Source organism: Petromyzon marinus, chromosome 38, assembly GCF_048934315.1.
Source record: "Petromyzon marinus isolate PM22_M1 ecotype Great Lakes invasive population chromosome 38, UKy_Petmar_22M1.pri1.0, whole genome shotgun sequence".
Classification (NCBI taxonomy): Eukaryota; Metazoa; Chordata; class Hyperoartia; order Petromyzontiformes; family Petromyzontidae; genus Petromyzon; species Petromyzon marinus.
This window is the reverse complement of record NC_133704.1, coordinates 6,557,689-6,846,046: the sequence shown is the minus strand read 5'-3', so window position 1 is coordinate 6,846,046 and position 288,358 is coordinate 6,557,689. Positions and strand designations below refer to the sequence as shown.

The 288,358-nt window shown below is 47.6% G+C and overlaps 7 protein-coding genes and 1 long non-coding RNA gene across 42 annotated transcripts in view; 4 read left to right on the top strand and 4 right to left on the bottom strand.

The window, feature by feature from the left end:
- Window positions 1-3,145, top strand: part of ZSWIM7 (zinc finger SWIM-type containing 7) — a 41,114-nt gene extending 37,969 nt beyond the window's left edge. For 18 of the 19 annotated variants that reach the window (XM_032967776.2, XM_076072604.1, XM_032967768.2 and 15 more), the window contains one exon: window positions 800-3,145. In XM_032967776.2, coding sequence (XP_032823667.1) covers window positions 800-907 — 108 coding nt within the window. In that variant the 3' untranslated portion in view covers window positions 908-3,145. The remainder of the gene's footprint in view (window positions 1-799) is intronic. The other variant, XM_032967764.2, reaches the window with a different exon arrangement.
- Window positions 3,146-40,084: 36,939 nt separating this feature from the next.
- On the bottom strand, window positions 40,085-63,853 carry LOC116950317 (adenosine receptor A2b-like). Its single transcript, XM_076072467.1, has 4 exons — window positions 63,108-63,853; window positions 49,178-49,928; window positions 43,931-44,252; window positions 40,085-41,029 (listed from the first exon to the last, which is right to left on the bottom strand). The coding sequence occupies exons 2-4, from the start codon at window positions 49,534-49,536 to the stop codon at window positions 40,085-40,087; spliced, it is 1,626 nt and encodes a 541-aa protein (XP_075928582.1). The 5' UTR covers window positions 49,537-49,928; window positions 63,108-63,853.
- An 8,318-nt stretch (window positions 63,854-72,171) lies between these two features.
- Window positions 72,172-113,368, bottom strand: SPECC1L (sperm antigen with calponin homology and coiled-coil domains 1 like). 12 transcript variants are annotated; one of them, XM_032967777.2, is made up of 18 exons: window positions 113,027-113,368; window positions 107,698-107,914; window positions 105,710-105,839; window positions 100,049-101,205; window positions 99,085-99,468; window positions 98,430-98,753; window positions 97,386-97,581; window positions 96,573-96,646; window positions 95,057-95,280; window positions 93,119-93,306; window positions 91,004-91,104; window positions 87,052-87,145; window positions 86,392-86,466; window positions 84,851-85,022; window positions 84,394-84,502; window positions 82,739-82,855; window positions 76,384-76,443; window positions 72,172-76,146 (listed from the first exon to the last, which is right to left on the bottom strand). In XM_032967777.2, the coding sequence occupies exons 2-18, from the start codon at window positions 107,875-107,877 to the stop codon at window positions 76,057-76,059; spliced, it is 3,675 nt and encodes a 1,224-aa protein (XP_032823668.1). In that variant the 5' UTR covers window positions 107,878-107,914; window positions 113,027-113,368; the 3' UTR covers window positions 72,172-76,056. The 12 variants fall into 12 exon arrangements, with proteins under 12 accessions (XP_032823668.1, XP_032823671.1, XP_032823675.1 ...); XM_032967780.2 differs by having other exon boundaries at window positions 84,851-85,019; XM_032967784.2 differs by having other exon boundaries at window positions 84,851-85,019; window positions 86,434-86,466.
- A 5,756-nt stretch (window positions 113,369-119,124) lies between these two features.
- TIMM22 (translocase of inner mitochondrial membrane 22) lies at window positions 119,125-125,476 on the top strand. The gene is made up of 4 exons (XM_032967792.2): window positions 119,125-119,437; window positions 120,287-120,483; window positions 122,827-122,899; window positions 124,205-125,476. The coding sequence occupies exons 1-4, from the start codon at window positions 119,188-119,190 to the stop codon at window positions 124,279-124,281; spliced, it is 597 nt and encodes a 198-aa protein (XP_032823683.1). The 5' UTR covers window positions 119,125-119,187; the 3' UTR covers window positions 124,282-125,476.
- Window positions 125,477-126,585: 1,109 nt separating this feature from the next.
- On the bottom strand, window positions 126,586-258,210 carry LOC116950195 (breakpoint cluster region protein). 3 transcript variants are annotated; one of them, XM_032967788.2, is made up of 23 exons: window positions 256,474-258,210; window positions 216,260-216,450; window positions 210,130-210,234; window positions 207,698-207,883; window positions 202,658-202,765; window positions 200,929-200,989; window positions 200,378-200,430; window positions 199,178-199,312; window positions 189,065-189,186; window positions 188,336-188,504; window positions 180,930-181,049; window positions 178,270-178,345; window positions 177,958-178,062; window positions 176,198-176,272; window positions 174,193-174,290; window positions 172,701-172,832; window positions 155,625-155,684; window positions 149,273-149,382; window positions 143,756-143,895; window positions 142,968-143,102; window positions 142,347-142,452; window positions 138,985-139,138; window positions 126,586-133,284 (listed from the first exon to the last, which is right to left on the bottom strand). In XM_032967788.2, exons 1-23 carry the CDS (start codon window positions 257,543-257,545, stop codon window positions 133,204-133,206), a joined length of 3,594 nt encoding a protein of 1,197 aa, XP_032823679.2. In that variant the 5' UTR covers window positions 257,546-258,210; the 3' UTR covers window positions 126,586-133,203. The 3 variants fall into 3 exon arrangements, with proteins under 3 accessions (XP_032823679.2, XP_032823681.2, XP_032823682.2); XM_032967790.2 differs by lacking the exon at window positions 256,474-258,210 and adding an exon at window positions 241,223-242,046; XM_032967791.2 differs by lacking the exons at window positions 216,260-216,450; window positions 256,474-258,210 and adding an exon at window positions 213,813-214,392.
- Window positions 258,211-262,502: 4,292 nt separating this feature from the next.
- Window positions 262,503-269,193, bottom strand: SMARCB1 (SWI/SNF related BAF chromatin remodeling complex subunit B1). 4 transcript variants are annotated; one of them, XM_032967793.2, is made up of 9 exons: window positions 269,040-269,193; window positions 268,399-268,576; window positions 267,054-267,183; window positions 266,345-266,482; window positions 265,628-265,755; window positions 264,719-264,885; window positions 263,893-264,107; window positions 263,613-263,744; window positions 262,503-263,101 (listed from the first exon to the last, which is right to left on the bottom strand). In XM_032967793.2, exons 1-9 carry the CDS (start codon window positions 269,121-269,123, stop codon window positions 263,062-263,064), a joined length of 1,212 nt encoding a protein of 403 aa, XP_032823684.1. In that variant the 5' UTR covers window positions 269,124-269,193; the 3' UTR covers window positions 262,503-263,061. The 4 variants fall into 4 exon arrangements, with proteins under 4 accessions (XP_032823684.1, XP_032823685.1, XP_032823686.1 ...); XM_032967794.2 differs by having other exon boundaries at window positions 263,917-264,107; XM_032967795.2 differs by having other exon boundaries at window positions 268,465-268,576.
- On the top strand, window positions 264,883-265,717 carry LOC142930373 (uncharacterized). The gene is made up of 2 exons (XR_012946337.1): window positions 264,883-265,105; window positions 265,261-265,717. It is a non-coding gene; the product is annotated as an uncharacterized LOC142930373 (long non-coding RNA).
- Window positions 269,194-272,232: 3,039 nt separating the features above from the next.
- On the top strand, window positions 272,233-282,173 carry RCC1L (RCC1 like). Its single transcript, XM_076072596.1, has 12 exons — window positions 272,233-272,460; window positions 273,282-273,778; window positions 274,257-274,408; window positions 274,761-274,889; window positions 275,623-275,689; window positions 275,925-275,976; window positions 276,410-276,494; window positions 278,271-278,452; window positions 278,905-278,992; window positions 279,185-279,358; window positions 280,435-280,520; window positions 281,781-282,173. Exons 2-12 carry the CDS (start codon window positions 273,528-273,530, stop codon window positions 281,856-281,858), a joined length of 1,344 nt encoding a protein of 447 aa, XP_075928711.1. The 5' UTR covers window positions 272,233-272,460; window positions 273,282-273,527; the 3' UTR covers window positions 281,859-282,173.
- The last annotated feature ends 6,185 nt before the right edge of the window (window positions 282,174-288,358 follow it).

The following is a 288,358-nucleotide window of genomic DNA, read 5'->3' as shown; positions in this document are numbered from 1 at the left end:
AACCGCTGTGTCAATTTCACGGCATTGGGAAGTCATCGGTGGTCCTCCTATACGAAGACTGGCCCCCACTACAGTAATGTGGAATTTACCAAGGTCGGGACTGTCGACAAGACCAATTACCATTCCGACTAACTTTTTTGTGTTCAGTAATAAATTCTGTGTTCTCCAATGTATTTTCGGGGCCGCACCATGCGTTGTTTGTGCAGGATGTTTGATGTGACACTCACAAGCGCGCAGCACATGGAGCGAAACGTCTGATATTGTGACGAACAGCACTCGCCGCAGCCCCCCAAAAAAACGCATAACGGAGGATAATAGAAGTGAAGAAAATAGCATGGCAGGAGGAGATGGGGGTATTGGCGGATCAGGAATAGATGAACGAGAGGGGATCTAGTCCTCCTGTAGCCACTAGTGATCCCTGCGACAGAGCGCCGAGCGGTTTGGTTTATTTTTTTAATGAGGTGAGAGCTCAAGAGACCAGGATAGTCTCATTTGCAAGAGTGACCTGGGGGTGGGCGCGATAATTGTATAATCAGGTATTGAAGGGTTGGATATTCGTTTACTAATTGATCTGGAGATGAAAACACTTGTAACATTACACTGGTGAAGCTTCTTAGCCAAGGTCCTTTGCGATGGCTTTTCATTCTTTGTGGCTTGTAATCGCAGCAGTGATGATGATGATGATGTATAGAGGAATAGAAACGGTACTCACTGCCGTGGTAATGCCGTGTTTATTTCACCATTGCCGTCTCGTTTCTCCGTGTGGGTTTCCATTGTTGCTTCCCGCTCCTCTTTCCAGTGCAAACACCTGCTCGCCGTGCACCTGAGCCAAGCCATGGGCCTGTGCTCCGACGTCGCCATGTCGGACCAGGAGCTCTCGCGCATGCTGCTCAATGGGCGTGATTAGAAGACGGCCCCAGGTGATCGTCAACATTGACTGTCCAGACGCGCCGCAGCATCTCATTGAGCCACACGCGTTCATTTTGTCCGTACCTCGTGAGCGCACGTATCTTAATTGCAACCATATGGCAGTTCAATTAAATTATGGTGTTATGATGACGTATCTGCCAACTAAAAGAATTACATTTTGTGGCGTGGCATGGTGGTGCGGCGATTAGTGCAATGCACCACCTGGCCCTCATGCCCGACCATGGCTGACATCAGTGGTGAGTGATGTCTGAACCTGTGCTGACCGGTGTAATGAAGTATGGTAAGACAACCTGCACGACTGACACTTCATGGGGTGAGTTGGGGGGGGGGGAGAGCTTTCAACCAGCAATGGGTTGAGAAAGGGCTGTAAATGATTCTAAATTTGACATGCATTGTTGCGTACGTAATGCACGAATATATATAAACTAGTATAGGTACACATTTTGACCTCGGCACATGGATTACATGTGGATAAATGCACGAATGCGCAATGAATGAGATGCCCCGTGGTGTTCGCCTTCTATTGACCTGTTATTTGTGCAGTGGCCACGTCCGTAAATTGCTCCGTCTTCTCTGTTTGATCTCTCGTTAGGGCATTGCTGGTGAATGCTAAGCATCGAGCCACCCCACGTGCTCCGACCTCCCCCCCTCCGCCACCGCCACCACGGCCGTCACGAACACCGGCACAAAAAGGCCACCACCACCACCACCACACAACCCCGTGCGACAAACACCTGACGGCACAGGCGTACCTCGCGGGTCGGAGAGCAGTTGTGTTTACTCTCGTCCTGCGAGATGCCGTCTGCGTTTGTCATCGTTAATTGGCGACCGGTCCCGCATGAAACGGGACAAAGTAGTGGCAGAGGAGGTGAAAGCTGAACCGCAGTGGCCTACCATGAACAACAAAGCACTTGTTTGATTTTTTTTTAAACCTATTTAAAAACCCGATGACGCCACGATGGTATAAACTAAAATATTTTACCGGCAGCGTACCTTGTCAACATTTGCATTATTTTATTCCAGTAATTATGCAATATAACAGCATTATGGAATATTACATTTATACAAAGCTTCCTTGGAATGCGTACACATGCAAAGTCTTAGTTAAGCAGCTTTAGACGAAGAATTCAGCTGCGTCAATGCGTTTGTATTTTATGAAACAATTATATTTTGTCGTCAAACAGTACAACAAATGCAGTGTTCACAGCTGTTGATACATAGCCTACGTGACTGTCTGCACTCAAGACTTTTTGCTCGCTATTAATTAGCGGCCACCCATCCAGTGGGATAGCCGTGATGACAGGGATTACAGCCATCGCCCAGCACTTTCTGAAGCCACATTAATGACTGATGCCTGGTTTAGGACCGTAAATACACAACCTGTTCCCAGGAGGTCCGGCAAAAGGCCTGCTGTCCTCCAAGCGACCGTGAAATCGTAGTTTTGCTTGTTTGTGTAATTGAATGTGTGTATTTTTTGCTTTGTTTTACCGATATCCTACTTTTATGGAAAACTGTAAGATTAGTGTTTCTGGAATTCAGAGTGTAAGAGGAAAAGTGCAGGTCTTTAGATCGTGTGAAAAACAACACAATTTCGCAGTGCTCACACCATAAACGTAAGCTGTACATGGATCAGCTTTTATTCATTAAGCGGCTTAACCAAAACGAGCCATCGACTGGGCATGGTGACAGCTTTTTAAAAACGCAACTATCGGGTCAACGTCATTGATGTGTTTTCCGACGTGTTTACGGGTTGTACCGCGTTTTGTTCGGTATTGTGTCCGATGTTTCCCTGCACGTGCTGACAGCATCTTTCAGAGAGGTGTAGTGTCAAGACCACGAGAGATGGCGACTGCTTAGGGAGGTCTTCATCCAGCGGTGGATAGATAATGGATGATGATGAGCTCAGAAGAGGGGGTCACAACGAAGTAATTCAATTCCTGGAGAAGTTGCCAGCACGTGGAGCGAAACGTCAGTCATCGTGTCAAACAGCATGCAGTACGGCCCCAACGTCGGAGGTCCATAGAGCACAATTGCAGAAACATACGCAGTATCATTTATTTGTTATTGAAATGTGAAACTACATTCAATCTTGGTTATATTTATGGCCGTTTTTTTTTTACTTTGGCCTTGTTCACATGTACATTATCCATGTTTGTGTTGGTTATTTGAATGTTTATGTGCATACTTTTGTAATAAATGTCAAGCTGGTCCAATATCTGTGAGGTCCTCGGTCCATTTGTTGCCTTGTTTTATGTAAAAATATGTTTTGTATGTTGTGCATCAACCAGAGCTTAGGCAATTTCGCCCAGATAGCGGAACGTCCGAGGCGCATTACTCTATCGTCTGATGGCATTTCGCAATCTCAATCATCGAATTTAGCTTCCCTTGCATGTGTTTCATCCTTCGAGTAAATGCAGTTCTGTTCAGTTTTTTTTCTTTGAACCGCACGAGAACACCACAAGGATGCTGCTGACGGCGTTTTGCATGGAGACGCAAGGACACTTAATAGTGCAAGTGTGATAGATATCTAACTTCAAAACTATGGAACATCTGGTCGTGAACACCTATCCACCGGTACTCATTGCCCCGAAACGTCTCTGAAATGAACTCGTGCATAGCTCTTGACTGGTTATCAGAATTTAAAGCCAATCTGTAAAATTTACCTATTCCTCCATGTGACATCATCATCACTGCGACACTGATTATACTTGGCAATCATCGCCAACCCCACCCAAGGTCACTCTTGCAAATGAGACTATCCTGGTCTCTGAGCTCTTACCTCGTTAAACAAAATAAACTAAACCACTTGGGGTTATGTCGCAGGGATCACTCGTGGCTACAGGAGGACTTGATCCCCTCTCGTTGATCTATTCCTAATCTGACAATAGCCCCATCTCTCCCTGCCATGCCCATTTTTTTTACATTTTTCTCCGTGTTTTCATTCTCCCTTTTCCTTTTTTCTCTCCTTTTCCCACTTTATAGATCACAGCTGGGGATCACTACGATTATACGTGCACGTGCCGGTCACTAGCCGGATGTGTACCGACCCCGGAACTATGTCTCTTGTATTTTTGTTGAAAGTTTCAAATATTTCTTTATACTATTTTTTTTTTATTTTACGAGGTAAGGCCCACGGAGGTGTGCAGCTCTTTTTTCAGAAGGGACCCAACCACACGTGATGGCTCAACGAAGTGGGCTCATCATCACGTGGACAATTGTAGCAGCCAAATACTCCAAACGCGTGATGTTGATTCTAAATGTGGAGGGAAAAACCGGAGGACCTGGAGAAAAATCCACGCCACCACGGGGAGAGAGAGACACGCAAACTCCAAATACACAGCAGGCGTCAGGGTCGTGATCGAACACACGACCTCCTGTATACCAGGCGTGGTAATTAACATCTCGCCACTGTTAGACAATTTTAGTGCATTTTCTACTGTTGCGTCGACCTTGTTTGGTCTGGTATATGTTGTGGTTTTATCTTTGTGTAAGGGGGCGCATGTTGGTTAATAGGCGGGGGTTGGTGGATCACACAAATGTGTGAAACTCCCGAACGCGCTGGCTTCCGATGTGACCAGGAGATGGCAGTGCAGTAAGTAATCCTATCTGTGCATAGCTTGGAGCGTTATCCCCTCGTATGTGTATGGGTTTTCTCCAGGTACCCCACTTTCCTCTCCTATTCCAAACAATTACGAGTGTAATTGGCCAAACCGTCCCGATGAGTCTTGGCGCTCACATCGGACATCTGTACAGCACGACCGCGAACAAGCTTCACAATTGTAAAAAGGCACCATTTACTGCGTAGGCGCCATCAGCGATTTGGGTAAAAGGTGATGCTTAATTATTTTGAGTGCCTGGATGAGTGTTCCAATGTGTGAGCGGGTTAATGCCCTCTTGTTTTTTTCCCTGAGCCTCCCGTCATTAGGCGGCGGGCCACGAACTCGGATTAAAAATATCACTGCCGCACAAAAGGGGACCCTTATTTCTGCCCACCCGCTTGATTTCATTTGCGTGCAAAACACCGCTCTGCACCGAGTCCCTCCGGGAACGTCGCATGACAGACACACGGCTCTTTGTTTTTTTTTCGATAAAGTCACGTAGAAATAATACAAAAATAAAATTGTATAATAGCATACGACGTTTCGATTGCAACACAAGCAATCATCATCAGGTCTTGAAGAGCTAATTTTCAGAGAGAGGAAACACATAACCGCAGATATATACAGACCTTAAGTAGAGGGAATTAACACAGACACACCAGGGGACACAGAGAGAGACGGAGCACACCAAATCAAACAGGGTTTAGCAAAATTTGGAAACTATATAAAGCAACACAGACGGTCGGTCAAAACACAATTAACGCATGGTCTGGTAGATTACGCTATTTCAAAGATTGCTAAATTGTAAGTTAAGTGTGAAATTTAAGAGAGTGATGGAACACAGACCGTAAAGAGACATATGGGGAGAGACAGGCGCACAGTGAAGAAGTAAAGCCGCATCTCTGTGACGACGCCTTAAATAGACAGAGACGGTGGGGCTGGGGCTCAGACACACGGCTGTCTCCTCCTACACCGACGGATGCTTGAGGAGAGTCCAAACCACGGACCGTGCTGCAACGCCCAATGACCGCTTCAATCATTCATCGGCAAACGTTCCAGATATTCGTCAGGCTACTCTAGAAGCCCATCCGCTGGCTCACCCAGCGTTTAAGCCTGCGAGTTTCTGTAATTCTTTGGGTCTTCATGCTAATCCCTGGGTGTCAATGTGAAAATAAGGCTACCTGTCTGTGGGTTGCGATGTGAATCTATGGGTGTCTATGTAAGTCTGAATCTCCACTCGAGCCTACGTCTCAAACCATGGATCACATACTGTAGCACACGGCACTGCCCGCTTCACTCATTCGTCGGCAAAGTTTCTGATATTCACCAGGCTACTCCTGGGTTTTCCAACTGCAGACCATGTCCGTTAATCACGGCGCTTTCGCCATAGCCCTTGCGGTGTAAGAATGGCGCGAGGAGCCAAAGGAACCTAATAATATACTCCTGTTGCTGTCCACTTGACCACCCACCAACCTCGACACAAAAAAATGAAACCTTGCCGGTCCACTTACACCACACGGTGAAACAAAAAAAATAACAACTGTTTTAATTTGCTTATGTTGTTCGTGGGTGGATCTGGTGATACGGCGTTGGGCGAGTCCACTGGTTCACGTGTCCAGTGGTGGCATGCAAATGTAATCGGGGTCAAAGGTCAAAGTTTGATTCACTGCTGTTTTCGCAAGAGGGTTTTTGGAGAAGTGAGGCTCGGGCAGGGAACATCGGCAAGCGGCATGGGGAGTCGGTCAGGATTACACGCCGGAATATTCCGCATGCTTGGAGTTCTTTGTGTTTTTTTGTCTTTGTCTCGATCGCTGGCAGGACACGTCGCTAACAAGAGGACGGTGACCCACGGTCGGCGAAGAACGGTGGGAGTGGCCACCCAGGGAGCGGAGCGCTTTCGAGAGGTCAACCATCGCGGAGACGGAGCGATGAAAACCGCTCACGTGCAGGCGCTCGATGGACGATGACCGCGGCGAGGGTTATTAGCAGGCCACGTCGCTGGAGGGGATGACGCACCGATGGTCGAGAATAACGACAGAGGGTGGCAGCTGAGGGAACTCGTCCCCTTGGGAGGTCGACCTCGAAAGAGAAACCATGATGTGTGCAGGAGGTGCTGGGTGGATTGTTATTCTGATCACTATTGTTATTATGATCACTATTATTATAACATCGAGGTGGCGAGATGTTAATTCCCTCGTCTGGTGTGCAGGAGGTCGAGAGTTCGATCCCGACTCTGACGCCTGCTGTATATTTGGAGTTTCGCATGTTCTCTCTGTGGTCGCTTGGATTTTTTTTCGGGTCCTCCGGTTTTTCCCTCCACATTTAGAATTGACACGCGTTTAGAGCGTTTGGCTGCTATACAATTCCACGTGATTAGCCACTTGATTAGCCACGTGATTAGCCACTTTGTTGAGCTATCATTTGTGGCCCAGGTCGCTTCTAAAAAAAGAGCTATACAGCTCAGTGGGCCTTCCCTGGTAAAACAAAAAAATAGTTAAGTTTTTAATTTATTACTGTTATGCTGAAGGGCCCTTTGTTACGGGACCGGTAGAGACGTCAAAAGCTAAAGGTCAAACCATCTGTCGCTGTCCGCGCATCAATTCCGCGGAAGTGTGAAGCCACAGCTACGTGGAATGTTGACGTTCGGTGAAGGCTGCAACGCACGGCAAGAGAGGTGCACAGTCCAGACTCCCAGAGAGGTCAAACGTCCAAGACACGGGTGAACGACGGGCAAAAAAGGCACCGTGAAGGAAAACCAGTGCAGTGATCTCCACTTTGGCCAAATACCTTCCGAACCGAGCTGAGCTTAACATGTTCCAGATGACCTGTCCACCGCGTCCGGTCCACTCGCTTGTAATCATTGGGCAAGGGGTCACCACTGTTACGCAAGTGTATTTGCCGCAGCGGCCGTGTGCTGCTCATAGCAGTTTGGTAGAATTATAATTCCCATCAGAGCCCCGTGGTGCGTAGGGCAGCCTCCAAATTGGTTATTCGTGCAGTATCCCAGTGCTATCTCAATGCTCATTTGAGCAGGAAGGAAATCACTTTGACTTTACAGCTGAAGTCCAATATCAATACCCCCGCCATTCGCCACGAAGTGACGGTGACGTCACCACGGCGCCTGTGCCAGGCCAGGTGCACTTTGAGGCCACGTGACGTGTCGAAGGAGGCCGTGATGGCGTGGAGGAGGCCGCAATGACGGGGAAGAGGCCACGATGGCAGGGAGGAGGCTGTGATGGCGTGGAGGAGGCCACGATGGCGGGGAGGAGGCCGCGATGGCAGGGAGGAGGCTGTGATGGCGTGGAGGAGGCCACGATGGCGTGGAGGATACCGTGATGGTGTGGAGGAGGCCGTGATGGCGTGGAGGAGGCCACGATGGCGGGAAGGAGGCCGTGATGGCGTAGAGGAGGCCGCGATGGCGTGGAGGAGGCCGCGATGGCGTAGAGGAGGCCACGATGGCGGGAAGGAGGCCGCGATGGCGGGGAGGAGGCCGTGATGGCGGGGAGGAGGCCGTGATGGCGGGGAGGAGGCCGCGATGGTGGGGAGGAGGCCACGATGGCGGGGAGGAGGCCGCGATGGCGGGGAGGAGGCCGTGATGGTGGGGAGGAGGCCGTGATGGTGGGGAGGAGGCCGTGATGGTGGGGAGGAGGCTGTGATGGTGGGGAGGAGGCCGTGATGGTGGGGAGGAGGCCGCGATGGCATGGAGGCCGCGATGGCGGGGAGGATGCCGTGATACACTCACTCATCTTACACTGACTCACTCACACATCATACACTGACTCACTCACACATCATACACTCACACAACCACTGACCCATTCACTCATCATACAATGATTCACTCATCATACACTCACTCATAATACGCTAACTTACTCACACATCATACACTCACTCACACTACCACTCACTCACACATCATACACTGACTCACTTATCATACGCTGACTCACACATCATACACTCACTACCATTGACTCACTCACACATCATACACGGGGAGTGTCATGCTGACAGATATGGCTGCAAGTTTGTTCGTACATGTAATGTATATCGTTTATTGTTAAATTTGAATCAAAGTTTCTATGATTACTATTGTGACATTGTATTTTATAGCTTTATTTTGGTGATTTCTTGCGGAAGTGCTGAGTTGGCCTGCTAACTTGAATCTAAATTGTCTTATGGTTGTTATTGTTTGTCTTGCATCACACTGGGATTTTTGCGCACAGCGTTGTAATACGGTGGGTTTTTTTCTGGAAGATTTGCTGGTTTATCCAGGATGTTTCTGTTGCGCGTAGTCGCTTTAAGATGTTCTCTGTTCGTATTTTGTTTGTTGCGGTTACACCCGACTCAAGAGCCGCATGGGTCACAGGGCTATACCTAATAAATGAAAACTTGAAAACTTGAAAGGCTCACTGATAGGCGGTCTCTGGACAGACCCAGCAGGTACCATGGGTTGGCTGATTGTGATGACCGGTAGATGCACTACAGCTGTAACCAGCTCTGCACTCCGTTGTTGATGGAGGGCGACTGCCTCCAACTGCCCGATAGCAGCGGCGTCGTTCACGAGCCTTACACACACACACCCCACTCGTTGAAGACGTCAGTCGGACGGACACCTAAGATGCTGAATATCGACATGCAAAATGTTCACGCGTTGCCTCGCGCATCCTGCCATCCAGCCATGGAGGACGTGGACGCCTCGATGGCAATTCATGAATGTTCAAGTGACAGTGTCGGGGGGCGAGCGTCGGGCGTGGGTGCCGCGGTGCGGGAATAGGAATGGAGAACGGGCGGTTTTGTGTTGAGGTGAAATTTTAAAATAAAGAGTGTACACACACACACAAGAAATGGAGAGCGACTCAGCATCAATTAGTACAATAACAAGCGCGGAAATGATGTAAAATCAGATCGGGGGGGGGAAGGGGTGGTAATTTTGGACCCAGGAACGCAACCCTAGTTTTCCCATGACGTCTATTATTTGTCAAACGCAGTTTTTCCCAACGGGGCATTTTCAAGGAACGTAACCCACGCGTTCGGCGATGTTTGCCTGTACGGTATATATATCACAGTTGCTGAGCACACACCCCGAAAGGCCCATAAAAGCCAAGCGGTCAGCAACAAACAGCACTTTTAAAGTTGTAATAGGTAAGAGTTGCAATAATGAGTTTGTGGAATTTAGCAAATAAGTCAAGCAAGTGCTGTGACGCTCTCTCCAATGCGTTTGTCGGGTCGTTACCGCGTGTTGCTCGGCACGAAGTCCGACGTTTCGCTCCACGTTCCTGAAATACAGCACGAGCGCAGAAACCTACGCATTAGTACATTGCCCTCGAGTGACAGACTGACTCACAGATGAACAAGTGATGTGTCTGATGATGTAGAGCTGTTGGGTTCTTATTACCATGCAGGACCAATTCCGTTTACAAAGCACGGATGCTCTTGGTCTGTTGGTGCTGCCCATGAGGTGATGCTGCGGGGTTGTTGAGTTGGAAGCCAGGGTTTGTTTCCAGCCGGCAGCAGGACATTTCAGGGCAACTTATACACAGCAGAATTTTTTTTGGGTTAGATCACGTAGATATGAATGTGTTGTTAAATCCGCGACCACCGGACACACTTAGTAATTTTCGTCACGTAAACAAAACATGCGAATTAGTTACTTGTACAAGCACGCCGGTGGGTTTGGAGAGTCAACACACAACATTTCCAATTCGATTTTACCGTGACGTTTCGCCAGTCATTACAACCAGCCTCACCAGGCGACAGCGAGGGTTGCGGAGCAATCTCCCTGGTTCGGTCTTAGACGGGAGGCCACTTATCAGCACCTCCCATTAGCACCTGCTGGCTACGCACGATGCGAAAGAAGCCCATCGTACACGAGGGCCCTTCAGGCACCGGGTCAGAGTGCACAGTGGCACTCGGCACTGCGGTCGTCACGAGTGCTGTCACTGGCCTGCCGTCGGCTCACAGGTCATGGCAACTTTTGCCCCGACGGTGCCGTCAGTTTTTACACGCTTTCTTTTAACTCAATCTGTTGTTGTTGTTGTATCCTCAAATCTTGTAACTCAATTTTAACCGACTTCCCAATGTGGTCTCGACTGCAAACTTGTTATATTTATGTCATACTGATGACATTACTATATTCTATCATAAAAATATATTTTTTTAAACATTATTTTTTTATATGTTATGTTTCGGCTTGGGTCTAATTGTCCACGCTCAACTGACGTTGGCTGTAATTGTGCCCACGGTCCCCTTACGTTGTGGAAAGCTTCAGGGCCACTCCCTGGAGTCGTGGAGTTCTGCCATTACTAGTACATTTCATAAAAGCGTGTTTTTAAAAAAAAGTTGTTTTTAATTTTACTTATTTTAGCTGTATTCTGGCTGCTATGAATTTACCAACGATCGCATCCTTGGATAGATGAGATAGATAGATGACCTTCATGACCGACTAAGAGCCCATTGTCCCGTTGGGAGGATGTGCGGCTCGAGCGGTTCATGCACTGTGCTGTTAACCCAACGACCCCGAATTTGATTCTGGTTTAATAAATGACGTTGATGAAGATGATGATGACGACGACGATGACGCATCAATGAATAAACGATGACAACTGCGATGACGTCGACGGTGCATCGACGAATGATGTACGACTACGACGTCAACGGCGTCGACGAACAAACGACGATAACGATGCCGACGACGCACCAATGAATAATTGCATCGCGGAACGGGCGCGGCTACTGGGATTCTGCGGGGAATTCGCAAACACTCCCGCCGCGTTCGCACTAATGGCGCTCTCTCTATCTCTCTCTCTCGCCACTGCCGCCAATAAAAAAAAACCTGAAACCACCGCGAGTTACACTGCTGGGTGCATTTTCACCAGGGTAATTCAATTTCCCGAAAAAGCAAATTACTTTTTTTTATTGCATCGCAGTCCTTTCAGGATCAAGAATGCATATATAAATTATCAGAGCCGTTCTTTACCAATAACTTTGCATTACTGTTATTGTTTTCCCTTAAAGGGAGCAGCAGCAGTAATAATAATACTCTTTGATTACGTTTTAAATGAAATAGATACAACTAATCTTTATATTCCAGCAGAGGTAATCTGTCCCTCACAGCCTACTCTGGGGTGGGGGGGTTGTTCAACTGTGTAACCTGCCAATTCTCAAATGCACTCGTAACCATCGTGCCCGAGAATAACCAGATACTGATGAAGAAATACCGGCATTCGATTACGTCAATTGTCCGAACCTGTGTAATACTTTACGATGAGCACAGAATAGGACTTCACCGGAGGCGATGTCAGGGTTGTAGCCTCGAAAAACACTCATGGGACCCGTTCATTGCAGTGCAGCAGAAGCTTCTGCAAGTCGGCTGGTTCTGTATCGGTAATACACGTGAATCCTAAATAACAATTTATATTTGCCACTAAAGTGGCGATGTTGCCACAGCACCTGTGCCAAGATAGCCCGCACGTGGAGGCCACACGAATCACATTTCTCGCTTGGCAGGGGGTCACATGACATCCCACGTGGCGAAGCTGGAGCAATCTCCCTTTGCTTCTGGAGGCTCCTCTGGGGGGCCCGCGCTATAGACCGGAGAGCACCCCCAACCCAACCCCCCCCCCCCCCCAGTTCGCCGCTGCTGGTGGACGTGAGCGAGCCACGAGGGTGAGCAGCCGACTTTGCCGTTAGCCTTTTCCCCCCACTGGCATTGGCCATGGCACAGTGCTACCGTCTGACAACCACAATTAGGTGGAGGTTGTTTTGCCAGACTGACCAACAGCCAACGTCAAGATGCCCCCCGTTGCAGCCTACGAAGGTTGTTGGTGCAAGGGGCCGCTGTGGGCGCCTATGAAGGCCGGAATGGCGCACGTGGGGAGGCTGTGGGGTGGTCCAGCACTACGACTGGCCGCCTTTGTCTCCCCAAGTACTGCACTCGTGTAGCGCCGAGTCGACCTAGGGGAGGTTGAGGACTTGGAGGCTGGGTTCATAGCGCAACGTCCTTACCACTGCGACACCGCTCCACCATACTACAAAGACCCCCCCCCCCCCCCCCCCTCACGATCAGCACTTGGGGGCGAGTGCTGTTAGCGAGCACCTGTGAAGGGCGGCACGGCACACGAGGGGGTGGGTGGCCAGCACGACACCCGGCCGCCTTTGTCTCCCTCGTGGCGATGTTTACACACCGCACCATACTATGAACACGCACATGCCATCGCAGTATAGTTTCTGTACACAGAGGACACAGCTGGAATTTCCCTTTTAAAATAATTCTCATTCATCATCGCTGAGTCACGTCGCACTCCCACTCCTACTTCCACTCTCTCTTCCTGACCCGTCTATGATCCCTGCCTCACTAGACCGCAGTGACCAGGCATAGTAAAATATAGTCATGGTGAAGTAGAGTCAAAAGACCCAGACAGGTGTGGGGAGGCCCTCATTTTGCAGAAGAGTGCTCAAAAGTGTGCTGCACATGTGCAGTGACATAGCGCTGACAGCAGCTGCAACTGCAGGCGGGCACTTAGCGCACACGGTAGCACATTCGCCGCCTGTTCCAGAAGTTCGCGGCTGGAATCTGGCGGCCGCCCCGGTTATTACCGCGGTGTGCAACAACCACACGCGCCGTCTGCTTCACAGTGGACACGTTAAAGATTCCCTGACGTCGTTCGCAAGAGTAGGCCACTGTGTGCCGGCGTCAGGGTCCAAAAAGTTGCTCAATGACTCAATAATTTTCCCCCTACCTGCAGAATTATAATTTTTATTTAGACTTGAGGAATCCGATGAGCTATGTAGTTCTTTTTCACATATGTTCAGTAGCCTAATAATGTCTCAATGTCACTCTTGCAAATCACACTTTTCCGTTCTCTCGAGTTTTAACCTGCTGAAAGAGAATTAAAGGAGTACCACGGTCAACGACCTCGCCTGGTACACAAAGAGTTCGTTGGTGTTAGCCCAACCCTGACGCCTCCTGCTGTATATTTGGAGTTTGCATTTGTTTTCCTGCCACGTGATGGCTTCGATTTTTCTCCGGTTTTTGTCCTTCCACATTTCTAATCAACGTGCGCTTAGAGTATTTGGCTGCTAGCGCACCCTGAGAACGGTACGGGCGCTTTATTAATTTAAATAAATATTATTATTATTAAACGTTCACACGATAAGCCACTTCGTTGAGCTATCATTTATGGCAAGGTCGCTTCTGTAACGGAGCTATGTAGCTCGGTGGGCCTTACCTGGTACAATGCAACATAGAATAAAAATAGGAGCCCAGTAGTTGTCTTAGCGAACTTAAAAAAACACGCAACTGCCTCGCCTCCCCAAGGCCTCACAAGGTGGCTGGCGATGATGCAGAGTTAACCTCCTACTGTTTCCATTATCTGGCCATGGGCGTTCGCTTCCTGTCGACCTACGCCTCTGTCTGTTGTGTTCTCCTTCACGCTGTCGATCCACCTCCCGTTTACGGGAACACGTCGTTGAGACGGCGCGCTCTCGCCAATTGCGCTTCGCAAACACCGGCAGAATTTGATTCAAAAGCGCCGGACTCTCCTGATGAGACCCGGAACGTCGAAACCGACCCGGGATTGACTTGCTTCAGCGAATGCTGCTGCTTGACGGCATTGGTCTGGAAAGCCAATAGGGCGATTATAAAAAAAAATGTATTCATTTGTATTTGGAGGCACAGGGATTGGGTCTGTTTATAAGTGCTTCACCCCCCCCCCCCCAAAGTGTGGGGCCCGGGTCGGTCGCCCCGATTCGGCCTACCCTAGGGACGGCTCTACTTGCATGGACGACTTAGTTTTCCATTGACAAAGGTGCAGATGTAAAGATGCAGCTCTGCAATTACATGTTGTCACCGCCGCTGGATGGGCCTCCTCGAGATGCCCGCTCGCTCACGCTGGTCAGACGTCCTCAGAGAGGTGTGGGAGTACCCACCACACTTTAACACCAACTCGCTCGGGTGAATCATAATCAGAATATTGATTTATACTGGAGAAATCCGATGAGCTGTAAAGCTCTTTTTCACAGATGTCCAGTCGGGCGGGTCAAAACTTTACAATAACAAGCAATACAAATACACGATAGGAGTGCACAGTATAGGGAAGATAAGAAAATAACTTAATAAACACACAAGTAAAACTAAACTGTTTTTTTATATATATATAAGGGGCCGTCCATAAATGACGTGACGCGATTTTGGACAATTTTTTGCCCCCCCCCCCCCCTTCGTCACACGGCGTCACAAAAAGTTAGACCTCCCCCCTCAAATATGACGTCACAAAGCTCTGCCCCCCCCCCCAAAAAAAAACATGCTTCAAATCGCTTGAAACTATTGTCATTGTAGTGCGTATTTAATGTGGCGCTGCACTCTGATGTTGTTAATTAAGTAGAACGTCATTGGAACCTCCTTTGCCAGTAGCAAAATATGATAATTGTTTTTTTACCCTTTTATCTGGCAACAAAACTGACACCTTTTTTTTACAAGGAGTTATGTTTGCATTGACCAGAATACCTTGCCAGAAGGCAAAGGAGGTTGCAATGGTGTAAATACTTACCCCGAGCTCTCATATTCTGATGGTGCATTGTCTTAGAGTTGTGCGCCTTTTGGCGTCATCTGGTCCAACACCACGTGAGACGAGGCTCTAAGGAAAGCTGTCTCGGGTGCGGACCAATCAATTTTGAGGACAGTGCCAATGCATTATCAGAGTTGTTGTTTTTTGTTTGCATTCCGACCGCAGGTATTGTGGTCAATGTAAACACGACTCCTTGTAAAAAAAAAGTGTCAGTTTTGTTGCCAGATAAAAGGGTAAAAAAAAAACAATTAAGTAGAACGTCATTAGACCTCCTTTGCCAGTACCAACGTCACCTGGGGGGGGGGGGGTGGTCAGACATTTGTGACGATGTGTGACGAGGGGGGGGGGGGGTTGAGAAATGTGACGTCACATAAAAATGCGCAACTTTAAATAAACACGTTCTACTTAATAATAATAGGGTTTATCTCCTTTTTTCTGGCAACAAAACTGAAACCTTTTTACGAGGATTCATATCTGCATTAACCACAATACCTGCAGTCAAAATGCAAACAAAAAAACATACTATGATAATATATGCATTGTACTTGAAACTGATTGGTCCACACCAAGGGACGGCTTTCTTTTGAGCCTCGACCCAATTGCTCAAAAGAAAGCCGTCCCTTGGTATGGACCAATCAGTTCCAAGGACAATGCATATATTATCATAGTATGTTTTTTTGTTTTGCATTTGACTGCAGGTATTGTGGTTAACGCAGACATTAATCCTTGTAAAAAGGTTTCAGTTTTGTTGCCAGAAAAAAGGGGGAAAACCCCTATTATTATTAAGTAGAACGTGTTTATTTAAAGTTGCGCATTTTGATGTGACGTCACATTTCTCAACCCCCCCCCCCCTCGTCACACATCGTCACAGATGTCTGACCCCCCCCAGGTGACGTCATTTATGGACGGCCCTTAATGTAAAGCCCACTGAGCCATTAGCTTCTTCTTTCAGAAGCGACCTGACCACAAATGATAGCTCAACGATGTGGCTTATCACATGGAAATTTATAACAGCCAAATAAACTAATCTAAACGCATGTTGATTCGAACCTAGGGTCTCTGCTAAGCGGTTACCCGGCTCAGGCCTCCTGACCGCAGTGCCAGCCAGCCAACAACCACTACTCCTCCAAAACATCAAATCGGATTCTTCCATGGAATCGCGGGCCACGAATCATGGCAATTCATCAAATCGCTGGTGGGGGCGGGGTGGGGGTGTGGAGTCGGCCGTGCAAACTTAATTTGGCTCGATTTGAAAAAATAAATGTCGCACGAATCGGTGAAAACGTCGCGCTCTAGCGGAGGCGAAATTCCCCACGGGTTGTTGGGGCGACGGGCACACGCCCCAGATATGATGTTAATCTGGGCAGGATCTGTAGCGGCCACGCGGAGGTCACGATGGACGCCGAGTTACGTAAGACTGCTCCCCGATGTCACGTACCGAGGAAGCCGAGAGTGAATTGTGGTAAACATGACGGGGCGCACGTCTCTGCAACGTCGTTCGCCGAACCGCTTGCGCGTTTCCTTTCGCCTGCTGTGGCACGGAATCAAAGTAAATTACACATTCAACGAAATCGTGATCGACCCTCCGATGTGCTTTTCGCGCTGCGAACCACGTAATGCCCGGGGCAAGGGGGTCGTCAACTCAAATAATAAAGAAGTGCCATTCTTTTTCGAATTCCGTCAATTCAACAGCAACAACAACAACAAAAGTCTGTATTTCAAAAGCCGCAAAGGACGCGAACACGAGAGACGGTGGAGCAGTCCTTAAAAGGGCTCGCATGCCACCGTCCCCTGGTTTGGGGCGACGTGTCGCTCCACGTGCTGGGAGCGAAATGTCGCGTGCCAGGAGCGTCTTCAGTTTCTGTAGAAGCTCCTGGCACGCGGAGCGAAACGTCGGACGCCGGCGTGCCGAACAACGCGCAGCAGCGACCCGAAGAGCTGCGTACAGCGCTTCCGCAAATAATCTACGCACGGTAAGTCGGACCAACATTGGTTGGGCTCCAAGCCACACGCATCCATCCCCATGGCGTCCCCACAATCCATCTCACGTCTGCACAGGAACTGATGTCACCGCTCCCGCTCTGCGGTGAAAGGCCTCGGACTGTCACTCGCCTTTATTCTTTCTAATCGTGCATCCTGCTCAAGCCCACGTCGATGTACGTCTCTCAGATCTCAGCTAGGTGATATATACAGTATCGACGCTTTGCATGAGTCAGCCAGTAATAGGGTGAGCGAGTGATGTAAATTCAAATGATATTATGGCAGAGCTGAAATTTGCCACAAATCGTTAAAGTCTGCTATATATTCACGTTAGAAAATAAATCAGAATAAAAATAGGGTTTCCCATTTTTTCTGGCAACAAAACAGGTGTTAAGATGTTAGAACACCAAAATGAAGCATACTCTGATAATATATACATTTTCTTTGAAACTGATTGTTTTAGATTTTTTTTTTAGTTTTATTTTGGATCCTGCATAGAATTGGAGGCAATTTTCTTTTGTTTTGTAAATATTGAAACGTGAACGATTGCAAGTGGACGTTTTAAATCTGGGTGCTGAATCCAACCGAACGCAGCGTACTTTCATCGACACAATTTGCTGGGTACTTTTTTTTTAGCATAGCGTGGTGCTAAAGCTGGCCAAATTTAAAAGCAGGCATTCGCTTGCAAAACAATAACAAGAATAGACATCGGTCAATGTTGTGAATACTATGATTGCACAGGTAGCACATGCCCATATTCAAATGCCGCACGTGGGATGAGGCAGAGAGAGATACGGAAAACGAAAAGAAATGAGCGGCTCAGCCGTTCCCGGGGCTAATAATCCTCTTAACGCTCATGAAAGCCATTTCCAGGAAAGTCCCTCGAAACAAAAATACCCCACTTGCAATGGAAAGTAGCGTTTAAAGATAACGCGCCTCCCATCCACAATGACCCAAATTCCAAACTCGAATATGTACGAGGCCTCCCGCGGGCCCCCGGACAGGTGAACATCTGTGGCCTGATGGGTTATCATCGAAATTGAGATCCACGTTCACCCAGAGTTGGAGAAGTGGAGCACGCGACTCGCTGCTTAGCCTGTTGACATCAACGGGCAGTTGCCTGAGTAAGTGTCCTCGGGCAGAACACGTCGCTCGATGGTGACTCGATGGTCAAGATGATGGAGCGCCATGGTGGCAATTTGCTAACTACCTCGCCTGGTATACAGGAGGCCATGGGTTCGATCCCGACCCGGACCCTGACGCCTATATATTTAAGATAAGCATGTTGTCCCAATGGTCGCGTGGATTTTTCTCCAGGTCCTTCGCTTATGGTATTAGGCTGCTATAAATTCCCACGTGATGATAAGCCACTTCGTTGAGCTATCAATTTCTGGCCAGGTCACTTCTAAAAAAAAAGCTATATAGCTAAGTGGGCCATACCTTGTAAAATAAAATAAAACAGTTTAGTTTAGACTGACTGAAGCTCTTGAATCATGAGTAGTGGCAGCCAAGGGAATTCGTATGAGTGGACATCTACCGAGGAGATGGAGCGATAAAATCGGCTCGTGTGCGGGTCATCGGATCGAGAAGGATGAAAGACAGCTTGGGCAGAACTTCATCCAGCAGTGGATTGATCGTGACTGATGATACTTTTGATGATGATGAAGATGATCATGTTGCGTCTGTGGCTACGAACTCCAAACCCGGGGCCATGTAACAGCTTCGCATTGTCCCAGATATAAACGTGATGGTCGGTTTGATGGGTTTATCCGCAATTCGCCAACTCTCAGACAAAGCAAGAGAATATCTAAGTCACTCCAGTAGTTGCTCTCCGTAGGACGTGTGAACAACAGGCTGTTTATTCTCTCTCTCTCTCTCCCACTTTCCTAGTCCCTTTCCACCTCCGTGTTTTCCCTCTCGTCCACCCCCTCGACATAACGACTCAGACCCACGCTTTGTTTGTTGTTGTTTGTGAATGTTTTCATTGTTGTTTAAAATATTTACAAAGGAGGTGCCCTCCTCCCCCCCCAACCCCCCCCTGGGGTTGGCTCAGACGCCAGAGCGCTTAGCCAGTAGCAGCACCGAGCTCCTGGGTTCAACTCCAGGTCTCAGCCACCCGCCTGTGGTTAATCAGAGTTCTCCCAAGGGTAGTGGAGTTAATGGTTTCGGCCCAGTTGTTAGTGGCTGCAATATAATTACGGTTCTGCGATTCATTCTCCGGGTCCTCCGTTTTTTTTTCCCCCTCTACATTTAGAAACATGCACGGATATTATTGAGATTATTTTGCTGCTACAAACGTCCAAATGATAAGGCTACTTTGTTGAGCTATCATTTGTGGCCAGGTCGCTTCTGAAAAATAAGTTAATACCTCAGTGGGCTTTTCCTGGTAGGATGGAGATGGTTTAGTTTCATTTGCTGTGTTTGGGCGATTTGTTTTTGTACTTTGCAAGACGTAACATTGTTTTCGTTTGTTGCTGTAACATTCTTACCCGCCCCTATTGGACATCTGTGAAAAGAGCTAAATAGCTCATCGGATTCCTCCAGTAGCAATAAATATTCTGAAATACAAGTTCAGAGATGAAATGTCTGTCTGCCACGCGACGAACGGTTGCTCGCCAATGGCAGAGCGGGGTGGTAAAGTGATGCCCCCTACTGTGTGGGCCACATGTCCCTTGAAGCCATCTCCAAGGTAGCTCTGAGCTTCACTCCAACGCTGTCCTCTGGACAGTCCGGTCCCTTCACCTGATGAAGGCCACTTGTGTTGTGGCCGAAAATTCGTGATTTTTGTTATTTTATTTTTACCTACGTGACTTCACCGAATAGAACCAACGACTATGGATCCTTGCAGTCACGAAAGCTTCAAATCTAGAATAGCTCTGAGCTATCCGCTTCCATTGAGCGGTGTCTATTGCCGTGCTCCGTGCGATATCCGAATGGATTTCTTCGTGACCGTGAAACCAACGCCATAGCATAGCAGCACCGCGTGCTTAGGTGGATTACCGGTTATTATGCTGTGGATTGAAACCCACTGCTTAGTTCACCCGTTATTCTGTTCATGAATCCGGAGTGCCGCCCCTCCCCACCCCCTCTGGGCTACTTGGGTCGCTCAACTTCTGCTTTGGTTTGCTCATGACCAGCGCCACGGAAGCTGCAATCGGCACACAGTTGGGGGGCAGGGTGGGGGGGGGGTGCAGACCCCAATGCAACACAGCACCGCAGGTTCTGCGGGGGAAGGTGGTAATGTTTGGGCTCCTGAAATATATCTGCTGGTTCTCTTGTGTCCGGAGGACACACCCAGGGATCGGGGGGATCGGGTTGAGAGGTGGGGGGGAGGTGTTGCGGTTCGCGACTGTTTCAGGCGTGCAGTTCAGTGCGAGTTGTGCGCGAAGTTGGAGCGGTGGTGCAGCGGTTAGAGCACCGAGCGACGAATCCCGTCACACCCTGGGTTTGTTTCCACCCCCCCCCCCCCCCCCCCCCGATGAGCACGGTTGGCTACGTACGAGTTGCGGCGTGCATATATCGGCATTTCCTGCTCACGGCCAACACCACGCTGACGATTATCCGAACCGGTCCTGCGCTTCCCCTAAGTCGACTCAGCCTCAAAAAGTAGTACCTGGTTAGATGTGTGCACGTCGCCACTCGGGAGACAAAGGCGGCTGGGCGCGGTACTGGCCACCCACCCCCTCGTGTGTAATGTTCCGGTCTTCATAGGTGGTGCTACTCGCTAACAGCACTTGCCCCAACAGTCTGTTAAGGCGACACGAGGCGAGGTGGGGGGGGGTATCTCTCTGTGTGTGCAGAGCACAGCTACCACCGAGACAACTGTGACTCATGCCCTCCTCAACTCCTCTCTCTCTCTCTGTTTCTGGCCGCGCGGAACATCGTGGCCCTTTCCTGGCGATGGTCGCCACAATTTCAGTGAGCAAACGTGGCCCCCCCCCCCACCACTCCCCCCCCACCCCCCTCGTGTTTACACAGCGCCCGTGGATCTGCCAGGTCACTGCTGGGTGGCGTTGAGGATTTTCTCTTTCCGCAAGTGGACGAGACACTGGAAATGTTACGCGGATCAGCGGTTCAGAGCCACCTCCCCCGATCTCCTTTCACGACGGCTCCGAACAGATTCTCGAACAATGGAATTACCTTGGCTGGTGGGTGGGTGGATGGGGAAATGTCCTGGTGGTCCGGGAAATTGTGACCGTAGCGGGGGGGGGGGGGGTGGCGGTGTCGGTAGTAGGAGGTGAGGGTGTTATGGGGCCATAGGGAGGAATGAGGAGGAGGTGGTGGTGGCGGCTGTTACTGCTTCTGCTGCCAAGTAGATTTCTTGTTCTTCTTCAAGCCAGCTCTGTGTGTGTGCATTTGAGAAAGAAAACACGTGTTTGACCCCAGGGGCCACAGTCGTAGCTTAACGTCAGTCGGCGAAATGTGTGTGTGTATTTATATTTGTTTTTCCTTTTGCAAACAGATGCTTCCCCTGTTAAGCGAACACTGTGTGTGCAGCGGCATGCACCGGCAATGTTGTTCCCTCTCTCTCTACCGGCTGTGGTGTTGACGGCTTTACTGGGGGCCCGAGGCATACATCGTGTTTAGGGAGGGGGACCTCCAGCCCCACCACCACCACCACCCCCCCCCCCCCCCCCGTCACGACAACCACCGTCAATGTATAAACTCCGAGTGAGACTACAGAATGTACGTACGTACGTACGTTGAACTTCTTTCGCGCCGTACGTAGCCAAACCATGCGAATCGAAGGTGCGGGGGAAGGACAACTTGAACAGAAGAGACGAAGACGAGAGGCGGAGACGTCGTGAGATGAGAGAAATGTCGAAGGGGCACAAGGGGAGAAGATGACGTGCATGGAATGAGGGGAGATGTGGGACAAAGGGCAGAGATGCGCTGAGATGAGAGGAGAGAGTCGCAGACACGTGACGAACGAGGCAGATTCATTCGCTTGCTTACGTTACTTCGATTGTTGCGTTCATCAGGATTTTAATTTAAGCTGCTATATTTGATGCGCCCCTCTTGTACGTGTATGTACGTTGAGCTTCTTTCGCACCGTACGTAGCAAAAACCGTGCTCACCGAAGGTGCGGGGGAAGGACAACGAACTACGGGTATCTTTGCGAGTCCATGGGTCTCTGTGTGAGTTTATGCATGCGTGTATGTTGAACTTCTTTCGCACCGTACGTAGCCAAAACCGTGCTCACCGGAGGTGCGGGGGAAGGACAACGAACTGCCAAATCGCTGCCCGTGGTGCTAACGCTTTTTTAAAAAATCAATAAATAAAAACACCGTTTCGAAAATAAATAACTAAATGCAAACCACCACTTCTTTCAAATGTTTCTTGCCGTTGGTTTTTTTCACACCTGATGATGACCGTTTGTGTTATGGTCGAAACGTCGTGAGCATTTTTATTGTTTTATAAATATTTCATTATTTTATTGTTTCCCTTCAACGTGACTTTACCGAAAGAGCTACGATTATGAATTACTGCAGTCACGAAAGCTTCAAATCAAAAAGGACAATGAACTCAACAACCTTTGGCTTGGTTTTGCTCGCTCCCAATGACCGCCACCGCCTCGCGATGTTCACGCTGCTGAGGCTCTCAAGTCAGAGCCACTCCGGACTCCGACAAAGTCACCGCGTCGCACCGCGTTCCCACCACCAGCGTTGGGAACCAGCCGTCCCACAGTCAGAGTTGGAAATTGCAACGTTCCTATGGCTTCTCGTTTGAGCCGAGTCAACCCCCTCGAACCCGGAGTCGAACTCGCAGGTTTCCGATTGTGAGCCGCACGCTTTACCGCTGATTCATAGGCACCCGGCATAGGGAGTTAACATTGGGTTAACAGGGGGTTTGACAGGGGGTTCACAGGGGGTAACCTACACGCGCTGATTGCCCGGTGGAGGCGGTGGTGCTTGTGTTTGCAGGCCTCCTTGTGCTGCCCTGTTGATTCTCGTGCTTATCGATCGGCTGGCTTGCACTTCCTCTTTGGTAATGGCATTTCTTTTTTTGGGTCATGTATGCGTGTATGTTGAACTTCTTTCGCACCGTACGTAGCCAACCGCGCTAATCGGAGGTGCCGGGTAAAGGACAACAGACTGAAGACAACTAACGCTGTTCTCAAGAAAGGAGTTGTTAATGTTCTCCTGGCTGACAATTTCCTGTTTAATTGTTTCAATCAATTCCATAATCTCATTAACAATTACGTCTCCCCCCCCCCCCCCCCCCACATACGGTGTGCATATATAGAGAGACGTGCACGCCAACACGGCCACTTGCTTACAACACAAGAAGAACACGTGTGTGTGTGTTTGTCCGCGATCCTCCGGGTGGTTCCTATTCACATATCCGCGATGGCCTGGCCGCAGGAAGAAGAAGAATAAGTGCCCTAGCCACTCCCCGCCACCTCTCGCATGTCGAGCGCTGTGTGCGTAGTGGATTGACAGCCCTGTTGTCAATCCACTGCTGGATGGCGATCTCTCAAAACGCCGTGGTGCTTGTCGAGGGTGGTGGTGGTGGTGGTGATTAATCCACCAATAACTCCACCGCTCTGGTCAGTGTGGGTCGGTGACGCGTGGTGCTTAGGGTTATTTTGGGGAGTTTAGAGTTACACACGGTATTAATATTGTCTATACAAAAGACAAAGATCTCCTCCCTCCTCGTATTACCTAGACAGACTATTAAGGCAAGTGCTGTTAGCGAGTAGCGCGTCTGAAAACCGGCACGGCACACGAGGGGGTGGGTGGCCAGCACCACGCCCGGCCGCCTTTGTCTCCCCAGTGACGATGTTTACTACACGCCGCACCAGGTACTCATTTGAGGCTGAGTCGACCTAGGTAAAGGCCCAGGACCGTCTAAGATAATCGTCACTGGTGTTAGTCGTGAGCAGGACTCGAACTCGGGTCGCCTGGGTCGTAGCGCAGCGTGCAAACCACGACATAAATACTCAGTCTCGCATGCACTTATATGATCCTTAACTTTACAAACAGACCCATAGAAATTAAATAAATTGTGATTTAATTTCTTTTATTTTCTACCTCCGTGACTTTACCGAAAGAACCAAAGAGTATGGATCCCTGCAGTCACGAAAACTTCAAATCTAGATTAGACTCATAGATTCACGTATATATATTGACGTACAAACCTGTCGGAACGACAGAGCTTCATTGAAGCGTTCACAATTTACTCGCTTCATTGAAGCTCTGCCGTCCCGACAGGTTTGTTCCTTTCACCTGAAGAAGGCCACTTGTGTTGTGGCCGAAACGTCGTGAGAATTTTATTGTGTTATTTTATTTTATTCTCATTCTACGTGACTTTACCGAAAGAACCAAAGAAGATGAATCCTTGCAGTCACGAAAGCTTTAAATCAAAGCTTAGAAAAGTAGTTTTCAAAATATAACATCAGTGGCGAGTAACCTCTATAAATAGTCCAGGATATCCCCCTCCCCTCCATCACTTCACTTACTCGCACGGAACAGCGTGGTGAAGTATGGTCAAGACTAAAAATAACATAACTTACATTTTTAAAAAAACGGCGACCTTTGCCTTTGTACTCTACTTCTTAGCTGTTTACATCTCGATCCTGTATCCTGTAACAACGGGGCTCAATTTCCGCATGGAATATCTCCCGAGACCCTCCAACTCTCAAGTCCTGGTGGAGTGGGCCTTTTCCGGAGCTAAGCCCCGGACAACTCCGGCTGAAATGAAGCCCCTGTGTGTACTTTCACGTGGGGGGGGGGGGGGGGCGGCGGGGTCATCGCGTTCGAAATTTACTCGCGAAATAATTTGCGGTCACTGGGGTTAAAATTAAAACGATTAGCGGCACGCACAGAGCGGGCGATTCAAGCACAGAACAGACGGACAAACGAGCGGACAGGCTACCCGTATAAGTTACGTGTCGTTTTAATACAAATCGTCAAAACACAAAACGAGCCGTGCGTTCACGCGTCATGAACAACCTCGTTTTTTTAACTCGATTACCGGTCGTGACAACAATACAACATCACTTTTTATCGTTTAAAATTGACCGTAGAGTAGCAACGAAAATAAATGCAACGATTGTGGGCGAGTGAGCCGACTCCCTCTGATTCGCGATCGATGCTGCCGAGACTCAACGGGCCCCTCAAAAGACTTCCACCATCGTCCCACTCGCAGCCGCGAGTTTAGACTGATGATGATGTGCGCGGTTGATAAACCGCGTTGACGAGACGAGTTCGATCCGGCCCGTGCGTCGAGAAGACGTTAATCACTACGAGTCGTGCGTTCATTCATTAATACACCCCGCACGGTATAGCCTGTAACAAGACCGTTGGGAAAGAGTGCTGTTAGCGAGTGCTGTTAGCGAGCACCTATGAAGGCCGGCACGGCACACGAGGAGGTGGGTGTGCCAGCATCACGCCCGGCCGCCTTTGTCTCCACCAGTGGCGATTTTTACACGTCGCACCGGGTACTCATTTGAGGCTGAGTCGACCTAGGGGAGACCCAGGACCGGTTCAGATAATCGTCACTGGGTGTTGGCCGTGAGCGGGAATCGAACTCGGGTCGCCGGGTTCGTAGCACGGCGCGCTAACCGCTACACTACCGCTCCCTACACACAGACACACATACCTGTCAAACCCTTATCAGTGCCCTACCTTATCACAGACCAATTCAAATCTTATCGGTCACCCCGTGCCCCTTATAAATCTCAACGTCCATCCTACAAAGTCCCATCATGAGGCAGAAACACAACCAAAATTAACAACAAAGCAAATGTTGCCCGCATTGAAACGGCTGCACGCCGTATGGACCTGAAAACTCAATTTCCCTGCACAAGAACACGGGGCAAACCGTGTGGGTTTGACGCGGTACGCACACGCCACGTGCATCAACGTCCCGGACCGCTGCGCTACGAATTCGAATCCTGGCAGGGGCCAAACACGAGCGCCGAGCGATATCTGAACCAGCCCTGGCCACTCCCTCCTCCTACTCCTCCTCCTCCTCCCCATTCAGCAGTCTGCATCGACCAGGGTGGTGAAGTATGGTCAGACAATCCCCCCGTGACCGACGACTTGCAGTGGATTGGCAGAATGGCCGCACACGAAATTGTGTGCGTGTTCAATTCATTCTACGGCGGCGTGGATGTACGTATACGTTGAACTTATTTCGCGCCGTACGTAGCCAACCGTGCTAATTGGATGTGGAGTGTGTTGTTAATGCATGCCTCGGTGTGGTATCACGACGTCTGCACGCATGACAATGCAGAACACCAGGTTGCCCGCCAGCACACCGTCGTTTTATTGTGGTTCGCCAGAAAATATAGCCGTAAATGCCTGGTTCTACAGGCCCGAACCAGACTAATGTTCCACATCGCCCCCATAGGCCGAGGGATGAAAATATTAGTTTATTTATTCATTAAACACATGTACATTCTCGAGAAAGAAAAGCCTCCACAACTCGCAGTAGGCTACGTAATTACATTTCGACATCACCAACATCAAGAAAGCATCAATCGGTGGGGTGGAAGGTGGCCATTTGATCGTTTTCCAAGAGTTCAGTGGATTGAGACCCAAACATTCTCAGAGACTCCCCCTCGCAGGTCCCTTTGGCAAACTACAACTACAAACTGCGAGCAAAAGCCAGAGACCAGTGCAATTTCAGGACTGTGTCGTGTAACATGCGCTGCTGCTGTTGTTGTTTGATGTCTACGGGCGAGATAGGTCGCCTCGATCTTGACCCGAAAGTAGCGGAGTGAAATTAGTCCTCGCTCGAGGGCAGTCTGGTGGCACACTAAAACTAAACTATGTTTTATTTGACCCCGGTAAGGCCCACTGAGCTATATATATAGCTCTTTTTCAGAAGCGAATTGGCCACAATTGATAGCTCAGCGAAGTGGCTTATCATTTGGACATTTATAGCAGCCAAATCATCTAAATGCGTGATGTTGATTCTAAATGTAAAGGGGAAAACCGGAAGACCCGGATAAAAATCCACGCGACCACGGGGAGAGAGAAAGAGAGAGACACGCAAACTCCAAATATACAGCAGGCGTTAAGGTCGGGATCGAGCTCGCCTGGTAGATGTTAACTACCAGGCGAGGTAGTTAACATCTCCTAGCCACCGTGGCGCCCCGTGGAGGCATTCGAAGTCGGCAAGGCGGTCGGCGTTAACGATCGAAGGACTGACGGCAAAAAGTGAGCCGAGCGCGCGCCAACGCCAACGTGGTCGTGTTGAGGAGTTGCCGAGGCGTTCCCGTGTGTCCAAGCCGTCCGCTCGACTGGACCGCAAAGCAATTCAACCGGTACCACTTTGCGGGGAAGTCAACAGCGGTTGTCCTCTGGCATGCCGCGACCCCGTCATAGGAATGTGGAATTTCCGCCAATTTACTGTAAACAGGAGATGAGCACCGTCTCAATGCTCGTTTTGACGTCGAAGTCAACAACTCAAAGCGTGGATGCTCCCAGTTGACTGGGCGAGGAGCGATGCTGTGAGAGATGTTTTGGGATGTAGGAAAATTCCAAACCATTGACTATTATCACTGGGTCAGACGAATAGGGTTCCACCTGGGCACAAGTTCAGGCACCATTGCCACCGATCACACATTGCCGTGTTGATAATGTCAATTCGTGTATATACCGATAGTCTTGCTGCACAGTGTACATTAATTTTCGGCATTCCCATGAGGAAAATTGCCTCCCTGCCTGCCTTGATAACTGATTTTACATTACTTACACAAATTATTTGGTGATGCTGCATTGGCCAATAACTTTGTGGCTTCATAAAACATATATATAATCGGTGACGTTAGAAGGACCATTGCCCAAAAACGTCGCTCGGTATATATTATTCATTTTAGGTGCATGGTGCGTTGAGTTATGTTATTCATGTAAGCGCCTGTCTCGTCAAACTACATGAAACTCGATATACTTCGGTAACATTTCGCAGTTGCTTTTTTCTAAACGCCTCCGCGACTTGATATGTTCGGCATAAACCATAACAAAAAAAACATATTACATTTGTAACTTAGCTGGGCCTCCAAGAGAATGTGTTGAAACAAATTGGAAAAGCGATGCCACGAGGTCTGGTGGCAGCTGGCAGCTTTTGGCAACGTCCCGTTTTTTTTGTCAATGCGATGGACCGTTTAAAACGAAAAATAAAAATCGACCAAATTTAATAACGCGGTATAAACCCCGCTTGGCTTCCGACATGTCGGGATCGGGTGCATTGTTGTCATAAAACCCAGTCTCCTGGCGCATAGGCTACAGGACAATTGCATCAAAATCGAAAAACAATCCGCTGAATCCGCCGCGGAGAACATTAATGCAAAGTGTCATCCACATGGATCTCATGAGCAGCGTGAGACCTGCTGATTAACTATCGCTGCTGCTAATGCAGCGTCGAGTTGATTAACCCAGCAACTGTTGAGTTACAGGCCCGGGCGCTGCTTATGAGACCCTGAATGTGGAAATCAGGCCAGAGGTTTCCCGTTTAACGACACCGATGCACCGTGGTTCTCAGCATGAATGTCGCTCGCTTATGTTGCGCTACGTGAGAATGTTTTTTTGCTGTACTAACGCTCAACCTCTCAATGCATTCAAGCACTCGGGAGTTCGATACTTTTTACGCACATCAACGCCGACATCGCTAGCGTCCAACGAACGTCAATGATACAAAAATAAAATACTGCTTTTCATAAATACATTTACATGCGGAAACTCCCGTTGCGTGGCCCTGTGCTGAATACGTTCCTCAGTGCAACGCAATAATAAAAACAACAACAACAACAATAATACCTCTCCGATGTTAATGTCTACATTTCGGCCGCTGCTCGTGATGTGAGTGTGGCGTCTCCCGAGCTGACGGTGAGCGCGGCCGCGCGCGGCGAAAGCTTCGGGAGGATAAATGCTCGACGCGCGGTCCATCCGTAAACTCGGCGCGCACTTGGCCATCTCCACCGCGTGACCCCCGCGATTGTTTGCCGGTCGGTTGTCGTAATTGCTGTTCGACAAGTTGTCCGACGCTTCGCTCCGCCTTGCTGGGGAGCGTCGTCGGGAGGCGGGGGAAAAACCGGAGACGTTCCCGGCGCGCGGGGCAAAACGTCGGCCGTGACCTCCCCAGCGCCGCGATACAACGAAAGATAACGTTGAACACGTCAGCGTTCGAGCGACGCGTGGTTTCGACCGGCGATGTCTGCGGCAGGGAATGCTATTCACAACGGGCTGCCGCCGTCGCAAAGGTATCGTGATGAAGTCAGTGACCGCATTTCATCCACTTGTAGTCCACGTGACTTCAACTAATGCAGCCGTCTCGGCCACCGTGGCGTTTGGGCTTCGTGCGATGTTATCGGGACTGTGAAAGAGAGTGAGTGGTGTTCACAGAAGTGGGAGAAATAATCAAGTGCACCGATATGATTCGGATGTAGGTTATGAAGTGATGTGAGATTGAGGAGGGGGGGGGAGGGATTCTGTAGGGGGTTCTGTCGGGGCGGTGATATGGGGCGTGGTGGGCGGTGGAACAAAGTGGATGAGGTGGGGATGGAGTCTAAGGAGTATTTGCCTGAGTCGTGAGTGCCGTCAATAAGTGCTTCATCTCTACATTTCTCCATCTCATCTATACGTTATACATATATATCGTTTTCTTCTCAATACGTCTCTCTACTGAATAAATATCTTTCCTATATCTACGGTATTTATTTATCACGCGTTTTGTGGCTCATGCCAGGGGGGTATACTGACCCGGGACAGTGAGTATTGTAAAAACAAGTGCCTAAATCTCCACACATATCAACAATTCTCCTATCCGCCACATATCGCACCACTGCATGTCGCTGCCGAATGCATCCGTTTCCGATCCATCTGACCGAATCACACCTCTCGGCGGGCCAAGGGCTCTGCGTGCGTCTTTGGCCAATCGGAAAAAAACCTGAAGAACATCGGGTTTTGGGCAAGGCCCCTGCAGTGTGCGAGTTAATCTAACCGAGCCTGCCACGCGGTGACACAAGGAATGCAAAAAGCTGGCCAATAACTGGCGCCTCTCGTTACAAGTGCATCGTCTCACATCGTGAGAATGGTTGTGCTTCCCCCCTCTCCCCCACTGCTAATGTTTTGCCACTACTACTACTGCGACGACGACGACATGCACGTTTGCCCTCGCTCTATGCGGTGGCAGTAGATGCGTTCTAAAAAAAAATGGCGCGAAGCAAAGCGAAACCGCGCAAAGATACAGCTGCCTGCCGAGGATGTATGTGCTGCGTGCGTGTTGAACTTCTTTCGCACCGTACGTAGCCAGCCGCGCTAATCGGAGGTGCGGGGGGAAGGACAACAAACTAAGCACAAAACGCAGTTCTAAAGAAATGCGTTTTCAATCTAAAATAACTCATTATGTAGCACGTACAGCGATCACACATTTTATATATATACACAAACACACAATCTGATGTCAGTTTTTTTTTACAGAATTGCAGAAGACAGCCTAGACATCGCAGCTACTCGGTTCAGCGTAACGAAACATTTTATTTCAATTCGCAGAGGAATGAAAATTAAGTATTTACTTTAAAACGCCATATGCAAAGAAGGCCATCACGATTGAGTTGGGCTCCCAGTCCATCACCATCGTCAGCTTAGCTCTCCTGTGTTGCATTCTGGTTGTTACCACGTGTTGTTCGGGATTATGTCCGACGTTTCGCCCCACGTTCTGGCAGCCTCTTACAGGAACTGAATCGCAGAGAGCTCCTGTCGTGGCGTCTGACATTTCGCTTCGCGTGCCGAGAGCTTTTCTTCGGCTCGCTGCCCAAAGGAGCGTCCGAGGAAGCACGTGGAGCGAAACGTCGGACATCGTGCCGAACAGGAGGGTAAAGGCACTGTGGGCACTGCGTCTGGCAGCCCACGACAACAACAACAACACCCGCTACGTTAGGCACTTAACGAAGCTCTGTTTCATTAAACCTACCGCTTCGTCGTTCCAATTTGGGGGGGGGGGGGGGCAGCTGTTGGGATGTGATGTCATTGTGCCAGCACAAGGCTCGAGAAGGTAGCGGGCCCTGAGATGGCCGGTGGGTGGTGGGTGGGTGGGTGGTGGGTGGGCGGTGACTCGACGATCAGAGAGACTGCCTTCGAATCGGGTGCTATTAGCCGCCCGTGATTTAAAGCGGGTCCTCGAGCGGAGTGAGACGTTGGTCTCAGCGCGGTCACCGTTAGGGACCCGTTGCAAATTCGGCGCTGTCACTTAAACGACAGCTAAGTTTCAGCCGTGAGAGAGTTCAAACAAAACACATGCACGTGGATGCCATGGGACGAACGGTCCCCATGGCAGCAGCGTGTGGGAAAGTGCGACCTCCAACCGTGGACATGGTACAAAAAAAAACACAAGCCCCTTGAACGATTCAGGATGATTTTCTTGGGTGTAACGTATTTTATCTTGAAAAGTTGGACGCGTGGCTCCACGAGATTTTCACGAGGGATTCTCCGCACTCGTTAACGTAAACTCTGAGGATAACATTGTAATACGTCTGAGGGACAAGGATAAAAAATATAAAGACACCCCTGGTGGCAACTCCAGAAGTCATTAAGAGGCACGTCAAGTCAAGAGCCAGATTAAGGTTATGAGGGGGCCTAAGGCGAATAGAAAGGAAGGGCCTAAGCATGTATTACATATTGGCAAAACAATATGAAGTTATCAAACATTTATTTAGCCATGTTAAATTAACAAATGTATTCGACTCAAGGTAAATTCATCAAACATAAATCACTCACTACACCAATTTCTTCAAACAAACAAAAATTGTTACATTTTGATTTAAAGCTTTCATGACTGCGGGGATTCATATTCTTGGTTCTTTGGGTAAAGTCACCACCACGTAGAAGGGAAACAATAAAATAACACGTTGTTTTATATATATATTTTAAAATTATTTTATTGTTTCCCTTCTACGTGGTGACTTTACCGAAAGAACCAAGAATATAAACAAAACTGTGTTCCTAGATTGAGCCTGTGCCAAAGTCACGAATGCCATCATCGTAATCCCAAGACAAGCCAATTGCAATGGCCGCACTACCGTCGCCCAGCTGTTACTTCGACATGGAACGGAAGGCCCACGGGAAGGGCGACAATATACGACGGCCTAAGGCCTATGGGGTAATCCGGCCCGAGTCATGCCAAGGATGACAAGTGAAGCACGGGAAAGATTTTTTTCCAATCTCGTCCGCGACCAAGTTTATTACTCGCGGTTTTACTGTGTCTCTGAAGACCAAAAAAAAAATGCGTGCATAACATCGTAATATTAACGCCCTTACAACGATTTACGTCTTAAATGTTAGATTGTTTTTTTTCAATGTTGCTTCGGAAATTTGAACAGTCGGTGCAAGCGCACAGGCAGGCCACTTCGTCCTCTTACAAGTAGTCTAAGCAATGCATTTTGGACGCAGCGAGTTGCGAGTTGAAATTTAGCCACACGTGACAGACTATCCAATCACAGACAATCGTAACGAGAGCACGTGACGACAGCAGAGGCGTTGACGTCACAAAGAAACAAATTCCGCACTTGGCCAACGGTCACGCAACTTGTACGAATACAATTATTGTACGAAATTTGATTCCAGTAACCCGAACTAAGTTTATTTTTTTATCATAAAAAATAACCGTGACCACTGCAAAGGAGGTACATTTTATTCATTTTAATGCACCGTCCTGTTCTTCGTGTGTGATTATGTCCTATCCAGCTGCCTATGCCTTTTGATACCACGCACCTTGAAACATTAGCATATCTTCTGTTTGCAAATGACCTCGGCATTTAGAAAAAAAAAGACGTAGGTTATTTTGCAGACAGGGTTGAGTGTCAGCTGTCCCTGCGGGTGCCAGGAAAACTCTCAAACTTGTGCGGTGAAATTTACAGAGGACACAGGGAAGGAGTTTCCAAAACTCCCAGTTCTCGCGATGCACCACGCTCCTCTCTCCGCGTGACACAATTTACCCCGCTTCTCCCCCCCCCCCCCCCCCCCCACATTTAAATACAATTAACTAATTTAACGCTGCTGCACGCGCCCAGTGACTGTTAAACGCGTCCCGCATGACGCGCTGAGCAATTAACGAATGTCTGCGTTCACATAGCCGATTAAAATTAGGATCGAGGTCTCAGTGTGTGTGTGTGTACACGTGGTTCATGTGTGTGTGTGTGTACACGTGGAACACGTGATGCAGACAGCCTCAACTGCTTAGGAAGGCGTTTAACAATCATCGGGCGCGTGCAGCGTGGAACGAGTTCATTTGTATTTGAATGGGAGTGGGGGGGGGTAGTAATTTGGTAAACGCGGAAAAAAGGGAGCGTGGTGGTTGTTGGCAGTGGTCCTTGAGTACTGAGATCCGAGAAACAGGGGGAAACATTCCGGTACAAAGAGCACTTGGCAAGAATAAATTAGTGCGAGGGGGTTCCCTTACACCCCCCCCCCCCCAACCACCAACCCTTCACCTTTACCGAGCTAAGACGCAGCCACTGAAGCTGAACTGACAGCAGGCAAGAGATTGTATACACTACGCTGGAGTTTGTGGGTGCGCGCTAACCACTGTGCGTACGTTTTAAATCAACTCACTCAGACTTTTGCTGGTGTGTGTGTGTTTTACGTGGGGAACGGTCGTGTAGCGGATAGCGAGCTACGCTACGAACCCAGCGACCACAGTCCGATTTCCCGCTCACAGCCAGCACCAGTGGTAATTATCTGAACCAGTCCTGGCCCTCCCCGAGATCGACTCAGCCTCAACTGAGTACCTGGTGTGATGCGTAAACATCGCCACTTGGGAGACAAAGGCGGCCGGGCGTGGTGTTGGCCACCCCACCCCCTCGCAAGCCGTGCCGTCCTTCATAGGTGCTCGCTAACAGCACCTGCCCCCAATTATCTGTTAAGGCTGTAACAGGGGATCTTCGTCTTTGTTCGCTACTGCGCGTGCTTTTTAACGAACTCGCTCATACTTTTGCTGGTGTATCTCTCTTTGTTCATGTTTGTGTACTGAATGGGATTCTGAACCTGTCAAAGGCCTCCTCTAGGTGAGCTCAACCTTAATTGAGTACCGGGTGTAAACATTTAGTGTCGGGCGTGGTGCTGGCCACCCACCTCGTCCTCGTATGCCCAAGTTCTTTGCGAACAGCACTTGCCCCGACAGTCCGTTAAGAGGCTGTATAGGGGAATCTTTGTCTCTGCGTGTCTATCTAAAGTGCTGACCAAAAGCCCTTGCTTCTACAGTCTTTCGTAGTTGCAGTGTGTGTGTGTAGTGTATGTCACGCTTCTGTGGGTCATCTTAAGCGCGATTTCCTCACAACAGCACGTGGCGTTCGTGGCTAAGCACGGCATCTCCATGAAACTAAAACTATTGAAACTAATTATGTTTTTGTATTTTACCAGGTCAGGCCCACTGAGCTATGTAGCTCTTTTCTATCAGCGACCTGGCCACCAATGATAGTTCGACCAAGTGGCTTACCGCCGCGTGGAAGTTTATAGCGGCCAAATGCTCTCAACGCGTGGTGATGTTGATTCTAAATGGGGAGGGGGAAAACCGGAGGACCCGGAGAAAAATCCACGCGACCGCGGGGAGAGAGACACGCAAACCCCAAATATACAGGCGTCAGGGTCGGGAACCACCACAGCCCCCTGTGCACAAGGCGAGGTGGTTGACCGTGACGCCCTTTGCAATGCTAAAGAAAATCACGTTCACGCTGTAAAAAAAAATAATAATTTCAGTTTGTTCAGAAGACACAAGCCTCATGTATGACGCCAAAAATGAAGTCACTACCCTCTTGTCACATCCCACAATGCCTCATTCAGGTACTCATCGCGAGGGTTGCCGTGCCATGCCGACGCTACGATATCTCTCGCGACATTCGATCGACGATAATGGCACCGTCAGTTGTGCAGAATATCGTCATCTCCCGACTCATTTTGTATTGTCTGGAATATTAGATTTCCTGACGAATTCTTTACGAAGCAACACGCTTGTAAAATGTTTTTTTTCGATTATTAGCTTGACGGCATGGCGATTATCAGAAGTCATAATTGTACATTTTCATCGTTTATTTACTTGAAATATCGTGGATGCCACTAACGGCCGATGCGCTTTATAAGCATTACAGGGTGTAACGTTGCAATGACTGTAAACACTTTGCGGCAGAATAACGATGAGTGAACTGCAATTGAAGAACTTACAAATGTCACGCGATCCCTATTTATACTCGAAAAACATAGCAAGCAACGCTCCGTAAAAATCGCAAATAAAATGCGAAATACGGTTACACGGGAAACTGGCTTCGGGATAATCGTCACGTGGCGACAATTCCTATCGTGTCGTGAAAAATTATATCTTGGCAACCAACCCCTACTCACCACCTCGACCGACACACCCAGTCCAGCTGCAGACTGATTCGCAAGTCACTTGGACTGTGGGGAATTTGCTGCCGTGTTTTTTGCCTTCGGTTACCTTACCAACTGTGTAAATACAAAACAAGCATGGGATCGCGCACGAGCATAAACACACAAATACTCGCACGCACACGCGCACGGGTGAAGCTCGTGCAGAGGATACCACACTGCAGTTGTGTCAAGGTCAAGAGGTCACCGTGGCCAAAGCCGTTGATGACGCCACCGCCACCTCACTGCCATCGCTTTCCACCCTCCGCCAGGATCCCGCAGCTGCTGCGCTGTGGACGCGAGGTGACCTCCACGACCTTCAGATGGGTCGAGCCTCCTCGCTCCGTTCTGCTTAGTCCACGTGCCCGGACCCAAAATGTTTCACTTACCGGCACCACCGCAGCTGGCATAACTGCAGTGGTTTCCAATTTTCTTTCGTGGCCACTCACATTGAATTTCGCGATAAACCGTTTGAAACGAGTGGGGTTGTTATCTCGAAATTCACTCGTGCATTTGCCGTGTGCGTTCATCGGTGCGACTAAGGTTGCGTTTCCTTATTAGGTGGTTTCCGGTATCCGCTCTGGCTTGTGGACTACGCCGCTATGAATGCTCCCGTGACCCCCAATTAGACGCGTCTGCCGCGTCGCCGGTAACAGTGACCTCTCTCTTAGCAGAGCGTAGAAGAGAGCGGGCTGTGTGGGGGGGGTGGGGGGGGAGGCATTCCTGTGTGAACCTGAGCGCACACAGCAATCGTGGGGGTGGGAAGAGATCGAATCAATCGCTGTGTCACGTAACTAAGTTGACGTTTTTAACGTCCGCGAGAAGACGAGCGGAATGGTTTGTTCGGTGACGTTCCATTGTCATCAAGGTGCTATGTGGGGCGTACACAAAGAAATAAACAAAAAACAGACGTTCCCTGGCTGTTGGTGTCATGCCCACACTATTACACAAGACACATTTGATATGATTTACATGCAGACAAATACAACTGATTGTTTTCTGTTCACCATGAGTTTTTTTTATAAGTATAAAATGTGTTAAATAAGTTGAACTAAAGTAGTAGTAATAATAAATATGATAAAAATTACAATAAGGTCTAACAAATAGCAATCAAAATAATAATAAGTGTGTGTAACCGGCCATTGGCAAGATACCAGGAAATGTGGAACGTTGGCCCAACGTTCGTCCAATGTTCCAACCAAATTTCCAAAGATGGCCCAACTTCGCGTGTTTAATGGGACGCTGTGGCTTGGCTCCCAACGTGAAATGAGCGTTGAGTACTTTCAAAAGGAGGGGGCCGGGTGGTCGAGCCGTGGCACGTGACGACGGGAGTCCGTGGAGCTGACCAAACCTCGTTGCTCGTTGGCTACCACCTGAGATGACAAACCGTCAGTGGCACCAACTTCTATACATTGACAATAAGGTGCGAATTATGCAACAAACCTCGTGTCTTAACAATATAAATAAGCAACAACAACAAAATACGTCTGCTTCATACGCTGTACCCGTCTCTCCGAGGAAAACAACAACAAATAAACCTCTCCGACACAACCCATCAGCCGCCACGGCCTCCTGTGAGCGCGTGATTTCAGCAGCACTGGCAAGAAAAGGGGCCGTCCATAAATGACGTCACGCGATTTGACCCCCCCCCCTCGTTACACGGCGTCACAAAAAGTCAGACCCCCCCCCTCAGATATGACGTCACAAAGCTCTGCCCCCCCCCCAAAAAATATTAAACATGCTTCAAATCGCTTTAAACTATTGTCATTGTAGTGCGTATTTAATGTGGCGCTGCACTCTGATGTTGTAGTAGAAAACATTTATTAAAACGTCTATTTAATTAAGTAGAACGTGTTGTCGATATTTATTTAAAGTTGCACATTTTGATGTGACGTCACATTTCTCAAACCCACCACCCCCCCCCCCTCGTCACACATCGTCACAAATGTCTGACCCCCCCCCCCCCCAGGTGCGTGACGTCATTTATGGACGGCCCCAAAGTCTGGACCGGTTTCGACAAACGGCGCCTCGTTAGCGGAGTCAGGCTTCCTTGTATCTGATGCTGGCGAAACTGCCGATCGTGGAGGCATGGAGCCCTCTGTGGCACGACACGGGGTCCCAGATTGGACGCAAATTTATACGGCAATACACAACTCGATGTAGTCACAGGCGTCGTTCTTTACTGAGTACATTATCACATAATCCGCTTTTAATTCGCCACGTAGAGGAAACTGGTACGATTGAATATTTGCCATCTTCAGTGGGAACCAATTCTGCTCAGGCCCATGGACTAAGGGAGGGAGGAGGTCTTTTGCGCCCCCCCCCCTCCACCCCCCCAGGAGGTGTGGATGGGGGGACATGGGGGGATGACGGGGGGACGATGCAGGGGGGAATGGGTGACAACGGGGGGACATGGGGGGACAACAGGGAGGACGACAAGGGGATGACGGGGAGACGAAAGGGGGACAATGGGGGGGCACAACAGGGGGCACCGTCAACCATTCCCTTGCACTCCACGCTGCATCGCCACGGTTAAGGCATCGGGTTTGTAACGATTCGCCATGGGGCGCTGCAGCCTGTAAACACAATTTGCGGCGGCGCAAGGCATGACGTGAAGAAGGGGGGAGTTGACGCTTGCATATTTCTCTTTAAAACGATGATCACCGTAAAAAAAAAATATTAAATCAAATCAATCAGGTTCAGTTCTGCGATGCGTTATTTTTTTCCTTTTTTCGGTTTGTACAGCGTGTTTGTTCCGCACGATATTCGGCAACACGCTCCCAGCACATTTAAATCAGGTCCTTGGAGAAGCATCCCAGCGCACGGGGCGAAACGTCGGACTTTCGTGCCGAACAACACGCGGTCCAACCGCGGAAACGCTGTGCAGAAGTGAACAAAACAACAATCGAGGTTTCCTTTGACATGTGGCAATTGCACGCCGATGATTCCGCACAATTCTGTGAGAACGCCTAAAACTAACAGAGCTTAGAGGAGTGCGCTCAATGCGATCACTTTAGGCCCGACGGCACCAGAAGCCCGCTCCCGTGTGGGCATTCCAACATGCGGGTGTGTGACGACATAGATCGCGCGCACGGTGTGAACGAAGGGTCGCTTGACGGGAAGAGATCATTTACGTAGAATCATGCTTCGACATGATTCTACGTAATAAACAAAGTTGAGGCGAGCACGCTTTATACCCTCGGCAGACGATTTGGACAGCCACTGGGGTGAGTCGAGGCGGTTTCAGCTCCCCGTTCGTTTTCAGCGCGGCTCCGGTCGACGGGTGCCAGGCGCAAAAACGCTCGCTCGGAGCGAGCGGGATCTAAAAAATGTAACGGGTAACAAATGATTTAAAGCTTTCGTGACGGCAGGGATTGATATTTTTATTGTTTTATATTTTTTATGATTTTATCGTTTCCCTTCTACGTGACTTTACTGAAAGAACCAAGAATACGGATAACACATGCTTTTGTTTTCTTGCAACGCTGAGCCATCACGCTTTCGAAGGAGGGTCTGGTTTGTGAACGAGATGCGCAGGGGTTTCGTTAGCCCGCTACCGACCAAGTGGGCCACGTGACCCAGGCGAAGTAGCCAACAGCTCGCAAATCGGAAGGTCGCGAGTTCAAATCCCGGGTGGCGGTTGACTCAACCGCTCATCCCCTCTGGGGTGGGTGGGTGGCGGGGTCGGTAAAATGACTACGGCTTTTTTGCGAAAGTCAACGGTGGTTTTCCCGTAAAGTGGCTCGCCATAATAACGTGGAATTTCCCAGCACCGGCTTAGGGATGTAAACGGGAGGTGCGCACCGGCTCAGCGCTCATTCGAGCCGTGGGACCGGGCTATGACTTTGACGGACCGGAACGTGCGGAGCGTTCTTCGACTCGACTTGCACAGTGGTGGAGGGGTGGGGGGAGGGGCCAGGTCTAAGAAAATAAAATCATCAACGCCAAGTTTCCTCCTACAATCGTTAACAAGAATTGTGATTTTCCCCGCCAACCCCCACCAGGAACAAGAGGCTGCTGCGATGCGTTCAAAGGTGGGCATTAGCTTAGAGGGAGAGAACAACGCACGTCCTCTCGTGTATCCCACAAGATGGCAAGTGATCAGCTCTATCTATATATTTAAAAAAAAAAACACCAGTCCCTTAGAGGTCCAAACGTTGACCTCAGGTGTTCTCAAAGCTTTTCAATATCTGAAACTTGCATCGGGAATGCGCCGGGACGTAGAGACCTCCGGTACGAAAACGCATCTCGCGACAAAACGTAATGCCGAGTCCATCGATTTCCGAACACGGGCACACTCATTCCTGCTTCGTGGGTAAGTTCAATAGCCTCTTGGACCTTTGCCAAGGGGGCCTTGGTAATATCGGCCGTGGGGCCGTCTCGGTCGACGACCCGGAAAAACCCACGTCCGCACCCGGCACACCACGCCCGGTAAACCTCTTGACGCGGCTGCGCGCCGGCCGCCTGTCCAAATCTCCCAAGCGACCTGGCGAACGACGTTTTGGTGCGAAAAGTAAGCCCTGGCTTTCTACACCGGGCCTCTCGCAATCAATTTCATCCGTTCCAGATACCAAATCCTCGCTGGTCGTCGCGTGTGCGTGCCGCGCGCGACGGCGGCGATTGCGCGTGCCTGCTCGGGTCACGAGTTGGGCAGCTGGGTGCCGCGCTCCCCTTCCTCCACAAATCCGTTCTGCCGCGGCGTCGCCAAACTCGCCGCCGCCCCGGCGCCGCCCCCCCGGCTCCTTCCGGGCGGGCTCAGCGAGCCGCCGTCCCGCGGGCGTCCCGACACCGTCACCGTGCACGCCTCCTGCTCGTCGCTGCACACGCTGACGACGACGGCGTCGTCGGCGCCATCGGCGACGCCGTCGGCGCCGCCGATGGCGCCGTCGGGCGCCAGCGTCACGGCGGAGGCGGATGCGCGGGCGGCGGGCGTCCCGGCGCCGCCGTTCTTGACGTAGGACGCCGAGCACGACACGACGGACGTGCAGGGGCTCGTGCCGGCGCTGTCGAGCGCGCTGCCCGGCGCCGAGAGGCCGGCGTCGCTCGCCCGGCACGACGCCGCCGACAACGCCGCGGCGCCGTCCACGAGGTCGCCGCGAAGCGCCGTCGCGGCTCCGCGCCCGACGGCGCTCCGTGGCAGGCGGGGATCTCCCCCTCCTCCTCCTCCCCCTCCTCCTCCTCCCCCACCTCCTCCCCCACCTCCTCCTCCGTCGCCGTAATCGCTCCGGTGCGGGCGGCGCCGGGCGCGGCTCCCGCGCCGGCGCCGGCGCCCGCACGGGAGCGCCGGCGGCAGCACCCAGCGCGACAGGATCCGGCGGAAGGTGGCGCGGAACTCGCGCAGGCGGAAGGCGTAGATGACGGGGTTGACGACGGAGTTGCCGTGCGAGAGCAGGATGGCGCCGTACATGGCCCAGGGCGGGCGCACGCAGTCGGGGCAGAAGCGGTGGACGCAGTTGAGGGCGTGCAGCGGCAGCCAGCAGAGCGCGAACATCCCCATGATGAAGGCCAGCGACTTGGCCGCGTGCACCTCGCGCTGCAGGAGGTTGCGCCGGCGGTCGCCGCCGGGGGCCTTGCTGCCGGCCTTCTGCTCAATGCGACAACGGCATAGCGCGTGGCGTCACCCGTCCGCCGGTTGGCCGCGGCGTCGTCGCCGTGGCTGCCGTTGGCGCCAGTGCCGTCGTCGTAATCATCGTCACGGTCAACGGCTCGTGACGCATGTTTTGGGGTCGGGCCACTGTTCCATGACCCCGGCAATAAAACGTTTCGTGTCGCGGGACGCCGCCGCCAACGCCGACCGGCTTCCCCGGGTCGCGACTAATTTTGGAAATAGTTGAGCGAGCGGAAGCGTTAACGACGCTCGCGCGCCGCGCGACCATCGAGTTTGATTGGCTGCGTCGGGTCACGGCCGGTGTTCCCAACGACCATACATGTGGCCGGGTCGTTACGGGGGGTGGTGGGGCCTAACCCATGAGCCAGTTATGAATCACGAGGCATTCACCGGTAATCGGCGTTAATGTTGTTACCGTCATCGTCGTGGTCGTCGCCATTGTCGTCGTCGATCTTTTGCGATCGTTTATCGCCAGTGTTTTCACAATCACCAATATCAATATTGTCATCGTTCACACCATTGGAAACCTCATTTGCCTTTTTACAAAATATGATCATTGTTTTTTTACCCGTTTATCTGGCAACAAAACTGACACCTTTTTTACAAGGAGTCGTGTTTACATTGACCACAATACCTGCGGTCGGAACGCAAGCAAAAAACAACAACTCTGATAATGTACGTGGCACTGTCCTTGAAATTCATTGGTCCACACCCGAGACAGCTTTCTTTAGAGCCTCGTCTCACATGGTGTTGGACCAGAAAACGCCAAAAGGCGCACAACTCAAAGACAATGCACCATCAGAGTATGAGAGCTGGGGTAAGCATTTACACCATCATATTTTGTTACTGGCAAATGAGGTTTCCAATGGTGTAAATGCTTACCCCGAGCTCTCATACTCTGATGGTGCATTGTCTTTGAGTTGTGCGCCTTTTGGCGTCTTCTGGTCCAACACCACCGTGAGACGAGGCTCTAAAGAAAGCTGCCTCGGGTGTGGACCAATCAATTTCAAGGACAGTGCCACATACATTATCAGAGTTGTTTTTTGTTTGCGTTCCGACCGCAGGTATTGTGGTCAATGTAAACATGACTCCTCGTAAAAAAAAAGGTGTCAGTTTTGTTGCCAGATAAAAGGGTAAAAAAAATAATTATCATTATCATCGTTGTCATGATCATCAATAATCATTCCGATCGTACCGCAGGTCACACCGCTTGTCTTTCTGCCGCTTGAACTCGCACTGCTTTTGAGTTTGGAATTCCTGTAGCCCCCCATCGTCTCTTCCCTGGTTCGCAGAACCTTTTTCACTTCAAAGCAATGTATGACAACTCTTTATCCGTTATACCTTCAATAGTGCTGCTTGTTGCTGGCCGCTTGGCGCTTTGGGCCTTCGGCCCTGCGCTCAGCAACCGTGATAAGAAAAAAAATCGCCGTTGTTGTCATCATCATCATCATCATCGATCGTCGTCATCGCCGATAATCGTGTCGTCAACATAAATCGCCTTTCATCTCGTTGTAGTCGACTCATCAGTCATCATCATCAATCGTCGCACTGCCCAAACCACTTGGCGAGTCAGTGTCCATCCTCGTATTTAAATCACATCTGACATGTGTTGCTTTTAAAAAAAAAGACTTTTCCTTAATTTGCTATTTATTCTTGGTTTCTGTCAATTGGTGGCTTTAAAGGCAACTCTCCCCGCATTGTTTATACTTATTGACACCTGCAGCTTCTGGACGTCATCAGATGTTAGGGCGTATAACAGCAGCTGCGGCTGTGCTGGAGTCTCAGATGTCAAAGGGGCCTTACAGGTATTATTGTTATTATTGTTATGGTGATTGATCGTCATCCTAATAATCACATCAATTTCAAGTACCATATCATCATCAAATTCAGCTAATTGTGTCATAAAAATATGTGCGATCGTAATCATGATTGTCATCAAATGTATTCCATTTCCATCACGACATCGTCAACAAATTGTCAACGTTGGCCACCGCCATCATCAAATCGTCAACAACGATGGTCGCAATCTTCCTATTTTCTTTAACGATTGAAATCACTCGTCGTTAACGAGCACGATGATGAAATTAAATAACCGCCATCCCAACATTCTCCATGCTAAACTCCAATCGTCACGAATGATCGCCACTACCGTCGTAGCATTACAGCGAACCACACTGGGTAAATGTGCTGCCCTGCAACTGCTTGCTCATGCCATTGCCGGCGGACGGGTTTCCACTCGAGGGAATTTGGCCTACTCTTCCACACGGGGCCAGACATCTTGGAAGAGGTGAGGGTACCCACACTTTACTCCACCACCCGTAACCAGCCGATCTACTGACCGTGGTGTAACCCATTTTAAACGTAACTCCTGGACATCTGCCAAAAAGAGCTTTATAGCGCATCGGATTCCCAACAGTATAAATAAACATCCTGATTTTGAAACGGACTGAGCGGACAGAGGCATTGGTGGCTGGGGGGAGACTCGTGACACTCTCCCCATACGCCTTTTGGCGTCATCTGGTCCAACACCAGTGGAGACTAGGCTCTAAGAAAAGCCGTCTCGGGTGTGGACCAATCAAATTCAAGGACAGTGCCAATATTATTATCAGAGTTGTCTCTTTTGTTTGCATTTTGACTGCTTGTGTTGTGGTTATTGCAAACATGATGCCTTGAATAAAGGTGTCAGTTTTTTTGTGCCAGTTTAAAGGGTAAAACCTATTGCTATTACTACTCTCCCCATCGGTTTAAACTGCCGCGCCGGGAGATCGAATCTCCGGATCGCGAGTCCCCGTGCGCTGAACCACCAGCGCCGACGCGGCGGTCGATCTCTTCCTTTCTCTGGCATTAAACAAAAAACAAAAAAAGCCCGCGTCTCACCTCGATGAGCTGCAGCTGCGTTCGCGCCACCAGGAAGATGCGCGCGTACACGGCGAGCATCACCAGCAGCGGAACGAGCACGCAGCCGAAAAAGTTGAAGTACACCATGTAGTCGGTGTTCACCACGTTCTCAAACAGGCACTGCACTTGCGTGCCGTTACGGCACTTCGTGGCGTCCGGCGTTCTTCCGTCGCTGCCGCACTCGTGCAGCTCGTCCCAGTTGTTCCAGCCCAGCAGCGGAGTGAGCCCGATGACGAAGGACAGCAGCCAGCACACGGCGATGACGCCGCGCGCTCGCTTGCTTGTCACCAGCGCGTTGTACCTGCGGGCGGCAGGATGCGCGAGGTGACGCGGGCCGTGGACGGGGACGCCCGATTCTGTGAGCGCGTTCGCCCCGATCAGTCAAGTGTCCATATGTGTACGCGCGACATGCGCATGTTCGCAAATCTGACACGTTCACGAATGGTAATGAATTCGTCGTCTCGAGTACCTTCGCTAACTTCGCAGCACGAGATCCGTTAGAGATGTCCCGTCCCCCCAACCCCCCCTGCGTTCAGAGCGTCTTGGGCTTTAGCTTTGTCCAGTCAACTATTTGCGCGCGCAGGTCCAACTGTCGTATTCCGACCCTTTCACAGACTCTAGACACTACTCGGCCTTCTGGGTATTCGTGAACGAGCGTGACACTCCTCGTGGTCAATTATATTTTCAAGAAATAATGCAACACACCATCAAACTTGAACCAAATTTGTCCGAGTCATTTCCTGCTTCCAACAGCGGAGCAATTACAGCTCCGCTCTTGGCAGCCTCCTCCTCGCCCCCCCCCCCTTCCTTGATCCCAGCTTGAGAGTCTCCCAAAGCAGATTTGACGACATCTGCATGCTTTGGCGTCGCAAGAGAGAAGTGTTTTGTGACTAAACACGACGCAGGGTGGCCCTTTTTCATTTTACACAACGGCTCGCCCCGAGCACCCGCCCCCGCCAGCGCACGCGCACACACACACACACGCACATTTCTGGGTGTCGTCAAAGTTACGACGAGATTTTATATATGACAGTAGTTGCAGCAGTAATAATAACGACGTGTCTATCCGGGAAGGCCTGGGATGAGTCTATAATCAAAGCCGGCTCGTAACGAGAGGCCGTGTGAGGCAGAGGCCGACTCTTGAAGAGAGAGAGAGCGGAAACAACCTGAGAGATACTCACCTGCTCACAGATTAGAAACTATAAATTAAACTCCTCTTTATTACTCTTTGGCTCTTTCGGCAAAAGTAACGTAGGTATAAAATAAAATAAATTAAATCACCACGTTTCGGGCGCAACACAAGCGTCCGTCATCAGGTGAGACAACCACAGCAAGAAACAACTGCTGAAGTGGGCAAAAGGGGCTGCTGCAGCTAGAGGCCATCTAGGCAAGATAAGGGGGGGAGAGGAGCCAGGGATTTTTTCCTCTCCGTAATACAGGTTTTTTTTTGGGTTAGATCGGATAAATATAAATGCGTCGTTATGCGATCTAACCAGAAAAAGAACTGTATTATGGATGATAATGGTCGCGAAAGTCTACTACGTGTTCAACTTATTTATATTTGACCAGGTAAGGCACACTGCTGAGGTCTATAGCTCTCTTTCAGAAGCGACCTGGGCCGCAGATGACAGCTCAATGAAAGTGGCGTATAGTGTTGAAATTGAAAGCAGCCAAATTACTCTAAACGCGTGACGTTGATTCTAAATGTGAAGGGGAAAAGCCCAGAGGACCTTGGAGAAAAATCCACGCGACCACCGGGAGAGAGAGACGCAGACTACAAATATATAGCACGGTTGGCTACGTACGGTGCAAAAGAAGTTTAACATACATAGAGGCATCACGGTCGGGATTGAACCCACGACCTCCTATATATCAGGCGAGGTAGTTAACATCTCACCACCGTGGTGCCACCCTGCGCAGAGCGCTAACCACTGCACATAATCTCCACTGCCACACGCAGAGTAGACATCATCAACAGGCGCCACTTGGCTATAAGTGACTGTCACAGCACCACGGTACTTGTGCCAGGCTAGGTGCACTTTGAGGCCGTCAAGTGAAGTGCCATGGGTGGAGATGATTGCATCTCCATTCGATTCGGGGGTCATGAGTCGATTTTTTTGCATAGAAGAGGTGGTCGGGTGGGTCAGAGGTCAGAGTGCTGAGGGCACCGCTGAGATCCTGGGTTCAAATCCAGGTTTCAGCCACTGCCTGTGATTAAAGCGGGTTCTCTCTTGGAGCATGTTGGTGGTCTCAGCCCGGTCGTCGATGACTGCACAAGAAAAAAAAACCCATCACATTGCATTTTGATGTACGCTTAATTGAGCTCAAATGCTCTTGAGAGTTAACAAATATCACTTGGGTGACGTGTGATGAACACTCTTTGCTGCGCGTGAGCAGACTGACGTGAGGACACTTGTTGCGAGCTAGTTTCTACACGATTCTGAACGGGACCTGGATCTAAAGGCAAGAAGACCTAGGCAATTGGAGGATCTGCCCTAACCATTTGGGCCCGTGGACACGGTGAGACGGGGACATGGGGACATGGGGACACGGCGAGACGGGGACAAGGGGACACGTGGAGACAGTGACAGATGGACACGGGGATACATGGACACGGGGACACGGGGGCACGGGGACATGGGGGCACGCAGACACGGGGAGAGGTGGACACGGGCCGCATGTCACGCAGTTCACGTTCCTATTTTCAGCATCGCGTTCCAGATTGTGGTCGCTTTATTTAAATGGGGCTCCGAGTTAAACCGGCTGTTAGCGGTTCCCGCAGAGTGACTTGTGTGCTCAATCGGTCAAGGGCTTTGGCCAATTTATAACTCAGTGTGGCTGGGCGAGCGGGGGGGGGGGGGGGGCGATTGTTTTGTGCACACAGTGGAGGTCGTTGGAGGATTTCGTTGAGGTGTAAACGCAGTCGTGGGAGGAGTGGAGGGGTGGTCATTCGTAACATCGTGAAGCAAGTTACATTCACTCTTTAGGAACAAGTCTTTCAGCATTTTACGCGATTAGCTTTGAAAGAGTTGCCCAAGAGCGTTTTAGTGAAAACACTGTGCCTGCATGTCCCCGCGTGGAGCAAGCTCCGAGATTTTACATTCTTGCTCAAAGGTCTCAAATCGTAGCCTTTTTAATTTGGCCTCTGGAGGTCACCTCCAGAGAGTAAATACAAAGAAAATCTTCTCACACACTGCACACGCCTGATGACCGCTAAACACGTCCCGCGCGACAGAGTGCTGAATCTAATTAATATAGAGACATCTTGTGTTGTGTCCCGTTTCGTTGAACAATTAATACCTGGGTCTCTCCCGTGACCTGCTTCCAGCGAGCCATCGACACTTCGCGCGAGAGCCTCAAAGTGCACCTAGCCTGGCGCAAGCCCCACGGTGACATCACCATCACACAGTGGCCAATGGCGGCCGTTGTTCCATGTCATGTGTATGCGCCACAAAGAAAGCGCTAGCAATTTGAAATCGCGCGATGTGTTTGCATCCGAACTGGCAAGATTGGTAGACACAGGCCGGCTGCAAGCGCCGAGGTTTTTTACGACACCGTGACATCTTTTGTCAGCTCGGCACTCTGACATCACAATGCTTACACCTCTATATAAGGAACGAAACAGTAAGACTTCTCCACAAATCTGGCTGTCGCCTGATGAAGCTGGTTGTAATTACTGGCGAAACGTCGTACTCAGCTTGTAAATCTTGTGGCTTGGCTCTCCAACACACCGGTTAGTGCTGTACTAGTATACTACACTATACACTACACTACTATACACTATACTACACACTACACTACTACACACTACACAATACACTACACTACACACTACACTACACTATACACTAGTGCTGTACTAGCGACGAATTGGCCACGTTCTGTTTACGTGACAACCCTTGCTAGTTGGCTGTGTCGGGTGGTGGCGGGTTTTAACGACACAACATTTATATATTTACGCGATCTAACCCAAAAAAAACCCCTCTATTATAGGCCACAAAGCTTCCTTTTGACAACCTCTCGTGAGGACGCGCGTCGATTTTTTCGTTTCTTTTCGCTGAACGCGTAATTCTTCAACGTCCGTCCCGAAGGAATAGCGCTCGGGCGTATTCCTCGAACTTCAAGCAAACCAAACGAGGCTTCCCGCCCGCGCAATCGGCCGCGCGCCTCATGACGCTGGCCTACCCCTGCTGCCTCTTCGTGCACAGCCAAGGCAAGGTTCGGAGGAGGAGGAGGGGGGGGTGGCGGCGGCGTATGGGGGGAGAGAATCCCATTGATGCCTTCGATCCAATTAGCGGTGCGCCGCAGGTGTCAGCGCGACCTGCGCCGGGAGGGGTCTCGCTTTGAACAACTCACGTTGGGTTTAGGAGCACGTGCATTATCGCACGCTGTGCGCGTGCGTGTGTTCAATTGTGCGCGTGTGTACGAGTGCGTGCGCGTGATCATCTAGTGGGGAGAGCGGTGGCGTAACGGTTATCGCGCTGCGCTACGAACTCGACGGCCCGAGTTCGATACCCGCTCATGGCAAACACCCAGCGACGGTTATCTGAACCGGTGTGGGGCATCCCCGAGCCTCAAATGAGTACCTGGCGCGGTGTGTGAGCATCGCCACCAGGGAGACAAAGGCGGTCGGGCGTGGTGCTGGTCACGCCACCCCATCGTGTAACGTGCCCACCTTCACTAACAGCACAGTCTGCTAAGGCTCTATGGGGGACCTTTGACTTTAGTGATCAACTGCAGTCACGAAAGCTTTAAATCAAAATTCATCTGTAGTGTGTGTTGATCACTGGGGAGACAAAGGCGGCCGAGCGTGATGCTGGCGACCCATCAACCTCGTGTGCCTTGCCGGCCTTCATAGGTGCTCGCTAACAGCACATTCCTAACAGCTTGTTAATGCTGAAGGGGGAATCTTTGTCTTAATGTAGCTGGTGAGGACGCCACGCTACGAACCCGGCCACCCGAGTTCGATACCCGCTCACGGCCAACACCGGAGACCATTATACTAATCCGATTCTGGGCCTCCCCTAGGTCGACTCAGCCTCAAATGGGTACACTTGCGCGGTGCGCAAAAACATCGCCTCCCGTGAGAAGAAAAGTTTGTGGGTGCGTGGTGCCGGCCAGAGTCGCGTGCCTTGCCGGCCTTCATAGGTGCTGGGGGCGGGGCGGGGGGGGTAGAGGGTAGGTAGGGTGGGGGTACGCGAGACGCGAGCGCGTGGGCACACCCACCGCAGCGGCTGGCGGATGGCGATGTAGCGGTCGATGGCGATGGCGAGGAGGCTGAAGATGGAGCTCTGCGTGAGCACGAGGACGAAGCAGGCGAGGAAGAGGCAGCCGTGGAAGTGGCACGCGAAGCCCGCGCTGATGGTGACGGCGAACGGGATGGCGAGCAGCCCTACCGCGATGTCGGCGGCCGCCAGCGACAGCAGGAAATAGTTGGTGGGGTTGCGCAGCGCGCGGTTCAGCCGCACGGCCCAGCACACCAGCACGTTGCCGCCGATGGCGAGCAGAGCCAGCACGAGCTCCAGCGCGATGTACACCACGTGGAACGTCTCGGCCGCCGTCTCGTCGTGGGGCAGCGCAAGCATGCTTGGCGCCCCCCCCCCGCCCCCCCCCACGCCTCCCACCGACCCTCGCTAGCGAGCGCCGATCGTGGCCTCCGCCGCGCCCTCTCCCGCCGCCGTCGTCGTCGCCGACGCCGTCGACGACGGCGACGGGGTCGGCGGCAGCGCCGGGCGCTCGGGTTCCCTGCGGTGGAGGCGGTCGTCCTCGTGGTGGTGGTGGCGGTGGTGGCGGAGGTGGTGGCGGAGGTGGTGGCGCGGGCGCATGCTGTCCGACCCTGCCGCTGGTCCCCCTGTGACCCCGGTGCCCCCGACGAGTTGGGAAGCGAGTGCGTCGTCCGCTCAACCCTCGCCCGGTCGTCGTCGTTCCGGTCGGGATCTCGTGCGCGAGGCCACCGGTCGCTGGCGCAGGTCGGAGCCTGAAAGAGAGGCGCGTGAAAGTCCGGGCGTGTCCGCACGTCGTGAAACCGACGCGATCGGTCCGTTGGGGTCAATCGCTTCCCAACGTCTCGTCGCTCCAGCCGACCGCGTGCCGTAGTGATGAGGACGACGATAATGATTCGAATGCTATCGATTTGTCCCGAGCAAGCCTCGAAGGTCTCGAGCAGCGCGTTTTGTCTTTCTCCTCTACATTGAGAAGGCGTGGCTGCTTCTATCAACGAGTGATTGTGGGCTCCGTGTGCGTGCGGCACGAGAATGCCGGTGGACTTCTCCACCATTTACGCTTCGTTCCTTTCTCTCTCCGATTTTGTCCAGGGTCCGCTCGCTGCCACCGCGATTCGGAATCCGACATCTCGCTACCGCTCAACCCCCCCCCAAGCCACGTCCTCGCGGCGATGCCGAACGTTGGCGCGTGACCGCACTCTGTCCGCTCGCGTTCAACAGTCGCCTAATCAGCGGTCACGTCGGGCAGCATCATGGCCGCTCGGGCCTCCGTGGATGGGCGGCCTCCCTCCGGCCACTGGAACTACTTGAGGACGCGCCGCTCTGCTGCTACTGCCACTCTGTTGCTGCTGCCAATCTGCTGCTGCCACTCTGCTGCCGCTGCCGCTTGCTGCTGTCACTGCTGCTGCTGCCGCTGCCGCTCTGCTGCTGTTGCCACTCTGCTGCTGTTGCCACTCTGCTGCTAGTGCTGCTGCGGGTGTTGGATGGAATGGAGGTGAGGACAATCACATTAAATCGATGAAACATCCCTTTTGTGTTTCCCCCCCCCCCCCATTTTATCCCAGTTATTATCACCATCGTTATTGTCTACAGTCAATCTGCTAACCCTAACCCATTTAAGGCTGAGTCGACCAAGCAGAAATCCAGAACCCAAGTTCGGATATTACTCGCCGCTGACGTTAGTCGTGGCTGGGAATTAAACTTGGGCCAACCACTCCACCACTGCTCTCGCCATTTACGTGTACGTACGTACAGAAGACGCCAAAAGGCATACAGCTCAAAGACAATGCACTATCAAAGTAATGAGGGCTCGGGGCAAGCATCTACATCATGGGACCTCCTTTGCCAGTAGCAGAGTATAAGAATAGGGCTTTTCCCCTTTTTTCTGGCAACAAAACTGAAACCTTTTTACAAGGAATCATGTGTGCATTCACCACAATACTTGTGGTCAAAATGCAAACAAAAAACACACTCTGAGAACTAAAAGCTGTGAAGTCATAATCGATGATTTTCTCACGAACAACTGTTCACCGAGGAGTCATTGCTAAAAGTTATCAGCTCGCGGACCCACGTGGTTCTCGACACGTGACACTTCTCAGCGTTCAACATTTACTCTCGACAAGAAAATAAAGCAATCACACCTTGGGGGGTTAACATTTTGCTGACCGCAACGCACACGTACATTGGCGCATTTCACAATTTCATGTTTTGTATACATGAACACGACACAGTCTGTACACAACATAAAGACAAAGATCCCCCGTATAGCCTGAACAGACTGTTGGGGCAAGTGCTGTTAGCGAGTAGCACCGATGAAGGCCTGCACGGCACACGAGGGGGTGAGTGGCAAGCACCACGCCCGACCGCCTTTGTCTCCCTAGTGGCGATTTTTACACACCACAACAGATACACATTTAAGGTGAGTCGACCTAGCGGAGCCCCAGACTCGTTTCAGATAATCGTCACTGGTGTTGGCCGTTAGCAGCGCACTAACCGCTACACTACCGCCCCCCCACAACACAAACAAACTGCAAGACCGCAATACAAACGCGTGAGTCCACAAGTCTACAGGCCATCATCACGTCTACATCATGCATTGTCACAACCACTGCTGAGCCCCCCCCCCCCCTCACAATTGCGGGTTGTTTGACCATACTTCACCACTGCCGACCAGTGCAGCTCAGTGTAGAATCATGGTCTTGCAAACTTAGATTTCGAGAAAGCTGCCAGAAAGCTGTATTTGTGTCAGCCAACGACAGCTCGCTTTCCGCGCCAACTTGTTTGCATCGCGATGAAACCGCGCCAGTACCTGGCCTCACCGTGGGCAATGCGGAGTTGCGGGATGATGTCCTGTTCAGTCAGTGGTGCTCACGAGATGGGCAGCCGCAATAAATATAGAGGAGCAACTGGGGGCTTAGATGGGCCATGCCTGGCGAGTGGGAGGGTGGCTGTGTGGGTGGGTTTTCTGAGTTTGGGTGGATGGGTGGGTTTCGGTGGACGGGTGTGCGTGAGTTTTGGTGGGTGGGTGTGATTGGTTGGGTGGGTTAGTTTTTTAATGGGTTTGGGAGGGTGAGTTTGAGTGGTTTTTGGGTGGGTGGGTGAATTTTGGTGGGTTTAGGTGGGTTTAGGGGTGGCGTTTTAGATCTTTTCTGCAAATATTCATGATCTTGCCCCCATCCCCACTGTGTAAATAACGGCACGCGATTTCCCCGAATCAACGCCATGGCAATGAAGTTGGAAATACCACGAACAAAAATCAGCCAAACACTGACGATTAATAATAATCATCATCATATGCTCAACTTGCATCGCACACAGTATTCGCTCACTCGGAATTGTCATAAGCTATTATTATTCCTACGCTTGTTTCAGCCAGGAAAGCCTCACCGTGTCTCAAGAGTCCTTTTCAGCAGGAACTTGCCGTATTTTTGTGTAGCAGTGAGGTAGTGGTGATGGGTGCTGTGAATCATCCCAATTGAGTAATTTGCCGGTGTCGTTTTTTTCCAAATTGGCCCATGACGTATATACTTATGCAAGTTGAACTTCTTTCGCACCGTGCGTAGCCAACCGTGCGAATCGGAGGTGCGGGGGAAGGATGAGTAACTAAAAACCAGACACAATGGCCTACTCTTGTGAACGACGTCACGGGATCATTCAAAGTCTACTGTGAAGCACACGGCAACGTAGTATTAAAACTAAAAACTATTTTTTGTATTTCACCAGGTAAGGCCCACCGAGCTATTTAGCTCTTTTTCAAAAGTGATTCTAATTGTGGAGGGGAAAACCGGGGGGACCCGGAGAAAAATCTACGTGACCACGGGGAGAGAGACGCAAACTCCAAATATAGAGCAGACGTCAGGGTCGGGATCGAACCCACGACCACCTGCATACCAGGCGAGGTAGTTGTTGTGGTTAATGCACCCGCGCAGTAATAACCAGGGCGGCCGCTGCAAACGAACCGCATACGTCTGCGGTTTGTGCGAGGGGCCCGCTCAGCATGCACGTTACCCTGCCCGACGAGCAAGACCGCAACCAGTCCCACTCTCGACAACTATCTAACCAACCACTTGGTGGAACACGAGCCAACGAGCGAACCAGGCCACTCGTGTTATAGCCTTCTCAATGACGCTGACTCTATCCCTAATCTCCGTGCCATCCAGCCCCTTGTACTACCCCTGTCTAACCCAGCAGCTAACCAGCCCCTAATACTACCCCTACCTACCTAACCAAGCAGCTAATCAGCCCCTAATAATACCCCTACCTACCTAACCAAGCATCTAACCAGCCCCTAATACAACCCCTACCTACCTAACCAAACAGCTAACCGACCCCTAATACTACCCTTACCTACCTAACCAAACAGCTAACCAGCCCCTAATACTACTCCTACCTACCTAACCAAACAGCTAACCAGCCCCTAAAACTACCCCTACATACCTAACCAAACAGCTAACCAACTCTTAATACTACCCCTACCTACCTAACCAAACAGCTAACCAGCCCCTACTACTACCCTACCTACCTAACCAAACAGCTAACCAGCCCCTAATACAACCCCTACCTACCTAACCAAGCATCTAACCAGCCCCTAATACAACCCCTACCTACCTAACCAAACAGCTAATCAGCCCCTAATAATACCCCTACCTACCTAACCAAACAGCTAACCGGCCCCTAATACTACCCTTACCTACATAACCAAACAGCTAACCAGCCCCTAATACTACTCCTACCTACCTAACCAAACAGCTAACCAGCCCCTAATACTACCCCTACCTACCTAACCAAACAGCTAACCAGCCCCTAATACAACCCCTACCTACCTAACCAAACAGCTAACCAGCCCCTAATACTACCCCTACCTACCTACCTAACCAAACAGCTAACCAGCTCCTAATACTACCCTAACCACCTAACCAAACAGCTAACCAGCCCCTAATACTACCACTACCTACCTAACCAAACAGCTAACCAGCCCCTAATACTACCCCTACCTACCTAACCAAACAGCTAACCAGCCACGAGTACGTATAGCCCCGGCACTGACCCTACTTTACCGGAATCCAAATGCACGTGTTGTTGTTCTATGGTCAGTCGTGTCACGTTCACAGCGGCCCCGCGTTAACCAGCGGCAGATTAGAGTCATACGGGGTACGGGGGGAGTTAAAACAGAAAAATCCACAGGAACATCACACCGCCCGGGGTCGGGGTGCGAACTTAGGCTCCGACAACGGAGAAGGGAAGCAACGCCTTTGCAAGGGAGTGCTGATCATGGAAGGGGGGGGGGGGGGGGGAGGCGGGGGCGAGAGCACCATCGGGGTTGTTCCACATTCCCACGGGAACACCGGGAACACCGTGGGAATGTGGAACAACCACTTATTGATTCAGTGCGGGCAACTGAGAATAGCCGAGCGAGTGAACACTGTTCGCTCGAAATGTGAACTTGGAAGAGAAGAATCTCTGTACCACCCTACCCCTACGTGTCGTCACCATCAAACGCTTCCTCGTGATCGCACTGCACGAGTATCGTAGTAATGCTAACAACAATAACATAAATGATATGTCCAGGAAAATACCAGCGAGTCTCAAGACCCCGTTCCTCGGCAGGGACACGCTGATGTTGGGATGTTTGTCCACATTTACTTTTTTAAGATATTAAAGTCGCTCCACTCGCGAGAAAACAAAGAGTGCCCCCGGAAAATGCCCCCGGAGAATGTCCACCACACTTTACGAGAGAGGACAGCGTCGTTCATTAGACCGCTTACCGCACGGATGGGTTCATGAACCAACTCTCCCCACCATTTCAAATCCTAGCCACCACCTACCGAGCAGTCCAGCGAGGTTTTGAAGTTTCACCACTCTCTGTGTGACCCACCAACACCTGGACCACAAGGCGTGCGCCACGTGCTCTACTGTGAAGCGGAAAGTGATGTTTCGGGCAACGGCCCTCATTCAGAGCCACCCCGCTGTATATCCCACCGTTACAGCTGTAGGCGCAGCCCTGCAATCGTTCACTCACGCCACACTGCTGGTGAAAGAGACACCCCCCCCCCCCCCCCCCCGTAAGAGGCCTACTCTTCCACGCGGGCTAGCTGTCTTGGAAGATGTCGGAGCACCCACACTCGAACGCACCACACGCGAAACTGCCGCTCGACTCACTGCGGTGTGACACACGCACACTGCTGGGTCAGGGGTGGGGCAAAGCTGTGGATCGGGAGCTGCGTGCGGCCCCTTGAAGGACTGTGCTTCGTGACGATATTTATCAAGGACTCGCCACGTCTCGGATTCACCGCGTGCAATGCGGCTCTTGAAATAGAGTATTTGGGGGGGGGGGGGGGAGGGAAACCGGCTCTTTTTGTTATTTTGGTTGCAGATTTCTAACCATGGGAGCCTGGCTTACCATGGAAATACAGTTCACCATGGGAGTCCAGTTTACCATGGGAGTCCAGTTAACCATGGAAATACAGTTCACCATGGGAGTCCAATTTACCATGGAAATCCAGACTTAAAGCTTTCGTGAATGCAGGAATTCATATTCTTTGGGTCTTTCGGTAAAGCCACATAGATAGAAAATAAAAAATAAAAAATATCACGACGTTTCGATCGCAGCAAAAGCAATCGTCATCAGGTGAAAAAATATATATTTTCTATCTACAGTGAAGGAAAAAAGTATTTGATCCCCTGCTGATTTTGTACGTTTGCCCACTGACAAAGACATGATCAGTCTATAATTTTAATGGTAGGTGTATTTGAACAGTGAGAGACAGAATAACAACAAAATCCAGAAAAACGTATGTAATTTTTGTTATAAATTGATTTGCATTTTAATGAGGGAAATAAGTATTTGAACCCCTCTCAATCAGAAAGATTTCTGGCTCCCAGGTGTCTTTTATACAGGTAACGAGCTGAGATTAGGAGCACACTCTTAAAGGGAGTGATCCTAATTTCAGCTTGTTACCTGTATAAAAGACACCTGTCCACAGTAGCAATCAATCAATCAGATTCCAAACTCTCCACCATGGCCAAGACCAAAGAGCTCTCCAAGGATGTCAGGGACAAGATTGTAGACCTACACAAGGCTGGAATGGGCTACAAGACCATTGCCAAGCAGCTTGGTGAGAAGGTGACAACAGTTAGTGCGATTATTCGCAAATGGAAGAAACGCAAAAGAACTGTCAGTCTCCCTCGGCCTGGGGCTCCATGCAAGATCTCACCTCGTGGAGTTGCAATGATCATGAGAACGGTGAGGAATCAGCCCAGAACTACACGGGAGGATCTTGTCAATGATCACAAGGCAGCTGGGACCATAGTCACCAAGAAAACAATTGGAAACACACTACGCCGTGAAGGACTGAAATCTTGCAGCGCCCGCAAGGTCCCCCTACTCAAAAAAGCACATAAACATGCCCGTCTGAAGTTTGCCAATGAACATCTGAATGATTCAGAGGACAACTGGGTGAAAGTGTTGTGGTGTGATGAGACCAAAATGGAGCTTTTTGGCATCAACTCAACTCGCCGTTTTTGGAGGAGGAATGCTGCCTATGACCCCAAGAACACCATCCCCACCGTCAAACATGGAGGTGGAAACATTATGCTTTGGGGGTGTTTTTTCTGCTAAGGGGACAGGACAACTTCACTGCATCAAAGGAACGATGGACGAGGCCATGTACCGTCAAATCTTGGGTGAGAACCTCCTTCCCTCAGCCAGGGCATTGAAAATGGGTCGTGGATGGGTATTCCAGCATGACAATGACCCAAAACACACGGCCAAGGCAACAATGGAGTGGCTCAAGAAGAAGCACTTTAAGGTCCTGGAGTGGCCTAGCCAGTCTCCAGACCTTAATCCCATTGAAAATGTGCATAGAGCTGAAGGTTCGAGTTGCCAAACGTCAGCCTCTAAACCTTAATGACTTGGAGAGGATCTGCAAAGAGGAGTGGGACAAAATCCCTCCTGAGATGTGTGCAAACCTGGTGGCCAACTACAAGAAGCGTCTGACCTCTGTGATTGCCAAAAAGGGTTTTGCCACCAAGTACTAAGTCATGTTTTGCAGAGGGGTCAAATACGTATTTCACTCATTAAAATGCAAATCAATTTATAACATTTTTGACATGCGTTTTTCTGGATTTTGTTGTTGTTATTCTGTCTCTCACTGTTCAAATAAACCTACCATTAAAATTATAGACTGATAATTTCTTTGTCAGTGGGCAAACGTACAAAATTAGCAGGGGATCAAATACTTTTTTTCCCTCACTGTACGTGGCTTTACCGAAAGACCCAAAGAACATGGAAATGCAGTTCACCATGGGAGTCCAATTTACCGTAGGAGTCCTGTTTACCATGGGAGTCCAGTTTACCATCGACAGAGGTTAGAGGTGGTGGGTTTAAGGGCTACTTGATATAGTAAAAGTACCGTCTGCTTCAACTACCGCGCCTCGAGACCGTGACCGCTGTAGCTATTCGCATTGCAAGTCCACCATGCGAACCATTCACACACAGCAGCAGCAGCAGCTTCCCACCACTACCTTCGATTAGCGCGTTTGGCTACGTACGGCGCGAAAGAAGTTCAACGGACAGCACGTACATGTCGTTCGTGTACGGCAGCCGCAGCCAGGACACGTCCATAGATGGGGAGGGGGTGGTGCAAAATGGGCACCCCCCCCCCCCAACGTCTTCAAACTAATCCGGAAATATTATGTTTTGCACGTAGTAAGCTTTCGCGACTAATATCATCCATAAGAGGGTTTGTTTTAGGTTAGATCGCATAAATATATAAATGTGTCGTTAAACCCGCCACCACCCGACACAGCCAACTAGTAAGGGTTGTCACGTAAACAGAACGTGCCAATTCGTCGCCAGTACAGCACACCGGGTGTGTTGGAGAGCCAAGCCACAACATTTACAATCTGAGTACGATGTTTCGCCAGTAATATACAACAAATCTGACTGTCGCCTGATGAAGCTAGTTGTAATAATTACTGGCGAAACGTCGTACTCAGATTGTAAATGTTGTGGCTTGGCTGTCCAACACACCGGTTAGTGCTGTACTAGCGACGAATTGGCCACGTTCTGTTTACGTGACAACCCTTACTAGTTGGCTGTGTCGGGTGGTGGCGGGTTTAACGACATTTATATATTTACGCGATCTAACCCAAAAAAAATCTCTATTATGGATATTACGGAAATATTACATTTGACACCGCGACGTCAAAGCGCGGACCTCCCCCCCCCCAAAGCGCGGGGCTCGGGGCGCTCGCCCTACGTGGGACGGGAGTTCTGACCGCAGTAATGATCGCTCGGCTCTTCCGAGGGCGCGTTCTGGTCGCCTCGCGTCGTGCAGTGCACGCCGCGAGGCGACGGGGAGGGGGGGGGTAAGGAGGAGAGAGCCATTCCGTGGGGTTGACTAGCGCGTAATTAGGGGCTGGGAGATAAGAGGTGGGGGGGGTAGGCTGGTGTTGTTGAATGTCTGCTTTTGTTGTCGATGCGGTTGTTTAAAAAAAAAAATTGCGTCCCTTTACGACGAATGCGGCACGCGCTGTGCGAATGCACTCGGCACGCGCACGACCACAGCCAGCAGGCGTAACGTAATTACTTAATTGCACACGGAGAAGGGAAGAGTGTGTGTGTGTGTGCGCGTGTGGCTCAGCTCGTGGGATAATTCTGATGCTGGTGCCCGTGTTGGTAGAAATATACCCAACTGGATGGGATTGTTCCTCGTGTTGGTGATGTTGGCCTGTAGTGTGCGTTTGTGGCGATGTTGTACTCTGCTGATGAACGGTGCAAATGTGATTTGCACGGACCAAACTCTGCCGACACGGGACATTTAATCGTGTTTAATATTGAGATCCTGTAACACGGTTGTTGTTGTTTCATGGGATCTCCTTTGCCAGTATCAAAATATAACAATAGGTTTTCTCCTTTTTATGGCATGTCTCGGACCGCATTCGTGAACACAAAGCAGACCTGAAACACGGTAGGACCAACACCTCGGCCGTGGCAGATCACTGTTATAATTCAGTAGGCTCACATGACATTGACTTCTCCAAGACAAATGTTCTTTGCAAGCCATTTGGCTACCATGAGAGATTCGTTCATGAGGCTATCCACATATAGAAACACAGAGACAATTTCAACCAAGAAGATGGATTCTGGCTTAGCAATCATTGGAAGGATTTGATAAACCATTTCGGGTCTTAATTGATTGATCACGCTTAAGGTGGCTTTCAGACCGCATCCATTATTTTTCGTCTCCCCCTCTTTTCCGAACATAGATGGACTCGTCCATCTGAACAAACTGTCAAATCGCTCTCCGTGGTGCTAACGTTAAAAAAACCGCCACTTTTTTCAAGTTTTCTTGTTGTGGTTTTCACACCTGATGATGATTGCATGTGTTGCAGTCGAGACGTCGTGAGAATTTAATTGTTTTATATTTTTATTATTTTATTGTTTCCCTTCTACGTGACTTTACCGAAAGAACCAAGAATATGAATCCCTGCAGTCACGAAAGCTTTAAATCAAAAACAAAACAGGTGGTAAGATGGTCTAACACTGTTTGAGACTAGGCTTGAAATAAAGCTGTCTCTGGTGTGGACCAATCAGTTTCAAAGACAATGCATATATAATCAGAGTATGTTTTTTGTTTGTATTTTCACCACAAGTATATGTGGTTAATGCAGACATTATTCCTTGCAAAAAGGTTTCAGTTTGGTGTTTTAACATCTCAACACAACTGTTTTGTTGCCAGAAAAAAGGGTAAAAACTATTCTTATTAGGTTGCTGTTGTTGTTGTTTTGCACTCATTTCTATTCGCATAGAACTTAATGCGGTTTGGTGACCCCGGGGTCACACCCGTCCAAACGAGTTCATCGTTCAAACGTCCAAACTGTCCAAACTTCCACAACGTCCAAATTGTCCAAATGGTTTAAATCGTCCAAACGAGGCTCATCGTGGTCTCTCTCGTGCTCACTCTCCTGCTTAAACAAAAATCAACTTGATTGCAAACAGCCACGTTCACTCAACTCGCACGCGTCCAATATTGTGACTCACAATTGATTCCTGCGTTGTCGCTCGACAGCCACGTGGTCCGTTGGTTGCTCGATGTGCGTGTGATTGTATGATTGTGTACAGCCCCATCGAGCCCCCCCCCCCCCCCCCTTCTAAATTATTCGTGTAAAGTTGAACAAATATCGCTACAAATATCAGTAGAACGAAGCGACCGGCTCACCCCTCCCCCCCCCGCCCAGCCTTGCCTCGTTTACGCAGGGCGTGAGAGATACCGAACGGATTGCAAGACCGCATAATGACGGCCAGCGGCAAGATCGTATCGTCACTCGCTGTTGAGCGTTTAACGGTCAAGGTTTGTTTCAAGTTTGTTGAACACCGACTGCGTTCGTAGTCCCGTCCGTCCACTTGAGTTTTTGTTGTTATGAACCCCCCCACGCCACCCCCCCCCCCCCCCCCCACGAATCAAGACAAGGCCACGCTCCTGGACTGTTTGTGTTTGACGCGAGACGCGACACCAGGTTGATGGATGGCTCGCAATCGATGATCGTTTTGAGTGACGGCGCATTGGAAGGTTGGCGAGGTGTCCGTTGGGTAACTCGGAGGGCGAGTGTCGGCGACACGAATGTGGAACTGATGATGACGACGACGACGACGCAGATACTTCGATTATTTCAAATTGTAACGCACCTCCGCTGCGCGGGATTCGACTCTCTGAAAGACGGGGAACGACTTCCGTGGTGCGAGGAGGAACAGGAGTAGGGATGAACGATTAGTCGATTGCAAATCGACATCGCAATTTGAAACAATGCGATTAGCAAATCGCAAAAGCTGCGATTTTTTTGCGATTTGAAAAGTCCTATTACTTATTGGAATTGTTTTTATTTTGTATTATTATTATAACTTTATTTATTTAACTTAACAATTGTTCTATGTTTGATTGTTCTATTTCAATTAAAACGTTTTAATAAATACATGTTGGAAGCAATTCATATCTTTTAAGTTCTCATCCATGCATTAGAATATATAGAGCAGTTCATATTTTGATGGTCTCACGTGGTAATGCTCCATCACGTGCTTTAAATCTATTACAACAGTTAATATTGAACTGAAACTTGACATTAAAAAATGTAATCGCAAATCAAATCGCAATATCTGTCAGAAAAATCGCGTGGAAAGGGAGCAGCAACCAGCAGCAGCCAGCCACGCGGTGAGCCGGTGCCAAATTATATCCAAAGCTTTTGCGGTTATCTATACGTCGTCAGAATATTTATTTAAGCTGGAGGAATTCGAATAGCTATACAGCTACTTTTCACAGACGTCCAGTAGGGATATATTAAAGGCGTTATCGGCCAATTAATGAGTGTTTACACGTGGGAGGAAACTGGCGCACCCCGGAGGAAATCCACGCGTGCGAGGGGGAAACACTCTATCCCGTACAGACGGAGTCCACACTTTTGCTGTACCCCCTTCTCCAGGAAGAGCCTGGGGGTACGGGCGTTTCACACCATCTGTCTTGTGTGTCCCCACACCAACAACGAGAGATGATTATCATCAAGGTGCTCATATATTAAATCATTATACGATGATAATGCTGAATAGCTGAACAGACGATGACAATCGCGATGATGGTGATGGTGATGCTGCTGCTGCTGCATGAATGAATAAACCAACCTCAACACATTCGTTAAGAACAATGCCTTGAAGGGAACATGATAACGGGCGACGGTTCGGCAATGGCCCTTCTCCATCGCACATTCATTTACTTACAACGATAGCGATGACGCACGAATAAATCGCTGAATACAGTAGATGATGGTTATGATGCATAAATACATCAATGACTGGATGATGATACATCCATGCATTATGATTAAGAAGCGTAAATGACTCACCATGAAGTAAACGGTGATATGACGTGTCGGTCAATCAAGAGATGCTGATTGCTGCGATGAATAAATTATGATGATGAATGTATGGATGATGACGGCTTTCTCTCGACAAAACAAGTCTTTTAGACCCTCGCTTGTCGAGGAACAGAGAGGACAAGGCGAATCGGAAGCACCACGACCATCGCTAAGAAGCTTGCGCCACAATCACCGAGCACGCGGCCAAAATACATCATCTCCACTTCTTATGCCCGTTACACCGTGTGTTAGGTGCCACGAGTGCGAATTAACAGGCAACATGCATATTAGCGATGCAGGTGCAGTGCTTCTGTGTGCACGTGTGTGTGTTGTGAGTGCCTGTCTGTACGTATGTGTGTGTGTGGGGAGCGGTGGTGTAGCGGTTAGCGCGCTGCGCTACGAACCCGGCAACCCGAGTTCGATTCCCGCTCACGGCCAACACCATCAGTGACGATTGTATCTGATCCGGTCATGGGCCTCCCCTAAGTCGACTCAGCCTCAAATGAGTACCCGGTTCGGTGTGTAAACGTCACCACTGGGGAGACAAAGGCGACGGGGCGTGGTGTTGGCCACCCACCCCCTCGTGTGCCGTGCCGGCCTTCATAGGTGCTCGCTAACAGCGCTCCAACAGTCTGATATATGTATGATGTGTATGTTGTGTGTGTGTGCGGTAGTGTTGTAATTAGCGCGCTGCGCTACGAACCCCGCTCACGGCCAGCAACCCCAGTGACGAATATCTCAACCGGTTCTGGGCCACCCATAGGTCGACTCAGCCTTAAATGAATACGTTGGTGCGGCGTTTAACACATCAGCAGCAGTGGGGAGACAAAGGCGGCTGGGCATGGTGCTGGCCACCTCCCTCGTGTGCCACAGTGCTAACCTTGATAGGTACCACTCGCTAACAGCACTTGTCTCATGTCTATTGATGCGATACGGGAGATATTTGTCCGTGTGTGTGTGTTCGTGCGTTCGTGTGTGTGAGATAAGTTGACTGCACAACAAAGTGTTTCAAACTTTTACCACCTCACCTTTTACTTCGGCTGCAACTCCATCTCCACCACCGCAATCACCACATCGTTTTCCATCCTCCTCGTGTCCAACTGTCCAGCGATCATGTCGAGGGACGTTGCCACATTGCATTAACCCCACCCCACCAGTCACCACCACCACCGTTCAAACACACAGCTCTTGGGAGTTGTATGTAGCTCACAGGGGAGCGGAGAGTTCAATCCCACTCCATCGCTCCTCCGCGAAGCCGCCTGGGTGAAGATGATGAGTCCACCAGGGTGAAGATGATGAGTCCACCAGGGTGAAGATGATGAGTCCACCAGGGTGAAGATGATGAGTCCACCAGGGTGAAGATGACGAGTCCACCAGGGTGAAGATGACGAGTCCACCAGGGTGAAGATGATGAGTCCACCAGGGAGGTGTCAGCAGCACGAGGCGTCAAATAGCCCGGCGTGTGGAGGGGGCACTTTATCCAGCAGTGGATTTACGAACGCTCTCCACGTGGACACGTGCACGAGCAACGGCGTGTGGGATGGGTTGCTGGGCGATGGCCGGCTTTTGATGTTCTTGTGGTTGTTGCTGTTGTTGTTGTTGTTGAAGCTGCTGTTGTTGTTGTTCGTCCACTGAGCGAGTTGCGCAACAGCACCCGGGATCTCACCGTTGTTGTTGTGGTGTTTGTGTGTGGGCTGCTCGACGGCGATTTCAAAACCTCCTCCACCGACTCCTCGGCCAGCCTCCGCGCGTGTGTCGACTCCACCCCGCGGCTCACAATAAACACGCTGCCTCCCACCCACCACCCTCCCACCCACCACATACACACTCACCCACCACACACACACTGACCCTCCCACCCACCACACACACACTCTCACCCACCACATACACACTCACCCTCCCACCCACCACATACACACTCACCCACCACACACACACTGACCCTCCCACCCACCACACACACACTCTCACCCACCACATACACACTCACCCTCCAACCCACCCACCACATACACACTCACCCTCCCACCCACCACATACACACTCATGCTCCAACCCACCACATACTCACTCACCCACCACATACACACTCACCCTTCCACCCACCCACCACATACACACTCACCCTCCCACCCACCACATACTCACTCATGCTCCAACCCACCACATACTCACTCACTCACCCACCACATACACAATCACCCTTCCACCCACCCACCACATACACACTCACCCTCCAACCCACCCACCCACCACATACACACTCACCCTCCCACCCACCCTCCACATACTCACTCACCCTCCCACCCACCCACCACATACACACTCACCCTCCCACCCACCCTCCACATACTCACTCACCCTCCCACCCACCCACCACATACACACTCACCCTCCCACCCACCCTCCACATACTCACCCACCCACCCCTCAATACACACTAAACACACGCGCGCTCACTCATCCTCCCACCCACCCCACAATTCATACTGAACTCACAGCCACCCAAACCACCCAACCACAACCACCACCCCCAGCCACCACCACAGCTCACAATCTACACTGAGCGCACAAGACAACCCCCCCGTCTAGCCTGAACAGACGTTAGGGGCAAGTGCAGTTATAGAGCACCGATGATAGCCGGCACGGGACACGAGGAGTGGGGTGGTCAACACCACGCCCGGTCGCCTTTGGGGCCGTCCATAAATGACGTCACGCGATTTTTGACCCCCCCCCCCATCATCACACGGCGTCACAAAAAGTCAGACCCCATCAAATATGACGTCAAAAAGCTCTGCCACCCCCCCCCCCCCAAATAAATAAAACATGCTTCAAATCGCTTTAAACTATTGTCATTGTAGCGCGTATTTAATGTGGCGCTGCACTCTGATGTTGTAGGAGAAAACATTTATTTAAAAAAAAGTCTATTTAATAAAGTAGAACGTGTTGTCTATATTTATTTAAAGTTGCGCATTTTGATGTGACGTCACATTTCTCAACCCCCCCCCCCCTCGTCACACATCGTCACAATGTCTGACCCCCCCCCTAGGTGCGTGACGTCATTTATGGCCGGCCCCTTTGTATCCACCTACACGGACATACCTACACACCACTACCACCCCAAACATACTCACCTACACATCAGTTTCAGTTTATTTTTCAGTTTATTTATTTTGGTATAGCCCAACAACCCACACACATTCACCTACCCACCTATATACATGCTCAGCTAAGTGAACACCTACACACACACGCCTTCAATTACCGTGATAGCACACACACTCTCACCCTGCACTTACACCTCGAACACACACTCTCACATCCTGTACTCACGCACACACTCCGCACACACTCACACGCTGCACTCACACACACACTCACCCCGCACACACACTCACATCCTATACTGACACACTCACCCCACACACACACACATCCTGTACTCACTCACACACTCACCCCACACACACACACATCCTGCACTCACTCACACACTCACCCCACACACACACACATCCCGCACTCACTCACACACTCACCCCACACACACACACATCCCGCACTCACTCACACACTCACCCCACACACACACACATCCTGTACTCACTCACACACTCACCCCACACACACACACATCCTGCACTCACTCACACACTCACCCCACACACACACACATCCCGCACTCACTCACACACTCACCCCACACACACACACATCCTGCACTCACTCACACACTAACCCCACACACACACACATCCTGTACTCACGCACACACTTACCCTGTACTCAGACCCCGAACACACACTCACACACACCGCGAACACACACTCACACACACACTCACGCCGCACTTACACCCCGAACACACGCACACACTCACATACTCCCCAAAACTCAGTCAGAGGAGTGTCTTTCTCGCTGCGGCTGTAGAGAGCTGTGTGTGTGTGCGTGAGGTTGTGTGTGTGGCTGGGTCATGTAGCCCGCATGCTCAGCCACCGCATGCCGAAACAGCTTTTATTCGGCCGGATTGAGGGGGCTAAGCGGGCGCGGCACGGGCTAGAGAAGAGATGGAGTGATGTGGTACAGGAGGACGTGGAGCTGAGTGGACTTGCCGATGACTGGTACCAGCGGTGTCAAGATCGGCCTCTGTGGAGGAGGCTCGTGAAGGGCGCTACTGGCCAGTTGGAGGCAGTCGCCCTCCAACAACAACGGAGGGCGGAGGAGCGACAACAACGAGCGGAGCGCCGGGTAGCTAAAGCACAGCAGGTTGGCACAGTATGGGGCACAGGTGGTGCATCAGCCAGTCATCTCAGTCATCTCAGTCAGTCGACCCGTGGCACCTGGGTCTGCCCCGTGACCTCCTGCCAGCGGGCGTTCGACACTTCACGTGGCCTCAAGGTGCACATGGCCTGGCACAAGCGTCGTGGTGACGTCACCGCCACTTAGTGGCGAATGGCGGTTGTTGTTTGTGTGAGGTTGTGTGTGTGTGAGGTTGTGTGTGTGTGAGGTTGTGTGAGAGTGAGGTTGTGTGCGTGAGGTTGTGTGTTTGTGTGAGGTTTTGTGTGAGGTTGTGTGAGAGTGAGGTTGTGTGTGTGTGTGAGGTTGTGTGTGTGTGAGGTTGTGTGTGTTCGTGTGTTTTGCGTGAGGTTGTGTTAGAGTGTACGTTATGGGGGTGTGTTACAGTGCGTGCGAGGGTGGTGTTCGTGAGAGGGGGAGCGGTGGCGCAGTGGTTAGCGCGCTGCAACCGACGAACTTGACCCGAATTCCTGCTCACAACCAACGTTAAGTGACGAACGAATACCACAGCTGTCAACCCCTTATCAGTGTCCTACCTTATCACAGACCAATTCCAGACCTTATTGGTCACCCCGTGCCCCTTATAAATCTCAACGTTCATCCTACAAAGTCCCGTCCACATGAGAGAAACACAAACAAAGAAGACAAAAACTTTCTTGCCCGTATTGGAATGGCTGTTACGCCGTATGGACCAGAAAACGAAAATTTTCTCTGCACAAGAATACGGTGTAAACCATATGAGTTGACAGGTATGGGATATCTGCACCGGTTCTGGGACTCCTCTAGATCGACTCAGCCTCAAAACGAGTACCGAGTGCGGTTGTGTGAACATCGTCACTGGGAAGACGAAGATGGCCGGGCGTGGTGCCGGCCATCCACCCCTTCGTGTCCCCCCGTGACAGACATCCACGGGTGTTGGCTAACAGATCTAGCGGCCCAAATAGTCTTTTTTCAGAGGCTATGCGGGCATTTGTCTTTTGTATCTGTGAGTGAAGTGCTTCAGTGTGTGTGAGAGAGAGAGGAACAGTCGCGTGTCTTGAGTGTTTACGTGTGTGCGTGTGAACGTGTGGGATAGTGCGCAGCTGTGAGAGTGAGTGTGCGTGCTTGTGTATGCGCTAGATAAGGCACATCTGTATCCGTGACAATGTGTGTGTGTGTGTGCGTGACATTGTGTCCGTGACATTGTGTGTCTGTGAGATTGTGTGTACGTGTGATTGTGTGTACGTGTGGTTGTGTGCACGTGAGATTGTGTGTGCACGTGAGATTGTGTGTGTACGTGAGATTGTGTGTGTGCGTGCGAGCGCTCACTATGCGCGCCCCCGTGCGCCCTGCAAGGAGACCGCACCCCAAGTGTCACCACGCACCTAAAAATAGGGTTCACATCCACACAGCCAGCACAGCCAGCACAACCACCACAACCACACGGCCAGCACAACCACCACAACCACACAGCCAGCACAACCACACAAGCACCACAACCACACATCCAGCACAACCACCACAACCACACAGCCAGCACAACCATACAGCCAGCACAACCACCACACATCCACACAGCCAGCACAACCACCACAACCACACAGCCAGCACAACCACACAAACACCACAACCACACATCCACACAGCCAGCACAACCACCACAACCACACATCCACACAGCCAGCACAACCATCACAACCACCACAACCACCACACATCCACACATCCACGTACATCCACGTACCAGCACAACCACCACACAGCCAGCACAACCACCACACATCCACACAGCCAGCACAACCACCACAACCACACATCCACACTGGGTGACGAGACGTTTATGCCGGGGTCGGGAAGAGGAGGAAACGGCGAACGTTCTCCTGAAGTCGTGATTCAGCGAAACGACTGCGGAAAGCAGTGTCACACAACATAGGAGATATGAGCATACATTAGAACAATGAGTAATAATTTACAGGCCTTTTGTCGATATACTCCTTAATAAAAAGCCTCCCCCACACCGCGAGTTGTTTGACCATACTTCACCATCTTCTTTGGTTATTTCGGTAAAGTCACGTAGAATGAGAATAAAATAATAAATTGATAAAAAAATAACGCAATAATATTCTCACGACGTTTCGGTCACAACACAAGCGGCCTTCATCAGTCTCGTCCCTTCACCTGATGAAGGCGGCTTGTGTTGTGGCCGAAACGTCGTGAGAATATTGTTATTTTATTTTATCAATTTATTATTTTATTCTCATTCTACGTGACTTTACCGAAAGAACCAAAGAAGATTAATCCTTGCAGTCACGAAAGCTTTAAATCATACTTCACCACTTTGCTCGGTGCGGGCTGGGTTGAGGTTTGGGGAAGGCAGGGGTCCGGTTCAGACATCACTCGCCCAGCGAGTGACACCCCAGTTCAGAACGCAGTCTGCTATCCACCACACCGTCATCGCCCCCAGCACGACGCTTTAAGCACGGGGTATCACCACTGATGTTAGCTAGCCTGGGATCTGAATCCAACTCGGGTATCGTGCCGTCGGGGGGGGGGGGGGTGTTCAATATTGCAAAGGGCGAACCACTCCACCGCCGCTGAAACACGTCTCCCCACGTTGAGGTTCACAAGCGTTGTTGTTTTTTTTATTCAGTGACTAAAAGGTTGAAACCGCGTTGGCATGGGTGCACAATCACACACAATCACACGTAATCACACAATCACACACAATCACGCACGCACAATCACACGCAATCACGCACAATCTCGCACACACACACAATCACGCACCATCACACACAAATGTCGTCTCTTTAAAATGGGTATTTGATCATGAATAGTATGTCCGTCTGATAAAAGGAACGTGAGGGTTTTATTGATTTATATTTTTTGGTTAAAGGCAGTGTGGTAATGGGGGCGAGGTTTTTTTATTGTCCTGATACAGGAGAGAGCGGTGGCACATTGGTTAGCACACTGCAAATGTTAACTCGGCAACCTGCGTTCCACTCTCGGCCATCATCAGTGGTCCGTGATATTTAAACAACTTCCTGGGGCTACCCTTTAATAACCCGCACTGACCAGCGTAGTGATGATGCATGGTAAAACAAAAAAACCCATAGCTTTCACGGCGTGGGCGAGCCTTCATCCAGCAGTGGATACAAAAAGGACTGTCAATATTCATAATTGTGACGATGTGCATACTCGCAGTCCCCCTGCTCTCTGTTCCAGCAGCCTCTTGTATAAGTTTCCAGTCCACCTCCACTAAACGTGGAGGTCGCCTTTTATCTGCTGCCTCAATAATCTCGAATTCCCTTCCACCAGCGAGCTACCCGTGCTGTCGACAGCCTGTCCCCAGTGCAGCCCCACGACCTTCCTCTTTCTCCGATGACTGGCCATCTCTCCTCTACCAAGTGACTGAAAACACACCGTACTTTTAAGAATTGTACATCTCCATTTTATAATGCGCACATCCCAGTATTTTGTGCAGCGTATTTGCAAGGACCGGGTTCATAATTCCCCCCCCCCCCTTTTTTTGTTATTCGCAATCTGGGCCGTTTATTTTCCACTAATAAGTTGTTCGTAAAATCGATGGCAAGGATTCAAAATGCACGTCCTTCCAAAGACGTCCGTATCCTCCTCCGTGATGTCACGCAATACTCCATGGAAAAGTGGAAGTTTCGGTTATCTTGGCTCGAAACCTCCTCCTCCCAAATGTGTTACATTTTGTGTGAAATTCAACAGCTGACAATGTCACTCTACTCTCGATATTTACGACAGGTTGCTGGGGACCCCCTTCCGCCCCCCGCCTCTTCTCCTCGGTTGCTTTGCCACTACACCAGTGTTGTTCACTCGTTTTCAAAGGGGGGGGGGGGGTCACTTTCGCCGATAAGACATCATCAGTGTGTGAGGGCCAGACGCACATTGGGAAACCATTACTGGGTTAGACAACAGCACAATGATGATGATGGGGAGTGTTTACACGCATTGTATTGTCGGGGGCCCAACGTCGTGGGGCCGCACTTATTGCCACCAGGGACTGCCATGAGCCCGCGGGCCTGGCACTAAAAAACACCGACTCTTGTGTATCGGCTGTAACGCGTTCTTCAACTTCGTTGAGCCACCGGTAAATATTGAGCGAGTGTGACTTAACTCGCAATGCTTTGTTGCAACAGGAAACACGGATATATATAAAAAAGAGGAAGTTGTGACCATTAAAGGAAAAAAATACTTGATCTTTGAGTGGCATTCTACAGCGTGAATATGCTATTAATATCATGTAGAGATGTTTTTTTTTAAACGCGTTACGAGTCGTAGTGAATGAGTTATAAAGTCGAATAAAGTTACACGTTACCGATTCGATCCAATCACAGACAGCTGTAATCCGAACGCAACTGCGAAATAAACCACGCAGCCATTATGACCGGATAATTGGAAATCATTCCGTGATTAGAACCGGATGATTAGAAAGAATCCAATCAGAGTGACTATAACCGGATGCTTGGACATCATCCAATCAGTGATTATAACCGGATGATTGGAAATCATCCAGAGCGATTATAACCGGCTCGGAATGCATCTAGTGATTATAACCGGATGATTGGATATCATCAAATCGGAGTGATTATAACCGAGGTGCTAGCAGCGGGCTTATACGGAGACGCAATTCCGTTTTCGGAAAAGAGTAAGTTATTAAAACAATTCAATGAATACAACATAAGGACAATGCTGTTCTGTATGTAAGTTCAGTTAATTTATCCATGCTTCGCAATGGAAATCCAGTTCACAGATCGGCGAGATACAGAAAATTGTATACGCTATAGCTATGAACTGTACTTTAATAATACTAAAACCACTCGGCAAGGTTAATTACGCGTGTCCATTATGACGAGCAATGGGTTTGGCAAAACTTTGCGTTCACTGGGAGCAAGTAGATTTTTAACGGAAAGCAAGTCTCACCATAAATCCGCGTGCTGATTTTTTTCTGACGCTTTCCCCGTTGGATTGCAAGGAAACTTGCACCATCTATCGGTCGCAAATTAGCATTACCGTGCACTGGTGAACGTAATAAGCGCCTCGTGAAAAAGACCGACTCGGACGATCCCTGGCTTCGATCGATCGCAACCGCATTCGCACAAAAAAATACCACGGCAGCATGGCAGCATATGATGCACAAATGGGAAAAAACCCCCTCCGGCAGTATGCGAAGACCGTGGTTACCACCCATAACACCGTGGAACCTAATCTAAAACTATCAACAATTTTCTTTTACCAGGCTGGCCCACTGAGCTACACAGCTCTTTTTCAAAAAAGCGATCTGGCCACAAATGACAGCTCAACCAAGTGGCTTATCATGTGGAGATGTATAGCAGCCAAATACTCTGAACGGCATGTTTCTAAATGTGGAGGGAAAACCGGGGGATAGAGAACACGGTAACTCCAAGATATACAGGCGTCAGGCTCGGGATCGAACCCCACGACTTATCCGTTTCTCGTGACTGGTTGGTATGGGTCGTGTGGGGGGACAGGGTGAAGAGGGGTGGTGGGGGAAGAGGATGTTTGGATCAGTTCATAAAGATCAAGATCCTGTCTGTCCTTCGCTACTCCTGATGTGACCCGTGGCTGGGGATCCAACTCAAATCGCCGAGATCATAAAAAACAACATCGTGCCACCACTCTCCCCATGACCGTTCTAAAATCTTCACGGAGCAACACGAGATGCCCATTGCTGCGCGTTCATTTGCAGGCGAAGGAATCGACGTTAAGGACGTGTATAAACAACCAACCTTTCACAATCTGGGCTGAGCTGCGACACAGGTATAATATGTACTGTTTATTGTTGTCAGCAATATCACTTATCGATAAGAATGTATGTAAAAAAAAGCATAAAATATTTGTAAGTGTTCATGTAATAGCCCAACGGCTATTTTCACGCGACAAAACGTGTACAATCAATTCAATGCAAACCTGTACTTTGCTTGTAGAAAAGGGGCATTTGAAATTTGTTGAACATACGGCACCATTCTGTCCGTGAAAAGCACGGAAAAAGGGGGGCACTGGTGGGCAGTGAAATCCTACAAAACCGCCAAATGTGACGAGTCTCAACTCGACCCGCCGCGTGGCTGTTACTCCGAACGCTTTACTCGGCAAGAAACACAAGGTGGCCAGAACTATAAACCCATCATCTCTCAGTGGTAAATAAAAGGAATACGATACCGCTTTGTTGGGAAGTCAAGCATGGTCCATACGATAAAACTGGTCCCTGTCATAGGAATGTAGAGTCTTCATCGCTGGTTTACAGCCAATGACAGACGTGAGCATCGCCTCCACCATGGCCGTTGGAACAGATACACATTTGGGACTTGAGACATATCACATCCATGTACTGTTTCAACCGTCATTCACTTTCACCTGGGTCTATTCAAATGACCGACGTAGCATTGCATGGTATTGCGATTAAGTGTTTTTTTTTTCCACATCGGCATTATCTACGAATTACACAAACCAAAATTGCAAGTGCTCCGAGGTCTCTTGAAACAGATCTCAATGGAAGTGTGAATCAGCTAAGCCACGTAACAAAAATAATAGCAATTTATGCAAAACTTCACCTCCTTTACAGCACCATGCTTGTCCCTAATTATCCAGAATTGTCTTCACGGTGCGCACATTCCACACACCGAGCTGACATTACACCACTGACAAGGGGCAGTCGTGGGACATGCAGGGTAGTAGTTGGGGGGAGAGAGGAGGACAAGGGGGTAATGAGGGACATTTATAGGGAGAACCGTGTACACCCCCCCCCCCCCCCCATATTTAAAAGTATGAACGCCAATTAATGCCACCTTGAACATTTCTACAATTTCCTCCCGGGTGCGAAACGAGAAAATACGGGTGAACTTTATAACGTAACGTCGAGTTTGGCGGTGGTTGGCGGGGGGGGGGGGGAAATCGCATGAGAATGTACATGTCAATAAGCCGTTATCCATTTACATTTTCAAGCCATGCAATCTTCAACCATACAGTTGTCTCTTGTGCAAAACTGGTTTTAATGTATTCCTGTATCGTTCAAGTATTGTGTGAAAATACTGGACACGAATTCCAAAGGACGGTTTCACGCCATTGCAACAATTCCCCCCCACCCATGCGGTTTGCGAGATGGCATTCATTGGATAGCTGCTCAAAAAACGAATGGATGACCGTCCCTTGTGTCGGAGCACCCGTCGTTGAGTGCGGTCAATTAGTAGCAGACGCACGCGGCACACATTCAGGCGAACCCTGTACGTGCCCTCAACGCGTTCCCATTTAAACCAGGCACTGTGGACCCAGCACCTTTGAGCACATGTGGCCCAAATGGCATTGAACTGTCGGGAGCAGGGAGAGTGGGAGGGTGAGCGAGCGAGTGGTGCAAGGCACGGGATATTTCTCACCGCGCTTCATCGCCATTCAGTGAAGGAGTCACCCCATAGGCGCGGGAATGTAGTGGACGAGGGGAATTCGCTCCCTCTGCCCGTTACACTTTGCGCAGGGGCAAAGCATATGACGTGGCCCCTTAATTGCCTTAATGGGCTCCCCATCACTAGTTAATCCCCCCCCCCCCCCAAATTGCAAACTGTTCCCACGCACCTGCATCCACCAACCAATGTGGGCGAGGCACGGCTTAATAATCACAAGAAATCCGCCAGCAAAATCATCGGTTTACGCTGCTCTCTAGGACCCTTTTCTTCAACGTCCTTTCCAATTCCACTCGACAAAGGCCGTCCGCACTTTTCACCTTCATTCACGCTGCTCTACCTCGCCTACAACATGCAAGTACTCTCTACACATAAGCAAGCAAGGGCACTCACCCACAAATTCACTCCCCCCCCCCCCTCTCTCTCTGGCCAGGACACAGGCTCAAGTGCTGCGTTGGTCGAAAGGAGGACACCGTCACCAGGCAGTATAAGAGGCAGGCAGGCGCACAACAAGAGGCACGGATTGATGGGAGCTCACCAACCCAGTGTTTTACCGTTCATTAAATGTTTCCAGTGCACTTCACATTAATCGCCGACGGATGGGAATGCTCAGACCGTGGGGGGGGGGGGGGGGGACAGGGCGGATACCATGAATGTACAAGCTCATGCACTGTCAATGTCATGGATTGGAGGGCGCGGGAGTGCATTTTATATCGGCGTGAAAACGTCAAGTCTTTTCCGCGTGTACATTCCGCGTTCCCTTCTGCTTGGGGCCCACTCAAAAAAACACTTGGCTCAAAAACGTGATTATAGAAAAAAAATATACCTTTTAGAACGTGACCATGAAACAGAGACAAACAACCCTGGCTCGAACAGCATGAGTAATGCCAGACAAACTACAAATCTCACCAGTCCTCTAAGTGAATTAAGCATCACACGTTACCACCATAAATATTTCTTTAGACAAAACGAGGCAGAAATCTTCTGCTGAAATGCCACATTGTCTGCGTAGTGTAATAAAATGTGGAATGTAAGGAACTCGTTACAAAAAACTAGTGTCAAAGACTTCAGCCTTATTTCCCTACACATTTTGCTGTTTTAGTGTTTCCTTCATTTCTCTACTTGACAACAAAAGACAAATACCGCAATGTAACATTGCAAATACTGGAGTTGTGTTAAATAATTCACAATAATGCTTTTTTCTCCATCGTTTCAAGTGACTGCCTCCCCTAATTACACTTCACCTTCAATGTAAAGTTAACGCTACATAAACGCTTATGGAAATGACGGTCGGCCATCCGGAACGGGTGACATAATCCGTACAATGAATCTGTTGCAGAAAAGTATCAAAACGAAACCATACGAAGGTGCTATCAAGGCTGACTTGAAACAAAAAATAAATCTTTGAAGACCTTTGGTCAACGACGTTTTGGAAGTGCGACTTACGGGCCGAGGCGGTTCAACAGAGCCACGCCAGCCAGCCTGCCGGCCACCTTCACGGCCCGAGCCTCCTCGTCATCCCCATACCCAATTCAGCTGACGCACTTGACCCCATCCTGGCGGCTTCGTGTTCCCATACAATGTAGCATCAAACGGCGCCACGGTAGCGAGACGATAACTAACTCGCCTGGTATGCAGGAGGTCGTGGGTTCGATCCCGACCCTGACGCCTGCTGCTGTATATTTGGAGTTTGCTTGTCTCACACTCGTCATCATCACGGTGGCTAGGAGATGTTAACTACCTCGCCTGTTATACAGGAGGACGTGGGTTCGATCCCGACCCTGACGCCTGCTGCTGCTGTATATTTGGAGTTTGCACGTTCTCCCCGTGGTCGCGTGCAATTTTTCTCCGGGTCCTCCAGATTTTTCCCCTCTATATTTAGAATCAACGTCACACGTATGGAGTAATTTGGCTATTAATTTCCACAGGATAAGCCCCTTTGTTGAGCTATTACATGTGGTCATGTCGCTTCTGAAAAAAGAGCTATAGAGCTCAGTGGGCCATACCTGGTAAAAAAATAAAAAGGGGGGGGAAATTCTACGGAGGTGTGCGTGCAAAAAGCCCTGCCAATATCTTCAGGATCGAATCGCTGGTTCATTTACGGAGTGTTCTAGAAGTGGAACGACAGCGATGCGAACGTCGTTTTACGTCCAAGTCGATGACGTCGTCGCTCCCGCGCTTCACTCGGTAAATCAACGAGATTTCATCGAACTTTGCTTCTCGGACCTCCGAAGATGCGTTCACCAACAGCCGCTCAGGTTTCAAAGTACTTGTAAATGGCTGTCACGTAGTGCATGACACTCTGCCAGTCTGGTCGTTCGGTGTGTACCATGTCATTGATATCCTGCGAAGAAAAACGCGCAAACGAGGAGGACACGTCAGTGTACAGAAGCGTTTCCTTCGCGGTATTGCCACACCATTATATGGCAGAGGGTGCTTCATGGAAAATTCTGCATGTAACAAATTCTAACTGATTAAATATTTGCTGATGGTTATCCGAAAAATACAATTTGTATCGAAGTTCAGGGACACTAATGAGTTGGGCCGAGTTATATTCTATCAATGTGGCCCGAAGGCTTACCAGCGTGGGCTTGATTCCAACACTTTCCGCAGCCTGGAAGGCAAGTGTCAAGTTTCTCTTCTATGTGCACACAGCAACAAAATGACAATAAAGGGAAAACACAGATTAAATATATACAAGGTAAACATTGAAACAAATTAGAATGATGACATTTTAAAGACAATCTTGATTTGAAGCTTTCGTGACTGCAGGAATCCATACTCTTTGGTTATTTCGGTAAATTCACGTACGTATAAAAAATATATATATCACGGCGTTTCGATCGCAACACAAGCGGTCGTCCTCAGGTGGAAAAAAAGAAATAATCCAGCAGTGGAACTGCTGAACCAGCGAGAGAGCTGTTACAACGAGAGGTTATTTATGTGGCGATGGGCAAGCAAGCGGGGTCCGAGCTGGAAGGAATTCCATCCCCGGACGCAAGCACGTCAGTTGTGTTAATGGGGGAGATTAGGGAAAGAGAGATTAGGGAGAGATTAGCATGAAATGAGCTTCCGTTGCCGCCTAAGAGTATCATCCCCGCATATGCGCACAACATCCATAAAGAAGGTACTCCACTCCGTCCTATCGTTTCTACCATCAACTCACCTACCTATAAACTGGCCCGATTTCTGTCTGAGACCCTGCTTCCATTCACGGGTAAGACCACCTCAGCAGTACTCAATTCAGCTCACTTGGTTTCCCTAATCAAGAACATGTCACTGTCTCCAGATGATTTGCTTGTCAGCTTCGATGTAGTCTCTCTTCACCAAGGTACCTGTACCTGACACCATAGCAATCATTGAAGACTTGGTCCAACAGGGACTGAATCCTTTAAAAATTAATTTATTTTGTTTTACCTATATGACTTTACCGAAAAAAACAAAGCGTATGAATCCTTGCAGTCACGAAAGCTTCAAATCTAGAATTAATGCCCTCTACGGGGAGGAATTTCACTTACCTGTTAGAGTTTTTAAGAGACGAGACAAGAAGTCACAGCTCATCGAGACACTAACCTTCCTCATTGCTTTCACACTCACATCTGCTGCTGAATCTTCACCGAACTCTAAACGGATATTGTTTAATGCTAGACTATCACTAATCTCAGAGAGAATAAGAGTACTCCGATTTGAACTCGATAGTTTAGACAAGACTCTCTTACAATCATATTTAATGTTAACACAAAAAATGTCCCCTTCTGATTGGAACCACGTTGACAACATGACTGCTGCCTCTGCTGATTCATTGTCAGCCAAATGCAAAGCTAACCTGATCGCTAAATTCAACCTCCTATCAAAGAAGAAGCCAGAACCACACATCACAAAACTGGATAACAAAATCGTTATTAATCAGAGTAACATCCCGATTTCGGACAATCTGAAAACGGTACTGGCTAAAGGGCTAAATTTCGCTGTCACCCCGAAACATATACAGTGAGGTAAAAAGGTATTTGATCCCCTGCTGATTTTGTACGTTTGCCCACTGACAAAGAAATGATCAGTCTATAATTTTAATGGTAGGTGTATTTAAACAGTGAGAGACAGAATAACAAAAAATCCGGAAAAACGCATGTCAAAAATGTTATAAATTGTTTTGCATTTTAATGAGGGAAATAAGTATTTGACCCCTCTGCAAAACATGACTTAGTACTTGGTGGCAAAACCCTTGTTGGCAATCACAGAGGTCAGACGTTTCTTGTAGTTGGCCACCAGGTTTGCACACATCTCAGGAGGGATTTTGTCCCACTCCTCGTTGCAGATCTTCTCCAAGTCATTAAGGTTTCGAGGCTGACATTTGGCAACTCGAACCTTCAGCTCCCTCCACAGATTTTCTATGGGATTAAGGTCTGGAGACTGGCTAGGCCACTCCAGGACCTTAATGTGCTTCTTCTTGAGCCACTCCTTTGTTGCCTTGGCCGTGTGTTTTGGGTCATTGTCATGTTGGAATATCCATCCACGACCCATTTTCAATGCCCTGGTTGAGGGAAGGAGGTTCTCACCCAAGATTTGACGGTACCCCGTCCATCCTCCCTTTGATGCGGTGAAGTTCTCCTGTACCCTTAGCAGAAAAACACCCCCAAAGCATGTTTCCACCTCTATGTTTGACGGTGGGGATGGTGTTCTTGGGGTCATAGACAGCATTCCTCCTCCTCCAAACACGGCGAGTTGAGTTAATGCCAAAGAGCTCCATTTTGGTCTCATCTGACCACACCACTTTCACCCAGTTGTCCTCTGAATTATTCAGATGTTCCTTGGCAAACTTCAGACGGGCATGTATATGTGCTTTCTTGAGCAGGGGGACCTTGCGGGCGCTGCAGGATTTCAGTCCTTCACGGCGTAGTGTGTTACCAATTGTTTTCTTGGTGACTATGGTCCCAGCTGCCTTGAGATCATTGACAAGATCCTCCCGTGTAGTTATGGGCTGATTCCTCACCGTTCTCATGATCATTGCAACTCCACGAGGTGAGATCTTGCATGGAGCCCCAGGCCGAGGGAGATTGACAGTTCTTTTGTGTTTCTTCCATTTGTGAATAATCGCACCAACTGTTGTCACCTTCTCACCAAGCTGCTTGGCAATGGTCTTGTAGCCCATTCCAGCCTTGTGTAGGTCTACAATCTTGTCCCTGACATCCTTGGAGAGCTCTTTGGTCTTGGCCATGGTGGAGAGTTTGGAATCTGATTGATTGCTTGTGTGGACGGGTGTCTTTTATACAGGTAAACAAGCTGAGATTAGGAGCACTCCCTTTAAGAGTGTGCTCCTAATCTCAGCTCGTTACCTGTATAAAAGACATCTGGGAGCCAGAAATCTTTCTGATTGAGAGGGGGTCAAATACTTATTTCCCTCATTAAAATGCAAATCAATTTATAACATTTTTGACATGCGTTTTTCTGGATTTTCTTGTTGTTATTCTGTCTCTCACTGTTCAAATAAACCTACCATTAAAATTATAGACTGATCATTTCTTTGTCAGTGGGCAAACGTACAAAATCAGCAGGGGATCAAATACTTTTTTCCCTCACTGTACCAGTAGAGGATGTCATCTCTCAGGTCGATGTAGCCCTCAAAGGCATAGGACACATCCAAGCGGACGTTGCGAGAGCTGAAATAGCCACTATTCTCAAGAATGTTAAGAAACCCATTAGCAACATTAGCAAAAACGAACGCTCTGGACTCGCAAATTTAAAAAAGAGGGATGATATAGTCATCGTTTCGTCCGACAAGGGCAATGCTATTGTCATTATGGATAAAAACTCATACAACAAAATCCATGACCTACTCAATGATGGGAGTTACTAAAATTTTTAAAATGATCCTACTAACAGCCTAATGATAAAAACCAACAAGATCATCACTTGTTCGACTTCCCTAATCGAACCAACCAAACGTCCCTCCCTAAAACCCTCGGCTGCAAGACCTCCCAGATTCTATGGTCTTCCCAAGATCCATAAAGAAGGTACCCCACTACGGCCCATCGTGTCCACGATCAACTCTCCTACCTACAAGCTAGCTCGTTTTATAATCGGATAATCTGCTTCCCTTCACTGGCAAGACCACCTCAGCAGTACTTAACTCAACTCAAGTGAGTTTAACACGTAGGCTTTCGCGACCAATATTATTCATAATAAAGGTTTTTGGGTTAGATCGCGTTTATTTATAAATGTGTCGTAACCCTCCACCACCCGACACGGCCAATCAGTGCGGCCTGGAAGCGTATTATTAAATAATACACATTACATTTAAAGAATTACTAATCTACAACTCATTACTAATCATAACCAATGACTGATTACTAATCGATTATATAATTACAATACCCCGCCCTCCGCCTCTAATCACTGCACCTGATGAGTTAAGTGATGACGTCACCCTGCTGCTCTATATAAAAACCGGGAGCAAGCGAGGGCTTTACCATTCTGGCGAATTGCTTGATGATGCTGGATGTATTTACCAGCGAAACGTCGTACTCAAACTGTAAATGTGGATTAACTCTTCAACACACCGGTGGGCTGAAGTAGTGAATTATTTGTCTTTTGTCAACGTGACACTTTTTTTGCTGATTGGCCGTGTCGGGTGGTGGAGGGTTACGACACATTTATAAATAAACGCGATCTAACCCAAAAACCTTTATTATGAATCAACTCAAGTGGTTTCTATGGTCAAGGACATTGTACCATCTCCTGACGATATCCTTGTCAGCTTTGATGTGGTCTCTCTGTTCACGAAGGTCCCAGTGCCTGACACCATAACAATAATTGAAGATTTGGTCCAACATGGACTGAACCCTGATGTACCTGCGCTGGTTAGGCACTGCCTCACCAACACTTACTTCACCTGGAATGGTACCTTCTACAAACAAAATGAGGGTACCCCTATGGGTTCCCCTTGTCACCAGTGATAGCCAATGTTTTCATGGAGAAATTTGAATCAGACGGCATCCAGACATCCACCCTTCGTCCTTCCCTGTGGATGAGATATGTGGATGACACTTTTGTGATTTGGCCACATGGCCTCCCAGCATTGACCCATTTCCTAGACCACATCAATTCCAGACACCCATCCATCAAATTCACCATGTAAGTGGAGAAAGATGGCAAGCTGCCATTCTTGGATGTTCTGTTTGAGAGGAGGACTGATGGCTCTTTGGGACATTCTGTTTTTAGGAAGTCCACCCACACAGATTCCTACTTGAAGCCTGATTCCCACCACCACCAGGCTCAAAATAATTATCTCATCAAAACATTATATCATAGGGCTCATTGCATTTCTGACCAACACCACCTGGCCAGTGAATTAAAACATGTACACCTGGCCCTCAAGATGAACGGATACTCTGACCGTACTATCCGCCAAGCTGTTTCTCCCACCATACAGAAACAACCACCTGATACTCCGATCAAAATCATCACGTTGCCATACATAGCAGGCGTTACCAAAAAGATCTCCAAAATTCTAAACAAACACAAGATCCAGGTCCGGTTCAATACAGTACACAAAATCCGTGATCTGATCCCATCCGTAAAGGATATCATTCCTGACTTACAGTACCCCGGTGTTTACAAATTGAGTTGTACCTGCGGTGACTGCTATATCGGGGAGACGAAGCGACATGTCTCTGACCGAATTCGCGAGCAAAAATCAGATTTGAAACACGGCAGAACGAATTCTTCAGCCGTGGCTGATCGTTGTTTCAACACAGCGGGTTCTCATGACATTGTTTTCTCCGATACCAAAGTACTCTGCAAACCTCCCGGTTATTACCAAAGATTTGTCCATGAAGCCATCCAGATATACAAACATAGACACAACTTCAACCGAGAGGATGGTTTTAAATTGAGCAACCATTGGAAAGATGTCATCAACCAAGTCAAACTTTAGCTGCCTTATAATTGTACAGCCATTTCCATTTCTTCCAGTGGGTTGTACTCGCTTTCGAGCAGCGCGCCATCGCTTCCCCCGAACCCCCTGCAGCATAACAAAAGGCGGCTTAACTTATCCCTCCCCCCACCCATGTCCCTTCCTGGCTCCTCCCCCACCCCCTTAACCTGTCTATAATCTCGGGTGTCTCAGAGCTCTTCAACTGATACAGCTATTTTGCTGTGACTGTTCCACCTGAAGACAGAAGCTTGTGTTGCCTCCGAAACGTCGTGATTTAATTGAGTTGTTTTCATTTATTTTGTTTTACCTACGTGACTTTACCGAAAAAGCCAAAGGGTATATTGTAATCCAGAGTTCGCTGGACCATTCTCCCGGCACGGTAGCTGAAAAAATTGGCAAGTCCCTTCACCCTTTCCTGTTCCGAGATATCTGCAAGTTGCATGGTGGGTCCAGTTTACCGCTGAATCTCGGAACACGCAAGCGTTTAAGTGTTAACTTTATTTACAGCGGCAGTGCCGCTGTTTTTAAAGACATTGTACTCACCACAGAGAACTGTTGGCACCATGTCCGCACTCTATGATAGCTGGCGAAAAAATGTGCCACATGCCCTCCCGCATGGCCTCTTACTTTTGATTCCTTTACGATGACGTACGTGTACGTCATCGGAACAGAATCAAAATACTGATGACGTACACGTACGTCATCGTAATGGGAAAGGGTTAAAGACTGTTCACCCTGTAGCGTCAATCGCCAGGTCACACGTGGTGGGATAAAGTGTAGGTCCTCGCACCTCTTTCTTAAAAGACGTCTGGACAGTGTGGAAGAGTAGGCCTATACACCCTCTGGTCTGGAGGGGCTCTCTAAAGCCAGATGACCTTCTCCAACAGTGGCGTGAGCAAGCAATTTTGGAGGGCTGCAATTTCACCTTCTGATTACCTTTACATCCGTTACATCATTATACATAATACAAGCACAAAACCTAAAGCCTTTTCACTGGACTAACCTTGTCCTGGCTGCACAGCTCAGCATATGGGATGTGAGCTGGTAGGTAGGTGTGCAAAAGCGCGCAGAATGCCAGGCCGTCATTCCAGCTGCTGCTGAAGTTGGTGATATCAATGTTCTGAGAAAGATAAAGGCATGTAATTACGTAAAAGGTAAAAACAAAACACAAGTCACCTCTGTGACCCACAACATTCCAGGTTTGTTCATCGTATGTCTCGGCCACAACAGACTTAATTACAAGACTCCAGTGGCTGTATGCAATTAAGATGGAAAGCAATGAGATGCAATCTATCATAGTGTTAGCTTATGCGATAATTAACAATGTTGAGATTTACACTGCAAAAGGAAGCATTTATCAAGATGCGGAGCCTGCAACTTGCCCGGATGCAATTAGAGTGTGGATTCTCTTCAAAATAAATATTTTCGTATCCCTCGAGCTCGATGTGTCTGCATCATAATGGGATGTCTGGAGCGGCATATTGGCAGTGTTTAGTGCACTGCACTTTCACAAAATGTGAGCTGCATTTTGACGGCAGCCTCAACGTAGAAAGTGTGGAAGCCGAAAAAAAAAACCTAGCCATGAAGGGATGTGACCGTGTCCCAGACAGAAGGGATAACATGCAGCAGTCAAAAAAGGTAGACCCATTCACCCTTTTGTGCGTCAGATCAAGAAATATATAAACGACCATTAAAAAAAGAGGGGGAGACATCCTTTTGTTGAAAGCAACAGGTGTGCTTTGTCGTGCACGCTCAACGCATTTGGAAAGTGATTGCAGGGTTTTGGGGATTCTTTTTCACCTCGTTTGTTACAGCAAAAAACGTTATCGGCGGGATCACCAGCGCTGCTAACTGTCACAGCCGCGTCGTGCGCATCACGTACGATTTGCGTGAAGGAGTGGTCCCTAAGCGAGTTTGCACCTACAAAATCGGCCGATATCGATCTCCATAAAAGCAAACAAATATGATTTGGAGAACTGTAAATGTGGCAGTGCGGTTCCACTTCAATTTGTTCCAACAACAAAAAACGCAACCCATTTAACGCCGTCTCTCCCTGTGAGTGAGCCTTGTTATTCAACCACTTACAGCAGCAATTAACTGGGCGAGGTAGAACGTCATAATGAGGGTCGTTGCTATTAAACAAGCGCGATGTGCACTCACTTAACTTAAATACAGCCCCAGTGTCTAAATGACTTAAGTTGTATCAGTGAAATAGAAATGTATTCATGGTCATTTCTCATTGCAGCTTGGTGTAATTGGATGCTATTTCAGACACGCATGATTAAAACCAACACTGCTGCATACACTTTCCGCCCAACGTTCACAAGAGCCGTTGTGACCACCAACATGTTAATTGCTAATGATTTTGCACGTTTAATTGAGGAAGAAATAAGCTAACGCGTTCAGTTCAAGTGGCGAGTGCTACAAACGTTGTTTTAACTCGGGAACAAAAATACAACTCCAAAGGTTGAACGTGAAGTGCAATTAGTGTGCACTGCAGGAGGCATTTCGGTCAGTAGTTGGGAAGAACGCACGCCGCGATTCGCCAAGAAAAACAAATGTCAGTGTACACGGTGACCCCAATTAAACGTATCGCGAGGAAGCCACTTGGAAAGGTTGAATCTCGGTGCAAGTCAACAGAAAGGGTGCTTCGCTCACACTCACTTGGTAGCCCTCCGTTTTCTTCTGACACCACTTCAGCAAGGCATTGCGTTTGGAACCCCCGTACTCCCTGGCCAACGCCCCAAGAGGGTCCTTCCTCTCCTCACTGACACACCAACACAGTACGGAAACACAGTGGGTAGCTGTTAGAATAGAATGTGTTTTATACATCTCCGATGGGTATATGTCGGCAAAATGGGCTTGCACTTTTGCAAAGTCCTAGTTGTTCTTGCTTTTTATATTCAGGTTTTGACTGACAAGTTGGTTAATTTAGCCAGTTTTCAAAAGGGTACTTCCCAAATACCAACACAGCGATGCATTTAAGTTTGGTTTACATTGCAGACGGACGCAATGGCAGCGAGAGCTAACGCATAAATGCTTTCAACATCGGTTGAAAGAACGTTAAAACACCTCGTTGCATTTCCTTGCGCGAGAGGTGGGTTGGACCTAGCACCTGATGCGGCTGCGTGGGGTGGGGCTGACGGACATTGTGGCCGATCCGCCCGGCAGGCTCAGCTTGGGGGAGACCGAGGTCCCGGGAGGCAGGGTGGCGGACGGCGATGGTGACGTGCCATCCGTTACCATCAGGTCCCGGCCGGACTCATCTGGGCCCCGCCGCAGAACTCCTTTGCAAACAAGACACCGTCACGCCACGAACACTGAGAATCACGGCAAAGGCAGCCGTGGTGTCAATTATTTGTGCGATTATAAAACAATGTTCATAAAAACAATAATATATCTGACAAGGAGCTTTATAGCTCATCGTATTCCTCCAGTATAAATATTCTGATTCTGATATGATGTGACTGCATCTCTAGATGCTGTGAAAAAGAAAAAAGTTGTTTTGCAACCGATGGAGCAAGGGCAAGCAAATAATAAAAGACTGGTCTCTTTATAAAATATTAAACATCAACAATCCACAGCTGGATGAAGGTATCCCCATGCATTGGCAATCCTTTGTGTTAGAAAACAATGGATTGTACTGCTGTGTGAGATATTTGAATGGATTATAAATACTCATCACGTGATATGATACCAATAGCACAATCTGGATAGACTTGGGAGAAAAATGTCTTTGCAAAAATATAAGGAAGAAGGGTTTTCCTTATATATATTTTTTAAATAACACAAGTGCATTCATCATTAGACCTCCTTTGCCAGTACCAAAATGTAATAGGGGTTTTCCCCTTTTTTCTGGCAACAAAACTGAAACCTTTTTACAAGGATGAATGTCTGCATTAACCACAATACCTGCAGTCAAAATGCAAACAAAAAACATACTATGATAATATATGCATTGTCCTTGAAACTGATTGGTCCACACCAAGGGACGGCTTTCTTTTGAGCCTCGACCCAATTGGTGCTCGACCAGATGACGCCAAAAGGCGTCACACAGCTCAAAGACAATGCCACTATCAAAGTAATGAGGGCTCGGGGTGAACATCTACATCATTAGACCTCCTTTGCCAGTACCAAAATGTAATAATAGGGGTTTACCCCTTTTTTATGGCAACAAAACTGAAACCTTTTTACAAGGATTCATGTCTGCATTAACCACAATACCTGCAGTCAAAGGAGGTCTAATGATGTAGATGCTCACCCCGAGCCCTTATTACTTTGATAGTGGCATTGTCTTTGAGCCTTCTGGCGTCATCTGGTCGAGCACCAATTGGGTCGAGGCTCAAAAGAAAGCCGTCCCTTGGTGTGGACCAGTCAGTTTCAAGGACAATGCATATATTATCACAGTATGTTTTTTGTTTGCATTTTGACTGCAGGTATTGTGGTTAATGCAGACATGAATCCTTGTAAAGAGGTTTCAGTTTTGTTGCCAGAAAAAAGGGGAAAACCCCTATTATTACAAGTGCATTCTTTAACAAGAACTAAAATAATCTCTGGCAGCAACGTGTAAGAGCCATGCAGAGCCCAGCTGTAGCCCAAAAGCGCAGGAAGCAAAAACACACGAGTGAGTAGCAGTAGCGGGCAAAGCAGGCGCACCAGCAGAGTCCAGAGCACTCGCCCGACCCAAACCGGTCGTACCTCGACTTGCTGCCGCCCTCATAATCAAGTCGCCTGCGAGACAACGATAAAGGGTGTTCATGAAGGTGACAAAACAGGAGTAACGGACATCTGAAATTTAACTACATTAGGCTAAATGCCCATTGGTCAAACAGTCACTTTCAATTTCAGGTTGAGCAAGCATGAACCGTAAAGGCAATGGTACTTAGCAAGGTCGGCGTGAAACACCACCAAAAGCTCACATTGCTTGGCAAGTGGCATAAAAACGGAAAACTCATGTCGCTGCTCGTACCAGGGTGATTAATCACTGCGGAACCAAGCCGTGCCGCTGCCGTCACGTGTAACGCTTCATCCTGAGACAGACTCTGACGTCTTGTCAGGCCAATAGCTTCACAGTTTGCTTCTGGCTCGGCTAATTGCCATTGGAAAGCCACCCGGCTGGATTGTGCCGGTGGAAAAAATGGGTGAAAGCACACCGAGGCTATCACGAGCGCTGTGGTGATGCCGCTGGGTTGGAAAATCCGTATCCGTGGGGGGTCCAGTGCGAGCGTGGCTCAGTTGTGCCAGAGGAAAAGGAACATCAGGTGTGGGCTGTGATGATGTTTCTACGAGTTGGGAGGGGGTACGGTAACTACCCACCTGTGGTGCTCAGGTCTCCAAAGCTGGGCCGCTTGTCGGTGAGTGCCGATATTGGCTTTGCGGCTGGGGATCCGGGTCCCGCAATCGAGTGTCTCTGCAACAAGACACCAGAAGCAATTGCAGGGCCTGCTTTTGAAACCAATGCGGAGTGACACGAGGTGGCCTGTTTTACCGATATGCTTTTCGTATGAAGGAAAATGGATTTAATGGGCATGGCATGGAGGCATTTAATACTTTTAAATTAAATGTACTGGGGCACTGACTTACGCAAAGTGGAACTGCAGGTGGACTTTTTTGTTTACCTTGTGTTATATAAGAACACTAGCGGGAAATACCCGGCGTTGCCCGGGGGAAAAATATACTTAAACATAGTCGTATCTACTGACTCTACAGTAGTATCTGGCAACTCTACAGTAGTATCTGGCGACTCTACAGTAGTATCTGCCGACTCTACAGTAGTATCAGCCGACTCTACAGTAGTATCTTCCGACTCTACAGTAGTATCTGCCGACTCTACAGTAGTATCTACTGACTGTATAGTAGTAACTACTGACCCTACAGTAGTATATACTGACTGTAGTGGAATCTGTAGTGGAATCTAATGACTGTAGTATTATCTACTGATTATAGCAGTATCTACTGACTCTATAGCAGTAACTGCTGACTCTGCAGTAGTATCGAATGACCATAGTAGTACCTACTGAATATTCTTTGGGTCTTTCGGTAAAGTCACGTAGATAGGTTCAAATAAAATAACAAAAAGCTGCGACGTTTCGATCGCAACACAAGTGGTGTTGCGATGGAAACTTCGTAGCTTTTTGTTATTTAGTCCAACATGGACTGAACCCTGATGTTCCTACTCTGGTTAGGCACTGCCTTACCAACACTTACTTCACCTGGAATGGTACTTTCTACATACAAAATGAAGGTACCCCCATGGGTTCCCCCTTATCACCAGTGATAGCGAATGTTTTCATGGAGAAATTTGAAACAGATGCCATCCAGACATCCACCCTACGTCCTTCCTTGTGGAAGAGGTATGGAGATGACACTTCGTCATTTGGCCACACGGCCTGCCAGCATTGAACCAATTTCTCAACCACATTAATTCCATACACCCATCCATCAAATTCAAAGTGGAGAAGGATGGTAAGCTACCATTCCTGGATGTTTTGTTTAAGAGACCTGATGGCTCATTGGGACACTGTCTACAGGAAAGCCACCCACACAGATTCTTATCTGAAACTTGATTCCCACCACCATCCGGCACAGAAGAATTCCCTCATCAATACACTACACCATAGGGCCCACTGCATTTCTGACCAACACCACCAAGCCAGTGAACTGGAACACGTACACCAGGCCATCAAGATGAATGGGTATTCGGACCGCATTATCCGCAAAGCTGTTTCTCCAACCATGGAGAAACAACCCTCTGAGACGCCAATAAAAACCATCACGTTACCATACATAGCAGGCGTTACAAAAAAGATTTCCAAAATCTTAAGCAAACACAAGATCCAGGTCCGATTCAGTACAGTACACAAAATCCGTGATCTAATCCCATCTGTGAAGGATGTCATTCCTGAAATGCAATATCCTGGAGTCTACAAACTAAGTTGCACCTGTGGTGGGTGTTACAGTGGGGAAACTAAACGACATATCTCGGACCGTGTTCGCGAGCACAAGTCAGATCTGAAACACGGCAGGACTAATACCTCTGCCGTTGCTGACCATTGCTATAACGCTGTGGGCTCTCATGATATTGTTTTTTTCCGAGACCAAGGTACTCTGTAAACCTTCGAGCTACTATCAAAGGTTTGTTCATGAAGCCATCCAGATATATAAACATAGACATAACTTCAACCGAGAAGATGGATACAAATTAAGCAATCATTGGAAGGATGTTATTAACCAGGTAAAACCTTAACTGCTTTATGGTGTTGCCTTCATATCCGCATCTCCAGCCTTCTTCAGCCTCCCACTCCCAGCCCCGCTCACTTCCCCCCCGCCCCCCGGCATTTTGCTGTACTCGCCCTTTGATCCCTTCTAGCAGCGCTTCACTTGGCAGTGCTCCACTCCCCCTACCCCACACCCCCCCTCTCTATCTCTCCTCCCTGGCTCCTCCCCCCTCTCTTACCTATATAGCCTCTTGTCACAGCAGCCCTTTTGCCCACTTCAGCAATTGTTTCTTGCTGTGGTTGTCCCACCTGATGACGGACGCTTGTGTTGCGCCCAAAACTTTGTGATTTATTTTATTTTCTACCTACGTGACTTTACCAAAAGAACCAAAGAGTATGGATCCCTGCAGTTACGAAAACTTCAAATCTAGATTCATATATATATATATCGACTCTATAATACTAACTTCACAGAGTGTAGTGGTGAGGCCTAGTCCCGCGCAGAGCCCCCGGCCTCGCTTCGATTGCCCAGCCGGCCAAGGTGGCACTTTTGCAGGCTGGGGCTGGCCTACTACCCCCCCCCCCCCTCACCATCCCCCCCGCCCGTTCAACAGTAATAGTATCTAAGGACTATAATAGTAGTGTCTACCGAACCTATAGTAATAAGTGCACACATTGGGGAGAAGAGAACATCACGACTGTGAAGAATTGACCTCAGCGTTGTGTAATTTTTTTTGCCGTTTTTTACGCGAATGAGAATTTCCCCCCCCCCCCACCACCGATCGAGTGTGTGCGTTGCTAGGGCAACCACCACCACCACGGAGCCGGCGTTCTCACGCATGCGCAGATGCGTGCTCTGGCGCCACCCTGTGCTGATGAAAGGGAATAAATTGTTAATTTAACTACAGTAAAAACCTTGTATTGCGAGTAACTTGGTCTGCGAGTGTGTTTTGCAAGACGAGCAACATTTTAAAATAAATATTAATTCGATAAACGAGCGAGGTCTTGCAATGCGAGTAGTACGTGTACGCGTTGTCCGCCAAGCGTCACGTGATGGTATCCGTGTACTTTTCGATATGTAAACCCCACAGTTTGTCAGTTAAAAACGTCTCAAGGTACCCGCGCAGACAGACACGCAGACAGACGAAAAAAAATACGTCTGTAGGTGAGATTAAAATTGGACCCAGCATCGGTGCTTTCTGCAGTTAAACGCAATGCAATTTGCTAAAATGTGACTGCGGTTGCTACATAACCCGTGTCATTGCATGGTGTCATCCAGCCACATCCATAATGCCCAGCCACAATAACTTAATTAAAAACGAGAAAGAGCCCTCCAATGGAGCTCTTGTAAACTTGACAATTAATCGGAGGCAATAGTTATTTTGAGGCAGGCGAAAGACGCCATGGGGACTTTACAAACTAACTGATTTCAGTGGTCGGTTGGCAATTTTTAAACCCCATATAGGTTTAAGTAAAATTGCATTGTTTTTCTTTATTTTCATCAAACGGTTTCATTTAGCTTTGAAAATCTGTAAAATGGTAAGAGGGTTTAAAAATTGGCAGCCTACTGCTGAAATCTGTGCAGTTGGCACGTACGGAATTGCGTTTTTTGTAGAATAAGAAACAATAAGTGCATATAACAAAAACAGAACACTTTTGTCAATAGCACTGGGAAAATGCACTTCTCTCTGCAATAAAGAATGGCCGTTGCCCAAAATGTCACCTATCATATAATTTTTTTCTCTATCGGGCAGTGGAACTGATAAATGTGTTGAGGTTTTTTTCAATTGCGTTTGTACACCGCCACAACTAATTTTTAATGAGGAACAAGACTGAGAGACCACGGTAAGTTGCATGTTACAGCGGGATGGATCGCAGATGCAACGTGCGGTATATAGCTGACAAGAGTGGGTGCGAAAGTACTGGGTGGTCTTTATCGCGACAATAACAAAGGATGATTGCCGACGAACGAGGCAAAGGCGAGACAAGGTTGTGACCGTTCATCGGGGCACGAGAGGTGGTGCCAAGTGGCAGCGCTGTGTTCCGGGCACCTGCATGGGTGAGACGGCAGCAGCAGGTGGCATCTTGACGGGGCTGGGGCTGAGCGGCGTGCGGGGTGAGGTGGGCACGGCACTGGCGGCGCCGCGAGAAACTACGTGAGACGAGACACAGAACGTCAATTACTCGGCACGGGGTGGGAGGAAAAGACGTGGGAACATTGAATTAAAAGCCACCTGCTGAAGATGCCAAAACAACCCTTGACATCATCTGCAAGTACGGGTTCATTGTGTGCAGGTGTTGTAGCTCGAATGATTAAAAAGGCTTCCAAAAGCGTGCCGGTTAGGGTGCCACTCAATACGGGCATGAAAAGGTAAAGTTTCAGTTTTTTTAGATTACACCCTCCTCTTAATTTGTTACTTTTGGTATAAAAGTCAACAGTTCACACCGTCATTCTCATCTGTTGGTATGTATGGGTTGCTCGGGATCTACTCTTCGTATCTGCTTCTATGCCGATACTCTGACTATGTGCATTGACCGTAATGCATTTTTTCAACTCAAGAAACTAGTGAATGCTGAGGGATTGTCTTTAAACTCACAGTGCCCTCAGTTTAACAGGCAGACGAATATAATCAGGAGGCATGGCCTTGAAACCAACATGAATCTTAAGTGGCACCGTAGTCCTCAGTTGTGGGGGTTCTTAACCATACTTCCCCCTGCTGCTAAGTGTGGATTTGGTGACGGGGAGAACCCAGAATGGAATCAAGATATCACTCGCCATTAATGTTCACCATGGTCATGAATAGAATTCAGGTAGTGGGAACAGAGTGCAGTGCACTAACCACTGTGCCACCGGTCCACTTCCAGATAAATTGCAATAACTTAATAACTATGAACGCATTACTGATAAACTGCTTTGTACGTTAGTTTTATATGTAACAGATCTGAGCGTACTGTAACATATGGGTAAATTCGGTCGGAATTCTAATGCAATTTCAAATATATTTATTTGTAAAAACGTAACTGCAATGTGGACCATGTTTTCCACAGAACCCGTACTCAGTGGAGTAAGCAGATTAAATGTGAATTGCACAGAGGTGTATTAATCATTCAATCAGATGTACTGGACAGCAATTTCTAAACCCACAACTCCTACCTACCCAGCCATGCCAACCAATCAGTGGAATAAATAAAGCTTCGAACCTACTTAATATATCAATGACTAAATATTCACATATAAAGAGAATCTCTAAGACTTGACTGGAAGTGTTTTTTAATCAACGCCCCAATGACCACTTGAGTGTGTTAACAAGCAACGGGACAGCGTGAAAATTGCATAGAAAGTACAGCATAAACAAGGCAAGTGCATCATATTCTAGCATTTTCTAATCATGTAGTTTCATGGCATGCTGATAGGTTTGCTGTACAATTTTAAACGCAAAGTAGTGCAATTGCTTTTCAAAAGCTAAACCCGTCCGCACCGCCATGACTTATTTTCATATCAGCCGCAGATGTTATCAATTCACTACATTTCCCTAATGAGCCGCTAGCCATTAAGACTTCAAAGGAGAATATTGGTAGCAGTGGAAAGAACGACTTTGAATGTTTCATCTGGGTTACATATGCATGAGCATCAAGTGAATGCAGTGTGATAATGTACGGCATATGTAGGCCTGCGTGTTATGAAATAGCCCATGTAATGAGATACAAGAGCTACCTCTTAACTCCCGTCATGTGATTACCGGTCGACAAAGTAGGGGGACAGCACTTCTCCAAGCGCTCTACCACTAATGGCCAAGTTAGTTGAATGACGGTTAAAGGCTTACCCACATTTAATGCGACAGTCCTTTGTGTAGTAACTGCTCATTGGGCTGAGACTATCAGACTTATTACACTTGAGAACCCTAATAGCAAGCAGCTGACTAGAATTTAACCCAGGATCTCAGCAGTACACAGTGTTGAACTTATTTCGCAACACACGAAGCTAACCATGCTAATCGGAGGTGCCCGGGGGGGGGGGGGGGTGGGGGGGAAGAACAGTACCCGCCTCCTATATATATACACTTAACACAACATCCCATCGTAGCAGCCTTCACCCCGAACAGTAAACCGTAACCCCGAGAACAACGCACGAGGGCACTTGTAGCAACGTGGGTGGGGGACCCGACCTTGAGAGGCGCTGTTGAACGACTTGATGAGCGTCTTGACGGTGGGCGAGGGCTCGGCGGCGAGCGACGACTTGCGGCTGCTCACGACGCTCTGCCTCAGGGCGGCCAGGTCGCGCTCCACCGCTGGGCTGAACTTGAACATGCGGCTCTGCTGCTGCTGGGCCTGCTGCTGGTGCTCCTCCTCTTGCCTGCGCGCGTGCCAAAAACCACACACGCACGGCGATGCTCAAACATCCTGCGCGTGTGCACGAACTCATTCTTCCAGGTGGACGGACCTGGGGTCAACCACATCCGCAATGGAATTGCAAAACGAATCCCGTTAACGTTGCTTGTAATTGTATTTACAACTGCTTCCAGGTAATTTCCATTCATTCAACGGCCGAGGCCCTAAACGCGTAGTGTTCTTCTGCCTTTCCCGACAATTCTAGACGACAAACCAATTCCTTGTCATCTCATTTTTTCCATTTCATTCGTGGAGTTTGTTTAGTTTTTACTAGTGAACTAGCCTATTTGTAAAATTACCATACAATTACGATGTAATTGGCATAAATCTAATATGATAAATTCACAAGAGAGACATTCATGATGAAACGCACATATCGCACGTGAAATAAATCTGTTTCAATTCACAGTTCAATGCCTTGGTATATGCCGACTAGCAATATAGGTGGCAAAATGTGGGTAACTGCTATTCCAACTTTTGTACAGGGCACACGAGCCACTTGTATTGCACCATAAATTAATACCCTTTACGGACCCCCACCCCACTCCACCCTTTAGCCAATAGCCTCCTAAAACTTTGAAATTGTTTGCACGTACACGAGTTTCGACATGCACCGCATCGTGAGTACGTATCCTTCGTCGATCCTGCCTGAATCATATCTTGCAGCGTCTGTAAACAAGGCATATGCCTTTTCATTGTACAGCTGACCATATATTTACAATGCACAACTATAACAGGCACAAGGAACAAAACCGATGTGGTACACGATGTACCACATTCATTCATGTTGGCATACAGCCATATTGACCGTCGACAATATCCGTAGGCAACTATAATGCTAATTGGTTTCATGCTACTTTTTCAATTAATTTTAAACACGTCTCTCGAAAACAACACTGTACCCAGTGGCACACCACGGACTGGATATTACATATTGGATTAACTACATGGGTGAATATTTACTACTGATAAAAAACGAGGGAACAGCAAAGCAGATGCCAATATTTGGCATTTACACATTTGCCACGGCAAGAAGGCAACAGACGGCACAAAGTCTGTACCAAATGGCAACAATTCCAAGCGCTATTAATCTTAATGGAGATGATCTCATGCCTTGTCAGCCCAGCAATAATGATACCATCCATCAGGATGAAAAGTGACAGCCAAACCTCACCAGGCGATTTCCCTCTCTTTTAATTCTCAGTGAGACTCTGCAGCTTTTAAAATGTGGATTGGGTTGTCCATGAAGACGTTAACTCAGTAATACTTATATATACAGGATATTCACATGTACGATGTTAGTCATACATTATCAATCACGTGACCTAACAGCATAGATCTTAAGCATTAGTCAGCAGCGCCAAAACCCCTAACATTAGTTTCTCTCTTATTTTATCACTTTAACTGCAGCTCATGGCTGGGGTTAGTCAATTCAAAATTGTCTTAAAAATAAGAAGAAATATTCTGCACATTATTTACATTACATTTGTTTTTTTTGTTTAAGTGAGTAAGGAGAAACAAACTACAAATGATAAATTGCATTCAATTATAGACAGCTCTCAACAAGACGCACGATACACCGACACCAGTGGGCAGTTAAGAATACATTTAGGACTACACCGATGTCAGCGGGCGAGTTACCAGTCAAATTACTCAATTCGAGTCATAAATGTGGTAAATTTGACGAAAATAAGTTATCGAATTATTTCGCCTACTTCTTCATGGAAGCCCATTGTGTGGTACGTTTGTGGTGGCCTTCGTGCCTGCGGTTCTTGAGCTCCTCGCACTCCATCGACAGCTTATGGTTCCGCTCCTGCTCCTCCTGCAGCTGCCGTTTCAGCTCGTCGATCTCCTCCTGGGCCTCGGCCTTGATCTCGTTGGCTATCACCACGGCCATCTGCAGGTCGGTCTGGAACTGCCGCCACTCTTCCGATTCATCCTGCGTTCACCACGGGTAAGGATGGTGGGAGGTGATGTAGCCGAGCGGTTGCGCGTTTTTCGTCTTTTGCAGAGATTCACAGTACGAGGCCCAGAGGTTGCCCTGGTTAATGCTGCAGGTGTATAAACCATGTAAGGAGACTCTCGATTATCCGCATGCGGTTTATCCAATTTGTGGATTAACCGCGCACCTGAGATTGAAACATAAATGAATAACTTGTGGATTTTCCCTTAAGCCCAAATTGATCATCTAAAAACAAGTTATACATTGTTATTTTTGGAAATGTTTATTACAAGTCACGTGTTTAAACGAATAAAATATGTGGCACGGTTAATCCGAAATCCACGTGATTGTGTCTACAGTACAGTAGTTGCACATCTTTACAACAGTGGGCAGTTTGATTGATTTTGATTGGCGTGGCACTGCTATCCATTTAGTGGGCAGAATCACGGAGCATGTGCATCCATCGGTCGATCGTTAGTATTCGTTCTAAATCAAAAGAGTAACAATCAAAATTGTCAGTTGTGCTTCATTTTGAGCGATTTATCCGACCATTTATTTTATAAGTTTAAAGTTACGAAAACGTGCGATGGCACAAGTTGTTTTAACTTCAAATCAGAAACTGTATATTTTACGTAAATTGGAAGTCAAAATGAATACCTATATTAGTGGTTTTTGGCATAGAGACCAACCGAAAATTTATATTTCTAGATTATCCGCAATTTAGAACTATCCGTGTCATTAGCGCGGATAATCGAGTGTACTTTACAGTGGCTGTCAATACGTGACGCTATTAAAAACGAGGAGGCAAGGAGTATCGGCGTCGTGGTCCAAATTACTTGATTGGGGAAAAACACACGGCAACATGGTCCCCCCCTGATTGTGAAACTACTGCAGAAAATAATTGTCCGAAACAAAGTGCCTTCCTGACAGCCTTGTGCAATCGGAATGATGTGAATACCAAATGTAGGAATTATTTCTTTTATTAAGGGAGGGGGTGGAATAATTTTTTGTTGCACTCGAAAGGGTTAATTCCATTCAGTTGCAATTGCGCTGTTAATGGGTTTCTTATAAATCATGCAACCGCTCGGCTGATTCATCAACTGCCCATGAGATGTGAGACATCTCTACTTCAACATACAACTGCAGATACATTAGACCTAATTAGGCGTGCATCTTATGAAATTCTGAAATCAATACGATAGTACAGCCGAAGGAGAAAAGGTCATGTGCAAATGTACCGTGCGGACAATGAAAATATTATTTTGCAAAGAGAAGGATGATTAGATTACCCGCAGCTTGCGTCTGAGGATCTTGATTTCCCGCTCATAGTCGTGCGTTTGGTCCTGCAGCTTTCGAACAGTGCCTAAACAAAGAACAGCAAAGCACACAAAAACAATATAACGAAGCAACAGATTAGAAACTATATTCACCTCTTCTTCATTCCTCAAGATTTCAGTTCAATTATCCTCTTGAAATAACATATACAACACAAGTATTGTCATCGACTTCTATACTCCCAGATCTATGCTCCCCATTGGCCTTCTCCTCTCCCAACCTACAAATGACCAGCCTGAAGTATGGTTAAATATCCACAAAAGTAACCCCCATGATCTGGATGGATTGATAAAGGTTGCACATGTACAGCGATCACAAAGATCACCAAGAAAGTGACGGACAGATGACATTCGGATCAACAAACGCAACAAGACTGGCGGGGAGACAGAGAAATGGAAGATATATGCTGCACACCGCGAACTCTGGAAATGGGGCGGCACTAGCTGATGATGATCGCCACTTCATTGAGCTATCACTTGTGGCCAGGTCGCTTCAGGAAGAGAGCTGTATAGCTCAGTGGGCCTTACCTGCTAAAATAAAAAGTTTAGTTTTAGTTCAGAATGATATGCTACGCGAAGCCTAATTGGGGCAAACACACAACTCCGAATTCCTGAAAAAAATCGTGACCCTCGATCACGCCAATCAAATTCCGCACGCGTGAATTGTCACATGTCTACTTGTCGCACCGGTGACACCAAGGAAAACAACAACATTCCGCATGGTTCACGAATGAGCAGGTCGCAGGGGTAGGGAATACGACGTCTCACCTTCGAGTTCGGAGATAATGAGGTTGTCATGCAGCTTGAGGGCACGGTGTTGCTCCACCTCGTCCTCCAGCTCAAAGATGGTCTCCTTCATGTCGGCAATCTCCGTCTCCTTTTCCTCGAGCTCCCCGCGCAACTTATCCAGCGTGCGCGCCATCTCTGAGCACTGCCGCTTTTCCTCGTTCAGCTCTTCCGACAGCTGCACGCGCCGGACGAAAACGTCAGAGGAAAAATCAGGGGAAGTGTTTCATTTAAACTTTCCCGCAAAATGGGACGTGTTTGAAATTTACTTTGCCGATGATAAAATCACCCACAGACCTTATTAGATCTCATAAGCTAAGCAATGTTTGAGCCTGGATGGTGCTTGAAAAAGCAACCACCATGCACAGCTGTTTGTTGTAGGCCGATGTGAGGTTCTGCTGTCAACAGAGGGCAGTGCCGAAAATTCCATTGTTTGACTGCGCTATGCTCCAATACCTGGGGGCTCCTTGACTTCACCAACCCGTACTGCCCAGCATAGAGAAGTATGGTCAAATAATCCACATGGTTTGCATGGCTTGAGAATGTGTACAATGTGTTGTAACATAGTGTCATACACTATACATTAAAATAAGCCTGGCAGTTATTTCTTACTTAAAAATATGATTTGAAAAATGTTAGTCCTTTCAAAGAAAACTGATTTAAGCTTCATAAGAAAACCAATAAAAGTAATGCAGAATGCAACATGACAGCCGTCTAATGTGTTAGTGTGGAAGTGTTTAAAGATGGTACAACCAGGGAATGCCTGACAATCATTCAACCAAATCAAAGGAAACAAAAAAATGTTGTAACCTACTGCGCATTGCCTAACTGAACCTATGTCATTAAAACCAAACAACATAAGGGAAATAAGTTTACACCTTGCAGAGATACATACCTTTCTGAAATTAATCGTGGATGTACACCGACAACTAAGCGTACTAAATTAACAATCAAGCGCAAACAACAAACGGAATGACAAATTCGACGCAACTCAGCCATCTCCCTCTGCCCAATGACAACGCGAACCTTTTCGATTTCGGTCTGCAGCTTGTGACCCTCGGCCTGGCTGTGCTCCAGCTCCTCCTGCACGTTGGCGCACATGCTCTCCAGGCGCTCCTTGTCGGCCCGCGCCGAGTCGAGGAGGACGCACAGGTCCAGGTCTTCTCCCGCGTTGTGCAGCGAGTACAGCTCGGCCAGACGCCGCCTCTCCTCGTCCAGGTGTCCCTTGAGGCGGGCGGACTCCTGCTTGCCGGACGTCACCGCCGCCTGGTAGTCTTCCAGGGATGCTGCCAGCAGCGCCTTGCTCTTCTGCTCCGCCTCCAAAAGCCGCTCCAGATGCCGGTTTCGCTCCTGCGTCGCCACCACGGTGAGGAAAGGAGATGTGGGGGTTTTTTCACGAGCACGCAAGCACAAGCAAAAAAACGTACGCAAGAGCTACGGCCACGGTCTCCGACGTAATCCCACACAGGTGCGAGACGTGGGCACACACAAAAAGGAACGTGCGCAGATTTGGCGCGTCAACGCCATGGCAATCTTTCAAGCAAACCACGCACGCAAACGGATGTAACGCCAAACCAAAGATTCAACTGCCAGGAGCATTGCGCAAGATCCCACACCACGCTATTGAAATTCACCGAATATTTTAAAGCGCGGTAAAGCGGGCACGGGTTGGGCACCAGACCTTGAGGTTCTGTATGATGCTCTCCGCCTCGGCGTGCTCGTTCTCTGCCGCATGTAGCGCCGCCGTGAGCCTCTGCTGGACCCCCAGCAGCTGCTCCTGCTCTATCTGCGCGCTCTCTGCCAGCTGCAGGTAGCCCCTCTCGAGCTCCTGCACTCGCCCGTCGCTCTTCAGCCCCAGCGCGTCTCCCGCCGCGCCGCCGCACGCGCCCATGTCGCCGGCCTGCAACGGCGGCATGGCACCGCCATCCTGGGCCAGCATGGCGCGGTAGCAGTCAGCCTGGCGCGACAGCTCGTCCAGGCGCTCGCCCTGTTGGCACAGCGTCTCGAGCAGCAGGGCGCGCTCCTCGCTCAGTCGCTCGTTCTCGTTGCTCAGCTCCTGCGCCACCTGTCGCCGACGGGGATGCCGGTCATGGTGTTTGGTTGACATAATAGGCACGTAACAATGCATCGATTTTTATTGATTTTCACGCTTTTACTTTTGTGCGGCGCAGTGACTAGCAAATTAAAGACCGATTTACGCATGAAGGAATAAACTACATTCCAATTCTCACATGACGTACTTGGTCACATTACTCTTGCACCTACTGAAAAGGCGTGCACGGAGTACCACACTACTTGAACCAAAGTTCAAACCCTTTCGATTATTTTAATCGTGAGGATGGTCGATCGCGACATGCGATCGATTAAATTAAAAACACATGGAAAACACGTATTATTTACGGAAGACCCCATATGATACATTAAAATAAGACAGTGTTAGCTGAATGCAAAGAACTGCAATCGGCTAATTAGCCCACAAGATTTACGTTTTATTGCCCACGAATACATTTAGCAAGTAGGGAGCATTTATTGTCCCCACGTAAATTGACGTTGCTTTCCGCCAAAACAATTCACAAATTAATCACATTAATGGAAGCTGAGAAAGCAAAAAGGCTCTGTAGGAATGCACACGCACACACACACACCTGTTGCAGATCCTGCAGCTCCTGCAGCGTGGCCTGCAGCTCCTCCGATGTGCTGTGCTGGTTCTCCTCCATCTGGTGGATCTTCTCCGTCAGGCACGCCACCGACACCTCACTCGTCCCGGTCGCCCCTCCGACACCGGCCTTGCCAACTGCCTGCACCGCCCGCGGCTGCCCGCACTCCGGCCGCAGCTCCGACTCCGGCTCCGGCTCTCGCTCCACGTCCGGGGCAGGTGTGGGTCCACCCTCCGACTCGGACGAGGCGTCGAGAGCGTCGTCGCTCGACGTGGCGCCCCCATACGGCGGCAGCTCGCTCGACTCGCTGTCCAGGTTGTCCACCGAGTTGCTGAGCGGCTGAGACTCCCCCAGCGTGCAGCAGCTGCTGCCATCCTGGCTCAGCAGGTCCTCCAGAGAGCCACGCGACGAGCCCTCGCGGGACGACGCCGACGCCGGTAGCGGGTCGATACCGCCGCACATGCCCAGACTCTGCAGCCGCTCAGAGTGGTGCTGCTGCAGGTGCTGCTGCTGCTCCAGTGAGAAGCCCAGTGCATTCAGACGGTCCTTCAGCATGCGGTTTTCGCTCTTCAGCTGGCTCAGCTCCCCGCGGATGGCACGATTCTGCTCCATCAGCTGGCCCAGTGCCGCCTCCACATCGCATGAGATGCCCTGCGCTGCAGGCGCCTGAGTCGGCTCCGGCTCCACCTCAGCTTCCACCTCTGCTTCTACCTCCACCTCAGGCTCAGGCTCTGCCTCGAGCTCTTCCTCCATGCCAAGCTGTGCCTTCATGGCACGTAGCTGCCCCTTCAGCTGGCCGATCTCCGAGTCCTTGCTCTCGGCTAACGCTAGCAATGCCTTCACCCGCGCCTCCAGCGCCGCCTGCTCGCCGCTGCCACCTTGGACGTGCCCGTCCGTTGCGGCCGTCCGGGTCCGCCCGCCACCGCCGGGCCGCGTAGCATCGCCCGTGTCAGTGAGGCGGCTGCGCGACGGACGCCGTGAGGCCACATGCTCACTCGTGCTGGGCCCAGACGATGAAGACGATGACGCAGGCCCCGATGAGGATTTCTTGCTCGTCCCCTGGCGCAGGCGATCCTTTGCCTTGTCGCGGGACGCCGACGCCGAGTCCTTGGAGGCGGCGGCACGCTTTGCCGCTGTGCTCATGCCTACGGTGGAACGGCGCCCACCGATTACAGCAGCAAATTACGGAGCAAGACTGGGAACTGAACGTTTAGAGACTACGTTGGTGCAATGCAATACTGCCGTAGGCTTTCGTGGTTGTGCTGTGTAGCCCTCCGGTGTGTTTTGGGGTTGTGTCGTGCGTCGTTCAGCACGATATTAAACGTTTCGCTACACATGTTGGCAGATTCCATTACAGAAGCTCCACGTGATGTTAGCCAATTCAGGAAACGAATGGATCCGAAGAACTGAATTGTTTCTGTAACAGCTCCGGGCACGTGAAGCAATAGGTTACGCATCATGCTTAACAACATTTGGTCTAATTTGAACACAAAAATAACTTTAGTCTCCCTTGCCAAAGAGATGACTATCTTGATAAGCTATTAATTGTAATCTGTATTCTCAGTTTATGTTACACATTGAAAAAGGTGTGATTTTGGCTGCAACGAATTCATGTTTTATGGTGTAATACATCAATTATTCGGAAATTATTGGAATCAACTAATAAAACTTTTACATTCAACAACACGGCCTTAAACGGAAACAATATATCATAGATGATATTCCGGGCAATGGCCCGTCTTCATGGCACATAACTAGAGAGGCAAGTCAGATAAGAATGTATAACTTGGAGATGACACTAGCGAATTGGAGACTGCAATAAACAGAATCGGAACATGTATTAATACTGGAGGAATGCAATGAGCTATAAAGCTCTTTTTCACAGATGTACAGTATTTTCACAGATGTCCAGTAAAACCATTGGACTGGCAACAAGTACATTTTAAAAATGTTTCCTAATTAACGGCTTTATAATGAACGGTTACACTATTTCAGTCATAAGAAGCACTCGTACATGAGACTTTGTAGCGAACGGAAAACAGACAATACATTTTTAACTCAAGCAGTGTCGTCAAAACAGGTTCGACAGTAAAAGTAAAACAGTAATGCTTTTCAAAATACATTACAATGACAACGTAAGAGTACGTGAACACGTGAAGCAACCGAAAAAGCATTTTAAAAAATCTCATACCTCTGCAAGAAATGCACCACATATCTGACGAGACTCTGCGGCACGAAACAGCAAAAGATTTCTTCTCTCTGTTTCTGCCGAGGCTGTTGTCGTTATGTTGAACACAAATTAAAACTTCCTGAGAGACCTCAAGGCGTAGGAGGCTATTGTCTTGCGCGCTGACACAAAAAAACTCCGCTTTAAGCTCTTAACAATGTACAGCCCTGGCTCTAAGAATGACAAAAAGCATTCTAAACCAGGTAACACAGATCAATACACCTTTTATTCACCACAGCCCAAGCTTCCTTAAACCGTGAGTCACACACGTTCCCACAAGTAGGTGGTTGTTAAGAGTTATCATCACAAGGAGAGGATGTCGCGTGTATTATCTGGTGCAAGGCGGAAACGCGTCCTTGGGCTCATCATTTTGAAGGTATGCAGAACCCCAAGCCATTTTTAGATATTATTTAACCCTTTCAACAGCTGACATTATACCCTACACAAAGTTATGCCCATTCTTTCAAGAAACCGCAAAGAAAGAAATGTTAATCCCAACAACGCTTCTCGGTTTAAAAGTTCAAATGCATTATCATAACTGGATTATTGTTTTAAAGTTAGTTTGTTTTTCCTGGGAAATGCTACTTAGTTGATACATATAGTTATAGATTAATAATTATAATTGGAATTCCTTTTCCACTGTGTATAAACTCACAGAAGAAAAAAACTATTAAAATGTAAAAGGCATATTTTGGACAGCAGGAGGGTTAAGCTGTCTAGCACATGTAGCACACTGCTACTAGGCAGACTACCCTCAGGCTGAACACCACCTCATACCTAACTCATGCGTAGACAGACATTGGTCATTACACCTGTCACGCTGACATGGGTGAGCGAGGCACTTTTGTAAATGACTGCCCAACTGGCTCAGACCAACGCCTAGAGAATTACCCAACTTGTTACAGGAAAACAGATGACACAGACGATTCTCCATATTGTCAAATCACTACCCTAATGACTATCAAGTACAACCTCAACAACTTATACAAATGGGGAGTTTTGTAAAAAAAATCCTAACAGGACATTAAAAACTCACCTTGCTTCCTCCACCGGCCTCTGTTGTTCTGTGTAACCCGGTATCGAGACGGATCCCGCTTTGTGTAGAGAGTACGCCCTCCCTTGCACGGCACACTGGCCCCATTGTGTCTTCGGAGACTCTAATCACTCCCACATTGTTTGTGCAGGCTAACTGAGCTAATTTGTAATGCAAAGCCATTATGTGGAAGAAAAAAATCGGGTTGCATACTGTACGTCTCAGTGTGGTCCCACCCCTCTGTAAATAATAAATGAATGTTTTTATAAGCCCATTGTTTTCTTCAAAAAGGGCATCTGCCCCTGTTTGACAATTTATACGCAGGTGGCGTACAAGAGGCCTACGTTGCTATGGGATATTTAATTTCCTTATGCAATCCTCCTGGGAACTGTCCAACACAGATTGTAACCAAGTAGCCCCAAATCACTACATGGCAACAGCTCTCTCCAATTTCAAATCGTCAACCATTCGACTGCTGGTATCCTTACTAATTTACAGTGGGGAAACTCTTTTGTTATGTACCACTGCGTAGGTTTTCGTGGTTGTACCGTATAGCTATCAGATGTCTTTTTTTGTACTGAGTGTTGTTTGGCACGATGTCTGACGTTTTGCTAAGCCACGTGCTGGCAGCTGCTTCTGGAAAATGAATTTCAGTTTTTTTTTTATTCCTCCATAATTTCTATTTTCTTCATAGCTGTACTTTATTTTATAATATCGCTTTTTTCATTTTTCGTGACACAGTTCACTCTTGCAAATGAGAATATCCTGGTCTCTTGAGTTCTCACCTGGTTAAACCAATAAACTTAACACGCTCAAGCCTTCCTCTTTTTACAAATGTAAACATCAGTGGTAACTTTTACGTTAAACAAAAAAAGAAACCGCCACAGCGATGGAAGTGAGCGGCGCCCTGGCCGCAGGCCTCCCCCTGGGAAGGCCGTGCAGCTGCTCACTTCCTGCCGAGCAAGCAGCACAATAACAGGGAGTGAAGCTCTTCCACACGAACGCCCGATGCTAGAGGGGCGGGAGGGAGGGATCGGCTGCCTGGGCTGCCTGTTTGCACAGATGCATTCCGCGAGACTGAGGTCGCACGGCAGCTATATGCGGCATAACGTCAACAGCTCACTGCTGGTGTTCCGATGAAAAGAAAAAAAAAATTGTGAAAATATAATAAATTTGCTCCATGGAGAAACCATTCTGCTGCCAAGGTTAATAGTTCAAGGTTAGTTATTTCGATTTATGCTACGTATACTTCAACCCGTGTAACTTTGTGCGCGGCTAGAAACAAACAGCTTTCTGCACTAACGTTGCGTGTGTTTATCAGGATGATACATAGTTATTTTGAATATAGATCTACGATATACATGGTTCATATCACACTATCATAATCAAGATGCAGCATGTCCTTCTGAGCAGCTGTGTCAATATGGAGCATTTGTGTAATCGTGCAAAATTACAGCATGTTGGGATTATTATTTATTTGAAAATAAACACAAATGTTTCTATCATGATTATTCATTATTGGAACCATACTCAAAACACCAGAAACTTTTCATTTTTGATAGCTACAATTTTCAATAATATTGACGCAAAAAATTCAAGCAAACCTTTTTGGTCTGCAAGCACCGACCAAACTAAATGTGAACAAAGCTATCTGCAACATATGATGGAAATGTTTCAAGAGCTCTGCCATTGTGACGGATGCTGAAACCAGCTGGCAGCGCAATTAGGAATGCCCATTTCACTCCTTATTACTGCACGTCATTGTCATTTTGTCAAAGAAAACAGCTGTAGTGGAGGATACCGCATTTATGGATCACTGGATTTTTTTTAAAGAGCAGCAAAACACTCTACTATAAGAGACAAGAGATATAGAGGGATAGACAACATAAAGGATTGGTGCCAGAAAGATGCGCACGACTTGAGCATATTGGCACAAGACAGAGGAAATTGGAAACAAATGATGAACTGTGCAGTTTGACACCTTCGATTTATCTGCCCATGGATCGTGATGATTATGATACGTCCATATACATTCCTTTTGTCAATCCACTGCTAGATGAGGACCTACCCACACCGTGTGGGTCACGGCAGTTATTTTACCATACTTCATTATCTTGGTCAGTGCAGGTTAGTGAAGACCTGGAGCGTGGGTAGTATAAATGATTAAACATAGTACAGCACTGCCCTCTACTGCTCACAACATAGCTCCGCAGAAGCCTATAGCAATCTGTTGTGCATAGCGGTCACCCATCCAAGCACTATTGAGACCCAATCCTGCTTAGCTTCCAGGTGCTAACAAGATCGGACACATTCCGGGTGATGCGCTCAATGGCAAATTTGGTTAGAGGCAAAATTAAAGAGATACAGTAAACAGGATGAATAGCCTTACCCGTGGTGGCTTTAGCTTTCTGGTCTGTGATGCTGGCCGAGGGCACCGAGTGTTTCCTTGCTGGAGCTGCACAGCCCTGGGCGGCCGCACTGCTGCCGCTGCCGCCCAGCAGGTCATCCCTGCTCTGGCTCTGCACACACATGCACGCACACACGCATAACACACACACGTGAACAAATGCACACGCGCACGCACGCACACGCCCGCAGGTCCCACGAAAAAAAGGCTTCTTAAGCACTAGGCCAACAGCCAAAACACATTCATTACTTTTAAAGTACATTCCTGTATTACAAAAGAAAACTATTTTTATTTTTACCACATATCCATTGCCACCAGCCAAAGCGTAACTTTTATTCATAGTTGACAATTTCTCTCTGTTGTTTCGAGCACTGTACTACAATAACACATAGGAAAATTACTGTGATACAACTGGTAGGTGTACGGAGTGCAGAGTGCCGCTGCTTTTTAGAATGCTGCTAACAGTAAAAGGAACCAGGTTGCCATGGTTTAGAGTTACGAGGTGCTAAACAACGACTTGGCACACTGCAACAGTGTTCAATTGATTGGAGAAGGCAAAGACAACAGCAATGCCAAGGTGTCTTAAGTTTTCCATGCAGCTTATTCCAATGGCAAATGTACACACACACACTGCACTTATTCTGACAAGACTGGCTACATTCTCGTGTGTTGTGCACCGGCATCTTCACAAGAAGTCTGTGAGTTTTAGCGAGGTTCCAACTACATTCAAGGAGTTTCCAAATGCCTTTCGCGGAGAGAAAGCATGTAAAACTACACATTAAAATTCCAAGATAAACATAAAATAACTCTAAAAATTACTAAACGTGTCAAAAAAATGTTTGATCAACGAGTAAGAACAATATTTAATCACGAGGAACCAAACCTGTAACACCAACAATGTGATGTTTTGCTATTCATATTGAAAAGTCAAAAGTAATAATAGCTTATATTTATTCTGTGGCTCATGAATAAATGTCATTTATTTACCCAGGAAAGCCTCCATTGAGTCTTTACACGTTTTTGGGAGGATTCTGCAATGGAACATTTGACCAATTCCTTTTGTGACGAGCGTTTTGCATGCGGAAGGAAATCGAGTTCCTTAGAGAAAACAACAGAGGAATGGATACTACTCAACGGACCACAAACGTGAATAGCTGTACTGCCATCTACAGGCTACCTTGCAGTGTAGCAGGTTCAGAAGTTTGGCAAATCTCCTGGACCCACAAACCCTTGCTTCTAAAGCTCTGCATTACATGCATAATCATACAGTGCATATATTAAGTGTCTTAAAGTTTATAACACTACCATCATTAAGCAATACCATTACTTGTGGTCTTGGTATCACTTTGTAGAGACCAACAGAAGAAATGTAACATATGTGACAAAAGTAATATGACACTACTTGTATGACCAAATCACCCTAATTTTCGTAAGATCTCGGAAACTCGGGATGATTATTGAGGCTGGTTAGTACTTTGATGGGAGAGGTGACCACGAGGGCTTGAGAGGAGTTACATGCGTGGGGCTGTGAGTGGGTTTGGAGATGGCAGTGTTGAGGCGGTACTCCTCCTAAGCGTCGATTTACTCGAGGCAGTTCGTATTCCTCCCCTCATGTAAAATACTCATGAATGCACATGGACAAACATCCAAAAGCAGGACCCTCTTAAAAAAAAAATCCTGAGTCACAGTGAGGCTTTCATTAGTACTTTAAACAAATCTACAATCTGTGTAATGTACTCAGTGAGGCTATCTATACCGTGTAAAGAATGTATTTTGTTGTCATAACTTTTGCTAGTATTCATAATAAGTTTACGGTGAAAGCGGTAGCATGAATGATATTGCCAGTAATCCCCTCTTGACCTTGTGAAAAATGTTTTACCATTAAATCACGTGATGTGACCCAAGCCAGGCGGCACTCTTTCCACCACACACACACACAATGGGGGCGAACGGGCACGGTGCACAGCTACCTTGGTAAGTCCCGACATGCCGCTGCTTCCCGCAGAGGCCTTGGCTGCCTTGATGCCGCCGTGCCCGTGCGAGGGCACAGGGGCACGCTCCACGTTGCCGCCGGCACTGCCGTGCGGAGGCCCTTTAGTGGGCCCCGACGGAGGGGCGGCCGCGCTCGGTGGTCTGCTTGTCTTCTTCATCGTGGGCTCCGGGCGGCCGCGGCATTTACACGCGCCGCTGCGGGGACACGCACACGGAACACCCACTTAGCGCTCAGTCCGTCCTGTGTCACCGACACATCGGGCAACCCAATGCCTCCACTTCTCAAGCGTAAGTGTTGAGTTTTGATATGAGCAACGCTTATAAATGGTCTTCCTAGTTCATACGTGTAGATGGGTATAATGCAACATATATAGCGAGTTTTTAATTAACTTCTATCTGAACCGGTCCTGGGCAATGTACCCCTTCAATAACCTGTGTTGACTTGCCGTGAAGTATGATAGAACAACCCCCATGACTGAAATGGCATGGGAGGCCTTCATCCAAATGTGGCTTGGAAAAGGGCTGTATGTTAAGCACTGTTGGTTTGATCATTTGTTTGGATATCTATATAATTGTGCATTCTTAAAAAAAGCCCAACCGACTCACAACCAAGAGAAAAACATAAGTTTCTTTGATATTTTTAAAATAACTTAATAAAATGCAGCGAATTAGACAAAATGAGAAATATAATTGAAGTCACAAATGTTACCCAATCATAGACAGCTCAAATCAAGGAAATGTGAAAACAACACATTTAATCAGTGTCCAACACCAGTTGTCTTCTCAGAATTTTTTTTTAAACAATTCCATTTTGGAAAATGGTTAGCTACTCAACTACATGAAAATAAAATGTAAATTTTAAAAAGTTGAGTAACTTTTACTTCTTAAAAAAAAAATCCCAGTGACAGTCACGATATTTTCTTGTATTAACCATTTTCTTTTTATTATAAACACAGATTGCTCGAAATGTATACAGCGAGTGCTTATATGGGTCGGCCGCAACACAAGCCAACGTCAGCCCGTGGGCGGTCACTGGTCAATTTGAGGACATTCGGTCAAGGGATTACAACATTTATCTGCCATCTACAGCACAATTTGGGTATAACAAACAGCTAAATTAGTACAAACAGGCTACTTCCCGTATAAGAGCAATTATGTTCATACATACAATGAAGAATATAAAAATAATAACTTATGGTCCAATCCCTTGGAAATCCACTAACTGATGCCTCACCACGCTGGTCAGTGTGGGGTGGTGAAGGGAACCCAGGATCAGTTCATATTTTACTTGCCAGTGATACATCATGGTAAAGTTTTTTGTTTATATATACTGTGAACCGCTACTTAAAAAGAGAACTGGCCACACAAACCTAATGCAAAACCCTCCTGAAAATTAGCCTCGAGTCTTTGTAAAGCTCTCCTAGCATAACAAAAATAATTTACACAATCCGCAACATGCACTTATTGAACTTCAGCAGAGTGCAATAAAATTGTATCACTGTACACAGTGACTAAACCGACACGGGTATGATTATTGCTTAAAAGATGCAAGGGGGCAAAGGGGCGTTATTACTCACAAACACTCAAATGCTGCGGTCACATTTCAAAAACCGGTCACGTTTCAAAAACCGCAAAAATTTAAAAGAATGGGTAGTATCGGCACAGGTAGAGTGCTGTCAGGTGAAGAAGGTATGGTCGGCATGCTTTTTAAAATCCGGTGTTGGCTTTCATGGGCGTGTCGGCCGCGTTAACAGTTGGACCCAATTCAACGGGGAAAGTTCTATCCACATTTTGATTTAAAGCTTTCGTGACTGCAGGGATTCATATTCTTGGTCCTTTCGGTAAAGTCACGCAGAAGGGAAACAATAAAAATATAAAACAATAAAATTCTCACGACGTTTCGGCTGCAGCACAAAAAAACGCCACTTTTTTCAAATGTTCTTGCTGTGGTTTTCACACCTGATGATGATTGCTGCTTGTGTTGCAGTCGAAACGTCGTGAGAATTTTATTGTATTATATTTTTATTATTTTATTGTTTCCCTTCTACGTGACTTTACCGAAATAACTAAGAATATACTATCTACATGTAGCGATTGCGTGTGCAAGGACAGAAATGAATATACATGGATTATGACGACCCAGTTTCCTTTTGAATTCATCTACCTCTCAACGAACAAATTCCATAGTATTATTTGCAAGCACTGCGGCAAGATTCAAGGCAGACAAACCCGATTCAGTTGGGAAAGCAATAACTATGTTTGCCCAATTGCGTGTGGCAAAAACCGAGAAATAAATATGCAGAGAACACGTTTGTTTGTTTCTTCCTCCAAATCACCGGGACTACCTCCCATTGAAAGGTCTCATCTTTTTTTTCTACTTTAAAGCACTGCAGCGACATCTAAACTACAGAATATGTTACATCTAAAGACAAGATAACAATTTGGACAAGGAGATTGAGACTTAAAGAAAATATGCAAGAGACGAGTCCAGTGGTTTGGACACGTGTCTGGAATGGATCAGGAAAGCATATAAAACATTACAAAAACAAATGGGGCTTTGTAAATGATAGAATGGAAAAATGCGCCGGACTGACACAGTGAAGATTTATTTCAAACCAAGAGGGTGACAAGTCCAGGAAGCCGTTAGGCTGTTGAGAAAAAAAAGGAGGTGAAAAAAGGTATCATTCAACCCCGTTGTCTATAAAAGGCAGAAAGGAATTTTAAACGTAAAAGACACTGCGTGCCCTTCAAGTGTCCCGTCTAAAAACCATCGGTGAGAAAGTGCTTAAGGCAAAGTGAGGGGGAAGGAAAAATAAGTCATCAAGTTAAGAAAACTCCCAACAGGATGTTACTAATTCTAAGCGGCAGCACAGTTAAAAGTTTAATCGTAAATATATATAATGAGGGAACAGAGGAAACATCATGGTACTGCATTGCCAGTGGTGTGCAGGCCACAACAAAAAATGGTTTCTAATTCACTTTTAATCTAAGTAACGTTTTTTTTATATATATAATTGATAGGTAGGATGGCTAAATCTATATATACATATCCTTAAATATAAAATTCACAAAATACAAAAACATTTATATTTTTTATGATGTAACAAAAATACGTTTTCAGTCAAAATACGCTGTATGTCATGGATTCCATCCAAATCACAGGTCGTTAAAACCAGGATGCTACTGTAAAAACAAATCATTACTCACAGCAAACTAAGCCAATCGTGGCCATTAAAGAGAAACGATTACAAAATGGAAAGAGGAAAGTTATTGAACTTACACAAATACATTGTGTTTCTAAAAAGTCACGTCATTTCTTCCAGTTCTTCATTTAAAACCAATGATACGATGATTACTGCTTAACAAAGTATTTTGTTGTTGTTGTTGTAAGGATGTTGTAAACATAAATTGTATCCACCGATTTAACTCGGTGAGTTATACTAAAGAGCGAAAAACAAGAAATCTCCACAAAGAGCCGAAAGTTTCTCGGAGCAGACGAGTGAATCACCCAGACTAATATGACATTTCAAAGCCACGGGAAACAAGACAGCGTTGTAGTGAAACTTCAAGCAAGTCAGTTGCACCAACTAATAATAACAACACCACAATGAAACAATGCATTCATTTATACGGGATGGCCTCACCTCAATCTAGTGACTTTTCAAGAGGGTCTTACATTTGGGGGATGTTAAAGTCAAGCCGCAATGCAACTGTGGCCATGAAACCCACACTATGAACCACGCACTCAACAGAGCAGACTTTGCAAAACTACACGAACGATAGCCTACACAAACCCTTCTCGTCGTGGCTAACAGACCTCGGATATTTGAATTTAGCTCCTTAACGCATTGCCATCACACGCACGAACAGAATTGGGGATGGTTTGGCAAATTCCATTCTTGAGTGACAAATGCCAAAAACAACCAAAGGCTACTTGGCACCATCCGATGCTACGTCCACTGCCACTCGCATCACAACGTGACTTTTAAAAATAATTCCCCCAAAATGTCCTTGAAACACTACAGTTGCATATTTGAAGTTTAATACCATACATAGAGAATTAATGTAAAGCACGCTTAACATTTATACAGTAACTGCATTAAATAACAATAATAAAACCGTGCGTCAGATAGGTTAAACATTTAAAAACACGTTGCTACTCTGAATGATCACTATAAAACATTGTAAATTATGACCATCAATAGCCAATGATGAAGCCACTGCTGGATGAATGACTTCTCACAAAGACGCCGCCACCATCATCTCAAGATCCTGCGATCTAACAGTTACAATTATACTTAACATACATCTGCATGGATGCATTGTTAAAGTTTGGTTAGGGAAAAAAGCCCCCCCCCAAAGTAAAATTACCAATACGCTAGTACATTTAACGCTGTTAATTAACTCGATACAACACACACGTATATGTGCATGCATTGTAATAGTCATTTACGCGGTGCACAGTATACGCTCCTGTCGGGTTGAAATTCTTCTGACTTTTTAAAAAGTCGGTGATAAAAATAAATAACATAAACGTTATCGTTAGCAAAGAAAAACACACGCGCAAAAAATATATAAACGGAAAAGAACGTTAACTGCTAACAATAAAATCCGTTAAGTCACTATACAGCGCCGCGTCGGGAAACACCAAACCACAGGCAACGCTCAAAGTTATATCTACACCAAGCGAAACAACGGCAGGTGAATATTAATCATCTAGCCGTCGTTAAGGAGGCATTAATTAAGAGGAATCTTCAAATAAAATCGTGACCACATTAAAGTAAAAAAAAAGACCGACTAGGCCGCAACCGAGCCTCGGTCTCTCCTGCCAGGCCGGCCCCACGAACGATCTTTCATTCTCCTCGACCACACACACCACACGCACGCGCGCACACACAAAAAAAACACGCACACGTTAAAAAAATAACATTAAATGAACTAAAAACACAACAAAACGGACCACAGCGAACGAGCCACGGCAGAGACCCTTCAATCCAGCGGTGGATTGACCCGTGGCCGATGATACCGACTAATTAAATCAATCACTGCAGGGCGGCCTAGGCTCGGCAAGCCTTCACCCCACCAGCAGTGGATTGAGCACAGCCGAACAACAACTACTCACAAGACAGCGGCGGCGACGGCTTCGGGAAGCCTTCGTCCAGCAGTGGATTGACCATGGCTGATTATAATTAAGAACTTTTTTTTTTTAAAACCACACACACGCACACAGCGGAGCGGAGTAAGCACACGGATTAGCAGCACAAGATGAGAGCGAGTTGTCTCTCTCTTTTTTTTTGTTTGTGTTACCACGATCGCCGCTTTGGGCTGGAGTCTTTTATTCTTTCTCCTCCTGCTCCTCCTTAAAGTTTGGAGAGGAACGCCTTCCCCTCCCCTTGCTCCTTTTCTCTCTCCTCCTCTTCTCCTCCTCTCCTAACTTAACGCCCCGATGCCGAAAAATGTAGCGAAGCAGCGGGGCAAGCCTTGAGCGGCTTGCTGCTGGATCGACCCGCAGTCAAAACGCCCACACCACAACCACCACCACAACAACCACCACCACAACCACCACAACAACCACCGCCCTCGTGCTCCAAGCAGCCTGCGGGAGACGCGGCGAGAGAGGAGCGCCCACCACTGGATTGTGGATTCACGTGGTGGGGGGTGGGGGGCAGTCGTTAGGATTGTGGATCGTGAGAGATTCTCTCTCTCTCTCTATATTGGTTTTTTTTTCGATTTAAAGCTTTCGTGACTGCAAGGATTCATCTTCTTTGGTTCTTTCGGTAAAGTCACGTAGAATGAGAATAAAATAATAAATTGATAAAATAAAATAACACAATAATATTATTGATAAAATAACATAAAATAACACAATAACACAATATTATTGTGTTATTTTATTTTATCAATTTATTATTTTATTCTCATTCTACGTGACTTTACCGAAAGAACCAAAGAAGATATTGTTTTTTTGTTAGCACTATACCTCTTTTTGCTTTTGGTGGGGGTGGGGGGGGATTAACACGCGTGCTCTTTATGTGGAGCGTGCTTCTCGTCAGTGTTATCTATTCCGCACTGCACCGCCCCCTATTCACCACGTGCATTGCGGCGGGTCTTGAAATTGTTAAGGATTTTTTTTTACCGAATTCTAAAAAAAAAAATGTTGGTTTGCCGATCTCTAAATGAGACTAGAGCTCCGGAAAATATCTCACTTCAAACCCTGGCAACCTGGGAAGTGTTATTTGAAAAATAGCAAGTTTAATAAACTTACCGGTTTTTACCATACAGCGTGGTCCAGATGTCTTGTGCCCCCCCCCCCAATTAATTTACCGCCTAACATTTTTTCTTTGCATATTCATTTACATTTTAAATAAACCTTACTTTTATTTTTTTTATTACATTTTAGAGCATTAAATGGGGGGGGGGGGGGGGGGAATTCACAAGACAACTGGACCACCCTCACCGTACAATTTCATCATAATCACCTTCATCCAGCAGTGGATTAACAAAAAGTCTGAACAGTACATGAGTAACCGGAGAAAATGCACCCACACATACGAGGGGTTATCGCTCAAAGTTGCGCACAGATAGATTCAATAATCCATTGTTGTAGGGCTATCCTCCTGGCTACCTCTCAGCTCGAAAACCATGAATAACAATAATTACATTTTATATAGCGTTATTCATGCAATTGCACATTAATTGGCCAGTCCCTTATACAGATAAAAAAACCACTATGCAGCAAATTAAAAAATGACTAAAAGATGAAGAGATGAATAACGAAAAGAAATGCACATAAGAAAATTATCATCACAGAGACAATAAGTTTAAATAAATAAATATGTTCGGTCCCCATACCCCCAGACCACAATCACAACATTTGGCCGGATTTAGGAGATCATTCACAGGAGGGGATGGTGGCGTGGCCAAAAAGTTATGAGACAGGTTGACCAAAATATAAATGCTTATTTTCCAGCATATGCCTGGGAAAATAACTAGGTGAAACATGTATACGGTACTGTAACTCAACTCACACCGTTAAACGATTTAAGTCAAATAAATTGATTAGCTCCCAATGTTGCTAGGCAGCTTCGTAAACAACAACTCATCATAAACGATGAGCATGAGGGTTTGTGGTGGCGGTGGCTCTTGTTCAATCCACCCAGCTCGAGTTTTATTTGACTACATTTTATTGGTCGACATTTATTCGCACATTTCATGTCTTTTGTTTAGTGTGTATGTTGTGCGGGTTTCCATGGGCACTTGCAGAAGCTGTTGTATTTAGACGCTGCTCTATATATAAATTATGTTATTGTTCAAGTGACAAGAGCGGCAAGTGGAAAAGTGTTCCAAGTCATTTCGGAGAGAAGCATCGTGGGGAATAAGTCAGAAGGACCTAAATGTTTATACTCTTTGGTTCTATTGGGTAAAGTCACGTAGGTGAAAATAAAATAGCAAAAAATCATGACGTTTCGGCCACAATACAAGTGGCCTTCATCAGGTGAAGGGACGAGAACCAAAGAGTATGGATCCTAGCAGTCATGAAAGCTTTAAACCTAAATGTTTTTTTTAACTTTTATTTGTTTTGGTGCTGTTTTTCGTATGTTGTTATTTTGAAACCCAGGTCTTTCTTAATAAAACAATATTCGTGTAGTCTCAAAGTCTTCTCAGGTGGCTTAAATAAAAAAAAACATGATGTAAGAATGGCGAACACCAAAAAGTTATGGCACCATTTTTTTAATTAAAAAAAAGACACGATAATCACCATGACGACTTATCTATCATCTGCTGGATGAATAATTCCCATAATCACTTCATAACGAAACAGTGATTACTGTAAAATAAAAAAAATATTTTCTAAATATGTAAAATATAACCCATCTGAATGAGGTACGTAATTAACTTTTTTACGTTTTGGTCGAATCTGTTAAGCTTTATTTTAGTGAATGTAACTTCTATTTATTAACGTCAAAAAGCTATATTGGATAAATACATATTAAAAGTTAAACTTTAATCCCATTAATTACCAGGAATATGTATGCTTACGTTGGCATGTTCCCTCCTTTCACTGCGATACCACCTTGTTAACGCAATCGTTAAATCGTTTTTTTTAAATAGTTTGTTAAAGCAATGTCGAAACTGAACTCTTGGTAAACTTTGTTAATTAGTCAGTGTTAATCGTGGTTGTAGTGTCTTGATTTTCATTATACCTAGTGGAATACCTTCCATAATAATGTGGAATTTCCACAAATGGATTGTTTTGGAATTGGAGACAGAGACGTTTGACTTGGAACCATGCCACGTTTTAGAGACAACCACTTCAGCACACCCACATGCTGTTGAGAATCGACTCACCTGCCAAAGAATCGCATTACTCGATTATCATCAGACGTAATCGGATTGCTAATGCACCACACATGTCCTTATACAGTACTCTAAATGTTGGCAGTTTTTACAAACATTACAAACGATCGAATACCCAAGAACGTGGTGATAAATTATGGGCTGTTGCCTTTAAAATTACCATCCACAAAATCTTAGACATTCCACAGCACAAATGCATTGTACAGAGATAAAAAAAACAACTCATGCCTCTTATTTCCTATTAATGTACCAAACTCTTGGAATTCCATTCCTTAACGAAATGTATTTTGGTTATTCTCCCATCTAATTCACAATATCAGCACCTCCGATTAGCACGGTTGGCTACGTACGGTGTGAAAAAAAGTTCAACATACTGTACATACATTTAATGCAAAGCTGTCGATTTTCTTTTACACTTTAACTTGCTTTAGATATATACAATATTTATCGCCTTGTTTGTTGACATGTTAGTTCTTATAGTCAACCTTTATCTGTTTAATGTTTCTGTATAGCTTAGTTGTGTCATTTGTGCTGTGACCGATCTGGGAGCCAGAGCCAATTTACCCTGCAGGGAATATTTTACTTCAATTTAATATTGCTTTATGTTTATGCAATGAGATACAATGTTTTGTTCAGATTGCTATTTTACTTAATTGCTGGCGAGATGTTAAACACTTTGCCTGGTATACAGGAGGTCGTGGGTTCGACCCCGAACCTGACGCCTGATGTACATTTGGAGTTTGCATGTTCTCCCCGTGGTTGCGTGGAGTTTTGTCTGGATCCTCCGGTTTTTCCATCCACATTTAAAAACATGCGTTTTAGAGTATTTGGGGGTCATAAATATCCACGTGATAAGCCACTTCGTTGGGCTATCATTTGTGGCCAGGTCGCTTCTGAAAATAGCTATACTGTATAGCCTAGTGGGCCTTACACTAGTAAAATTTAAAGTTTAGTTTTGTTACTTTATCTGCTTTGCTGGTGTAATTTGGGTGACCCAGGTCACTCTCGTAAATGAGGCTTAAGCTATTACCTGGTTAAACAAAATGAACTTCAATTTTGAGCCAGACAACCCAACAGCATTTAACTGGCCAGATCCTGTTGATGAGACTCAGATAACTCAAAACCGGTCCTGAGTTTTCCTGCTTCCACAAATGCTGCACGTTTGTCAATCCACTGCTGGATGTGGGCCTGTCCATTCTGATCAGGCCCCATGGTGTAAAGTGCAGTCTCCAACTCTTATCTTATCCACCACCTTTAAGTTACGAAGAAGGGCCATTGTCCAAAATGTCGCTTATTATATACAGTAATTTATTATTTTAAGGTCACAGTGTCATTGACGAATGCGTTGAGTATGTTCTTGTTTTATTAAAACTAGCAACGTGCATGTTATTTGGATGTGACCCTCTCTCCCACCCTCCAGCCAGCAAACCTTTATTTTATAACATAGTGTGATTTGATTTTTAGCATTAGGAGCTGTAGACACAACAGTTACATTAATCTGAATATCATACCAGAACTCATAAAAACCACGATTAACAAACATATATTTTAAATATTTGTTTTGTTCAGAATGCGATTTTATTTCACTGTTGGCAAGATATTAAATGCCTCGCCTGGTACTCAAGAGGTCGTGGGTTCGATCCCGACCCTGACGCCTGTGTATATATTTTTAAATATATAATTATACATTATTACTACGTCGATAGTACACTACTAACAAAAATATTATTGTTAAAATAAACAACCCGCTTATAATTAGAATCAAATCAACTATTATACTATGTTTGCATACCTGTCATCCCGTTATCAGTGCCCTACCTTATTCAGACCTTATTGGTCACCCCGTGCCCTTATAAATCTCAATGTTTATCCTACAAAGTCCCATCCACATGGGAGAAACATACACATTTTTTTTTCCCGAATTGAAACGGCTGCACTCCGCTCGGACCTAAAGAACTAAATTTCCCTGTGCAAGGATACGGGTAAACCCCATGGGTTGACAGGTCTGTGTATCGTAGTGTAGTGTAGAGTAGTGTGGTGTATAATACTCTTATATAAGCGCACGACTTCATCCATCTGTGATGAACGCTGAACTTTACGTCGTTTTCATGCAGGGGGCGCTGCAAACCTACACGCGCCCCCTGTATGAACGATGGAGAAGCAGGGACAGACGTTCGATCACGTTGGAATCGATCTGCAGACGGCGGTCTTCTCGCACGGCCAGCAGCTCCACGTCGCCTTATCTCGATCCCGCAATCCCAAACAGGTGAAAGTCCGCATCGAACCCCCAAAATTCACACGAAATGTCGTTTTCAATTAAGTCTTCCAGATGTTAAATGATATAAGCTTTTAATGAAGAAATACAATTATCTTATTCAATTCAAAGATATAATAGGGGTTTTCCCCCCTTTTTTCTGGCAACAAAACTGAAACCTTTTTACAAGGATGAATGTCTGCATTAACCACAATACCTGCAGTCAAAATGCAAACAAAAAACATATTATGATAATATATGCATTGTCCTTGATACTGATTGGTCCACACCAAGGGTCGGCTTTCTTTTGAGCCTCGACCCAATTGGTGCTCGACCACATGACGCCAAAAGGCGTACAGCTCAAAGACAATGCTGCTATCAAAGTAATGAGGGCTCAGGGTGAGCATCTACATCATTAGACCTCCTTTGCCAGTACCAAAATGTAATAATAGGGTTTTTCTGTTTCTTTTTTTCATTTTAAAACTTCAAAACGGAGCATCGGGTGCTTGCGTGAATGCGTCGTTCGTGTGCAATTTTTTTGTAACTTTCCTGGCCGAAGGCCGTAAGTAGTGTATAGTGTAGTGTATAGTAGTGTGGTGTATAGTAGTGTATAGTAGTGTAGTTTATAGTGGTGTATTGTAACAAACAGACACATTTTTGTTTTTGCCTGTATTGAAACGGCTGCACGCCGTGTGATCCTAAAAAAACTAAATTTCCTTGTACAAGAATAGGGGGTTATAATGAACCCCATGAATGTTTGACAATCCCATGTGTTCCTGTCCACTCAGCGTGCCGCGATGACCTTTCACCTCGAGGAGGGGGAGGGGCTGCGGTGGAGGTTGTTACCCTTGCCAACATGGCGGCGCCCATGAAGAGCGGCGTGGGTGGCGGCGTTGCAGCCGCGGCTCGCGTGGCCGAGGCCGGCGAGGACTACGTGCAGTACAGCCTCCTGCTGCGACACCTCGTCGGCGACAAGCGGCAGCCCAGGGAGATATCCCCCACGGTGTACGGCGGCTTTCCCGCGGCGCCCAAGAGCGAGCAGCAGAAGATGATCGAGGCGGCGATGGAGAGCTGCACCTTCAAGGCCGCGCTCGCTTGCGTCGCAGGTGTGCGGGGGGAGGGTGGAGGAGGAGGCTCGTGAAGGACGCTGCAGCTGCTGCTGGGCAGTTGGAGGCAGTCGCCCTCCAGCAGCAACAACGGAGGGCAGAGGATCGACGCTCACAACAACTATCGGGAGCGCCGGGCGGATAAAGTGCAGCAAGTTGGCACAGTAGGGGGGGGGGGAGTTACAGCTGGTGGTGCATCTATCGGTCATCTCAGTCAGGCAACCCATGGCATCTGCTGGGTCTGCCTCGTGACCAGTCAGCCTTCGACACTTCACATGGCCTCAAAGTGCACCCAGCCTGGCACAGGCGCCGTGGTAACGTCACCGTCACTAAGTGGCGAATGGCATTGGTGTTGGGTATTGGTGGGGAGGTGGTAGGTGGGGACGCTCAGGTTGCCTCCTTGGAGGTACAATAACAGGACATGTAATGAGTACCGTATCTGAAGAATGTCATGTGTTGCAAATGCATTGTTTTGAGTGGTGTGTTTGTGCGTTATTGACGTAAATCGTACCTGCGATTAGCACGGTAGACTACGTACGGTGCGAAAGAAGTTATACAGTACAATAATGCCCATAGACTAACACTGCCCATGGATTCAACACTGCCCATTTATTCAACATTGCCCATAGACACAACACTGCACTTCCGATTAGCACAGACGGCTATGTACGGTGCGAAAGAAGTTAAACATACATACGCAGTGAACGAGGGGCGGGGGGGGGTGACTAAAGTGACACTAGCCAAGTGGACAACGTTTGAGGGAGAGGGATAAAGGGCGACAAGTTGACGGGGAGGCCTAGGACTAACTCAAGACTTGTTTCTTCCGTGCGCTCGTCTTTTCTGCTGCAGGCTTTGTGCTCGGCGGAGCGTTTGGAATCTTCACAGCGGGAATTGACTCGAACGTGGGCATCGACCCGAAGGACCCAATGCGCACACCCACGGCCCGCGAGGTGCTGAAGGACATGGGCCAGCGCAGTGTGTCCTACGCAAAAAACTTTGCGATCATTGGAGCGATGTTCTCCTGCAGCGAGTGTGTTATCGAGTCGGTGAGTAGTAGATTATGAAAAAAATATATATATATTTTAAGGTCGCATTACATTTATTGAATCGAATATGGAATACCTCTTTTCCACGATACAACCGAGCCCAGCCAGAGCTGTGCAGAGCCAGACTGACGTTGGTAAGGAGGCTCCAGGTTGTTTTTTTTTCCATTGCAGAAGCCGAGCCGTGCCACTGAAATGCAATTAATTAGTCGAATCGCATGTAGACGACACGGTGACGCCATGTCCCCGCATTGTACTGGCTGATGTCACGCGCAACGAGCGCATCATCAGCCGCAACCCTGGCCCTGTTTGACCCCGAGCCAGATTTAAATGTCAAGTGAGGTTAGCGTATCATGGTCTGGTATAGCCTCGGCACGTCAGATATCCAGTGGAAAACCACCCGTACCATGGAGCCCGCTTGGCCTGGCTCAGCTCGGACATGGCAGGAAAAAAAGGGCTTTACAGTGAGGGAAAAAAGTATTTGATCCCCTGCTGACTTTGTACGTTTGCCCACTGACAAAAAAATGATCAGTCTATCATTTTAATGGTAGGTTTATTTGAACAGTGGGAGACAGAATAACAACAACAAAATCCAGAAAAACGCATGTCAAAAATGTTATAAATTGATTTGCATTTTAATGAGGGAAATAAGTATTTGACCCCTCTGCAAAACATGACTTAGTACTTGGTGGCAAAACCTTTGTTAGCAATCACAGAGGTCAGACGTTTCTTGTAGTTGGCCACCAGGTTTGTACACATCTCAGGAGGGATTTTGTCCCACTCCTCTTTGCAGATCTTCTCCAAGTCATTAAGGTTTCGAGGCTGACGTTTGGCAACTCGAACCTTCAGCTCCCTCCACATATTTTCTATGGGATTAAGGTCTGGAGACTGGCTAGGCCACTCCAGGACCTTAATGTGCTTCTTCTTGAGCCACTCCTTTGTTGCCTTAGCCGTGTGTTTTGGGTCATTATCATGCTGGAATACCCGTCCACGACCCATTTTCAATGCCCTGGCTGAGGGAAGGAGGTTCTCACCCAAGATTTGACGGTACATGGCCCCGTCCATCGTCCCTTTGATGCGGTGAAGTTGTCCTGGCCCCTTAGCAGAAAAAGACCCCCAAAGCATAATGTTTCCACCTCCATGGTTGACGGTGGGGATGGTGTTCTTGGGGTCATAGGCAGCATTCCTCCTCCTCCAATCAAGGCGAGTTGAGTTGATGCCAAAGAGCTCCATTTTGGTCTCATCTGACCACAACACTTTCACCCAGTTGTCCTCTGAATCAGATGTTAATTGGCAAACTTCAGACGGGCATGTATATGTGCTTTCTTGAGCAGGGGCACCTTGCGGGCGCTGCAGGATTTCAGTCCTTCACGGCGTAGTATGTTACCAATTGTTTTCTTGGTGATTATGGTCCCAGCTGCCTTGAGATCCTTGACAAGATCCTCCCGTGTAGTTCTGGGCTGATTCCTCACCGTTCTCATGATCATTGCAACTCCACGAGGTGAGATCTTGCATGGAGCCCCAGGCCGAGGGAGATTGACAGTTCTTTTGTGTTTCTTCCATTTGTGAATAATCGCAGCAACTGTTGTCACCTTCTCACCAAGCTGCTTGGCAATGGTCTTGTAGCCCATTCCAGCCTTGTGTAGGTCTACAACCTTGTCCCTGACATCCTTGGAGAGCTATTTGGTCTTGGCCATGGTGGAGAGTTTGGAATCTGATTGATTGATTGCTTCTGTGGACAGGTGTCTTTTATACAGGTAACAAGCTGAGATTAGGAGCACTCCCTTTAAGAGTGTGCTCCTAATCTCAGCTCGTTACCTGTATACAAGACACCTGGGAGCCAGAAATCTGTCTGATTGAGAGGGGGTCAAATACTTATTTCCCTCATTAAAATGCAAATTAATTTATAAAATTTTTGACATGCGTTTTTCTGGATTTTGTTGTTATTCTGTCTCTCACTGTTCAAATAAAACCTACCATTAAAATTATAGACCGATCATTTCTTTGTCAGTGGGCAAACGTACAAAATCAGCAGGGGATCAAATACTTTTTTCCCTCACTGTAAGATTCTATGATTTTCAAATTGTATAACTCCAATTATGTGCATAGGGAACCCTCTGTATGGAATGTAACAAGAATTATCCACATGTTAATTCAGTGACACCTGCATGTTATATTAGGGGGGGGGGGGGAAGCTCACGTAAAGATGTTTTTCTCTGCTGTTTTGAGGCTTCTGTGACACAAGAGTACGGTATTTAAAGGCATATTATACTGCTTCGGCGATGAAAAGCAGATGTGGAGGATTTAAAGGCTGATTTGAATTCACTGGTGCCTTTTGCTTCTCAGTATCGGGGAGTGTCGGACTGGAAGAACAGCACGCTCAGTGGATGTGCCACAGGAGGAATCATCGGATTTCGAGGTGAGACGCAGCCGTGGGCTTTCAATTGAAACAAAATCGTGTTTTGGTGCAAAATAGTCACCGCCGTCGTCATTATAATCATCATCGTCAGCCTTGGTCAATACACTGCTGGATGTTCTCTCCGAGTTGCGATGTAATAGCCGATATTTTGTTGGACGTTTTTTGAGAGTAAGGTAGAGTTGCAGCCCTGCGATTTGCTTACTTGTGCCACTGCTGGCGGAAGGGTCTCCGCTAAGGAGAACTCTAGTCTTTCTTGAGGGTACTTGGTCTACTCTTCCTCATTGACCAGGCCTGTTGGAAGTGATGGACGCACCCACACCTTACCCCACCACACACACGATCTGTCAATCAACTATCTGGTTGTACCCATTTATGCTGGTTGGACAGCAGCATGAGGTGTTTTGAGAGTAATGTATCACATTACTCGTAATCATACTATCACACACCGTACACGCCTCGTACTGAAATAAACCCTGCACTTTACAGTTATTTTCGGGCCACCTTGCGGCTAAAAGTGACTAAACAGTAACATTCGTGCCAAGCATAAGCTGCACCGTGAGCCTGGATAATGTTAACTGTGCATGCTGAGCACTCCATTCTCATACCTTAATAGGCAACAGATGATTGCAGCCTATTTTCCATTTTCTGCCCCTCTGGGACTCCCCGGCCCCTCTCCAGCTACATTACATTCCTTGGCATGGTGATGAAGTCTGTGGCAGTGGCAGCCATATATGGTTACCTTCGCATGCGCACCACTCGGTGCGATGGAACTTGCCGTTTTTATATATATATATTTTAATCCCATTAAAGCGGCATTTGACGGGTGTTCTAAATGAAGTCGGGTTTTGTCAAAGGCTAACACTGCGTGGGCACCAAATATTTTCTTTTTGGATTATAGTAATAGTGCTTAAATTGGGTTGAGGTAAAAGGGGCAGCCATCCAATTGCTTGCTCGTGTCACTGCTGGAGGGAATGGTCAAACGCCGACCCTACCAAGATGTTGTCTTGGCCTGCTCTTCCACGTTGAGACAGGCGTGTTGGAAAAAAGTCAGAGCGCCCACACTCTACCACACCAGCACGCAACCTGCCAATCGACTGACTGACCGTGTCGAAACCGTTTATTTATAGCGGCTGGGTGTGCAGAACCGATGGGAGGGATTTAAGAAACTTGCCCCATTGTTTCAACTACCGCGTCGGCAGATCGGACGGAAGCGGCGACCTCTGACTTTTCGAGTCTAGCGTGCTGACCGTTACACCGCGGCAACATCCCAGATTAATGTACCCCTTACCCTTTCTTGTTTTTCAGCTGGCCTGAAGGCAGGCGTACTGGGCTGCGCAGGATTCGCTGCTTTTTCGACGGCGATCGATTATTACCTCCGCTGAGCACCGCGAGAGGCCCGCGGTTGAATGTGTCGCGTATGTACATGTACGGCCCTTTCTCAATCCACTGCTGGATGAGGGCCTCCCCCACACTGTGCGGGCCGTGGGGGTTGACCATAATGGTTTTGTGACCAGTGCGGGTTGGTAAAGGTGGGGAACATTGACGTTGGAGCATAGAATAGAGTACAACAGCAGATGTTACTGCACTGCCCTATTGCTGACAATGTAGCTTCGCAACAGCCTTTAACACCTGTTTTTTGCATGGCAGTTGCCCATCCAAGCACTGTCCAGGATTGTTGCGGCTTGGCTTTCTAAATCTGGCACATTCCGGGTGGTTTGTTCATCGGTGTATTGCGCAAATCTTAAATATATATAACTTATGGATTACAAGATTACGTTTTCTGATAATTTAAGTATATTATGTTTCTGGTTTTAACAAAATTAGTTTAAAGAAACCATTTTACATTCGATTATTTTGCATGTATTTTGAAAAGTAACAACCCCTGAACAGTTACACGTGCGTTTATTTGTGCAAGTGTTTCCGTTTATGCTTTTCGCAAAAGGCGCACGAATATTCAGTTGCTATTTAAGATCGAAAGAAAAATCTAAATATTCGTCAAAAACACTGTCTGAAAGAAGAAATGTAATGAAATAACAGGCGGCGATTTTGGAAATCGTCCCTTTTTTGTTGGGAGAGAGGTGTAGTGGCCAGAGGGACTGAGTGAATAACAGTTGGAATTTTCTATCAGAGCCTAGTGATGTATAGTGTAGTCTCCCAACTATTCATTCCATGCCTCTGGCCTCTGCCATTGCCCACATACTAACTCATTATACAATTCTTCCACGTTATGGCGGTGTTATTGATTAATGTCTTGTGTTTTCTGTTGTGTTTTTGCACCACTGCCATCGCAGCATCACATGTTTCAGGCTTGAAATGGTGTGCGGGTTCACTTGCACGCCAGCTGTTGGGCATAACTTCACCGCCAGCAGTGACAATGTTTATGAAAGCAACTGTGATTTGTCTTCATGTCATCTTAAAGGTTATAATACATCTTAGCAAAGCCAGCAGAGAACAAAGTGTGCAGTCAATGTTTATCACAGGCATGTATTGTTAAATGTATATATGGATGTATATAAGTATGACACACAACCCTATTGGAAAGTGACAAATTTAATAAAGCTCTTCCAACCGATATAATCTGCGAGTTATTTTCCCAGTTGAGACGCCATTAAGACTGCAGGAGGCAAGGGCAATGCAATTATTTTTGGAGGGTAACACGAGTCAAGTGATGCATCATTATTATTTACCAAAGAGAGCCTCACTGAATCTCAAGACACCTTTTCATTGAGGGTGCTCTACACTGGAACATTTTGCCAATTCTCATACTGCGTGGTGTTTGGTGTGTGGAAGAAAACCAGAGTACTGTACCCATAAAACATCCATGCATCTTATGAAGGGTTAACAGAGCTCCACACGGATAGATTCTGTACTGCGATCTGGCCATTTCACAGCCCAAGCCTTCAATAACCTAGTATTACCTGACATTCTCTGGGATGTTTGCCCAAATCCATTACCAGGTACATGTTTGTACTTGTCAGTACCCCCATGTATGGGGAGCAGTCGTTGTTGTGGTTAGCGCACTGCGCTACGAATTCAGCGACCCGGGTTCGATTCCCGCTCATGGCCACCACCAATGACTTACTGAACCGGTCCAAGTCCTCCCCTAGGTCAATTCGGCCTCAGATGAGTATTTGGTGGAGTGTGTAAACATTGTCACTCGGGAGATAGAGGGCCCGGCGTCGTGCTAACCACCCACCCCCTCGTATGCCATACTCGCAAGCAGCACTTGCCCCAGGAGTATGTTTGGGCTACACGGGAGGTGTTTGTATTTTTATATGGCCACCATGTACAGGTCCCTGTGACACTCATCATTGGCACCTTTGGGCCACACCTCAGCAGCCCCAATAGCTATAACCCCTGGTCGTTGTAACCCATCCAGGTTCAAACGAGTCTGAACCCTGCTTAGCTTACGATAGGCTGACGTGATTTGTGTGTTTATATGGTTGTGAGTCATTCTCCAAAACACCCAAGTTTCCATTGCAATGGTGATATGACAAAAAAAATCCCAAGCATGGCCTTCTGGGTTAGGCCACCTGTTGTTGGCAAGTTATGAAAAAGAAAAGGCAAGCTTCCCCCCACCGTGTGCAGCGTTGCAAAAGGTTGAAGGAACACAATAAAAATAACATTCTCGAATTGGGATTAAAAGTGGCTGTAAAAAAAATACCCATGCGCTAAAATGACAAAAGGAAACTTGAAAACAGCAGTTTATTTATACTCATCATGTACAAAACAAAGATTTTTTTTTTTAAACGCAGATGAAACATTTTACAACCATGAGCAATTGTGAGTTCAACTTTCAAACAGCAAGACCACCTACGTAGGCAAATGTACACGTTACAATGGACGGCGGCTAATTGTTGGCGATAGGAGGCGTCAAGAGACCAAAAAAAAACCATGTTTGTCTGGCGTGACAGTTTCCGAGTACAAAAATAAAGTTGGTCTATGTCAAAAAGAAATTAAGTCGGCGATCACATTGGTAAATCCCTGTACAAACCCAACGGGACCGGGGTAAGGTAGCGCGGCGATACATGGAACTTGAGAGCCACACGCTTATAAGCAAGCATCGGCAGAGTACAGCCACGGTGTTACCTCCTGCTGCTGCTGCTGCCTCGGGCCTCTGGCGCTTTACAGGGATAAGATTTTTGTGGTCTGTGTGAAGAGGCAGTTTGGCATTGCCTAAGGGTGACGAGAAATTAGAGCCGCGTTGGTGGCTAGCCAATGGAGTCGATTCATTAACTGAAAAGTGTGATTGCATTTTTTGTGGTCGGTTATTCAAGGCCCTTTAAATATTTCCTGCTCAGTGAAAGCTGGAAACCCCCTACAAGCCACGCCCAGTGGGGCGTGGCTGAGAATGCCGATGACATCACTATCCCCGCCTATCACCTTAGTTGGGTAATCGATGTGGTAATCGCTAGAGTAATCGATTACTCATAGCATGGTAGAGGACATCTCAGCAATAGACACATTCTAACACTCTATACTATTTAGTTATATTCGGTAAAGTCACGTAGGTAAAAACAAAACAATAAAAAATCACAACGTTTCGGCCACAACACAAGTGGCCTTCATCAGGTGAAGGGACCAAACTGGCCACTTGTGTTGTGGCCGAAACGTCGTGATTTTTTATTGTTTTATTTTTACCTACGTGACTTTACCGAATAGAACCAAAGAGTATGGATCCTTGCAGTCACGAAACCTTCAAATCTAGAACATTGTAACACTTTCTGTAAACAACGAGAAACTTTCTGTGCCTGATGAGGTGGGGGGGGGTGCTTGATCAAGTAGAGCCCCTGGGCACAATGAAAGTCGACTGGTCGTGACAGATCCGCAACATGTACAAGCTGAACATAATAAAGAATGGTTATTGTTTTTTTGTTGCTTCGATTTAAAGCCACACTATAGTACAATATTTTAAATGCACCGCGAAATTAGATGCGTTTTGTGTCCACTAGATGGCACTAAAGGTTCATCAGAGAGCCGTTTGGTGAGATTAGAGGCGAGATCATCACTCCCGTTTGTCAATCCACTTTCACGAACGGTTGAACGAATCCTCGACTGGATCGTAGATTACACCCTACGCCCAGTGTTGTTGCGTGTTACCGCAAAGTCACTGAATTGGAAAAACGTGGGGGCATCAGGGTTTAAAGAGCCTATTGGCTTTGCGGACGATAATTTGTGCGCAGTGCTCTTGCCAATAACATCTGGCAGTTACAATTATTTAACTGATCAGCATGTGTTTAAGAGGCCTGACCGCTATCGACATTCAAGAATGTTTGCCATCTAAAATTGCTTACACAAATGCTGCTGGCTCAATAGGCTGATGGGTTGAAATACATAGCATTTATACTTGGAGACACAATGGGGCTATTGCTTTGTGTACCCTATATGCAAATCAACTCCGACGGACATTTTTGCTGCAGCTCACATTTACCGAAATGACCAAGAGGTGGCACTGGAAGCCTATCACGCACCACGCGAAAATGGTTTAAAAAAATAAAATGGTCCAGATTGGAGGTGTTGACGGTACATTAATTCTTTGAAGCCAAAATATTCACTTTTTGCATGAGGTCGGCGATAAAAGAATAATTGATCGATCAACAAATTGCACCGATGCAATCGGCTCATCTGTTAATAGTGGACTCTGAAAACCCACGGCCACACGCGTTAATTTACGTGCAATAAATACCGATGATTTTCAAATCTAATGTCGCCGCAATGGGCTCTCACAAGCCCCAAACGTTAAAACCGAAATCCACTCTTGAATCGAATGGCGGCGATCATTCATCGGAGAAGCGCGGGTTACGCCGAATCATTGAACCCGCTGGCAGATAGGTTCAATTAACCCCAGCCAAGTTGGCGGGGGTGATAATTAAGACAATCTCTTCCAAAGTATTTCGCCATGACTTTTTGTGTACAAAAAAAAGAAAGGCTCACTTTCTCTCCAGGATGTGGGCCTTCTCAAACTCCAATAATCAAGCCCCCACCACAGTGTGCGGATGAGCGGCAGATATTATTAATAGCGGCCAAAATCAAAAGGTGACACGTTCCAATTGATGGCCAAAAAAAGAGGATGAGCACACCCAAACTAGATACGATACGAATCCCAAACCCTAATTAATCACTCTTTGGTTCTTTTGATAAAGTCACGTAGAAACAAAATACATTATTTTCACGTAGAAAGAAAATAATTTATTTACGTGACTTTACCGAAAGAACCAAAGAGTAATTCCTGCAGTCACGAAAGATCCAAACGCTAATTAACTAGTCAACCATCCCGCTGGTACCGGTGACTTGCTGTGTCGTGACACTGCTGGGGGTTGAACAGGCGGGGTAGCGCGTTCACTACGGACATGTTTATAGCGAGCGCTGCCGCCTCTCTTAGAGGGCATTCGGCCAACCCATCCATACTGGCCAGAAGTCTTGGAAGAGGTGCGAGTACCCACACTTTACCCCACCACACGTGACCCTCTGAAAAACATCATTCCCTCCCGAAAGACAGGTACCGCAATGTAAAAATGTATTCAATAAGTTTCTGCAAAGGGTAAAATTGGTACCCTATATACCGATAACATACACATCAATGCCGCTTTGAAAAACAGTCGTATACGCCAGTCCAAGTATGTCATTCTGTTTTCGTAGGAGGTGCTAAATCACTGCAAATGTTAGAACTAATATATATTTTTAACCAAGCATGTACTTTACCATAACCTACCTATACCTACGCAACCTACTATGCCACAAATAAATGTGTAGGAAGTATTTAAACGTATTCCAGATAGACCAGCACAAAACATACGACACGTCTGGATATGTTGTACCGATCCTGCAACGTCCTGAAGTTGTTTATTAAACGCCGAGCGACGGTGAACATCCGGCAACGGTAAAGCAATGTGTTGATGTAAAAATAAAGGAATTGTCACAACACATTATTTTACATTGAGTCTTGCCCAAAAAAGTAATTAGCACCAGTCCGTATACATCATTGCATTGTAAAAGCTGTCCGTATAATCCTCTGAATGCAGCAGATTTAGTGCGGATACGTAAAACCTTTTCAATTGCAGGTTTTGGTAAAACAGTGCAAGTTGTAAGCCGGATTAATGAGAGGTTTGGCATGGTCGTCAGTGGTTGAGGAGACATGCGTTTTGGCCTTTGCCAATCAATGCCCAACGCAAAAATTCCACTTACCCATCTAACATTGCCTGGGTACGCTCTCCGTACCTGGTTTCATCATGGTTCAAGAAGGGAGCTTTATACACGATGTTGTACAAAGATCCCCCACCCCCTCACAGACTTTTGGGGCAAGTGCTGTTCGCCAGCACACACACACAAATAGACACACGCGCGCACACAGACAGACAGACACAGAGACGCACAGGAGTTCACATCGAGTGCCTTCCTTGGGGGAGGCCTGTTCATAAAAACATTGTGCTATATACAGGCAAGAAGAGTATTAGAACATTTTAAATGCAGAAAAAAATATTTCAAACAAAATAATATTGATAACAAACACGAAACAGAAAAAAAGTACTGTGTTTTTGCACGCAGCATCTCAAGAGTACGAGACGCAACAGCTTGCCGAAAGTGTCTAAATATAATATGCTGAATAAAAAATGTTAACTTAGCAGTTTATATTCGAAAAAAAACCCCGCTCAATTGTAGAAGTGGCTTAACGTGTGCAGGGCATGGAGAAGAGAGAGTTGAACTTACAAAATTATGATTACATTGTCAATGGATACCTTTCAGAAACTACAGATTGAATCTACATACGGCAGACAACAAAAAATAGGCATTCATTACGAGTAACAACCAAGTACATCATAGCTATATACTTAAGTTCCCCCCCCCCCCGCCGTCTTACACAAAACATTATACAATAATTTAAAATTCGAAACAAGACAACAAAAACCCAACAATAATGTGACCCCTTCACACGCCATGAAAGAAAAACAAATCAGTAGAATATTCAATCACCGTTTGGTCCCCCGGATCGTTTTGCAAAGCTGGTTTGGCATAGATTTTGTACAAACCCCCCCCGCCCCCACACCGTTAGCAGAGCCCAGCTCACCCTTCTCCAATGGGCACAAGTGGGCCACAGAGCAAATCTCAGGTGAGCCACGTGAAGAAGCAGCCGCTGGAAAAGCAGCCCAACATTACAAAGTGTAATACACACATATACTGCACTCTATGCGTGCAGTCTTTGTACGTTTTCAATACAAATGTGCCATGCTTGGCGCCGAGCTGGTTAAAGCGCCCAGCGGTGTGCTCCAGGCGTTCATCGCCCCCCCTCCCCCCCCAAATCTCCCTCATCGGTGGCATCGTGCGTGCGTGCGTGCATCCGCCGCTACCGTGGGCTCATCGGTCACACGATTCCAAGACGCTGGACCGCTGCACCATCCGACGCTCGTTCGCTTTGGAGCTCGCGATCTCGGGAGCCCCCCCCCCTGGACAGGAGTGTCAGCGGTAAATACCCGTCGCTCGACCCGTGCTCCCGCTAGGGTTGCCACCTGCCCTGGTTTTCCCAGGATTGTTCTATTTGTTTTTAAAGATAGTTAGCTCGGTGTCTTCGGAAATCTATAAGTCTTCCCGGAAATTGAAAGCCCCGGTTTTCGTCAGCTGCGTTACTGATGCACCACTCTCGACAATGCATCTACATGAAGTAACTTCGTCCTCTATAGGTAGGTATTGTGAGATATTCTTCATCCCGTGATGTGTCCCGGTTTTTTTGAAACCATCAAAAGTGGCAACCCCAGCTCTTGGTGTATCGTGAAGCACCTCCATCGGTTGATGCGGCAGCTCTGCCAAAACGAAAAACCAAGCAACGTGTTTATCCCAGCTTAGCGCCTGCCTTTCTCTGTGACTAGACGCGTATCGGCAAGGGGAAGGCTCCATCTTGTACCCGTGGTTACGGTTAGCCACGCTGGCAGAAGGGTCTCCACCGAAGTGAACTCTAGGGCACCCCCCCCCCCAATAGGGTATTTGGCCGACTCTTCTACTACGCTGGGCAAACTTGCCAGAGATGGGGAGTTCCCACATTTTACCCCACCACACACATACACACGCTTAAATGGACATCACATTAAACGCAACGAGGCTGCACCCTGAGATGTCCCCCGTCTGAAATCCTGATGGTGTCGTTTGTCGTTAGTCTAGACCGATTAGAATTTGATACGCCTTCCGACGTCCTGCACTGAAATGATAAAAGCTATTGACGGAAACCCTGCCACATGGTTTCACAACGTCTAATTAGTCCATTACAATTAGGGGACGATTGAACTGCATCATCACGCTTACTGCAGGATTATCGTTAGCAGTTCATTGACTAAAGATGTAATCACTGTGCTCATTATATCAATCGTGCTTGCTCTTTACATTCTTTTGAACGTTGGCCCGTGGTCCCTTTCTGGTGAGATTGAGGGGGAAGAGATCGGCAAGGGAGACGAACACGTGGGTGTCTGGACAATGCAGCGAAGCCGTTTGGTTCGCAGGACGGACTAAGCGTGGAGATGGAGATCCCAAGACGAGTCGGATTGGGAATGACACGTGATGATGACGACAAGGATGAAAATCTCTCAACAGCGAATAGACAAACTGAAATCAAAATTCACGCTTTTGAGTTTGTCCATCAGGGCTTGTGCTCCTGTTCCCACGAATAACTCTTGGGGGTCAGAGAGGAGACACCGCGGTACCATGTACGGTTGAGTCGCTAATGCGGATGCCTATGGATGTCCACCGTAACCGCCAGGGTGTGTGTTCTGCACTCGGCAGGCACGGGGCGATTTGTCATCGTCGTGATTATTAACATCTCGTTGGCTTCGTGCACACGCGTGCACACGCACGCACACAGGGTTGGAAGCGCTGGGCGTGGGCAAGTGCCTCCTTACCATTAATCCACTGACGCATTTTGGTTCTGCACAAATTCAAATGAAAATACTTAATAGCAACGCCTCCAGATCCACCGAGACTTATATAAAGACCCTTGTTCCAGCAGAGGGACGGATGGAGAGACAGGAAAATGGGCTAAGCTGCACGATTCCCACTTCAGCCAAACTAACAGCTGGCTTGTTTTACAAAAACAAAACGCAAAACAAAACGTCCACTTGCGCGGAGGGTCTGAGAGACCCGCGGTCGATCGATGTACGCCACGGTAGGGCCAACCCTGCAGGTGGAGGAATGCGAACGCTGGCTTTGGCAAAAAGAATGACGGGCGCCAGCGCTGTTGAGGAGGGGAGCTGTTTCCGGGCGCAACGGAAACGCTGCGCCCATGACGATGGAGAAGAGTGGGAGGGTGCGCAGGCCGACCCGCTCTAGATCAGCAGGCGACTCTGTCGTTTGCTCTCAGACGGCTGAATGGACTCCATCTGCAGGAAGTAGAGGAGGACCTGCACCTGCAGACAGACACGACACGCGACGCCATCGCATTGAACACCACCAACGCTCTGTCGGCGCGCAAGACGACACAATTCACAATGCGATTTTGGATCTGTGCGTTATGCAACGTGAGAGATAGCGAAGGGGTTGGGAAGGCATGCATCTATCCTGCAGTGGATACATCGTGGATGATGATGATGATGTATTTAATGAGAATCATTGTAACTCGGCTTCTAATGATTGACACTCCACCTCCCGGTGATTCAATTAATTGTCACGATTCCAGGTCGCAAGACTTCTTTTGTTTGTCTGATTTTTATAGCCTTTTAATTGTTGCTTATTTTACGTGTCTCATGTGTTGAGTTATTTTTGCTCCATTAGCCAAAATATAATATGAACATAGAAATTACATATGGTTTGTACAATTAGTTAAGTAAACCACTGTCAACCACATTATTAAATTCAGTATCACACGTGTAATAATCAATTTCAAAGAGCGATTCAATGCGTAGTTACATGCCTAATTGTACACTTAAACACAAATAATGATTTGAACAAGTCAAATGAGACGGACAATGTAAAAGAGAGAGACAATGTAAACGAGACCAACAAGACTAAATTTCCCGACTCGAATCAAGACCCCAAATCCCGACAATTCATCAAATCGCAGCAAGGGGCACAATTGTTCCCATGGCGAACAAACCTATCTTCTGCGTGGAACCAAATAAAATTTCCATGCAACCTCGCTCGGCTCATTCTTCATATAAATCATCTCAATTGTGTCGTGAATGACTTCCGAGAAAAGCACCGTCTCGGATTTGCCACTGCGCATGAACAAACGAAGGCACGCGCGCACGAACGTCAAGTTCACTTTCGTGCGAGGGCAGATCCAGCCCCACGTGGCGTTCGTTACGCGGCCTGTTTGTGATTAGGCTGCGGTCACCCACCGCCGAGTATTTGGAAGGCGCTCAGCCTACGCTCAGGCTTACTCAAATATTTATCCTGCGGGGTCTTCCGAGCGGAGTCTGGTTTGCGTTTTGTCGGCACGGAACTGCGTACGATTGGAAATATATAAAAACGTTCTATTTTATATCTTTGGGATTATTCAAAGCTCGTCGGTTTGTGCAGACAGCACCGTAGCTGGGACCACGCGTTCAAACGTTCGGATGGCAGCGTCATCGCCCGGTAGAAATTTGCGCGATTGATCGTAACAGCGTCGAGATTGCGCGCGCGCTGCCAGGGAGCCGCAAATGCCGCCAAACTCTTTTTTTGAGCGCGACGAGAACATTTTGTTCAGATACTGTTCCATTTGATGGATATGAAGATAACAAAAAAATAAATTGCTTTAGGTAAGCCCGGGTTGCTCAGAGGTCAGAGCGCCGAGCCTGCAACGTCGAGAGGTTCTGGGTTCGAATGTGGGGGGGGGGGGGGAGGTGGGGGGCGGTGGTGCAGCCACCCAACCGTGATGAATGATTGTGACGTGATGATGGTGTCAGCGGAGGCACCAAGAAACAACCATGTAAAAAATATAAAAGCCTATCATCTAAGCTCTGGCTTTAAACTCTATTTAGTCAATTTCCAGCTCTGATAATTATATATATGTACTGGTTTCACTAATATGCGACAATCTCATATCAGAGTGCGTGGGAAAATGTGACCCTGCTGCAGAAAGGACAAATAAAGGCCACTTGAAGGATTGTCCTGGGAGAAGTTATGTGAAAATTATATTCTGCAGCTGTTAGCCGACACACAGGGGGCATTGCTCCGTGAGATTTCCAAACGGATTCCTCATCTCGTGACACTGGTGCGGATCACAAAACGGAAACAAAATACGGAAGAGAGCAACATTTGTAAAAACGTGCAAAATGAGATGCGTGTGCTTGCAGAGACAGTGGCATTACGGTGACATGCAAAATGAAATAACAAAATATTCCCTATGTACATGTAGACAAACCTCACTTGGTATTAGTATTGTTTCAGGAGAGTGCTCCTACATTGGCATGTTGGGCAATTCCATTAATGAGTGTTTGGCTGCGCATGAGAGGAAACCAGAGCATCCGGAGAAAACCCACCAAGTATATAAACCGGCTAACACTCAAAAGCTCTGCACAGATTAATTAATAAAATCGACCGCTATACTGTAACCTCCTGGACACCTCACAGCCTAAACCCACAACACCTGGTATTCCCATGCAGTCTCCCATTGGAGTATAAATCGTTGCTTAGCTTCAGAGATCTGACGAGATTGGGGCGCGATTCCGTCCGACTCGGTCATGGATAGTTTACGGGGGCGTTCAAGTCCATACAAGAGTGTACACTGGACACTGGCGAAGGGCAACGGGTGCCTGCTTTGCGGCACACAACTTCGACACAGGTTATGCAGTGTGCCCAGCCCTGCGAGATGGCTAAGCCCGGGCGCCTAGCGCACACTTCTCTGCATGCGCGGGGTGGGGGGGGAGATGGGGGTGGGCGGAACGGGGCGGAAACTCGGGACTTCCTGGGAACTCTGCTCAGAACATTCTCCCATGAATCCACTTCACTCCCTCGGCTGCTCAAGTCCCTCCGCTTCGCGACGCTCCGCGTGCGCTTGCGCAATGTGCCGTTCTCGGTGCGTGATTCTCACAGGGGGTGGCATGAGGAGGGCTTCAATTCAGCCGGGTGTGTTTGTAAAACTATATTTAAACAAATATTTTACCAGGTAAGGCCGACTGAGCTATGTAAGCTCCTTTTCAGAAGCAACCTGGCCCACAAATGATAGCTCAACGAAGCGGTATATCACGTGGAAATTTATAGTAGGCAAATACTCTAAACGCATGTTGATTCTAAATGTGGAGGGAAAAAACCGGAGGACCCGGAGAAAAATACACAGCACCACGGGGACGACATGCAAACTCCAAATATACAGGCGTCGGGGTCAGGATCGAACCCACGACCTCCTGTATACCAGGCAAGGTAGTTAACATCTCGCCACTGTGGGCTTCTTTCGCACCGTAGTAGCCAACCGTGCTAATCGGGATGTCTGGTGGGGGGGGGGGGGGAGGACAATAAACTAAACACAAAAAGCAGTTCTAAAGAAATGCGTTTTCAAACTAGATTTAAAAGTGCATAGCTGCAGTGGCTTCCGGGTTGGCACCTGTCACACATGTAAGTAAGGTTTGCCACGTCGGAGGTACAAATACAACTTGAGTACTTCACTGAACAGAAAAGGGGAGAACTTCACGAAAACAAATTTTCTTGAGTCATGTATTATTATGCAACTGAAAAAAACTGTTACTATTATGTCCTGGGAAAACATTCAAATTTCCCTCTATATCATGGCACCTCCTTTGCCAGTACCAAAATATGAGAATAGGTTTTCCCCTTTTTTTCTGGCAACAAAACAGGTGTTAAGTTGTGAAAACGCCAAACTGAAACCTTTTACAAGGAATAATGTCTGCATTAACCACAATACTTGTGGTCAGAATGCAAAAAAAACACTCTGATAATATATGCATTGTCTTTGAAACTGAAAGGCCTTTTAGCATCCTCTGGTCTAACACCGTTTTGAGACGAGGCTCAAAAGAAAGCTGTCTCTGGTGTGGACCAATCAGTTTCAAGGACAATGCATATACTGTCAGAGCATGTTTTTTGTTTGCATTCTGACCACAAGCATTGTGGTTACTGCAGACATGATTCCTTGTGAAAGGTTTCAGTTTGGTGTTTTAAACATCTTAACACCTGTTTTGTTGCCAGAAAAAGGGGAAAACCTATTCTCATTTCCCTCGAAAGTTAACCGAGAAAGAAGATGATTTTGATAAAACCAGGCCAGGTGGCAACCCGAGGCACACCACATCGAGTATGGTTGCAAAATAATAAATACAGATTCTGGCGACCAGTTATCTACCAACTTACTCCCAGTCCACCAAGCCACGGTGAACGTCTTCGCATTCCTAAGTGAGAGCGCGTGCCCAAGGGTTCCATGCGTGCGTAATTAAACAAGAAAGCGTGCACTGAAGGCAACTGTCTGCCTCATTGGGAGGCCCCCCCTGGAAATCTATACAGCCTCTGAGTGATTGCATCTCGTTGCTATAAAATGTCTTATTTTGTTTCCACCCACCAAACCAACAAGTGCCCATTTCCTGCCCTGCTATTTTGTTTTCGCTTTTAGGCCAATAATAGGGAAGCAACTGACGAAGTCTACGTGCGTCAGGGCTAGAGACGAATGGTCCTGCCACCCTGATTGCTGCGTCTCCCAGGGCAAGCGGCGGTGAAGGATGTAACGAGGTGGGGAGGGTGAGGGGCGGAGGTCCAGTGAGACCCCCACCTCGTCACACGTCCCCCCACCCACCACCTCGCTGAGGCCTGTCCAAATAAAAAAACACAACCCAAGCAGCCCCTGGGCAGCAGGAGAACATCTTACCAACTCCCTCGTTTAACATTCATTTAATAAAATGGGGAAACTGGATACTGCCGAATACTATAATTGCAGTGCGGCTAACGGACAACTTTTGGAAATAAGATTTTTTTTCCAAAATAAGAAACTGACACTACTGGGATGAAAATGTTCAGACTTGTGCAGTACACACGTGCCGGGCAGTGGTTGCGGCCTGTGATCCAGCACTGGAAGAATGTGGGCCTGTATGTATTTGGCTGACATGTGGGAAAATAGTCATGGGAATCATAAATTTCACCTGGCTTCTACTAATATTATTAAAAGGTCCATAACAGAGGTATTTGGGGTTAGATCGCGTAAACATAAATGCGTTGTTAAAGCCGCCACCACCCGACACAGCCAATTCGTAATTGACACGTTTTGTTTACGTGACAAACCTTACTAATTGGCTGTGTGGGTGGTGGCGGTTTTAAGGACACATTTATAATTACGCGATGTAACCCAAAAACCTCTTCGGTAAAACCTTGGATTGCGAGCATAATTCGTTCCGGAAACGTGTTTGTAATCCAAAGCACTCGTACATCAAAGCACTCGCATATCAGTTGTGATCACGTGATGCTCGGCAGACAAAGCGTATACGTACTACTCGTATTGCAAGACCTCGCTCGTGTATAAAATTAATATGTATTGAAATGTTTTGCTCGTCTTGCAAAATACTCGCAGACCAAGTTACTTGCAATCCAAGGTTTAACTGTATTATGGATCATATTGGTCGCGAAAGCCTACATGTTATTTTAAAAGGTGACTATTAATAATAATGCCAATCATTTACCAAATGAAGCTCAAGTTCAAGATCTTATTTTCACAAGGGTTCTGCCTTTGAGATGTTGGCCAACACCATTGAGTGTTTGGCATCATGTGGATGGAAATTGGAGGAAATTAAGGGTCATCCTGGGAAATCTGTCGGTCTTTCTGGGACATTGAAAGTCCTGATTTATCAGTTGTGTAACAATATACCACTCGAGACAACGCATCTAAATGTAGGTCTCCCCTCATCTGTTATTCTCAGATATTCTTCTTCCCATAATACGTCTCAGTTTTTGTTTGTACCTCAGGAGGTGGCAACCCTGACCCCCAACACATGTAACACCTGGCAAGCCTTGCAGTGGTTACCCCCCAAACATCTATCCAGGCTCAAACCTTGTCTGAAGAGATCGGGTACATTCCAGGCGAATCGGTCATCGGCCTTCATCGCGCGTTTATCTGTCAACGGCGTCCGCCGTCACATCACCGGTGCCAACCCCCCCCCCCTCCCACCCCTCTCGGGTTATGCGGGGAAACGAACCTGAGCCATGACCTCCAACGACCAGCTGTCCACGCTCACGATGGCCGCCGGGGAGCTCTTGGAGTCCTTCTCGGAGGGCCGCAGCAGGGTCGGGCCGAATACCGTGGCCAGGTTGTGCAGCGTCATCTTGTTCGCCGAGTCGTGCTCCGCGACCCTGCGTCGCGCACACCGGATCGACGTTAGCGTCGCAAGCGCCCGGCCCCTTGGCCGCCGCCGCCGCCGCCGCCGCTTCTACTGCTTCCCCGACGATGAGTGGGCCCGGCGTGCGTGCCCAACGAAGCGTGTCGGCACGCCAGTGACGTTCGTTGTTTTCCAACCCAGTTGTCAAGTCGAGCCATCTCTCGCTCTCCGATGTGTGTGTTCAGGTTGAATGCTCGGTTCCTTGAGAAGCTCCGAGCGCGTGCAGCGAAACGTCAGAACGAGGGTGCTGTGGCGCTTCACTAAGGGAGACCTGGGTGATGTGACACTTCACTAAAGGAGACCTGGGTATCGTGACACTTCACTAAAGGAGACCTGGGTTTTGTGACACTTCACTAAAGGAGACCTGGGAGATGTGGCACTTTCACTAAAGGAGACCTGGGTGATGTGACACTTCACTAAGGGAAACCTGGGTGATGTAACACTTCACTAAAGGAGACATGGGAGATGTGACACTTCACTAAAGGAGACCTGGGTGATGTGGAACTTCACTAAAGGAGACCTGGGTAATGTGGCACTTCACTAAAGGAGACCTGGGTGATGTGGAACAACACTAAAGGGAGACCTGGGTAATGTGACACTTCACTAAAGGAGACCTGGGTGATGTGGCACTTCACTAAAGGAGACCTGGGTTTGTGACACTTCACTAGAGACCTGGGTGATGTGACACTCACTAAGGGAACCTGGGTGATGTGGCACTTCACTAAGGGAGACCTGGGTAATGTGGCATTTCACTAAAGGGAGACCTGGGTGATGTGACATTTGTTGTCTCCTTGTTGTTGTGACACTTGTTGGGTGTTGTGACACTTCACTAAAGGAGACATGGGTGATGTGGCACTTCACTAAAAGAGATCTGGGTGTTGTGACACTTCACTAAAGGGAGACCTGGGTCATGTGACACTTCACTAAAGGAGATCTGGGTATGTGACACTTCACTAAAGGAGACCTGGGTGTTGTGACACTTCACTAAAGGGAGACCTGGGTCATGTGACACTTCACTAAAGGAGATCTGGGTGATGTGACACTTCACTAAAGGAGACCAGGGTGTTGTGACACTTCACTAAAGGAGACCTGGGTGTTGTGACACTTCACTAAAGGAGACATGGGTGATGTGACACTTCACTAAAGGGAGACCTGGGTATTGTGACACTTCACTAAAGGAGATCTGGGTGATGTGACACTTCACTAAAGGGGACCTGGGTGTTGTGCCACTTCACTAAAGGAGACCTGGGTAATGTGACACTTCACTAAAGGAGATCTGGGTGATGTGACACTTCACTAAAGAAGACCTGGGTGATGTGATATTTCACCAAAGGAGACCTGGGTGATGTGACACTTCACTAAAGGAGACATGGGTGATGTGACACTTCACTAAAGGGAGACCTGGGTAATGTGACACTTCACTAAAGGAGATCTGGGTGATGTGACACTTCACTAAAGGGGACCTGGGTGTTGTGCCACTTCACTAAAGGAGACCTGGGTCATGTGACACTTCACTAAAGGAGTTCTGGGTGATGTGACACTTCACGAAGGGAGACCTGGGTGATGTGGCACTTCACTAAGGGAGACCTGGGTGTTGTGACACTTGACTAAAAGGAGACCTGGGTGATGTGCACTTCACTAAAGGAGACATGGGTGATGTGCACTTCACTAAAAGAGACATGGGTGATGTGGCACTTCACTAAAAGAGATGGGTGATGTGACACTTCACTAAAGGAGACCAGGGTGTTGTGACACTTCACTAAAGGAGACCTGGGTGTTGTGACACTTGACTAAAAGGAGACCTGGGTGATGTGCACTTCACTAAAGGAGACATGGGTGATGTGCACTTCACTAAAAGAGACATGGGTGATGTGGCACTTCACTAAAAGAGATGGGTGATGTGACACTTCACTAAAGGAGACCAGGGTGTTGTGACACTTCACTAAAGGAGACCTGGGTGTTGTGACACTTCACTAAAGGAGACATGGGTGATGTGACACTTCACTAAAGGGAGACCTGGGTCATGTGACACTTCACTAAAGGAGACCTGGGTGATGTGGCACTTCACTAAGGGAGACCTGGGTGATGTGACACTTGACTAAAAGGAGACCTGGGTGATGTGCACTTCACTAAAGGAGACATGGGTGATGTGGCACTTCACTAAAAGAGATGGGTGATGTGACACTTCACTAAAGGAGACCAGGGTGTTGTGACACTTCACTAAAGGAGACCTGGGTGTTGTGACACTTCACTAAAGGAGACCTGGGTGATGTGACACTTCACGAAAGGAGACCTGGGTTTTGTGACACTTCACTAAGGGAGACATGGGTGATGTGACACTTCACTAAAGGAGACCTGGATGATGTGGCACTTCACTAAGGGAGACCTGGGTGATGTGACACTTGACTAAAAGGAGACCTGGCTGATGTGCACTTCACTAAAGGAGACCTGGGTTTTGTGACACTTCACTAAGGGAGACATGGGTGATGTGACACTTCACTAAAGGAGACCTGGGTGATGTGGCACTTCACTAAGGGAGACCTGGGTGATGTGACACTTGACTAAAAGGAGACCTGGGTGATGTGCACTTCACTAAAGGAGACATGGGTGTTGTGCACTTCACTAAAGGAGACATGGGTGATGTGACACTTCACTAAAGGAGACCTGGGAGAAGTGGCACTTCACTAAGGGAGACCTGGGTAATGTGACACTTGACTAAAAGGAGACCTGGGTGATGTGCACTTCACTAAAGGAGACCTGGGTGATGTGACACTTCACTAAGGGAGACCTAGGTGATGTGACACTTCACTAAAGGAGACATGGGTGATGTGACACTTCACTAAAGGAGACCTGGGTTTTGTGACACTTCACTAAAGGAGACCTGGGTTATGCGACACTTCACTAAAGGAGACCTGGGTGATGTGACACTTCACTAAAGGAGACCTGAGTATTGTGATACTTCACTAAAGGAGATCTGGGTGATTTGACACTTCACTAAAGGAGACCTGGCTGATGTGACACTTCACTAAAGGAGACCTGGGTGATGTGACACTTCACTAAAGGAGATCTGGGTGATTTGACACTTCACTAAAGGAGACCTGGGTGATGTGACACTTCACTAAAGGAGACATGGGTGATGTGACACTTCACTAAAGGGAGACCTGGGTGTTGTGGTGCCTCACCTGCGCAGGTGGCCCAGCAAGAACATGAAGGTGGTGTAGTTCGGCTCAGGCAGTGACTGCATCACGTTGATCATGCAGTTCTCCTTGGCCACGGGGTCCGAGAGCGCTGCCACGTGATACAAAGACAAAGGCCCCCCATGTAGCCTTTACCGGACTGTTGGCACAATTGCTGGATGGGTGGCCAACACCACTCCCCCAGTGCAGATTTTTATACGCTGCATCAGGTACTCGTTTAAAGCCGAGTTAACCCGGGGGAGGCCCAGGACCACTTTAGATATGTGTCACCGTTGTTGGCTGTAAGCGAGAATTTAACTCCGGGTTCGTCGCAAAGCGCGTTAACCGTGACACTACGATCACTCCCCACCAAGTGACACACACACACACACAGAGCAGTTCAGCCCAGTGGCACGTGCATACGTCCAAAAAGTACTCCGGGCAAGACTTCGGGTCGTTGAGTAATCAATCGGCACTCGAATTTTGACACTCGGTGAGCAAAGGGTGGTAGAATGCAACGTTGCCTTCGAGCCCAGAGTCATTTTGATGGATTGCTGCACCACTACGCCTGCTAGCGGAGGGTGGCGGCGCGGGGGTAGGGGGGCGGCCTGCATCTCCGTAACTTACCAATGGCCTCCACGAAGCTGCGGTACTTCTCGTCGGTGAGCAGCGGCTCGGGCAGCTCCCGGAAGTACAGCTTGAGCACGCCCGCGATGGCGTTCACGTCCATTTCGCTCAGCATCACCAGCACGTCCTTGTGGTCTGCAGTCGGGGCAGAGGTGACGTGCATGAAACCACGGCTAGTCAGAGTATTGGTGGTAGTAATAAAAACCTGTCCATCGTTTTGACTGACAAATAGGGAGAACAGATCGAATCCGGCGACCTGTGGATTGCTCACCATTACACTGTAACTCTGTGAAAAAGAGCTTTATAGCTCATCGGATTCCTCCAGTATAAATAAAGATTCTGATACACTGCGCCAGCCTCCCAACTTTCCTAATATTATTTATTCGTGCAATACTAATGCATTACGAAACAAGTTCAACATCCATACATCACAAATTACTCTGAATGGCTACTATAAGAAGAACGGAGTCCTGTAAACAACTGGCGGATCACCAGCATTGGTTTAAGCAAGCCTAACCCAGTTGACAGGTGACCGAATGTCTAAACCGGCCCAGAGATTGCTTGAATTAAACCAACGCTGCTGAAAAATGTAACTCTCAGAAGGCCGGTTGACGCCATGTGTAAAAATATATGTTAGAATTTTTGTATGTGGAAGAAAATATATGGGTAGCAGGCGTATTGCATGCTTACGGTTCGTTAGAGACTAGGAGACGCATGGACTCGAAGCTGTGGAGGGTGGCGGTGTCGTACGTGCGTGCATGTGTGTATGCGTGCATCCCGACGCTTACTGTTGTCGAACGCCGCCTTGAGCGTCTGGATGTCGGTGGCGACGCCGGAGATGCGGTAAATGCCGACCTCGTCGATGGCTCTCCTCTCGATCTCTTCCACGCACTGCCGCACCACGTACGGCACCTTGGAGCGCTCCCGCCTGCCGTCGATAAACACGTGCGCATGTCTATGCTCGCTCTGTGTGTGCGTGCGTGCGTGTGTGCGACACACAGTCACACGGCTAGGGTTGCCACCTCTGAAGAACAACCAAATCAGGACGTGTTACTGGAAGAGGAATATCTGACAAAGCCGGAAGAGGGGAGAACTACTCGTGAATGCATTGCATTGAGTGGTGTAACATTATTTATCTTGTTGTTATTATTATGCGAGTGACAAAAGTTGAGACTTTTAACGTCTCGGAAAGACGTGTGTATTTCCCAGGACGTCTTCCTCAAAAATAGGACGATGCTGGGAAAACCAGGACAGGGAACAGGGCTGGCTACGCATGCAGAGGCCAACATGTGTGCTTCCTACAACGCAGCCGAGACGCTGGAAGGAACTAGGCGTTCAGCGCTGCACATTAGACGCACTGCACGTAGCGTAACTCCGCAAACAAAAATTTAGTCCATCAGCCAAATTGACTTTCCAGACCATTATCGTTGTGCATGATTTGATTAAGCAAACTGGCACGATTTTGGCCTTTATTGGTCTCATCAGCAGAATACATTTCTATCTTGCCTTCCTAATGCTTTGGTGTATAATTGAGCTAACAGGTGGTGGGATCGTAGTGTAATTATAATCAATCATCATCAATGATCAATCCACTGCTGGATGAAGGCCTCATCTTTGAGCCGCTGCCCTCTCTCACAACCCTGCGATGCAACAGTCCGCCTAGCACTTGCAAAACAAGCAGATTTCACCATTCCATCTCTCCGCGGTGGACGTGACCCAGGGGACGTGTTCCGTCCTTTGGCGGCCACGCCCTCATTATGTAACATCAGAGGGTTCCTATAAAAAGCCCCGTGCTACAAAAAACACACACAACGCGCGCGAGTTCGCTTCCCAAGAACGCACCACGTGACTGCATTTAGGGACAGCGGCCGTACGTAAGCCGGCAAAAGCCTGCGACATTTTCCGAGATGCAAAGAGGCTTAACTTAAACTCAAACATCGCGATTGAAATGTGCGCCTCGGACACGCTCGGCCCAGACTATTAGCGAGTCTTAGCAGCGGCGTGGATGTGTGATGACGTAACAAACGTGCGTCTATGTCACACGCCACTGCTGATCACAAAGCGGCCGAGGCCCCGGGGCTCGTTGGCACCGGCTGCCCCGCCGCTGTGCACGTGGCTCGCTGTAGCTGGGCGCTGGGCAGCGGCACTTTGCTCGTGGCTGTGCCGTGTTTTTCGGGTTGCGCCGCGCATTGTCCGACAGTTTCGCTCGAATTCCCGAAGAAGCTCGCGGAGCGCGGATCGAAGCGTCGCGACGCCGAACCACACCGGCGGTCGTGGGGGCGGCACGACCCCGATAACCACATCAGAGCGCTGCACAGCACGACCGCGAAAACCTATGCGGTCGGGACTCTCCTTTCCTGTCTCCCATTGCTTGCCTGGCCCGACTTCCTACCCAGCCATCTACTCCCCACGTAGTTTATCACTTTTTTTTTTTGTAAAGCATCTTGGGATGCGGTTGCATTCAGCCGCTACGCAAACTGAAATTGTCCTTGCTGCAGCTGAGCCACCTAAAAGGCCCCGCCGCACGAGACAACCGGAGGCCTCCCGCTGCTACTGTCGCCGACCCTCGCTGCATCGGCTTCCAGTGTCACGTTTCCCTTTGGATGAGAACCAAGTCTGGTTTTGAAAATGGGGAAAGGGGGGGAGGGAAAAAAAAGGAATCGGCATAAAGGGCACCATTTGCTGCTGGTAGCGTGTAATCGATTTTGCAGACGGTGGAACGCCTGTCACTTTGGCTTTCCCTCTAAGCCACCCGCCTGCCCTGCACATGTGTGTGTGTGTGCGACTCTGGCTTATAATCTCAGCGCCAACCGATGTCCTGTGGCGGTGCCACATGGAATTAAGGTGGCAGAAAGCTCCCCCATGCTCACTCAAAGGCAGGAGAGAACATACACGAGGAGCTTCTAAGACGTGATGTTTTTACACCACCGCCACGTATGTTCCACACCGCCAATGTGGGCAGGAGTGGCGGCTTTGCGGTTGGCGCGCACGGTCCTATGAACCTGGCCATCCGAGTTCGATTCCCGAGCGTGGGCAACCTCAATTGCGATCACGATGTCGGTCTTCGTTTGCGGGTTGTTCAATCCAACACACACATCGAGAGAGCCATCAGAAGCTTCACCTCGGTTGACTCAGCATTAAATGCGTACCTGGTGCAGTGTGTAAAAATCAACACACTGGGGAGACAAAGGCTACCAGATGCGGTGCTGAGTCCAGACAGCACCCCCTCGTGCGCTGTGCCAGCATGAATAGGTGCTCACTAACGGCACTTGCCTCTCAAGTCTGTCAAAGGCCACACGGGGGATCGCTGTCTTTGTCTTTTGGGGTCCTGATCGAACGGTCAGAGGTAAATATTTTCACCGCTGTTATGATGGGGTTTTTTTACGGATTATATCACAGCCAGAAAAAAATAGTTAATTTACCGTTCACTCCCAGCTGTGCCTCGAGAGGCTTGTAGCGCTTGCAGCAAAATAAACATTTTAAACCATCCATTCACGACCAAAAAAAAAGACTTGCACTGTTAATTTCTGGCATTTTTGTGTCCCGCACAAACAAATGCCTTTTAAGTTCACAAACTCATTCTGCGTTGTTGCTGAGCATTATGGGTGAAAACATATAAATAAAATAAATATTTAGCCAATCGGCCTCTTGGCTATACTAATAGGGCTATCCACATATACAAACACAGAGACAATTTCAACCGAGAAGATGGATTCTGGCTTAGCAATCATTGGAAGGATTTGATAAACTATTTCGGGTCTAAATTGATTGATCACGCTTATGGTGGCTTTCAGACCGCATCCATTATTTTCGTCTCCCCCCTCCTCTTTTCCGAACATAAGATGGACTCGTCCATCTGAACAAACTGTCAAATCGCTATCCTTGGTGCTAACGTAAAAAAAACGCCACTTTTTTCAAATCTTCTTTCTGTGGTTTTCACACCTGATGATGATTGCTTGTGTTGCAGTCGAAACGTCGTGAGAATTTTATTGTTTTATATTTTTATTATTTTATTGTTTCCCTTCTACGTGACTTTACCGAAAGAACCAAGAATATAATAAGGAAGTGTCGATGCACGCCCATGGGTCTCTCTATGGATCTCTAGGGGTGTCTCTATAGATCTCTATGCGTGTCTATGGGTCTCTGTACAAGCCTACGAATATCCACCCGAGTCTACATCTCAAACCACGGACTACAGGGTAACACCACAGCCTGCTTCGGTCGCTCGCCAGGAAGAATTTCGGATATCCACAATGTGGTTCCTCCTGAAGCCGTCCAGTGGCTCGCTCACGACCGACCCCGAGATGAACTTACAGAAGACGCTGCTGATCAGCTCCCCCCCGCCGCCACACTGAAGCCGAACTACTGCTCAGACATCACTGCCCACGAACAGCGTCGAAGGAGGCACGGGCGTGGGAGTGAGCTTCTTACGAAAACATGAGAACTATTTTGTTTTCATACATTTTTTCCCCCCCTCCTCCTTTCTGGAGTCGATGACGGCGATTGCGCTTCCAAGCAACCCTGCGGGTTTCAGGAAATTGCAGCCTCGGTTGGAGGAGTAAGAAAGCTCTCTGAAATCGTACCGCCGGATCACTCCTGCGCGTGCGGGCTGGGAATCTCGAAGGCGAGAGGCGGAGCGCGTCTGCTTGCGCGGTTTGTGCGTACGCACGTATGTACATATGCAGAACTTATTTCGCACCGTGCATAACCAACCGTGCTTATCGGAGTTTTCCCAACGCTGCTGTGGCTCGTTACGGAGTAACAAGTCACGACTCAGGGCCACGATTCAAGTGAAAGAATCAGTTCAGTTTTTTGCCTCTTTAATTCTTCATTTTGGGTTCGTTTGTATTGTTTTCCCTCTTCCCCCCCACCCACCGCCGTCTCATTTGAGCAATTCTGTTCGCACCATTAGCCTAAATGGTCGAATTATCATTTAATTTGCATATAATTTTCGGATATGAAAGTGTGATTATTCATAATTGATATCGCTTCATAGAATCTATTGTGCCACAGTAACCGGTGCAAGTTAAATCAAAGTGCCTCCCCCAACCGAGTAAGCAAGAAACGGAGTGGCGTATTTCCGCATTTCCACGGGTGGCTCACAGCGAGTGGAAATTCCACATTCTCATGGTAAGCGCCAGTCTGTCCATGCTAGAGGTGCACAGTTTCCGGCCTTAAACATAATAAAGCAAACAAATACGTAAAGACTGATGCGCGCGGTTAAATAAAAGTCGTTTATTTTCAACGAGCCCTAACCTGGCTTCAATTAAATGTCATCTATTTATCCATCTTACTTTTACCAAATGACCCGCAATGCGTCCAGCCTCATCAGATCTCGGAAGCCAAGCACGGTGTGCGAGCCTGGTCAGCGCTTGGATTGGCGACCACCATGCACATCAGGTTGCTATAGGCCACCGAGGGGCTGCGCGGTAAGCAGTGAAGCAACGTCCAATGTTTGCACCCTACACTCTTTGGTTCTGTCGGTAAAGTCACGTAGGTAGATTGCCCCACCTGATGACGGTCGCTTGCGTTGCGATCGAAACGTCGGGATCTATTATTTTTAATCTACCTACCACGTGACTTTACCGAAAGAACCAAAGAGTATGGATTCCTGCAGTCACGAAAGCTTCAAATCAAGATTGTTTGCACTCTACTGCTGTGGTTGCCGTATCATTGCTATGGCGTGGGGCGGCAACTACTGGATAACAGAGGCCCCCATCCAGCAGTAGATTGACACAAGGAGCGTACGTAGCCATGTACAAGATTTTCCTCGTAATGCCGAGCAAATTCAGAGGTGCCGTCGCTCCGATATATATGAATCTTCTTAAGCCTTTCCCGTTCCGATGACGTACATGTATCTCATGAGTTTTTCTTCCGGTTCCGTTCTGATGACGTATACATAAAAGACTTCATCGGAACCGGGGCTCCCACAAGGCCATGCGGAAGGGTGTGCGGCACAGTTTGGCGCCGGCTATTGTAGAGTGCAGTCGTGCGCTACAGTTCTTTGCGGTGAGTGCAATGTCTTTAAAAATAAACGGCGCTACGCCTCTCTAAATACAATTAAAGCTGAACCGTTTGTGCATTCTAAGATTCAGCCGTAAATGGGACAACCCACCTTGCAAACTTGCAGATGTCTCGGAACAGTAAATGGTTAAGAACACCCCGTTATTTCCATGAAGGCCCAGTTGAGGCCCGGACCCCGCTGATGCGCATTGCGAGAGCCACGCTTGGGCAAGTACAGCATTTGGGGGATGCCGTTGGCATGAATGAAGCAATATAAAAGTATTATTATTGAGGGCACTCACTTGGTGACGATGCTGATTTTAACCCCGAAGACGCCGGTCTGTTTGCGAGAGGGCATCCTTTTCAGACTGTACTCCCGGCTCGTGAACTTCATTGACAGCTTCACCTCGATCTGTGGAAAGCAAAACAACAATCACAATCATTATCATAATCATCGTTGGTCATGGTCATTCCACTGCTGGATGGAAGGCTTCCCCATGCGACCGTCACCTTTCGCGATCCCGAAAAGAATTATAACGATCGTTGGGAATATTGACGGGTTTTTTGCGTTTCGACGGGCCAGAGGGCGGAGGTCAAGAAGTGATAGTATAGAGGTTAAATGTAGGCATGGGAGTCAGGTAAGACTAATTTAAGTTGGAGCCTATCTGTTTTTTTTTTCATTTTGGAAGCTTGTGTGTCTTTAACGCTAACACGGTTGGGAAGTTCGATTAAGCACCTGGTGCCGTGGTCCACGAGTTTTGCTTTTGCATCGATCCCCAATGCCACAGCTCATTCTGAGTTCTAGGTGAGTAGTTCTGGTCAAAAAGGGAGCTCGGAGGCCGCGGGGGGGGGGTTGTTTTCTTTCATGCCAGTTGTGCTACCGCTGTCATGTTACGAGGCTTCACATTCCAATTCGTAAATCTTTACAGAGCGGTGCAGCCCTATGTTTTAGAGAACGGGCCCACGGAAGTATACTTCACAAAACTACTTCGCGAAACCATTCCAGCGGCATTTAAATCCACACATTGGTCAAATCTATCTCTTTTCTTCTCAGAGCTGCAATTCAGCCAAATCGAGTGAAAACCCCAATATAATTCGATGGCTTTTTCACAGCCATTGCTGACCAGGCTGAGTCTACCAGCTCAGGTTCCCATGTATAACCTTTGAGAACCTGGATTAATCACGGGTGACTGAAACCTGGGTTTGAACCCAGGTTGTCAGCGACACCGGCTCGGCACTCTGACCCCTGAGCGACCTGGCCACCTCAAGCAATCACGGGGCGGGGGGGGGGGCATCTGGGAAAACCGGGCTCTTCGGGGTCAACCAGGTGCTAGCATGGGGCCTTTGCTAAAAAAAATCGTGAGATATGTTTAAGTCTGTCTTGAAATCTCTCCTCTTTAGACTGCCCATTTATCCTGCAGGCTCTGTTTATTTCCTGCTTTCCATACATGGCACGCTGGCGATGGGAACGAGGCAATACTGACGACACTGCAAGCCAGGTGGTTCATGCTCGATATGTACCATGGTGTCGGGAGTTCAACGCGAGGCACACGTGTATTTATACAACGCGAGGGTATGTCGTGGCACCACAGTGTCGAGATGTTAACTCCCTCGCCTTGCATACAGGAGGGTCGTGGGTTCGATCCCGTATATTTGGAGTTTGCATGTTCTCCCTGTGTTCGCATGAATTTTTCTCCGGGTTCTCCGGTTTTTCCCTCCACGTTTAGAAACATGCGTTTAGAGTATTTGGCTGCTATAAATTTACACACATTCTTGGTTCTTTCGGTAAAGTCACGTTGAAGGGAAACAATAAAATAATAAAATATAGAAGTTTTATATATTTTATTATTTTATTGTTTCCCTTCAACGTGACTACGTATGGTGCAAAGTAAACTATTTTAAAAGTCACGTTGAAGGGAAACATTGTTTCAACGTGACTTTACCGAAAGAACCAAGAATATGAATCACTGCAGTCACGAAAGCTTTAAATCAAAATTTTAATTTACACACGTTAAGCCACTCCGTTGCGCTATCATTTGTGGCCAGGTTGCTTCTGAAAAAAATACTTTATAGCTCAGTGGGCCTGAAATGGTAAAATAAAAAGTTTTAAAAGTTTACTTTGCACCGTACGTAGCCAACCGTGCTAATAGGAGGTATGGGGGAAGAACAACAAACTAAATACAAAAAGCAGTTCTAAGGAAATTAGTTTTTCAATCTAGATGATTTAAAAATGCATAGCTGCAGTGGCTTCCTAATATGGGACGGAAGAGCATTCCAGACGGCCACAGAAGCGCATCTGACAGCGCGCGATGTGGTGACCGTCTTTGTTCGACGGTAAGCCAAAAACCGATACTGCGAGGATTATTGGAGAATGACAACAACCAAACGTCAGCAAACAAGCACCGCAACAAAGTGGAACCAAAACTGAATGGGAAAAAAAACCCTGTAAACAAAAAAAAAAGCAAAAAAAATAAGCAGGCCAAAGAGGCATTGGAAAGTGTTACATTCGTAAAATTCGGAATGCAGTATGAGCAAAAAGCCCAAAGGGAGGCATTGACTGCAAATTAACTTTGCGTTTGAAATAACACGAATGATATATCAGACCATTGTTCATCTCCTTGCATGAAAATGAAAGATATGTTATACTGGTAGGAAACGTAGTGGACTGGAAGCCCAACCGGGATTAATTCACAGGAGGCAGGGGATTAATTGTGTATGTCTGTGGATGTCTGTCCACGTGGGAGGGATGGGGCTGGGTGGAGAGGGAAGGGTAGGGAGGGGCTGGGTGGGGAGGGGTTAGGTGGGGAGGGGCTGGGTGGGGAGGGGCTGGGTGGGGAGGGTGGGGCTGGGTGGGGGGTGGGGCTGGGTGGGGTGGGGCTGGGTGGGGTGGGGAGGGGCTGGTCACCCCGTGGTGCCCTTATAAAACTCAACGTTTAACCTACTCACGCCTGCTTGTGCCTGCCCTCACAGTCAGGCATATTTGCAGAATACACCACGTGGTGCCGCCGTTTACCCTGGCCATCGACCGAGCAACCCAACGTTCCTACCAGCTCCCTCCGCAGGAGAATGTGTTCTATGAGCCCTATGGGCTTTCCAAACAAATATTTTCCAGCAACATTTATTCAAGCGAACAAACTCTGGACAAGCTTTCACCTTTTGTGGGTCACCATCCAGGTCAGGATTGTCAAACAAATGTCACGACGTTTCGGAAGCAACACAAGCCTCCGTTATCAGGCGGGATAGACACAGCAAGAAGTAATTTGCTGTAGTGACTATCCCACCTGATGACGGAGGCTTGTGTTGCTTCCGAAACGTCGTGATTTGATTAACTTTATTTTATTTTTTACCTACGTGACTTTACCGAAAGAACCAGTCACGAAAACTTCAAATCTAGAATTTAAATGCCACTCAGTTGGCCGATATCATTGGCAGGAGCACTTCCCCTACATGACGGGGCCCTGTATTGTCTATATATGATCGTAAAATTTGAGCAATAAAGTTGCTGTATAACTCTCCGATGTTTTTTGGGTTGTACCGCGCATCCTCCTGCATGACGCCCGACCTTTCGCACCAGGAATTGAAGTTTAATTGAACTGAGTTAAACGGGGCTGTAAATTGCTCCGGAACGTGGAGCAAAACGTCGGACATCGCGGTGAACAACACACGACACAACTGCCACACCACGCTGGTGAGCAGTACGGCACAAAATGCGAAAACCTACACAATGGTACAACGACCGCGTAGGCCACTCTTGCAAACGAAGCCGCATGCTGGTCTCTTGGGTTGTCACCTTGTTAAACAGAATTAACTCGAATACCATTACTGACAAATGGAACAACTCTGCGGTGGAACCTTTTTAAATCATCAAAACGAATGGTTTACTATAATAAAACATAACCCAAAAAATGCGATGTTGTGTTCCATGACTATTTATGTTCGGGAAGAGCCTGAAAGCCTCTTCCCTTTTTGCACGGAATAATCATTATTTGTAATTTGTTTATGCGATCTATCCCAAAATAAACCCCCAGCATAACAGCTAATGGTCTAACCCATCACCTCAGATGGAGTGCTCTTGCCAATTACGCCTGGCAAGCCAGCAGCATATGTTTAACAAAAGGTCAAAACCATTTCAGAGTTTCCTTACTTAAAACAAACCTCGCCGATTCATAATATTGGGTCTGGGGAGCAAATAAATACGCCAATGGACGAAACATATTTTTTTATTCATACGTGGGAGGCACAGGCCAGAATCCTACGCATGCATTTACCCAATCGCTTGGACAAGAGCTCTCCAATTTCCGCTTGTGAAATGAAAGCGGCGAGAAGTGGGTGACCTCGTCCAGTGTTTACCGCTTTCAAAACGGGTTCCTTTGCGCGCGAGTCAAAGGTGCAATGAATCCAATTTACATCCATCACTATCTGTTTGTCAGCCCTCTTTACGGTGAGCATGATGACTGGCAGCCAGGGGCGTAAACTGGCACATCAGCTCACTGAACCGTGAAAGAGGGGATTATATTCGGAACGCGATGAAATTATGCGCCGGCTACGCTAATTAACCTCAAAGCAACGAAGTAACTTCCAGCTTACGTCCGCGGAAAATCGCTCTCGCAAAAAAGGATGGCCTTGAATAATTAAGGTGACATTGTAAGTTTTCCGAATACAGTACAAGCTGCACACAAGTACACCGTTGGGAGCAAGGCCCAGTGTCCTTGCACGGAAAGTGTGCTTGCATCAAAAGTCGGCGTTTTCCTTGCTCGCACCAGTGTCATGCGAGCATGATTTCCTCGCATGCTTAAAGCAAGCTTCTACCGTGATAATTTACAGCCCTTTGTCAATCCACTGCTGGATTAGGCCTCGCCATATACCGTGTCGGTCACGGGGGTTTGGTTCGATCATACTTCACCACGCCGGTCGGTGCGGTTAAGAAATCATCGATGCCTTATCGTGGGCCAGAATTCAAACTCAGGTGGCGGAGTTCAATAGCGCAGCGTGCTAACCGCAGCGCTACCCACTCCACCCTGTAAATGCTACAAGTATTTTTGTATGGTGAACTTCTTTCGCTCCGTACGTAGCCAACCGTGCGAATTAGGTGACGGTATAGTACAGTAATGAGGGGAGATGGAAAACACGTGTGACAGTCACGTCCACCGAGGAGATGGAGTGACGAAATCGGCTCATGTCCAGGTGCTGGTGATGGCATCGATAAGACTTAATTGCAGCAGTGGATTGAACATGCCTGCTGATAATAATACGGGGAGCCACGCTCGGGCACCATGCTGATGAGTGAGATTTCCAAATGGATTCTTTGTTCTCGCAACTTGGCGTTGACGGCGCCCGGGAAACACCAATTTTAGTTTTTTTGTAACTAACGATAACAGCAGTGCCTTTTACACCAGTACAGTTGTTAACATGGCGTCTTATCGCAACGCATGTGTTCATATGACACGGTACTTAAAAAAAAACATATTCGTGAACAACACTGCGGCCATAAAAATGTAAGTATATATAATAGGCGTCGTTTTGGGTCAATGGCCCTTCTTCATTACACATATGGAGTGGTTAAGAGTTGAGAGACTGTTTATCTTATAACAGTGCAGTTGTTAGTATGGAACACGTGGAGAGAAAAGTACTGCTGCTTAGTAGAGCCACTGCACATGTTAAACCGCATTATTCATGGCAAGCTCTAAGAGTGCAAACATGTGTTTTTCATTCACCTCTGACATATTTCGGTATCCACAGAAAACATCGTTTCTATAAATGAACTTTCACTGCCGCCGAGAAAGTCAGCCTGCATTCCCACGCGCAAAACAATGACGGGGTGCAACTCATCTCCGCTTGTGGTCGAGTCGGCCCGGTGTAAACTCCACATTCCTAATGGCAGGGAGCTGTTCCTCAGGAGGACAACCACTGCAGTCTCTCCATGCAAGCAGTGGTATTTATTTCATTTACCCTGGAGGGATGATGGGCTGAGTTGACCGCCTCAGCTTGGATTTGAACCCATGGACCTTCCAAATGAAGGCCGCATCGCCATCCGGCTAAAAAGTGTGCTACCTTAATTGGTTATTTGCCCCCCTTTTTTCCCAATGCTATTCGTGGTGTGCTTGGGCATCACGTCCTAAGACATAGAATCCATTTGAAAATCTCAGAGCAGTGCAACCCTGTGCAACCAAGAATGGCTGTGCAGGAAATTTTCACAGAACCTCTTGAGCAAAGAACTATTCAAGTGGGCCTATTTCCTTGATATCCCTATAGAGATTGACATTGGCGTACTTTGAACGACGCGCAAAGCAATGCTTAACTGTTACAACCTGGAAATCGGTCACATTCAGTGAAACCCCACAGCTTAATGTTGGCTTTTTTTTTGTGCAGCCACTGGCGACCGGGTTGCCACCATTGAGTCGCTGCTACACACGCATGCCCGGTTTAAATCGCAGGTGACTAAAACCCCGATTGAAACCCAGCAATTCTAGATTTGAAGCTTTGAAACCCAGCACTTCAGCCATGCTGGCTCAGAACTCTGACCTCCGGGCTACCTGGCCGATTGCAAAAATTGTTGCGGCAGTTGCTAATGAAATCGCGGCCAGCAGGACCGACGTGCAAGCCTCCCATGTGTTTCCTCTGGCTCTGCGCCGGGGGTCGTAAAGACCGACTGACCTCGTTCATGGATATGACCGTCTCCTGCCAGTCCTTTTCTGGGACGCCCTTGGGATCCAGCTGTGGAGACACAAGATAACAACCGCAATCAGGCAGCGTCCCTTCGGGGCACCGTTTTAAAATAAATGTAAATTTTGAGCTGCACATGCTGCTGCCATTGTTCGGATCAGCCGCCTTTAAAAGTCAAACGACATTGCACCATATCACAGCAGTTCACGGAGTTACTCTTTCATTGAATAGATCTTTGTCGATTTTATTTCTTTAAAAAACGCCATTTTACCTAATTATACTTCAATTTGCGATGCGTGTCCATGTCAAGCCGCGAGATGAAGACGTTTTGATGCGGAACTTGGGCGGAGAAGTGTAACATCAGTGCACGTTAGAGAACGGACTCGTGGATGGTGATATCAGGGAACTACTTTTGAGGTTCATGAAATTGCCTCTCATCCAACATTTAATATCTCATATGCCCTGACGTTCATTACGTGGCAGACTAAAAAACAATGGGAAATTATCTATTTTTAATCTTCGGATCAAGAAATATACTGAATAAAATAAACTATAAAACATTAAAAAGAAAAGAAAGTGTTGGTGCAACTTTTGTTGACCGGGCTGCTAAAATTGACTTGCTATAACCCTTGGCATGAATTTTCATCACCGCTGGCTGAAACCCACATTCATAATTAAAGAATTCGGCATTGCCAGCTCAGTCATCTGACACAAAACCGTAACTCACTGAGCCATTAAAGGTGGTAAAATTGCAGCCCTGCGATTGCTCGCTCATGCCCCCGCTGGCAAGAGGGCCTCGTTCTAGAGAGCCCCCTCTCGTCTTCGAAGAGGCGTGAGCACCCACACTTTACCCCAGCACATGCGCAGTATATCCGTGTATACTGCTGGGTGGACAGAGGTGGTGATGGGGATTTGAGAAACTTGCACCGTTGTTTCAATCGCCGCGGCCGGGCGATCGAGTCGAACCGCCGATGTTTGGCTTGCAGGTGCAGTGCGCGAACAACCATACAATCGTGCAGCTTCCCCACAATTTTTATTTTTTAATTGAGCATTCATTTTTTTCGGCGGTAAATATGGCACCAGAATGCAGATGCGCATGCACATACGTGCTGCACAACTGTATATATTATATACGTCATGGCGTAAAGGTGGATATTGCGACTGAAAATTCACTGCCGCCCAGGCACGGTAGAACATGATTATTTTATTAAAAGGGAATGGATCACGGGTACAGCTGAATCCAAAGTAATTATTGAAAAGCTGCGAACACAACAGATGGCCTCAGTCCCAGGGCTTGCCAAACGCAATTCCCACTTCCAGGGGCCAATAGAAATCCGCGGAAGCCCACGCAAAGTGATTTTCCCGCATTTTTTTTTTACACATCGGAATGGCAATAAGAATGTTAATAATTCGGTGTCATTTAAATTTGGATATGATGAATCAATTTCGTGCTTTTATTACACGCTTTTATTTAACTCACTCTGTCTGTTGTTGTTGTATCCTCAAATCTTGTAACTCAATTTTAACCCACTTCCCAATGTGCTTTCGACTGCAAACTTGGTATACTTATGTCATACTGGTGACAATACTATATTCTACCATGAAAAATATATTTGTAAACCATCTTTTTTTACATGTTATGTTTCGGCTTGGGTCTAATTGTCCACGCTCAACTGACGTTACGTCATGGCAAGCTTCGGGGCCACTTCCTGCAGTCGTGGAGTCCTGCCATTACGAGTACGGCACATTTCGTTAAAGCGTGTTTAAAAAAAAGTATTTTTAAATATTACTTATTTTCACACCACACACACTGAATGTTGTTTTAATAACTGGTGAGGCCCACTGACCTATTCGTTCTTTTTCTGAGGTGACCTGGCCAGACATGATAGATTATAGATTTGGCTTACATCATAATCATATTCGCGAATTATAGTAGCTGCCAAATAATCTAAATGCATGTTTATAAATGTAGAGATGGACAAAACCGGAGGAACGGGGAAAAAAAATCCACGTGACCACCATGAAGAGAGAACACGCAAACTTCAAATGTACAACAGGCATCGTCAAGGATCCGGGATAGAACGCACAACCTCCAAGCGTACCAGGCGAGGGAGATAACATCTTGCCACCAACATACGCGTGTATGTTTGCTGAACTTCTTTCCCACCGTACGTAGCCAACCGTGCTAATCGGAGGTGTGGGGGAAGGACAACAAACTAACACACACACAAAAAGCAATTCGAAAGCAATGAGCTCTCAAACTAGAAAAAAAAAACGAGTTTTCAATAGAGAACAAAAATGAGTTTTCCATCTCGATGTGAATAAAGCCCCCACTCTCACGAGAGGGAACCACGTGTTTCTGTGAGAGCCACACGCGCGCCTGCGTGCAGACAAAGAGGTGCAGCTGTTGAGGGACAAGGGGTGGGCAAAACATGACGGGCAATGGCATTTTCCCAAATGGCCCACATCCGGTTACGTTAAAGCTACACCGCGACAAAAAAAACATTCACGCTACTGTGTGGGAGACGCGCGTAAACCGGAGCGGTGTCACGACCCCTTGGCAATTCATCGTCACGCGTCCAACGAATACGGTGACCCCCTCGGTGTAATTCATTTTTTTTTATCTCTCAGAATTATTTTTTTATTGCTTTACAGGGTTGTTATTTTTGTTGCTTTGTTTAACAACCGTTAAAGAAATGTATGCAAGTCAACGGTAGTCTAAGTTTATGGGGGTCTCTATGTCACCATTGCATGCCACTTACAGCCCCGTGCTCTCTATGTAATTCTGTTTCTTTTTAAAGTGCATGGGGTCTTTGTTTGGGTTTCTAGGTCCGTGTAAGTCTAGTGCAGGGGGGTGGGGGGTTCTATGTAAGACTATGGATTTCTAGTCTGCAAATATATGGAATATCTAAATCTATGGGAATGTATGGTCTATCGTTCTCTGTGTGAACCTATAGGTCGCAGTGTGCGTCTTTGAGTCTCTGTATTAATCTATGGATCTCAGTTCCACGTCTATGGGTCTCAGTGCGAGCCTACGGGTCACAATCACGAGTATATAATGACAACCCTAGATTTATGAAATTATATCGAGATTATTTTGCATAATCCTGGAAGCAGTCCAGCTTCCCCCTGGATGGTGGCTTTAATAATCTAGAAAAGGGTCTCCAAATAAGTGTGCAATCCAATCGAGCGTTCTGCCCATACATTATTCAGGAATAAAAAAGTAGGTCAAATACAAAATGCGCTCCACTCAAACAGAAAGGGGGGAGAAAAAGATTCACGGGAATATTCATAAATAACAAGACTCTTACTTCCTTGATTTATTATTCCAGGGATATATTTTTTTCTGCATGTTTAATTACCTTTATTTTTTCATTCCGTAAAAAGTGCAGTGATCTCAAGAGGTTATCTCTCATCTGTTTTAGCATAAGAGGGGGTTTGGGGGGGATTGATTTACCAATGTGGAAATGTGAACAATCAGTGTAACACGACATATTTGGGAAAGAAGGAATGCAATAATGTATTATTACCGGGTCATATGACATCAAAAGAATTCCCCCTCCCACTGCCCGACCCCGCTTCCCAAAAGTACAAGTTGATTTTTTTTTGTCGACCAAGTCCATCGCGGTGTGCGTCATCGTGAGACAAAGAATCCGTTCGGATTTCTCGTGGAGCAGTGCAACCCTTCGTGGTGTAAAGAGGGCAGCCCACAGAAGCAGATATCACAGAACTACCTCCGAGAGCCTTTCAAGTGACCTCTGGTCCACAGAGTAAAGTACTTTAGCACCTGCTGTGCCACATGCGAGAGTCACGTGTGTCGCATGACAGTCAAACCGATATTTCATTCTCAGAGCTGGCATTTAACCCAAAAGTGCAAAACTACATTTGATGAGATGGGGTTTTGTTGTTGTTGCAGTCATTGGTGACCGAGGTGAGATTTAAAAAAAAAACTCACTGCACACAAGAAGCCGGTTTAATTGTAGGGAGGTCAAAAACCTGGATTCGAACCCAGGATCTCAGCTCTGCCAGATCCGCGCTCTGACCTCTTAAGTCACCTGGCCACCTTTTGTAAAACTTTGATTTTAATCGGGTTTGATTTGAGATCGTGTGTTACCATGTTGTGTTTTTTTTTTCCATTGACTTGAGGCGTGGCTGTAATGGCTGCGGTTCAGGAACTTCATTAGGCAAATCTGCAAAAACCCGCACATGTCCGATTTTATCGTGATAGTGCCCCAAGGACACATTACCCGGGACCACTCGTAATTGCCAATCAGTGTCACATCGCAAATAAAGGCCTCAATTTCCTACATAACGACCAGCAGTATATCTTCCGCCCTAATGCCTTTTTAATGAATGTATAATCATCTGCAATGTGACAAAAAAATTGAGCAACAAACATTTAGGCGGTAGCAACTCGCAGAACAATGGGGCGCCTCCTTCAGTACTGACGTGGTGCTGCCCTGGTGTAATGGTGAGCACACTGAACTTGCAAGCGAGGGAGTTGCCGGTTCGATTTTGATCTCCCGGCGTGGCAGTTAAAACAATGGCACAAGTTTCTTAAATACCCCCACCCACCCCCGCCCACCATCGCCTCCGTCCACCCAGAAAAATATTTTTTTAAATGGGCTCAGCACAGTTAGTCGATGGGCAGGTTGCGTGTGGGGGTACTCTCCCACCCTCTTCCAAGGCGTCTGGCCAGTGTGGGAACAGTGGGCCAAGAAGAACTGCCTCTAACAGAGGCCCTTCAGCCACAGAGGTGGCTGAAGGGGATTAGTCAGTGGCCGAAGCAATCCCAATGCAAAGCCTTAGAAATAGGGCCTCAACATCAACAAAAGAAAACAATGTATTTTCACTGGTAAATATAAAAAAATACCACTTTTGGGGGTCTCAAGGAGAAGAAAACAACCGCACCCCCATCAGCCCCCACCTCCCTACCACCCACCCCTTGGATCAGCCACCATTCTGCCAGCAGTGACACGAGCAAACGATTGCAGGGCTGCACCTTTAACTGTTCACGGGTCAGCGATGGCGGCATATATCACACGGCTGCGAACATGGCCTGGGCGGCTATAAACAGAAAAGCGGACAGCGAGAGAGAGATATTTATTCACACGTGTCTTTGCCAGAGCCGGATTATGTAACTTTCTAATTGAGGATAAGAGCCCCAGGTCTGAGTTAGAGGCCTTCCTCCCTGCAGCCACTTCACACGACATTGAAAACGTTCAATAACCCCTGGAGCCACGAGCGATGCTGTCTGCTGCAGATGAGCGTGTGGATATATATCTGGGTGTGCGTCCAGCGATTGGCCCAAGTTGATTGTTGAGAGTTGGTTGCAGCGAGTCGATCGTTGCGAGTCGTCCGACTCTTTTTAGAGTTAACCAGTCTCATATAGCATCGATGGTGCCGGGGTGGGGGGGGGGGAGGGGGGGGGTGAGCGCCCCCCACTGCTGAAGGCTTAGCACCCCCCTTCTAAATTCAAATAGGCAAGTGAAAATATTGGACATTGCGTCCATGCATAGGCGGCGAGATATACAGCTGAATGTACGATAGGCGAAAGCATTCTGATTAGCGTTTAACGATGGCTGTGTCATTCCGCTGCCCCCCCCCCCCTTCCCCCCCTTGGAAACAAGGCCATGTGAACTAGAAGTCAACGGAAGTGAAGAGCACAAAAAATGGGAACATATGGTGTGAGAATATTTTATTCCACTTTAAAATAAAAAAATCGGGAGCATCACAGGTATTTTCAGAGTTCATGGGTTAGTGAGCGCGATAAAATGTCACGGAAATAATAGCTGGAGTATTTGCGCAATGTACTCCTCAAAACATGCAACTTATCCGAACATCCCAATGCAGGGCCCTCCAGGAAAAAAACAAAAAATCTTGAGACAATGGGGCTTTTAGAGAGTTATAAATCACAATAACTATTAAAATCAGTTGTGTATTGGGGCAGCGAGTTCATTCCCCGTCTTTCTATCCCCTTGCTTTTCATAGTTTTATGTTGACAGTGTCTATGTGCGTCACAACTTGATGTAACTTGGCCCCCGCATATTGGCTCAATAAAAAAATATATATTAAAAAAAAGTCAGTTCCGTACTGGTTAGCACACTTCACTATTCGATTCACAAAGAGTCGCCGGTACAATCTCCCCAGCACAGAAAGGTGAAGGCAGGTTTCTTTAAAAGTCCACGTGCCCCCAAATCTCGAGCCATCGAGCGGTCCTAGATGCGCACACTGCAGTTGATGGCGTGGCGGAGTAAAGTAGCGGTAACCGCCACCCCTCCCAAGACGTCTGGTCAGCATGGAAGAGTAGACCAACACACACTCTCTCTAGATCTCTCTCTAAGCGGAGGCCCTTCTGCAAAGTGGCATTAGCAGGAAATTGCAGAACTGCGCCTTTACCTTCCCCCCTCCTCACCCAGCACCCCCCCCCCCCCACTCCCTTTTATATCGTATTATTATACATAATTGTTAATATTATTATTACTACAATAACAACAGTGAAATAACTTCCAACCAAACGGTCGCCCACATAATTCTGGAAATTCGCAAAGCGATTGCTTCGGCCGCCGACTAATCCCCGAGACTTACCAAAATGCGAGCGGATCGAGCGTGCGTGCGTGCGTGCGTTTGTGCGTGCACGCGCACGCGCTCGCGAGAGAGACAGAGAGAGAGAGCGAGCCGCTGTTGGCTCCTGGATTATCCCCCGCCTCTCGCCCTCACCAGCTGCGCGAGCCGAAGCGAGCCGGCCCCCCTTAATCAGTTTAGCGCGAGATTCGCACGACCCCGCAATCGCAGCAGCTGCAAGCCGTAAAAGCAGCAGCAGCAGCAGCAGCACCGCACGTAGCCAAGTCGTGCCAAATCGGAGGTGCAGGGGAAGGACAACAAACTGAACATAAAAGAGGAGTTCCGAAATAAATGAGTTTTCAATCCAGATGATTTAAAAGCGCACAGCTTCAGTGGCTTCCTAATATCGGAAGGAAGAGCGTCCCTGACGGCCGCAGAAGCACGTCTGAAAGCGCGCGATGAAGTGACCGTCTTTGTTCGAGGGTTAGCCAAATGCTACTGCGAGGATGACCGGAGTTCGCGTGATGGTTTATGCTCCTTGCCGCAGTGGCGAGATGTTAACTACCTCGCCTGGTGTAAAGGAGATCGTGAGTTCGATCCTGACATTGTTGCCTGTATATTTGGAGCTTGCATGTTCTCCCCATGGTCACGTGGATTTTTCTCTGGGTCTTCCTTATTCTTCAACATCTATTTAGAGTATTTTCCGGCTTTTATGTGATAAGCCACTTCGTTGAGCTGTAATTTGTGCCCAGGTCGCTTCTGAAAAAGAGCTATGTAGCTCAGTGCACGCCTTACCTGGTAAAATAAAAATAGCTTAACAGTTTTAGTTTTTAAAAGGGATTCGTTACGAAACCGCATATTTTTCATATGGTTTCGTCACGTACGCCTGCATCCTGCCTTTTAATCCACGAAGGCACGGGTTAAGAGAGATCAAAACCGCTCCAAAGCAGATGTGCGTTGCTGAGGCATAAAGGAACGCTTTATGAAACACGCTCGCATTACGCAAACAGATTATATATATACACGTGCAATTGACACGCAATTGGTTCACGGTAAGAAAAGTGAACACGCTTTAATGCTGCGTCGAATCGTCAATAGATTGTTGACGATTGTGCGAAAATTATATCCTTAATTGTACGGTAATAGGTTACATGTGTATGGCAAGATCAGAAACAGATTAAACAATATGGATGAGATGGGGGAAACGAGTAAAAAAGTTATCGCGATTGCCAATCGCGGCAATTCATCCACAACGCTGGGAGTGAATTATTTACGCGTACATTTATTATACTCTTGTGCCACTCATTCCCCCCTCTGTTTAATCCATCCATCCAATTCTCATCGCATCCCATGGTGTACAATGCAGCCTTCAACTCTCTCGTGTCCCTTCATTATTGTGCTATGTAGAAGGACCATTGCCTGAAACATCACCTAACACTGTCGCTGCATTAGTCACAGCTGTGTTGAGTTTCCTTGTTTTGTCATTTGTCCTCGGCCACCAATGCCAATGCAGCAGCATCGCCAAATAATCTCCTCGGCAATGTGCATATTTTCCACTCTCTCAAAGGACTCTCGTCCGCTTAGAGAACGTCAACGTCGTTAACGATTTCATTCCTACGAGCACCAATGTTACCTCGTCATCGTTATCATCGTTATCATCGTTATCATCGTTATCGCACTCCTCGCGAGTAGAATGAGCCAAACGCTCCAATGCAGAAGCCCCCTAAAGAAGCCTCAAGACACAGCCAGGATTTTCTTGTGTAAATAATATCAGCCATTATGATCATCACCATCATGATTAATATCACGCTCAAATGTGAGTATATGATTGGCATTACTGAATCATCATTGTCCTAAACAATTATTAATTGATGTTGAGGCCCACACAAGTACTGTATAAATCACTTACTACCACTAGGTAGGTTTTTGCAGTTGTGTTCACTGAATGTGCTGTTCTCAGGTTTCACCGCTTACCAAACAACGACAAATAACAACAAAAAACAAGTATAAATTACAATAGAGGACACTACGTAACTTTACAAACTTCTGCATCTCACCAAAAACATTTATTTACATTAAAAAGAAAGTAAATCATGATTGCAGCGGCTTTTTTAGTTTTTTCGCGTTTATTGCGAGCTGAGGCACGGGCGAAACGAAAATCAAACCTTATGGCCGAGGATTTTGGTGCGGAGGTCCCGCCAGAGCCTGGCTCCGCTGCGCACCGCCTTCCCACGCTCTTTGGCCTCGGCCACAGGCGAGGAGGAGACACGTGGGGCAATGGGCCCAGAGTCCGGCACGGAGCAGTCTCCCATCAGCACGCCCGTCATCATCGTTCGGCTGGCCACGGCGACCCAAGCAGCCCCGGAGCAGACCCTAGCAGCCCGTTTGCGAGCAAGCGATTTCTTACTCGCAATTTTTTTTTCTCTTGCAGTGAAAGCTCTGCGATTTTTCCGATTTTGTTTTTTAAATCACCGCTCCAGGGTAGAAGGGAACTAAGGGCTCAAAAATTGCCAAACTGCACTGTTGGAAGGTCAAATGGGTAAAAAAAACAAATATGCTACTTGAATAGAGCAATGTTTTGTCAGAGATTGCTTAAGAGCGTGGAACTGCGACTAAATTAAAGAAAATAAAAATGAATGTTATTCTCCTACAATAAAAAAAAACGTTAAAATTCCTATCTGCCGCATTTATATATTTTGCGAACGGCTACACGAAGCCGGCTGGAACCGAGAATGATATCTGTATCCGGATCACACTGAACAATCTGTCGGGAACAATTTACCAAGGCTTGTGCTTTTGACGTTAGAACAGCCTCAGCATTGTTCACATGGCGTGCCAAGGCAATCGAGTATCTTAACGACCCTAATTATCCCAAATCTAATCAGGTCGACAACCAAAATATCGTATGCCGGAAAGCGAGTAAACGGACAAAAATCTTCCAGAAAACAAACAGAACAAAAAAGGCTCGCTTTCTTCCGACGAGCGTCGTTCAACCGACTTGCCTCGAACGAAAAAACGCTCAAGTTATTTGTCTTCGGTAATAAAAAAAAAATTCAGAGTACATCACACGGGCATCTGGAGACCTGACGCAGGTTTCACGGAAAGCATCATCGCGCCTGAAAGCCGGGCCGCTCTGCTGGGAAGTCGTCTCGCGCATGTGCGTACACCGTGATGTAAAACAGCCAGTGTCTTTACTGGGTTGGGTTGGTGGGAGTGTAAGAGGTGGCTAAACGATGGTGGGGTGGGGCGATGTCGGGGGTGGAGGGATAGTCAGGCTGCTGAGCTGTGTTGAGTCACAACGTCACCCAGTGGCCAAGCCAATGCCGTCACAATGCCCTACCCAACCCTGCGTGGCTGCCACCGCCACCAGCCACAGCTGCCGCCGCTGAAGCTGCCCGCCGGTCTGTCGCAAGGTAGTCGCTACACGGGCATCACCGGAAACAAGTATAGGGCGAGCAGGGCCATCTACCAGACCTTTAGTCGACGCCGTGTGTGGTAAACGCCCGTCAGCTTGTGCCAATTCTAGCTTCAAGTAGATTTTTTTGCAAGGGGGGTTAAAAACGAGGTGGCCAAAAGCTGGTTGTTTTTGCCAGCCACGGCTCAGGTTTTCCCCAAATCCAACATGCAGTCCTGCGCACATTCGTTCTTTGCACTTTGTCATCAACTTTATATGAATCAGAATAAGTATTTATACTGGAGGAATCAGATGAGCTATAAAACAATTTTTTCTCAGATGTCCAGGATGACAGATGTCCAGTAAAAGGGGGCGAGAGAGGCCGACAGGAGTTCTCGACAGGAACAAATGCGTCCGGTTCGTGAAAAACATGCACTATAGAAATGTATTGTTGTTATGAATCTACTGCTGGATGGAGCCCTCCCACAAGCTCTCTTGTTCATGGGAGTTGTCTGACCGTACTTCGCCCATTAAATTACAGCCGAGTTAACACGCGCGCCGGAGAGCGCGTTGCAAGGAGAATCCACGCACGTGCGTGATTTTTCTTCCTTATTCCCCGGGTGGGGGGGGGGGGGTTGAGACTTACAAGCAATCGAGACGTCTGGTTCAGCGAGATGATCCCGCGTACATACACACAAACAGACGCTCGCGCAGCCTCCAGCCAGCTCGGGCGAAGAGTGGCGGTTTTTAATGCGACTGCAAACGTCCACAGAGGAACCACTTGCGCCAGGGGTTGTTTGGCGATCGGGTCAACACAGGGCGCGTCACACGAAAACGCAAGAGTGATGAAACGTGCCCTTGCAACACACTCATACCCCATCCCACTAGAATTGCTTACAGCAGCGCAGACCTGACATGAATCATATTTGTCTTGATCACGGTCAGTTATCATTAACCACTTTCTATCCACTGCTGGAGGAAGGCCTTCCCACGGAGCTTGTCCTCACTCCTCATGGCAGGCCCACGCATATTTTTGGTTTAATGAGCAATATCAACAATAACACCTTTTTCTTATATTGGGATAATACAGTGCATAGCAATCATCGTCCACCTACTAGCAGACTCAAGTATGCAGAGGACACTTGTGTGATCAATCGAGTAAAATTACAAAAGTAATCGATTTTAGCTTGGCATAGTTAAACCTAACCCAATGATTCCTGAATACTAATTTATATATGTTGTACAATATTATGGATATCATGTCATAAGACAAAACAGCTATTTGGAATTCTCGCATATCAGCAGTGCAAATACCCGCATTAGACAATGGCTCACAGAAGTGGACACCACAGAACAACTACGGAGATCTTTTCAAGTGGCCTCTGATTTACTAAGTAGGGGGCAGCACTTTCAATTTTCAGAGCTGAAAAGCTACCAAAGTAAGTTCCGAAAATGTTTTTATAAAATGGGTGTTTTTTTTTCTCTGCAGTACTTGGTGAACCATTACACTTTACTAAAATGTAATCAATTTTCTAATTACTTCTCTGTGGCCAAAGAGGGATGTCGGATGGGGGGGAGGGGTAAGAGGGTATGGAATGGAAAAACTCCAGCCCACAGAGCCACGCAGCTCTTAAAACGTTGGTAAACGAGCGATAAGCCCTGCTGGGAAATTCTTGGAACAGCCCAGCGCCGCTCTAGTCTGCTTTCCAGCAGCCGTGAGAACGACGCATCCGAAGCCTCGTTTGCTCTTGAGACTGCAGAGGGTTAGCACCGGGGCAAACGGAAGTTCCATATTTAATTTGCTAAAAATGTTTTTTGACAAAAACCCTCCACTACGCGGACCGCCCGATCATTCCCCCAACCGGTCGGTAGGACCCAAGTCCGGCTCATCTCGGCATCGGCCGCCAAAAACATTAACAGCTTGGGTGGTTCTTTGCCTGCAAACACAATATGTGGGCCACAGAGAAGGCTTTTAAAATACATTTTCTCCCTTGCTCCTATCCGGCATCCCCCCACTCCCCTCCCCACCCCAGCCAGCCAGCACTTCGAACTGTCAGGACATGTAGAAGTTGAAAATGATCTTCCAGGCTAAATATTTGTGCACGGCCGAAGTGGATGGAATGATGAAGCATTGTGAGAGGGGAGAAAGGGGGTGGAGGTGGGCCCGGTTTGGTTATTCGCCTCCTTACAAAATTCATGCAGCAGAAATGTCCAAATTATTTTGCACAAAAACTGAGTTTTTGTTTTTATTACGGTCACGGTGCAGCCCTGCGATGTCTTGCTCACACCACTGCTGGCAGAGGAGTTTCCACCAGAGGAGTCTCCACCAGAGGAGCCTCCACCAGAGGAGCCTCCACCAGAGGGAGTTCAAGAAAGCCCCTCCATTCGAGAGCATTCCACCTACTTTTCCACACCGGCCAGACCTCTTGGAAGAGGTGAGAGTACCCACACTTTACCCCACCATACGAGAGCTGACAATGGACACTGCCGGTTGGACAGAGGCGGGGGCAGAGGGGGATTTAGGAAACTTGCACCAATTTAAACTCCCACGCCGGCATATCGAATCGAACCTCTGCATTGCAAATCCAGTGTCGCTAACCATGACACCACGGCGGTGTCATGATACAATTCACGAACAAAAAATACTGCAGCGTGTCAAAAAAACATTTTCACATAAAAGTTCGTGTAACTCGAGCTTTTCAGAAAAAAAAAGACGTGTTTGTTAAATAATGTTTGGTAAATGGGTACAAAGCTTGAAAAAGTAACAAAACAAACAGCAAGCTCAGGCAGACATTCTGGTTTGACAATGACTAGTCTGTCTGAGCGATGCCGTGAACCCAGACCTGTAAGCAGGAACTGGTCCAGGTCCTCAACGTACCCCTAACGCCCACAGTCTAGTCCAAGAAACCTGAGTCAGGGTTTTATGAGACGGGAAAAGCTTAAGGGGGTGACTCATTATAACCAACACGAATAACCGCAAAGGGTCAAAGACCAATGTAAAAGTAAGATTGTCTTGATTTTTAAGTTATACCGCGCCTCACATACAGTATGCATCTCACGGTGCTAGAATAGAGGTGGCATTTGGGATAAATACTCCAAAAGGAAGTGACTACAGTCCAAATACAATGCACTGTAGACAACACACTATGAACGAGAATAAACAACACTCAAAAGAAAAAATTGCAACTGAAGACCGCTCTATTTTTTTGCCCACTTCATTTGAGTTATTTATACGCCGTCTAAAAGTAACGTCTTAATTTTTATCTAAAATTAATACATTTTCAGTGAATTCATGAATTGTCCCCAGTAACCCGCTTCCACACAACTCCGATGCCAAAACATCGCCATGCCCGTTCAGTGAAGACGTGACCACTTTCACGTTTCAAACAATCCATGACTCAAGGAGCCACCAGCAAAGCGAGCGGCAGGACTGGTACCACGAGGTGACAGTATGATTGCACAATGGATTTTTACAACCGCGCCGTCAATGTAACAGCGTCTCGAGATAACATTGTGCTCGCACGCGCTGTTAAATTAATTCATTTTTTTAAAAAACGACATCACACCGCGTAGGCAGACAGACGCGTGGCAAAGCAATGTGGCAATACGTTTCTAAAAATAATTTCATCACTACAATAACACCGTCTCGTATTCGAATAAAAGAAACCAGATATTATTTCAATAACCGTGCTCACGAAAAAAAATATTGATCGCCGCGAGCGCAAACACATTTCGAAAAGTTAGCGGAATCATTATTGAATAACTTTCATCATATTTATGTTTATTATTATTAAATTTGTTTACCCAGAAAAGCCTCACTCGGCCTGGACCTTTTTCAGTAAGGTCCAGCGAGATAATGCAGTTGGGGGCGATAATTGTTATGCGTTGCCAATTTAAGAAATTGCAAGTAATTTTTCTTATTTGGCAATTTGAACCGTGGCGTACTCTTTTTTTCCCAACACCGTCACGGGTTCTTTTACGTCTAATGTGAAACAGGCGGCACGTATTGTCACGGTGAACACACCTGCGGCATTAACCAGAACCAGCCAGGTGGCTCAGCTGCAGCGCGAGCGACTCACAAATTGAAAAGTTTGCGAAATTCAAACCTTGGCTGGATAATATGTTCACTACTTTTGTGGGAAATTCAACAGTAGTTGTGCTATGAATGAACGGACTCAGCTCAACCGTAAAAAAATTCAGAATTTCCACCGATGGCTCAGCTTGTGTAAACAGAAGATGAGCACAAACTTCAATTGCTCATCCATGAGAGGTTTTTTTGGGTTAGATCGCGTAAATTTATGATACAGTGAAACCTTGGATTGCGAGTAACTTGGTCTGCGAGTGTTTTGCAAGACGAGCAATATTTTTAACTAAATAATAATTTGATAAACGAGCGATGTCTTGCAAAACGAGCAGTACGTACAGTATACGCTTTGTCTGCCGAGCGTCACGTGATCACAACTGAGTCAATGGTTCTTCTCTCTCTCTCGCTGCGGGATTGTGGGTAATCATCTCCCATGCTCGGTCTCAGTCGGCGTGCCTCACTCGTATAGTCAACATCCGTGCGAGCGTATACTGTTTACTACAGTACTATAGTGTTGTGACCACGTGTATACTGTTTACTACAGTACTATAGTGTTGTGACCACGTGCGTGTGCGTAAAGCATTTTTTTATTTTGTGTCCAAGTGTAGTGACTGTTCTTTAGTAACTGTACTGCAACAATGGCCCAACAATGCATTGTAACATGTCCACGAAATCCTCAAAAGGAGGCAAAAGCAAGTGTCATTGGATAGATTCCTTGTTAAAGTCACACAAAAAGAAAAATATTCCAGTGAGCCAATAGATAGCAGTGATTCCGTTAGTGACAGTGAAAGTCGTCCTACATAGTAACCCTCCTCCTCCTCTCCTCTCTCTCGTCTCCCTCACACCAGCCACGATTAAATGTAATGAATACATTTGATTACTTTATATTAAATTTAAATAAAAAGGTACAGTATTTTGTATTAATCATTTTTATATTAATATTTTTGGGTTGTGGAACGAATCATCTGAGTTGCCATTATTTCTTATGGGGAAATTCGCTTTGATATACGAGTGCTTTGGATGACGAGCACGTTTACGGAACGAATTATGCTCGCAATCCAAGGTTTTACTGTACTTGTCGTGAAAACCTACGTGTTAAACCTTCAATTGCTCATTCAACTTTTTTTTCTGGTATCAACCAGGGCGTCCGTGGGGCTCGAACCAAAAACATCCGCAACACGCGGCAAACACGCCTGGCCATTTCACCACCCCGGCATAATATAGTAATGATAATCTCATACAGTGGGTGTTCACCGGCTGAAATATAGAAATATTCAGATGTTTATTACCATGTGTTGCTTCGAATGAGGCACATCGGCAACGTTTAAGCGGCTGGAAATCATATCGTGCAAAATCATTCCCCAGAGACAAATTCTTGACTCTCGCGCTGCTGAAAAGACTGTGAATCAGAGCCTGAGTCGGTATTCTATTTTTAGTGCTCAATGAAGGGCTACTATTCGAGTCAGAGGAAAGCGGATGGCCATATCTGGATATTTTTAACGCCGCGCACGCACACATGCCAGAAGATGCTATTTTGACGACGGCAAGGATACGGCAATTATAAATCAAACACCCAATCACGCTGCCAAGACGGGAAATTAAAACCACTCATGCACTTAGGGCACCTTGATTTTCACTTAGGGATTTTTTTACCAACGGATTAGGTAAGTTTCAGACCACTAATGAGAGTCCCATTTTTGTATATATAAGATACATTCTGAAACACAAAATAGAACTTCAGGCATGCTTACATCAGCAGCACATTGACTACGAGCCTCTGGTTAAATCATCCTCAATGCGTTGGAGCTCGCCAAGCTTCAAGAAGATAATCAGAGATGAGCCTGGTTACTCCTCGGATGGGAAGCTGTCTGGGGATACCGAGCGAGCCTAAGCTGCAAGGTTCCCAAGAGATGTCACTACAACAACGAAATGTTGAATCCATCTGTGTGGAGCTTTGAATGGTAACCCCCTTTTACATGTGGTAAATGTTTTTTTTACAAGTACTCTACTCCAGTTTCCTCCCATATGAAGCTTGAATGTTCATTAATAGAACTGGCCAAAACATCCCAATGTAACATGAGCCTTCTGAAAAAGAGTCCTTGAGACCCAGAGAGACGTTCCTGGATAAAGGTCTATACTGTACTAATATGATGATAAACGCAGCCCTCAACACGATGGCTCGTATTTTCCGATGTCTTTGCATAACAGCACCGCGGCTGAAAGCAGTATTACGAAGGCATGAATTGTGACAATTCGGGATCAAACTGCGGGTGCATTAACCATGAATGCGCACCCCACCTGCTTCAGCTGGACGTTAAATAGCTTCCCGTGACGTTATATATAACAAAAAAGAGTAGGCCCATGCACGCCAGAGTCATGATACAAATTCACTTAAATGGGTCAATTACTCTCAAATTACTTAATTGGGTAAAACTACAAAGCAACATCTCGGCCTACCCGTAGACAAATGTCCATCGTAGGCTTGTACTGCGACTACCTTGCACAATAAAGGGACAGCTGCCACCAGGGGTCCCCTGGGCTACACTGCAGCAGAGCAATGTAATGACGGTTGAGATGAGATGTGATGCAAGGTGCTTTGTTGAGTGGTGGAGCCATTGAAGCGAGCACACCGCGCGTGGGAATCGTCATCCTCATCTCTGAACCACCGACACAATGGCAGGGCACTTCTGTATCGAGATGTTAACTACCTGGCCAGGTATACAAGAGGTCGTAGGTTCGATCCCGTACCCTGTCGCCTGTGTATTTGGAATTTGCGTGTTCTCCCCGTAGTCACGTGGATTTTTCTCGGGGTCCTCCGGTTTTTCCCTCCACATTTAGAAACACTCGTTGAAGAGCATTTGGCTACCGCTATACATTTCCACGCGGCAAGCCACTTCGTTGAGCTATCATTTGCGATAGCCAGGTCGCTTCGGAAAAAAATATCTACGTGGCTCAGTCGGCCTCAAGTAGTGAGCCAGTTTAGTAGCTGTGGGGGGTCACGCAAGGCCGGCGCCTGCTCCCTCACCTGCACCTGTCCCTTGCCCAGGATGAGGTCGCTGGTCTGGGCGTCGCCCTTGCTCAGCTTGCCCTTCTCGTGGCGCTTCTCGTAGCACAGGATGCGCAGGCTCTGGGAACCCTCCAGCTCGATCTCAAACTCCTGACGGGGGGCGGGGGGTGGGCAACACACGCGCGGACATTACTGCCCGTCAATTTCCGAGTTGTGTTAATTTTTTTTGCGGGCGCCACAGTGGGGAGATGTCAGCTGCTTTGCCTGGTGTGGTGGGAGAGCACGGGTTCCATCCCAACCCTGACGCCTGCTGCTGTGTATTTGGAGTCTGCGTGTATCTCTCTCAACATCACGGTGGCTAGGAGATGTTAACTACCTCGCCTGGTGTGCAGGAAGTCATGGGTTTGATCCCGACCCTGACGCCTGCTGCTGTATATTTGGTGTCTGCGTGTGTCTCTCTCCGGGTCCTCCGGGTTCTTCCGTCCACATTTAGAATCAACGTCACGCGTTTCGAGTGTTTCGCTGCCAGAAATGTACGCGCGATAAGCCACCTCGTTGAGCTATCATTTGTGGTCAGGTCCCATCTGAAACGGAGCTACGTAGCTCAGTGGACCTTAACCTGGCAAAATATAAATAGTTTAAATATAGTTTTTTGCTTAAGTTTTTTGTTTCAAAAGCAAGCGCCCACGCTTTCGACCAAAAAGGCAAGCGTCATTGGCTCAAGATTCCCCCCCATCCTATCCCATCTAATCTCACTCCCTTACCGGCCTAGTGTGTGTAAGTCTATGGGTGCGTACTTAAGTTCCCGCCCATTCGCAAATATATGTAGGTGCAACACAGTCAATCGGCAAGTCGCATGTGGAGTGGTAAAGTGTGGGGGTACTCCCACCCCTTACCAAGTATTTGGTCAGCGTGGACGAACAGACCAAATGACGACTCTTAGAGGGGGCACAATACAACTCCCTCGAGTGGAGGCCCTTCGGTCAGTAGTGCCATGAGCAAGCAATTGCAGGGGCTGCACCTTTACAGACCTTAAATTCGACTCAATAACATACATTGAAATATTGTTGTTCATGGTCAAAGCCTGCAAATTAACTGCAAGAATAAATCACAGGATTTTTAAGTGCAACAGGTTTTTTTTTGTTGCCGTTCGGGAACGACGCAAAGGAAGGATGTTCCTGAAATCGGTCACACGGCCGGAGCATCGAATGTCCGGAATGCCCAACGGCCGCCCCCCTCCCCCTCACTGTTCCTCACGCTCAGTCGAGTGTTGATATCGGTCAAGTGGCCTTGCCGTATTACATAACCCTGTTTATGCTTAGACGTAAACAAAAAAAACAAGAGCCATTTAGCATTTACGCGATCTGACCCAACCAAAGAAACACCTTGCCATGAAAAATATTGGTCGCGAAAGCCTACGCGTTAAATCGATCGTCGCAATTGCATCAAGGCCGACGGGCAATCAAGGCCCATGAGAAATTGCAGGGCTGCGAGCCTTTGCCGTCATTACCTCATTCCATTCGGGCTCGGTGGTGTCCCTGGAAGCTCGGGTTCGAGCTTTGTTCACGAAATAGCCGTAGGAGTCCAGTTCCAGTGAGCAGTAGAGATCTGTGGTGGAGGGAACGTGATTGCAAACGTTCAACTTACCAAAACAATGCAATCCACAAGTGTTTGCATGTATTTGTAGTAACAGCAGGCCGGGCGGCCCAGTGGCAGAGAGAGCGGCTCGCAGCCTCCAGAGGGTTTGCGAGTTTAAATCCTGCTTTGGGGGGTTTGACTCGACGTACATCCCCCCCCCCCGGGGGGGTCGGTAAAACGGCTACCACTTTGCGGGAAAGTCAACAGTGGCTTTTCCAGTGAATAGACTTGTCCCCCCCACCCTGCCGCCATGCAGCAATGTGGAATTTCCACTCCTGGCTTCAGTGGCTGTGAAGAAGGAGATGAGCACCTCCTCGATGCTCGTCGGAGAAGGGAAAAACTTTTGCAACTAAATCAAGCTGCGTTTAACAAAACGTTATGACGGTTCTTCTGGGAGCGCCACGATCGCCGAATGTCGGCACGCGCAAGGCGGTTGGGGCACGCCGTCGAATCGGCGCAGGTTCGTAATTATACTGCAGGTTTCTTTTGTTTGTTTGTTATTGCATCAAGGGGCTCGGGCAAAATGCGGAACATTGCAATCACAAAACACGCTAAAGCAGTTTACTGCACCAGCACACGGAACGTTTGCAAATGCAATCATGCGAGGCTTATTCAGCTCCCTAAATGGCATCACGGCTGCCGTTATTACCTAATTAGATTTTGTGCGTACTCGCAGTCCCACAAGACCACTGGCGTGACAATAGATTGCGTCAATATTTTTCTTATCGCGGTGTGTTTACTTTACTGCGTTCTACGAACATTCGCGAGGACGGCCCAAGGCAGGACCCTAATAATCAAAAGAGTCTTTGAATCAACGACGTTCTCCTAAACAAGAAAATAATAATACAATTTTTATTTAAAGCTTTCGTGACTGCAGGGATTCATATTCTTGGTTCTTTCGGTAAAGTCACGTAGAAGGGAAACGATAAAATATTTTTTATTATTTTATTGGTTCCCTTCTACGTGACTTTATTATTTTATTGTTTCCCTTCTATGCGACTTTACCGAAAGAACCAAGACTATAATAATAAAATGTTTGTAAAAAAAAATGAAGCACTGCGTTTGAAGAAAAATTAATGATAACTTAGAGCCCATTGTCCATCCACTGCCATGTCAGTAATGGTCGTTATTTAACCATACTTCACCACACTGGTCAGTGTGGGAAGGTGAACTCGTGAGGGTGGGGGGTGAGCGGGCGTCAGGGACTGGTTTAAATATCAATCGCCGCTGATGTTAGCCGTGGCCAGGAATGAAACTCAGGTCCCCAGGTTCATATGACGGTGCGCTAACCACTGCAGCACCACCGCTGCACCCAATGACTCAACCAAGATCACAACTCATTAAAAACAACTGGCAAGTTGATGAAGTGCAGATTTGCATCGCAACGTAATTACCACCGATTAATCCAGATCCTCAAGAGCCACGGAAAGGACGAGGCACACACTTTGTTTAATTGACTCTCGACGCATCGGGCTACACAGCGGCCAGTGACCAGCGGGGCGGTGAGGAAAACGCCGCTATTGTGCTCGGCCGCACTTCTATGCAGCCGTGTCTATGCTCCCCGCCGCCTTCACCAACCCAGCGTGATCAACCCAGCGTGACCAAGTGAATTCAAACAACGGCCGAGGAGTGGCCGAGCGAGTGATCGAGCGAGTGATCGCGGGGGTGATCGCGCGAGTGATCGAGCGGGTGATCTGGTGGTCGAGCGAGTGAGTGATCGTGTGAGTGAGCAAGTGATGGCGTGAGTGATCGGGTGATCAAGCGAGCGATCGAGCGAGTGATCGCGCGGGTGCGTGTACAACGTGTGCACGTCCACCGCCGCCACTGCCATCGCTGTCGTAGCGGTAGCAGGCGGCCGACGCGAGTGAGCCACGTACTCGCGGCCTCGGAGAATCCTGAGGCGGAGTGGACGATGACATGGAGGAAGCCGTAGAGGCCCGAAGACTCGTCGTCTGTGGGGAGGGGAAAGGAGACGGCATCACGTCGCAGTCAAACAAAGACAAAGATCCCCACTATGACCTTAACAGACTGTTGGGGCAAGTGCTGTTAGCGAGGACCTATGAGGGGGTGGGTGGTTAGCGCCATGCCCGGCCGCCTTTGTCCCCCCAGTGGCGATGTTTACACGCCACACCAGGTACTCATTTGAGGCTGAATCGACCTGGGGGAGGCCCATGACCGGTTCAGATAATCGTCACCGGTGTTGGCTGTGAGCGGGAATCGAACTCGAGTCGACTAGTGCGCTGTGTTACCGCTCCCCACACACACACACACCTCCTTTTTACTTTCTTTCTCTTTTCACTTCCCAATCTCTTCGGAAAGTAATAATAATCTTGCCCATTTCAAGAAACGTATCAATTCTTATCTTTCACAACTTTTATCGTGCTGGTTGTTGCTGCCCATCTGACATTTTGGGTCTTTGGGCTCTGTGCTCAGCGATTGCGTAAAAAAAAAATATAAGCCCGATCATGTAAGTGTATGCGAGTCTATGCATCTGAATTCAAGCCTATGGGATCCTGTAAGTGGGAGTCTATGGGTCTGTACATACGTCTACGGAAGATACGCGGAACACAAGTGTTGTGGAGAAAGACAACGTGGGCTTCCAACCCCCATGGGACTTCTGGCTTCGTAAACAGAAGAAGCAGAAGTTCAAGTCGCTCACGTTGCCCAGATATCTCAAACGCACTGCGGCCGTATGCAAGATCGTTTTAGCATTTTACAAGCAGAGCAGAAACAAAATTACACGCACGTTATTTTTAAATTCACCCCCGGCCATTTTATAATTCATTCCATGTTTAGTGTGCTGGATTGATAGAGGTGGCGGGGTCTCTCTGCGGGCTTTACGGACCCCTGCCACACGTCACACCGATGTTGCGCTGCAACGTTTAACCTCGCAAAACAGATGCGCGGAGTTTCAAGAGATGCAAGTCGTTTTTAATGGGAACGCTGGGAAATACGTGGCGCGCGATCGCTCGGTGGTGGACAAGCCATTCGGGGACAGTGTGAGATTTGGTCGAACGTTACTCCGAGGGAATTTGTTATTATGCGATTCCATCATTCAGTGAACAATGTAATTCGTATTTCAGATCTTTAAAAAAGAAAAAAACTCAGACATCCGGAAATGAGATGTTCAAAGTCCTATGACATGTAAAAAACGTTGTAAAAAATTTAGCCGACTCCTGCAGTAGTCTAGCAAGCACAACCCTCTCATCATCCAGGCTCAACCAATGTTCAGGAATATTATTCATTCCCCTTTGCAATATTTGTACCCCCTAATTTATTTTGCAACTGAGTGACTCTGCCTTTGCTTGTAAGCTTATATCCATGCATTTACAACTAGAATCCTTGGTTTTAAAACCTACTTTCAAAAACTGATTTGACAAAGTGTTGCTTTGCTTTCGCTACAGCTTATTATTTTCATACTTGGGATAGGAAAATACCACTTGCTCCTGCTGTGGCAACAAGTCACGTGACTCATCCAATCTACCAGGTCCAAGACCCCGGGGTTAATCGTACAATGGCAACGGACTTGTTAGCCGATAATTACAATGAAGATTACATCGCGCAGTCACAACCCCCAGGTCCGCCAGCGACCCCGGCAAACAGCGAAGTGAGGAACTACGCTCCGGCGAGTTCTGACCGTCCTTGTTGCTTGTGAGCGGGATGTTGTGAACCATCTGGAGCTTCATGCAGGATGAGGTGAGGAGCTGCAGCTCCACCGAGCTCAACGCAAAGCTGTCGGTACCTGCAGCGGACAAGCACGTGGACAAGCAGGTTTTACGGAGCGTGCACAAATCTGTTCGATCCGCCAAACCCTTGCGCCTCCACAGTTTGCCGGATTTACACAAGCGCGAGCCGTTGCCGCCGCCGCCACCACCACCGCGCGCCGATGAGTAGGCACAAAAGGTGGATAGGGGGGGGGGGGGGGCGACAAGTGGTCTCTGTGACTTACATTTCTTCTGTTGTTCCTGGATGGCCTCCCTCCACTCGGCTCGCTCGTAGTCCGACGATAGGAGGAAGGTGTAAGGCTGGTGGTGGTGGGGGGGGGGGGTATAGGGGCGGGGGGATAGAGGGGGGGGGGGGAGAGTCAGAGCCACAGAAGTGCATCAGACTTTTCAATGCTGATGCGTAATTTTGCATCATAGATAAGCACATAGAAAAAATATATATATATAAAAAATTTACACACAACCAGTGACACAGCGTTCGAGTGTGTAGGCGGTGCAACTGCATCGGGGTCCATGATATATGAAGGAGGTGTATTGTCTGCTCATATATTTTGTAACTCAAGAGTCTTCACAACAATGCCAATGGTTATTTTGTGCAGGTTTTCAGTTGTGCTGGATATCCCCTCCGATGTGTTGTCGGCTTGAACCGCGATCTGTTCGGAAATGAAGTCCAACGTTTCGCTCCATGCGCTGGAATGACGTCCGACGTTTCGCTCCATGCGCTCAGGAGTTTCGGTCCCCGAAGACGTTCAAAGCATTTGGAGCGAAACGGAATTTTAATTTCTGAATGAGCATCCAGAAAGTTAGTTGCCTCGCCTGGTATACAGGAGGTCGTGGGTTCAATCCCGACCCCGACGCCTGTGGCATGTTTGGAGTTTGCGTCTCTCTCCACGTGGTCGTGTGGACTTTTCTCCGAGCCCTCTGGCTTTTCCCTCCACATTTATAAACATGCGTTTAGAGTATTTGGCTGATATAAATTTGCAGTTGAGCTATCATTTGTGGCCGGGTTGCTTCTGAAAAAGAGCTGTATCGCTCAGTGGGCCTGACCTGGTAAAATATAAATATTTTTTTTATTGTAGCGGACCGTCGGACACCACGCCGAACCGCATGCGGTAAAACCGCATCGGAGATCGACTTTTAATTGTTCACCATGCCTCGATGTAGTCAATTAACTTCACAATTACGGAGCAATAAAATCTTAGGGTCTTTAGAATGTGTCATCGCATAGTGGCGTAAGTGTGGTTGGCATGGGCGCTGGTGCAGGGAATAAAACAAAAAAAACTGAACTACTTTTTATTTTACCACGTAAGGCCCACTGAGCTTGATAGCTCTTTTTCAGAAGCGACCTGGCCACAAATGATAGCTTAACTAAGTGGCTTATCACATGCAAATGTATAGCAACCAAATACTCTAAAGGCATGTTTCTGAATGTGAAGGGAGAAACCGGAGGATTCGGAGAAAAATCCACTGCGACGACAGGGAGAAAATGCAAACTCCAAATATACATTGGGCGTTAGGGTCGGGATCGAACCCACGACCTCCTGTATACCAGGTGAGGTAGTTAACATCTCGCCACTGTTGCACACCCTGGTAGCCCAACTGTTCACTCCCCCCCCCTGCCACCCCATTCTATGGGCTCCTCTAGCTCATGGGCCCTGGGGCAGTTGCACCGCCTGCACGCTCGAAAGCTACACCGCTGACATCACACCTCACATGTGAACTACTGGACATGTGTGAACTACTGGACATCTGTGAAAAAGAGATTTATAGCACATCGGATTCCTCCAGTATAAATAAATATTCTGATTCATGTATAAAACTACAACAAAAGCAAGAAGCGAGCCTGTCTGGTCAGACAATTCCGTCGTAACAAAAGGTAAACGGGTTTTAAGCGGAGATCTCAGCTGCGTTGAAAATGAGCAGAAACACACCGATGCACGCCGTGCCACGAAGCGGCGAGAACGATTTTTTGAAAGGAAAGCCTTTTATTGTTATTGTTTGTCAAAGCTGTTTACACTGTTGGCTCATTAGTAGACCCAGAGCACACGGACGTTCCCCTGCTGCCAAAGCCCTCCTTGTTTAGAGAACAGAAGAGCCGTACCCCAAGTGCGCTTTCCACTGGAGGAATCCGATGAGCTATAAAGCTCTTTTCCACAGATGTCCAATAGGGGCGGGTAAAAACGTTACAACGACATACAATACAACCACACGACGCAGGTGCAAAGCATGAGAAAGGCAAACAAAGTCGCACAAACACATACAAATAGACCTAAACCATTCCCATCCTAACTGGCAAAACCCCACCGAGGTATCAACTTCTTTCACAGAAGCGACCTGGGCCACGAATGGCAGCCCAACAAAAGCGGCCCATCACGTGGACATCTACCGGGTGGCCATAAGTCTGGAATCATAAGGAAGAATAACGCAATCATATTTTTTGTTTGTTTCTGCAGGCCCAACACGTCTCTGAGAAAGGAAGAACGAGTCCGGATATTTCTGCTCGTAGGATATCGGAGTCAGAGGGAGGTAGCCGTTGAATCTAACAGACTGATCCAGACCGCGGGCCAATAACACAGAGCTGTGTTAGCAAACGCGTTGCAAAGTTTAGGGAAACGGGATCCATTCAAGAAAAAACATGCGGTGGACCTTCGAGGAGATCCCCCCATGATGACACACCCACTGCAAATTCCTCGCTCATTTTAGCACAAGTCCCAAAAAGTCTGTGAATAAAAGTCTGCGACTAAAAGCGTTATGATTGGCTTTTTTTGTATTATTTCTCCAATGATTCCAGACTTATGCGACACCCTGTATAGCGGCGAAAGAATCTAAAACAAAAATGAAATCTCAATGCGTGTTCCTGTGACCGGCACGTGGGCCGGCGTACCTTGCCGTGCTTCGTGTGGAGCCTCAGCGGCATGCTGGGTGACGTCAGCAGCAGCAGCGACTCCTGCTCCGACAACTTCTTCTTCAACCGCTCCAACGAGCGGCTGTTCTTGTTCGCTTTCTGTCAGCCGAGGGCAGGGGAGGGTAGACGCAGGGTCAGGGTGACAGAGGGTGGGGGAGGGTAGGCAGGGTCAGGGTGACAGAGGGTGGGGGGAGGGTAGACGCAGGGTCAGGGTGACAGAGGGTGGGGGGAGGGTAGACGCAGGGTCAGGGTGACAGAGGGTGGGGGAGGGTAGGCAAGGTCAGGGTGACAGAGGGTGGGGGGAGGGTAGACGCAGGGTCAGGGTGACAGAGGGTGGGGAAGGGTAGGCAGGGTCAGGGTGACAGAGGGTGGGGAGGATAGGTTAGGTAGAGGGTGAGGAGAGTAGGCAGGGGGCGGTTCTGATTGCACTATTCACTGCAGATGTTAGCCCGAGAATCAAACTCGTCGGGTTCACAGAACTCAAGATTTCCGCCGTGCGTTAAGTAACTTTCTGACCCGCCCCTGCTGGACATCTGTGAAAAAAGAGCTTCATAATCTCATCGGATTCCTCCGGCACAAGTAATTATTCTATACGACTCTGTTAACCGTCACGTCGCCGCTCGCCCCCCGAGTGCCATTATCCTTCAGGCACCATCGACGACAACAACCTACGCAAGGACTATGACATGGGGGAGAGGAAAACCTCTGAACACTTTCACCAGGCACGCAAATAACAACACGCGCGTCACGTCGTGCTCGCACGACCTGCGCATGAGGACAGGTTTATGTAAAATGCATTGGGGCCGTGAGGAGGAGGAGGAGGAAGGCCCCCGGGGAACCCGCCCTGTGATTGTGCCCCTTTCATGTGTAAATGATGAGCCATCCATCTTTTAGGGCACACAGCAAATGCCGCGGAAGATGCAAAGATGAAAACATTATCTATCGCTAATTTGAGCGAGCTTCATCGGTACTCTTTGGCTCTATTCGGTAAAGTCACGTAGGTAAAAAAATAAAACAACAAAAATCACGACGTTTCGGCCACAGCACAAGTGGCCTTCATCGGGTGAAGGGACCGTGCTGTCACGAAGACAGCGTTGGAGTAAAGAAAGTCAAGCCAGGTCGCGTCCTTTAAGCTGTGTGGGAGGAAACCAAACGCTTTGACAAAGGAATTAGCATAAAGTGCTGATAGAACACTTAAAGTGCTGATAGAACACTTAACATGGGGGGGGGGGGGGAGGGGAATTTGACAATGCAAACGTTGTCTTGAAGGGAAATAAGCTGCTGTGAAAGTTTGGTATATCACTACTTGGATAAATATACTGTACCATTGAAATTAGTTTACTGTTTGGTATGATTTAGAACATCTTTCCAATGACTGCTTAATTTGAAACCATCTTCTCGGTTGAAATTGTGTCTGTGTTTGTAAATCTGAATTGCCTCGTGTACAAATCTCTGATGATAACCTGTGGGTTTGCAAAGGACCTGGGTATCGGAGAACACTATATCGTGATCACCCACAGCGTTGTAACAGTGGTCAGCCACGGCAAAATAATTCGTTCTGCCGTGTTTCAAATCTGATTTGTGCTCGCGAATTCGGTCAGAGACATGTCGCTTCGTCTCTCCGATAGAGCAATCACCACAAGTGCAGCTCAATTTGTAAACCCCGGGGTACTGTAAGTCAGGAATAACATCCTTCACGGATGGGATCAGGTCACAGATTTTGTGTACTGTATTGAACCGGACCAGGATATTGTGTTTGTTTATAATTTTGGAGATCTTCTTAGTAGCGCCTGCTATATATGGTAGTGTGATGGTCTTGACCGGAGTATCAAGTGGTTGTTTCTGTATGGAGGGAGAAACAGCTTGGCGGATGGTACGGTCAGAGTATCCGTTTCTCTTGAGGGCCAGGTGTACATGTTTTAATTCACTGGTCAGGTGGTGTTGGTCCGAAATGCAATGAGCCCTGTGGTATAACGTTTTGATGGAAAATTATTTTGAGCTGGGTGGTTGTGGGAATCAGGTTTCAAGTAGGAATCTGTGTGGGTGGGTTTCCTGTAGACAGAATGCCCCAATGAGCCATCAGGTCTCCTCTCAAACAGAACATCCAAGAATGGTAGCTTACCATCTTTCTCCACTTCCATGGTGAATTTGATGGTGGGATGTCTGGAATTGATGTGGTGTAGGAAAAGGTTCAAAGCTGGGAGGCCATGTGGCCAAATGACGAAAATGTCATCCACATATCTCTTCAACAGGGAAGGTCTGAGGGTGAAAGTCTGGATGGCGTCTGATTCAAATTTCTCCATGAAAACATTGGCTATCACTGGTGATAAGGGAGAACCCATGGGGGTACCCTCATTTTGTTTGTAGAAGGTGCCATTCCAAGTAAAGTATGTATTGGTGAGGCAGTGTCTAACCAGCGCAGGTGTATCGGGGTCTAGTCCATGTTGTACCAAATTTTCAATTATTTCAATGGTATCAGGTACCTGGACCTTGGTGAACAGGGAGACCACATCGAAGCTGACAAGGATATCGTCAGGGGACAGTACAACGTCTTTGACCATAGAGACCAATTGGGCTGAGTTAAGTACTGCTGAGGAGGTCTTGCCAGTGAAAGGTAGCAAGGTATCTGACAGAAAACGGGCTAGTCTATAGGTAGGGGAGTTGATCGTGGATACGATGGGTCGTAGTGGAGTGCCTTCTTTATGAATTTTGGGGAGACCATAGAATCTAGGGGGTCTTGCAGTAGAAGGTTTTAGGGAGGGATGTTTAGTTGGTTCCATTAGGGAGGTCGAACTTGTGATGATCTTGTTGTTTTTTATAGTTAGGCTATTAGTTGGGTCATTTTTAATTTTTGAGTAACTTCCATCGTTGAGTAGGTTCTGCATTTTGTTGTTGTACGAATCTTTATCCATAATTACAGTAGCGTTGCCATTGTCGGCTGAGAGGATGATTATATCACTTCTGTTTTTTTTAATTCGCGAGTTCAGAGCGTTCATTTTTGCTGATGTTGCTAATGGGTTTCTTAGCATTCTTAAGAATAAGCTTTATCAAAGCGGAAAAGCACACGCGTAGGAATATATAATATTCCTACAATATATATTCCTATATATATTCCTCCGTGCGTGGTTTTCCGCTTTGATACGGCTTGCTCAAATTAGCGATTTTTTTATTCCCTTTGGAGTTGTAAACAGCTCTGTGGCTGCGGCGTAATGACCCGGGCAGCTCTTACAGTGGGACGGTTAATTGTACCCAGAGGCTTTCACGACCGACATTATGACGTTTCGTAATGGGTTTCTTCCTGGGTTAGATCGCGAAGGTGTTCTGTGAATTTTTTTGTACGATAACCCTCCAGCCACCCGACGGAGCCAACCAATATCAAGTCGTCACGTCATGGGGCAAACATGCCGATTGATGTGGCTTTTCACTAAAACCGGATCAGAATCAGAATATTTATGTATACTGGAGAAATCCGATGAGCTATGAAGCTCTTTTTCACAGACGTTCAGTCGGGGCGGGTAAGAACGTTACAGCAACAAACACAATACAAAACCACGATGGGAGTGGAAAGTGTAAGAAAGGTAAACAAATCGCCCAAACACGTGCAAATACAACACTAAGCCATCCCCATCCTACCAGGCAAAGCCCACTGAGGTATTCATTTATTTTTCAATAGCGACCTGGCCACAAATGATAGCTCAACAAAGCGGCTCATCATTTGGACATTTATAGCAGCAAAATTATCTAAATTGTCTTAACGCAAGTTCACAAACGTGGAGGGAAAAAAGCCGGAGGACTCGGAGAAAAATATCCACGCGACCACGGGGAGAGAGACGCAAACTCCAAATATACAGCAGCAGCAGCAGGCGTCAGGGTCGGGATCGTACCCACGCACCTCCTGTACGCCAGGCGAGGTAGTTAACATCTCCTAGCCACTGTGATGATGACAGAGACACGCAAACTCCAAATATACAGCAGCAGCAGGCGTTAGGGTCGGGATCGAACCCACGACCTCCTGCATACCAGGCGAGGTAATCAACATCTCCTAGCCATCGTGATGATGATGATGATGAGAGAGAGAGACACGCAAACTCCAAATATACAGCAGCAGGCATCAGGGTCGGGATCGAACCCACGACCTCCTGTATACCAGGCGAGGTAGTTAATATCTCCTAGCCACCGTGATGATGATGAGGGAGAGAGACACGCAAACTCCAAATCTACAGCAGCAGCAGCAGCAGGCGTCAGGGTCGGGATCGAACCCACGCACCTCCTATATATCAGGCGAGGTAGTTAACATCTCCTAGCCACCGTTATGATGATGAGAGAGAGACACGCAAACTCCAAATATACAGCAGCAGGCGTCAGGGTCGGGATCGAGCCCACAACCTTCCGGAGGTTTACAACCAGCACTATCTGGTGTTAACAAAGCTCAGCATTCACCCATGATATGACAACTTCATTCCATGCGCTCTGCCGGGTGGCGAAAAGGTGATGGTTAACGACGTACGTTATACACTGCATAATCTAACGTGAACAAAAGAAATCTAAATTGGAAAGCATTTGTAAAGTTGTAGGTTCGAATCCAGGCCGAGGGGTCGACTTAGCGGAGACTCTTCCGCCAGCATTGGCATGAGCAAGAAACTGCTCACCAAACACTTATATAGCAAAGCCATCAGTAAGTTGTTCTACTTTTTGGCTGTGCCTGCCACCCTAGGAATGTGAAATTCGCATCACTGGCCAAGGGCCATCAGAGGTAATGCGCTCCAGCCCGCACCTCGTGTGAGAAGCCAAAACGTTTTTGGAATGAGATAAAAAAAAACGACCAACTACACACAAACAAGTTCTTTATCTGCCATAATAGTTTTTTTTTGGCTAGATCGCGTAAATATACAAATGTGTCGTTTAAACACGCCACCTCCCAACACAGCCAACTAGTAAGGGTTGTCACGTAAACAGAACGTGGCCAATTCGTCACGAGTACAGCACACCGGTGTGTGTTGGAGAGCCAAGCCACAATATTTACAAACTGAGTACGACGTTTCGCCAGTAATTACAACCAGCTTCATCAGGCGACAGCCAGAATTGTGGAGAAGTCCACCTGTTTAGTTCCTTGTATAGAGGCGTAGATGTGGTGACCACGCTTCTGCGCTCTTGCAGCAACTGTGCTAATCGGAGGTGTTCGCAACATCCATCTAAGCATTCTCACCTTCCGTTCCTTCAAGCCACTCTTTATTTATTGAAGCAAATAACTCCACCGGTGAATTAGGCACAGCAGCGTCGCTCCCAAATGCGAAAAACCTCCCAGGAACCCTCCTGCAAAAGGTTCCCGGCGCTCGGCGAGTCTTTCCGACGTAAAAACAACGGCGAGCGATTTCAAAGTCTTCTGTTAGACCCCGGGTGCCCCCTACCGGTACGTGACCCTCCTCCTCCTCGCCAATGCCACCGATGTACCCTCGGTACACGGTAACGGATGGGCTCACGGCTGGCCAGACAATTAGTGCGATGGATGCCGTGGACAAATGCCTCACTCTCCTCTCCAAACACCGACCGTGACGCTCGCAGTTGCCGTGACGGAGGGCGGCTCTCACGTACGCCGTGCCCTACGTTTGCACGATCACGTGGAGTGTGGGATCTGGAACGCCTCTCCATCACGGCAACATCCGATTGGCCGTCCCAGAGACTCGTGGGTTCGTCTTTTGGCCCGCCATCGAACAAGGACGGTCGCTGTATCGCGCGCTTTCAGGTGCACCTCTTCGGCCGTCTGGAAAGCTCTTCCTTCCGATATTAGGAAGCCGCTGGAGCTGCGCACTTTTAAATCATCTAGATTGAAAACTAATTTCGTTAGAACTGCTTTTTTGTGTTTAGTTCGATGTCCTTCCCCCTACGTAGCACGGTTGGCTACGTAGGGTTCGAAAGGAAGTTGAACGTACATACGTACATCTGTCGTGACGCTGGCCTGCTACCCCTACGGAGGCCTCCATCTGCAACGCGGTGGAACGCGGTGGACACTCTGGTTGGCGCCACGAGCCCTCATCATCTACGCGTCCCTGACGATGATTACAAGCCGAGTACAACACCGACGCAGAGGTGCATTAAAGACGGTGGTAATTACATCCAAACCTGGGCGAAAACAGGCTTTCAGCAGCAGCGACTACGTTTTAATAAAGAGAAAAAATTACACTAATTGTACATTTCCGCCGCACTTTAATTAAGTCATTACGTAAACGGCAGCGACGAGTTTGTTATGGTGTGCGTGTCGTAATAATAGCTACCTTCGCTGTACCGGGGGAAATAATGAGCAACAGAATCCGTGTGCGATTAAAGGAACGGCAATTGACGAGCTGAGACAGATTTGTTTAATCTCCATAAAGGAAATAAAGTGCCCGGTTAACCTTCCCACCGACAGGCCATCCAAGAACGATGCTTTCCCCACATGAGTTTTCTTAAAAGGTTAATGAAGCAAAACCGTGGACTAGTTTTGACTTTTACGGTGAAACTCGGTGAAATCAAAACGTGGCAGGTATGGCTTTTAGGCGGTCGGTTAACAGCCCTGGCCACCGGGCGAGGAGAGACTGGAAGGATTTGATCTACAAGGTCAGAGACACACTAAGATCCATGATGTATGAAGCCAAAGGCATCTGGCATTCATCAGAGGATGTTTTTTATTAAAATAATTGTACAAAAATCCTCTTACTCGCAGCCCCATTACCCATGACCCCTATTATCCGTGGCAGCTGTAGGGTCCATGCAAACCCCTGTTATCCATGCCCCCTTTATTTATATTATTGCGAGATTACAAGCATTTTTTCAAAACCCACAGTATGAAATAGCTTCCTAATATCTGCCCATTTTTCACCCATGAGTGGAGTCACGCTGAAAATGTAACCTACATATGCAGTTTTATCCGCGAGTCTACACCAGCACCGTTTCCTGGCATGCACTGCTGAGAAAATAAACGACTCATCTTGTCAGCAGTTTTTCATGGACAAGTGGAGCAAATTCTACTGCAGTTGTCCAAATCCGAACACGCCTGCTCGTTGCTCCCCCTACAGAAAGTGAAATGGGACGGCAACTACCAATCCATTAAAACGAAACTAAAGATTTTAATTATACCAGGTAAGGCTCACTGAGCTATTTCGCTCTTTTTCAGAGGTGACCTGGCCACGGAGAGAGACACGCAAACTCCAGGGTCGGGCATCGAACCCACGACCTCCTGCATACCAGGCGAGGGAGTTAACATCTCGCCACCGTCGCTATCAGGTCAGAGACGGGGCTTGCTCGACCCAATCCTAGGTCACGTGCGGTCGTCTGGTGCACTGGCTCGCTGGCACGTGGCACCCGTGGCTCGCGAACCAGCGGAGGGGGACTGCGAGCGCTCCCCGTACCTTCTCTCGCGTGATCTCGCTCTTGATCTGCGAGATCTTGCCCTTCATCGCCTCCAGCTCTTCCTCCGTGGCCACGTGGATGGGGGGGCTGCCCTCCGTCTCGTCCAACGGCACGAAGCTCAGGTCCACCAGCGGCAGGTACCACTTGCACTCGTAGTTCTGCTGCTTCCTGGCGGGCGCACGAGGGGAGGGCGGTGGTGGCGTGGTGAGCCGGAGCGACGCTCCTCCGCAAGCTCCCGCGCGTAGCGCCAGAGTTTTGCGCCGTATCACGCTTCTATGTGCGTATGTACGTACGTTGAAATTCTTTCGCAAACGTACGTAGCCTAACCGTGCTAATCGGTTGGCTCCGACTAACGTGATTTAAATCGGCACTTAACTGAAAATCATCATCATTATCATCATGCAGCAGCAGCAGCAGCAACCATGATCAATCCACTGTTGGATGAAGGTCTCCCCAAGCTGTCACCATCTTTCCCGGTCCTGCGATGTAATAATCCACCGAACGGCTGTAAACCAGCCGATTTCGTTCTTCCACTGTCCCGGTGCCACGGAATCATTATTGCCGACCATCAGTGACATTTCAATAAGGGGTGGGGTGAGGGGCATGGGGGGGGAGGGGGGTGGTGGCAACGCGGTGGTTTGCACACTGCGACGTGAAGCTTGCAGAAACCCGCGTTGTTGTTTCGATTGCTGCGGCCGCGGCTAACGTCACACGCCAAGAGCTCTCACCCCGAGATCTGCTTCTTCAGCTTGGTGCAGAGGAGCAGTTTGTCGAAGAGGAACACGTGACGCAGCTTGCGGGAGCACTCCACAAGCTCCACCAGGAAGCCGTCGCGCAGCATGGAGTAGCCCTGCACGACAGCGGCGCGGCCTCGTTAGAATAACGACACGGGGGAAACAGGAGAGGTGGGGAAGGGGAGAGAAGGGGAGGGGGTAGGACAGATTCAAGTTTATTTGTTTAACTAAAGTGAGAACTAGAGACCAGGATGGTCTCATTGCACGCGTGAACCAGGGCAAACAAAACCCGCAAAGGCAATTGTGGTACACCAATGATGCCAACAGAAATCAGAGCAAAACCAACTGAGTTGGAGGAGAAATTGAGAATACGACGCGAACAAAAGTGGACATTAAACAAAATACATTTCCTGTGATAAAAATTTGGCTGTGAAAAAATTACTCCTCAAGCGGGCGGGCGGGCGGGAATCGGAGGGGTGGGGACCAGAGAGCAGAGCGAGCGGCTCCCTCTGAGCAGAGTTAGCGAGCGACGCTGTGAGGAGTAACCAGTGGCGAGCGACACTGTGGGGAGTAACCAGTAGGGAGTGACACTGTGAGGAGTAACCAGTAGGGAGTGACACTGTGAGGAGTAACCAGTGGCGAGCGACACTGTGGGGAGTAACCAGTAGGGAGTGACGCTGTGAGGAGTAACCAGTAGGGAGCGACACTGTGAGGAGTAACCAGTAGGGAGTGACACTGTGAGGAGTAACCAGTAGGGAGTGACACTGTGGGGAGTAACCAGTAGGGAGTGACACTGTGAGGAGTAACCAGTGGCGAGCGACACTGTGGGGAGTAACCAGTAGGGAGTGACGCTGTGAGGAGTAACCAGTAGGGAGCGACACTGTGAGGAGTAACCAGTAGGGAGTGACACTGTGAGGAGTAACCAGTAGGGAGCGACACTGTGAGGAGTAACCAGTAGGGAGCGACGCTGTGAGGAGTAACCAGTAGGGAGTGACACTGTGGGGAGTAACCAGTAGGGAGTGACGCTGTGAGGAGTAACCAGTAGGGAGTGACACTGTGAGGAGTAACCAGTAGGGAGTGACACTGTGAGGAGTAACCAGTAGGGAGCGACGCTGTGAGGAGTAACCAGTAGGGAGCGACGCTGTGAGGAGTAACCAGTAGGGAGCGACACTGTGGGGAGTAACCAGTAGGGAGCGACGCTGTGAGGAGTAACCAGTAGGGAGCGACGCTGTGAGGAGTAACCAGTAGGAAGTGACACTGTGGGGAGTAACCAGTAGGGAGCGACACTGTGAGGAGTAACCAGTAGGGAGTGACACTGTGGGGAGTAACCAGTAGGGAGTGACACTGTGAGGAGTAACCAGTAGGGAGTGACACTGTGAGGAGTAACCAGTAGGGAGCGACACTGTGAGGAGTAACCAGTAGGGAGCGACGCTGTGAGGAGTAACCAGTAGGGAGTGACACTGTGGGGAGTAACCAGTAGGGAGTGACGCTGTGAGGAGTAACCAGTAGGGAGTGACACTGTGAGGAGTAACCAGTAGGGAGTGACACTGTGAGGAGTAACCAGTAGGGAGCGACGCTGTGAGGAGTAACCAGTAGGGAGCGACGCTGTGAGGAGTAACCAGTAGGGAGCGACACTGTGGGGAGTAACCAGTAGGGAGCGACGCTGTGAGGAGTAACCAGTAGGGAGCGACGCTGTGAGGAGTAACCAGTAGGAAGTGACACTGTGGGGAGTAACCAGTAGGGAGCGACACTGTGAGGAGTAACCAGTAGGGAGTGACACTGTGGGGAGTAACCAGTAGAGAGTGACACTGTGAGGAGTAACCAGTAGGGAGCGACGCTGTGAGGAGTAACCAGTAGGGAGCGACGCTGTGAGGAGTAACCAGTAGCGAGCGACGCTGTGAGGAGTAACCAGTAGGGAGCGACGCTGCGAGGAGTAACCAGTAGCGAGCGACGCTGTGGGGAGTAACCAGTAGCGAGCGACGCTGTGAGGAGTAACCAGTAGGGAGCGACGCTGTGGGGAGTAACCAGTAGCGAGCGACGCTGTGAGGAGTAACCAGTAGCGAGCGACACTGTGGGGAGTAACCAGTAGGGAGTGACGCTGTGAGGAGTAACCAGTAGGGAGTGACGCTGTGGGGAGTAACCAGTAGGGAGCGACGCTGCGAGGAGTAACCAGTAGGGAGCGACACTGTGAGGAGTAACCAGTAGGGAGTGACGCTGTGGGGAGTAACCAGTAGGGAGTGACGCTGTGGGGAGTAACCAGTAGGGAGTGACGCTGTGGGGAGTAACCAGTAGGGAGTGACGCTGCGGGGAGTAACCAGTAGGGAGTGACGCTGTGGTGAGTAACCAGTAGGGAGTGACACTGTGGGGAGTAACCAGTAGGGAGCGACGCTGTGAGGAGTAACCAGTAGGGAGCGACGCTGTGGGGAGTAACCAGTAGGGAGCGACGCTGCGAGGAGTAACCAGTAGGGAGTGACACTGTGGGGAGTAACCAGTAGGGAGCGACACTGTGAGGAGTAACCAGTAGGGAGTGACACTGTGAGGAGTAACCAGTAGCGAGCGACGCTGTGAGGAGTAACCAGTAGGGAGTGACACTGTGAGGAGTAACCAGTAGGGAGTGACACTGTGAGGAGTAACCAGTAGGGAGTGACACTGTGAGGAGTAACCAGTAGGGAGTGACACTGCGGTGAGTCACCAGTAGGGAGTGACACTGTGAGGAGTAACCAGTAGGGAGTGACACTGCGAGGAGTAACCAGTAGAGAGCGACGCTGTGAGGAGTAACCAGTAGGGAGCGACACTGTGAGGAGTAACCAGTAGGGAGTGACGCTGTGAGGAGTAACCAGTAGGGAGCGACACTGTGAGGAGTAACCAGTAGGGAGCGACGCTGTGAGGAGTAACCAGTAGGGAGTGACACTGTGAGGAGTAACCAGTAGGGAGTGACGCTGTGAGGAGTAACCAGTAGGGAGTGACGCTGTGAGGAGTAACCAGTAGCGAGCGACGCTGTGAGGAGTAACCAGTAGGGAGTGACACTGTGAGGAGTAACCAGTAGGGAGTGACACTGTGAGGAGTAACCAGTAGGGAGTGACGCTGTGAGGAGTAACCAGTAGCGAGCGACGCTGTGAGGAGTAACCAGTAGGGAGTGACACTGTGAGGAGTAACCAGTAGGGAGTGACACTGTGAGGAGTAACCAGTAGGGAGCGACGCTGTGAGGAGTAACCAGTAGCGAGCGACGCTGTGAGGAGTAACCAGTAGGGAGTGACACTGTGAGGAGTAACCAGTAGGGAGTGACACTGTGAGGAGTAACCAGTAGGGAGTGACACTGCGGTGAGTCACCAGTAGGGAGTGACACTGTGAGGAGTAACCAGTAGGGAGTGACACTGCGAGGAGTAACCAGTAGAGAGCGACGCTGTGAGGAGTAACCAGTAGGGAGCGACACTGTGAGGAGTAACCAGTAGGGAGTGACGCTGTGAGGAGTAACCAGTAGGGAGCGACACTGTGAGGAGTAACCAGTAGGGAGCGACGCTGTGAGGAGTAACCAGTAGGGAGCGACGCTGTGAGGAGTAACCAGTAGGGAGCGACGCTGTGAGGAGTAACCAGTAGCGAGCGACGCTGTGAGGAGTAACCAGTAGGGAGCGACACTGTGAGGAGTAACCAGTAGGGAGCGACGCTGTGAGGAGTAACCAGTAGGGAGCGACGCTGTGAGGAGTAACCAGTAGGGAGCGACGCTGTGAGGAGTAACCAGTAGGGAGCGACGCTGCGAGGAGTAACCAGTAGCGAGCGACGCTGTGAGGAGTAACCAGTAGGGAGTGACACTGTGAGGAGTAACCAGTAGGGAGTGACACTGTGAGGAGTAACCAGTAGGGAGCGACGCTGTGGGGAGTAACCAGTAGGGAGTGACACTGTGAGGAGTAACCAGTAGCGAGCGACGCTGTGAGGAGTAACCAGTAGGGAGTGACACTGTGAGGAGTAACCAGTAGGGAGCGACGCTGTGAGGAGTAACCAGTAGGGAGTGACACTGCGGTGAGTAACCAGTAGGGAGCGACGCTGTGAGGAGTAACCAGTAGGGAGCGACGCTGTGAGGAGTAACCAGTAGGGAGCGACGCTGTGAGGAGTAACCAGTAGGGAGTGACGCTGTGGGGAGTAACCAGTAGGGAGCGACGCTGTGAGGAGTAACCAGTAGGGAGTGACGCTGTGGGGAGTAACCAGTAGGGAGTGACACTGTGAGGAGTAACCAGTAGGGAGTGACGCTGTGAGGAGTAACCAGTAGGGAGCGACGCTGTGAGGAGTAACCAGTAGGGAGCGACGCTGTGAGGAGTAACCAGTAGCGAGCGACGCTGTGAGGAGTAACCAGTAGGGAGCGACACTGTGAGGAGTAACCAGTAGGGAGCGACGCTGTGAGGAGTAACCAGTAGGGAGCGACGCTGTGAGGAGTAACCAGTAGCGAGCGACGCTGTGAGGAGTAACCAGTAGGGAGCGACGCTGTGAGGAGTAACCAGTAGGGAGCGACGCTGTGAGGAGTAACCAGTAGGGAGCGACGCTGTGAGGAGTAACCAGTAGGGAGCGACGCTGTGAGGAGTAACCAGTAGGGAGTGACACTGTGAGGAGTAACCAGTAGCGAGCGACGCTGTGAGGAGTAACCAGTAGGGAGTGACGCTGTGAGGAGTAACCAGTAGGGAGCGACGCTGCGAGGAGTAACCAGTAGCGAGCGACGCTGTAAGGAGTAACCAGTAGGGAGTGACACTGTGAGGAGTAACCAGTAGGGAGCGACGCTGTGGGGAGTAACCAGTAGGGAGTGACACTGTGAGGAGTAACCAGTAGCGAGCGACGCTGTGAGGAGTAACCAGTAGGGAGCGACGCTGTGAGGAGTAACCAGTAGGGAGCGACGCTGTGAGGAGTAACCAGTAGGGAGTGACACTGCGGTGAGTAACCAGTAGGGAGCGACGCTGTGAGGAGTAACCAGTAGGGAGCGACGCTGTGAGGAGTAACCAGGAGGGAGCGACGCTGTGAGGAGTAACCAGTAGGGAGTGACGCTGTGGGGAGTAACCAGTAGGGAGCGACGCTGTGAGGAGTAACCAGTAGGGAGTGACGCTGTGGGGAGTAACCAGTAGGGAGTGACACTGCGGTGAGTAACCAGTAGGGAGCGACGTTGTGAGGAGTAACCAGTAGGGAGCGACGCTGTGAGGAGTAACCAGTAGGGAGCGACGCTGTGAGGAGTAACCAGTAGGGAGTGACGCTGTGGGGAGTAACCAGTAGGGAGCGACGCTGTGAGGAGTAACCAGTAGGGAGTGACGCTGTGGGGAGTAACCAGTAGGGAGTGACACTGTGAGGAGTAACCAGTAGGGAGTGACGCTGTGAGGCGTAACCAGTAGGGAGCGACGCTGTGAGGAGTAACCAGTATGGAGCGACGCTGTGAGGAGTAACCAGTAGCGAGCGACGCTGTGAGGAGTAACCAGTAGGGAGCGACACTGTGAGGAGTAACCAGTAGGGAGCGACGCTGTGAGGAGTAACCAGTAGGGAGCGACGCTGTGAGGAGTAACCAGTAGCGAGCGACGCTGTGAGGAGTAACCAGTAGGGAGCGACGCTGTGAGGAGTAACCAGTAGGGAGCGACGCTGTGAGGAGTAACCAGTAGGGAGCGACGCTGTGAGGAGTAACCAGTAGGGAGCGACGCTGTGAGGAGTAACCAGTAGGGAGCGACGCTGCGAGGAGTAACCAGTAGCGAGCGACGCTGTGAGGAGTAACCAGTAGGGAGTGACACTGTGAGGAGTAACCAGTAGGGAGCGACGCTGTGGGGAGTAACCAGTAGGGAGTGACACTGTGAGGAGTAACCAGTAGCGAGCGACGCTGTGAGGAGTAACCAGTAGGGAGTGACACTGTGAGGAGTAACCAGTAGGGAGCGACGCTGTGAGGAGTAACCAGTAGGGAGTGACACTGCGGTGAGTAACCAGTAGGGAGCGACGCTGTGAGGAGTAACCAGTAGGGAGCGACGCTGTGAGGAGTAACCAGTAGGGAGCGATGCTGTGAGGAGTAACCAGTAGGGAGTGACGCTGTGGGGAGTAACCAGTAGGGAGCGACGCTGTGAGGAGTAACCAGTAGGGAGTGACACTGTGGGGAGTAACCAGTAGGGAGTGACACTGTGAGGAGTAACCAGTAGGGAGTGACGCTGTGAGGAGTAACCAGTAGGGAGCGACGCTGTGAGGAGTAACCAGTAGGGAGCGACGCTGTGAGGAGTAACCAGTAGCGAGCGACGCTGTGAGGAGTAACCAGTAGGGAGCGACACTGTGAGGAGTAACCAGTAGGGAGCGACGCTGTGAGGAGTAACCAGTAGGGAGTGACGCTGTGAGGAGTAACCAGTAGCGAGCGACGCTGTGAGGAGTAACCAGTAGCGAGCGACGCTGTGAGGAGTAACCAGTAGGGAGCGACGCTGTGGGGAGTAACCAGTAGGGAGTGACACTGTGAGGAGTAACCAGTAGGGAGCGACGCTGTGAGGAGTAACCAGTAGGGAGCGACGCTGCGAGGAGTAACCAGTAGCGAGCGACGCTGTGAGGAGTAACCAGTAGGGAGTGACACTGTGAGGAGTAACCAGTAGGGAGCGACGCTGTGGGGAGTAACCAGTAGGGAGTGACACTGTGAGGAGTAACCAGTAGCGAGCGACGCTGTGAGGAGTAACCAGTAGGGAGTGACACTGTGAGGAGTAACCAGTAGGGAGCGACGCTGTGAGGAGTAACCAGTAGGGAGTGACACTGTGAGGAGTAACCAGTAGGGAGCGACGCTGTGAGGAGTAACCAGTAGGGAGTGACACTGCGGTGAGTAACCAGTAGGGAGCGACGCTGTGAGGAGTAACCAGTAGGGAGCGACGCTGTGAGGAGTAACCAGTAGGGAGTGACGCTGTGGGGAGTAACCAGTAGGGAGCGACGCTGTGAGGAGTAACCAGTAGGGAGTGACGCTGTGGGGAGTAACCAGTAGGGAGTGACACTGTGAGGCGTAACCAGTAGGGAGTGACGCTGTGGGGAGTAACCAGTAGGGAGTGACACTGTGAGGAGTAACCAGTAGGGAGTGACGCTGTGAGGAGTAACCAGTAAAGAGCGACACTGTGAGGAGTAACCAGTAGCGAGCGACGCTGTGAGGAGTAACCACTAGGGAGTGACGCTGTGGGGAGTAACCAGTAGGGAGTGACGCTGTGGGGAGTAACCAGTAGGGAGCGACGCTGTGGGGAGTAACCAGTAGGGAGTGACACTGTGAGGAGTAACCAGTAGGGAGCGACACTGTGGGGAGTAACCACTAGCGAGCGACGCTGTGAGGAGTAACCAGTAGCGAGCGACGCTGTGAGGAGTAACCAGTAGGGAGCGACACTGTGGGGAGTAACCAGTAGGGAGCGACACTGTGAGGAGTAACCAGTAGGGAGCGACGCTGTGAGGAGTAACCAGTAGGGAGCGACGCTGTGAGGAGTAACCAGTAGCGAGCGACGCTGTGAGGAGTAACCAGTAGGGAGCGACACTGTGAGGAGTAACCAGTAGGGAGCGACGCTGTGAGGAGTAACCAGTAGGGAGCGACGCTGTGAGGAGTAACCAGCAGGGAGCGACGCTGTGAGGAGTAACCAGTAGGGAGCGACGCTGTGAGGAGTAACCAGTAGGGAGCGACGCTGCGAGGAGTAACCAGTAGCGAGCGACGCTGTGAGGAGTAACCAGTAGGGAGTGACACTGTGAGGAGTAACCAGTAGGGAGCGACGCTGTGGGGAGTAACCAGTAGGGAGTGACACTGTGAGGAGTAACCAGTAGGGAGCGACGCTGTGAGGAGTAACCAGTAGGGAGTGACACTGTGAGGAGTAACCAGTAGGGAGCGACGCTGTGAGGAGTAACCAGTAGGGAGTGACACTGCGGTGAGTAACCAGTAGGGAGCGACGCTGTGAGGAGTAACCAGTAGGGAGCGACGCTGTGAGGAGTAACCAGTAGGGAGCGACGCTGTGAGGAGTAACCAGTAGGGAGTGACGCTGTGGTGAGTAACCAGTAGGGAGCGACGCTGTGAGGAGTAACCAGTAGGGAGTGACGCTGTGGGGAGTAACCAGTAGGGAGTGACACTGTGAGGAGTAACCAGTAGGGAGTGACACTGTGAGGAGTAACCAGTAGGGAGCGACGCTGTGAGGAGTAACCAGTAGGGAGCGACGCTGTGAGGAGTAACCAGTAGGGAGTGACGCTGCGGGGAGTAACCAGTAGGGAGCGACGCTGTGAGGAGTAACCAGTAGGGAGTGACGCTGTGAGGAGTAACCAGTAGCGAGCGACGCTGTGAGGAGTAACCAGTAGGGAGTGACGCTGCGAGGAGTAACCAGTAGGGAGTGACACTGTGAGGAGTAACCAGTAGGGAGTGACACTGCGAGGAGTAACCAGTAGGGAGTGACACTGTGGGGAGTAACCAGTAGGGAGCGACGCTGTGAGGAGTAACCAGTAGGGAGCGACACTGTGAGTAACCAGTAGGGAGCGACGCTGTGAGGAGTAACCAGTAGGGAGTGACGCTGCGAGGAGTAACCAGTAGGGAGTGACACTGTGAGGAGTAACCAGTAGGGAGCGACGCTGTGAGGAGTAACCAGTAGGGAGCGACGCTGCGAGGAGTAACCAGTAGGGAGTGACGCTGTGAGGAGTAACCAGTAGGGAGTGACACTGCGAGGAGTAACCAGTAGGGAGTGACACTGCGAGGAGTAACCAGTAGGGAGTGACACTGCGAGGAGTAACCAGTAGGGAGTGACACTGTGGGGAGTAACCAGTAGGGAGCGACGCTGTGAGGAGTAACCAGTAGGGAGCGACACTGTGAGTAACCAGTAGGGAGCGACGCTGTGAGGAGTAACCAGTAGGGAGTGACGCTGTGAGGAGTAACCAGTAGGGAGCGACGCTGTGAGGAGTAACCAGTAGGGAGCGACACTGTGAGGAGTAACCAGTAGGGAGTGACGCTGCGAGGAGTAACCAGTAGCGAGCGACGCTGTGAGGAGTAACCAGTAGGGAGCGACACTGTGAGGAGTAACCAGTAGGGAGTGACGCTGTGGGGAGTAACCAGTAGGGAGCGACGCTGTGAGGAGTAACCAGTAGCGAGCGACACTGTGAGGAGTAACCAGTAGGGAGTGACACTGTGGGGAGTAACCAGTAGCGAGCGACACTGTGAGGAGTAACCAGTAGGGAGTGACGCTGCGAGGAGTAACCAGTAGGGAGTGACGCTGTGGGGAATAACCAGTAGCGAGCGACGCTGTGAGGAGTAACCAGTAGGGAGCGACGCTGTGAGGAGTAACCAGTAGGGAGTGACGCTGTGAGGAGTAACCAGTAGGGAGTGACGCTGCGAGGAGTAACCAGTAGGGAGTGACGCTGCGAGGAGTAACCAGTAGGGAGCGACGCTGCGAGGAGTAACCAGTAGGGAGTGACACTGCGAGGAGTAACCAGTAGCGAGCGACACTGTGAGGAGTAACCAGTAGGGAGTGACACTGTGGGGAGTAACCAGTAGCGAGCGACACTGTGAGGAGTAACCAGTAGGGAGCGACGCTGCGAGGAGTAACCAGTAGGGAGTGACGCTGCGAGGAGTAACCAGTAGGGAGTGACGCTGCGAGGAGTAACCAGTAGGGAGCGACGCTGCGAGGAGTAACCAGTAGGGAGTGACGCTGTGAGGAGTAACCAGTAGGGAGTGACGCTGTGAGGAGTAACCAGTAGGGAGTGACGCTGTGAGGAGTAACCAGTAGGGAGTGACGCTGTGAGGAGTAACCAGTAGGGAGTGACGCTGTGGGGAGTAACCAGTAGGGAGTGACACTGTGAGGAGTAACCAGTAGGGAGCGACGCTGTGAGGAGTAACCAGTAGGGAGTGACGCTGTGAGGAGTAACCAGTAGGGAGTGACACTGTGAGGAGTAACCAGTAGGGAGTGACGCTGTGGGGAGTAACCAGTAGGGAGTGACACTGTGAGGAGTAACCAGTAGGGAGTGACGCTGTGAGGAGTAACCAGTAGGGAGTGACGCTGTGAGGAGTAACCAGTAGGGAGTGACACTGTGAGGAGTAACCAGTAGGGAGTGACGCTGTGAGGAGTAACCAGTAGGGAGTGACGCTGTGGGGAGTAACCAGTAGCGTGGGGGGCGGCTACTCACCTCTCCCCTGCGCAGATTCGCTCGATGCGACGTCACCTCGGCGTTGAGGTGGGAGAGGAAGTTCTGGGAGATGCGCAGCGCCTCCTCCAGGGCCGGGTAGTCGTCGTGCGACCGCGGCGTGTGCTTCAGCAGGTCCTGCTCACGACGATTCACCATGGTGGCAGAAGACGAAGCGGCTACACTTAACTGATGATGATGATGGTGGTGGTGGTGATAACGATAACAGCAAAACCTGGTGCTGTGTGCTGCGATTTACACATTTATGTTACAGCAGCACCCCGCTTAAAATGGACCTTGGGTGGAATCTGTCGCAAATAATAACGAAGCTCATTCTTAATGAAGATTGAGTAAATCTGTGAAATAGGCTGTCATAAGAATACATATAAAGGAGATGTGATTTGTTCTTCCTCTTCACGAGTGACCTGCACTTCTCATCAGCGCTATGGATTTTTTTAAAGACTCCCATTCATATAAACAGTACTTAATCTGATAAAAAAAAATGAATCGCAAACCCCATATGAGCGAGATATCCTTAAGTAAACAAATCAAGAGATTCGCAATTAAAATTCTTATTTTCACGCCCCTTTCTTTGCCATATCTAAAGGGTGACGTGTAGCATCACTTACTGGACATCTGTGATAAAGAGCTTCATAGCTCATCAGATTCCTCCAGTCTAAAATTAAGACTTTGATCCTGATCATTCTGATCACTAAATCTCTGGCTTTCCAGTGATAAAAAAGTAAATGTGCAGTGCCCTGCAATTGCTTATTCAGGCCACTGCTGGCGGAAGGGCCACCCGCCCCCCTTCCCCGCCAGGACAAACTCTCGTCCCATCTTCCAACACGTTGGAAGAGCTCGAGGCGTACCCAACACTTCACCCAAACGGCACACGGCCTACCGATTGACTAACTCTGGTGTAGCCATTTATCCTGCAGGGTGTACGCATGTATGTTGAACCTCTTTCGCACACCAGGGTGGATAGAGGCAGCGGGGTCGGTGAAAAACTTGCACCGTCTGCTTCAGGAGACGGAACAAATCCGGCAACCTCTGGATTTCAAATGCCCGTGTACGAACCGTTACGCCGTTGTCAGCTCAGCGTTGCGAGGCCGTGAGATTCACGCGCCTTTACGCGATGAACAAATCCAACGCTGTGTCTCGCGGTTCCCTCCGCAAGGTGTCTGCGTCACGAGTTCTACTCACGTGCAGGACGAGCGTGCTGCGCATTACTTTGTCCACGGGCTTGTACAGGAGCGCTGCCGGGCAACACGCGCACCACAACGACCATTTGTAACCGACGGGATGGGAACCACGGTGGTCTGAAAGAGGGCTTCCACGACTGGCGGGCCAGCTGGCCACGTCGCCCGTGACGGGGCTTGTGGAGTGGCCCGCCGAGAGACATGGCTCACTGTGATATACGCCTTGCCGAGGTACATAAATAGAGGCGGATTAGCGAGGTGAAAGCGAGGGATAAACGAGAGATCGAGAGAGCTGTAGGACGAGGGATAAGGGGTTTATTGATACGAAAAAGCGAGACGAGAGAGAAAGAGAGGCGAGAGGCCTGGAGGTACGCATTCGGCGTCACGACGTCTGTACGGGCCGCACGGCGTCACGTCACTTCGGCCGCTCGTGCACACCCACGTGATTATCCAGTCTGCCGGATCAGAACGCGGGTCTGCAGCTTGGGGCTAGAATCACATCTGGACATAAAAGCCTAAAGCACAGACTGCCTCCCTAGTCCCTCGCTGTGGTACCTTCCAGAGACGATGCGCTTGCTTGTTCTTTGGATCCAGAAGAGCTCTTCACCTTCAACCTCTGCATTAAAAAAACAATGACAAGACACGAGACGTATGGAGTTGAATGCGTGCCAGCGTATACACGTACAAGGGTGGGGAGTGGTGGCGCAGCGGTTAGTGTGCTACGCCCTACAAACCCCGGCAACCCGAGGACAATTCCCACTCAAAGCCAACATCGGTGACGAATATCCGAACCGGTCTTAGATCTCCCCTAGATCGAGTCAGCCGTCAATGAGTGACTGATGCGGTGTGTAAGCATCATCACTGGATAAACAAAAGTGGCTGGGATGTGGTGCTGGCCACCCACCCCTTTTATGTATTGTGCTGGCCTTAACTACGATTACAATTTGTTTTATTTTACCAGATAAGACCCACTGAGCGATGTAGCTCTTATTCAGAAGTGACCTGGCCACAAATGATAGCTCAACGAAGTGGCTTATCACGTGGAAATTTACAGTAGCCAAATGCTCTAAAAAGTACGTTGATTCTAAATGTGGAGGGGAAAACCGGAGGACCCTAAGAAAAATCCACACTACCACGGGGAGAACATGTAAACCCCAAATATACAACAGGCGTCAGGGTTGGGCTCAAACCCATGACCTCCTCTGCCTCTGTTTGTCTTGGATAACAAGGGGTGGAGTGGTTGTGGCACAGTAGTTGGCACGGAATCCCGTGACCCGAGTTTCATCACCGTCAAGGGCCAAACTTAGCGACGAACATCTGAACCAGAATTCGGCCTCTCAACTCAACCTCAACTCAGCCACAACGCAAGCGTGTGATCATCGGCGACCGGCAACGGTGTTGTCCAAACCACCGCGTTGGCCTTCGGAATGCTCACTAACAGCACTCGCCCCAACAGGCTGGTGAAGAATACGGAGGGTGATCTTTTGTCTCCGTCTGGTGCAATGGAGGAAAGCTGCTCGAAATACAAATGCTGTGCTGTACTCCCCACTGTTTAATCCCATTTGCACACTCATATTAGGCCATTTAGCACATTCACACTGCAGGAATCTACAAAACGCAAGCTCTGTAATGCAAAGAGCAAATAGTCCTAAATGCAAATGCAGCTTTTAATAAGGCTTGCCCTGTGAAATTGGATTAAGCGTTAACAAGGCAATCCCTTTATTTAATGCTAACATTAACAATGTATGTTAGGATTAGGGTAAGTGCCAGGACTGCTAAAGGTTAAGACTTGGGCTCTAAGAGAGAGGTTTGGTGCTAGCCTCATTAAAATCGAGTCAGATGTGTTCCAAGGTCACTTTAAACAAAAGGACCAAAAATCACGCATACATATGCGTTGATCGTGTAACGCTTTCCAACATGCGTTTGTCCTGGAACGGTATCCCGACTATTACCGACAGCGAGATGATGCCACACGCACAACAAAATTACGGCACGTGTCGCTGTTCTGTTTTTTTCTCCCAGCACTGGTTTTCATCTCCCACATTTTGGGAACCACTTCTATAAATTGCGACCGTTTCCTCCAGGGTAAATTCCTGATAACGACGCAACATTCCGATAGGGCGTCGTTCTCGTCTTAAACCATCTTTACGACAGCCACCGTGCTACCGTGTTACAGACAAGACGGACGGATGGATGGACGGGCCAAGCTGAGGCATTAATGCTTTCACCAAGCGTCGTGGGAAAACGTAAAAATGTGCCACTCTATTGCAGCTTCCAGCCAAACCTCTGAAATCTTGGCGAACTGAGCGTCCGCGCTGCTGCACTTATCGGCCATCTCCACCGCAGTCTTGTAGTTGTCCACAAACTTCTTGTAGTAGTCAAGGTGGTTGGCCTGGACAAGGAAAAAATCAAAACACAGATGGTTCATATTTGCGAGAGCATAGTTTCTTTGATTGCGTTTCACACTGTTGACCTCATACGTAGTGAATTCATCAATCTTGCTCGGCATGACCATTTCATCTGCCTTGTGGAATGGCCTTCAGAAATTATACTCAAGATTTGTTGATGAATCTTGGTTTTATTTTTTGAGCTAAAGCCATCTTTCACTTGGGGTGCTGCAGTAGCGAAATGTTATCTCCCTCGCCTGGTATGCAGGAGGTCGTGGGTTCGATCCTGGACCTTGAAAATGCCCTGTGGTGGTCGCATGGATTGATCTCCGGCTCCTACAGTTTTGCGCCCTCCATATTTAGAAACGCACGTTTAGATTATTTGGCTGCTTCTATAAATTCCCACGTGTGATGGTAAAAGTCACATCAATGAGCTATCACGTGTGGCCGGTCGCCTCTTAAAAAAGAATGGCACAAATACCAAATGTACTAAATTATTACCATTCAACCTCTGTCAAATAATCAAACTCAGCCCACCGTGGTTTTTTATCACAACGTGCAAACTACTGTGGCACTAACTTGCCGCACATCAGGGAAACTTTAGCTGTTGCACTTAGAATTCTCGTGGTCATTATTTTAATTTTTCAAAAGAAACGTCAGCCGACAGATGCCGTTAGTTGTTGCTCGATCAGTTTATAGTCGTACAATCGCCGGAGAAGGAGCAAAGCGGTTTTTGTAATTTGGAGAAAAAAACATGAACCAGCAGGCTTGAGGTCAGCTCGCGTGCCACGAAACACAACTCACACCCCACCTCAACCCCTGCCCCCCTTCCTGCACCGGTTCTGCATGAAAACAGAAAAAGAATATTCATATGAACCCAGATTTCAGAAATACGCATGGCGTCGTAACGCGACAGGTCTCTTTTTTTGGTTGAAAACACTTCTGCCGAGGCGATTTTAGCTTCTTGCCGTTGGGGGCATAAGAACAACGGTGATTCTTGTTGTTGTTACAATAACTATAATAATTAATAACGGAACGAGTGTTGCATTTTTCAAGCGCTGAAGTCTATGCACGGGGCAAGCAGCGGGCGCGGCGGCGTAAGCACGTGGTGCTGGAGACGACGCGGGCCGAGTTTGATTCCCAGCCACGGCTAAGGTCAGTGGACAAAGTGAGCTCTGAACCAGCCCTGGCCGCCCCGTTCCTTCCTTCGTTCTCTTGTGGCTCAGTTCAAAGGCCCTTTTCAAATTGGTTACTCCGCCTGTTCCAGTGAACACCTTGGATCGAGCGAACTCTCCTCCAGGTGCTCGAGTGGTTCTTGTGTTGAGGAGGTAACAGTGGTCATGCGCGTTGGTGAAGGGAAAAGGCGGTGGGGGAGGGGGGGGGATGCTTGTTCAATCATTGTTATGATTTTTTTTTTACCACGAAGGTTTTTTCTGGGTTAGATCGCGTAAATATAAATGTGTCGTTAAACCCGCTGCCACCCGACACCGCCAATTAGTAAGGTCTGTCACGTAAACAAAGACGTCTCAATGAGTCACTATTTCAGCACACCGGCGTGTTTACAACAACCAGCTTTATCAGGCAATTAGCCAGAATTGTGAAGAAGTCTTCCCCCTTTTCGGTCTTAAATAGAGTAAAGGTGATGGCATGACTGTGCGCCGATCAGGTGCGAAGACCACAGGAGGTATTTTAATGCACATTAAGTCCCAGGGTTGCAGATGAACCGACTTTACAGAAATGCCCCCATAAATCATGAAAAAAAAAATCAAGATGCGGATATTTTTTGCGTTAGTTAATTAAGCGCAAGTACTGCAACGCAGTGAGGTTGCGAATACCGCGGAGCGAGAGGCGTAAGGCGGGCCACCTTACGCCCCTCGCTCCACCAAAACGTGGCCTTCACCGAGCCCGAGTTTCACTAGGGTTAAGGTAAACAAAAAATGTTGTAGCGTTACATACTTCTTTTGCTTTTGTAGCATTATGTAATTGTTTGTTTTACATGCTTATAACTATCTTTTTTTCCCCATGTTTCTATTTCCAAGTTTTCTTCATTTTAAGTTTATTTCATGAGTTATTTACTGCATGTACTTCATGTAACACAATTACACTTCGATTGCTTCTGGTCTCAGCCAACAGCGATCGAAGAAGCCTAGGCCTAGCCTAATGCACGGTAAACGAACATTCGGAAGTGACTGCTTTCTGTTAACAATTAATATTAAAATGTTTCGTGGTATTCATAAACAGCTGGATACAGTACATGTTCCATTGGTTTAATTCCGGGTGATGTTAGGGTAAATATTCGATTAAATTAAATCATAAGAAGTGCAGAGCGTATGTACAGTGATACGATGCAGGGATTGACAGAAAACGGATGACAGTGCGATAAAAGGAACTATTCATCGGGTAGGGGAGGCACAGCTATTTCTGGCGATGGGATTTTACCGTTGATTGTGGGAAAATTATTAAGTTTCCAAAGTATGGAAAATTAGGGTTACGGATCGTTCTCGGGAACCTAACCCTTCCGTAACCCGGGGACTGCCTGTAGTCATATAAATTACAATGGATCATGTTAATCTGAGAATATGCAGTACTTATTATTGGTTGGGTTATTCACATGGTTTTTATTTATTTATTATAACAATGCAGAAACAAGGCCCAAATGTTTCCCATTGTGTCACATCCCGATCGCGATACTAAAATGGACTCGGCATCTGTTTTGGGTTTTTTCTTTTTACCCACAGCGACTGCTGCGTCACCATTGCCAAATCTCCGCCGGATCAACCTCGCCACCTGACGCACACAACCAACAACTTTTTCCGTCGGTTAACTCTGCAATATACGTTTCACTTGCACATGCTGTTCTGGTGTAAGTTCATCGAATCGCCGATTGCCAAGTTCTCGACGTCGCAAAAAGTGGTATAAAAACTGAAGGTTTAAGCGAACACCCCAGTCGGCTGTACATCGTTCTGACCTTTAATCACCCAGGAAAGCCACACCGAGTCTCCTGACGATTTTTTTTAGGAAGGTCCTACATGTGCATGTGGGAGGAAACTGTAGCAGCCAGAGAAAACCCAGCAAGCGTACGGAGGGATTACACACCAGCACTTATTATCGGCACACTGCCACCCAATGCATTCGCTCTCAGTCTGATCCAGGTCAAGAGGTCATCGTAGCCAAAGCCGTTGGCGCCATCACACCTCGCCAACGATTCCTACCCTCCGCCAGATGCCGCGGCTGCCGCAGACTGGACGCGCGCCCCCCAAGATCTGCCCTGACGGTATTCTTCTGCTTGGGGAACTGCACCGCAGATGTGGACGCGGTTTTCCAACTCGTGCGGAACTTGCGCTCCGCGGAGCCGTACGCGTAGTTTCAAGTTTCTTTTGCGTAACCAGTGTGAGAAGTGAAGGGAGAAGGATGAGTCTCATTTGCAAGAGTGACCTGGGTCATGAGTCTACCAGTAGGGGGCGACGATCGCTGCTGCCCTGTGTGTGTGTCGAATCCCAATTGAGTCATTTGCGGTGTAATTTTTGAAGTTTAACACGTAGGCTTCCGCGATCAATGTTATTCATATGAAAGGTTTTTGGGGTTAGATCGCGTAAGTATCAGTATTTGTCACGTGACAAATCCCTTACTGATTGGCCGTGTCGGGTGGTGGAGGGTTTCGACATATTTCTACTTGCGTGACCTAACCCAAAAAACTTTATTGTGTAATTTTTGAACTTGGCAAATTTGAACCCTGATGCCAGCACAGATTGAGCTGCTCTTGCGAATTGCGCCAGGGGATCTTCAACATCCACTGTGAAGTACACGGCGCATGATAGTAGTAGTATTATAATGATTACACCCACAGTAATAACCAGGGCAGCCACTAGATTCCAACCGTGAACAAGCGGTGAACGTGCTATCGCTGGGGCGTGTCACCGGCCATACGATCGCTGGACAATACATCAAGCAACTTCTGATGCCATCGAATGCATATATAAAAATGCAGATTTGATGCCTTGCAAATCGGTGTCTATTTGGTGTTTGAGCACCCGAACACCTGCACTCATACCACAAAGGCTAACTTCGTTTAAAATACACGTTTTATTTTATTTTAAGAAATAAAGCCCACTGAGCTATACATCTTTTTCAGAAGCGACCTGGCCACAATGGATAGCTCAGCGAAGTGGCTCATTACGTGGAAATTTAAAGCAGCCAAATACGCTAAACGCATGTTGTTTCTAAATGTGGAGGGAAAAACCGGAGGACTCGGCCAAAAATCCACGCGACCACGGGGAGAACGTGCAAACTCGAAATAAACAACAGCCATCAGGATCGGGACCGAATCCCCGACCTCCTGGATACCAGGTGAGGGGGATAACATCTCGCCACACGCACAGCACCCTGATTGTCCTTCCCCCGCACTTCCGATTAGCACGATTGGCTGCGTACAGCGCGAAAGGAGTTCAACATACATACATACATTACATACACCCCACTCGTGGTCCCCATTTGGTGGGGCGGCGAGCCCACTCTCCCTCCCTTCTTTAAAACCAGCCAGGTTCGTAGTGTTTGGGCCCTGTGGCCCGCAGTGTTTCTCTGTACCCCATCCCTGCGTCGGCGGTTTGTGCTCTGTACCGGGCTCCTATTGAGATATAACATTCAGTTTAGGGCTGCCGTGGTGGCGAGATGTTATCTCCCGCGCCTTTTTTCTTCACCCCACATTTTTCGAATCAACATCGTGTGCTCAGAGCATTTGGCTGCTATAAATGTCCACACGACGATGAGGCAATTTCGTTGCGCTATAATTTGTGGCCAGGTGGCTTCTGAAAAAGAGCTACATAGCTCAGTGGCCCTTACCTGGTACAATAAAAAAAAATAGTTTTAGTTAAAAAACAACAACCGTACACACAGCTCCGATCAGCGCAACCGGGCGGGCAACGTAAGAAGACCCTGACCAGCTTGAGGAAGAGGTCGCCCACGCCCTGCGAGGCGTCGTCCTGCTGCACGCGAGGCCGCAGGCCCTCGTAGAACTCGCGGTGCACCGCGAGGATCTCGGGCAGGCACAAGAAGATGGCGTCGATCTGAACGTTGGTGAGCAGTGGTTGCGACGTCGTGGCGGCCGCCCTCAGCGGTTTCAGCGGCTGGCAGGAGCGGGGGGGGGGGGGGGGGGGGGGGCGAGGGAAAGCCGGGGAGGAGGGGGACACAGGAAAGCGAAACGCCAAAAAAAATTGGGTTCACATCCGAAATTGATTTCGTCGAAGCGGGCGACAGCTCGAGAGACGGGGGAGGGGTGGGGGGGGGACACTCTCGTTTGCGAGAGCGAGCTGGGTTGCCGAAATAATCAATCAATAGGTCTTCATTTTACGTGCCGATGTTGCCCTCGGTAAATAAACAAAAGCAGGCATATCAAATAAGAGCGGAGCAGCGAACGGGACGTAATTTATTTCGGTAAAGTCACGTAGAATGAGAATAAAATAATAAATTAATAAAATAAAATAACGCAATAAAATTCTCACGACGTTTCGGCCACAACACGTCGTGAGAATTTTATTGTGTTATTTTATTGTATTAATTTATTATTTTATTCTCATTCTACGTGACTTTACCGAAAGAACCAAAGAAGGGGACGTAATTTGTTGCGTGACGCTTGCGTTGTCGGAGAAGTTGAAAACGCTGCCACAAACGTACGTCCATGTTTAAAGGACATCTCCTGCAATGGAAGTTCGGCAGTGACAAATTTACCTTTAAACCGCCGCGAGGGTGATTAATGATGCAGAAACGCGAAAACGCTTCGGGGCGATAATCGCACCCACTTGCAGACAGACGTACGTCGAAACCGTTTTGTTCGATGTGAGTTGAGCGATTGATCGCTCGATCATTCTGGGCGGCAACAGTGGCGAAGACACTGAGTGTGCAGACGGTGCAAATGCACCTGGGCCCCGGGGCCAGAGCAGGCCAGGTGCTAGCCAAGCCATGTGACTGGGTGACAATCGCGTTTGACCAGTGAGTGACACTTTGGGTAATGTCAGTGGCATAGCTATTGAGTTGTGCAGGCAGCATAACTGCACCAGGGCCCACGATCCAGAGACAAACACTTTTCTATTTGGTTGATATGTGATAAACAATATACAGGGTCGTCCTCTACTTATGATGGAGATGCGTTACGACGACCCCCCCATCGTAAGTCAAAAATATCGTAAGTCGAAGATGGCCTAGACTACGCAGGAGTCTTAAAGAATGGTGATAATTTAGCAAAACAGAGCAATTTACAGTACCGTACTGTATAAACTATATACTGTGTGTATTTATTAATTACAATACTGTATTTGACAGTAAAATGTAAAGTAAAAAAAAAACAAGGTAAATTCTTAGCCTACCTATATGAACTGCAATTTAATGGCAAGTTTTTTTCAGGAAACAATCCTATCTGCTATAAAAACTTTTAACACGCATTGAACGTATCGTAACGTGGTAACCTTAAAATAAAATCGCTAAAGCTACGTATCATACATGGATTGAACGTATCGTAACGTATCATATTGTACTGTATTCACCAAGATTCGTACGCTGCTGCGTTTGCCTGCCGCGCAAAATGTAAAATATTTTACAATTTTGTCGTATCGCTATCGCCATCGTAAGATCGAAACATCGTAAGTCGGACCATCGTAACTCGGGGACTTGACCGACCGTCTGTGTTGCTTTATATGGTTTCCAAATTTTGCTAAACCCTGTTTGTTTGGTGTGATTCTCTCTCTGTGTCCCCTGTTGTATCTGTGTTAGTTCCCCCTACTTGGGTGTCTGTATATACATCTGGGGTTATGTGTTTCCTCTCTCTCGTAAATTTAGCTCTTCTGTACCTGATGATGGCTGCTTGTGTTGCAACCAAAACGTCGTACGCTATTATGTTATTTTATTATTTCTTATTTATACGTGACTTTACCGAAAAAAACAAAGAGTAACTCGGGGACTTATCTGTGTGCAGGGCATTATAAAACCTATGCTCCTTATGTGGCTAAAGAGGCCTTGCTGACCTTCAGAAGTACTTGTGTGACATCAGCATCCGAGGCCTTTGTCCGACACAGTCATGCACTGCTTGCTAATTTGCGCGGTTGTGGCTACAATCGTCGTCATTTCAATTACCTGATGGCGATTGGAACATGACGTCACGCTTGTGTGTGTGTGTGTGTGCTCTCCTCAAACGAGTATCTGGTGTGACAAAGGCGGCCGGGCGTGGTACTGGCCAACAACCCCCTCATGCACCGTGCAGGCCTTCATAAGCGTGCACTAACAGCACTTGTCCTGACAGTCTCTTCAGGCAACACGGGCGGGGGGATATTCGTCTCCCGTAGGTGCGAGCGTGTGTTGCGCGTTTTCATCCCGATCTCACCAGCATGAGGCCCTCCAGCTGGTTGAGGTAGGTCTCTTCGCTGGCCAGAATACCAGACAGAACGAGCTTCCTCATGGTCAAAACCTTTTCCTCATCGGCCTCCGCCTGCAACACAAAAAGACAAAGGCACACACACACACAGATTTAGCAGCGCACACAGTTTGGGGATAAGTTGCATTAGCACGTGCCTGTGTCAACGGTGCTCTGTTCATAATGTAAAGAGTCAACATGCTGGTGTACTTTTGGTGTCGCTTCAGATTATAGATAGATTCTAGCTGTATTATAGCCGTAGGTTAAAGCTGTATTCCAAGTATTAAAGGTCACTATGGAGGACAAAAGAGTTGTGTGGTCAGCACCATGCCTGAGCGTCTTTGTCTCCACAGTGCTGTTATGTACACACTGGAGCATGTCATTTTTTAAGGCTAAGGTGACCTAGGCGACACCCGGGCCAGGTTCTAAGAACTGAAATGCGACGGGGAAAAAAACACCCCGCCATCAGCCACTGAGCAGCAGTGATGCTATCTGTGCCAGGCTAGGTGCACGCATGATACCATGCCCGCCAAAACGGGCAGGTATTTTCAGGATTCCATCGTCACTTCCTGGACTTCAATGAAGGCGCTTGGCATAATTTCAACAATAGCCAAGCGTCGCATCTAATTGCTATATGTAGATACGGGAACCGTTCTTCAATTTAACGGCGAGCTGAAACAATGACATTTGGCGGGTCGTTCAACGCTTGCGTAGGTGACAATTGAATTTGCTTGGCTGCGTCGGGCGATGGAGGGTTCTTGCGACATGAATGCGGCCAGATCATTGCAGATTCAGAATATTTATTGACACTGGAGGAATCAGATGAGCTATGAAGCTCTTTTTGTTCAGCAGCGGCGGGTCAGAATGTTACATCCAAATACAGATATTTTTATTCCTCCTTGCCGGGCGCGGGTAATCTTAGCAGCACAACACCGTACATACAGAGCCTGGTTTTCATGGCATTAATCATCATCATCGTTAGCCATGATGTCTCCCAGCTTAATTTGACCATGATTAAGGACCATACTGAGAAAAATTGACAACGCACAAAATATCACCTTCCAGAAAGCGGATGTTTGTTGGGAGCAGCTGCATAATTAAGTGGATTAAAAGAGCCAATAAAAAAAATTCGCGGGGAGATAATACAACTGAATCTATTTAAAGTATGGATTGCAGAGTAAGTTGAACTTCTTTCGCACCGTACGTAGCCAACCGCGCTAATCGGAGGTGCGGGGGAAGGACATCAAACTAAACGCAAAAAAAAACTGTTCTGAATAAAAAATAAATATTGTTTCACAGGCCATATATTGCAAGGACACATTTGTGGGTTGAGCAATTTTATCCATTACGCCTCTTAAAATGAGAACTTGGGACCGAAACATCTGCTGGGGAAGAGGATAAAACACGAACAGCTGGGTGTGGTGCCCGAACAACAACAGCAACACACACACACACGAGCAGCAATTCTCCCTTTCGGTCACCATTATTCAATGGATAGCAATGACTCTTAAAAACAAAGCAGACGCTGGTATAAGCACACCTTATAAGCACGGCTGCTTATATCAGAAGCGTGCTAATAAGGTGTGCTTATACATTTGTTGAGGGTGGCGGAGGAGAGGGGGGGGGGAGCCAGAAGCAACTTCTGATACAAGCACACGACTTCGGATATAAGCTCACCTCACCTTGCTCCCAAGGGGTGTGCTTGTATCCAGCCTAAACTGTATTCCAATACAAGAGGCATTGGAAGGAACACTGAGTCCATCTCTGGGTGTTGAGTATTTCGAAAATAATCGTGGGCGCTATTAGCTCCAGGGGTCACGTGAAACAAATTGCGTAAAAGGTATAGCAAAATCAGAAATAATGGATTATCACGTGTGTGTGTGTGCATATTATATCGCGTTTACTTTTGTGTTCACGTTCGACGGTGGCGTTGCAGAAATAGTGAAAGGCAAAGGCGCAACACCTGCCAGTGCTCGCTCACACCAATTCTGGCGGAACGGCTTCCGCTGGAGCAGTGCTCTTCGCAAATTTTCAGAGGGGGGGCCCACTACCGCCGATGAGGCATCGTCAGTGTGAGGGCCGCCACAGCCGCCTGCAAGCGGTGTTTTCACTATTTGTGTAGTCGGGGGGGGGGGACCGCAAGTCAGGCGGCCGCGCTAAAGGGCCACAGGGGAGGAGGCCGCCAGCGGTCCGCGGGCCTTGTAATGAAAAACACTGCGCCAGAGGGAGCTCAAGGAAGCCTCCTCCAGTGGATTTTGCCTACTCTTCCACACCGGCCGAACGTCTTGGAAAGGGAAGGGGAGGGGACCCACACTTTACTCCACCGCACGAGACCGGGCGATCGACTTGACCATGGTGGACCCGTTTATACCGCTGGATGGGACAGGCAAGAGGTGAGGGGGGGGGGGAGTGGAATTTAAGAAACTTGCACTGCTTTTTCACCGTGGGTTTTATTTATTTACGTGGTATAAATGGCCCGTGGCAAATAACCACGTGAAGTGGCAGAAAAACACTGAAAATCACTCTGCTGGATCCAACCAGGATTGATCTGGGTGTTCGGGGGTTGTGAATGCCGCTGTAATAAAAAGAGAAAAAATACGATTCCTCCTTTGGGTAAGACGACGAGCAAAGCCTGCGAACGGCAACAAACCCTTTTTTTGTCGTCGCTGGAATGAAATGTGGCTCGCGTCTGGGTAGCCGGTTTTCTAAAAATGCAACTTACATAAATCTGACGGGCAAAACCACAACATGTTGCCGCTCTGATAAACAGTTTACAAAGAAAAAGTGTCACTCTAATACTTGGAATACAGCTTTAACCTACGGCTATAATACAGCTAGAATCTATCTATAATCTGAAGCGACACCAAAAGTACACCAGCATGTTGACTCTTTACATTATGAACAGAGCACCGTTGACGCATGCAAAACAATAATAAATACTAAAGCAGAATGGTGCAATCAAGCCCTTCATCGATCCGGGGTTGCTAAAATGAGAACTAATTTGCGAAGAAGTCAACAGTTTGATCAGTTGCCCTATCAATATACTCACCCCCCTGCCATAGAAATGTGGATTTTCCACCACTGGTGGTTCAGGGCTGTGAACAGGAGATGAGCGTAGCTCGATGCCCTTAGATGCTGGAAAGCCACTGTGACTTATCTGACTTCCAATAGGGTTGCCAACTTTAAACTCTCATTAATTACGGATTAATATGACGCAACAAAGCATTGTGCAGCAGCTCGGTCACATGTACTGGCGAATGAGTGTTTGGGACAAAGGGCATGCAAATCACGCATGTTTTTTAAAGAGTCGACATAGTCCTGAATAGCGCCATATAAAATATGTACCCGTTTAAAACGTGTGCACTCTTCTTACTAATTATGTACGGGTGGCAACACGAAACACCCACCTGTGAATAATGAATTTCTTTTGCACCGTACGTAGTTAACCGCGCTAATCGGTTGGCTACGTAAGGTGCGATGAGTTTCGGCAGGCTGTCAAAATGTACTTAACACTGTATTTTAGATGTTAGTGACTGGAGCAATACTATACAGAATTCACAATTCAAATGTTCTCCATATATATGTTCAAAATCCAGATTAAATACAAACAATCAGAATGAGAAAAAACCCCGCAATAACAGAGAGCACCGTACCTCAAAACTGTCATATTTGGCAGCACCGAACATGAAGGAGGGCGAGTTGGGTGAGACGGGAGACGTGGGGCTCGGGACCCACATGTAATCACACAAGCAGGACTCATCTTCCTTGATGAGAAAGGCGTCCAGGCTACCGAGCACCGTGGCAACGTCCAGGCTCTGCCGGTTTGCCATGGGCCACACGTGTCGACCGGCCGATCACAAACAAAACCGCCGCCCTTCCTTGAACCAGCGAGGCCTAGGCAACAGGCTGCGCCAGCGGTGCAGGCCCGGTTTTGCTTCCTTCACTGCGCAGGCGACGGGCGTCGGAGCTTTCCGCGGAGACGTCTAAGTCCGGCTCGCTACGCATTGAACGCTTGCGAGTACCCCCCAGTAGTCTAGAACGCAATTAGACCGAACGCAAAAGTCGACATGTTAGAAATGCAGCGCTAACTCGCGCGCTGTAGAATCCAAAAGTGGCGCTGTATGCAGGGCGAGGGCTTATCTTTAGAAATAAAAAAAACATTTGGCAGGGACCGAGAAACAGGAAAACCACATTTGAGCTGTAGGTGATGAGGCAATGCCAGTGGCTGATTTAACAAACTTCCGCCTTTCGTGAAGCTTAACAGCTACACGTGTGCCAACGAAGTGACGTGGAACTTGCGCAAACAAAAAGCAGACATAACTGGCTCATCTGTGATAGCGTGAAAATTTCACGCAAGGTGTTTATTTAAATAAAATGATGATACATTTGTTGGGGCAGGAGTGATGCTAGCCCATGGGAGGTGGGGGGGGGGGGCAAAACAGAGATCCGCTTTTTTGGGGTTCCCACTTTCAATTCACAGAATGCTAGTGATCTGAAAAAAATAGATATAAACAAGAGATATTGATGTAATGAGATAATTGGTCGGAGCCGCTGATGTGGCTAATAAGTTCGATAAGTTCGAAAGGCTGCCGCTCAAGCAGCCTGCAGGGCAGCACAAGGTGGCAGCCTGCAGGGCAGCACAAGGTGGCAGCCTGCAGGGCAGCACAAGGTGGCAGCACAAGGTGGCAGCCTGCAGGGCAGCACAAGGTGGCAGCCTGCAGGGCAGCACAAGGTGGCAGCCTGCAGCATTTTGCAGCAGCCGGATATCCGGTTATCCCGATTTACCGACTTTCCCAAAATTTCAGGGAGGGCTGAGCCCCCCCAAGCCCCCCCTGTGGCTCACCCCTGCCCTTGACCCTCTTTGGGCCCTAAGCTTTTGCCTCTATAGCTTATGTCGAGCGCCACCCACTGGGCTGAGCTTGTAAATGTTTTGCGTGGGTTGCCGTTTCGGACGACGACAAGAACGACTTAAACCGCAGGAGCAGTTTACTTTCCAGATGTGACTGCATGCACTTCCTATACGCCACATGGCCACGTTGACCAGCCCTGTACTGCCCCACATTTGCGAAGGCACATGAAAAAAAACTAAATCGCTGCAGCATTATCGACTCTTCACTTCAGACGCACACGTGATGGAAACAATCCGACGCGTGGATTAATAAATACTCAGAATGTTTGTTTATACTGGAGGAATCTGATGAGCTATAAAGCTCTTTCTCACAGATGCCCAGTAGTGGCGTCAGGACGTTACAACAACAAACGATACTAAAACACGATAGAAGCGCAAAGTATAGGAAAGATGAGCAAATCACGAACAAAATAAAAATACAAATGAACTTAAATTTCGATTTAAAGCTTTCGTGACTGCAAGGATTCATCTTCTTTGGTTCTTTTGGTAAAGTCACGAGAATGAGAATAAAATAATAAATTAATAAAATAAAATAACGCAAAAAAATTCTCACCACGTTTCGGCCACGTTGTCTGTTCCTTTGACCTGAAGAAGGCCGCTTGTGTTGTGGCCGAAACGTCGTGAGAATTTTTTAGTGTTATTTTATTTTATTAATTTATTATTTTATTCTCATTCTACGTGACGTTACCGAAAGAACCAAAGAATACAAATGAACCGTACTATTTTTTATTTTATCCGCTAAAGCCTACGGAGCTATTAGCTTCCTTTTCAGAAGCGACCTGGCCACAAATGAAAGCCCAACGACGCAGCTTCTCGCGTGGAAATTTATAGCAGGCAAACACTCTAAACGCATGCTTCTAAATGTGGAGGGAAAAAGCGGAGGACCTGGAGAAATATCTACGCGACCACAGGGAGAGAGAGAGAGAGACACGCACACTCCAGATAAAAAGGTGTCAGGCTCGGCAATGAACCCACGACCTCCTGCATTATCAGGTGAGGTAGTTAACATCTCGCCACCACTGTCTCTGTGCTCTCTACGCAGACAACAGGCCACTCAGTTTCTATGGCTTCGCGGATGTCAGCACAATTACACCACCGTAGCATCCTAAAGAAATGTCATGAAAGTAATAACCGAGACGAACACAACCAACCCAAAGCGATGTTCCCCCGGGGACTCTGTCGCGCAGTTACCGCGAGGTTTGCGTCGAGCGGGGAATCGGTGGGGCCATCTCCGTCCTCGGGCTGCAGGCCACGATGGCCAATCTTGGGAGACGACGACGGAGGAGAGTCGTCGATGTACGGGAGGTCCTGACCCCGCTCCTCGCCCTCCGTGCCCTCCACTTGGTGACCGCACGCCGAGTGCGTCCGGCCGTATGGGGCATCTGCGGCGATTGGTCGCAAAACGGGGAAAGGGGGCATCGATCAGTCAACGTGAGACACTCGGGGACAGACGTTTACTGCAGCCACTCGTAATGCGAGTGCGGCCCTCCGGGTTGGGCCGTGTGTTCACCAGTTTTTTTCTCTCTCAAGCTTTTACCGCGCACTCCTGTGGAATATCTTCAAATGCTGCAGGCATCTTGGAGTGTTTTCTCGTTGAGATCGCCGCAGTAGGGCGCGTCAAAAGTTTACGAGAATGAATGAATGCTCAACACGGACACTGCATTGCGCGCTTTTGGATTTGCTTCTGCGGCCGTCTGGAACGCTCTTCCTTCCGATATTAAGAAGCCACTGAAGCTATGTACTTTTAAATCTAGGTTAAAATCTAATTTTTATTTAAAGCTTTCGTGACTGCAGTAATTCATATTCTTAGCTGTTTTGGTAAAATCACGTTGAAGAGAAACAATAAAATAATAAAATATATATAACAATTATATATTTTATATATTTTTTATTTATTATATTTTATATATTTTTCATTATTTTATTGTTTCCCTTCAACGTGACTTTACCAAAAGAGCTAAGAATATAAAATCAAATTTATTTGGAACTGCTTAAATTGTTTAGTTTTTTGACCTTCCCCCGCACCTCCAATTTGCAACGTTGGCTACATACGGTGAAAGAAGTTCACCGTAACTACAACCTACGTCCTCACCCAGAAGACCAAGCTTGGGATGCGAGGTGCCTTCATTCATCTGGCGGCGTTTCACTTTCGCGCTGGGAATGTGAAGCGAGATGAGACCACGTGCTATCTGCCGAACAGCTCTAGGATTTCTGCGATATAATTTTTTTCACGAAATTATGTAATATACATTTTTTTGCCGATAACCGTGATACGAGTACTGTAACTGTATTGCACATTTTTATTGCAGAGTTTTTTGTGCTTCCATGTACTTGTATTATGAATAAAGATTACAAAAAAATATACATCATCATTGCAACTTTACAATATATAATGCTTATAATGCCCATGCTGTAAGCTGCATAAGACTAAATAATTAAATTAACTACAAAAAATGAAGCCATATTACAGCAATGCCATCAATTACTCCAACAAACATATTGACAAAGCGTTAGTTTAATGGATAATAGATATTCGCTTGTAACTTTAATGATCATGCTTTTGCTATTTTGTTAGGAAATTGAAGCAAGTGAAAAATCACGTGAGCCACGATAATGAAGATATAACGACATTTTCACAATTTGGGCAAAATTATATAAACGTGAAATACAATTTTTTTTTCAATGAGAAACTAATATCGCGACAATCGCTATATATGGCGAAAGTAAATATCTACAAGATGATCGTTCATCGTGGTCCCGTCGTATCGACGCAAACCCGAAGCAGCACCCACGCAGCATCCAGGCAAGTGGTCACGCGCCGTACGTGCGCCTTTATATCCCATTCGAGCAATTTGATTTTGTGCGAGGAGAGGGGCAAAGCTGAACGGCAGGGAGCACAGCACGAGCTTGCAAACTGCTTTCAAAAAACGGGCATTTTTCAAGTCACCCCCCCCTCCCCCCCGCTTTGCTCTCCCCGACCTTTAAGCTCATCAAATAATAATTCACCAACGTCTCACAGTGGCAAAACAAACAAAAAAAAGCGTAATCATTGCTGGGGTAAATAAACGGGGTTCAATGTGCATTGAGCCGGACCGCCGTTCAGAACCACGGCGAAATATTGCGACTCCCGGAGTACAATTTATGCAATGAAAATCAATTCGTTGCACCCGATTTTGGGTCCAAGTGGTACGGCGGTGCCTTCAACGCGAGGCGGATGGTTCACGGAGGGCCCTGGGTTAAGAGCCTACGATCTCCGCGGACAGCGAGATCAAAATTGATGATCAAGGCGACCGCCATGGTGCTGTATTACGCAGCGCCAAGAGACCACAATTTTGGCGCCGGGCACGTGGCACCTGCAGGCGGGGGGGGGGGTGGGGGGCTTGCGGTCACAAACAAAGTAAGGACCGATAATGCGATTGTTACGGGTGAACGGTTTGAAAAATGTAATAAGATATTTGTTGTTGATGACAAAATATGCACTATGTTGAGCTTCTTTCGCACCGTACGCAGATAACCATACCTAATCGAAGGTGTCTGGAAGGACAACAAAACTAAACACGCACAAAATGTACGAACACATTAATGGTTAAAGAAATTTTTAAAAAATCACGCTGCATTTTGTTACTAACAATACAAACAATGTCTTGGGCCGATAAAATGAGTTGCAAAGTGGGAAAGTCAACAGTGCAGTTGTCCTGTGGAGAGACTCGGCACTGGCATAGGAACGTGGAATATCCACGACTGGCTCTCCACTGTAACCGGGAGCCAGGAGATGAGCACCGCCCCTCAATGCTTATTTGCACTGGAAATCGCTCTGACTATTTTGGCTCGCAACAACATTTTTACGAACACGAATGGCTCATGTTTTGGCGGGCGCCGTGGCACAGGCAGCTGGGCGCCCGTCTCCAACCCTTTGCCGAACGGCCGACACAGCGTGGAGGCGCCTTCATCTAGCAGTGGACGGACAAGGAGGGGCTGTGAATCACCTTGATGAAATGTTGAGCAATGAGCGAACGAGGAAACGTGACCGAATACCTCGTCTGAACGATGCACTTTGTTGGTTTTAACAATTTCCGTCGCGTGCCTTCACCGCAGGGTTCCATCGCCGAGCGTCGGTGCAACTGTCTTAGCGCAGACTGACTAAGGCAGACCGACCGACCAATTGCCTGACACACAGACTGACTAACGCACAGGCCGACTGACAGACAAGCCGGCCGGCAGCGAGTCAAATGCCATGCAGGCTGCAGAAGCAGTGGCGGCGAGCAAGCAGCACAGGTGCGACCGGCCGCCTTGAGGCCAGAAATAAAGAACAGTGGGCCTCAATCTTGGCGGTCACGCACCACGCCAGTCAATATACAATGACACCGAGGTCCCCAAAGACACCAAGGCGGCTACCCCCAAATTGCACCTGTCTCTCAGCTGACACAAGGCTTTGGGCACAGCGTGGGAGGGAGGGGAGGGTGGCGGTCGCGATGGTAGGGGAGCTGGGCACACGGGTGGACGGGTTATTCCTTTTTTTTGCGCCTGCGGAATTCATTATGCGTCTGCCACCCAGGAGACGATCGAGAGACGCGGCGGCGATATGGGAGGGGGGGTAGACTCGGTGGTGTGTGTGGCTTGCCTGATCGGGCAGCGATAATTAAAGGGAGCAAAAAAAAACAGCTGAGCATGGGAAGGTGGGTGAAAACCACGAAAATAATGGAAAAGGACAAACGCGCGCACGCACAGACACGCGTACGCACGCACAAACAGGCGCTGACTGACTGGAAGACGATGGCAGAAGGCCCTGGGACCCTAGGGAACTTACTGCACACATAGTCTACACAACGCCCAATGTTAATAGACCTACATTTCTCTGAAATTGCAACCAAGTAATGTAAAAATAAATGAATTTGTAAAAAAACATATCAATTTTATGGAGCGGAGGCACGGTGGTTTACGCTATGAACCCGGTGACCCGAGTTCGATTTCTGTCCATGCCTAACATCAGTGGCGAGTGACTGAACTGGTCCTGGGCCACACTCGACCAACAAAGACAAAGATCACCCTTACAGCCTGAACAGACTTTTGGGGAAGGTCAGCACCACGCCTGACCGCCTTTGTCTCCCCTAGTTGTTTACACACCGTACTAGGTACTGTGCTCATTTGAGTCTGAGTCGACCAAGGGATGGCCCATGACCGGTTGAGATTATTGTCACTGGTGTTTGCGTGCGCGGGAATTGAACTCGGGCGAGCCGAGTTCGCAGTGCAGCGCACTAACCACGACACTACCGCTCACCAGCATGGTCGGGTCAAACAACCACCGTGATCCACATGGCATGTGGAGGTCTCCATCCAGCAGTGGATTGACAAAATCACTATATAGTACTGTACAATGTTTTTGTAGTTTTACATATTAAAATAATTATTAAGTGGATAAAGTTAAACAAAAAAACTGACAAAAATGTTTTACTTGCGTTGGTGAACGTTGTGATATCCCACCGTGCACTAAACCCCCCCTCTAGGTAAGGCTTACATTATTTTTCTTTTGAAAGTCGAACCCAACGCGGTCCAACGCGTTGATGAATGACCCAGCTGAGCTCATCCATCACTGATTGTGACGCTGCGAAAAACCCGTCACAGTTCTCATTTAAAAAAAAAAATGTTTACGCTTTGTTAAAAATGGGCAAACATCTGCTCCTCTCTACCTGTGCCAGGGCGAGCGCTCAGAAAACGATCCGACACGCTCCCCGTCGTTCCCCTCCATCACCCCCCCCCCCCCCCTACAAAGCGCCGGCTCCATCGGGCTGATTCCACGCCAGGAAGGGCAGCGCCAAACATTCATCGGATCTAGACACTTCGCTCTCTTTAAGGGATGCGGGAGATCGGTCGTTGCACTCACAAGTGCGGATTTTTCAGAAATCAGACTAGTGGTACCTCGGTATACGTCGTTAATTCGTTCCAGAAGGTAGGAGGACTTAAACCGAAAATGGCAAATACACCAAACGAATTTTTCCCATAAGCAATAAAGGGGAAATGAAATAATCCGTTCCAGAGTATAAGAAATTATATTTTATATGTCATATTACACATTAATGGGGTTGTATAAACTAATGTAGACACTACTTATTACTAAAATGCATACATACACTAAGATAAATGCATAAATAAATTAAAATAAATTGAAATAAAAATAAAATTTAACTTCACTTTACCTTGCTGAGAGGAGTTGAAACACGTGAAAATTCGCAGAGAGTTACAGCAAGGGATGTGCACTGAGCGAGATCTACAGGCAGACTGAGGAGTGGCGCTTTGTTTCAGTCGTGAACGGGGTCTACGTGGGGAAGCAGTGACTCATCCCGACCCAGACAAGTTCTAGCAAGCAAGACGCCGTATCCCAAGCAAGACGTCGTATCCCAAGACATTTTTTTCTCGTCAAAACACGACGTGTACCAAATTCGACGTATTCCAAAAGCGGTCGTATACCGAGGTATGACTGTACTTACAACTGGAGGAGGAATCCGATGAGCTGTGAAGGGTCAACGGGGTCACAGAACGTTACGACAACAAATAATACAAATACACGATAGGAGTTGCAGAGTATAGGAAAGGTGAAGACATCACCCAAAAACATACTAGTGAAACTAAAACATCCCCATAACCAGGTAAAGCTGTTAAATTATTTTTCAGAAGCAACCTCGCCACAAATGACAGATCAACAAAAGTGGCTTTTCATGTGGAAATGTACGGCAGCAAAATAATCAAACTAACTTTAATGCATGTTTCTAAATGCATGTTAACCGATTAGGACTCCGATTCAAGTAGAAATGATTTGTCCCCGATTCTTGATAACGGGGAAGAAAAATGCCACTGAACACCACCGCGTCGGATGTACTTGGGTGGACAATGGCGCGTTCAGTTTTGTGTCTACGTGTAGTGCCAGGGTGTTGTAGGCCTGGGCTGTGAGGCTGCCAGGAGACGGCGCTACAGCAGTGGATTCTTGAATCATTCTGTGCAGAACTCTGAGTGTTAAACCCCGCCCCCCCCCCCTACTCACGAGTGTGGGTTTTCTCCAGGCATTCTGGTTTCCTATTGATCGCAAATCAAGCGCTCGGTAATGGAACAGCCCAAACATGCTCATGGAGGGCACTCCCAAAAAAACAGCCCTGAGACTCATTGGCTATTTTCCTGGCTAAATAAAGTGCCATTAATCTTTGGCAATGGAAAAGCAAATTTTTGTTTAACCCGGCGAGAACTAAGGAGACCAGGATAGCAGCTCCATTTACAAGAGAGTGACCTGGATCACCAAAATGACGAAAAGGAAAGCAAACAATATACTGTACGTCATGGTAAATAAAACAGAATAAAAAAACGACCAAATCATGGTTACAGGGGAAACCAAAGGCCCCTATAGGTCAATGACTCTCCTAACCAACGGATTCTGATATGATCGGGATAAGTACTATGAAAGCACAACAGCAGATGAAGAGCCACTGCATCGTATTGTAACCCCCGATTGATTCACAATAGTCATAATACAGCTCACTTGATAAGGCGTACAAAACAGACGGCTAAATTGGATCTGGATTTACGATGCATATTATGAAGGCGCGTCGGACATACATCAAGCACGAGAGACGGACATCGGACATGTGTCGTATTTCGCGGCGGTAAAAAAGGTGGGGGGGGGGGGTGCTAAAATTTTACACGTTGATTTTCTCTCGCAAGATTGAAATCTGATTGATGAAAACGATGAGCCAGACGTCCGTGGCTCCTAGCATGCGGCTCCTAACGCGCATAAATTAATTAAAATCTGCGCCAAACTGTCAATCACCTGAATCCACATTTTCCTCTACGGACGGGTGACTCGAAACCAAAGAAAGAGAACACGCATCGATGTTTGTTTACAACCGACCGATTTGTGGGAAATGCGAATGCTGAACAGAAGCCGTGCGGTTTCTGCACCACCCCCCCCCCCCACTGACTGACTAATGTGCAAGCCATTAGATGAAATGCAACACTCGCCGTGGCCAGAAAACCGCAAACACAAGCATGCATGCAGGGGGCAGCGGAGTTTCTGCAGAGCGCACCACCGTGAGAGGTTGACGAAATTAATTTGACGAATGGATCGGGTTGTTGGGGGGGGGCGGCGGAGGTGGGGGGGGGGGGAAAGAAGACAGACCTTGCGTTTTGTTTTCGAGGAGATTCGAGAGTCCAGGTTACACAGAGCCCCGCTCTGGAGACGGTGGCGGTGCTATAGCCATCAGCAAACTTAAGAAAAAAAGCTTCAGGGGCCCCAAGAAGCTCAAGGGAACCGTGATAAATAATTTTCGTCCACCGAATCAAATCGACAGCCAATCAATCGGCAAGGTCGCGGATAGTGGGCTAAAGAGCGAGTGCTCTTCGAAGACATCGGGTCAGCATGGAAGAGTAGGCCAAAAATATTCGCTAGATTGGGGGCTTCTCTGTCAGCAGTAGCGTGAGCAATTAATTGCAAGACTGCACCTTCACCTTTCACTCATTCAAACTCAGATTGTTGTGAAAAAAACGCTCATTAAAGTATTACAATAATTGTAATTGTTGGTTGGTATATTAATATAACACTTTGATGCAACTGTGTTATACTTAAACTGTCACCTCTGTGTTACATCTCACGACTATTTATGTGGAACTTTCCTAAATAACGAACATGTTGTCGTTAAACTTAAAATAGTTAATATTTTTATTTTATTTTAAATATGTTACCGTACATTTTCACAAACAAATTTAGCAATTACGTTGTGAGAATTGTTCTTCAACCCAGGGTGAGCGAGCTGCAAAACAATAACGTTTGGCGGGTTGTTGAACGCTTGTACAAGTCGCAATTAATTTCACTATGTAGGGTGGTGGAGGGTCTTACGACACACATTTTGCCAGGTCATTACGACGCCTCACCCAAGAAACAACCCGACGAATAACTTTCAATCCTTTATTTATTTTTTGTCCGAGTTAATCCCAGCCATTTGAACGTCTGCATCCCTCCGGGAGCTTTGCCTCGTGACATCTTGCTTAAACGGCTTTGAGCACCTCCTCTTGGGATCGGTGCAACAACAACAACAAGAAGCCCAATATAATACGCCCTTTGGCGTCATCTGGTCGAGCACCAATTGGGTCGAGGCTCAAAAGAAAGCCGTCCCTTGGTGTGGACCAATCAGTTTCAAGGACAATGCATACATTATCATAATATGCTTTTTGTTTGCATTTTGACGGCAGGTATTGTGGTTAATGCAGACATGAAAACCTTGTAAAAATGGTTTCAGTTTTGTTGCCAGAAAAAAGGGGAAAAATCTTGATTGAAAGCTTTCGTGACTGCAGGGAATCATATTCTTGGTTCTTTCGGTAAAGTCACGTAGAAGGGAAACAAGAAAAGGGGGAAAAACCCTATTATTACATTTTGGTACTGGCAAAGGAGGTCTAATGATGTAAACAAGAAGCCCTTTGAGAATCGGACGCTGTAGAACCAAACCATTGCTCCACAAAACACTCGAGCGGAGTGGTTGCTTCTTCATTCGCGAACCGTCCGGAGACTCCCCCCCCCCCCCAACGTAACATCCAGGCCGACCGAAAAAGACGGCCGTGGTGAAAGAGAACTGAGGCGTCGCCACGCGATCGATCACGCTCCAAGGCTGCACAACCGCAGGTGCATGGCTGCGGCTCTGCGTTGTAGGCTGCGACAGATCTGATAGGGGCTCTTCACGCCCGCTATAAATATACGATTAACACTCCGCTCCGGCGGTAATTAATTGCGCCTTAGGGTAAGTGGAATATATTTTGCGACGCCATAGGTTTCGCGGCACACGTCGCCGTGATTTATACGCGCTTATTCTAATAAGGGATTTTTTTCCACATTTAAATGCCTTTTTTTTATCCCTCCCTCGCAACAATGACACGTTATAAATTTAACGTGCGAAAGTGAAAAATAACCGCGGGGCCATTTCATTTTCATGTTAACAACGCCTCCACTGGCACTGTAATTCTCGCCGTAGCGTACCGTTGACATCCGCGTAAAAACAAAAAAAACTAGAACATGGTCTTCGTGGCTGCTTAGCCCTGATTTATTGTTGACGAGCTGTAAATGTCTCCCAAAAACACCATCGACAAAATCATGAAATGGACTGCTGACATAGGGCCATGATACCCTGACAAAAAGGTATCTCTGATCAATCCCTCTGAATTATTTACAGCCTCTGCACGTTGCGCAACACCACCGCACGCACACCGGTAATCCTTAAGAGTGGCGAGCACACTGCTGTTTTGTTAATGTTCCGAGCTTCCAGTCTCTAAACGTGCCACCCAAACCGGCCGGGTGGCTCGTCGCTAGAACGAACGTGACTTGCAGCGCAAAGGACGCGAGTTCACATCCTGCTTGGGGTGTTGACTCTGCCATCCATCCTTCCGGAGTGTTAAACGAGTACCGCTTTTTGGGGGGAAGTCAACGGCTGGTTGTGCCTACGGAGACGCTCGCCTCGGCCATTGGATTGTGGAATTTCCACTACCGGCTCAGGGATGTAAACAGAAGGACTCAAGCTCATGGACATGCTAATTTATCCAGCCCCCACCCGTCCCTCCACGCCACAAACCCTCCACCCCTCTCTCTCCCCACCCCCCCCCCGTGAACTCCTGTAGCCACAGACGCTTGTGTTGCGACCGAAACGTCGTGTTCTTTCATATTTTTTTTCTATCTACGTGACTTTACCGAAAGAACCAGAGAGTATGGATTCCTGCAGTCACGAAAGCTTCAAATCAAGATTGCAGACAGAAGACGAGAAACTCGAACAGACGAGATGTTGACTACCTTGCCTGGTAGGCAGGAAGCAGTGGGTTCGATCCCGACCCTGACGCCTGTATAATTGGAATTTGAATGTTTTCCCTGTGGTCGTGTAGATTTTTCTCCGGGTCCTCCGGTTTTTCCCTCCACATTAAGAAACATGCGTTTAAAGTATTTGGCCGCTATAAATTTCCACGTGATAAGCCACTGTGTTGAGTGATCATTTCTGGCCAGGTCGCTTCTGAAAAAGAGCTATACAGCTCAGTGGGCCTTACCGGGTAAAATAAAAAAAAGTTTAGTTTAAATGCTTATTTGAACAGGAAATCACTTTGGCAAAAAATAAATAAATAGACAGCCGTTTCAGCCATTATAACAGAATTATAACTGGACAGCAGTTTGAACCGAGTGTTTGAACCGTTGGAAACGTGTTCATTAGCCGCCTAAGCTTTATAAACCAGAGAGCGCGAGTGATCTTGAACGGCAGGTTGCAGAAGCATCTCAAACAATCACAGCTGCAATGCTCGTGAACAGCCTGGGGACTCTCTCATCTCGACACGACGTGCTTCGCCAACGCCACGGCAGCCACGTGGAGGTTGAGAGGGACGAGGCGCATCACAATGAGCTCTTCACACTAAGAAGCGTTGTGCTTGCGTGTAAAGTCACGGACAGTGGTAACGCAGCGGTTAGCGCTCTGCGCTACGAACCCAGCGACCCCCAGTTCGATTCCTGCTCACGGCCAACACCAGTAATGATCACCTCCACTAGATCGACTCAGCATGAAATGAATACCTGGTGCGACGTGTAACCATCGCCACTGGGCCAACCATCCCCTCGTGTGCCGTGCTAGCCTTCATAGATGCTCGCTAACAGCCCCAACAATCTGTTAAAGGCTATATGGGGGATCTTTTTCCTGACCATGAGGATTGGTAACGACGTATTCGAGGCCTTCATCCAGCAGAGGATTGAGCCTAGCTGTTGATAACGATGATGATGATGATGATGACGAAATTGATCAACTCGAACAGACGTATTGAGGTCACGGGCAAATCAGTTTTGGGAAACGATGCTCTGGAGTCGAGGGCACAGTTGTTGAACGCAACTCAACATATCCCACGAGTGGCTGAAGACATCTGCAAGCTTAACTTCCCCTTCCTGTCATGGGAATGTCACAACTCTTTGATGCCACGCACACTCCTCTCCGCTGTGGGTCGGACGCGAGAAAACTGACAAAACCCGGCACGAGTCCATGCCCCGGGGTAATCGCACTTCCTCAACGTGCACAGCTGCCCATCGTGTCGTTATTTTCCGGGGGCACAAATCATGAATTTCCCATAATTTGCGCCTGTGACGGTTGTTGTCACGGGGGGGGGGGGGGGGCCTCGAGTTCAACCGGGGAATGTTCCAGGTCACGGAGCCAATTTACGTGCGGCCGTGAAGCGGCGCATCGTCCATCGTCGCCGCCTTGTTAAGTTTATTTATGTGATGGTTCGGCCCGGGCACAGTCAGCCAAACTGAAATGGCCTTATTAAACGAACACGCGCAACTGTTGATATCATAAGCATGGGATTTATCACGCGTTTAAGATTAAGTGGCACCGCGCGATACAATCTTCACCGAAAGCCCTGAAATAAACCCACGTCACCTTTACGCGCGTTGTTACATTTTTACTTGACTAAATGGGTCAGAGGAGCACGGAGCCAGCACCGGTGAGATCCTGGGTTCGACTTTGACCATAAAATGGGTTCTCTAATGAGTTGATGGTCTCAGGCCGGGGACTAATCTCAGCTGGGGCTTGTCTGGGTCAAAGACCTGGAAAATAATTCTCTACTTGGAACACCACTTCCAGTTTACCGCTCGCTTTGGCCGAGGCTATTAATCACGTGCTCATTCCGCTCTAACAGCGACCTGGATAATTATTAAGTGGGAAATTAAACCCTGGTCTCAGCGCAGTCACCAATAATTGTACAGGAAATCTCCATTGTATGATTTTTTTTGTTACTTAATTGGTCAAAATTACGTGAAAATTGTGTCTGTACCAGGTTGCTGTGAAAAATTCATGTTTTTTCCTACGATTGCCATGCGATAAACAGCTCTACAGCAGTGCGCGTGGGAAAGTACAACAGTGTGGATAAGAGGTCACAAGGAGGGATCTCATCTGAAGACTTGATAATGACAGCACAATCGGAATACAATTGAAAGAAAATGTTTATATATTTTTTAATGACAATTTCCTTTTTTTTAAGTATGAGCTAATAATACTGTGGACTGGCTACCAAAAAAAAACCAAGTGTGTCCATGGTATTGCAGAAAAATAAAACCATTTTGTACAAATTTACACATCAAATAGATATATATATATCATTGACATTGCCCTTTTGTCCACCACAACTTTTGTTTGTATCCTCACAAAGAGGGGTTCGCTCAACGCCAACATCAACCACTCTCTCCTGCGTCCGCTCGCCATTCTTTCAACTTCAAACAGCAGACAATATAAACAATTTCACCACCCCTAATAAAAATATGAAGGGAGTGAGTGCCGTGGATGTATTAGTAAATTCACCTACTCTAGGACAAAGCAACTGAATGGCTAACTCGTTAGCCGATCGCATCGCTAACGTTTGCAACGCATAAGCCATTCCGAGAGGAGAGACACCGGGTACCGACACCAGCAAGCCACGGCGATTGTAATCTGTGTTTTGCCGGGCTGAGCAATGCCCGCTCGGCGTAATTCATGATAATTCGAAAATCGGGAACCCAGCGCACGCGGAGTAATGGGCACGCGGAGTAATGGCCTCTTGCAAAGGGCACCTGAATAAGCGACATCACAGGGTGGCACGTTCCATTAATCCGCCGGTGTCGCATCGACGGGCTGCGGCGGTGTGCGATTTCGCCATCGTCACGTACGCTCCGTCATGTGCAGCTGGACACGTTTTTTTTTTTAACCAGGTAAGGCCCCACTGAGCTATGTAGCTCTTTTTTCAGAAGCCACTTGGCCACAAATGATCGCTCAACGAAGTGGCTTATGATCAAGTGGAAAGTTGTCGCGGCCAAATACTCTAAACGCACGTTTCTAAATGTGGAGGGAAAAACCGGAGGACCCGGAGAAAAATCCACGCATCCAAGGGGAGAACATGCAAACTCTAAATATACAGCAGGCATCCAAATATAAAGGCGTCAGGGTCAGGATCGAACACACGACCTCCTGTATACGAGGTGAGGTAGTTAACATCTCGCCACCGCGGCACCCAATTGAACAGAGCGGGTTCATCTGCCAAATCTGAATACGTGAAATGAGCGCCACGCTTGGCTGTGCCATACTTATGATTCCTAACAACGATGAAAACCCATGAACAATCGTCTCAATGTCCTACCACTGCAAAAATCGATGTGGCCGCAACAGCTCTCCGGGGTGTTTTCAGGTCGTACCTCGAGTTTCCTGGCACAATGTCTTAACAATTTCGTGGCACGTGCTGGGGAGCTTATGCTAAAATAGCCCTCGGCACGTGGAGCGGAACGTCGGACATCACGCCAAACAACCCGAAAGCACGCAGGATGTAAGGAGTGTCGTTCGGCACGAGGTCCGACGTTTCGTTCCGCGTGCTGGAAACTTCTTCTGCTAACCAGGTGCAAAGCTTGTTTTGGCTTGTGGCATCTGATGATTGGGTGCATTTCAGGTTGATTTGGTCATAGCTGCGCTGTTGTGAGGTAATTACACAGAACCGCAGGAGGCAGTTAATAACGGCATACAATGAAATTATCTCACACAAGCAGGGAAACACACAGTTCATGCCCAAGGAGAATGTGAACAACAAAAAACGGACGCGATAAATTTCTCGCACAGCTTTACACGCGCCAAAAAAGAGAAGGAAACAAAGCCCTTCTGCGCGCAGGCTACAGTGAAATTTTTACTTCATTCTCACGGCTGTCCTTTTTAAAAATTTTTTACACATTTCTTTAGAACTGCTTTTTGTGTTGCGTTTTGCTGTCCTTCCCCCCCCCGCACCTCCGATTAGCGCGGTTGGCTACATACGGTGCGAAAGAAGTTCAACGTACACACATGTTCCTGACAGTTACGCAGCACATCCATTAAGTGCTACACGCTAAGACAGCTGCCCCTCCCTGGCCTCTATATGTGCTGTGCAGGGCCATTGCCCGAAACGTCGCCCATTATAGCCTTTTATTATTTCTAAGGCCACACGGTGTTACTGACGGAGGTGTTGAGCGCTTTTAATCATTGGAAGGAAGCCCAGTCGGGCTACAACAATTGACGCCCGCCACCGTTCCCCGACGATTCGATTAATTGTTCCGGAATCGATGCCATTTTTAGCTTCACCATTGGGAGAGGCAGCAACTCTAGTGGCTGCAGGAGTCATGCAACGCCAATTACTCCCAACACAGAGTACAAGAAGATGAATTTCTCCCGATGTCGTGCCAGTCGTGACGGTTGTCTGACCATACCTCACCACTCTGGTCAGTGCGAGTTGGTGAAGGTGGGCTACGGGCAAGAACCACTTCAGATATCACGCGTCGCTGATGTTAGCCGTCGCCGGGAATCAAATCCGAACTGCCAAGGTGTTTATAAAACCCAATGTGCTAACCACGCTGCCACCGCTTCCCCCGCTGATACAACAGGCGCGAGACGCAAGTGAGGCTTACCTGAGTGGACAAGCGTAAGAGTAATAATAATAGCAGTACAAAAATACGAATGGAAAATCATAAGTCCTGACACACGATGCCATGCACGCATACATCACGTGCGTAGGAATCGAGATCAAACCGATACATCGATCTAATTGATCGTTCTACCACGAGGGCCCAGGGCAATTTGCACGCTAAGCGTACATTTAAAACGAGAAAGACACACATCTCGCCCTGGTTTTGAGAACTAATTAAGAGGCGACGGGGTCCAACCACGCCTGTCGAATGCGGCGAGCTGTCTCCTCGGGGACCGGAAATATGACATCGCCTTGAACTATTCGATCTCATTAGTACTGTACACAGTATTGCAATTTTAATTTTCGCCATCAGCCTATTTCCAACGTAAGCCGCCTCTCGTAAAGTGCTCAGCCCAGCGAGCAGATGGAATGCGGAGAGCGTAAGCCACTGGGGGTCGGACGCGGGAGAAGAGAAATCTTACGCGGGAGGAATTGTGCCCGAAATCGTTGAAACGAATAACACTGCAATAAGAAACCTGGCCGAGCACGGACACGCTTGGGTAAACAAACACGCGAGAACCGCCAAACTTGTCAGAACGAACATCTTCGGATGTGCGGCGACTAATTGCCGGGTTTCCAATTAGCTTTTTTTATTTTTTTTAAACCGTGCAGATATAAAGTCGCCTTGGGATTAACACCGTGAAGGGTGAAGGTGCAGCACTGCGAATTGCCCGCTCGTGTCACTGCTGGTGGAAGGGCCTCAAGCAGGCGGAAGGGCTCTCGGGATGCCCTGGAGAGATGAGATCTTGACCCTTTGGCCTGACATCTTAGAAGAAGCCGTTTTATATCCTGTCGAGTCAATGCATTTAGGACGCAGCGAATGAGTTTTAGGTCAGAATGGGCTCCACGTGAAGGATCAGGACAGCGCTGTGAAAACAAAACATTCGTGACGCCACAAACCGGCACTCAGGTGTCCATTAAATGATTGAATTTTGGACAACGTTAAGTCAATTAACGGATTTTATTTTTTTTCAAATCGGGTGGTTTTTATTTCGCCAACTTAATTCTCCTTCGTTTTAATCAACAGCCCAGCCGAATGAAGCAGCTAAATTCATCGAAGTTAAACATGAATGAGTAGGCCTTTAAGCCCGATGTCAAGAGAGGAGCTGTCCGGTATAATTGTCCTTTTTAAGTCCCTCATTGGGGTCGCCAAATCCAATTACACGCCACTAAATAAAGTTGGTTCATAAACACACGTTGTGCGATCCAGAAATGCGCACACCCCCTATCCCTTTAATTTGTGTACAGCCGTTATTATCATCATCATCGTTGTCATCGTGGGCATCATTCTAACTGTACACACCTGTGCAAGACTCGTCTGTGTGTGTTGCAGCAGATTCAAGAAAACAATTTTTTTTATTAAAATACGATTGGGTAGCAGTAAGACTCTTCGAGCATTAAGGAGCCCCTTCATGAATGATGTGGGATACAAAAATCCAAGGCCGTAATTAAAATATATATTGAGGGGGGGACACATCCCCCCCCCCAATATTCAAATATGCTCAAAATGTCCCCCCCCCAATATATCGCTATAAAATATATTTCTGTTTATATGATTGTGGTTATGGTTGTACATTATTAATCCCTAATCTCTGCCATTAAATACAATGGAACAAGAAAAGGTAAAAAAGAAAACTCAGCAATGTAATACAAAACACTATTAGACATTGTAAAAAAAAAGTCCATCCCATGTATTAGTGAATTTTTAAATATTTTAGGCAGGAAATGGCAGGAAATAAGTTTTCAAATTTACATTTTTTTCTGGGGGGGGGCCCCCAGACCTCCCGGAAGATTTGGTCCCACCCAATGTTGACTCCATGGCTACGGCCTTGCAAAAATTGATTATGCTGAATGGCATGGCCTCTACTGACTGGCAGAATTGACACAAACTCATTACATCCAACATATCATCAACAGCCATGGTCAATCCACTGCTGGATTAAATCCTCCCCAAACTGTCGCTATCTATCACCAGCGTAGAACAGTAATTCGTGATGTGTCAGTTTGGGGGGGGGGGTTGTTTGACCATACTTCGCAATGCTACGGTGAATACGAACGGTTTATTAGTGACACCCTCAAGCTGTTCTCAGCAATTGAATGATAGGTTCATGAGTCAGGGTTGTGATCCAAGTTAAGATTTTTTTTTCTTACCATTGTGGCACATGTAGCGGCATCGACAGCAGAGGCCTCAGAGGTCACATTCACCCATTACATGTAACGCGTACAAATTGAAACATTCGCAATTCGTACCAAGTTTAAAGATAAGAAATGTGTGCTGCTGCAAGTTGCCGAAGCCACACCAGTGTAAACCTTAAAGGCTCCAACAGCCAACCTAAATCACTCATCAAGATACCAGAAGTGGGAGAAACGTCCCAAGCCATCCTACCCAGCTGCCTCGTTTCGACCTCACTGCGGTGCATTACCGCATTGGCAGCGTGCCCACAACAGGAGCGTTCACACCCGCACGCGCCGTTTTTTTGTACGAAATACCCAGGAGGTAGGACAGGGTTGATGTTTAGGGGGTTCGCTGCTCCATCGTGATGGGAGAGTTGCCGTGGAAACGGAGCAATTAGAGTCGTGTAATCGGAGTGGCCGGAACCAATCACACGTTTCATAACGGTGCCGTCGTGAATTCTCGTTGCCATCCTTCGGAAAGTCGAGGGCTCTCTTAACTCGGTAAAAGGGGGAGCATTAACCGGTCAATAAAATCACGTAGAAATAAGAAATAATAATAAAATAAAAATAAATTACATAATAGCAATCATGATGATGATTGCTTGCGTTGCAATCGAAACGTCGTATGCTATTATGTAATTTTATTTTTGTTTTATTATTACTTCTTATTTCTACGTGACTTTACCGAAAAAAAAACAAAGATTAATTCCTGTAGTCACGAAAGCACCGAATCAAGTCCAGTCAATAAAACTTCCGTGATGCGAGGCTTCAAATGTTCCAGCGACCGCGTGAGGAAAATACTGCGAGGCAACATGCTAATTTACAGCCATGTGTCAATTCATGGGGGTTTATTTGACCATCTATACTTCACCACGCTGGTCAGTGTGGCCATGGTGAAGGCAGGGGGCACTGGGCATGCACCGACGCACGCGGATTTTTGGTCAATCCTTGTGCTTACGACGCACGCATCTAAATGGCGTGTGTTACACTGTACCGTGATTGATTATTTTCAATTCATGCACTGTTTCACGTCATCCTTGCAACCAGTGCAGATTCCACATTGCAACCCACAGAAACGCACAAAATGAAAACAAATGGAATCAACATCTTAGTTTAAGTCGCGAGCGCAACATCGTGATATTTGAACTAGATCATTGCAGGGCTGGGGGGCGAACAACATTAACAGGCCATTTCGAAAACACAAACCCCCGACGCAAGAACAACTGTAACGTTATCTGGCCAATAAAACCGCGTGCCTTGCGGCAAAAATCTGCTTTAAAAAAAAAACATGCAACCAAATCCAATCTTGATGGAATAAACCCATCAGATCTGATGACCTAAAGCACGTTAATCATAATAAACCGTTCCGCGCGGTCCCATAATCTGAGCGGCCCCCTTTCTCTTGCCGCCGGCGAAGCCGCTCTCTCCATCGTGTCCGCGGGGGGGCGCGAGCGTCGTCTCTCGCCCCCTTAATTGCGCTCATACGTCGCCACGACTCGCCGAGGGCCTCGTCCTCGTGCCACGTAAATCCTTTGTCTCCCCGCTGCCCCCACCGCCCCCACCCACCAGGACCCCCAACCAGCCTCTGCACCCCCCCCACCCCCCCCCCCCCAAAAATTTCAGGCCAATTGTGCGATCGGCATCACGCCACGAGACAAAAGCATCGTTTTGGATCTCTCGCAGAGCTATGGAAACCTTCCTTGTGGCCAAAAAACCGACCGGTGGAGCAACATCGCAGCGCTTAACTCCGAGATCCGTTCAATTGACCTCCGGTCAACGCACAGCGGAGGGGGCGGCAGTTTCCACTCGCTCCGTATGCGAGAGTGAAGTTCTTCGCCAAAGCCGATCATTGAATTCTCTGGGAGGTGTAATTTAGCCAAATTCAGCGCGGAAACTAAATTCACGCGTTGTTTTTTTTTCCCTACGATTTTTTTTGTTTTTGCAAAGATGACCGAACTCCTGACACTTGAGGACCTGGTTTAACCACAGGCGGTTGCCTGGATTCGAACCCAGGGACTCAGTAGTGCCAGCTCAGTGCTCTGACTGCTGACTGGGGGGACTGCCATGAAAATAGAGAACAACCACCCCCTTGATGTTCAAGGGTGGATATATTTGTTTGCATCAGGTCTAGCCAAGGTTCAAGCAGCGTGAGGGCATCGCATTGGTGTTCCATAGTTTATCGAACAAAGACAGGTCACCGCATCGCACACTTTCAGATGCGCTTCCGTGGCCGGCTAGAACGTTCTTCTTTCCGATATTAAGAGGGCCAATGGAGCAATCCACTTTGGAATCATCTATATTGAAAACTCGTTTCTTCCGAATTGCTTTTTGTGCTTAGTTTGTTGTCCTCCGATTGGCACGGTTGGCTACGTACGGTGCAAAAGAAATTCAACATGCATACGTACATACGTCTAAACAGACACCAAAAAAAAGCCATGCGTGAATGGAAAGGGGGGGACATGGGCAGGCCTCGGTGACCAGAAATAAATTTCAGGTGATGCCCTGCTACGAAGTTTGAATCTTTGGACGCGAACAACGGCGGCGTGCAGACGTCCTTGTTTTCGCCGGGGGGGGGGGGGGGAGGGCCCTCACACCCCCCCCCCCCCCGACGCGTGAATCCATTTCCGTCTTAATGCAGCACGCGCGCATGTCGCCGCGATACAGTGCGCCTCCATGGTTCTCTCGCAGCAATTCAGGGCACGTCCCGAGCTGCTGCTGCTGCTGCCGCCGCCGCCGCCGTCGCGCGAGAAAGCCGGCTCATTTTCACGGATGATACCACACGCCATCTGCTCCCCGAGCGCAGTGTTTGCCCACGGAATTATTGCCAGGCAGCAGTGGTTAACTACGCACCGTCGAGGCGATAACCCGGGAAGAAAGAAAAAATGCGTTCAATTAAATTCTGTTCCGTAATTTACCCGGTTTGAGTTTTCGCGATGTCGAGAGACGGAGAAGTGCGCATTTGGAAGCTTCGCAGTTAGCGGAGTTTCACGGAGTTAGAGAAGGCCCCCTCGGAATGTGATGTCACAAAACTACTTCCGAGAGCCCCTCGAGTGACCAATTATCCACACTTGGAAGGAGCTGCAATTTCCCATAGCCCCTTCTACGGAGATGTTCGTCACATTGCGGGAAGTGTTTAAATCTGTAATTTTGCAAAATTAAAAAAAAACCGTCTAAACAAGATTACTTTTTTAGCGGAGCTATTGGCATGACCATCAGCTCACTTAAGCAAGAACTCAGCTTAATCAAAGGCGGCTGACACATGGGCTTCACCGCCAGGATTTTTGTGGTGCCGGCGAAGATTACAAAACACATCCTGGTGACTGGCATCCACTTACTGCGATCGTGTAGACCTTAAATGTATTCCCGCTGCAAAGGTGAAGGCGTGTGGTCTCGGTAATGAACTGCAGCAATAATGCATGATCGGACACCCCGATTCAGTTTCATTATCCTGCAACCTTAAACCCGTTCACTGCCGCAACGCAGCTCAAAGGAGGGCATCGCGAGACGGACAATGCAATTTCAGGCCAAGCCCGAGGATTTTAATTCAAGGAAGAAGGATTTGGGACGCGAGTTCCAGGCGAAACAAATCAACGACATCGGTTGGCCGACATCTGACACGAGCAGCAGGGCAGCCCAGAGGGACCCACAACAAGAGGGCCAATGAATAAAGGGGGGAGGGGGGGTGGTGCACGTGGCGTTCTATGAACTGTGTTTTATTTTACCATGTAAGGCCCGCAGAGCTACATAGATTTTTCAGAAGCGAACTGGCGATCACAAATGATAGCTCAACGAAGTGGCTGGTTATGTGTACATTTCCAGCAGCCAAATACTCTAAACGAACGCCGATTCTAAATGTTGGAGGGAGAAACCGGAGGACCCGGAGAAAAATCCACGCGACCACGGGGAGAGAGGAGACACCGCATACTCCAAATATACAGCAGGCGTCAGGACCGGGATCGAACCCACGTCCTCCTGTGTACCAGGTGAGGGAGTTAACATCGCCACCGTGGCGCCCTCGGACTCCAACCCCAGGCCTTCAGACACCTAGGGGTGGCTTTTTTGAGCAGCGGCCAAACAACGCTATATAGGTCGAGGGATAATGCGAGCTGCTCCATTTAGTTTCTGAAGAAGCACCCAAGCGTGTGGAGTGAAACGTGGGACGTGATGACGAACGACGCGCGGTACGGCTCGAAGCCGCATCGGTGAGCCATGAGCGGAGGATTTCATTTTGCAACAACAACAACGAAAAGAAAAAGGACTCCCACCGACTCGCGTGAATGCTCGAAAGAAAAGAGCGGCGAGCGTTTTGAGTGGCGGAGGGTGTGTGCGTGCGCACGTGCGCAGTCTGAGTGGATCTATCAGACAGGCGGGCACTGTTAGCGTCTGGACTGAGTCTCTCCACGCCTGTGCGTTAAATCGCACACGCAGCTGCTCCTGGGAGCCGCTAACCATTCATCTTACAGGCGGCGGCGACTCAACAGACGCGCATTCTGGAAGGCGCTAAATTTCACACACACACAAAGACAAATAACCCCATGTAGGCTACACAGACTGTTGGGGCAAGTGCTGGTCGATGAAGGCTGGCACGGCACACGAGGGTGAATACCCAGCCAACTTCGTCTCTACCGGTGCCGATGTTTGTAGATTACACCAGGTACTCATTTATGGCCGAGTTGACCGAGAGGAGGCCCAGAACCAGTTCAGATATTCTCCGCTGATGTTGGGCATGGCTGCAAATCGGACGACGACAGCCGCTAACTAGCTACTCCCTGCTGCATTTTACATACACACACACTCTTTTGGTGCTGATCCCCTAGGTATTGTGACTGAATCTGGAATTTTATAGGACCTGTGAAGGGCTGTAAATCGGGGATAAGTGCCACACCATGCTCATTTGAACGGAAAACCACTTTGACCTTTGGCTCTGTTTTTTTGACTGCATGGAAATGCCAGGAGATGGTAGGATGGCAATGAATCCTTGTATATATCTGTGCAAAGTTATCGGCAGTTAGTGCACTGCGCTATGAACCAAGTGGACCGAGTTTGATTCCCGGCCATAGCTAAGGCGTGGTTCAGTGGTTCAGCACACTCCACCATACGCCTGGTGACCTGAGTCATGGCTCACGCAAAGCCAGCCCTCCTCCCTCATCACTGTGGCAATAGTTTGGCACTGCCGAAGGGTGACAATACGCCAATTCTCGAGCACTTTTATTGTGAACGAGCGATTAAATAGGACGGAACAAATTCGTGCAAGCCGGAAAGAAACAAGAGTAACGTTTATACGGAGATGCTAACAGGTCCCTGCAGGGTGGGCTGGTAGGAACATTGGAATTTTGCACAATTTTATTTCTACACCCCAACAGCACGAGATTTCACTTAGTTAAAGTATTGAAAGGGGACGGACGGACGGACGGACACATTAATCTACTGCAGGCTGGTACACTCAGTTTACAACTTCGTTCCTACCAGTATTATTACGGAGATGTTACTACAAAGGATGGTGTTGGAGGGAGCACCGGAGAAGACGCTCGGGGGAAGAGGGGGACCACGATCTGAGTGGGCGTCAAAACATCAAACGCCGGACGTGGTGGAGGCCGTGTCAGTCGGGAGACGCAGCGACAACCAGCGGGAAGTGGAGAGACCACTGCAAGGGGATGTCGGCAAAGGGAACGGTCCGACAGCTCAACAGACCGCACCTCCGATTAGCACGGCTGGCTACGTACGGTGCAAAAAGGCGTTCAACATGCACACATACGTACATCAGAATCTGAAGATGTATTTATACCGGAGGAATTCGATGAGAGCTATAAAGCTCTTTTTCACAAATGTCCAGTCGGGGCGGGTAAGAACGTTTCAACAACAAACAATTAAAAAAACACGTGATAGGAGTGCAAAGCACAAGAAAGGTAAACAATCACCCAAACACAAATACAACAACTAAACAATCCTACCAAAACCCACTGAGGTATTAACTTTTTTTTAAAGCGACCTGGCCACAAATGATAGCTCAACAAAGTGGCTTATCATTTGGACATTTATAGCACCCAAATAATATTAATAAGTCTAAACGCATGTTTCTAAATATGGAGGGAAAAAACTGGACACCCAGAGGAAAAATCCACGCGACCACGGGGAGAACACGCAAACTCAAAATACACAGGCGTCAGGGTTAGGATTGAACCCCTCACTTGCATACCAGGCGAGAAAGATACCATCTCACCACTGCCACGGTGGTGAGATGGTGATGGCGATGAGAAGATTACAAACAAGGTGATTTGCGACGGCATCAAAGTATAGCAGCACGCCACACAAACACATGACCACACACGAGCCTGCCAAGCCGACAACGTCTCTACTCGACATTCTAAACAACGATCGCTGGGTCAGCCGACCAGAGAGCCGTTAAATCCATGGGGCGAGTGCCAGAGCACCGCCCCATGCACGCCGGGTTTACCAATGAACGATTGAGGAGAAACAGCTGGGGGTCATTTGAATCGAAGCGCACTTCGGAGAAAGCGGTTGAGCGAGCGGTTGACTGAGAGCTTCGACAAAAAATAATTCCTCGGCTTGACGGGAGGGCAGTGGACGCGAAATCAGAGGGGAGAGGTTGGAGCGGCGAGCCCGTGGAGGATGACCTCGAAACTGATCCGGTGGTTAGAGTGGGAGCCAGTGGAGGTGAGCGGAGTACTGGGGCGACGTGATGCTATTATTATGGGTACACGGACGAGGAGTCCAGTCGCAGAGTGCTTCCACCCCTTCGCGGACGTCTGGCCAGCGTGGAACAGAAAGCCAAAAACCCTTTAGAGAAGCTCCCACCTCGTGGAGGCCCTTCTCTCAGCAATGCCATGACCAAGCGATTGCAGGGCCTGCACCTTTACGTAACACAACTGAAATTAGATTAATTTCTGGTCATTTAAATCTTTTTGCTTTTGGTAAAAAGCCTGCAAATACACCGGGAGAATAAATCGTTCTGCATTTTAAGTGCAACAGGTTTTTTTTTTTAGCTTTGCTATTCGGGAACGACACAAAGGAAGGATGTTCCTGAAACCGGAGCATCGAATGTCCAGAATGCCCAACGGCCGCCCTCCTCCTCCTCACTGTTCCCCACACTCAGTCGAGTGTTGATATCGGTAACGTGGCCTTGCTGTATTACATAACCCTGTTACCGCTTCGACGTACAAAACGAACAAGAGCCATTAATGTACGTACCTACGTTTAACTTTCGCACCACACGTAGCCCAGCCGTGCTAATCGAGGCATTTGACTCGTCCGGTTACACTTGGCACATAAACCGCTGGTCATTTTTTAATGCGTATTTGGATGATTATTTATTAGTAATATTGTTTATATTTGGGTGGATGGGGGGGGGGGCAGTGGCACACCGGTTATTCCACTGCGCTCCGAACCTGGGTTCGATTCCCAGCCAGGGCTAACGTCAGCGGCGAGCGATATCCAATTTGTCCTGGGCAGTCCTCATGGACCAACCCGCGGAAACCAGCGTGGAGACGCACAGCCAAACAACCCCCACCTCCAAAACGGCACCAGGAGCCCTTCGTCCAGCAGTTGATTAACAAGGGCCTGTAACTTATCATTATTCTCAATAATTTTACTCAGTATTTTTGTTTTTAAAAAGGTTGTGAAATGTCTGCCCATTGCTTCCCATATACTACCACATCCATCAATCTGTAAAGCATCCCGAAAATGTCGATTTCTTTTCAATCGTCGCTGAACCTACAGGACGAGATATCATTTAATATTTTTAATCAATAAAATGTTACACCTTAAAAGCGTTACACATCACCGCATACATATGCCGAGGCTTGCTAATACTGTGTAGAATCTCCCCGCCGAGTGGTGGGAACCCCACCTTGTGATGATGAACAGAACACAATGCCGTACATGTGGAGCTTCATTTCAGCGAGATCTGTGCCTTGGCTGGCAACCGATAAGAAAATATATTTCTGCACCGCGGCACACCACATCCACTGTACGTGCCACCTACTCACGTCTCTACCGGCGACCCGGAAATTATTCGGTGATAAATTAAGCATTACGAGAGACGTGAAAAGCGTGCGACAGCCCTCCTATATTAGACAGGAGCACATGATTTAGAGAGCATACCCAGGTAACTATCAAACGGCTAAGAAAAGTGATTGGGCTCGAGCAGAACACGCCACCAGTCAAGCATGATACTGGAGTGGCAGCCAAGGAATAAAACTGCATGCAAGAGGACGTCCGCTGAGGTGATAGAGCAATGGGATCAGTTCGTGTGCGGGTACTAGGTACATTAATTCATCGTAGCCTCACGAGAGGTGGCGGCAGCTTGGGGAGGCCTTTATCCAGCGACGGATTGACCACAGCTGCCGCTGCTAATAACGACGATGACAAGGCACACGGAGAGAGAGAGAGAGAAAGAAAGAGAGAGCGAGCGAGCGAGAGAAGAACACCGTTCTTGCCGGCGGTGGCGAGCGTACGTACTGAGGAAGAGCGTGTCAATCCAGGAGAGGCGTGCGGGATGTCCGCTGGTCAGCTGCTCCATTTCCCCAGCTGATCACGGCTCCCTCCGTTGCATGGACCCGGTTCACACCTCGCTCTCTGCCGTCACCACCGCCACCGCAGCAGCACGAGCAGCCGGCTCTCCTCACTCACAGGGCCCCCCCGCCGGGCACCACGGGGTGCAGGACGAAAAACCTCCGGATGAAACCTCCGAGCATTTGAGAGCACGACCTTTGATTGCGCCCTTCCCTGGCTCGGGTTCCGGCTTGGGTCCGCTGTCACCGCTGTCCAGCGCCAGCCCCGGTTTTGCCCGGTCCGATATTATTTGGAACGAAACGTAACTGACAGCGAAAGAGAGAGAGAGAGATTTGCAGAATATATATGATGAGAGTGAGAGAGAGTGAAGCGAGAGAGAGCTCAATTCCCAGGGGAACTGCCGATCTCGGCAAATGCAGCGCCGGTCGTCAGAGTAACAACGGCCCGAGCTACAATGAAGCAAAGCCACGGCAGCTGTGAGGCATCGCCGCCAATGAGCGAGACGGGCAGAAGCGGTATTTGTAAACGAGCGGCGTTTGCGCACTGCACGCGCGGACGCACGACGAGCGGAGGGCAGCGATGATTCGAGGCCGGTCTCACAGCGGTGTGCCGACGGGGAATAAGTATGCTCGGGGATATCCACCACCACCACCGCCGCCGCCACCGCCAACAACAACCACCACCACGAGCAGTAGCAAGAAATTAGCAGTAGCAGACGTTGCTAATACAATGGCTGTCTCGCTTGGTTGACGTTGCCTTGTGTGGCTGCTGCTGCTGCTGCTGCTACACCACCCCCTAAAGCCCCCCCCCCCCTCCCCACAACCCCGTGTGCCCCCATCCCACCCCTCCTGCCTCTCCACCACCCACCCCGCCACCCCCTCCATCATCATATTCCCACCACCTCCATCCCCCCCCCTACCCCTTCGCTCCCGTGTGTGTATACGTGTGTACGTGTGTGTGTGCGGGGAGCAGTGGTGCAGCGGTTAGCTCCACCGCGCGATGAAGCCGGATTCCCGATTATCGCCAGCATCAGTGATGAATAACTCCGGACCGGTTCTGGGCATTATTTAAGTCAAATCAGGTCCTTAAATGAGTACCCTGGTGCATTGTGAAAACGTTTACAATGGGGAGGCAAAGACGGCCGGACGTGGTGATGACCACTCACCATCTGCCCTTTGTTGTGACGTGTCGACCTTCATAGGTGCTCACTAACAGCACTTGCCCCAACAGCCTGCACAGCTATCGGGGGGGAGGGGAGAGTGGGGGGGGTCTTTAATAGGTGCTCACTAACAGCACTTATCCCAATAGCCTCTACGGCTATGGGGGGGGGGGGTCTTTGTCCTTGTGCGTCTGTGTGCGTATCGGTGGGGGGTGAGCGAGCGGTAATGTAGCGGTTAGCACGCTCCGTACTATGCACCCGGCGGCCTGAGTTCGATTCCCACTCACGGACTCGAACACCAGTGACGATCATCTGAACCGGTCCTGGACCTCACCTAGGTTGACTCAGCCTCAAATGAGTACCTGGTGTGCTGTGTCAACATCGCCACGAGGGATACAAAGGCGGCCAGGCGTGGTGCTTGCCAAACACCCCCTGGTGCGCCGCGCTGGCCTTCATAGGTGCTCGCTGACAGTGCTCACCCCGACAGTCTGCGAAGGCCATACGGGTGAATCTTTGTCTTTGTGTGTCTGCTCACAACTCCTCTGTGCACCATACGCCGCATCCCAAGCACGTGCGGTGCGGCACCCCGGCTGCAATCAATTCACTGGGACGGATTCTCATGCTAATTCAGTCAGCGATTTGCAGGCAACTGCCGCAGCTGTGAGGCTGGACCCCTGAATCGACGCGCTCAAGAGTTCCGCTTTTGTGCCAGGCCTGAGGGAGAAAGTGTGAGATGGAGTGGCGAGGCAGAGCGCGTAAAGTGGCCCCGCAAGGAAAGACGAACTAAACTTAGAGCGTCTCGATGTGTCTGACGATCATAAATCGCCATCGGTCGAGATCTAAACGCCGCCGGATGAAGGCCTCCTCAAGCCCTTGCCACCTCTCACAATCCCGTGATGCAAATAACCATCATCTAGGTCATGGACACAAACTTATATCGTCGCTACACCTCCACGTTGGACGTCTTCTCAAGACGCGTTCACTCAGAAGTCGTCCTCGCCGAGGCCCACTGGCTTCTCTTGACAATCACACCGATGAATAATTACGTTTAAAATCGCCAGCAGATTTCTCTGCACGCCATGTACAATCTTCATCAGTTTAACAAGTCGGCTTTTGCTACGAAATGTTATCCATAATAGAAAATATAAAGGAACAAAAAACGTCACTGTTTTTCACGTGTGCTGCTGCTCCATCGGAACGATTGGCCAATTCCGCTCGTGAGAGTTTGGTGGAAAGAAAGCAGAGAACCCACAGTAAAATCCACCGCGCGTACGAGGGGGGTGACATTCAGCACGGCCCATCTCCTGTCCCACCCCCGCAGCCCCTCACTCCTACAACTCCTGGCAAACCCTATTGGTCACCCATACAAGTAGTAACCAGGCTCAAACCCTGGTTAACTTGCAAAATCCAATGAGATCGGGTGGAGGCGGGGGCGTTTATGGTAATTTGGTTGAGGGCAAATGAAATGTGAAATGGGAAAAGCGTGGATTGCAAATGCTATTTTGTAATGGACACACGTTCACCGTTGACTTCAGCCGTGTCACCTTTACTAACGTGATTATGCATCTTAATGGATTTGTTTACGTAGCATTAAATAAAAGAATTGACTTGCGGATGGATTTAAAGCCCCGTCAGCTGAACTGGTGTCTGCATCTCTCTCTGTCAGCAGCCACCTTAAATACATCCGTGAGTTTCTAAAAACATACAGACATGCGTTCGTATGGACAGTATATGGTATCCTTTCACCAAATTACCCTGAATGTTCGCCAAATCTTGTCGGATTTTGGATGCTTTCCATGGGTTGAACCCGGTTAGTATTCAGGTAAGAGACCGTGAGTTGTTGTACGCTGGGACTACAAGGTGATCACAAGAGGTCAACACAACAGACTGTTAACTCTGTCTGTGCGGACATGTGAGTGTTAGTACCCTCTACTATGAGTGCATTTTCTGCGGCTACTCCGGTTTAGTCCCCAAATGCTGATAACTCAATCGTAATAAATGCCAAAACATCTCGTACTTTTGATTCACCCGGACCTCCGATTGGCACAGTTGGCTACGTACGGTTTTGAAAGTAGTTCAACGTACAGCACATACACTGTAGCAGGAACCTCACGAACGAGTCTTGAGACTAAATAATTAACATCGCTCTTATATTATTAACCGTGCCTTTCTTCAATGTTCATGTATTGTCCTGTATTCATTCGGCTTTTTAAAAAATAAAATAACAAATACTGCATACGTTGTGAGAATAAACACATACCCGTCAACCCATACGGTTTAGCAATATTTTTTAAACAGGGAAATTAAGTTCAGGTCCATACGGTGTACAGCCGTTTCAATACGGGGGGAAAAAACCCCCATAATTTTTGTCTATTTGTTTGTGTTTCTCTCTTGTAATGGGACTCTTTGTAGGATGAACATTGAGATTTACAAGGGGCACGGGGTGACCAATAAAGGTCTGAATTGGTCTGTAATAAGCCAGGGCACTGATAATAAGTGGTTGACAGGTGTGTAAACAGCGCTGCGGTATTGTTACAAATATAAAATAAAGCACGTAAATACCAAATGCTATCGGAACATCTACCACGTCACTTACATCATCACCACTTGGCGCCACACGAGGGCGTGCAGAGCGAAGGGATTTTAAAAAAAAATATCCACGGCGTCGTGACAGTTTTACCACAAAATTGTCAACAGAATGGGACCCCTTTTTGCCAGAATCAATGTGTGAAAAAAAATCTAAGAGTAGGTTTTACCATTTCTGGCAATAAAACAAATTGTAAGATGTTCAAACACTAAAATATAAACCTTTTGCAAGGAATCAAACATGCTTGTTTGTACATAATAAAGGTTTTTGGGTTAGATCGCGTTTTTTTATATAAATGTGTCGCAACCCTCCACCACCCGACAGCCTACGTGATGCTTGATTTGTATGTTCACCACAAGCAGTGCGGTTAATGCAGACACGATTCCTCGTAAAAGGTTTCCACTTTGTGCTTGAACATCTTGACACCTGTTTTTATTTTTCTCCTCCTTGGTTCTTTCTGTAAAGTCACGTAGAAGGGAAATAATAAAATAATAATATTTTCAAATAATAATATTTTCATTATTTTATTATTTCCCTTCTACGTGACTTTACCGAAAGAACCAAGGAGGAGAAAAATAAAAACAGGTGTTAAGATGTTCAAACACGTAGAAGGGAAATAATAAAATAATAAAAAATATTATTATTTTATTACTTCCCTTCTACGTGACTTTACAGAAAGAACCAAGGAGGAGAAAAATAAAAACAGGTGTCAAGATGTTCAAACACAAAGTAGAATAATATTGTTTTTATTATTTTATTATTTCCCTTCTACGTGACTTTACCGAAAGAACCAAGAAGATGAATCCCTGCAGTCACGAAAGCTTTAAATCGAAATTTAACCTGTTTTATTGCCAGTAAGGGTAAAAACCTATTATTATTTTTTTCCCGTAAAGTTTATTGTCGTTCACCCCCTCAACCACCCGACCAGATGGTCACTTATACGCACGTCTTATTTTTATACACGCCGACATAGTGATGAAACTCCGACCAGCAAAGCTCATCCTTCGCACCGCCGCTGCTGGCTTTAGACGCCTCAAGACTGAATTTAACATCGACACTCAAAATGCTTTGAGCTTCATCTGGTCGTAAGCTCAGAGAGAAGATCCACACCGGCACGTATACATAATAACAATATTTATATATTTGTAAACGTGGCGATCTTGTTGGGTGGTGGGAGGATTAATGACAACAACTTTGGCCTAAAACTGCGACACTGCGCAAGCCTCAACAATCAGAATCAGTATTTATACTGGAGGAATCCGATGAGCTGTAAAGCTCTTTTTCACAGCTGTCCACCAGGGGCAGGTAAGAACGTTACAACAACAAACACAATACAAAACACATGATAGTAGTGCAAAGTAAAAGAAAGGTAAACCAATCACCGAAACACATACTAATACAACAAAACCATTCCCATCCCACCAGGCAAAGCCCACTGAGATATTAACTTATATTTCAGAAATGACCTGACCACAAAATGATCGGTCAACAAAGTGGCTTATCATTTGGACATTTAGAGCAGCGAATTAATCCACATAATCTCAATGCGTGTTTCTAAATATGGAAGGGGAAAAAAACGGAGGACCCGGAGGAAAAAAATCCACGCAAACTCCAAATATACAAGCGCCAGGATCGGGACAGAAGCCCCAACCATCCTGCATCCCAGGCAAGGAAGAGATCATCACACCTTAAATAAATCCAATATTCGATTAACCGACGCATTGTTACACAACTACCTGGTACTTTGCACTCGGCCAAAAGTTCCCCGAGGTCTTTGGTTTTTAATCTTTTGTTACCGCAAGGAATTTTTTTTTTCGTAAAATGTGTGTGTGTGTTTTTTTTACGTGCGGCAAAAGTTCCGTGGCATAAAGCCGGCCGCACATTTAAATAGAAAACTTCGCAAAAATGGTACACCGTACTGTATGCGTGTAACCTCAGTCACATGTGAAAATTCGCATTTCTAACAGCGAATTAAAAAGTCAACGTATTCCCATCATCTAATTAATATTTATAAAGAGCACCTTCACTCAAGGCGCTTGGCATAGCTTAACAAAAAACGATGACAGTAGAATGATGTAGCTGACAACGGCATGCAACAAAGGATTGAAGATTGAGCGACGACATCAACAGAGGGGCACTTCGGGATTACGGGGAGGGATGGGAAGGAGCGGTGGGGTGAGGGGAGGGAAGTGAATGGATAGGAGGTGAGGCTCTGAGAGAGAAACGGAATTAGTACTTTCTGGTTCTTTCGGTACAGTCGCGTAGCTATAAAAAAATACAAATATACCTACTACGTGACTTTACAGGAAGAACCAGAGGTTATGGATTCCTGCAGTCACGAAAGCTTCAAATCTAGATTGAACTGAATGAGGTGAAGGAAGGGGGAGGGGGGCTGCTTAGTGAACAGGATTAGTGACAGCGTGAGAGAATGTCAAGCATTGAGGAAGGAGGCAAGCGTTCTTCGGAACGATGTCCAACGTTCGGACCTCAGTTCCAAAACAAGCTCCCAGCGAGGTGGGGCGAAACATGACACATCACGGCATACAATAACACGGTACAATCCGAAAACACAACCGTGCCAACCTAAGCGAAAGTATTATATAGATTAAGGGTTTCTCAAAATACAGTGCTGTACTTGTGACACCCCATGGCCCGTCGTTCCGAGAATACCCGTCTCGACTTAAAGCTTTCGTGGCTGCAGTAATTCACACTCTTTGGGTCTTTCGGTAAAGTCACGCAGATATATTTAAAATAATACGTGATACCCGTCTTCTTGTATGTAATTTTGCGTCGAAACTGGGACACCATCGGGTAAAGGGAGCGCGTCCTTTGCCCGCGAGATCGGCACTTCACCAGCATTGATTCAAGCAAGCCCCTGGCTGCTGATGAGACAGCGCAATGTCGAAACCGGTCCAGCATTTTGCCCGTCTTGAAACAATTCTGCTGAAGTGATGCACACTGCCAGAAGGCCGAGTGGTACGCCGACTGACGGTTTGTGTAAAAAAAAAATACTTTTCTTTTTTCACATGGACAGTTGGATATGTAAAGGAGACGTATCGTCTGCTTATTTATCCTGCACAGTTAGGCAAACTTTAAACAAACGTCAAATGCTGAACAGAATGAGTAATGACGCGATTCGCATTGCTTTTGCCGATTGTGCACTCTGCTCTAGCGCTCACACCCTCACCACCCCCCATCCTGTCTCATGTTTGACGAAAGGCTCTTGATGCACATCACTTTAACCCTTTCCCGGGTCCTGAGACGGCTGCAAGCGATTCAAAGCGTTCATTGTATTTGTAGGGGTGTAGCCGCCGCCGTTGTTTTTTTTTTAAAATACATTTCCCTCACCGCAGAGAACTGTAGTGACACATCCACACTCTGCAATAGCTGGCACCAAACTGTGCCACACACGTCCTCCTGCATGGCCTTGTGGGAGCCTCGGTCTCGATACGAAACGGGAAAACGATTGATCGCGTCCATGTGTCTCTCTCTGCATTTTGTCCAGCCCGCTCCAAACACTGCGGTTTGCACGATCACCACACGCAGCTTGGAAATCACAAGAAGGACACTGCAGCAGGGGCAGTCGGCGTGTGAGCAGGCATTACATAACACGTGGGACACAATCATTTCCACGGCCAGTGTGAACTTTGAAGAAAACAGCCACTGGCGATAAAAAATATATTGTGGCAACATTTTTAGGAAGTGGCAGCAGCTTGGGGAGGGCTTCATCCAACAGTGGAAAGAGCTTGATGGTAATAATTTAAGCCGCTGCGATGCAACGGGGATTCCGAACGTGGCTATCATTGTGTCTTCTATCTCGCGCTTGCGATTCAAGGCAACTACAAGAATAATAACTGAGAGACGAGGAACGCCCAACAAAGACCTCAGGTGCCTAAAATCTGTGAAATCGTAAAAGCAAAGGTGATAGAAATGTAACGCCACATTGCCAGGGCTTTTGCGTTCTCCCCCGCACAGCACTGGCTGTTGCTTCACATGAAACTCCGCCAAAGCGATAAACAAAGAAACTCGAAGTTCGAGTTTTTACATTGACAAGTTCAAACGCATACATTGGACACAGACCAAGACTTAAGAACAGCGGCAGTATGTTGCAATTGTCAACCGACTGACTTCCCTCGAAGCCCCGGCACTCTCTGCGCCAGTATACAGTACAGCCATATACACGTCTTTGTTAACCCACTGCTGGATGAGGGCCACCCTATACCATGTAGGTACAGACGCAGACAGCGCAGAAGTGCATTACAACAATGGATAGTTCCGAACTCCCCGCTGCTGCCTATAACAACCTGCGTTTGCATGGTGGTCTCCTATCCAAGGACTATCCCAGGTTCAGCCTTGCTTAGCTGCCGAGATGTCACGGGATGGGGGCGCATTGCGGGTGATGTGTTCAGGTCAGAATGCAGTCGCACATGCCTGTAAATGAGACTCATTCACACTTTTTCAGCACGATCATTGAAGAGTATTATTTTTTACGGGGTATTTTTTGTCATGGGAGTTTGTTTGACCATACTTCACCACGCTGGTCAGTCCAGGTTCACGACGGATGGTGGGGGTCAAGGACTGGTTCAGATACGAATGGATTCTGATGTGAACACAGTGGGCGGGTTGCCGGGTTCATAAATACAGTGCGCTAACCGTTGTGCCACCACTCCCCCACAGCATTATTACGTACACCGAATTGTATTATTCAGAACATAAACCTGCATCGTCAATCTTGCCATCGCGTAAACAGCTCGGTAGATATATTTTGGGGTGGAGCGGTGGTATCGTGGTGAGCGCACTACGCTATGGACTTGACGGCCTAAGCTTCGAATCCCAGCCATGGGTAACACCACTGGAGCGAGTTCTGTCTGAACTTGGGCTGAACGATTTGGGGAAAATATCTAATTGCGTTTTTTTTCTGACAGATATTGCGATTTTATTTGCGATTACATTTTTTTAAAAGTCAAGCTTCGAGTTCAATATTCACTCTGGAGCATTACCACGTGATACCATCAACATATGAACTGCTCTATATATTCCAATGCAAGGATGAGAACTTAAATATATATTAATCGCTTCCAACATGTACTTATTAACACGTTTTAATTGAAAGAGAATAAAACATAGAACAATTGTTAAGTTAAATAAATAAAGTTATAATAATAAATAATAAAACAATCCCAGCAAGAAAGTAATAAGACTTTTAAAATCGCAGCTTTTGCGATTTACTAATCGCATTGTTTCAAATTGCGGTTTCGATTTGAAATCGATTCATCGTTCAGCCCTAGTCTGAACCTATCCTGGGACCCCCACAACTCCCCCACCCCCTCCACACTGACCAGCGTGGTGAAGTATGTTCAGACAACCCCCAAGAGCGGCAACAGCATCAGGAGGCAAACGGATGTAGATTACTGTTATGACCATCTTAAGTAATTACATATTTGGGTGTCAAAGTACGCTCAATATCAAACTGGTGTAAAAAATAAAATTCCGAGCATGTTGGTGTGCAATTTTTTTTAGACCGAACAATTGTTTGTGCATATTCCACTCGCGGAAAATTTCATGACACATTTCCTCATTTCTCGCGGTTCAGTAGTGTTATCTGTGCAACAAGGGGGTCAAAGGTCCCTGAGCAAGTGTTTAACTTACACGGATAAAGCACTCCAAACAGGCAAGGGCTGACACTTCGTTAAGATTGTTCTAGAGCACTTGCAGTACGAGCCCTGTGACCCGAGATTGATTCGCACCCATGGCTAATATCATTGACAGATATTATCTGAACAGGTTCCTGGGAGCACCCCTCTCCTTTCACCAATACGCGCTGATGAGCATGGTGAAGTAAGGTCAAACAAGCCCCTTCATCCAGCAGTGGATTAACAAAGGGGCTGTAAGTTGCGCAGGTGATTTAAGATAGCTATGATGCCACGGCATTAATAACGAGCCCTAATAATCCTAAAGGTGCCTCAGTCTAGCTCTAGGAGCATCAGCAAATAACAATGAACACTGAGACTCTAAATTGTCCCTTTGCCCGGCTCTGCGAGCCTTAATATTTGTAAAGGTGCCTTCGTTGGCCTGAGTTGCAGGTATTAACACGAACCCATAACAATCCTAAAAGGTACCATTGTCTGGCCAAACATCTCAAATGCAGGATCCTTCTGAGAAAATCTTGAGCCTCAGTGATGCTCTCCTGGGTAAAGGAAACGATTAATATTACGTCTGGGTGTGCATGCAAATGTGTCACTTGGCATACACAGCTACAATGCATGGTTTTGATCATTTATATACATAACGTAAATGCAAGTTATGAAATGTATATTGGGTCAGAATAGGTCTAATTAAGCAACAGAAAGGGCATCTGTGGTGGTGGTGGGGGGTAACACATTTAAAGAAAATGATGAAATTCGGCACCAGTGTTGTTACACCGCCTGGATACTCAATAGCTTTGATGTTGGCCAAACGATAAACAGCAGCTTTAGCAGTGACTGGCTGACCGGCTCCAACCCACACAATGCTGCACGGGATTTCATGCAAAATAATCCGCATACTCGGAGTGAACCCGCGTTGACTGGGTGCTGAACTTGGCTGAGCAAGATGGTCAGGACGGCCCTTCCGTGAATGTTTTCACGCAAAGTCAAGTCAAGGTGTCTTCCTGCTCCTTTTTTCATTCTTACGGCTCATGCCTAAGGCCCACAGAAACTTTTTTCGGAACATTACAGCCGTAGAAAATAACCTACAAATGTTACAGCCCATTAGCCAATCCATTGCTGTATGAGCCGGTGGTGGAAAGCCACATCCTTTTGGCAGGGACCACTCACGAAGCCGGCTCTGCATTTATTTTGTGCTGCACAGAGAGAGGTGCAACGGTGGGGGGGGGGGGCCCTTGGCTAGACTACAGTAAGGCATTGTAATCGTTGGGATGGAGGTGTGATGTACGCAAGTTGAACTTCATTCACTCCATATGTAGCCAACCGTGCTAATCTGAAGTGCACGGGAAAGAACGACAAACTAAACCGCAAAAAGCGGTTCTAAATAAATGAGTTTACAATCTATATTTCAAAGTGCATAGCTTCAGCGGCTTGCTAATATCGGATGGAAGAGCGTTCCAGACGGCCGCAGAAGCGCATCTTGAAAGCGCGCGATGCAGTGACCGTCTTTGTTCCGTGGCTAGCCGATAAGCCGCTGCTGCGAGGATGACGGGAGTTCGCATGATGGTTTGTATTCCTTGACGAGATCAGCAAAAGGTGTTGTGGTTCATTTGTGGAAAGCACTTTGTGTGTAATGAGTCCGACCTTATAATGTGTGCATTGAGTTGCCGGGACATTGAAGCGCCCCATAAAAGCGGATCCTTAAATCGTTATCGCTTCTTATCCTTGGGACAAATGTAGAGGAACTTCTTGGGTGTCTGAAAATATGGCTAACAACCCAGACCATACAGCGCCTACTTTGGTACAGTACCCCAGTGGTTCCTAACCTTTATTCAGTAAGGCCGTGGGAAGTGGTTTGCCAAACTATTGCAGATAATACTACAGAACGATTTATTTATTTTTAAGTCACGAAAAACAGCAAATGCATTTTTACTGCAGAACTAGCAGCATCAGCCATCTGATTAATGTCTATAAAGAGAGCAAGTGAAATCGTTCCGCTGGCTTCTTAGTTAAAATTTTATGGCGCTTTTAGAGTAAGTTTAATTCAGAAAAAATGTATTGGTGGTACGGTGGTCCACACATATCCGTATATCTCATTTTTTTAAGGTTCAGTCACCCCCAAGTTCAGAATAGTTTGGATGCACTGCAGTGGAGTGCTGTACAGTATTACAAGATTTCGAAATAAGAATATATTTTATTAATATGACGGCTACAAAAACAACCCGCCGAGAAATATACACTGGAAAACAATTTATCAACGGCACGTTAACCACAGAAAGGGATGCGTACACACAATGGAAATTAATATCCTCACTTGTTTTAAGCGTTGTGCACTATTCATTTAGATTAGACTTATCACAGTTCCAATTCTAAGGAGATATGTTGCCATATTACCCACAAGCAGTGGCGTCACTAGGGTTGGTGTCACCCCCCCCCCCCCATCATGGACCTCCGCCCGTACCGTATATCACTGAATGTAATGGCAATAGTAGCGACATAGACAACTACCAAAATTTAAATTACACCTTTAAATTACAATATTCCCTTTAATTACTACTTCGTTCTCAAAAAAGTTATTGATACAGGTTCACAAATGCTAATTACCAAAATATTGTAGCTAAAACACCAGAAAATTCCACAAAATCGGCGACTTTTAAAACACGCGCAGCAACGAAAACAGCAGAGCGTGCAGACGAAACCACGTGACTCGAAAGGTCACCGGAGTTGGGTAATGACGCCTCTGACCGGAGCACCATTAGAAGGTTCAAAAAGGACATTAGCATAGAGTTTTAGCCTTGTAGGTATATATTTATACGGTTACATGTAAGCTGGGCTTACGAAAACAAATTTAGTTATAACTAACTACAGGGATATATTTTTTTTATGAAAAAAAAATTCTGCTGAAACACTGCACAGAAATTGTAGTCATTTTGGTGTCACCACCTCGAATTGTGTCACCCCCTCGCAACCCCCCAGAGACGCCACTGCCCACAAGTCCTATTATCCGAGGGAGCTGTTGGGTCCGCAAAAACTCCAGTTATCCGCGGTCCGATTCTTCGAATTATCCGTAATTTTTTTTTGTTCCTCCGGGATCAACGGCAACGGAGTAAATTACGGGACGATGTCGCGGTGGATAATTAGGATCCGCGATATTCGTCCAACAACATCATCACCACCGTGAATCAAAATAAAATCCTGACATCATCTAGGGTGGCGATTCATGTACAAAGACTAAAGTGTAAAACGCGTCCGTCCAAAGCAAAATATGCTGGCAGGCGCTCTGGAAAGTGTGAGTGCGCTACACGTGACCACCAATACACCTACACAATTTGAGCGTGTCACCTCCGCAATCCCGCCCTACCCATACTTATTTAACCGGAGGAATTCACCTGAAATGACACGGTACAGCAATTTGGTGGCAGTCTTGCCGTCTCAAACCATTAACAATCACCGCTGTCCCGAAGTCTCCTGACGTCAAAGACTCTTGGAAATGCCAACGCCCTTGGGTTCACCTAAATTCTACTCTGCAACGACCTGCTCGTACATAATAGCTCTCCCCGAAGGGCAAAAGATACCCACAGCATTTTTCACGCAACTACTTGCTGCCGTTTCTTGCAGATTTTAGTGGTAAGGAGATAGGCGTTGAGCGTCATGACAATTTCCACGCCTTGGAACTGTTTTTTTGTTGTATTTAAATCATCATTGTATTTCCGCACTTTTATCACGCGGTTATTTGAAAACATGGCAAGCGCTAAAAAAATATATATTAAACGGCTGTTTTAGTTTTAGTTTCGGTAAAACATACAAGAAATTACCGCACAATATTCGTTCCATCGGCTTCCCTGTGCAAACAGCACGGTAATCGTGTGTACAGTACTGTAGTTACATTTGTTAATAATTTAAATGATGCGTAACGATGCACAACCCTTTGTCAGTCCACTGCTGGATGAAGGGCTACCCATGCCTTTTGATGGAGGGAGTTGTTTGACCACACTTCACCATGCTAGTGAGTGCTGGTATGTGAAGGACTAGTACACAGATATGACTAGACGTTTTAAGTTAGGCATCGTTAGGAGTCGAACTCAGGTCTCCGGGTTTCTAGCGCAGTGCACTTAGCACGTAGCCAGCGCTCCACCCCATTACTTCATACCATCCTATTTAAAACAAAAAGGAAGGTGTAACGTTCATAATGCACATGGGATGGCATGGCCATCTGTGAAAATAGCTTCATAACGCATCGGATTTCTCCAATGTAAATATTCTGATTTAGTGGTCAGTTGCACTGAATTGAAAATATCCATGTCCTTCCTGTATACTGTCATACAATATAGTTACAACACAATTTAGGTGTATTTAAAGAAAGAATTACTTACATACTGAACATAGTTTGTACATAAGATGATGCAACCATGAATATAGGAGGAAGCTGCGCTTGAACAGGCAGTCCATAGGCACATTTGGCCACGGGGATGGACTTACAGACCATGGGGACATACATCCACTGCTGAATGAAGGCCTCCCCATGTTATTCTCGGTACCGTAATTGTTTAACCATACTAGGTGAATAAAAAAGGTGGAGGTCAGGACTGGTTCAGATATCACTTGCTATTGATGGTTAACGCCATTGTCTAACGAAATATAACTATTTTAATTTGAAAGCGACCTGGCCACAAATGATTGCTCAAAGAAGTAGCTTAGCATATGTAATTTTATACATCAGCCATATGCTCTAAAAGCATGTTGATTCTAAATCTGGAAGGACAAACCGGAGGACCCGGAGAATAATCAGTTGCACTGAATTGAAAATATCCATGTCCTTCCTGTATACTGTCATACAATATAGTTACAACACAATTTAGGTGTATTTAAAGAAATAATTACTTACATACTGGCCATAGTTTGTGTATAAGATGATGCAACCATGAATATAAGAGGAAGCTGCGCTTGAACAGTCCATAGGCACATATGGTCACGGGGATGGACATACATCCACTGCTGAATGAAGGCCTCCCCATGTTATCCTCGGTACCGTAATTGTTTAACCATACTGGGTGAATAAAAAAAGGTGGAGGTCAGGACCGGTTCAGAAATCACTTGCTATTGATGGTTAACGCCATTGTCTAACGAAATATAACTATTTTAATTTGAAAGCGACCTGGCCACAAATGATCGCTCAAAGAAGTAGCTTAGCATATGTAATTTTATACATCAGCTATATGCTCTAAAAGCATGTTGATTCTAAATCTGGAGGGACAAACCGGAGGACCCGGAGAATAATCTACGAGACCGTGGGGCAAGAGAACACGCAAACTCCAAATATACAGCAGCAGCAGGCGTCAGGGTCGGGATCGAACCCACGTCCTCCTGCATACCTGGCGAGGTAGTTAACATCTCCTAGCCACCCGTGGTTAGGAATTGAACTCTGTTTTTTTTCTGGTGAACACCGCAGTGGACTAGAATAAACTACAGCTGGAGTGCGTATCTGTGCAGGACCAAGCCTGCTTAGATTTCGACGTACGACAAGTTGTACGCATTCCAGATGAACCGGCCATAGGCCAGCCAGGCAAAAACAAAAATTCGGACCCCCCACCCCCCCCCCCAAAAAAACCCCTAAAAATTGCGATTCGCACTTGTTTCACAGTAATTTTCTGGTTGTCTTTTTGTAAAAGTTATCTGAAATATTTTTTTAAAACCACCAAGCGGCCAGCAACAAACAGCACGATAAAATGCGTGCAAATACCCGCGTCTTTAAACTTGTTTTTGTTAACACACACACACACACAGACCTCGAGCACGCATTGCTTACCCAGGTCGTTGTGTGGGTCCTCCTCTGCGCGTGTTATCTTAATTTCGACCTGGCCAACTTTGTAGTTGGAAACCGACAACCCGGGCCTCGAGGACGCTGCCCCATCCATCTCCACAGACCCAGCTGCTGTGGTCGGAGTTGACGCTGCGTCGCCGAACACTTTGGTAACTGCGTAGCACTTATGTCCCCCCTCCAACTTCACGGAGGTCTTCGTGTCCGTCCAGGTGACCAGCTTCTCCTTTTCGACCTTTGCCTGCTGCTGTTGCTGCTTCTGCTTCTTCTTCCTCGTCGCCGTCTCCTTCCCGGGGGATGTTTTGGCGGAGTCGACGTCTTCTTCGCTGTCACTGCTGGCGCCCAGGGAGTCCGAGCTGCCGTGGTGGGAGCGGAGGGACAGAGGATCGACCAGTAGACTTTCCCTCGACGGTGCCGGCGTCTCCTCGGCCGCGCCATCCGAAACGACTTCGTCGTGATCATCATCATCCTCCTCCTTCCTGTCATTCTTCTCGTCTTCGTCGTGGTCATCATCATCATCCTCCTCCTTCCTGTCATTCTTCTCGTCTTCCTCGTCAGAAGAGCGACGTTGGGAGTTGACGTTCTTCATCATCTTGCGCCGGGAGAGGATCGTTTGCCTTTGCTGCTTCGGCTTCACCACCGCCGCCGCCGCCACGTCGGATAGCCCAAGCGACGACGGCGGTGGTGGCGGTGGTGGTGGCTGCTCCCCCTCTACAACATTCGCAGCCTCGTCCCGCTTTCTCGCTCGTCCCCAGGAGGCTGCGTGCCCGGCTTGCCCGTCATCGTCACCCCGGAGGTCGTCGAGAGACCCCGTGGAGCCCGTCCATCGGCCACAATCGTACTGCTTGCTCTCGCGCGCCAGACACGTCTGCAGGTAGATGGCCACGAAGCGCTCCTGCTTGAGCTCCACTTCCAAACGTCGGACCGTGGCGCACGTGGCTTCCAGCTTGCGCGCCAGGTCATTGGTATCACCGGGCTTGAGCCCCAGCCGTGGGGGGTCACGGTCGGGGAACTGCGCCTTCCAAGACGACTCGAATTCGTCCGCATCCGAGCACCGCATCGTTATATATTTTTTTTTTTGGGGGGGGGGGTTGTTTGTTTTCTTAGCAACTTTTACTCACCGCCACACCTGAGAGAGACCTCACGCACACTCACCAACTGCGTGCAGCGTTGCCTGTGACTTCGTGAGCTTCCTGGTCAACCACAGCCCTGACTTCTTGGTATTGTGTAGTAGTAGTGTTGTTGTTGTCGATGATAATGATACGACAGGAATACGATCCTTGTTACGTCCCTCCAACCTTCCCCTCCCCCCGTCACCTCCCCCTCCCCTTCTCTCCACCAACCTCAATGAAAGAAACAACGTCCGTTTCTGCTGTTGTTCGGTAATAACAAATAAAACAAAAACAAAAAAAAACACAGACACGCAACGAGAAGTTGTGCTTAGTTTGATGAGCTCACGCACGTGCGCGTGTGTCTTTTAAGTTTGCTGCTCCGAAAGAGATTCGCTGCGATGCTCTTCTGCTTGAGTGAAGAGTGCTTCTGGCTTCTTATTATTCTTCTTCCTGCTTATTCTCGAAGGGAAGTTGACGTCAATGGTGGGTGATGGAGAGGTGGGTGGGTGGGGTGACTTACAAACTCGCACGCAGGTGGCGCTTTAACAACCACCAGCAACTACCACCACCTCGGAATTTAGCCGTAGGAATGTAGCAACGGGCGCGCCACCTACTTTAGGGGCCGTCCATAAATGACGTCACGCGATTTTTGACGATTTTTGACCCCTCCCGTCGTCGTCGTCACACGACGTCACAAAAAGTCAAACCCCCCCTCCTCAAATATGACGTCACAAAGCTCTGCCTCCCCCCCCCACCACCAAAAGCATATTTAAATTTTAAAAATAAAACATGCTTCAAATCGCTTTAAACTATTGTCATTGTAGCGCGTATTTAAAGTGGCGCTGCCACTCTAATGTTGTAGGAGTGTTGTTATAACAATTAGTGTTGTTATAACAAATCTATATTTAAAGTTGCGCATTTTGATGTGACGTCACATTTCTCAAACTCCCACCCCCCACCCTCTCGTCACATATCGTCACAAATGTCTGACCCCCCCCGCCGCCCCTAGGTGCGTGACGTCATTCACGGACGGCCCCTGAATGCTGCGCTGCGCCTGCGTGCGTTCAAAAATTAATCTCGGTACGCGCACGTGTGCGTGTGTGTGCGTGTGCCAGGTGGATCATTGCCGCGCAGGATCGCGATGTTTGGTGGCAACGGCTTGGAGAGGACTTTGATCCAGCGGTTGATTGATCGCCGGTTGACGGCCGCTAAGTGCTGTTGGTTGTACGTTGAACTTCTTTAGCCGACCGTTGCTGATCGGAGGTAATTGTGTGTGTGTGTCGGTCCTTCCTCCCCCCCCACCTCGGCCACAGGTGGCTAGAGCACTTTGTGAACATTGGAACTTGCACAGGCGGGAAGAGAGTCCTTGACACCCCGACACAAGAGAGACGCGGAGACTTGGGGAGAGACAGAGGGGCATGGGGAGAGGGGACACGGACAGATGTGAAGTCACAGACACTGAGCTGGACAGAGGCATGGAGAGAGACACATAGAGATTGACAACACAGTGGCACCGTGTCACAGACACAAACAGAGGTATAGAGGGAGAGACACAAACATTGACCAGTTATAGAGACCCAAATACACGAGAGAGACAGACACAAACACGGAGAAAAACTCACAGCATTGTATTATTTTGGGAAAATTAAGTTAAACAAAAACATGTTTTTTTTTAATAATTGGTAACCTTGGATAGACAGTGATCTCGGTTTGAGTCTGAGCATGCACATCCCAATGCTTATTTGCACACCTTTCGTGCTTTGGTTCCATTCTCTCTGGCAATGTACATGCTTCTTTTCCACGTCATTGCAGGTGACATACACAATCGTGAAATACGTTCTTCTTTCGACACGTGTGCAGGAGCTGTATGGATTGTTGCATTCACAAGATCATGAGAAATGGCGACAGCTTGACGAGGCCCTCATCCTACAGCGGATAGATCATGACTATTGATGCCTGAAACCCAGATCTGTTTAAGAAATACGCTAATTCAGCTTCAAGAGCTTTGTTGTTTAAATGGTGATGCAACCGAGTGCGCGAAAAGTTCACGGAACGTGACGTAGAATTGGAATTTCCACCCAAAGGCTTAAACGAACATCTTCATGCCAGAAATGTTTAAACTTTTGTTGAAGTAATTAATGTCCTGTAGACTACACGAATGCAGCTAAATATGAACAATAATCCGACTCTAACGTCAATCTCGACGTTTCATGAGGGTCTTGCATTGTTTTGGTCAATTCCATTCAAGAGTGGTTACCTATTTTAACAACCTTAGATATGATGATTGTTCATCCCAATGAATATGACAATGATGATGCTAAGAATTACGATGCTATTCAATGTATGTGTAAAATGACTACAGTATTTCAGAACGCACATTTACTCAACAGCCCTCATTCAATCCACTGCTGGATTTCGCATGCCATGTGGGTCATGGTGTTTAATGGACCGCACTGATTCAACAATGACAATACTATGTTTCTGGTTTGATCCTGTTAAGGACTTGCCCGGCTACATTTTTGTAATTGGGTAAACGTTTACCGGAGTGCCGACTGCGACATTCTGAGCATACACTAAAACATCTGTACACGCTGTATATCCACATCACAAAGCAAACGAGAAAACACAATTCTCTCCGAATATGTTCCAGGTCGCTTGGAGATTGTAGGTGTAACCATTAGCCACAGCCATAACGAGAGGTATGTTGAATATTGTAGTGCCGTGTGTAGAAATTTTCCGGGTCATAGACCTAGATAGACATGCCCGGCAGAAATTTAAAAAAATGTAAACTCTGGGTGCATGGAGAGTATACTTCAGCTGGTCTCCCCATCATGGGAGAGTGACTTGAAATCACATCGAGATTAATCAGTAATTCCCTCCAGGGACTATTAAATACCACACACATGGTGAACACCACGAGGTGGAAACTATTGCGCCAACGCTTTGCCTTTGTACAAGAACATGGCATTTCACTGCTTGACAACCACGAGTTGAAATTAGAACTGCTTCAGCAATGGCAAACCTGACTTGTGAAGTAGTTTTGTTACACTTGATTCCGATAAATTACTGTATGGAAGTTTTCGTCTTTGCGCTATGGGGCCGTTCATAAATGACGTCACGCACCTAGGGGGGGAGTCAGACATTTGTGACAATGTGTGACGAGGGGGGGGGGGTGAGAAATGTGACGTCGCATAAAAATGCGCAACTTTAAATATGTAATTGTTATAACACTGTTATAAATACGCACTACAATGACAATAGTTTAAAGCGATTTGAAGCATGGTTTATTTTCAAAATGGAAATATGGTTTTGGGCGGGGGGAGGGCAGAGCTTTGTGACGTCATATTTGGGGGGGTCTGACTTTTTGTGACGCGGTGTGACGAGGGGGGGGGGGGGGGGGTCAAAAATCGTCAAAAATCGCTTGACATTTATGGACGGCCCCGATGCAGCTCTCCGTAGTGATTTAAGGTTGTACAGTGTTGTTCGGAACAGTCTAACGTTTCCGTTAAAGTAGGTGAGTCGTTCAGCATGGCGATTATTCTTGCAAATCAAACGTATTTTTTTTCTTACCTGGTTAAACAAAGTAAACTTTAAGCTTCATGTCCAACGTGTCGCTGCACATGTTGAGAACTAAATACCAAGACGTACCAAACGGAAAAATATATATTAAGAAATCCATTGTAAAGTCTAGTGACGTACGTGTGTAGTGGGTTCAACTGAGACGTACTCTTCAACCCGGAGGCAGTGTATTTTATTCTTTAACACAACCAGACAACTTAGCACAACGACCTAGGGTGGTGACCACCCTGGATAACTACGTGACAACTAACGTGGACCGGTGCTAACAAAATACTGCTCGGACCACGTGCTTTAAGACTCGCGGGCCGCAGAACGGAGACGAAGGGTTTCTTCTCCGGGGTGGACAGCCCAGAACCCTCTCGGGGTTCGGCTGATATTCTCTCCGGCGTGACCTGCTCCACCCCTGCCAACGCCTCCCTTCCAGAACCTTCCCGAAGAACCTCGGTTCCATCACGTGACTCTCACAGCCCCTTCCTTGGGGGCCCCTCTGTTGCCTTAACTGGTCACGTGTCCACCCGGGTCAACTAGACTGTCATGGCCTTGCCCGACCTTCCCTTCGGGTCGGCACACACCTTGCCCGCTCGGGCCGGTACTGCCCTTACAGCCTGGTGACATCCCCTTGATGTCATTACCCGCACAGCATGCTCCTCTAGGGCCGGTACTGCACCCACACCATGGTGACATCTATGAAGTCACTACACGTGTACAAAGGACTTTGGACCTCTATTTAGGCGCATGACATTCAGATTTTTTTTTTAAACCAGGCTCAGTGGAAAAGGTTCAAGTGCTTTGGGAAATGGTATTTGATTGTATCACCAGTAATCCTATGTAATACGTTAGCCCCACTTGGGGATCCTTGGTCAGCAGCCCCCACCCCACACACATTTAAAGATTACTGGTGTTGAAACAGAATTAACCTCACAAAGTTTACCTTCCTTCAAAAGAATTGTATTCATTAACACAAAAGCCTTGACGTAAGGTTGAGAGTACATACTCTTTGGGTCTTTCGGTAAAGTCACGTGCCGAGGCAGTCCGCCCGTTGTATTTTTTCACCTGAAGACGATTGCTTGCGTTGCGATCAAAACGTCGTGTTTTATTTTTTTTTCTATCTACGTGACTTTACCGAAAGACCCAAAGAGTATGAATTCCTGCAGTCACGAAAGCTTTAAGTTGAGAGTAAAGTTTTCTAGTTTATTGCAGAGGTCAATTCATTTGAATGTATTGACCGGGTAATTTTTAACAGCCTAAACCTTTACTCCCAATTCAGAATAGATTGCACTCAGAAGTTTGCATATTCATTTCAAGGTTAACAACAGACATTCCAAGTTAGAAAACAAATCAAGTTTTATTATTTTTTAAAAATGTATTTAACATGACAGATCTGAATGAAAATGAAAGCTAAACTCATCGCAAACAACTCAAGTATGTTTCAACAATGACAGCTGTTCTAAAAAGAGCTGCATGTGATGGGGGGGGAAACACGTAACGTATCTTCCTTGAAAAACAATGAAAACACTAAACACAGTTTTGACCCCAAAACAAACAGAAGCGGCAAAAGTATATTTTCCAAAATGTCAAGAAGTGTAATGATAATTGGTTTCATCATATATATGCCATCTTTAAAAATACCATAAACAATGAAGGTAAATTACAAGATGCTGGGAACAGTGTAATGTTTAACATTTGGCTTTATGGATACAGTATTAAATAGTATTAACGCTTCAAGAGCAATATCCAATTATACCATATAGTTTAATGTTTAAAAAAAATACATACAAAAGGAAAACTATATGCTACACAAAGTTGAATATCTATGGGCAGAGAGACGTGTGTCCAACTTCCAGGCAATATTACAGCAGCTGTCTTGATGAGGAGTGGCAGAAAGCTACCAAGCCGGAGCAGTGTTGGCCAGTCGTCGCATACGCCTGTGTAACAGAAGTGCAGGAAGAAGCATAAAAATAGTTAACAGCAGTTAAGAATATTGTAAAGGAACAGGGTACAAAGTTAATAAATATTACATGTTATAAACAAATAATACACACACATTTGTGTCATTACGTAAGTCTACGTGGTTTGAAGGCAGCATGCACGTGGATGCATAGAAAAGAACACAGTACAATATCCACTGCCCTCTGTTGCCGACCACGCAGCCTGATCGCCTATAACAACCAGTTAAATTTGGCGGTCACTTCAAATTACGGATCAGGCTGAACTTTGCTTCAGTACCGCAATTTCATGACTGGGCAGATTCCAGGTGAATAAATATTACGTGAACAAAAATACAGCATCAGTATAGCATTGATGCTTTGCCTATTTTAAGTACAGGACATGTGTATAACTGAAATGACTGATCTTATAAATTGGCTGTCACTAAGAAAATTACAAATATAATCGACTTGGTTTTCTTCATGTAAACTTATTGCCACAAACTCATACCGAGTGTTCCTGTCCTGGTCCCGAATCTTCTTCTCCATCTCAGCATCAGTGAGGGTCTCCAGGAAGGGGCACCAGGCATCGGCATCGCCAGCATTCCGGATGGCAATCTCCACTATCGGCAGCGGGTTCTCACTGAAAAAAAAAAGCACACGTTATTAATAATAATAGCGTGAGAATCGACAATGGCAATGACGAAACCACGAATACAACCCTAGGAGGATATTCACTTACGTGCCAAACACGTAACACATCCAATGGTTAATAAAACATTCACACGCACCTTTTGCAAGGGCGTGGCACCGACCTGAAGGCATACGTGCGCTGGTGCCAGCTGAGCTGGCCACGGATGCTGTAGGCAATAGTAGTGACAAACTCTCCACCCAGTCCCAGCTCCGAGCAAAGCCGGAGCGCAAACTTTTCCGGCGAGTTCTCCTTCTCTGCCATGTCCCATTCAAACTGATCCACCAGCGAGATGTTCCCCACGTGGATATTGAGCTGTTTACAAACGAGAGAGAGACAATCAGGTTAGATTTCATGTTCACAAAACAAATCAATGCACGGTATTCAAAGCATATGCCACTGGGGCGGAAAGATCTCCACTAGAGGAGCTCGAGAGAGCCCCTCTTGTGGCTATTTTGGCCTATTCTTCCACGCTGGCAGAGGTGGGAGCAACCAAACCCTTCACCACATGCAACCTGTCGATCGACTGTAGTGTACCCATTCATACTGCATGATCAAAACCTTACACGTGCATTTCAGAATTCGTAAAGTGGGAATTTCAGTAGGCCTTTTTCCATAAAGCCACCCACATAATTGTTATATAAAATGGTTTCTCACATGCTTAATTTTTCGAGTTGTGAATACATACCGCATATTTAATTTTAAAAAAAAATCTACCGTAACGAAATAAAAAGATAAAGATGCAGCCCTATAATTATCTTAAGTTACTGCTGAAGGAAGTGCTTCCACTAGACAGCCCCGAGGGCATTTGGCATACTCTTCCACGATGACCAAACATCCTGGTAGATGTGGGAATACTCACTTATAACTATCTGTGACAACTGTGGAGAACTACAAAGGTGGTTGCAAGCTTGCAAATGAAATACCTTGACGATGACCCGCTGGTCACTCTGGTCGTCGAGGATGCTGTCAGTAGGGAAGGCCTCCACTTGGCTGCGAATCGCAGCTGCGATGGATGGCACAAAACTCAGCGGGTTCAGATCCAGGTCGTCGCACAGGATCTCGGCAAACATCTCTGGCGTGATCAGCTTCTCTGGAAATGAAAACAATCATCATCACTGCTCTCATCTACAAAGCACACTGAAAACTAATTTCTTTAGCACTGCTTTTAGTGTTTCGTTTGTTGTCCTTCCCCCGCACTTCCGATCATAGCACGGTTGGCTACGTATGGTGCGAAAAAAATGTCACATACATACCACAGTTTTTTTCATCTGACAATGATGCATGTTAGCTGTCTACTATGCACTTAACAGGTCCTTGCAGGGTGGGCTGGTAGGAACATTGGAATTTTTTTTACACCCAACAGCACGAGATTTCACTTCGTTAAAGTATTGAAAGGGGACGGACGGACGCATTAATCTATTGCAGGCTGGTACACTCAGTTTACAACTTCGTTCCTACCAGTAAGAGTCACATATATTATCATAGTATGTTTTTTATTTGCATTTTGACTGCAGGTATTGTGGTTAATGCAGACATGAATCCTTGTAAAAAGGTTTCAGTTTTAATTGCCAGAAAAAAAGGGGAAAAACCCTATTCTTATAGTCACAATAGTGTTATATAATGGTGCAAATTGTACAATCATATTTATATTTTCTTTTTTTATTGTTTTATATATATTTTATTATTTTATTGTTTCCCTTCAACGTGACTTTACCGAAAGAGCTAAGAATATATATTTTCTTTGTTGGACAACATTACACAACAGAGACGTGTTCAATGTATTCAGCCCCAATATCATGGTTTGAGTCATAATAAAGTTAATGAGTTCTCACCATGCATGTTCCACGTAAAAGTGTCTCTGAGCTTCTGTCCATCGATCTCCATGTCCAGACGAATGGGCACCAGAATTTCGGACTGCATCGCGTTCTCATGAATCACTGCCGGGTCGTGGTCATCGAAACTGTCACACAAAATGTATAGTGCATAAATAGTTTTGTAATTGCACTTTCCTTATAATTCAAAGTTCAAGATGTCACCATGGCCAAAGCTGTCAAAGACAACACGGCTCGCCAACACTTGCAATCTCAGATCCCACAAATGCTGCACAGTAGACCCATGACCTTCAACGATATGCCCTGACAGTATCCCACCATCTGCTCTGAGGCATTCTTCCTTAGTCACCAGACATGTGGGGACCATTCCAACGCCTGTCTCGGTCGCCAGCCATCCTCCACACCTGTCCTATCCAGTGCAAATGTGTTTTTCCTTTTATCTACAACAATTACATGCCGTGTTCCCTTTCAGACTTACACATTGCTTATCAGATCTTGGCATGAAATTATTTGCATTATCTAAGAAACCTGTGCACAAATGCTCACATCTTTCAAACTGCTTAGTCTCACTCTCTGAACCATGCTGTAATACAAACATAACTCCTAACTAAAATACCCTTCTATTTACACTTACCTCTCTTGACAGTTAGCACCAGTTACACCACAATGTAACCGTGTGCATGCACGTTTGAAAGGTACTCTTGATGGACAACGTACCAGAGCGGGAAAGTGCGCTTTTTGTCGCGGCCCATGCGGTTGCGGTTAATGGGCGTGGAGCAAGGCACTGCGTCGAGATGGTGAGAGCTGTTGGGCATCGCTGGCACCCACTGGTTCGGCCGCTTTGGCTTCTGCTCTCTGAAAAGTGCCGACGAGTCACTCATTAAAGAACCAGCCAAACATCCGGTGCAGGAAGCTAAACAAGCTGGTACCAAGCTGTCCGATGGATTAAGTGATTTTATTTGAAATAAATTACAATTGCAAAGGTGACTGAAGGCTTTGTAGGCTTCGTTCCTCAAGCACCGAATCACTTCTTTACATTAGGTACAGTGCTGTGCTCTATCCATTCGGCGGCGCACAACTCACCATGAACATAGTTCAAATGTTTTCATCACCTTATAGTTTGTACATAACACATTAATGCTAAAGCTGCCAAGCTTTTTTCCGGATAAAATGTCTCCTTGCTTTCCTCTACATTCCATAAATGAGTGCTGCCCGGCAGACAAATGTATTATGTTGTACGTAAGCATATCAGACATAAGGCTGTCTCAACTGCAAGGCAGCCAATGTAGGAGAAAAAAACTAAGATAGTTAATTTAATTGAGCTGACATAAATCAGGGGAACAAACTATAGCTGGCCACAATTTCTTCACGAGTTTATTCTCTTGCTGCATTTTTTAATTTGGTTTTGCATCATCTCACAGCTCACCGAAGGTAGGCAGGTGGCTCAGTGCTAATGGAGACTGCTTTGTATTTGTCATCATTGCCTTCCAGGATCTCCTCCACCTCGCAGGCCTTGAGCAATGTCACACTGGTGGCCAGGGTTGTGTAGCCATGGTCTGTATAAAACATCAACAAATGTCAAGCACGTGGAATGTTTATTCGTCAAAACATCTTCATTATGTTTATTCGTCAAAACATCTCCATTATGAATTTTGACACAACAAAAGATAGTGGCACCATGGAATTAGGTTGCAAATTAAAAAAATCTTAGCTCTCACCCTGATGATAACACTTATCAGGACTATAAGAATAGGTTTTACCAGGACTATAAGAATAGGTTTTACCCTTTCTGGCAATAAAACAGGTGTTAAGACGTTAAAACACAAAAACAGAAACCTTTAGCAAGGAATCATCAGGACTGTTAGGGTTAAACTTGTTAGAAAGCAAGGATAACACTGTTGAGCTAATCTATAGGTTTTGGGGGAAAATTTGGACTCGAATTTAATTTATTGTCGCCCACATCCAGTAGGCACCTTCACATCTGATAATCTCATCCCGCCATCGCAGTGTCTGTCTACATCTCTTCATCATTCCCTCCATTGCCCCCATTTACATTCTTAACTTCTCACATCTGTCATCCGACGTCCTAACCCGATGCACCTCCGATTAGCAGGGTTGGCTATGTACGGTGCGAAAGAAGTTCAACATACAGTATTTACATACATGCCCTGGGCTCATATTCATGCAACCATACTATCCTTGCCCTTGCACTGTCCCTATTCCCATATCTGTCATCTGACACGCTCCCTTTGCTCCTGCAATGTACCCATTCCCACTCCTGTCGTCTGACGGACTGCCCTTGCCCCTGCAGTGTCCACATTCCCACATCTTTCGTCTGATACGCTTGCCTTGCCCCTGCAATGTACCCATTCTCACATCTGTCGTCTGACGCCCTCCCTTGCCCCTGCAGTGTCCACATTCCCACATCTGTCGTCTGATGCCCTCCCTTGCCCCTGCAATGTCCACATTCCCACATCTGTCATGTGACGCCCTCCCCTTGCCCCTGCAGTGTCCACATTCCCACATCTGTCGTCTGATGCCCTCCCTTGCCCCTGCAGTGTCCACATTCCCACATCTGTCGTCTGATTCCCTCCCTTGCCCCTTCAATGTCCACATTCCCACATCTGTCATGTGACGCCCTCCCCTTGCCCCTGAAGTGTCCACATTCCCACATCTGTCGTCTGATGCCCTCCCTTGCCCCTGAAGTGTCTACATTCCCACATCTGTCGTGTGACGCCCTCCCCTTGCCCCTGCAATGTCCCCATTCTCACATCTGTCGTCTGACGTCCTCGCCTTGCCCCTGCACTGTCCCCATTCCCAACGGCTCGTCGCCTCACCGTGCGACGAGGCGACGATCTTCTTTCGCTCGTCCATTGTGGCCAAGCGGCGCCATAGCGATGGGTACTTTTTGTACAGGGAGCCCCTGAACATGCGCAGGTAATTCCCCACCTGCAAACAAACAGACGAATGAACGACTCAATGACACAAAAATGTACGTAACATTTTTTCTTCTCTGGTAACCAAAAACCCGACCTGGGCCTCTCCCCTTCAACTCGCAATGACCAGAGTGGTGAAGTATGGTCAAAAACCTCCCAACACTGGCAGCGGGGAAGTCTTTATTCAACAGTGGAATAAGAAAGGACCCAGACTCTACATTACAATTAAATGTAATTACCATACGTACGATAAAAAAAATATCCACAAATTACAATGAATAATGGCTGCGGCCTGGCGGTAACAGGCTCATCCACCGAGCTCGCCTGGCCACCCCGCGGGGAAACCCGTCCCGAACCTCGGCGGCCCATTCAGACGAGGCCGGAGTCCGAGCGAGTTGTGTCTCGGTCAAACGTGCAAGTATCTCCCTCGATCCGATCGGGGGTGAAATGTATTTTGTGTACGTCTGCTCCCTCACCTCGGAGCCGATCATGAACCATTCTCCGGCGTCCTCGAGTTGGAACTTAATGGGTTTGGGCCCGTACGTCCGACTAAGCGCCATTGTTCCCGCGTAGAAACAGCGGCGCGGATGAAGATGGCGATTCTGATTCCTAAAATGTTAGATTCACGAAATCGATTTGGTGAATCGATGAGCGAGTGTGAAGGCGTTTCGTTACGAAATGAGAATCAATTTTAAAGTGTGCGCAGCATTAAGTAAAAGGATTATCTTTGTGAAGGTGTTCCCCTTTTAGCACGCAGCGCATGCGGAACATATTTCAGCTGACCGCGAAGCCGGTTATATCGTGGAATCGATTAATGCATTTAACGTTGGAGTACTAGTGAGAATCTAAGATTGCCTAAAGAGATAACGATTCGATGAGAAAATCGAATCCAATGTTTTACAACGCGAGTTTATCGTAAACAAAGTGGTATGGATTACAATGCGGAATCGATTCCATATGCCAGTAACCACATTGTTGAGTTACTATAAGAATTGGTTTCACCCTTTCTGGCAATACAACAGGCGTGTTAAGATGTTAAAACACCAAACTGAGACTTTTTGCAAGGAATCATGTCTGCATTAACCACACATACTAACACTGTTTGAGACGAGGCTCTACAGAAAGCTCTCTGGTGTGGACCAATCCGTTTAAACGACGATGCATATACAAAATATGTTATTGCTGTGGTTTTCACACCTGATGATGATTGCTTGTGTTGCAGTCGAAACGTCATGATAATTTTATTGTTTTACATTTTTCTTTTCTTTTATTGTATTCCTTCTACGTGACTTTACTGAAAAAAACAAGAATAAAAATGCTTATACTATCAGAGCATTTTGATTTAAATGTTTCGTGACTGCAGGGATTCATATTCTTGGTTATTTCGGTAAAGTCACTTAGAAGGGAAACAATAAAATAATAAAAATATAAAGAATAATATTCTCACGACGTTTCGACTGCAACACAAGCAATCATCATCAGGTGTGAAAACCACAGCAAGGAAATTTTGAAAAAGTGGCGTTTTTTGTTTTAACGTTAAGAAAAAAACGCCACGTTTTCAAAAAATCATTGCTGCTGTTTTCACACCTGATGATGATTGCTTGTGTTGCAGTCGAAACGTCGTGAGAATTTAGTTTTATATTTTTATTATTTTATTGTTTCCCTTCTACGTAACTCTATCAGAGCATGTTTTTTTTTGCATGTTCACACTTCACAAGTATATGTGGTTAATGCAGACTTGTTTCCTTGCAAAATGTTTTAGTTTGGTGTTCTAACATCTGTTTTAATGCCAGTTGGGTAAAACCTATTATATTTTGATACTGGCAAAGGGAGGTCCCATGACATTGAGTTAAAACGGACAATCTATCATGGACCATAATACAGCGTGCTTCAATATAATGTTAACACTTTATATGGGACTCGTTTTTAACGGAAAAGAACGGATAATTTACGTATTGTAACCCCCCCCCCCCCAAAAAAAAAAAACCTGTATTATGGACTCTTGAGCTGTGTGACATGAAAGGAAGGGGTATACCTTCAGATTCAACCATCCGTGATCAACACCATTACGATACAGTCCTTGGTAATGCTGGTAATTTTTCATGAAACCAAAAATAATTTTACCAGGTAAGGCCCACTGAGCTATATAACATAGTGGATATTTTTCAGAAGCGAGCTGGCCACGAATGATAGCTCAACGAAGTGACTGTATCGTGTGGAAATGTATAGCAAAAGCCAAATCACTCTCAACGCACGTTCACTGTGTTGGAAGTGACCATATAACAAAATACAAATAAACGCATTCTTCAATAATGCTGCCTTCTTAACGCAATTGTTTTTTGTTGTGCGATGAAGGGCCATTGCCCGAAACGTCGCCTCGTTGTATTTTAAGGCCATAACTTGTCAACCCCTTATTAGTGCCCTACCTTTATTACAGACCAATTCAGACGTTATTGGTCACCCAGTGCCCGTTATAAATCTCAACGTTCATCCTACAAAGTCCCATCACAAGGGAGAAATACAAACAAAATAGACAAAAAACACAATTGTTGCCCGTATTGAAACGGCTGTACGCCGTATGGACCTAAAAACTCTATTTCCCTGTACAAGAATAGGGGGGGTTAACCCCTATGAGGTTGACTGCTATGTTAAGGCCACGTTTAACACGTAGGCTTTCGCGACCAATATCCATAATATAGAGTTTATTATCACGTAAATAGATAAATGTGTCGTTAAACCCGCCACCACCCGACAAAGCCAATTAGTAAGGTATTTGTCACGTAAACAGAACGTGCCAAATGCCAATGCGTCACTAGTGCAGCACACCGGCTGTGTGTTGGATAGCAAATCCACAACATGTACAATCTGAGTACGACGTTTCGCCAGTAAGGGGCCGTCCATAAATTACGTCACGCGATTTTGGACGATTTTTGACCCCCCCCCCCCCTTTCGTCACACGGCGTCACAAAAAGTCAGACCCCCCCCCCCTCAACTATGACGTCACAAAGCTCTGCCCCCCCCCCCAAATAAAACAATCTTCAAATCGCTTTAAACTATTGTCATTGTAGCGCGTATTTAATGTGGCGCTGCACTCTGATGTTGCAGGAGAAAACATTTATTAAAAAGAAGTCTATTTAATTAAGTAGAACGTGTGGTCTATATTTATTTAAAGTTGCACTTTTTGATGTGACGTCACATTTCTCAAACCACCCCCCCCCTCGTCACACATCGTCACAAATGTCTGACCCCCCCCCCCGCTCTAGGTGCGTGACGTCATTTATGGATGGCCCCTAAAATAAAATAGAAACAGATACAGCAGTTCTCTCCTGCTGTATCTGTTCCACCTGATGACGGTCGCTCGTGTTGCGATCGAAACGTCGTGATTAATTTTATTCCCCTACCGTGACTTAACCGAAAGAACCAAAGAAGTATGTGTTTGGGAAATATTTTTTGTTTCCGTAATCCTCTGTGAAGCTGCTTTCACATCAGAGGATTTTCATCTCTGCTTTCCTTCTCGCACACCCCATCCACCTCTTCAACCGCCGAGATCTCGCGAGATCGCGCGCGCGAGGTCTCGCGAGATCGCGGGCGCGAGGTCTCGCGAGATCGCGCGCGCGAGGTCTCGCGAGATCGCGCGCGCGAGGTCTCGCGAGATCGCGCGCGCGAGGTCTCGCGAGATTTTGGAGCAAAACAAAAAGATGGCAGCGTCCACGAGTGAGCGTGCGGCCTGGTTGGTGGTTCTCCGTCAATTGCGAACGCGCACGCTTCGATATTTGCAATCTGTCACGGTTACAATACACCCACTCTCTCGTGTAATGCTGTTGACGGCGGACTTAAGCTTTAGATGAAATTGCACGCGGGTTCAGTGGTCTCCCACCGCGCTATGAAGCCAACGACGTGAGTTTGATTCCCGGCCACGGCTTAACACGAGTGTCAAATTGTATCTGACCTGGCCTTGAGGTCTCTCCCTTCAATGTGCACTGCCTAATATGTGGTGAGAAATGGTTGAAACGAACCCCCATAACCAATTGGGCGTAAGGAGACCGTCCAGAAATGGTTTGACATTTGGAAACGTCTCAATTGGCATTTGCTAGAACACTTGGAAAATGTCCTGCAGTCAATATATTTGAGGAATGACGATCCTAATGCATTTGTAAACAATGACTAAATTACGTCCGTCCGTAATTAAAAATAAACACGAACAGTTAAGTCAATATTGACACCAACTACAGATACGATTTCACTGCCCCAATGCGCGTTCGGTACGCAGATGTGGCTGTTGAAGCTACAGTTTGCAAATGTCTTATTTTATTGATTAGGTGGCTACACCAACCACAACTGTCAATCTTTGGTACTTTCGGTAAAGTCACGTAGAATGAGAATAAAATAATAAATTGATAAAATAAAATAACAATAAAATTCTCACGACGTTTCGGCCACAACACAAGCGGCCTTCAGACAGTCTCGTCCCTTCACCTGATGAAGGCCGCTTGTGTTGTGGCCGAAACGTGAGAATTTTATTGTGTTATTTTTATCAATTTATTATTTTATTCTCATTCTACGTGACTTTACCGAAAGAACCAAAGAAGATGAATCCTTGCAGTCACGAAAGCTTTAAATCGAAACACAACTGTCAATGTTTTTTACAGAACCACGTGGATGATGTCCCTTCCACACTGCCGTGCGCTAAGAACTTTGTCTTTCCGTTTTCTGTCCAGAATTACTGCTGTCCCATAAGCTGACACCGAAGCCAAGACTGTGAGCTGAGAGCAGCAATCCACTACGAACCTTCTCATTCGTGATCTGCCTCTGCTGCAAGCTGGCAATAGTTGTGAGTTAGTATTACTGTAAACTGCCACAACAGACGGATTGTCTCGGAAGCGAGGCTTTTTTTATATTTGTTAGCTGTGGATGTGTTCCCACTCGTAAGCCCTCGCAAGCAATAAGCAGTCTTGGCCGTGACGATGCGTTTGCCCAGCGGCCTGCGAGCTGCATTGCGGCCAGTGGCGGCCGGGTTGCACTCCCGGATGGCATTTTGCGACGCCAAACAGGAGGACGAGGCCCCGACAGCGACGAAGTACGTGGGACGCAACGCCAAGCCCAAGGGCCGTGTGTTTGTATGGGGCTTCACCTTCACGGGCGCCCTGGGCATCCCAAATTTCGTGTCGCCCGTGTCCAAGAGGCACAAGCCCCGGAAGATACAGTTCGTCACGTAGAATGAGAATAAAATAATAAATTGATAAAATAAAATAACACAATAATATTCTCACGACGTTTCGGCGTGAAACGTCGTGAGAATATTATTGTTTCGGCGTGAAACGTCGTGAGAATATTATTGTGTTATTTTATTTTATCAATTTATTATTTTATTCTCATTCTACGTGATTTTACCGAAAGAACCAAAGAAGATCATTTACTGATGTTCTCTAAAATGTAGTTCAAAAGAATGGCAGTCGTGCATGGTCTATCATTGTATGTGTCAATACAACTTATATTTAGCTCTTCGTTGCGTTTTCGGCACGATGTGCGACGTTTCATTCCAGGTGTTGGGAGCTACTTCAGAAACTGTAGACAATATAATAAACTCCCCAGTACGTGGAACGAAACTGTGGACATCATGCCGAATAATAAGCGATGCAACTCGAAAACACATCTTTTTTTAACTAAACAGATACATCCACATGAATGTTTCCTAAAACCCGTTGTGAAAAACAGATCATCTCGGCAGCATGTGGTTATGGATTCACTCTGCTGGCCTCCAAAACCAAGGACCTCACCAAGCTGTGGGGTGCAGGGTTGAACATAGACTCACAGATCGGCTTTCACAGGAGCCGGAGTGACAGAAGTGAGTTAATCGGTTTTCTCATTTGTGAGCTACCAGTGAATTACTAGAGGCAGAATGTTGTAATGGCCAAACTTATCAAAATATACTTTTTATAATCTCAAGGTCATAGGTCTATCATTGACCTATTAGCTTAAGGTTAGAATGAGGAGTAGTTTTGTAATGACCAAGGTTAGGAAATATTTATATCATTTAAATGTCAGATAACTATAATGCTTGATTGTAAACAAATTAGATGACAGTTTTCCTGCTCTCTTACGAGCAATGACAGCAGCCGTGAACGCACTCACATTTTTTAATGCTTTTTAAGAAGGTTTAAAGCGTTCCTACATTTACTCTTTTTAACCTTTTACAGCGAAGAGTTACGATTACATCCTCGAGCCATCGCCGGTACCGCTTCCGCTGGTGGAGCATCAGCAGACGCGCGTCTTGCAGGTGGCGTGCGGAAGAGCGCACTCCCTGGTCCTCACCGACAACGAAGGAGGTGCCAACGGGACGAGGCAGGGGGGGGCACGTGACTACAGAAATCGTGTGCTTTAAAATAAGACATTATTTGATTGGGTGACGCTGCCGTGGGTTTGTAATGCAGAGATCGTTGGTTCGATTTGATCTCCCAGCGCGGCAGTTGTATCAACGGAAACGATTCTTAAGCACCCTAGTGATACAAATGAGTAGTGTAGTTAATCACACCAAGCCAGTGTGGAGTAGAAGCTCTTCCACCAGCAGTGACGTGAGCAGACAATTGCAGTATTTCGATTTAAAGCTTTCGTGACTGCAAGGATTCATCTTCTTTGGTTCTTTCGGTAAAGTCACGTAGAATGAGAATAAAATAATAAATTAATAAAATAAAATAACACAATAAAATTCTCACGATGTTTCGGCCACAACACAAGCGGCCTTCATCAGGTGAAGGGATGAGACTGTCTGGAGGACAGCGCTCGCTTTACCGAAAGAACCAAAGAAGAATTGCAGTATTGTCTACTGAGATCTTCTCTCTCATCAAGTGAGAATGGGGTAATGCAAATTGCCCTTGCAAACCCTGAATGAGTGTTGGAAATTCCACATCAGTGTGCCAACGGTCATTCTATCCACATGACACTTCCCACAAAGTGATATTCTTGATATGGAATCATGAGTAATGATAAAGAATTAATGCATATTTTGTCGATGTAGAATAAATGCAATTACTTATTTATATAATATATTTTTTTCTGCAGTCTTCAGCATGGGAAACAACGCTTATGGCCAGTGTGGGAGAGTAATTATTGAGGATGAAGTTTATAAGTAAGTACTTTATTGAATAATATACGATTGCATTCACTTTTAAGTATTATAATTATCAAATTCATGTGTAACGCTGAAAATTTTCATATTGTGACGTGAAATAATGAATGACATGCTTGAAATTATATGCTTGGGAATATTGATACATGCTTTAGCCTGATGTTGATACATTCTTCAGCATGATGTTGATACATGCTTAAGCATGATATTGTTGTTTCCTTTTCTTTCATTACAGGGGCAGCAGATTAATACATAAAATTGAGGGCATAGAAGGGAAGGTAGTGGAGGTAAGACACAAGTGAAACGCTGTCACAATCTCACTGAAGTTGTTTTTTTTAAGCGCCGAGTCTACCCTTGCGGTAGGGTGCCACTCAATATGCAAACTAAAACGTTTTTAGTTTTTTTGGATCACACCCTCTTAATTTGCTACTATTGGTGAAAAACAACTAGACAAAAAAACATCATTATTCCATTCAGGTTGGTGGAGTGAGCAAAACGCTACAAAAGAGACGTAGGGAATAGGAGACATTTCAAATGAGACGTTAAAAATTAGACGAAAATATCTCATTGTGGAGTCGAATTTCTAGGCTGAATCGCTGGAGGGTGGTGATAGGCTGAACCATCACATGCCTATTATTTGCGTTGCCTAGATCCCTACTGCTCGGCAGTATGCTCACCACACTGCTCTACAATCTCTGATAACACACTTCCTCATTGCAGGTGGTGTGTGGGCAGGACCACAGCCTGTTCCGCACGGAGAAAGGCGAGCTGTATGCTTGTGGCTGGGGTGCAGATGGCCAGACTGGTAAGGGCGAATGGTGTCCTCTAACAGTGTTCCTCTCGTCACGCTGACACACAAATGCCATGTAACAATATACCGTGTGAATGGATTGCGTGTGTCGTATTTCATTACATAACGTGGAGAGGAAGGAGGTCATCGGTATAGAGCGAGAATACAAGCTTCCATAAATAAAAATCTAAGATTAAATTACAGAATTCGAATTGAAAGTGCAATTAATGTGTTCAACAACAAATCATTAGGTTATGGTGACTAAAAATGTAATTATTTAATATGAAGAATAAATGGCAAGTGTAAACATTAAGAACATGTTTTTTATGTTAATTTATTGGCCTTACAGCAACATTTGTTTATAATTCATATTTAGTTTATTTTGCTTAGATCGCGTGGGTATGTCAATTGTTAACTATAGATTTTTATCCACACACGATTTAACAAAAACAGCATTGTTAATATATTGGCCACAAAAGCCTACGTATAAAATGTACATTTGTTTAAGCAAACAAACTGGACCGGTTTTCCTTGTTTAAACAAATCCTGCGAGAAGAGCAATAGTTTAACAGACTAAAACATTATTTTTTACTGTGGTTATACAAAACGGAAGTCATGTTTTTCTTTTATTTTTAAGAATATGCCACAACGGTGCATAATGAGTGTTTTACATACATAATATATGAAGAGACGAATGATTTATATGAATAATGACTAATTATTTGTTTGAAGCTGACATTGTTTGCCTCATAATTCCATGCGTAATGAGCATCATTCACGAAGGCACATTTATGAAAGTTCCATATTTCTCTTCTTTGGTTCTTTCGGTAAAGTCACGTAGAATGAGAATAAAATAATAAAATAATAAAATAAAATAGCGCAATCATATTCTCACGACGTTTCAGCCACAACACAAGCGGCGTTCATCAGGTGAAGGGACGAGACTGTCTGGAGGACAGCGCTGGAGTTGTCCTCCAGTCTCGTCCCTTCACCTGATGAAGGCCGCTTGTGTTGTGGCTGAAACGTCGTGAGAATATTATTGCGTTATTTTATCTTATAAATTTATTATTTTATTCTCATTCTACGTGACTTTACCGAAAGAACCAAAGAAGATGAATCCTTGCAGTCACGAAAGCTTTAAATCGAAAAATTCCATATTTCTATTTTGAATACCTCAAATAAATATTCAGGTGCATCTTAGTTTTCGGAGGGATTTGGAATTTGGAAATGATCTAACTGTGAATCAATGTAATGTATCTTGGTGGAAATGGTGGGGGGGGGGAAGTGTGGTGCTAATCACACAAAAACATGCAAAATGCAAAACGTTAAGCTATAAAAAATATATTATGGGGGTGAAGTTGTGCAACGTGTTGTTTGTTATTGCTTTTTAAAGTAATCGTTTTTTTGTGGTCACGTGGGCACCGAGTCTGTGACCTCTCAATGAGTATTTGATTGCTATAAATGTTGACATGATAAGCCACTTCGTTGAGCTATCATTTCTGATGGCCAGGGTGCTTCTGAAAATTGTACATATAGCTCAGTGGGCCTTACCTGGTAAATTAAAATGTAAACAGATTGCGGAGCAGAAAATAATGAAACCAGCATACCTAGAAAAACACTTTTTTTTGCAACCACTGTGAATCCACAACCTGGATGATCTGCCCACGGACAATAGACAATTGACATTATAGGAGGAATATTTTAAAGACATACATGGATCAATTAAATCTTCCCATCGTTCACAATGGAAGGTAGAGCGGTCCACATTGTCGTCACGTGTTGCGTCCACAGGTCTGGGCAGCTATGAGATGTGCAGCACACCAAAACGGCTCGGAGGTGACTTGTCGGGTGAGCCGGTGGCCCAGGTGGCGTCGTACGGAGACTTTTGCCTGGCAGTCAGTGAGTCGGGAGAGCTGTTTGGCTGGGGCAACTCGGAATACCGGCAGCTGGCTGCCATCACAGATGCCGTTCAGGTATGGCGTTTTGACGAGGTGCAGGTGTGCACGATGTACAGCTCTTTTCTCAATCCACCGCTCGATGAGGGCTTACCCACGCCGTGCTGGTCGTGAGGAGTTATTTGGTCATATTACACCATGCTGGTGATTGAAGTTTGGTTAAGGTGGGAAGCGTAGATGGTGAAGCATAATATCATACAGCAATAGATTTGTCTGCGCTGCCCTCTGCTGACGTAACCCCACAGAATCCTACAATACCTGTGTTATGCGTTGTGGTAACCCATCCAATGTGCTGTCCAGTCTTAACTCTGCTTGTCTTTTGAGATATGATGAGATCAGGTGCGTTTTTGGTGATTTGGCCATAAATGTTTGACCAAGTTGGCTGTCTCACATTACCAACTAGACTCACCCAACGCTCAAGCCCTGATCCTGCGAAGTTGTTACGTTGACGGGTGTTAATGTCTCCGCAGATAAATGTTCCCAAACACATACCGCTTAAAAATGTGGGGAAAGTGAAAATGGCAGCTGCCGGTGGCACCATTTGTGGAATCCTTAACGGTGAGAAATCGGTTTATATTTTTTTCGCCCCGCTTTGTTTCACCTACGTTCGGCCTACATACGGATTCATTAGTCGATCGCGACAATTTACTGAAAGGCGGGGACGATGGAGGTGGGTGTATCATCTCACGCCGAGTGATATTTTGCCGACAACACTGATCCCTCTTTGATTTCTCCCGTGACCGCCATCAGAGGAGGGCGAGGTGTTCGTGTGGGGATACGGGATCCTGGGGAAGGGGCCTCGGCTCTCGGAGACGGAGACTCCCGAGCAGATACCACCCTCTCTGTTCGGACGCACCGAGTTCGACCCCGACATCAGAGTGAAGACGCTTCGTTGTGGACTCCACCACTTTGCTGCCGTGAATAGTACGGTGTGGGGTGGGGGCCAGGGAGGGGGGGGGGGGGGGTTGACGCGGTCAGTTGTCATTTGTTTCGAATTTTTGGAGAGTAGTAGCGTAGTGGTTATCGCACTGTCCTATGAACCCCACAACACGAATTTTATTTCTGGCCACGGTGAACATCCATGGTGAGTGATATCCGAATTGGAAGGCTTCCCCATACCGTGTCATTCATGGGACTTGTGTTTGACCATACTTCATCGCATTGCTCGCTGTGGGGTTTGTTGAAGGCATGGCGCAGGAACAGTTCAGATATCCCTCACCGTTTATGTTAGCCATAGCTGGGAATACAACTCAGGTCACCGGATTCACTGCACCACAGCTCCAAAAAACCCGTCATTCTTGAATCAAAACGTGACCCTGAATTGTGACAAGTCATCAGATCGCTGGGGGGTGTGGGAGATAAATTGATACTTAGCTGTGTGATTTTTTTTGGGTTTGTACCGCGTATTTTTTGACACTTTGTCTGACGTTTCGCTCCACATGCTGGGAACTTCTTCAGAAACTGAATAAGCAGCTCACGTTTCCAACGCTTCTAAAGCACTGACGACTGCTGCTGTTGTTTGAAGTAGACCAGCCAATGTTATTGAAGTAGACCAGCCAGCACTTGTGCATACACGCTTATTACACAAGGGTGTCGTGGTGGCGAGATGTTAACTACCTCACTAGGTATACAGGAGGTTGTGGGTTCGATCCCAGCCCTACGCCTCTATATTTGGAGTTTGCGCGTCTCTCTCCCTGTCGTCACATGGATTTTTCTCTGGGTCCTCTGGTTTTTCCCTCCACATTTAAAAACATTCGTTAAGAGAATTTGGCAGCTTTACATTTCCCCGTGATAAGCCACTTCGTTGAGCGATCATTTATGGCCAGGTCGCTTCTCAAAAAGAGCTGTATAGCTCTGAGCCTTACCTGGTAAAATGAAAATATTTTTTCTAAATATTTTATAGTTATACAAGCCTATTAGTACACGCGTATACGTAGTGTCTATTGCATTTTTATGTGCCTATTTATCTTTCCCGATGTGTTTTATTTCCACTTTTTCAGCTCGCGGTGAACTTTTCAGCTGGGGTAAGAACATGCGCGGGTGCCTGGGAATAGGCCGGCCAGATGACCAGTACTTCCCATGGAGGGTACGTCGGTGAAGAATCTTTCATTTGAAGTTCTATTCTTTACGTTCCGAACCAAAAGGAATTTGTCTCTTCGTGTCTATCAAATCAGAGAAAAAAAGTAAAATTTCTGCGCATTGTCCAGACCTTTTATCAGCAATAACAATTTAACATTCAACACATTATGTTACATGTTGAATTATGCAAACTTTATATATTATTGATGAAATACTATTGCAAATAATAAGGGTAATTAATGTATGTGTAGTGTCATTGAGTCGGAGACGAGGTTTGTAGAGGCACCTTCTTTATTGAACACACACGATCTCACCTGCACAACACTAGCCGTCTAACATCGCCGGCGCTGACCGAGATAGTTAACCTAGTATCCAGCAGCGCAATACCGAGCGAACACGGCAGCGACGATGGCGACGAGACGACGCTCTCGACCACTTTTATGGTACCAGCGCGGCCTGACTCCGCCCTGGCCGCGCCTCCCTTCTCGGACCCACTAGCGGGTTCCAGGGGCTTCCAGATGGGGCCCTCCATGACCCTTGCCCCAGTTCCTCCGCCCTGCCGGCACACACACCGTGTCTATGCTCACCGGCGTGTGTACTGTTTGTCCACCGCAGTTTCCGCTGCTGGTCACCAGTCGGTGCTATTACAGTACATATGCATGAGAGATTTGCATGGCGATGTTTGGCTAATATGATTAATAAGCGTATGCTGTTTTTGGGGGGGAAACTGGAGAATGCAGAAAAGAGCTCGGCATTATAGGGGATATAACCTTTAGGCTTAAAATATCGCGCCGTCGTTGATGCAGATAGCATCTCGCAATCGCTGATGAACCACAAGCTCGAAGGCAGCTGCCAGGTGGGGAGCCGGCGCCAACAGTTGCTCTGCAGTTCTCTCTATAAATGTTTTCGGCCAATTGGTGAGTGTCTTATGCATGTGGCAGGAAACCCACACGTGAGGGAACAACACTCTATCCCGTTTACAAGAGAGAGGTGATTCACTTTGCTGTACTGCATTCTGCTGGCCAGCCAGGGCATTGCACCTCGACGCCCACGGGAAGGGAGTCGCGCAACATTTTGTCATTCGTGCGGTGATCCACCAACCGTCGCTGCTTCCTGCACAGTGCTGAATTACTAGCCACGTGCAGTGCAGCCACCACCCACCATTGGGATTTTAGAGTGCATGGCCGCGCCACAGCTGAATTTTTGAGACTGAATCAATCGTCTGTGTCTGTCATCGGTTTAACCCTGTTGCAACTGTCATGTGTAGGTAACGGTTGCAGGGGAGGTGGTGGACGTGGCGTGTGGGGTCGACCACTCTGTGGCGCTGGCCAAGACGTTGATTTGACGTTTGCCGACATGACTGGACAACAACCAAACCTGTGGTGCTACCCCCCCCCACCTCCCTCAGTAGCTTGGGGGGGGGGGAGGTGCATGACACATGACACAGTGTTAAAGTGAGAATAAGATCACACTTTAATTGATGAATCAGTGTATTGTTACATGCCCAGGAGTGTACATGGATTTGTCCATTGCTATGTATATTTTGTAAACTTGTTGAAAACCGTTAATTTGGCTGATCATAAGAGCCTGGAATAGCATTGAGAATAATTTGAGTTATATTTTGTGAATTTGTTTTCATATTAAAAGCCATCTAAATGTGTGATTGTTTATATCATTTTGCTACAATATAAGATACTTTAAAGATGTCGGTAATGAATAGTATAATTAAAGTTCACCTTTATAACGGAGTAATACTCGTAAAATACCATGGTGTTGAACATACTTGGACATAGTCTGACTTATCATGCTCGGATGATGACTTATTTTTACAAATTAGCCATATTTTATCAAAACAAATTTCCTTAAAAAAATACTTCACTTCTACAGTGAGGGAAAAAAGTATTTGATCCCCTGCTGATTTTGTACGTTTGCCCACTGACAAAGAAATGATCAGTCTAGAATTGTAATGGTAGGTTTATTTGAACAGTGAGAGACAGAATAACAACAAAATCCAGAAAAACGCATGTCAAAAATGTTATAAATTGATTTGCATTTTAATGAGGGAAATAAGTATTTGACCCCCTCTCAATCAGAAAGATTTCTGGCTCCCAGGTGTCTTTTATACAGGTAATGAGCTGAGATTAGGAGCACACTCTTAAAGGGAGTGCTCCTAATCTCAGCTTGTTACCTGTATAAAAGACACCTATCCACAGAAACAATCAATCAGATTCCAAACTCTCCACCATGGCCAAGACCAAAGAGCTCTCCAAAGGTGTCAGGGACAAGATTGAAGGTGACAACAGTTGGTGTGATTATTCGCAAATGGAAGAAACACAAGAACTGTCAATCTCCCTCGGCCTGGGGCTCCATGCAAGATCTCACCTCGTGGAGTTGCAATGATCATGCGAACGGTGAGGAATCAGCCCAGAACTACACGAGAGGATTTTGTCAATGATCTCAAGGCAGCTGGGACCATAGTCACCAAGAAAACAATTGGTAACACACTATGCCGTGAAGGACTGAAATCATGCAGCGCCCGCAAGGCCCCCCTGCTCAAGAAAGCACATATACATGCCCGTCTGAAGTTTGCCAATGAACATCTGAATGATTGAGAGGACAACTGGGTGAAAGTGTTGTGTTCAGATGAGACCAAAATGGAGCTCTTTGCCATCAACTCAACTCGCCGTGTTTTTAGGAGGAGGAATGCTGCCTATGACCCCAAGAACACCATCCCCACTGTCAAACATGGAGGTGGAAACATGCTTTGGAGGGGGGGGGGGGGTTTATGCTAAGGGGACAGGACAACTTCACCGAATCAAAGGGACGATGGATGGGGCCATGTACCGTCAAATCTTGGGTGAGAACCTCCTTCCCTCAGCCAGGGCATTGAAAATGGGTCGTGGATGGGTATTCCCGCATGACGACCCAAAACACACGGCCAAGGCAACAAAAGAGTGCTTCAAGAAGAAGCACATTCAGGTCCTGGAGTGGCCTAGCCAGTCTCCAGACCTTAATCACATAGAAAATCTGTGGAGGGAGGTGAAGGTTCGAGTTTCCAAACGTCAACCTCGAAACCTTAATGACTTGGGGAAGATCTGCAAAGAGGAGTGGGACAAATTCTTCCTGAGATGTGTGCAAACCTGGTGGCCAACTACAAGAAACGTCTGACCTCTTTGATTGCCAACAAGGGTTTTGCCACCAAGAACTAAGTCATGTTTTGCAGAGGGGTCAAATACTTATTTCCCTCATTAAAATGCAAATCAATTTATAACATTTTTGACATGCGTTTTTCTGGATTTTGTTGTTATTCTGTCTCTCACTGTTCAAATCAACCTACCATTAAAATTATAGACTGATCATTTCTTTGTCAGTGGGCAAACGTACAAAATTAGCAGGGGATCAAATACTTTTTTTCCCTCACTGTATATTAGGATTTGTTTAATATCTACAACATTGCATAATTAGAGGATAGCCCAGGAGGGTAATTTGAGTCTTGGCAAAAGAAAATTACGATAGCTCAATACATTGTGAATAACACTGGTAAAAGGAAATATGTAAGACAGCATTGTGGGCAATGACCCTTACAGCAGAGAGACTTATTTTCTAATAGATATACATTTTTATAGCAGAGATTTATATGAAAAATGGCCATTATGACATTTTTTTGCCTTTTCGGGCAGTGTTGTTGATGAATGTGTTGAGTTTGTTATTTGTGCAAAGTATTACAAATGGTTTCGTTTAAATCGGGGGGGGGGAGGGGGGAAATGTTGCGGGGTTATAAAACAAAGGCCTGCTTTGATGCAGTGCACGGCAGCCAGACCCACTGTGGCCGTGTGTTACACGAGACGGTACGACACATTCGATTACACATTTTGTTTATACGTGTCTATGTTTAACATGTTAAAATATTCAAACTCGTTACACATTTGGCCCATTAAAATTCCAAGCCTGTAATGTGGGATGTCTTGCCAAGACCCAGCCATGCGGAAGAAGGTTGGCTGTGCCTTATTTCAAGACCAAATATATATTCTGTAAAGCACAATCTTAATTGAGCTAATATTTGCAGTCCTCGTTACAAAATATAGTATTGCCTAATGTCAGGTAAAGGGCAAAAGGATGGAATGGGGGGGCATCGTGGCATGAGATGAATTCATTTGGATCTCTTAAATCTCTTAAGTATAACCTTTCATGCAACAGCCCATGGCAGTAGATATCACAACTGATTAGGTCCCTTCAGGTGACCTGGATATGAACTCGTGGGCAAAATATTCTGTCCCTTGCTAGGAGATGAAAGTTTGCCAAATTGTATTGAGATTGATGCATTCATTTAGGATTGTATACCCTGTGCTAGGAAAGCAACGTTGAATGTACTAGTCAGCGGTTGCCATAATGTCATGGGTGGTGAGAGGGTTATGTGCCTTGCATCCCTGGAGGCTTGTGGCTCGCTGTATGGAGTATATTTTAAGCAGGGTTCTCAGGGCACGTGGTTCCCCTGAAGGGGAGACATACCAAAGAGACGTTTCTATAAACAGCAATATTGGCATTGAACATGTTGAGTTAAAATGGCCAATTACCATCTGGTAGATCCTCTATCATCGGACACGACCAAAAAGCATATTCCGAGTCGCGCGTCACATGGGGTGCACGAGGGACAAAATTCGGAGGGGTTACTGTATTTAGCTCTGTGGCTGTTTGATGAATACAAAGGATGAATTTACACAGTCCCAAAGGGGCTGATGTAATGTCTTTGTAAATTGCGGTACATATTTTAAGCCACCGTTGCTTCCCAAATTACTTGACCAATTCTGTCCGATGTGTTTTTCGGGCCGTGCCACGTGTTGTTTGGCGCGATGTCTAATATTTCGCTCCGCGTGCTTGGAGACCTTCATGAATTGAATTCAGTTTCGAACAATGGGTATTGATAGAACTTGGTTGACTGAAATATACGGCTGGGTTTGGTCTCTGGGGAGGGTGGCAACCCTGAGGAGGTGGGGGAAGCAGGGGTGGCGGGGGGGGGGGGGTTATTTGAGAAACAGGCACGTCATTTCAGCTGCCGCACCGGGAAATGTGTACATGAATTAGGTAACCGGAGGTGCCAATCGATACTGGCAACCTCTGGATTTGCAAGTCCGGCGTGCCAACCATCACAGCACGGCATTAACAAAAATCAAGAAAATTGCTTGACCTCTGTATCATTACACAATGAATGGCTGTCCTAAGATTATGATACTGTAAATTCTGAAGCGGGGTGCAAACTGAAGGGGCCTTGTACAGCAGCCATTACTCATGGTCACTCATAGGATCCCGTGCCCGCATGTAACATGAACATTGCGTACACTCGTGCGTCTAATAATAAATTGACCTTTTTTTTTAGCCTGCAGTGACGCTCGTAAGGAGTAATCGAGGTCCTTTTTTTATTATCGCTTCACCTAAACCCGCGCTGACCATGAGCGTGGTGTGGTAGAGTCGAATAACACTCCACGACCTCCACAGGCGTAGGGGAGGAGGCCCTCATCCAGCAGTCGCTTCACCAAAGGGACTGTTACGTGTCCATCCATAGGCATTGTAGGCCGTAGAGCGCAGTGCGGCGAAATCTACCTTCAACCCGCAGTGACCATGAGTGGTGAAGTATAATCAAAGTACCCGTCACGGACCGCAAAGCGCGGGGAGGCCCTCATCCAGCAGTCGATTGACCAAGACGGACCGTGCATGCACATCACAAAATTAAAGCCCTAACTGTAAATCGAGTAGGTTGATGGAATATCGCCACAGTGTTGATCAGGGATTCATATCTCAGTGTATAGATTTCCCCGGGTCGCTGGTACAATAGACGTTGGCACGCGAAAATTAGCCTGCAGACGTGTCTGGCCCAGTGTGTAAGAGCAGGCCCAATACGCTCGAGAGGGTCTGTTAATACAGCTGTCTCCGATGGAGGCCCTTCCGTCAGCAGTGGGAGTGAGCCAGCAATTGCAGGGTCTGCGCCTCTAGCTTCGGCATCATGCCCCGCATTGGAAACTGCGGGTCGTGCGTGTACGATGGGAGTGGCGCATTGGTGAAACAAAATCAAAGACAAATTTCCCCGCATAAACCTTAAACAGTGTGTTGTGGGGGGGGGGGGGGGCAAGCGCTGTTAGCGAGTAGCACCTATGAAGGCCGGCACGGCACACGAGGAAGGGTGGGTGGCCAGCACCAAGCCCCGGCCGCCTTTGTCTCCCTAGCGGCGATGTTTACACATCGCACCAAATACTCATTTAAGGCTGAGTCGACCTAGGGGGGGGGGCCCGGCCAGGACCGGTTCAGATAATTCGTCATTGGTGCTGGTGGCCGTGAGCGGGAATCGAACTCGAGTCTCCGGGTTCGTAGCGCAGCGCAGACTACGAACCACTCCACAAAACCACATCGAAGCACAACAACCTCCAGCAAAGTGGCGATGACGACCCCACGGCGCTCGTGCCAGGCGAGGTGCACTTTTAAGGCCATGCGAAGCGTGGAACGACCGCTGGCAGGAGGGCACGGGGACAGACTCTGGTGGTGCCAGGGGTCGACTGATAGAGATGACTGGCAGATGCACCACCTGTGCCCCGCAACTGTGCCAACATCAAAGCACAGGTGCACACACACAAATCCTGGCATCTTGCTATCTCCTCTCTTCGTTCATCATTTCGTTTTTTTAATGCTTTGCTTTATATAACCCCCCCCCCTTTTTAAATGGAAGATTTCACGCTCTGCTCTCTCTACACCCCCTCTCTCTCTCTACCCCCTCACTCTCTACCCTCTCTTCTACCCCTCTCTCTAACCCCCTCCTCACCCACCCTCTCTACCCCCTCACCCCCTCACCCTCCTCCCTCTCTCTACCCCTCCTCTCCCTCTCTCTACCCCCTCTCTCTCTACCCCCTCTCTCTCTACCCCCTCCTTACCCCCTCTCTGCCCTCTCTCTCTACCCCCTCTCTCTACCCCCTCTCTACCCCCTCTCTCTACCCCCTCTCTCTCTACCCCTCTCTCTCTACCCCCTCTCCCTCTACCCCCCTCTCTACCCCCTCTCTCTCTACCCCCTCTCTCTCTGCCCCCTCTCTCTCTCTACCCCCTCTCTCTCTACCCCCTCTCTCTCTACCCCCTCTCTGCCCCCTCCTCTCTACCCCTCTCTCTCTACCCCCTCTCTCTACCCCCTCTCTACCCCCTCTCTCTCTACCCCCTCTCTCTCTACCCTCTCTACCCCTTCTCTCTCTACCCCCTCTCTCTCTACCCCCTCTCTCTCACCCCTCTCTCTCTCTACCCCCTCTCTCTCTACCCCTCTCTCTCTCTACCCCCCCTCTCTCTACCCCTCTCTCTCCTACCCCTCTCTCTCTCTCTACCCTCTCTCTCTACCCCCTCTCTCTACCCCCCCTCTCTCTCACCCCCCTCTCTCTACCCCTCTCTCTCTACCCCCCCTCTCTCTATCCCCTCTCTCTCTACCCCTCTCTCTCTAACCCCCTCTCCTGCCCCCCTCCTCTCTCTACCCCCCCCTCTCTCTCTACCCCGCTCTCTCTCTCTACCCCTCTCTCTCTCTACCCCCTCTCTGCCCCTCTCTCTCTACCCCTCTCTCTCTACCCCCCTCTCTCTAACCCCTCTCTCTCTACCCCCTCTCTCTCTACCCCATCTCTCTCTACCCCCTCTCTCTCTACCCCCTCTACCCCCTCTCTCTACCCTCTCTCTACCCCCTCTCTCCCTACTCCATGTCTGTTCCCCCCCTATGTTTTCTATGCAATTGTAATATTGCAAAATGTTTAGCTCTTCTCTCTTCAATTCTAGATTAAAGCTTTCGTGACTGCTAGGATCCATACTCTCTGGTTCTATTGGGTAAAGTCA

Bases quoted from the DNA above. Each gene is read 5' to 3' on its own strand.
- LOC116950317 (XM_076072467.1), bottom strand. From the start codon at position 49,536: ATGCTTGCGCTGCCCCACGACGAGACGGCGGCCGAGACGTTCCACGTG. The intron at 44,253-49,177 runs GTGGGTGTGCCC...TGCCGCCCGCAG, and splicing joins GCCATCCGCCAGCCGCTGCG to GTACAACGCGCTGGTGACAA. The intron at 41,030-43,930 runs GTGAGACGCGGG...CGCATTGAGCAG, and splicing joins CGCAGCTGCAGCTCATCGAG to AAGGCCGGCAGCAAGGCCCC.
- SPECC1L (XM_032967777.2), bottom strand. From the start codon at position 107,877: ATGAAGAAGACAAGCAGACCACCGAGCGCGGCCGCCCCTCCGTCGGGG. The intron at 96,647-97,385 runs GTGAGACGTCGT...TTCTTTGTTTAG, and splicing joins CATTATCTCCGAACTCGAAG to GCACTGTTCGAAAGCTGCAG. The intron at 76,147-76,383 runs GTAAGCCTTCGG...TTTTCTTCGCAG, and splicing joins TTGGAATCAAGCCCACGCTG to GATATCAATGACATGGTACA.
- TIMM22 (XM_032967792.2), top strand. From the start codon at position 119,188: ATGGCGGCGCCCATGAAGAGCGGCGTGGGTGGCGGCGTTGCAGCCGCG. The intron at 119,438-120,286 runs GTGTGCGGGGGG...TTTCTGCTGCAG, and splicing joins CGCGCTCGCTTGCGTCGCAG to GCTTTGTGCTCGGCGGAGCG. The intron at 122,900-124,204 runs GTGAGACGCAGC...CTTGTTTTTCAG, and splicing joins AGGAATCATCGGATTTCGAG to CTGGCCTGAAGGCAGGCGTA.
- LOC116950195 (XM_032967788.2), bottom strand. From the start codon at position 257,545: ATGCGGTGCTCGGATGCGGACGAATTCGAGTCGTCTTGGAAGGCGCAG. The intron at 188,505-189,064 runs GTGAGAGCTCTT...TGCGCCCGCCAG, and splicing joins CTGAAGAAGCAGATCTCGGG to GAAGCAGCAGAACTACGAGT. The intron at 143,103-143,755 runs GTAAGCGTCGGG...CCCCGACTGCAG, and splicing joins CAAGGCGGCGTTCGACAACA to ACCACAAGGACGTGCTGGTG.
- SMARCB1 (XM_032967793.2), bottom strand. From the start codon at position 269,123: ATGGCGCTTAGTCGGACGTACGGGCCCAAACCCATTAAGTTCCAACTC. The intron at 268,577-269,039 runs GTGAGGGAGCAG...GTTTGTTTGCAG, and splicing joins GGTTCATGATCGGCTCCGAG to GTGGGGAATTACCTGCGCAT. The intron at 263,745-263,892 runs GTGCGTGTGAAT...TTTTTTTTTCAG, and splicing joins GTGCCACGCCCTTGCAAAAG to TGAGAACCCGCTGCCGATAG.
- RCC1L (XM_076072596.1), top strand. From the start codon at position 273,528: ATGCGTTTGCCCAGCGGCCTGCGAGCTGCATTGCGGCCAGTGGCGGCC. The intron at 278,453-278,904 runs GTATGGCGTTTT...ATGTCTCCGCAG, and splicing joins CCATCACAGATGCCGTTCAG to ATAAATGTTCCCAAACACAT. The intron at 280,521-281,780 runs GTACGTCGGTGA...TGTCATGTGTAG, and splicing joins ACCAGTACTTCCCATGGAGG to GTAACGGTTGCAGGGGAGGT.